At 50.2% G+C, this 278,119-nt stretch overlaps 13 protein-coding genes across 25 annotated transcripts; 7 read left to right on the forward strand and 6 right to left on the reverse strand.

The window, feature by feature from the left end:
• The first annotated feature begins 12,663 nt into the window (after nucleotides 1–12,663).
• CYSTM1 (cysteine rich transmembrane module containing 1) lies at nucleotides 12,664–36,350 on the forward strand. Of its 3 annotated transcripts, none has more exons than XM_040078109.2 (3): nucleotides 12,664–12,790; nucleotides 23,941–24,182; nucleotides 35,893–36,350. In XM_040078109.2, exons 2-3 carry the CDS (start codon nucleotides 23,960–23,962, stop codon nucleotides 35,997–35,999), a joined length of 330 nt encoding a protein of 109 aa, XP_039934043.1. In that variant the 5' UTR covers nucleotides 12,664–12,790; nucleotides 23,941–23,959; the 3' UTR covers nucleotides 36,000–36,350. The 3 variants fall into 3 exon arrangements, with proteins under 3 accessions (XP_039934043.1, XP_039934044.1, XP_039934046.1); XM_040078110.2 differs by having other exon boundaries at nucleotides 12,679–12,756; XM_040078112.2 differs by lacking the exon at nucleotides 12,664–12,790 and having other exon boundaries at nucleotides 23,937–24,182.
• Nucleotides 36,351–38,813: 2,463 nt separating this feature from the next.
• Nucleotides 38,814–70,472, reverse strand: PFDN1 (prefoldin subunit 1). Its single transcript, XM_040078108.1, has 4 exons — nucleotides 70,375–70,472; nucleotides 69,998–70,164; nucleotides 54,928–55,012; nucleotides 38,814–38,978 (listed from the first exon to the last, which is right to left on the reverse strand). The coding sequence occupies exons 1-4, from the start codon at nucleotides 70,405–70,407 to the stop codon at nucleotides 38,895–38,897; spliced, it is 369 nt and encodes a 122-aa protein (XP_039934042.1). The 5' UTR covers nucleotides 70,408–70,472; the 3' UTR covers nucleotides 38,814–38,894.
• A 2,113-nt stretch (nucleotides 70,473–72,585) lies between these two features.
• Nucleotides 72,586–78,768, reverse strand: HBEGF (heparin binding EGF like growth factor). The gene is made up of 6 exons (XM_040078105.2): nucleotides 78,684–78,768; nucleotides 78,281–78,454; nucleotides 76,231–76,408; nucleotides 74,160–74,315; nucleotides 73,954–74,046; nucleotides 72,586–72,878 (listed from the first exon to the last, which is right to left on the reverse strand). Exons 1-5 carry the CDS (start codon nucleotides 78,724–78,726, stop codon nucleotides 73,974–73,976), a joined length of 624 nt encoding a protein of 207 aa, XP_039934039.1. The 5' UTR covers nucleotides 78,727–78,768; the 3' UTR covers nucleotides 72,586–72,878; nucleotides 73,954–73,973.
• A 2,672-nt stretch (nucleotides 78,769–81,440) lies between these two features.
• On the forward strand, nucleotides 81,441–93,430 carry SLC4A9 (solute carrier family 4 member 9). The gene is made up of 21 exons (XM_040078100.1): nucleotides 81,441–81,709; nucleotides 83,264–83,424; nucleotides 83,637–83,786; nucleotides 83,895–83,956; nucleotides 84,055–84,212; nucleotides 85,837–85,921; nucleotides 86,182–86,336; nucleotides 86,890–87,006; nucleotides 87,187–87,361; nucleotides 87,600–87,733; nucleotides 87,848–88,119; nucleotides 88,765–88,820; nucleotides 88,940–89,122; nucleotides 89,253–89,366; nucleotides 89,983–90,144; nucleotides 90,297–90,475; nucleotides 90,719–90,791; nucleotides 91,676–91,744; nucleotides 92,613–92,786; nucleotides 93,121–93,267; nucleotides 93,380–93,430. Exons 1-21 carry the CDS (start codon nucleotides 81,441–81,443, stop codon nucleotides 93,428–93,430), a joined length of 2,946 nt encoding a protein of 981 aa, XP_039934034.1.
• A 790-nt stretch (nucleotides 93,431–94,220) lies between these two features.
• ANKHD1 (ankyrin repeat and KH domain containing 1) lies at nucleotides 94,221–193,610 on the forward strand. 9 transcript variants are annotated; one of them, XM_040078089.2, is made up of 37 exons: nucleotides 94,221–94,499; nucleotides 108,899–109,052; nucleotides 128,838–128,994; nucleotides 129,848–129,995; nucleotides 130,846–130,993; nucleotides 132,053–132,286; nucleotides 133,786–133,880; nucleotides 136,271–136,508; nucleotides 136,718–136,909; nucleotides 138,362–138,471; nucleotides 146,832–146,919; nucleotides 147,529–147,656; nucleotides 147,819–147,962; nucleotides 148,633–148,735; nucleotides 157,253–157,996; nucleotides 164,794–164,939; nucleotides 165,128–165,239; nucleotides 165,993–166,138; nucleotides 167,623–167,765; nucleotides 168,550–168,763; nucleotides 169,978–170,153; nucleotides 170,941–171,103; nucleotides 172,179–172,274; nucleotides 172,571–172,687; nucleotides 173,636–173,810; nucleotides 174,132–174,585; nucleotides 175,020–175,097; nucleotides 175,860–176,006; nucleotides 177,431–177,541; nucleotides 179,002–179,151; nucleotides 179,456–181,071; nucleotides 185,853–186,032; nucleotides 187,118–187,372; nucleotides 188,318–188,493; nucleotides 189,383–189,547; nucleotides 193,055–193,228; nucleotides 193,386–193,610. In XM_040078089.2, the coding sequence occupies exons 1-37, from the start codon at nucleotides 94,221–94,223 to the stop codon at nucleotides 193,527–193,529; spliced, it is 8,100 nt and encodes a 2,699-aa protein (XP_039934023.1). In that variant the 3' UTR covers nucleotides 193,530–193,610. The 9 variants fall into 9 exon arrangements, with proteins under 9 accessions (XP_039934023.1, XP_039934024.1, XP_039934025.1 ...); XM_040078090.2 differs by having other exon boundaries at nucleotides 187,121–187,372; XM_040078091.1 differs by having other exon boundaries at nucleotides 187,142–187,372.
• Nucleotides 193,611–194,215: 605 nt separating this feature from the next.
• SRA1 (steroid receptor RNA activator 1) lies at nucleotides 194,216–195,992 on the reverse strand. Of its 2 annotated transcripts, XM_058422469.1 has the most exons (6): nucleotides 195,894–195,992; nucleotides 195,529–195,654; nucleotides 195,099–195,313; nucleotides 194,813–194,921; nucleotides 194,586–194,707; nucleotides 194,216–194,537 (listed from the first exon to the last, which is right to left on the reverse strand). In XM_058422469.1, the coding sequence occupies exons 1-6, from the start codon at nucleotides 195,916–195,918 to the stop codon at nucleotides 194,418–194,420; spliced, it is 717 nt and encodes a 238-aa protein (XP_058278452.1). In that variant the 5' UTR covers nucleotides 195,919–195,992; the 3' UTR covers nucleotides 194,216–194,417. The 2 variants fall into 2 exon arrangements, with proteins under 2 accessions (XP_058278452.1, XP_058278451.1); XM_058422468.1 differs by having other exon boundaries at nucleotides 194,216–194,707.
• Nucleotides 195,993–196,097: 105 nt separating this feature from the next.
• On the reverse strand, nucleotides 196,098–200,389 carry APBB3 (amyloid beta precursor protein binding family B member 3). 2 transcript variants are annotated; one of them, XM_058422466.1, is made up of 13 exons: nucleotides 200,294–200,389; nucleotides 199,189–199,379; nucleotides 198,790–198,866; nucleotides 198,480–198,537; nucleotides 198,158–198,298; nucleotides 197,710–197,837; nucleotides 197,587–197,637; nucleotides 197,390–197,504; nucleotides 197,216–197,303; nucleotides 196,991–197,074; nucleotides 196,728–196,843; nucleotides 196,419–196,565; nucleotides 196,098–196,319 (listed from the first exon to the last, which is right to left on the reverse strand). In XM_058422466.1, exons 1-13 carry the CDS (start codon nucleotides 200,340–200,342, stop codon nucleotides 196,098–196,100), a joined length of 1,467 nt encoding a protein of 488 aa, XP_058278449.1. In that variant the 5' UTR covers nucleotides 200,343–200,389. The 2 variants fall into 2 exon arrangements, with proteins under 2 accessions (XP_058278449.1, XP_058278448.1); XM_058422465.1 differs by having other exon boundaries at nucleotides 196,419–196,601.
• Nucleotides 200,390–206,867: 6,478 nt separating this feature from the next.
• HARS1 (histidyl-tRNA synthetase 1) lies at nucleotides 206,868–219,148 on the reverse strand. Its single transcript, XM_040078102.2, has 13 exons — nucleotides 219,036–219,148; nucleotides 218,274–218,363; nucleotides 216,509–216,628; nucleotides 216,239–216,334; nucleotides 215,386–215,511; nucleotides 213,290–213,397; nucleotides 211,505–211,603; nucleotides 210,360–210,453; nucleotides 210,095–210,222; nucleotides 209,769–210,011; nucleotides 208,519–208,635; nucleotides 208,011–208,157; nucleotides 206,868–207,352 (listed from the first exon to the last, which is right to left on the reverse strand). The coding sequence occupies exons 1-13, from the start codon at nucleotides 219,111–219,113 to the stop codon at nucleotides 207,293–207,295; spliced, it is 1,506 nt and encodes a 501-aa protein (XP_039934036.1). The 5' UTR covers nucleotides 219,114–219,148; the 3' UTR covers nucleotides 206,868–207,292.
• A 64-nt stretch (nucleotides 219,149–219,212) lies between these two features.
• On the reverse strand, nucleotides 219,213–224,923 carry LOC120759127 (histidine--tRNA ligase, cytoplasmic-like). The gene is made up of 12 exons (XM_040078101.2): nucleotides 224,726–224,923; nucleotides 224,518–224,637; nucleotides 224,094–224,189; nucleotides 223,206–223,331; nucleotides 222,945–223,052; nucleotides 222,380–222,478; nucleotides 221,979–222,072; nucleotides 221,714–221,841; nucleotides 221,388–221,630; nucleotides 220,564–220,680; nucleotides 220,100–220,246; nucleotides 219,213–219,894 (listed from the first exon to the last, which is right to left on the reverse strand). The coding sequence occupies exons 1-12, from the start codon at nucleotides 224,921–224,923 to the stop codon at nucleotides 219,838–219,840; spliced, it is 1,533 nt and encodes a 510-aa protein (XP_039934035.1). The 3' UTR covers nucleotides 219,213–219,837.
• A 72-nt stretch (nucleotides 224,924–224,995) lies between these two features.
• Nucleotides 224,996–235,516, forward strand: ZMAT2 (zinc finger matrin-type 2). Its single transcript, XM_040078106.2, has 6 exons — nucleotides 224,996–225,060; nucleotides 228,910–229,003; nucleotides 229,459–229,582; nucleotides 231,260–231,333; nucleotides 233,066–233,211; nucleotides 234,710–235,516. The coding sequence occupies exons 1-6, from the start codon at nucleotides 225,043–225,045 to the stop codon at nucleotides 234,851–234,853; spliced, it is 600 nt and encodes a 199-aa protein (XP_039934040.1). The 5' UTR covers nucleotides 224,996–225,042; the 3' UTR covers nucleotides 234,854–235,516.
• A 9,781-nt stretch (nucleotides 235,517–245,297) lies between these two features.
• LOC120759125 (protocadherin-10-like) lies at nucleotides 245,298–250,697 on the forward strand. The gene is made up of 4 exons (XM_040078099.2): nucleotides 245,298–247,784; nucleotides 248,867–248,925; nucleotides 249,023–249,111; nucleotides 249,322–250,697. Exons 1-4 carry the CDS (start codon nucleotides 245,298–245,300, stop codon nucleotides 249,567–249,569), a joined length of 2,883 nt encoding a protein of 960 aa, XP_039934033.1. The 3' UTR covers nucleotides 249,570–250,697.
• Nucleotides 250,698–267,746: 17,049 nt separating this feature from the next.
• Nucleotides 267,747–270,402, forward strand: LOC120759368 (protocadherin alpha-13-like). The gene is given in 2 exon segments (XM_058422524.1): nucleotides 267,747–269,867; nucleotides 269,869–270,402. Coding segments are annotated over 2 exon segments (2,655 nt in total).
• A 3,971-nt stretch (nucleotides 270,403–274,373) lies between these two features.
• LOC120759369 (protocadherin alpha-13-like) lies at nucleotides 274,374–276,978 on the forward strand. The gene is given in 2 exon segments (XM_058422525.1): nucleotides 274,374–275,795; nucleotides 275,797–276,978. Coding segments are annotated over 2 exon segments (2,604 nt in total).
• The last annotated feature ends 1,141 nt before the right edge of the window (nucleotides 276,979–278,119 follow it).

Raw genomic sequence — 278,119 nt, forward strand, 5'->3', positions numbered from 1 at the left:
GCAGCTCTGTGACTGTGCCACATCCAGGGACAGCTGGAACCTCTGCAGGTTGTCTGTCCTTTACATGGACACCTGGCAGCACCTGCCCCAGCTCACCTTGTCCCAGCTGCCCCAAAGCTCCCCCTGGCATTTCTGTGCACGTCACAGAATCACACACACTGGGTGGGTCAGCTGGGACCTTTGTAGGTCACCTGCTCTGACCCCCACTCAACCACGAGAGCCCCTTGACCATGACTTTGTCCAGGTGGCTTTGAACACCTCCAAGGATGGAGACTCCATAGCTCCTGGGTGCTTACAGGGATCCTCCAGTGTTTCCATTTGTGCCCATTGTCTCTTGTCCTGTCACTGGGCACCACTGATAAGAGCCTGGGTCCTTCCTCTCTCCACCCTCCCTTCAGGTGTCTATACACACAGGTAAGGCCCCCCAAGCCTTCCCTTCTCCAGGCTGGACAGTCCCAGCTCTCTCGTGAGACACAATGCAGCCCCTCCACCCACCCTGTGGCTCTCTCCTCTGGACTGTCTCCAGTTTCTCCAGCCTCTCTCTGTGCTGGGAAGACCAGCACTGGACACTCCAGGTGTGACTTTCCACGTGGGGAATCAAACAGTGATGATTTTCTTGTTCTTCATGTGCCTGGAATTGATATGCAGAGTTAGCTGTTCCCATCCCAGGGATGGAGGTGAGGCAGACCAGCCTGAAGTTCCCTGGATCCTCCTTCTTGCCCTTCTTAAAGTCAGGAGTGACATTTGCTTTCCTGCAGGCTTTGGGTACTTCTCTGCCTTATCCAATGAGGCTTTTACAAGCAGACCTGTGAAGGGGCTGAAGTCTGCTCTCACAAAGTTCAGGGTTGTGCTATTGCTTTTCACGCTCCTTCCCTTCAGGATTCTGAGGTCTACAGTCCCTGTCTCACTCATGACCTGCAGGATGAGGCACCTGGCACTCCAGAGTCCCGCAGTACCCAGCAGCCAGACGGTGATTTTGGCCCAAACCTGTCTAACCAGCTGGAGACCCTCCGTGTTTTCACCTCCCAAAGCCAACTGGCAGCTGATTCCAGAATCCCACCCGGTGCTGACCAGGACTGAGCCTTCCCCTGTGTCAATGAAGCTGAAGAGGCCAAGCAGCTTTGCCTTGCTCCCCAGGAAGCCAGGCTGCAGCAGGAGATCTGGACTCACCCTCCTGGGAGTCCTGGGACAGACAGGACTCACAACACCTCGGGCTGATGGAATGGCTGCCCAGGAGCATCGGGGCACAAAACAGCACGGGGGCTGTTGGCTCCTGTTGTGCTCTGTCGCTTTGGGGACAGTCACAGCGCAGGAGAGCGGTCACAGCGAGCAGAAGGGCTCTGCTTCCCAACAGCAGCAGCAGTGTCTGTCTGCTCTCCACCTTGGAACATCTCTGTGTTTAATTAAAATTACTAAAAACATGGCAATCCAAGCAGATGAGGGCTGTTCAGAGCCCACAGGCGAGAGCTGGCTGATGCCTGCGGCCGGCCTGGAGAGGGTGAGGAGCTCTCCTCTGCCCTGGTCCTGGGGTGGGTGGCACAGCTGTGTCTCTGCACTGGAGTGGAGGTGATGATGGGGATCCCCAAAGCCCCGGGTTTGCAGTTTCTTGTGCAGATGCTGGCCTGGGAGTGAAGCCGAGCCCGATGGATGCACACAGATCCCCGTGCCCGAGCCAGGCTGAGCCCCCAGGAGCTGCTGCTCTTTCCCCCTGGAGCTGGGGCAGCTGGAAATAGAGGGAACAGAAGTCAGAAGTGTTGCTGGCACCATGTGGACAGGAGGGCTGTGGTCAGCCTCTCCCCAGGACTCTCTGACACCTGCTGCTGGTGCAAGGCCACAAAGATTTTATCTGTGCCCATTCCCCATGAGCTTCTTTGCTCAGTGCTTTACACCCCTGCCCACTGCAAAGCAGTCTGTACCTTCCAGACAAAAAAACAAAATAAAGCTATTGAGAGACAAACAAAAGGTTGACTTTTGCTTTCCAGGACTCCAGCAATCCGGGGGTGATGCATCTTCCTTGTTTGCTGCGCTCTGCTGAGAGGTTCTGTCCAGCAGGGTTCTGCAAGCTGAGGAGGGGACACTTGTGGGACCCCTGTCACTCCCAGGGCCTCCTTCCCTGTGTGCCCTTTCTGCCCAGACTACCTGCACCCCCCTGGGCTCCGTGTCAGGGCACAGCTCCACTGCCCCACATCCCTGGGGTGCGCTGGGGTTTTTCCCTCTGCTCACCCCACAGCCCCTCCCAAAGCACCCATGTGACACTGTGAAAACTGACGCTGGTTTTCCTCCCTCCCTTCACTCTTAAACTGTTCTACATCAGCTACCAATTCCTCCAGTTCCATGTATTTTTTGACGTGGAGCAATGTCTCACAGACCACTCCAAGGAGCCATTGTAATTCCAGAGAAACGCGACGCTCCTGGAAAGGAGCTTGTAAACCCACTGTTATTTTCTTTCCTAATTGCAATTTCAGTGACTCATCCCTGGTGCCACACTGCAGCGCACAGCCATTGTGTGGATTTTTACCCAATCTTGAGCAGTCACAATTCACTGCTCAAGTTTTCAGGCCACCCAAGCCATTAGGAAAATAAATGTAAAATAAAAACCCACTGGTACAGTTGGCTGGCGGAGCAGCACAGCCCCTTGGGACAGCAGCAGAAGAGAAAGGCATGCAGTGCTCTCCAAAGCTGCTGTGGCCCTCGTGGCTGAGCTAGCGTGAGCTGCTGCCTGAACGTGTGCTCTCTGAACAAGAGCTGATTCTCCCCTTTCCCTTTTCCCTTCCCTTCTTCTCCCCAGCTCTAGCACAGCTCCATTCCTCAGCCCTGTCCATAGGCTCTATCTCAACTCTATCCCTTCCCCTCCTCACCTCTATCCCACCCCTTCCTCTTTTCCTCCCTATCCTGATCCCACTCCCCATGTTTATCTCATCCTTTTCCTTACCCCATCTAACCCCACCCCATTCCCCTCCCACTCCCCTCTTTTCACATGCTCGTCCCTATCCCTAACCCCATCCCATACCCACCTGTTCCTATCTCATCCCCATTCCCATCCCACCCTACCCCTCTGCCCCTGTTTGTAGAGTCCCAGAGCCTCTCCCAGCCTCCCCAGAGCCACCCACTCTCGAGGGAAGAGGTTTCTGGGCACATCTCCTGGGAGGATGATAGCACTGGCAGCTCCTGCAGGAGAGGAGGGATGCCCTGGCACATGGACCAGAGCTCAGACCTCACATCTGTCAGAGGAGACAAAGACTTCCCCCGGAGCTCTTGGCCCCGGCTCTGCTCAGGCTGTTGATTCAGTGTTCAAGATCACATTGGCCTGTTTGTCCAGGGATCCACAGTCCTGGTTTTCCTAGGACCATTCCCCACCCTTTTTCCCCTTCTCCCAGCTGAGGTAGAAAGGTGCTGACCCTGGCCACAGGTTTGGCAGGACAGCACTGGGACTGCCCTGCTACTCCTGATGGCCAGCCTCAATTCCAGGGCACCAAAGCCTTTTGCCAACCAACACCACATCCATGGAAAAGCTGACTGTGTTTGCCCACTCCGTGCCAAGAGCTGCTGCCTGCCATGGTGGCAGCTCTGCCATCAGGCCCTGCGAGATGGCTGAGCGTGGCTAAAGTGTCCTTGCTGAGCAAATCGAGCTCCACTGAGCTCCCAGAGTCCAGCAGCAGGGTCTAGGTGGGGTTGGAGCAGCTGGAGAGGAGCTGGAGCCTCCCCTCCCTTGAGCTTCCGTGCCCTGCTGTGCACATCTGGAGCCCACGCTGGACACCCAGACTGATGGCCATGGCACCACGTCACCAAGAAGACAATTGTGCAGCTCAGGTTCTCATCAGGTTCAGCATCGTTTGGGATGAGGTTGAGCTGAGGCCTCATTGTCTCCTTCCAGTACTTAAAGGGATTTATAAGAAAGGAGAGTGATTTTTTACACAGGCACAGAGTGATAGGACATGGGGGAATGGTTTTAAACTAAGGGAGGAGAGATTTAGATTAGATATTGGGAAGAATTCTCCCCTGTGAGGATGGTGAGGCCCAGAGAAGCTGTGGTTGCCCCATCCCTGGAAATGTTCAAAGTCACTTTGGACAGCAGCTTGCAGCAACCTGGTCTAGTGGAAGGTGTTCCTGCCCACGGCATGGGAGTGGAATGAGATGAGCTTTATTGCTGCCTTCAATCCAAACCACTCCATGATTCTGGGATCCCATTTCAGTGACACATTCTCTGGCTTTGCCACAGAATGGGCTGGAAAGGAGAGACTGGAGCCCATGCAACCAAGCTGCCAAACCGTGCCAGCATCTCTGAGGCAGCACGAGTGGGAGTAAAGGGGTTCCTGAGGCAGTGTGGCCAAAACTGGGCTTACAGCACCCTGCCACAGCCCGCCAGCCCTGCTGCTGCAGTGGTGTAGGGGCAACCACAGCTGGCTTTGCTGCTGGGGCCGAGGGATGGGCGCAGAGCGCCCGCTGGCAGCTCCCCTGGCAGAGCGGGCACAGCCACCAACCCTGCCTGCTGCGTCCCTGATGTCTGCACCCGGGGAACGGCAGCACCAAAGGGGAGCTGAGGCGTGGATCTGGAGCAGAGCAGGTGGAGAAGAGGGAGCCCTGCCCCAGGATAGGTGCGGGAGAGCGGCAGGCAGCCCCGGCAGGGCAGGACGGGCTGCGGGAGCGACCCCCGAACATTCACCGCTGTGTCATTAGAGGGTGCCAGTGCATTGCTGCAGAACTGGCCTGTCCCCTCGCCTGTCCCCGCACGGGCACTGCGGGTCCTGTGGCTGTGGGATGCCGGCAGGACTGCACATCCAAACTCCTGCTTGGGAAGTTTAAACTCCAGAGCCCGCCCAGCTGTGGAGCCGCAGGACTGGGGCAGCAGATGCAACGCTCAGCTGCTACTCGGGATAAACCCTGGAGTGATTTCAGCCTTCAGCTCCCTCCACCACCCTTCTGTGCCTGTGTCTCAAGCAGCAGGACGTTTTTCCAGAGCTGTGTGGCCACACGGCAGCGATGTTGCTCCCAGCAGAAAAGGGGAATTCAGCACAGAAGCGGCTGTGCCAAATCCCCCCAGCACAGACAAGGCTGAAATTCCCTGGGTCCTGCTGCTGAGAGCTGGAAAGCCAGTGCTGGAAACAAACCTAAACACCTACAAAGACAGAGGTGGGCTTTTCCTATGCCCTCGAGCTGCTAAATTGCTGCTGAGGCATCTGGGAATAGGGTCAGTCTGCAGCAGTAGGGGGCTGGCTGGGAAGGGGCTGGCACAGCCCTGGATTACAAGGAGCAATGCCCACCCGCAGTCCCAGGGGATTCACAGCACAGGGAGGAGCCCTGCCAGCGGCCAGGGCACAATTCCACCAGGCTCTGGTCTCGGCAGGTCCCGTGGGACGGGGCTGGCTGTGGGGCAGCGCCAGCAGAAGGGCTGTGGGCAGATCATCTGGGTGTCCTGTGGAGTTTGGGGTTGCTTGAGTCCAAATCCCTTGGTTAATGACACAGGGAGCTTCCAACATCAGTCACAGGGCTCCAGGCAACTCACTCATGCAGTTTAGAGCCCTTGGACAGAGGAGGGCTGTTCTCCAGGTGTGGGCCATGCCCGGCTCTTCCAGGACCAGGGCCAAAACTCAGGATCATTCCAGAAAACCCTGAACAAAATCAAGGTGCTAAGAGAACTGCTTTTGAACAGCCTCTGCAGAACTGGGGGTGTCCCAGGGAAACCCCAGCTCTGGATTTCCTCTGAGCTGTTGGGCAGTGGGGCTTTGAGTAATTTTTCTTTTCCTGTCCGTGGGCTCCCAGCATGGGCCATCCCAGGGAGATGAATTTGAGGAGGGAGGGCGATATTTCAGCCTTGCGTGGCACTGCTCTAAGGATTAATTATTTAAGATCTTGCAAAACTCTTGGCATTCTTGGGATAAAATGCTTTGTAGGAAGCACAAGGCACTGTTATGAAAGCATTAATGATTGTGCCTTCTCTCCAGCACTCTTCAATCTGCTTGGTGGGAGCCAAGGGCTCCTGGGTACCACAGGACACCTGCAGCTGTCTGCTCCAAAGGGTCACAGGATCATAGAACACTTTGGGTTGGAAGGGGACCTTGAGGATCATCGAGTTCCAACCCCGTGCCATGGGCAGAGACACCTTCCACTGTCCCAGGCTGCTCCAAGCCCCATCCAGCCTGGCCTTGGACACTGCCAGGGATCCAGGGACAGCCACAGCTTCTCTGTGCACCCTGTGCCAGAGCCTCAGCACCCTCACAGGGAAGAATGTTTTCCTAATATCTAATCTAAACCTAATCCCTTTGACTCTGAACCCACTCCCCCGTGTCACTACATGCTCTTGTAGCCTTGCCCCATCTCTCCTGTCAGTTCCTGTAGGGGTGGTGATTTCCCTGCTGGCAGCAGCAAACTGCAAGCACTGAGACAGAATTCCCTCTGTGCAACCTCACCCGTCCCCCTTCCCAGCCAGCATGCAGGACCCTGGCAAGACCCCTGCTGAAGCCTGGTCCTGCCCTCCCCGCCCTGCCTGTGGGGCACTGCACCCACAGGGACATGTGCCATCCTCCACACACATCCACTCTGCAGTGGCCACCCCAGGCCAGCCCAAGCAGTGATGCTATGGGATATCCCTTTGGTCAGCTGGGATCTCCTGCCCTGCCTGTGTCTCCTGCCCGCCTCCACACGACCTCCTCGGCAGCCAGGCAGTATGAGAAGCAGAAAAGGCCTTGGCTCTGTGCGAGCTCTGCACAGCAATAACAAAAACATCTCTGTATTATCAACCCTGTGTTCAGCACAAATACAAAACACAGCAGCAGCCACCAGGAAGAAAATAACTCTACTCCAGCCAAACCCAGCGCATTCCACCTCATATCCCATACCATTTGCACCATTCCAGGTCCCACACTATTCAGTACAACCCCCCCTTCCCATTCTTTGATATAACACACAGATATCATTCCCTTAGTCCATGGACCACTCTGGAAAATGTTTATAAAAATATTTATAAAAACAAAACACCTTTTGAATTTGTTTAGTCCATGACTGAGCTCCATCTGTTCTGGTGGTCGCTCGGGACAGCAGATCTGCTGGGTGGGGAGAGTTATGGGGCACCAGAGGCAGCTCAGGGCAGGTCACAGCTGCCTTGCAACTGCTTCCTGGGAGGGTTCTCCTGCTTTGGGTTGAATGGTGCCTGCTACAGTCATTCCTGAAACACACAACTCACATCACGGCTTACAACAAATTACAGCTCCATTGCAATCTCCATCCCTGGTCCTTTTGGGCCAGGTTACCTGATCTAACATTGCACTGAGCTCCTGCCTCTGTCCCCAGCCTGGCTTCACCTGGGGCTCCTGCCAGAGTCCCCATTAGTGGGGTCACATCCCAGTCCTCCACAGGCTGCAGGGAATCTCTGCTGCCCCTGCTGCAGCCTGGGGTCTGACCCACAGGATTTTCCCTGAATTTCTCCAGCCTGGGTCCTTCCCACGGGCTGCAGCTCCTCACCAGCGGCTCCAGCTTGGATCTCCCCAGGGGTCACAGGTCCTGCAGCAAACCTGCTCCCCACAGGGGCTGCTCTCCTTCAGGCATCCTCCTGCTGCGGCGTGGGCTCCTCCACGGCCTGCAGGTGGATCTGTGCTCCATTGTGGACTCATTCTCAGTCCCTTCAGCTCAGGTTCAGACTGGAGCCTGCCCAGCACAGACACAGCAGCACTGCCCTGGCCACCTGCCAGCCCAGGCCCATCAAAGGCTGTTATCAAAGTGTTCCCAGGCACGATCCAGCGAGGTGATAAGCACTAGAGCAGCAGTGAAAGCAAAAAGCAGCCACTAATGAGCACTAGACTTGAATATACAGTCAGGGAAGTGGCCCCCATGGCAAGCACAAGGAGCCTGCTCAGTGCCAGCTAAACAGCACTAAGCTCTAAATGCAATGGAGCACATCCCAGTTCTGCCAGCCACGCTGGAGTGCAGGGAGCATCCGTGGATGTGAGATACATCCCAGGCCCCTCTTATCCGGTGTAGCAGGAGGAGGGTGATGGCTCTGGCTTCCCCTGCACAGGCACCTCTGTGAGGGGCTCCTCCAGCCTTGGACCGTGCCAGGTGATCTGTTCTCCTTCCATTTATGGCCAGCCTGGCTCTTAACGATGTTTTGTTTTCCCGTACCCAGATGTAACAACCTTCCTATTTTATCTACCAGCATAAATCTTTACTGAGCGGGAGTGAGAGATAAGCACGAAGCAGGCAAAGATCAAAGGACGCCGAGTGCTACCAAGAGCAGAAACCCAAGCCTTCAGAATGACCCAGCACCAAAGTCCTGGCAGCTTTGAGCAGAGGAGCAGATGAGCCTCAGGACCATCCTGCACAGGGTCGGGGCACAGCGAGCTGTGTGACGGCTTTCTGCACTGTGAGGAGGGGAGCGGTGCTGCAGTAACCCTCCATTGCACCCGCAGATGGGACAGCTGAGACCAGGAGCACGCAGAGGGCTCTGTAAGCACAGCAGAACCCATCCTGAGTAAGGAGGGAAGAGCAACCAGCACTTCTCTCTCACAGAGGCAGCTTTCAGAGTGCAGGGTTTAGGTAGATGAGCTTGGACAAACGTGAAGGGACATTGAATCCGTTCAGCAGATCTGCGCCACGGATCTTAATTATTCATCCAATTCTTAACTGATTCAAGGTGAAGATTCAGCTTCACCTTAATGCCAATGCTATTCCAAATGCCATGGAATAGGACAGACATTGTTAAGAGAGAAATAGAACTAGAAACAAGTTTCAAATGATGGCCTTACAAGTAAGACTAGATACTTTAGAGAAATAAAACTATGAAAGATGCTTTGAGTAAGACCCACGAGGAGTAATTTTAGATGATTTGCTTTAAGGAATTAAAAGCATTGTGTGGCAAAACCTGATAGGCCAAGAAATGTTTATAATGTATTGTAATTAGAAAATAGTTTGGCCTGTAATTGTGATGGCGTGAATTATAACATCTGTATTTTCTCACCCTTCACATGAGACTGAAAATAGAATAAAAGTTTTTAAAACACCTCTCAGTTGCCCCATCTCTGGGTCAGAAAAAAGTGTAATCCAACAACTGTGGATCTGAACTTTCAAACCCTGAATTCTGATCAAGCAAGTCAGGAAAATTTCCCAAGAGTGAAGGTGACAGGTAAGAAGGACCTTTGTCCCAGGCAGGGCTTGGGATTTCAGCACAGAGAGTGCAGATCCAGGGATTTTATCCTCCCGGGAAGCGTTTTTCTTTTTGGGTGTTCACTGATCCTGGATCTGCTCACAGGCTCTAAACAGTGTTTTTGTGGAGGCACTGGCATGCAGCAGGAAGGAAAGCACAGGCTGGTGGGAGTCTGGAGATGGAGCAGGATCTCTTCAGCTGGCACTGTCACAGAGACAAGGACAGGGACATCTCCTCCCTGATCCCTTCTGCCCTGGAGACACCTCCACCAAAACCGGTCACCAACACAGCCGGCCCTGCCTGCAAGCTGTAGTCTTACAGAACCCTCTTGCAAAGACCCTGGGGTGTTTCACAAGGCTTTTGCAACGGGCTTTACTGAATTACTGTGTGGAAAGAGGTGTGAAACCCACAGGAATGGGGGCAAGCAGCCACCACAATGGCCTTGCACTCTGCTGTTCCTGTTTACCTGCCCTCCACAGCCTGTTGTGCTGTCCAGGTCCAGCTCCTGCCCTCGTCCTTGGCAAGGTCAACTCCTTCCCTCTGGCTGGTGTTGTTCAGGCAATCAGAAAGGAAAAAAGTAAACAACAAAGACAAAAGCTTTGATTATGGAGCTGCTGAATTTGCCAGGCACTGGGAGGGCTGGGGGGAGATAAATGTTGCTAAACCAGAGTTTCCAGGCAGTACAGGCTCCCCAGTAAACAGGATTCACACCTCCCTTCCCACATCTGCTAATAATGGTGGGTCACGTTCGGGGACGGGGGAAAGGAAGGTAAAGAAACGTTAGTAGAAAGGCAAAGAGTGCAAAACCTGGTCTGTCCTCCACCATTTCAGACACCATTTTCAAACAACTCCATCCCTGTGTCTCAGGAGTTCCCTGCCCTCAGCTGCAGCCACAACACACATCACAGTGAAGCCTGAGTGGGAGCTGATGTGAACCCATCAGCTCAACACGTGTAACACCTCCAGGGTTCTCCCACACCGCTCAGGTGGCTTCTGGGGATGTGCTAACACACCTGATGGAAATCAGGGAAATGTACCTTCCACATGTCCTTGCTCAGTCCTGCCTCTCCTTTTTCCAGGGGACAGCTGGCTTGTCCTCTCTTTGTAGGAGCTAAATCCTAATTTGCTGTATGGCATTCCCTACCAGCTTTGTTCCCAGGGTAAAGACAGCTGCACCTAGAAATTAGTGTATAATTTCTGCTGGAGGGGTCATAAGGGCCATAAAGCCCAGCCTGCACTAATATTCAAAGTATGTGCAAACTGCTCATAAGGATATGTAAGTATCAAGTGTAATTTGAAGATTTTAATCAAGCCAAGCAATGTTTTTCAAGCTGCTTTCACAGTTAATGTTTAGCAGGACTACCGTGTGTGCCCACTGGCACTGGAGTCAAGGACCAGGACAAGTTCAGTGTTGCTCAGCAGAACAATGTATATTGCTTCTGCTGCGAGGTCCTGGCTGGGCAGTTTCCTTTCCAAAGGCAAATGGAAATGACATTGTAGGGTGAGGGAACCGAGTGGGACGGAATTGTCTGCAGCCCCAGGGCAGCGGAGCAGCAGCCTCAGCTCATGCCCACATGGGCAGCGCCTTCCCCTGGCCCCTCCACGCCAGCCCTCCCCTTCCTCACACCCTTCACATGAGCCACACGGCCCCGCTGGTGTGGCACAAAATGACCCACAGGAGTTGCTTGGTTGGTTGATTAGTTATTTTCCCATTCTGTGGAGCCTCCTGGGAGGCTCTGCCAGATGTAGGGGTGCTGCAGCACGGCCAGAGAAGGGAATGGAGCTGGGGAAGGGTCTGAAGCACAGGTCTGATGAGAAACAGCTGAGGGAGCTCAGGAGAAAATAAAGGTCAGGGGAAACCTTCTCCCACTCTACAGCTCCCTGAAAGAAGATTATAGCGGGGTTGGCCTCTTCTCCCAGGCAGCAAGCGTCAGGATGAGAGGGGATGGTTTCAAGCTGCACCAGGGGAGGTTTAGGCTCAATATTGGGGAAAATGTCTTCAGCAGAAGGGTGTTCAGGCATTGGAACAGGCTGCCCAGAGCAGGGGTGGGGTCACCATCCCTGGAGGGGTTTAACAGACACATAGATGTGGCACTTGGAGACATGGTTTAATGGTGGCCTTGACAGTGCTGGAGGAGTGATTGAATTCAATGATCTCAGAGGGCTTTTCCAGCTCATATGGTTCTGTGTGAGGAGGGCAGCACAGCTGGGGCAGACAAGGCTGGGGAATGATGGTGCTTCACTGCCTGCATCCAGGGAACCGCAGCCTCTTCTTGGTGCCCTGGAAAGGTCCTTGAATGTCTCCCACACCTCCCATCAGCCAGCAGGTTTCATTTGGGACACGCTTCAGGTGCTGGCTGAGTTCTTCAGATAGAGCAGGGGTAGCTGTGTATCCTGTCTTTCTCACCCAAGAATACAGCATGTCATGTAGCTAATTTAAATAATTTCTTCCTGGCTGAGCCTCATTAAAGACCCAGCACTAAGCCGGCCTGATTAGATCGACTAATCAATGGTGGGGAAAAAGAAGGTGGTTTCAGCACGCACAGCAGCACAGGAGCAGGATCACGCTGCTCCACTCCCTGGGGACCACCACTGTCCCCAGCCACATTCCTACTACAGACCCCAAGCCAACCTCCTGCACTCCAGGCACAGCATCACCCCACAGGTGGCCACTGCTGTCCCCTCGCTGGCCACCACCGTGAGTCACGGTCATGTGCTTGGGGCAGGGATGGCGACTCAACACTCCTACCTGTGTCTTTGACCTATTTTATCTGGGCAAACCCGTAATTGCTTTGCCAGGCTCTGTGCTTGGACCTTCTCCTGCGCACGTGTCTCGTTATCAGCAGAAGGCGACAGCGCCCGTGCAAAGGTCCCGGTCACCAGCCAGGTGTCCCGTCCAGCCCCGCAGGGAAGGGGTGCGGGGGCTGTGGGGCCCAGCCCATCCCCGCCATGCCCGGGGGTCCCTGGGGAGACCAAGGCTCTCCGGGTCCCACTGCTGCCGGCCCCGGTCCCGCACAGGCTGGGGCTGCGCCCCGAGCCCCCCATGCCCCCCCTGACCCCGCCGTCCTTCCCTGGCTTTACCCCTGCCCAGCCCCGCTCAGCTGCACCGCCGGGACGCCCCCTCCCCACGGCCGGGAGCCCTCCGGGGCCTCGCCACCCTCAGGCTGCTCAGAACCCGCTGCCCGGCCGGGGCAGCGACAGGGACACGGAGAGGAACAGGGGGAGCGGCAGCAGCTGGGTCACGGACAGGAGCAGGCAGAGACAGTGGCACTAGCTGGGACAGGGACGGGGCACGGACAGAGACAAGGGCCGCAGCTGGGGCAGGGACAGGAACAGGGACAACGACAGGGACAGCGGCAATAGCTGGGACAGGGGAGGAACAACGACGGGCAATAGGCGGGTCAGGGACGGGGCAGAGACAACGACAAGGACAGGGGCGAGAGCTGGGACAAGGACAGAGGCAATAGCGGGGACAAGGCCCGGGGCCGCCCCGCTCGCGCCCAGGCCACGCCCCCCTTGGTCACGCCCCTTGGGCAGGGCAAGAGCTGTGACGTGTTCGCCCCCTCGGGGGCGTGGCCTGTGTCTCCCGTGACGTCACCATCCCTCGGGGTGCGCAGCAGGTGCGGGTGGCGGCGCGAGACGTGCAGGGAGCAGGTACCGGGGATCCGTGAGGGGCCGGGCCGGGCTCGGCTGGGCTCGGTTCGGTTCGGCTCGGTTCGGCTCGGCTCGGCTGGGCTCGGTTTGGTTCGGTTCGGCTCCGCTCGGCTCCGCTCGGCTCGGTGCGGGCGGGAGCTGCGGCGAGCGGGGGGGAGCGAGGCCGGGCGCGGGGCCCGCAGGACTGATGAGGATGAGGAGGGAGATGAGGAAGGCTCCCCGGGGTCAAGGGCTGGACCCTTCCCGTCCCTGGGAGCCCCGCTCTGGGTGACCGCCCGGGGGCGGTCGGGGCAGGAGGGGCCCAGGGATCCCGGCCAGGAGCGTCCCCCAGCCCGGGGTCCCGCCGTGCCTGACAGCCCCGGCCGTGCGGGTTCGGTCCGAGGCGGGCCCGGAGCAGCTCCAGGCTGGCGGAGCGGAGCGGGGCTGGCGCTCCCAGCGCTGCCCTGTCCATGAGGAACGCGGTGCTGCCCGGCTGAGGCTGTGCCTGAACCCGGACAGGGCACGCAAAGCGGGTGGGCGCGGGCGGTACTGATGCTGAGGCTTATTTAGTGTAGGGCAAGAGGTATGGCAGCACTCGGAGTAAAAATAATAGTGCTGCACCGTGTGTTTAAAAGCCATTATGGTTGTCCTGGATTTATGTTTCTTCCTCCTTTAGCTGAGGACACCTCATTTGGATAATTAAATGTCACGGTGAAATAGGAGAATGAGGGAAGGAGAGTACTTGTCTCCTGTCCTCTGCCGCATGGATCTGCCACCCCTTCTGATGGCAGAGAGCAGCCCCTCTCTGTCCAGCCTGGTGCCACGATCTGTCCCACTCATCCCACGCTCCCGTTTAGTTTTATCTGAAAGGAAAAAATGAGGTGCTTTTTGCTTTTGATGCCTGTACTGCGAGACGCGTGTGAACAACCTGATTGTAAATAGGGTAAGTCTGGGTAAGGTAGTGAGTGTGGGTGAGTTATAATGACTGTGCTGAGCAGCTGCCTTCTTGTGCTGTGTAAATACAGTGATAGGATACAAGGTGTGGGAAGTGCTGCTGTGCTAGCACTATGGGGTGTTTCTCATCAGTTGCTTAAATAATAAGTGACTCTTCCTAGAAAATTTTGATGATGATAATAATATTACTATATCAGGTAGACTGAGGAGGAGGCTGAAAACACCGAGACTTTATACATTTTTCTGATTCTATTTCAGTGCTTTTTGGGGACAGTCGGGGATTAATGTGCATGTTAGATAATAATCTTCTATTGCACGGAACAGTGGTTTTACCAAGCACAGGAACTTCTGCAGAGCAAAGTCTGCTACACCCTGCCCCTTATTCATGTGCTATAAAGGCCATCTTTGTTAAATACTGATTTGTCATTCCCTGAATGGTGTGAGAGCTGTAACTGATAATCTGCAGAGGCTGGTGGGTGTCCTTGCAGCAGAGGTCGTAGTGGAGACTGTCCTGTAAAGGATTGGCTCTGACATGGGTGGGGGTTCTGTGTGTGCTGAGTAGCCCCCGTGAGGCGGTGCCCTGGTGCCAGGTCAGAGCAGGGAGCTCTGCTGTTCTGCTGCCCTGTGTCCCCCCAGCTCCATGGTACATTTAAAACTGGCAGTGATTCGCTGTTCAGAAAACCAGAGGTGTTCAGTGAGTGTAAGCAGAGATGTTCCTGCTCATAATTGCACTGGGATGACGGAGAAGTACCTGGAGGGCTTTGTGTGCCATGGACAGAAGAGCTCCCTGTTCTCGGGGCAGTTCGGTGCAGGATCAGATAAATATGTTACCTAATTTTTTTCTTCAACGAGGGCAGAGCAAGCTTGTGTAACTCTGGATTTTCCAGAAACAGGTCTGCATTTCTCCTGTCCCCTCTTTGTGATCTCTCTGTGGCATGACTGGAAGCTTATCAGGGTCCCTGAAAACTTCTCATGGGAGCTGGAGCCTTGAATGAGTATGTTCACTCATTCCCAGCTGTCAGTATTGATATTTTCTACTCTCTGGGTTGTGTATCCTGCCTTTCTCAACTTCCTGCTGCTGACCTCAAACCCAACGTCTCAATGAGTACAAAACAGCGCCGTCATTTCTGGGAAGAGGGAGAGATAGGAAGGAGCCCGAGTCATTCAAGCAGACGGTCAGTATTGCCAGGCCTGGCGTGCTGCCGGCAGCAGCCTGGGAGCCTCCGAGCCTGCTCAGCCCAGCGTGGCAGAGCCTGCCTTCCCCTGGGTGCAGGGTGAAGTGCCTGTCCTCACAGCCCTGCTGAGGGGCAGGCAGATGCTGGGCGACCCTCACAGCTGAATCCTGGGAGCAATTCCCAGCTGCGATCCCTCTGTGTGGAAGCACCATCACCGCGCTGTCCTGGGAGGGAGCAGTGCTGTGCTCCAGTGCCTGCCCACAGCTGGTGGGATTGCAGACCGCTTTGGGGAATGGACCTCCTTGGAAGCATCTCATCTGCTGTATTCCTTATTCCAGGCACCACCACTGCTGATCAAAAGCTGCTGTTCCTGTCATTTAAATATCAGAGAGAGAGATTTCCATGCTAGGCTTCTAACGTATTCTTGAGGTATTATTTGGTCTTGCCAGCTATTGAGGGCAGTGCCCTGATGTGTGGAAGTTTTTCAGCCCCTGACAGGGTAAGGCAAAGGCTTTCTTGGTTTGGTGACCGCTGGGAGAATCTGGGAGTGGCTGTGACAAGCAGACATTAAAGAGGATTCTTGCATGTGCCCTACAGGCAAAGTAAAGCACCATGTTAGAGCCACATGAAAGACATGGAAAAGCAGAAAAAGTGAGAAAACATGGAGGGGGTGGAGAAATCTCAGTCTCAGTCCATTTTCCAGCCTATCATGGACATCTCTTTCTGAGTAATGGGATCTCAGCTGTAGAAAATGCCTGTATTTGTCTGCACACAGCAACATAACCATGCCTTGGGAGCTCTGTGCTGCTGCCAGTGTGCTTCTGCTTGAAGTGCTAGAAAATCATCATGTGCTCTGGGTAGTATCTTCCACTTAACCCACCAGTGTTTCAGAGCTGGGGAAGTTATCCTGAAAGAGTGCTGCTGTTCCAAAGCTGGAATGCTGCCAGAACACCATCTGAATAGCATACAAATGTATTATCTGTGCTTATTAATTTTCTTGCCAGTCATACTGTTTGTTTCACATTCTCTTCTCAGTTAGACCAACAAAGCTGCTTATTTTAACTGTTATTTGCAGGTCTAGTTTTACCTGACAGTCAGATGTTTTCATTGAGTTTTTTGCTGTTTTGGAATTTGTTGCACCTTAAAACAGTCAGTACACAAACTAACAGCAAACTATAGTCATGTATTTCTGGGATTATCTAAGGCAACACATTATACAAAGGTTTGAACAAGAGCAGTGCGTGCAAAAGCATTCAAACCTGAAATCAAGATGTAGATACTTCTCTCTGAAATTATTTCTGTGTAAAGGACTTTGCTTTTTTGTGTGTTTTGCCACAGGCACTGCTGTACCTGGGCAGAGTCTCACCTGGTGTGTCAGCAACAAGTACCATGGCTGACACCACCTGAGGGGCTGTGAAGTGATGCATTCCATCTTTGTAATTATTAGTTCCTGTATATATTTCATCTAAAGGTTTTCTAAAACCTTTCATCAGATGTCTGAAAAACTGGACAATTTTCCCCCATAATAACAGTAGCAGGGCATTGGATTAGATTTGTTTTCCACTAATGCTTTTATTGTAGGAACAATGTCAGCTTCATACTTTCCTTCTGCCAGAACATGTAGGTAGACAGTGGGCAGGCAGTAAGTGATGGGTAGTGTTTCTGAAGAGGTTTGTGTGTTGGTAACAATTGATGAGACATTGAAATTAGTCTGAAGAAGGAAAATCCTGGCATGCAATCCTGTGTGGGTGTGAGGGTGCACTGGTAAGAGTTCTGTGGAGATCTGTGACTGTGAAGCTCCACGAGGGATGTTGCCTCTGAGGCAAAAACTGTCAGCATGAAGCCCTTTAGAGCTGATCAAATCCTGGTTTCTGAAACCAGTATCACCTGGAAATGTGCATATCCATTATGGTTTTTCCAACAATGCAGGGCAGACGATGGGACTGGGGAGCTGGGACAGTTTGTAGAGACACCAGCCTCAAACATCAGTTGCACTTTCCATTTTCACATATGGGCAGACTTCAGATCTCTGGAGGGCTTGGAGAATACCAGGAGGAGGGAATATCTGGCTCAGGAAGGTTAAATACTTGTTCATCCAAACCACTGGTCAGTGCACAGAGCCGCCTGATCTAGTGGCTTCAGCCACATGAGCAGCAGCAGTTGTTTTGTGCAGGAGATGCCTGGCAGCCACTCAACTAAACATGAGGAAATGCTCCTCTTCCCAAGGATTGTGAGTGTCCTGGAGTCGGGGACACCTCTTAAGGAAATGGGCTTGAACAGAGGAGTGGGTTTTAGCTTTCCCTTTTACAGCACAAAGCTGGCCTTTTTGCTTCTGCCTAGACCTGCATTTTGGAAATTAAAGTGTTTCAAACAGCTTTTGTCAGAAAAGGTGGGGGCAGCTCCTGTTCCCCCTCAGCTATTACTGTAGGCTGATGGAGCTACCTGGTGAAGTGGGCGGGCAAACCAGGGAGGAAGCTTTTCCTGGAAGCAAACTGAGCAAGAATGGAATCTCTTACAATTTATCCTTAACATACAATCACTAAATGGAGCTGACAAATAAGCTGGTAAGAGGGAAACACAGAGCCAGTGCCATTTAAAAGCCACTTGTGCTCTTTTTCATTTGGATACTGTTCATATGAAATGTAATTTAAATGCTAGGCTGGTTGCCAGGAGCTGGATTGTTGATGTTAAATGTACTTTCCATTAGAGCTCTGTATTGGAAAACTGCTTCCTAGTGCTGCAGGCATTGGTAGGGGTGGGTTACGTCAGGGTGCCCCAGTTGCCCTTCTCCGGGTCTGGCCTCTCACCATGCTCTCCATCTTCATCTCTGCAAAGACCAGCTGAATCAATACCTGCCATACCCAAAACGTGATTCCTCCTGACTACAGCAGCACGAGGTGCAGTGCTTGTTCTGCTGTCCTACAAACAAGCAACTTCTCACCTTTAAATTCCAGATATCTACTAATTGGTTTTGGGTCGTTTTGAGGGGTTTTTTTTCCTATGTTCCAGACTGCTGATTTTGTGTGGTTTGTTTGTTTGTATGTTTAATTTACTAATCCCCCATTTGTTTGCACAGGGCTGTTTCTTGCACTGTTCCCTATGCAAGAGAAGGCATTTCACCCTGTTTCAGTACCCTGGTTAGATTGTCCTCTCAGCCCACACACACAGCTCTTTATTTAATGGATTTGCTTGCACTGGAGATTGCATTTGAAGGATCTGACTTGCAGGCAGCTCTCCATAGGGATTGGTATTTCTTTGCAGGTGGATTAGTAGCTGTGAACACCTACCGGGTAAAAATGCAGATGGTTTTATGCGTGCTCTCCTCAGTTTTCCCAAGGTAACAAGGTGCCAACAGGTAGAAGCAGATTCCTACTGCTCTCCAGTTATTTGGGCAATAATTATGGTGGCCATAATTAGTCTGACCTCAAGGGATGTTTGGGAGCGCCAGCCTTGTACGTGGCCTTCTGGAGGAGGGAGAAGGGTGAAACTGGGTCGTCTTGGCAGGCTGTGAAGGGTGTTTGTTTGGGCACACCTTGTGCTAACAGAAAAGTGTTCTTCCATCATGCTTCCCCTTATTCTCTTCATTCCTGTTGTTTTCATGTTACCTTCTGACCAAAAGTCCCCCGTGTCCAGGCCCCCAGGCTGTGCCATAGGGCTGCACTTGGCCAACAGACATCTAAATTAAGCTTCCTGTTTTCCTAGTTTTAGAGGTGGCTGAAGCTGGGGCTGTTTTCAGAGACTTGTGGAAGAGGCTGTGTGTTGTCACTTGGGTGAGCAGTGTGGTGAGCTGTACGTGTGCGGTGACAGGAGCTCTACAGGAGCTATTCCCACTTGGAAGGATCCTGCAGTTGCAATTACGTAGACTGCAACTTGAGCTCTGTTTTTAGCTTGATGGATGGCAAGAGCTGCCCTGGGAGTGGGCTGGGAAAGGGGTGGGAAGCAGGAGACAGCTGTGGCACTGTGCTGAGAGTCTGCCTGCTTCCTCCTAGACAAATGGTGACACTAAAAGGCACAGCGATGGCTGGAAAGAATAATCAAGGTATGTTGCAGGCTGTGTTGAAGCAGGCAGTCTTCAGCTCAGGAGAGATGACTGAAGAAAGAAAAAGATAATAAATTCATGAGTGTGCTGGAAGAGGAGGATCAGTGATTGACTAGCTCTGTAGCAGCTGCCTTGGTTTGCTGGCGTTGTACAAGGCAGTAAGTGTGAAGCAATCAGAAGTTTTTTAAAAGCCTAATTATGAAATCTGTTTCTCTAAGGATTGGTTGCTAAAATGGACAAGCTAAATATATATATATGTGTGTGTATAGTGAATGCACCTTTTGCTAAGCCTTAGCCAGAGCCAGGTTACAGCTGCAGAGGGACTGATTTCTCCATAGGATGATGGTTCTGGGCTGTTGGTGCCTCTGTATGTACGTGCACATTTGTGTCATGGGCATTTTCTTTACAACACCCTACTAAAGTGACTTCTGGTTTGCAGACCTTTTGAGCAACGGTGCAGCTTTCTGGGGTATCATAAGCAGCTTGTTTAAAAATGAAGCCCTGCTCTTGGGGTAGGGGAAATAATGTTTACTCAGCAGTGTGGAACAAAGGAGTTTGAACATAACTTAAGGAAACAGTGATGTACTAATGAACTTGCCCCTTAGCAAAAGTACTGATGCAGGGGGGAGGAGAAATAGGAACGTGGTTTGCCTTTCTCTTCAGATGGATTAGCAATTTCTCTGTTGGCAAATGCTTAGTGACAGTCAAGGAAATCTTTGTTTGCAAGGAAATCTTTGTGAGGCTGTGCAGGGACCATTGAGCTCTGTGGCGTCTCTTCCTGCTGGACCTCATGCAGTGCCATGAAAAACACAGGGCTTTGCTGATGGTTGGCGTCTTGGGCTTTGCCTCGGAGAGGTGCTACCTAGGAAAGCCACAGATAGGAGTTCTGATGCAATGTCTTAGGAGTTGTCTTGGTTGCAGCTCACACAGGATTACTGCTGGGGTGAGAACCCACAGCACAGCTCGGTGATACGTTTGACTAAGAGCTGAGGCATGTCTCTGAAAAGTATCTGCTTCGTGATTCAAAGCCCTGCCATGCAAACACATACCCATGTGAGTAAATAGGGCTAGGAAGTGTGTAAATCATGTATGAGGTCATGAGGCTGAAGGAAATCTCAGTGTTGTCACACAGCTCAAAAAGGGCACGTAGGGATGTGTGTGTAGCAATAACTGGCAGTGAAACTGGGGGATAAGGAAAGATTCTTTCCCAGAACTTCGGTTCCACAACTACCACCTGGGTTTGCTGAATGCCTTGATGAATTCTCCAGGAGTTTCCTCAGTCATCACAGACAAATCCCCAGTGGCTGCTGAAAGTATTCATGCTGGACACTCTTTTATCTCTTGCCTAATCTCAGTTATGTTACTTTACCCTCAATTGTGGAATATGCTCTCCTTAATGTCCATTTTTTTGTCTGTTCTCTTGTTCTGCTGTCTCTGCCCAGGCATCTGTCAGTAGGCTCTGGCCAGTTTTACCTCTCCCATATCAGCAGATGGAATCTCAGTTACTGCCTCCACTGCAAACCTGCTTTCTCTTCAAAGACTGTTTTGACACAGCTAACATGGAGCTGGGAAACAAAGAGCACTGGTAGTTCCTTCTTGTTCCCTATGCTGCCACTTCCCTGTTTGCTCCAGCCACTGGATTTTTAACTCCTTCTGACCGTTTTGCAGACATTTCTGCAGAGCTGCTGATGTGCAGGTTTTTTGTTCATCCTCATGGCTTTTGGTTTTAACCCGGCTCTCTTCTTACCACACTGCAGCAGGGATTTCTGAGCTTTGCCAGGTACACCTGATCCCCATCTCAGCCCGTTCTGCAGAGGTGCTTTGTTACCTGTGTGGTCCCACTGGCTCCAGAGGGATTCTGGCATGTTCCCTCTGTGCTGGGCACTTGCACAGAGGCCAGGCAGGCTCCCTGCTTGGCTACCAAAGGGAGTGAATGGCCACTCCTGATGGAAAAGGGTGGCTCCCAGCAGTGCCAGCACGAGTCCCTGTGGTAGGGGAGCAGCGGGATGGCTGAGTTTATCTACTGACTGAATTTGAGTTCACAGCCAGCAAAAATCACAGCATCTGTTAAACCTTGCTTCAGCACTAAAATATCGAAGATATTGAATGTAGATAAATTCATTGATGCATATGAAGGGACAGAAGGGAAGACTGACCTTCCCTGGAAAGGGTGGGCTGAGCTGATGATTCTCTTGGGCAGAAGGACTTTGAAAAACTGAAGTAATCCTCCAGGTGAGTCTGCTGGAGTGCTCATCAAAGCAAGCTAAGACCAGCAGGTTCTTAAGGTTTATGAACAAAACATGAACTTGTTGTTTGCTGCTTTTGAATGCCTTGTGTGTATATCAAAACACATATTGGTACCTAGGGTGAAAAATTACACCCTTGATAAGAGAAGGGGGAACATGGATGGAGAGTTTGTCCCTTGCCCAAGGAGCAGACAGTGGGCTGAGGCTCCTTGATCTGGAACAGGGCATTCCCACATGCCATCTCCTCGGTTTGGTGCATCCCTAAATTCAGGAGGGTGACATCCTGCACGCACCCTGATGGGACAGGAGGCAGTTTTCCACAAGGCAGGCAGCAGTGCCCTGGATCCCCTGGTGCCAGGAGCAGGCACAGCAGCTGTGCATTGGGTCAGGAGGCTGAGCAAACCAGGGGTTCACAGGGTTGCCTGGGCCATGTCTGGGCACCAAATGGTTACTCTGCCACATGCAGTGGTCTCTGGGTATACACACGCACACACACTCGCTCTGGCCTTGTTCTTCCCTGGAAACTTGCTTTTGGATGTTATTTTGGGATGATTTTTTGGGTTAGATGAGCGTTAGTGGCCTGGTGTGTCCCACTTCTCTAATTGATTGTATTGAAATAAGTTGTAGGGCTTGCTGCCTGCCTTTCCGTGCCTCCTTGGAGGAAGAATTTCCTTGCTGGAGACTTGGTAGGGGCGTTGCATTGCAGTGCAGCAGTTAAAGAGCCTTGAGTTAAGTGTATGTTGTGCTTGTCAGTTTTAAAATGAGCAGTTAAGTGGTCTGGCTGGCCTAGCAGTGGGGAAAAAAAAACAAACCATAAATAAAATTCCTGTAATCGCTGGCATTGGTTAAGCAGTTAAAACTCTTGACAAAGCCATTAAAAGACATCATCTGCAAGGTACAGCCTTAGCAGTTAGCTGGGACAACTTCTTTGTGAGGGATTAGAGGGGGGACAGACACTGATCTCTTCGTTCTGGTGACCAGTGACAGGACCCAGGGAATGGCTGGAGCTGTGTCAGGGGGATTTAGTCTGGATATCATGAAAAGGTTTTCTTCCCCCAGAGAGTACTGGGGGGCACTGCCCAGGCTCCTCAGGGAATGGGCACAGCCCCAGGGCTGCCAGAGCTCCAGGAGCGTTTGGACAACGCTCTCGGGCACGGGATGGGATTGTCGGGGTGTCCTGTGCAGAGCCAGGGATTGGACTGGATGATCCTTGTCCAGCTCAGCATGTTTGTGGTTCTGTGACCGTGCCTGGCACACCGAGAGGAGCGCCAGCATGAATTCAGGTGAGTGACAGCTGCAGCCTGTGGGCCTCAAGGGCTCCTCGGTGTCCTCCTGGGCGGGACGGCAGCCCTGTCCCCCCGGAGCAGCCCTGGATCCCAGGCTGGGATCAGCCGGGCTGTGTGCGTGGCAGAGCCCCGCGGTGCCGCTTGGCATCGCCGTGCTGGCGACCTTCGGGCAGGAGCAAGGCGTAAACAAGAGAGAGCCTTGGGCTGCTTCCTCGGGGAGGGCCCGCCGGCGCTCCGGGGCTGTAAACAACCAGCTCGTTCCACGCTGCCAGCGCCTGCGGCAGCTAAACATAGCTCCGGGGCTGGGCCCGCCCGGCCTCTGCCCCGCACATGGCGCTGGGCTCCGCTGGCGATGCAAGGGTGGAATCCTCGGGGCCGCCTCGGCCGGAGCTCGCTGGATGTGCCGGAGGTTTCTGCTGGGGCACAGCGCTGAGCAGGCGGCGCGGCCCGGCTCCGTGCCCCTCCCAGTGCCCTCCGAAGGGGATCCTGCTGGCCAGCCTCTCCCGCCGCAAGCCGGGGCTGCGAGCCTGGCCGAGGCAAATGATGCTCCTGGTACTTCACCCTGTGGCGTGTGGCAAAGGGGAACTGCTGAGCTGTCTGCACCCTGTAATAGGAGAAGGAAATAGCAGGGTCCAGCTGCTTCAGGCAGGAGGGTTCCTGCACATGTAGGATATTAACATACACTTGTGTTTCTCAGACAAGGAGAAGTTCCAGAAGCCTAATGTAAGAAATGGTTTGCTTTGTCATGCTGCTTAGAGGTTCATTAAAGTTGCAGTATTGTGACAGTCTTGTCTTCCGATGGCAGTGCCATGAGTAATACATGACACGGGTTTTATGAGCATCAGCTCTCTGAGGTGTCTTTAATGTTGCTTTTTGAATGAGGCTGAGCCCAAGGCCCTAATTCCTTGTGGCTGCTTAATGACTTGGTTGTATATGATTGGAAGGCTACGCAACGTGCTGGGCTACAGTGTCATCAGGAAATTATTCGCATACAGCTTTGCTCCCAAGTGGTGGTCTGGAGGCTTTAGCAATTAGCAGAAGTGTAATGGACATTTGTGTTCTCTCCTTCTCCTGTCAAAGCTATCTAATGTGCCTGGAACAGGCTGCATTTTTCTATGGTTTTACTTTCTGATATTGACAGAAACATGAAGCAATCGTTTCTAAATCTCTTTTTTAATCGTGAGTGGAAGCAGAGGATTTTGCTGCAAGACTTAAGGTGAATAGCTGATGCAGGACTGCAAAGCAGCACGTTACTCCTGCTCAGCTAAACTTGTGTCACATAGAGAAATCAACTCCATCCCTGGCCCTGTGATAGGGTTAAAAATAAATCTGCTGCTTGACTAGGTATTTTGAAGTCTGTTTCTCACACATCGTAGGGCCCTCTGGAGAGCAGTCTGACATGGAACTCATAGGGTCATGGATGAGCAGACAAAAGCAAACCACTTGTCCTGTTTGTTTCCCTCTTTTGCAGGACAGATTCTGCATCCCACATGAGCTACGATAATCCTCCACCGTACCCCGGCCCGGGCCCGACTGCCCCGTACCCGCCCTATGCCCAGCAGCCGGGGGCCCCTCCCGGCCCCTACCCCGGCTACCCGCCCGGGCCCTACCAGCCAGGCCAGCCAGGATACCAAGGATATCCCCAGTATGGATGGCAGAACGCACCTCCACCACCGCCAGGACCCGTGTACGGAGATGGGCCGAAAAACACAGGTACGGCTGAGCTGCAGCACGGTGCCGGGGCGCTTGTTTGCCTCACATGAGTACACACCGACCTTGAAGTAACGTGTTCACCAGCGCCTGGCCCGAATGGCCTTGGAGGAGGTGGAGACTTGTTTGAAGTGGTGATTTTGTTTACAGCTTGTTTTCGTGCTTTATTTTGCTGTAGTGTCTCTCTCAGTTCTCTCTCTGGTTATTGGAGAATAGTGCTGAACATCCTTCGCACTGATTCCTCAAGGGGATCCTTATGCTGAGCTTGTTGCACGGGTTTTAGATTTGCCACAACTCTCATTCCACCTTGCTTGGATTCCGACTCATTCCAACTCTCTTGGTTGATAAGATTCAGCCAAAGGCTGCACAGTTAAAGCTTATGATATTCAAATGTACAATTTGTACTGAATTAATGGGCCTCGGTTTTCTTGAGCCCATCAGTATCTGTCCAAGTGATCTACTCATTCCTGGGCATTTTGGTTTTTTCTCAAGTTATTATCATTCTCTGGAAACACTCAGATTTCTGGGGAAGGGAGGGAGGATGGTGCACCTTCCCTCTGGCAGCTGGCTGGTCCATCTGTGTGCCACGTCCCCACAGTAGGGCACATTGGTATGCCCTGGCACCCACGGCTCTCCTGGGACTTGCTGCAGGCTCAGGTTGTCAGAGCAGAGGCAGAGAAAATGATTAAAGGACCAGAACTTCTCCTCCTTTCTATGAGGAAAAGCTGAGAGAGGTGGGACTGTTCAGTGGTTTGAACAGTCTGGTGTGGGCCTGTCAGGAGGGCCCAAATTTAAGCAGTGAACAATTGGTGTGAGTGAACAAGAACCTGAATTGAGGGCAAATCATGAGTTCAGCTTCCTCTGTAACAGAGTGAGAACCCTGCCTTTGAGGAGCAGGAGGCAGCAGCAAGCTTCCACCGCTTCCACCACGTGGATTCAAAGTGTAATCAGGGTTTTCCCCGGGGTTCTGGGGTGGCTAAGAGGTGTTTCTTAGTACCGGGCAGGGGAAAACTCCTTGTCTCCTCCATTGAACATCTTTGGTTGGAGCCAGCGTTGCTTTTTTGCCATAGCCACACAAAGGGGTGTGCTGGCAGAGACTGAAGGGAGACAGGGGCTGTGCCTTTGGGCAGTCTGGCTTTGAGACAGTTCTGCTGCCTTGGAAACTTGAAGGATCTCATATCAAACTGGATCAGGGAACTGATGGCACTGAATGTCCTCTGCTTTGCTCACAAACCTGTGGACCAGCATAAAGGATAGGCTGGGAAATTGGAGGGGACGAGCAGTGAAGTATTTTGAGTGTTTTTCACTGAGAGCCCAGGCTTGTTCTGCAGGGGGTTTGATTTCGTTAAGCCTAAGCTAACACAACTTCAGCTCTACAGAACCCATAAATCAAAAACCTTCTGGTAAGTGTTGTCCTTGAACTGCCTTCCTGCAGCTACAGGTGGTCTCTGAACCCATCTTGGGAGCCTCTAATGTGCTCTGCTTTTGCAGAAGTAGATGTAAAAAAGTGATAGAATTACAGAACGGTTTGAGCTGGAAGCAACTTAAGATCAGCCTGTGCCCACCCCGCTGCCGTGGGCAGGGACAACTTCACGATCCCAGTTTGCTCCAGGCCCCATCCAGCCTGGCCTTGGACACTTTCAGAGGTGGGGCAGCCACAGCTTCTCTGGGCACCCTGTGCCAGGGGCTCCCCAGGATTTCTTCCCGATATCCATCTAACCCTGCCTCCAAGTCCTGCCCAAGGCTGCTTTCCATGCGTTCTCCCCCCAGCCTGTGTTTGTGCTTGGGATTGCCCCTACCCCAGTCCAGGAGCTTCTGCTTGGCCCAGCTGAGCTTCACGAGGTTCACATGCCCCCACCTCTTCAGCCTGTCCAGGTCCCTCTGGGTGGCACATATTTATTTTAAACACATTTATTAATGTCTGCAAAGTGAAGCCAAGGCTATAACTTTGCATTTGTCTGCAAAAACATTCTTTTTCTTCCTTCTGTTAAACATCCTTTTTTCCCCCCTTGCTCCTTTTTCAGCCACTCTGTCAAACTGGAGCCTGATCTTTCTCCTCTGACACTGTAAAAGAGCTTTCAAAGGGGCTTTGTTTAAGAGCACCAGGAGTGTCTAGTTCAGAGTGGATGTCTCTAAACAAGCTAATTTTTTATAAATCTGTTACACTAGTGCTATGTATCTGTCGATGTGGCTGAACTTCTAATATTAAAAATTGACATCTAAATTTAATCAAGGCGTTGCAGTCAGCCTAGCTGGTCTGGTGTGATTTCATGTGGCTTGTCAGTTCCTGTGGTGTTTCCAAACAATTATCTGGGAAGAGCTACTGTGTGGATGCTTTCCTTTCAGAGCGGATGTTTTGCTCTCCTACGTGACTTTGCTTAATCTAATGAATTAAGCTACTCCAAGTAGTACATTAGTATTTCTGAACAAACGTGTGTCCACAGTGAGACTAGGAAATCTGCTCTACTTTGAATTATATGCTTTATGTTATTTCACTGTGTGGGCAAACTGCAAAGGTCTTACATTGTAGATCATAGCCAATGTGCTAATGCTAATGTGTGGAAGTAATTATATATCATATTTTGGTCTTGAGTGGATCACACAGATGGAAATAATTACTGTTGAGCTCTCAGCATCTGATGGTAAAGTAGCGTTTTATGGTGGTGGTGTTTTTTCATCTTAAATTCAGGTGTAGCAATGGACATAGCCTGTCCACCTGGCCCTTGGAGAAGTAAAAAACCTCACATCCCTCCCTCTCTGTATTAAAGCTGCATCTGAGATGTAACAGGGAAGCAGCTTAACCTGAGTGCTGCTAAGGGTAGGAAAGAGAAAGTTCTTGCTGTTCAGTGAGCAGTGACTCTGCAACAAATAGGGGAGGGAGATGTCACCACCTCTTCAATGTGCCTCTGAATAGGGGGACAAACCTGAAGGCTTGTTGGAGGAAGCTGCAGTCCAGAAGAGCTCTGAACGTGTGTGTTCCCCTCTGGAGTGTCTGTGCAGGATTAGCCAGCCACGAGGATGTCTGGGGTGCAGAAATCAGCTTGTGGTTATGTGTTAAGACTTAGTGGTGGTGGCCATATGACTGCCACGTGGCCACCCCCATAGGGCACTGTGGGACAGGGAGACTGCAGCTGATCCCAGTGTTCCTTGGCCCCTTCTCCCAGGGGGGATGGAGCACAAGCTTGCACCCCTTCAGGGTCACCCCAGCCACCTCAGAACATGAAGGGCCTCAAAGCATTTGTTTTTTCTCCACATGAAGGAGCAGCGAGCTGGTGACTGGGTGGTGGCTTGCTGAGGTGGCTCAGAAGCCCTCATGGTTTTGTTTTTTTGGATGGATGGATGGATGTTTTCTTAGGCTTCATCAGGTTACTGATACCAAAGTCTCCAAATAAACCCCACATCTCGCATCTTTGGAGGGCTGGCAACTGACTTGGCTGTTGATCATTAGAAATAAACAACTTGCCCTTTGCCTTTAGAGGTGGTAATGTGTCTGCTGAGCCTGAGGGACGTTATCCTTGAGGGTGTCTGATTCAGCTTCCTAGCTCTGGGAGCTGACTGATCCCTGCCTGCCGTTTTCCTGCTGCAGAGGCTGAGGGCTGACTCCGTGTCTGTCCACACAAAGTCCATGCTGGTGTGAGTTTCTGGAACAGGGTGGATGTGCCACGCAGTGCTTGGTGTGGCCAGAGGGAACCTGCCTGCACCAGAACAAAGCTGGGAAACACACAGCTTTAGGCATGTGGTTCCTGTGTGCAGCATTGTGCAGGGAGCAGGTTCATCTTTAAAGCAGGGGCTTGCTTAGGAGGAAGAAAATACTTCTTTCCAGAAGATATTTCCCCACCAGTATTTTCATTATTTGTTATCAGCTGGCGTAAGGAAACCACAGTAACTGCTGACTGGTCAGCTGGTGCTTTCTTGTCTATGTAAATCAGAGGTGAAACGTAATGCAGCTGATAATGGTACGCTTTAAAAAGACATGGAATGAGCCAAAGTACAGAGTGACACACTCATTTTAAAAGCAGAAGCTGATGCTAGCAATTTGACCAGTTTAATTTCTACCCCCTCTCCCCACTGATACACGCCAGTGTAATGGATGGGGCTATTCCATGCTGTGCCAAAGGGAGCCAGGCTCTGTCAGCAGGCACTGAAGGCAAACAGAGCTCAGTATTGCGTCTGAGCCATTATACACACAGGCTGGAAATCTTATTTCTGAAAGTTGATTACTTGTAGCAAAGCCAGCTGTGATAAGAGTAATAGTCACAGTGATGCTGTCTGCCTCCTAATGTTTGTCCAGCTGCAGAATAAACAGGTCACCTAGATACAGGCACTGCCTGCTGCTGCAGGCCTGGATGGTTTTTCCTCGTTACCTGTCTCTGTGTGGAAAGGAGAGGATTGGAATCATTCTGGTGAGGCTCTCCAGTGCCTTTCAGTGTTTACCCCCTTGCTTCCCAAACCACATGGAGCTGAGCCTTCCCCAGCAGGCGTTAATCTGGAGGACAGGCTTTCTCTCTGTCCGTTGACCCTTTTTAACTAGTCTGTCAGAGCATTTAGTTTAACTGTTCCTGTACCTTCAGGAGCTGCAACTCCAGATGCTGGAGTCCTGCCTAAAAAGAAAAAAACCATCTTATTTGGCAGCTGTCCTCTTATCTGCTTCTCATTCTTCAGTGTGCTTTAAAACCCAGCGTTCTCTCCTCCAGGACTGCTGTGTCATCCCTCCCTGTGTCCCTGGCTGCACAAACAGTGGGGGCAGTTGGCTGGTGAACAGTGCAGTCCTGGGGCTGCTGTCTCACCTCACCTTCGCTGCTCTTCACCCCCAAGGAGGGAATAGTCTGATAAAACCTGATGCAAAGAAAATTATTCCCAATTCAGGTCGAGTATCTGAAGAGATGGTTCAGACAAACTGGTCTCAGGAGGCCAAGGCTGGCTCCATTGTGGGCTGATTTTAACGAGGCTGCTGTTCCAGTCCTTGTCAGCTGGGCACCAGGCTGGCTGAGGAGCAGATCGTGCACAGCCTTTTCCCAGCACTGCACACACTCTGTGGTACTTGACCCTGGGAGGCTGCACAAGGAGGATCTCACTGGGGCACGTTCCCTTTGCTTTAAACTGGGCCTTGTCCCTCCTCCTGTCAGTCACCCAGAACACTCTTGTAAAACCCTTGTAAGGTGAGGTTTGTGCTGTGTAAATCCCTCCAAGCCAAGTCTTGTTTAACTCTAGGACTGATGCTGATTTTCAGTGTAAGCACTGGCACAGGCTGAGGACTGTGCTGTTCTTAACCCTGCAGCTGACTAGGTTAAAAACATCCTGCTTTGACAGTAAATTAACACTTTGCTGACTTAAAAAAATGTTAGAGGAAGTTCTCAAAATCTGTATCTTTGGGAGATATCTCTCATCTGTTGTAGTCTAGAAGCAGGCTGAAGGGCCTGAAGCCCTGAATTATTGTACATTTGAGCTGAGGGAAAGTTTGTTTCTCGTATGACATGTCTTTCTAAGCTGTGTGTTGGGGTTTATGTGCTTTGGAGAGCTGGCTGATGCCTGTTGACATGCTGCCGAGACCTGAGCACTCTAGAGAAGGTGTGCTGGCTCCTGTAAGGAATGCTTGTGCCTTTAGAGAGGTTGAATCCTTCCCAGGCACATTGATAGACCATAAATGCTGATTAGTATCACTTCCATTATCTCAAGGATCTCTTAATCCCATCCCTGCGTGTTCAGGTGAGGAAACAATATCTTTTCCAGCCCTGAGCTGAGCTGCAAGAAAATCTGTGTGGTTCCTGCTGAGCCCCAACCCGTGCCTGGCGCCCGGGCTGGTGTGTGAGAGGGGAACAGCTTTGCCCAGTGCAGCGCTGGCTCTGGAAAGTGCTCGCTTGGCTCGCCTGCACTGTGATTTCCCTGAAATGTGCGGCCTGCTCAGCTTCCTGAAAGCTGAAACAGCTCTCTAGGGTGAGCGTCAGAGCTGCTCAGACTTACGGGAACAGAAAGGCAGGAATTTTCTGAACCTGCTGAACCCAGGCGTGTGGCCATGGAAGAGGGCAGGGCTGATACCTGTGGGAGTAGTTGTAGGTCAGTTGTTTCTGCTCGAGCCCAGGCTGAAATCTGGGCTGGGTCAGCAGTGACTCTCCAGTGGCAGAGGGGGTTTGCAGGTGGAATTGCCTGTACTCTGTGGTATTTTCATTCCGTGGCACTTGGTTTCTGCTCAGGTAGCTCTGGCAGTGGCCATTTGCGCTTGGAGCTGGGAGTTGTGAAACTTGTTCTGAGAGTATTTGGAAGATTGAGCTTTGGAAGACTTTTGCTTGGAAGTTGGGCTATTGAATTTCCATCTGGCTCTGGTGCCTGTTTCAGGAGTGTACTGAGGTATTTCCTGAAATCTGAGTGTGGTGTCGGTAGAGACTGTGCACACAGTGAAAGCCTCTGGGCAGGAAGGAGTTGGGGGGCTGGGAAATTACAGGCCTGAAGCTGTTAGACATGAGCAAATACCCCCAGAGAGGAGAAAGAACAATCAAATGCCTTCCTTGCCAAGGGAGTTGGATCTCATCTGTGCCCTGGAGGCCTCATGCAGAGAGGAGCCTTGGTGGCAGCTCATATGAAAGTTTAGTCCCTGTTCCCCAGTCCTGCAGTCTCTTCTTCTGCACTTGCTGCCTGTGAGGGGTTTATTTTAGGAGAAGTGGATGTCTGGGAGGTCACGGCTGGCTGGTCCTTCCTCCCGCAGCTCTGGCTCTGCAGAGCAGAGTGTGCGCCTCCAAGAGGGGCTCAGGGACGTTTGGTTTCTTGTTGCTGTCACTTCTGCGTCCCTTGGATGCACTTGTGCTGACTTTCCCTTCTCTGGCCTCCATCCTGAACAGAAAAACTTTCCAAGGACCTGGGTGAGAGTAGTTTGAAGGTAAAAGCAGAGGCACAGGCTGACCTGACTTAGCAATCTGCTGCAGACAGCACAAAACCATTCCAAGTGGGGGTGAGCAAGACTTCTTGCTCTCTGAAGAAGAGAAAACAAAGCTCTTGGTGCCGAATTGGCTTGTGATAAAACCCACTTAACTGACAAGTGGGAAGAGGCTTATGGGTCCCTTCTCTGCTGTGCACTCCCTCCCAGCTGAGAATCTGGTATTAGGTAATACTCCTGCTCTGACCAGCTGTTACCATGGCAAACAGCCATTCTGCTCCAGAGGAAGGATTTGGGGCTGCAGAAGCAGTGATTGGTAAATGACTTACTGCTGCTTCCTCTGGTGTGCCCCAGGCCTTGCCTCGCGGCCAGGAGCGCAGATGAGAGCTCTGAGCTGGCACACAGCTGGGCTAAAGGAGAGTCACCTTCAGGGCACTGGGACTTCAGCCCTCCCACCTTCAGAGGGTGGTGGGTGCTGGGCTGTGCTCTCCACCTCCTGCTCCCCAGGCACTGAGCCTGCCCCTTGCTGCCTTCTCTGTGCCTGGATGTCATTCCTGTCACACCTGGCCCCTGTCAGGTGCAGCAGGACTCTGGGGAGAGCTTGTGGAGCTCAGGGGCTCTCAGGCACTGTCACTACCCCCACAGAGGTAAGGTGGTACCTTGACAGTGATGTCTGTGTGTGGATCCTGGGAGAGGATGGACTGATTCTGGCATCAAAGCCCTTCTACTGCAATCCTTGCAGACCCAGTAAAGCCCTGCAATAAGGGGCATTGCAGTCTAAGGTCATGATTTTAGTTTATGCCAAACTGGGTGAAAAGTACAGCTCATTCCTTTCCCTCCTGGAGCTAATGATTAACGTATCAATTAGGCATGAGAAGAAACAAAATGTATATGCTTAAGATAAAGTAGACTGTACATGAAATAAGAAGGTTTTGTAGTATTTGTTTTAAAAACAAAGTGGGAGTTATTTGCACTGGTTTGTGCAGGCCACTGCTGTGTGATTACAGGGAGTGATACCATTTTCAGGGTAAGCATGATTCATTGTGCTCCACACTCTTTAAGGCTGATTAGGAGGTGGGAGGGTCTCTCAGTTTATACCTTCTGCCATCCTGTTTTAGAAAAAACAATGAAACCATCAAAACTGGGGCCTAGAACTGAGTGCTGTCTAGTGCCTGCAAGAGAAATCACCCTTGTTTCTCTCCTTTTTGGGACCACCAGGCCTCTGTCCATAGTGACGAGGACCCTTTGTGCTGTAGGAGGTGGTTGGAGTGCCCAGCCTTGGCCAGCAGAGGCACAAAGCAGCTGATGAGATCCCTGATACAGCTCACCGTAGAAAACTGGGTGGCTTTAGCTTGGAGGCACTTGGTCACCGAGGAATCTCACCAAAGCCACAATTCCCTTCATTGGGAGGTTGTGGATCTGGTTTGTTGGCAGAGGTATCGCAGTGGAAAACCTGATGTCTGTCAGTGGAGTCCTGCTGGCTGCAGTCAGTTGGGAAGCTGGGGGGGATTTGCCATCACTAATGGGCTGTGCAGGTGTTACCAGCTAAATGCTTTCAGAGGTTTGGACAGTGTTTGGGGGGTTGGCACTGTGTTTGTACAGCACTACTGCACGGGCTGGGAGGAGTGGCTGAAGCTGCTACCACGTGCCCTTGATGTCCTCGGGTTCTTGTATCACTCTGGTAGTGCCCTGAAGCCAACGGTCAGGTGTCCAAAATGAGCACGTTGATGGGGGTATCTCCAGGCTGGTGAGAGACTGGGCTGGGAGCACTCCATCCAGTCTGTCTTTGAGCTGGTTTTCAGCTTGTGTGCTTTGGCTGAAGAGCTGACCACCCTTCAGCTGTCCTGCTCCTCTCCTGTCCCCTGCGAGCCCCACACACAGATGAGAAAAGCTGTTTGTCATTAGTGCTGTGCATCCGTGGTTCAGGCCTCTCTGCAGTTTGTGTGGTGACAGCAACAAGGCTGCAGCTCCCAAAGCATTGATGTGGCTTCAAAGAAAGCTTCACAAAGTGTGAGGAGGGGTGGCTGTCTCTCTTCAGAGCCTTGCCCAGGTGCTCTCCCAGTGTGAACATTTCCAGTGTTGACAGTGTGCACACTCAGACTGCAGCAGTGCTTGCTGGCAGAGGCACAGCTGCCCTTGAGACTTGCTCCCCTTGGAGACGAGCTCTGCAGTGGAAGGCAGCATCTTCTCAAATGTGTATTTCAGGAGTTGTCTTTGGGGCATTCCTTGAACTTGGAAGGTGAGTGGGTTTGTTAAAGTACACGGCTGCCTGCCGTGGGGGAAAGACACAGCTTTTTCTCAGAGGGTTTCCTGCAGAAAGCTGCTTTTGCCACAATGTGCTGCTGGTTTAGATGGCTTCCACCTTTTAGCAGAAGTGAGGCAACAAACATGAGCGCTGTTTTGCTGTTTGTATCAGAAAGGCTCACTCCAAACCTGTGGTGAGTCCTGGAAAGGCCTTGACATGGCTGCTGTCCCTGTCCTGCCCACAGCTGTGCCTGTCCTCCATCCAGCTCTGGGCAGCCCCTTCCAGCACAAGCCATAGCAGGGCTGGCAGGGACAGGGGTGATGCCCACGGACACTGTGACCCTCGTGTGCGGAGGGTCAGCGTCCAACACGAGCCAGCTGAGCAGCTGTGCTGAGAGTGCCCAGCTCCCTCTGCACACGCCCAAGCTTGGGAAATCCGTTTCCTTTAATATTTCAGCAAGTGTTTCATAACAGCACTTTGCACATGCCTTGAACATGTTTTGTGGCATGTCCCTGACCCTCGGCTGTAGCTTGAAATTTCTAATGGGTTAATCATAAATATTTCAGGCAAAGCCTTTTTGCAGTCCTGGACAGCTGATTGTAGCTGGCAAAGGGCAGCCTCCTTCTGCAGCGTGGATCTGGATATCTCAGGGCACTGGGGCCCTCAGTTGTGGGTATGGCAATGCTCTGGCAGCAGCAGTCCAGCTCCCCATGGCTCAGAGGTGGGGCAGCTTGAACCTGACAGCTGGTTGGAAGTGCGAGCTGTGTCAGGGCTCCAGCACAGGGATGTCACCATCTTACACAGGACTCTTGGAGCATTTGGTGTGTGTTTCACCTCCACTGACTGTAACAGGACCTTCTTAGAGCAAACAAACACACCAAAGAGCTGCTTGTTTGGAGCTCCTGGATCCAGCAGGAAAATAAAGCCCAGACCAAGCCCCTGGCTCACCTGTCCATGGAGAACAGGCAGTGGGCAGAGCTGCTGACACACTGCTGTGCAACACGAGGGCTCACAAGCCTCCATGTTCTCTTTGCAAGTGTTCAGGCATGGCTTTGAGTGCAGGTTTGGGGCTGAGGGCAGGGAGGAGGGCGAGGCCTGACCAAAGTCCTGTCTGCCGTGGGATGTATTCCCCTTGGGATAGGATGGGGTGGCTCTGTGGTCCACCCTTTCAGGGGGATGAGAGGCAGCCAGGCTCGTAACTGATGGACCTTGTTCTGCACTGCTGTGGGTGTGGCAGGGGCTGGCCCTGGGCAGGGGTCCTGCAGCCTCCCCCTGGCAGCAGCACAGGGAGCCAGGTTTCCATCAGGTCCTGCTCCGCTCCTGCTGGGCCGTGCCAGCCTGGGCTCTGCGGGGGCGGGCAGCGACAGCAGCTCCTGAGGGAGGAGAGTGTGCGGCACCTCTCGTGCTCCAGCACTGCCTGTGACAGCGCTGCCACCTCCTCCAGGGGCTGCAGGGAGAAGGGTGCCTCCATCCTGACATTCGTGGAGCAAGGGCTGCAGGTGCTGTGACTGAATGGCAGAGGGAAGGGGGACAGCAGTGCTGTGCTGAGGCCGTGCAGGAGCTCCCCTGGAGCTGGGCTGTGCCTGTGCAGAGCCTCTTCTCCTTTATTCCCCTTGATGATGTACCCAAGCACAGACATTTGGGGGGTACTGGCCTCCCCCTCACTTGGTGGTGTCAGGGTTTTGGCATCATGTAACCTGGAGCACATCATCCTCCTCCACCCATGGCTCTGCAGAGCTGAGGTGGTGACTGGGGAACGCTTTCCTGGGCACAAAGCAAGGCCATGGGAGGGCCAGGCCGATGCCACGAGCTGTGTCCTGCCAGCACCCTGTGTCCAGCACTAGCTGCCTGCCTGGCTTGGCCTCCTGTGTGAGGGCACATTTCCCACACAGACCACAACAATCAGAGCCAAGAAAGCTGTCAGGAAGGACAGTCAGCAGCCTGCCCTCAGACTGATGCAGTTCTGTGTGTGGTAGCCTGGGCTCAGCGAGGAGGAACCAAAGATAACTGCTTCTCTGTCCTAATGGGCCTCAGGAGCTGCACAAAGAGCAAGCAGCACACTGGCCTCAAGTAGGAGACCCTGCCTGGAGAGCTCCCCCCAAGGCTGGGGCTCCCTCCTGTGTGCTCAAGCAGGTGGCAGTGCAGTAAATCCCAGCAGCCCGCCAGGAGCCCCTGGGCAGAGCTGGTTTCTGTCCATGGGCGATACCTGGAGTGTTTGAGCACCTGCCCCTTGGCCAGTGAGGTGTCACTGCAGTGCCACCTCCCAGCCTGCCAGGGCTGGCAGTGCCCTCACGTGCAGGAGGGACACAGAGCTGCAGCAAGGACCGATCCCAGTCCAGGATGAGTCCCTGTGTTGTCATCCTCGGGAAGGAGGCAGCTCTGTGTGTGGTAGGGCTGGAGCAGCGTTGGAGAGCAGCTCCTCCTTCACGGGGGCCGAGCAGTGCCTGGCTAAGCGGACAGGCTGCAGATGTGCTGGGGAAGCTGGCACCTCCTGGAAAGCTGTCCTGGGGGCCGGGCACCCCTGCCTCTTGTCCCCTTGGGTGGTTTTGTGGCCGGGGGTGTCGCTGCTCTGTGCCTCACCAGCCCCTCTGTGCCCGCAGTGTACGTCGTGGAGGAGCGGCGGAGGGACGACACGGGCGAGAGCGCCTGCCTGACGGCGTGCTGGACCGCGCTCTGCTGCTGCTGCCTCTGGGACATGCTGACCTGACGCCGCCGCCCCGCCGCTCTCCGAGCGCCATGCAGGCTCCCCACTCCTGTCCCGACTTCTTTCTGTTACTGTAATCAACGCTCTGCTTTGCACAGCCAAGAGTTCCTGTCTGTCCGTCCTAGCGCCTTGTCAGGGTGGGGGGGTGCACTCCTTTATTTTAGTAAAGGAAGAAAAAAAAAAAAAATCCCTTTTTAACATTTCTAAGACTTTTGTTGTAACTTTGAAGAATGTGCTAATGGTGTATTTCAGCCAAAGGCATTCTGATGATATGTATATTTACCGGTTGAGATTTTCCTAGCCCTAGAGACAAAGACGTCCGCAATAATTAAAGCCAACAGTTGATTTTCTTCACTAGGTCCCAGCTGTTTCAGTAAATCTGTCTGCAGGGTGGGCATCTCCTCTGGTGCTGTCTGTCCTTGGCCGCCTGTGGGCACTGACTCTGTCATTGAGAGTCCTTGGTGTGGCACCTCCAAGCTCCTCATCCACACAGGGCAGCATAGTCAGGTTTTTTATTCTTATTTTTTCCCCTTCTGGAACCGGGGCCCTCTCCAGCAGCTCCTGGGACAGCAGAGCTGGGAGCAGCACGGGCTCAGCTGCTGTGTGTCTGCACCAGCAGCTCCTGGGGCAGGGCTGGTCCCCAGCTGTGATCCATCATCCTGTGCTGAAGAGCAGAGGCTTGCAGGAGGCAAATTAATGGGTAAGAAGAGAAAAGCCATGGATTAATCTAGTGCTGAGGATTTAGAGCTGAAGCTGTTCCATGGCACGCCTGGCCAGAAAAGGGATAAAAAGGTTTTATCTGCAGAACAGCAGGGAAAACCTGCTGCTGGTTCCATGGGGTGTGTCCCACCCTGCTGCTCCCCCAGCCTTGGGAGCACAGCCCAGCCTGGTGTCCTGACAGACCCCTGACAGCTCTGCATGGCGCTGCCTGGAGATCACCCAGGGATCTTGCCCTGTTTGCCAGGGGCATTGCACTCGCTGGCCCCTGGCTGTGCAGCCTGGGGGCTCAGCCCAGCTCCACTCTGGGCTCAGCAGTGCAGCTTGGGGTTCTGGTCTGGGGCAAGCTCAAGTGTTTGGAGCTGATGAGAATCCCTCGCAATTCCCTGTCCCCAGGAGCCTTCAGCTGGGGGCTGCCCCTGTGCAGCCCTAAGCTCAGGTCTGTGCCCTGGTTCCCAGAGGCCCCTGCCCTGGGAATGAGCGCTGTCACCTTCCCTGTCACTGTCACCTCCCTGGCGGCTGTCAGGAATCAGGAGTGGAATCCCTGGGTCACCCTCCGTGGTGGGGGGAAGGAAGTGGGGTGGGAGCCTGGGGGCGGCGAAGGGCCAGCCCCGAGCGTGAGAGCCCCCGTGCGCCTCTGGGGTGACAGCGCGGGGGCGGCACCGGGACCTGGGAGCCCCGAGATCCCGGGAGCCGCGGGGACAGCGGCGGGGCCGGGCTGTTTCCAAAACGGCCACACGGTGGCGATGTCCGGCAGCGCACGGACCGCACTGCCGGGGAGACGGGAACGGAGCGGGGAAACGGGAACGGAGCGGGACAGCGGGAACGGAACGGGGAAACGGGAACAGAACGGGGAAACGGGAACGGAACGGGACAGCGGGAACGGAACGGGGAAACGGGAACGGAGCGGGACAGCGGGAATGGAACGGGGAAACGGGAACGGAGCGGGGAAACGGGAACGGAACGGAGCGAGGAAACGGGAACGGAGCGGGGAAACGGGAACGGAACGGGGAAACGGGAACGGAACGGGGAAACGGGAACGGAGCGGGACAGCGGGAACGGAACGGGGAAACGGGAACGGAGCGGGACAGCGGGAATGGAACGGGGAAACGGGAACGGAGCGGGGAAACGGGAACGGAACGGGGAAACGGGAACGGAGCGGGGAAACGGGAACGGAACGGGGAAACGGGAACGGAGCGGGAAAACGGGAACGGAACGGGGAAACGGGAACCCAGCGGGGAAACGGGAACCCAGCGGGGAAACGGGAACGGAGCGGGGAAACGGGAACGGAGCAGGTAAACGGGAACGGAGCGGGACAGCAGGAAAGGAGCAGGGAAACGGGAACAGAACGGGGAAACGGGAACGGAACGGGGAAACGGGAACGGAGCGGGAAAACGGGAACGGAGCGGGACAACGGGAACGGAATGGGGAAACGGGAACGGAGCGGGGAAACGGGAACGGAACGGGGAAATGGGAACGGAGCGGGAAAGCGAGAACGGACCGGGGAAACGGGAACGGACCAGGAAAACAGGAATGGAATGGGAACACGGGAACGGAGCGGGAAAACGGGAATGGAACAGGACAGCAGGAATGGAACAGGACAGCAGGAATGGAGTGGGAAAACAGGAATGGAATGGGAAAACGGGAATGGAACAGGACAGCAGGAATGGAACAGGACAGCAGGAATGGAGTGGGAAAATGGGAATGGAGATGAACAGCGGGAATGGAATGGGAAAACGGGAATGGAATGGGACAGAGGGAATGGAATGGGACAGCAGGAACAGAACAGGATAGCGGGAATGGAGTGGGAAAATGGGAATGGAGTGGGACAGCGGGAATGACCTCCTGGCAAAGGCTGTCTGGGCCTGAGCCAGTTCCCGTGCCCATGTCTGTGCCTGTGCCAGCCCTGCCCACCTCCCTCTGCTCCACCAGCCCTGCCCAGCAGGACCTTCCCCAGTGCCCACACCAGGCAGCAGGCACTGGGTATCCTCAGGACGAGGGTGCAGCAGGGATGCCCTGCAGGCCCCTCATCCCAACTCTTCCCACCACCCCATTTCTCCATCACACCCACACAGGGAGAGCAACCACAGAGACACATGCTGTGTGCCACAGCAGTGTTTTATTAAGGTGGGGTGGGAGGGTCAGGAAATGGGGGTCAGCCCAGAGCAGCCAGGGGTGCCACTACTGTGCCCTGCGGGCCATCAGCATCTCCCGGATGTTGTCTTCTGCTTCCTTCACGCTCCGCTCCAGATACGACTTCTTCTGCTGCAAGGCAGAAACCAGAGGTAAGTCAGGATCCCCCAGCCCTGCCAGCACAAACCTGGGTACCGGGGCCCAAAGGCCCCCAGGCAGAGCTGTGGGTGCTGCCTTAGGGGCACCCACCACACTGCAGGTGTCCCGTGTGGGGACAGCAGTTACACATTCCCAGAGGCACAGGGGCAGGGCAATTTACACAAACTGAATTTTGTTCCCTCTGAAACCTCAGAGCTGCCAGGACTGTTGCAACAGTGGCCTGCAAAAAGTGGGAGCCATGAACCTCAGCACGGAAGGAAATCAAATCAAATCAGATCCTATAACTCTTGGAGCCTAGCGAGGGACTGACATGCCAAGGCCTCCTTATGGAGACACAGCAAAACCTTCTCCTTGGGCACAAAAGGTTCTTTTTTCCAGCTGGGCCATTTTCTAACCCTATATCCACCTTTCTATCAGCAATTCCCTGGCATCATCATCAAATACGTGTTTCCTTAATCATCTGTAATTAGGCTGGGCTTGGCAGGGAAGCAGCCCCAAGCCATGCATCCCAAGATAGGAATTCAGCATGCAGCGTTTTTTCCTGCTAGTCTGGGTGCTCCTCTGTGGCTGGAAAAATCAGCACTTGGCTCTTCTGACTATTTTCTCTGGGTTTCCAAACAACAGACACAACAGTCTCCTCAGCGTTGCTGTGAGCACAGGCTCCCATGCTGCCCATGTAGAGCCCTGCTCTGGGCCATGCCAGCTCCCAATAAGCACTGGCAGGATTGGTATTAAATTCCAGGAGTCCAGACCTCTGCCCAGAGCACCCTGCCAGAGGCTCTACCAGCCACCTCCCCAGTGCCAGGAGCCCGGAACAGCAACAGCACCCAAAGCCCACCCAAACCAAGGACAGGTGAAGGGTAAGAACAGCCCTGAGAGCCTCAACCTGACTTCTGTGAGCCCATGGGACTTGTGATGCTGAAGATCCATTAGCCTGTAGAGCAGTCCTGCTGCCACTCCATCCCTATGCCAAGGCAGAGCTGCACACTCAGCTGGAATGTCCCTGCCATGAGGACGTCGCTCCCAGCCCTGCTTCTAAAGGCTCTAGGGTTCGTATTTAAACACTGAAAGCTGCTCGTGACAGCCAGGGCCAAGGTTATGGCTCAGGGTTCCTTGTCCCTCTCGCAGTCCCCAGGCACATGGGGTCCCTTTCGCTTACAGGAACTGCTTTTGAGGAAACCACAGGGAGAAGAAGAGCGGCCACAGGTTCCCACTGCAGTGACCCAGGGACACATGAGCAGGACTCTGTCACCGCCGTGCTGTCCCCACGCTGCCCGCACAGACGTCGAGGGATTTCTCACACAGGGAACTGGGTCTGAGGGCAGCAAGAGGAGACGGGCCCAAAAAAACCTTGTGGCTCAAAGTTTCACCTCGCTCTGCTGACCGGAGGAGAGTGGTAGCAGTAGAGCTGACTCCTAGAGGGTCATTTTTTAATGCTTTTCCTTAACGCCGTTAAATCAATGCATGAAATGGTCCTGCCTTCCTGTCCCCTCCCTCGCCCCTGTCTCCTTCTCCCACCAGGCAGCAGGAGACAGCTCCACAGAGCAGCTGTCCAGCAGGACTGGAAGAACCCAGGAGAATTTCAGACATCCAGGGAAGCCTTGCCTAGTGCCCCTGTGGGCCCCACTTCCATGAGGAGTAGGGACGTGACGCAGCAGAGGAGCACCCACACCGCCCACATGTGGACCCACACTGCTCAGCCCTGCACAGTGACAGGCTCTGCCCCCCCTGTGGCAAAGGGTTTAAGGCCATTTCTGCACTCAGGCAGCACCTGCAGTCCCAGGTAGGGCAGGAGTCAGGGAATTTCTCTTTCCCTCAATCACTCTCCTTGGTCACCAAACTATTGAGGCACAAGAATCTGGGCTGGTCCCAGTACTTCTACTCTCTCCCAGAAGCAGTTTCCAGGGAGTCCCATCTCTGGGCTCCAGGAGCATCCTTCCAGCACCAAGGGGAGCCCTGCACCCGCAGCCAGGGGGCTGCAAACTCCCGGAGCGCTCCTGCAGCCAGGCAGTGCCGGAGCCAGCTCCCGCTCCAGCCCACAGCCCTGATCACAGGCAAGCGAGGAGCAGACGGGCGCCACATTTTCCGAGACACGTGGCAGAAGCGAGGTGTTTCTTCCCCAGGAAGGGGGAACTGCAGCCCGGGCTCTGCTGCGGTAATCACCGGAGAAGGAGCAGGAGCCTGCGTGCAAACCCCTCCTCACTGCGATTACCGGGGTCTAGACAGGAAACTCCGTCTCTCGCAGGGAGCAGCACCGAGCGAGCGGCTGACACACGCTCTGCCTACTCACACGGAGCCCAGGGACACGACAGCACAGCTCTGAAGTCATGCTGGAGGCTGTTCCGGTCCAGCCAGACCTGCCAGGCTGGTGGTATCTGTTCCCTGAACACCACCCTGCATCCCCAACCCCACCTCCAGCTTTCATTTGCACTTGCAGCCCAGGTTAACCCTATGTCCTCTAAGCCCCTGGCTTGGGCCTGACTGTGGCTGCTGGGCTTCATCTCAGCACCCACGGAGCTGATGCTTTTCCCTGGGAAAATGCGTTAGCTGCTCCAGGTGATCATCCTCTGCTACCTGTGCCACGGCAAGTGCAGCCTGTGGGAATTCCAAGGGCAACGTCAAAACTGCGCTGCTGGTTTTGGTCCCTCGTGAAACCAAAGGTGGCTGCTGCTCTCTGAAGCCTCAGGTTTCACTTCTACAGCTGCAGCTCCAGTGCTCACCAGTCAGGAGTCCAAGGGAACAGAGCAGCACATTGGCCCTGCACTGCTGGCTTTGGTGACCTGCAAGCTGCTGACCCAGAGGTCCTACTCACTGACCACAGCACTGCCCCAAACTGTCCCCACCCTCCCCCAGCTCCTGTGGGCCCCTGGACAAGGTAAGGTAGGCACCCAGACCGGCCCCAGATGCCACTGCTTGAGCCACGGAGCTCCAGGGAAGAACAGAGAAAGGAGACTGGCTTTGAGAAGGCATCGGGGGGAAGTTGCCACATGTCACTGAGCTCCCAGAAAAGCCCCAGCTTCCAGCTGACAAGCAGGGCCGGGCTCCAGAGGAGGCTGGGCAGTGACCCTGGTGTGCTGCTGTCCCCCTGCTGTCTCGCCAGTGTGGCAGTGACAAGGGAAGGAGGGCACCACAGGAAGCAGCTGGTGTGTCAGCCAAGGGCTCCAACTGCAAGGGGTCTGTTCCTCCTCCTGGTTCACAACTTCCACAGCCACTTGCTAGAGAATTATTATACAAAATTCTCTTGTGGGATGTTACTGAAACTTATTTCAGAGGAACAGCCTCTGACCAACACTGCCCAGCCCTGCCAGCCCCCACGGCTCCCGGGGAAAGGCCAGTGCGTTCCCATGACCCAGGCACAGCTCACTCACACAGGCAGGGATGACACAGGGCTGCAGGTCCTGTCAGCACGGGAGAAGCTTCTCCCCCACAGAGCAAGGAAGGGGAGCTGGAGGCTGCATGGAAGAGAGCGTGTGGGAAGGTAGCAGGATTTGCACCCACAGGTTTCCAGGCGGACAGCATAATTCACATGCACTCTAAAACTGAGCCAGCTGACCTGCTCCAGCCCAGGACATGCTCTTGCATCCTCACTTCTTCCTGCCACAGGCCTCCCAACAGCTCTCATCCACTCTCTCCTCTGTGGTGACAGCCCCCTGATGCCCCTTCTGCCCCATACAGAAAGGGCTCTGCCACCTGCCCTGGGACACAAGGCCGGCAGCAGGCGAGGTCAGAACACTGACAGGGTGCAAACCCACAGAGGATGCCCCCCAAAAGCCAGTGCAGTCAATGCCTCCCAGCCTGGTTTCCTAATTCCTTTAAGCAAATACCACTCCCAAGAACAGTTCCTTCCCCAGGCAGGAAGGGCTGCAACACTTGGGAACAAGACAAACCACAGCCCTGATGATCTGTCTCAAAACTAGCCCCAAAGGAAGTGTTCTCACCTAAATCTGCTTTCTGGAAACAGAATTGCCATGCTAATAGCTGTCTGGCACCAGGATGGAGGGCAAGAAGGTCCCTCCTTGGGCAGCAGAGCCAATCCCACCAGCTGGGCCTCTCAGCACATCCTGAGGGGTCAGAAACTGGACTTTGCACCTCTCCCACCCCGAAGTATAGATGTCTCACCAACCTGGCCCATATTGTCCCCTGTCAGCTCTCAGGAGCCTTCTCCACCTCCAAGGCTTCCTGCAGCCTTCCTAAAAATGGTGTTTGGGGCAAGGGGTGCACTTGTGTGTGGTTCAGTACAGCTACACGGACTAAAAACACATCTCCCACAGGTGAAGATGCAGCCAAAAATGGGACTGACCACCCAAGCAGCCCCATCCGACAGGGAATGCACATCTCCCAGGAGGAATGGTGGCTGTCCAGCTGACAGCTCCACAGACAGAGCTGCAGGGCCTGGCAGGGAAGGCACCAGCAGCCCCAGCCCTGCCTGCTGCAGGAGGAGGAGAAGGGAGGGCAGGGCACTGATGTGCAATGGGTGGGAAGCAATGCCCACTGCCAATACATTCCCAGGCACCTGTGGGGGGCTGCAGGCAATGGCTTTGGGGGTTCCATCAGCCCCAGCTGCCTCTGTGTTTTTTGGCATAGGAAGTACAGACTCCTGGAAGCAGCAGCTGGGCCGGCCCCAGCCCGGGGCTGTGCAGGCAGCACCACGAGCCAGCCCTCGCTGTGCACGCTCCTGGCCAGGGTGTGCTGGTGTGGCCAGCCTGTGCCCTGGCACGGGTGGCTGCAGCCAAACACACCACAGGACTCGCCCTGCCACCACCCATTCCTCGGCTCTCCCTTGCCCTTCACTCCCCATCACAAGCAGCGCCTGCTCCCTGAGCAGCTCCGCGCTGTTTGCTTTTGGCAGCAGCTGCGGAAAGACTAGATTGAATGCAAATACAATTACACTCACACCCCGAAGAAGAAAAGGAGCTGTGGTTAACAGAAGTGGCCCGTGGCCTTTTGACACGGGAAGTCACCTCCTGCTCCAGCCTCCCACCTCCACTCCCATTGCATCACGCTGCTGGAGAGGCCGGTGCTCCCCAAGATGACGCACCCGGACCTGGCATTCCTCGCAGATTAAAGAGCCAGCATCCACAGATTCCACAGCAAGAAAAAACTATTAATCAGCTTTTCTTGGATGGGCTTTTGATGATCAAAGCACTGTCTTCCCCCCAGCACTGTGATTCAGACGCCTCTGCCTTCAGGGAGAGCGGGTTGGCCGCCACCAGCCCTGCGTGTGGCAGGGCCTCGGCTGGAGCCAGCGGCTCAGCGGAGCAGGGCACAGCATTGTCACCCACCCGAGAGCCCAAAGAGCCCTGTGCTCCCAGAGCGAACAGACACGGCAGCCCTGCCCATCCGTGCTGCCATACCCTCCCCCTCACAGGTGAGCTTCCTGTGTCAAGTCATGGTTTATCATTCAACATCGACTTTTGCTCTTCAAATTCCACTCCTCTCGCGTCACCTCTGCAAATGAAAGAAAGCTTCAACCTCTGACCTGCAAACACAGATTTGCTTAAGCCCAAACAGAAATGTTTCCATGGAAATTTAAGGATCTAGTATTGGAACATGCCTATTCATTTCAGCCTGTTCTTTTTTCTCCTTTTTTTTGTTTTTTAAACTGTTTTTCTATAAACTTGTTTTGCACCCAACTTGTGAGGACAAAACAAGCTGGCAAGTCCCTTCCCAGAAAATACCTCCTTTCCCATGGCTCTCAGCACGCTTGGCTACAAGCCACCAGATTCTGGCATCCCACTCTCACACTCAGAAGACTTCTGCTGAGGAACGCTGCAGTCTTCAGGCATGATGCAGTGCCCCAAACAAGAGCCCTGAGACAACTCACGTTGTGACATCTCTGTAAACCTGTGGCTACCCAAGAGCTTCTGTATCCCCCAACCTTAACTCAAACCATTTTTGACATTCCCTGAGGGCTCTGTGGGAAAGTGATCAGCAGATCCTCAGCTGGAGTTGGGAGCACATGGTTGACTGGAGAAGGATCTTGCTTGGGAGGATGGCAAACTGTGCTGCCCGTGCACTGGGGGCCAGACAGCAGCAGCCTGAGCTGCCCTCGCTCCTGGGGCCACCACTGCTGTTCAGGGGTTGGCGGTGCCCAAAGCCCCTGTAGGGAGCAGCATTCCAAGCCCTGGCACACACACCCTGGGCAAGGTAAACATTTCAATCAGACTAAGCTCATGGAAGATGATGTGCTGAGGACACGTGCCCTGTTCAACGGGATTTCACTCGGAACCCCTGACCAGGAAGGAGGTGGACCTGCTGAACAGCACCCAGCTGCTCCTGCTCCACGAGAAGCCAAAGTAGTGGACACCAGCAGTGGGGTGGGGTAGGTCTGCAGGCAGCCCTACGCCCTGATGGGTCCACCCAGCACTGGTCCTCACCCAGTTCAACACTGTGGCACATGTACACACTGGGAATTAGCACTCTACAGCAACCACCAAATATTTAGATATCCTCCAAGACTTTCCAAGCAGTTATTGCCTCAGGAAGCTGCCCAGAGTTTGCTCAAGAATGAATGACCTGGAATAGGAAGGGAGCCCAGCTGGTTTCTGACGACAGCTGCTGACAGAAGTGTGATGCCATATACCTAAGAGGAGCAGTGATGATTCACACCATGCTGTTTTACCTCATCTCTTCCTTCCACAAAGTAACGGGGACTCGCAATCACTTCAGAACTACCTGGGTTAGAGTGTAGAAAACATCAAGCGTACAACTACATTTGCCAACTCAAGAGAATCCTTAAAAGCAGCTGCCTAAAGAACTGCTGGTGCAAATCCACCACCATCATGTCCTGATCCTACCACATCACAACCAGCTGGGCTTCCCCCATCCTTACTGAAGCACCTCGGGGAACGTACTCTGAAAATGCTAAGCTGGAAAAGCCCCCATTAACTTCCATATTTGGTGCCCTCAAGAGAAGAAGGGGCAAGGTAAGGGGCAGAAAGCCAGGCTGCCTGCCAGCCTTCCTGCCTAACCCCAGCCTCGTGGCAGCAGCGTTTCACATGGACCCACCGAGTCACAGGACAAGGCTTCCAGCAGAGATGGAGACGCTCTAGGTGAGTGGGAAATGACGGATTATTCCAGTGAACTCCTGCACCCTAGCCTGATGTGAACTACTACAAAAGCAAGTCGATGGCAACCTTTCAGTAGGTGGCAGCAGAAATGTATTATCAACCCAAAGGATTCCTCTAGGGATACAACTGGCACAATTCCCCAGTTAGAGCAGTTTCCAGGAGCACATTGCTCCAGGTCAGATACTGCCACCTAACCAGGTTATGACAGCAGACTCAGGTCAAACAGAGAACTTGGGGAGGAGAAACTCACACAGATCCTGAAAACCCCCATGATCTGTTTTGGAGGAAGCACCCCTCACCAAACTGCCTCTTGCAAAACGAGGTAAGTTCCCTAACCCAGTGCCTCAGTTTCTGCGGCCCCGCAGAGGTCGTGTGGCTCATCGGGATCCTCCTGGCAGCAGGACTTTTCCAAAACCATACCACACCTTTCAGCTCTTGCAGTCCTGGCCAAACAAGGCCGCTTGAAAAGAAAACTCATTTCCATAAATTTCAAAGACAAATCAGCAACAGAAAGATGGTGTCAGCTCCCAGCTAGGCAGCATCCCCTCCCAGTTCAGACAGCCCTGAACTCGGAGCAGCCACATGCCCACCACCAAGGCATCAGGGATGGACAGGGGCTGGCCCAGGCAGTGGGACAGCAGGAAGCGTGACGAGGGCTGCCCCGCATACCTGGAGCAAGGTGTGGCTTTGTACAGCTGACTCAGGGCTGGGTCAGGCCTCCAACAGGCAGGAGCACGCTTTCCAAATAATCGTTTCCTGTTCTCCCCAGGCGAGATGGAGGAGGAGATGGAAGCGGGATGGAGGTTTATCGGGCACAGATAATCCCCCCGCCCCAGAGCTGCTTGGCACAAAGGCAGCCAGGAGCCACTGCAGGGGCCTGGTGACTAAGGCAAGGACAGCAGTGCTGGGTTTGTGACTAATTATTACTCATGCAAGGAGGAATTTGGAGAGGGACCCGCATCCAGCTCAGCTCATTGCTTTGGATCCTTCTGCAGCCATAAGCACAAAGGAGAGCTTTGACAATGAATCAGACCCTGTTCTAAAATGACAGACTTATCAGGCAACTTGGTGTTAAAATTATTTCAGTGCAACCATAAAGGCAGCTTAATGCTAATCAGAGGAAACAAGAGACGTTTTCAGGCCCAGATGACTAAATGTAGGTTCCTGGATGGACAAAACCATTTAGACACAGCAGTAGAAGTGGGTTTTTATTAATGCATAATGTGTTTCTCTTTCTTCTAAATTACAAAGGAATGCAAGTGTACAGGGAAGAGTTGCTTGAAAAGTTTTCTCTGTTAGGTTGTTGGGGGTTTTTTTTCAGTCAAGAGTAATCCTCCCCCCCCCGCCAAAAAACCCTAAAACAAGTTCTGAGATGCCTTTATTTTGAAAGCATGTCTATAACTAGCCTCTAAAGGACTTAAAAGGAAGCAAACAACCCCCACGTTAATTTTTCTCTTGCTTTTAAAATATACAGCTATCCACCTAAAAATAAAGGTAGGAACAGGGAAAGCAAAGTCATCAAATTCCAGTTCTCCCTTCATAAAGCCTTTGCCCTCTCAGCTGGTTTGTGTGCTTACTTTGCAGCCTGCAGTACAGGGAAGACTAACAGAGAATTACTAATTAAACAACTGCTTGCAAAAATACCGGAGTTTGAAAACTTGTTGCAGCGAATGATTGCTCCAAATGAGAGATCCAGCCTTGCCACTGCATACCCACACACCTGTGATGACATAAATACACGTCATTGCATTCAAATCAGCATTACCCACAGCCATTTTTCACAAAAACATGGTGAGACATTAGTTTTTATAAGCCATCCCAGGCCTAAGGTGGCAGATGACACTTCCAGAGAGCTGGGAATCCCCTTTCCCCTTTGAAATGTGAGAATTTCTTTTCCCTGTGCCTCTAAGATTCCAACATCATGTTTTGCAACCAGTGACTTGTGCACTATTTAACACATGACAAGCTTCTTACACAATTTTCAAAGCAGAACATACTGTTATTTGATCTTTATCTAACAAATTTAAGACAGGACTAAGAGCCAGCTTTTAAACAGGTCCACCTCCTTCCCTGCAGATACTGAGGAGCACTTGCTGCCTTTAAAACCTGCAAGGTGCTGGCTGCACACAGCTGATTTCCATCTGTCTGCGATGAAAGGTGACAGTCACACAACAGAGAAACACCCATGAAGTTCAGCTGTAAGAATACCATCTTCTTGCCACCCTCATTTTGAACAAACAAGACAGACCCTGAGGCTTTGAACATTAAAAAGCAAGTGAAGTGAATGATTCCTCACAGCTGTGAAGGCCTGTTCTTCATGTAACCATCAGCAGAGTCAGTTCAGGGAACAGAAAGAAACAGAGCAGCATTAGCTATGCCCCAATTCCTCCAGTATTTACCTTAAATTGTGTGGCCCCAGTCCAATGTCAGAGGGCCTCTCCACAAAGCAGGATTTTGTGCTGTGAGTGTTAGCTCTGTGTCCATTACACTCTCAATTTCCTCAATGCTTTGTCATTTTGAAGGTTATTTTTCTCATTGCTCAGAGTATCTTTCATTTCAAAAATCAGGAATGAGAACACAGATTCTCTTCCCTGTAAGACAGCCAGACCTATAGGGGAAAAAAAATGAGCTTTGGCTACTCCCTTCTTCAAAACAAGGCTCTCATGGAGGGCAGACCGCTGGTAACAGCTCTGCTCTCCCATGGGAGTGCCTGTGGATGCTCCACAGCTGACAGGCAGGCAGCTGGACCACCCATGTCCTCAAAAAGCAAGCTAAGCCTGCAGCTTTGCAGCCTGAAACACAGCAGCAGCCCTCAGTGAGAGCACAGACTCAGACGTGGGATGACACCAGCCAAGAGTCAAGATGAAACACATTTCCCAGGAACGTCACCAAGTCCAAATGTGCAGAAGGCCCTGCCCAGACACCTGCAGCTGCCTCCAACACCCAAAGCCATGCTGGGTATTGCCTGGCCTGGTCCCCACCAAGGGTCTGCTGAGGCTCTGCAGCTCATCTTCACCCTAACATCCCCCATTTGTAGAGATCTCATCATTTCCTCCTAAAACATCCACACAAGCCCAAATACTAATCCTACACGGTAAACTCGCTTCCATACTCCACCTGTCCCCACATTAGGTGTCCTGCCTCCCTCTACAGCAAGCAGAGGGACTGACCTTGCCTATGCACACAGGGGAAACAAGGGGCAACTTCAGTGACAACGTGTGTTTAAAATCCTGCCCCCAGTACGTGCGCACATGCCAGCAATGGAATGAGGGAACAGCACCCTCATCCAAAGTAGAATCTGCTCCAGGCTAATGCACAGAGAGTTATTCTCGAGGCTTCCCCTCTCCAAAGCAAACAGGAGCGTTCCTTATTTCCCCCTGTTTAGTTAAAAAGCCCACCACGCGTTCCTGGGCACTGGCCTACCCCAAGCAAACCATGCGATGAGAACTTCTGCGCTGGAAATCCCTGGAAGGAACTGGTCTAACTTGGACACAGCCTAACAATTGCTACCTTCTGATGAGCGCTTCGTGGTCTGCAAGGAGCACCACAAATCTCAAGAGACTTGTTTTCACGTCGTTAAAGCCACCCACAGAATTGGCCTCCACGCTGAGGGTTTCAGTAAAAAAATGAAGAATTGCCCCCAGAGCACGTCGGAGGCCGGGGCCGCACCGAGCACGTCCATCCCAGCCACACCTGCCCCAGCCTCCAGCGCTTCTCCCCAGCCACGCCTGCCAAAATTTTTGTTCCCACAGGGGAAAAAACATTGCTGTGGCCACTGTCAGAGCCGACTCATGGCAGGGGGGACAGCACCACGCCGCCTCAGGGCTGCAGCAAAGCCATTTTAAAGCTCCCAGGAAAAGATCAGAGAAACGGAAGCCGCAGCAGGAGCAAGACTGTGCTCAGGCACCGGGGAAGAAGTCAGTGGTCACCTTAAGGCATTTCAGTGCAGTCACTGTGTAACTTCACCAGCTTTGCAAACATCACCTGAGGCTTAAACGCGGAGCACAGCAGTGTTTGAGAGCACAATGTTCCTCCTTCCCCCAGGAAGGAGAGCAAAGACATTTTCTGGGTGGGATAGGGAAATTGGACATGGTGTTTTAGGGCTCGCATGGAGGATTTCTGAATTAGAAATCAAGCCTTTAGGTACAGCTTTCTTGATTATATTTTCTGCTCCAGGCAGCCAGAGGAGAAACCAACCAACCCTTTATCTCAGCAGCAGTAAACTTTCAGTCTCCCACAGGCATGTGAAAAAATTGCCTGGGAAAAAAGCACACAGCTACACTGTGGTCAGAGTTTAAAACCAAAATCCAATTCAGCCAGAAAGCTGCAGGTTGCTTTTGCCCTTTTCCCGAAGGAGCTAAATTCAGTGGCACACAGCAGACGGAGCTGCCCAGCAGAGCCTCCCCCTTATTTGTTATTTTTAGCAATTTAGTCTGACAACGCCTGACAACTAAACAAGCTGAATATAGCAGGAGAGAAGGGGACTATCAGATATTATCAGAGAAAGCACACGGTGATAATCGCTTTCTCCACCCCTAATGAAGAATCAATTTTCCATGTCTTTATAACATCATAGAGTTTGTTCTTTTTAAAATGCCACATTTAAAAACAGAATCCATCTAGCCCTACAATGGAAACGGATAACATTTCCTGAAACAAAGCATTGTTCCACCCCTCACATATCATGTTTCCTTAAAAACAAGGGAAGAAAAACATTACTTGGTTTTTCTCCTAATACTGCACAAACATTGCTGAGCTAAAAAGAGTCTGTGCTCATCCCTTTAGAATGCTTTCAAAATAGATTTAACACATACCCCTTGTACCGTGAAACACAACAAGAATTTGATAGTATCAGGGCTGGAAAAATCCAATGGCCCCTGCTAAGCAGGACGTGTCCCACGTGTGAGGGAGCCCACGGCACCAACCTCGGGAGGTTTGGGTAACCCCACTGGCACAGCCTGCCAGCAGGCACAGCGACTGTGCCAGCAAGCCTGGGCACCGTGCTTGGATTCCAAAGGATTAGACACAAGTTGTGAAGTTCAGAATGCCACACAGGTGCCTGTGCAGTTGACAGGCTGAGAACATTGGGGCTGTTCAGCCTGGAGATGAGGTTCTGTGGAAAACTCGTAGCACCTTCCAGGGCCGGCAGGAGCCTACAGGGAAGCCAGAGGGATACTCACCATCAGGAACTGGAGTGACAGGACAAGGAACAATGGGTTCAAGCTGAAAGAGGGGAAATTTAGATGGGAAATTAGAAAGAAATTCATTACTAATTGAGGGTGGTGAGGCCCTGGCACAGGTAGCCCAGAGAAGCTGTGGCTGCCCCATTCCTGGAGCAACCTGGTCTGGTGGAAGGTGTCCCTGCCCATGGCATAGGGGTGGAGTGAGATGATCTTTAAAGTCATCCAAACCTTTCCAACCAAAACCATTCTATGATTCAATATATATACTTTGATATATTCACGTCCACACACAGCTTTTACAAGCAGGGTAAAGCCACCTTTGGTTTTCTTCAGATAACTCCTGCTGAATAACTAACTGCCCCTCCATCCACACCCAGACCCCTTGGTTTCAGAACACAGCTCCTCTCACCAAACATAATGGAGGTCTCAGCCAAGCCTTACTTTCCCAGCCCTTTACAAGGACAGGTCTGGCTGTCCTCGCTGCAAGGAGGCCTAAACCAGCAGCATCCCATCAATTTTGGGATGCTGCCTTGAAAAATACAATGCACTGCTTCAACAGTGGAGAAACCCCTGAGAGGGGAGAGAGGGCAAGGGAATGACTGCAATCATGTACTGCAGTGAAGAGTGTCAGAGGGAGGAAAGGGACAGAACTCCTCAAAGTTTTCAAAGTTCACTGGCAGCTGTGAATGTCAGCAAAACCAGCTCACACCTCTGAAGAAAGTTAAGGGCATATTTTCAGGAACAGGCAGCTGCAGATCTTGCTATGCAGCTGGATGGATTTCCAGAAGAGCTCAGCAGTGAATCCAGCCCTCCTCTGCAAACTCCTCTGCAAACAGCACCAAGGTAGAGGGGAGAGCATTTCTCAGATTCAGGCATGTATCAAAAAATTTTCACATTTCACAATTCCTTGGCAATAAAGTCATCCTAGCAAAGCCCAATTGCCTCAAGCTCAGCTATATGAGTAATGAGATCAGCCACAGCGTAGGGTACTGGGGGATTACTCTGACCAGCCTGATTCAGCCTGTGCAAAGTGAAAAATGGAAGTCACAAGAGAGCTAACAATGTAAAATATAAACCCAAGCTTTACAACCCTTCCAGGTTTAATAATGAATGGAGACATGTTTAACCTTTCCTGGTTTGATATTTATTTTACAACGATGCGGTGGAAGCACAAGGTCACAAAGTTTCACATTCTTTCCTGCTTCGGTCACAACTTGTTCTCAGGACAGCAAAATCCCCTGCTCCTGTGATAAGTGCTCTCCGGGTCGGACTCAGGTATTTCCCCTGAAATCTCAGTTTCCAGCAGTTGCCAGCCTAAGTGCTTGTCCTCCTCCATGGGGAATCCCAGGCCTAAGAAAACACTCTTCACAAAACTGTCACAGCCAACTGGAAGGAGATCAGTTAAAAGATGGACTTGAGTGTTTACTTAAAACAAACTTTTGAATGTGTTGGCATTCTGAGCCCTACCATTCATGATTAAAAAGAAAAACCAGCCCATGTGGCATCCACCTTTCCACTCCAACCACCTTTTGAGACAGTCACTATTGCTGGAAACTTCAACCCAGTGACCATAACCAGAGATTCAGCAACGAAGCAGAAAAACACATCTGTGAAGCAGCCAGTTCTGAGGCTTTGTATAAGAACAGCAAAGGTTATAATTTGTGGGAAATTCCACCCATTCTGCTGAACTCAGTGATCGGGAAGTCCAGGAGGTAAGACAATTCCCCACCAGGAACAGGAAGAAACCCAGATGGCACAGCTGGAGGGCACAGTAGCCAAGAAGCTGACCACAACCCACTGGAGCTGGCAGCAAGGGACCCCAGGGGCAGTTTATAAACAGGCTGCCAGCCACATTCCACCTGCTCCCAAACACAGAGGTGCTGCCAGCCACATTCCACCTGCTCCCAAACCCAGAGGTGCTGCCAGCCACATTCCCCCTGCCCCCAAATCCAGAGGTGTTGCCAGCCACATTCCACCTGCCTCCAAACACAGAGGTGCTGCCAGCCACATTCCCCCTGCCCCTAAATCCAGAGGTGCTGCCAGCCACATCCCACCTGCCCCCAAACCCAGAGGTGCTGCCAGCCACATCCCACCTGCCCCCAAACCCAGAGGTGCTGCCAGCCACATCCCACCTGCCCCCAAACACAGAGGTGCTGCCAGCCACATCCCACCTGCCCCCAAATCCAGAGGTGCTGCCAGCCACATCCCACCTGCCCCCAAATCCAGAGGTGCTGCCAGCCACATTCCCCCTGCTCCCAAACACAGAGGTGCTGCCAGCCACATCCCACCTGCCCCCAAACCCAGAGGTGCTGCCATGAAGTCCTCCAGCCCCAGCTGCAGGGCTGTCTTTGCACAAAGCCACTGGCATCTGGGATGGCTCCAAAGGAGCAAGGATACAACTGCTTTTACCATGTAACTGTAAAAATGACTGTGCCTTGCCTGCACACTCCCTTAGATACACAGCCTGTCCACGAAGCACTTGTTTGACCTGCGCAGAAAGAGCTCCCGTGGGCAGAAATACAAACCCCCTTAGGGTCTGGCACAGGCAACATCTGGGGATAGGCTTGCTCCACAGCTCCTCAGGCAGGCTGAGTTTTAAGAAGGGATTAAAAAAAATACAGACTCAACTTCTGCTTTAGTGTAAGCAGGAGACAATAGAGATGGAACTGCACACATCTGAGTGGGTTTGAACACAGACTTCCTATTCCTGCTTGTCCCTACGTATTTGGTCTCACATCACTTTCTCCAAAACAATAACAGATGGGAAAAGCAGCTTGACACAACTTGGTCTTTGCTTTCTCTGTCACTCCCCAAAGACCAAGAAAGAGGGGTTTGTATTAATGATATTTAAAGAGAATTATAAAAAAACACACACTAACAGCCTTGGAAAAGTACATTTTGCACTTCTTCTCAGAAGAACTGTAAGCTGTAGACGCAGCCACAAGAAGATAGTCAAGATTCATTAGATAGCCTCTTCGAACACTGGAACTTGCGCAGACACTACTTTTTATTTCCTAGATATCCTTCTCTGCCTTGAATACTCCAACCAGATAAACACATGAACACAAAAGTTCTCTGACCACACTGTCAAAACAACGTCCCATCTCCCCACAGATCCACTCTTCAACAGCAGCCCCAAGCAGATGCCTAAGGGCAGAGTGTAAGGACAGGGCAGGCCTATACGGTACTTCCTCCTCATACTTTCCCACCCTCCAGACATTTTTAGCTCAGGGACTTCCTGAGCAGGATGCCATTTCTACATATTTGGTAATTCTCGATGGATTTCTCTTCCATGAATTTGTGCAATTGTTCTGAGGCAGTGTAACCTTTAAATACCCACAACACTGGTGAAATTTTACATCACTTATCTGCTGCAAATAACCACACAAACATCCTTTTGCTGGCTTTAGACCTTGCTCTTACTAATCTCATTTGAATGCTTCGCTCCCAGTTTTCATTCCGGGGTACAGTGAGAACAATCAATCCCTACTGGTTTGTAGATCTAGGAAAGTGCCTTGAGTTATTGTAGGTTACTTGTAATAGACTCACTGTTTCATCTAGTTACAATGCTTCAGCATGAAAAGCACCAGATAAAAACAAGAGACATATCAAAGAGCATCTTGCTGACCTTTAATGATTTGCTTTCATCATCACTTGCCAAAAACTTACCTCTAACTCCTTAATCTTCTCTTCAGCTATTCTCTGTTTTTCTAAGAGCTGATTATGAATCACTCCTTTAGGCTGAAGAATAAACCTACAAGTGAAAAAGAAGAGACAGAAAAAGTTGGGTGCTTCTTACATCAGTGTTCACCAGCTGTGCACCAAGTCAAACTAGAGCCATCTCTGCTAAGTGTTCATCCTCACTCCCATGCTTTGGCGAAACTGCTCTGACAGCTCCCAGAGCCCACCAGGCTGGTCCCAAAGGCTCACCAGCCTCACCCATGCTCTGTGAGGATGAACATGGACACACAGAGATCTCCCTCTATCATTCAGTGTCCTTGAATGATCTGGAAGCAGTTCTGGCACACAGCCAGCAAGGGGAGTCTGTCAGCACCTTCCTTTCAAAGGGATTTAATCAGTTGATGGCACAGAGTCAAGGAAGACTCTTGACAGGTAAGAGCTGTTTATTAAGGGTTTAGTGCTCACAAAGTAAACAAACTCACACAATAAAACCAAAGCTTTCCACAGGGAAAGGCTGAGGGAGTTGGGGTTGCACAACCTGGAGGAGAACAGGCTCCAGGGAGACCTTACTGCAGCTTTTCAGTGTATAAAAGGGGCTCACATGAAAGACAGAGGCTTTTTACCAGGGTCTGTCATGCCAGGCAAGTTTTAAACTGCAACAGGCCAGGGTTAGGTTGGACACAGAGGAGAAATGTTTTAACTGAGGATGGTGAGGTGCTGGCACAGGCTGTCCAAAGAAGCTGTGGCTGCCCCATCCCTCGAAGTGTCCAAGGCCAGGCTGGACACAGCTTGGAGCTGCCTGGGACAGTGGAAGGTGTCCCTGCCCAGGGCAGGGGGTGGGACTGGATGGTCAGTGAAGACTTCCAACCCACGCCCTTGTATGATTTGACAAAACAAAGACAGTGCTTCCAGCAGAACCTATGGAACTTTCACAACTCCCACTTCTCAAGCCTTGCCTTTAACCCGACCCCTCACTGATCTCCAAATTTCTATGCTTTCACCAGCCAAAGGGTTTTTTGTGAGGTGGGAAGTGGCTGCTTTTAACTGAAATTGTGGCCACTGGTTTCCACTTGCTTTGTTTTCAGCTGCCAAAGGGATTTGAAAGACGCATCCATAATATCTGAGTCCTGCTTGCCAAAAAGCAGAAAGGTGCCTGCCTCGCTCAGAGAAGCCTCTGAAGGAGCACCAGCATCCAAAGCAGCTCCCCAGCACGTGGCACTGGCATCCCACAAAGAGGTAAAGGACAACTAAGTTCAAACAAATTTTAGGAACCCTCCATGGTTGTTTTTCATCCTTCCAGACATAAAGAATGTACAAGCTGCAGATTCACCCCCTTCCCTACTTAGAAAGTCCCCCAGGGGATTTAGAAGGAGCCTCCATGGGTCATACCAACGAGGTCAAGGTCTCCTCGAGCACCAACTAGGGTCAATGTCCTCCTGCCAGGTGACAACAGCTCATGCTTCAACAGTTAAAATGAGCAGCTTTAGACGGGGCAGAATCAGGGTGCATTCCCCGTCTGCTACAGAAAAACCTGAAATCAGTTTGCAGAGTCATCTCCCACGACCAATGACATTATTAAAGTGTTTGCTCAGTGCCTGGTAAACACAAACACGGATCTGCCACTTGGCTGGAAACCCAGTACCCTCTGCATCAGTAACTCAGCCAAAAGGAAAACTACCTGCCACATGCATTCCTGAAACGCATGGGAGGAAAACCGTGGATAATTATAATACGTTTCCAATTAAAACTCTCTTTGGGGTTGCTATTAACTGCACACAGAAGCACCTCCTCCTCCTCCCACTTCTTTCCCTGTTCCGCTTCATCTCCTCTTCTCCACAGGAACTTCCGCTTCATCTTTTATGTTGCAATTTTCTCAAATCTCTCTCATTTTTTCCCCAGTCTTGGCTCATGCTTACTGTTGGCATCATCTTTGCTCTCTGTCTGCTCCTGTTCTTACCAACACAGCCCACTCAGACTCTCTTTTCCCCGTCAATCCCCCCCTTCCACTAGGAGGTGTTCCCACGATTCACTGGCACACAGTGGTGATGGTTTGGGGTCCTGGCATACAGCAGACTGCTGAAATAACACGGGTGACTTGTGAAAATCAAGTTCAAGACCACCCTTCTAGGAAAGAAGTTACTTTTACAGCTGTTAGATACAGAGCCTGGATCCAGCCAGAGAAGAGGAACTTTTCAGGACCACCAGCAAACCAGCCTACCTCAGGCATGCAGCACCAGAATAAAAACCATCAGCCTTCACACACACACCCTCTAAACTCAAATTTTGCTTTACTTCTGCAGTAGCTGCCATTAGTGAAAACCAAAGCTGCAAGATGCCATCTGTACACAATGCCATGAGTCCCTTCCCACGTCACTGCTTTCCTGAGCCTGCCTGTGTACGCGAACATTTCCTGAATTATTTCCTTTTTTTGTGGGGGCAGCAAAGAAGAATACAATCCCTTCTCATTTGCTTCTCCAAATTGTACAGGAAGATTGATCATTTTGGTTTCCCTGACGTCCCTGGCTTAAAAAACAAAGTTCAACAGCAACACAGCTTGAGCAATTTTCCCCATGCTGCAGCTGGGAAGGTCCCTGCTGGGTGACAGGCACTGGGCGATCCTGACTGGCTCAGAACCGCTACAGGCACCAAAACCTCCAACAAACAACTGCCTGACTTCACTTTTATTCTGCAAATGTCAACAGCAGTCATCGGGGAAAATATCCTCCCTCCCACCCTCCTGCAATGCTCTGGCAGACATGCGGCAGCAAATTAAAATTGGATGGCTGAAATTAGCACTGACGAGACTTATACAGGCAGCTGGGCACAAATAGGAGCACCCCGAGTTTGCCTGCTATAAAACAATGGGCTGGAACCTGTGTCCATTCACACACTCACTCAGAAGCAGAGCAGATCAGTCCTGACTTGGGCAGCAGCACCCGGTTGAGTTCCCTGCCGCAAGACCGCGGAGCTCTCGGCCTCCAGTGCACAGGTACCGCCCTGGAAGCTGCCAAAGGCCGGGTCCTGGAAAGCTGAACTATAAATCCACATCCCCAGTTAACTGTTTATATCTGTGGCTTTGCTTTCCAGCATAAGCAGGTCTCAAAAAACACATCAGTTTTTTAGTGTCTAGTTTGGGATACGAACATTATGGAGATCTTGGCCAAAGTTTTTACCTAAGGGAATAATGTGGTTAATGGCAGCACTTGGAAAAAGCAGGAGTAGGTAAGAAGTGCTGCAGGGTACTTGTAATAAACCAGAATGTAAATTTAATCTAAATTTCATTTTTCCAATTACCCTAAGTAACACATCAACTTGATGATGTTTAGGTTTTTTCCTCACCAAGCTGGAGAAGTAGGGCAGTGTCATTCTGCTGCCTGGTTTCAGTTAGATGTGGTTCTTCTATGTACAGATTTTCAAGCTCATGAAAGAAGCACGGTACATTCTGACAATTTAATTTCCCCTGAGTGAGTTTGTGAACAAGCTTTTCAAATAGATGAAGTTAATCCAGTGCCTGGAGATTCACCACCAGCTGAGAGCTGGCCCCATATGACAGCCACCGAACCGAGGAGCCCCTTTCTGCTCACTGGTGCAAAGCCCAGCGGGTGACACAGCTAATACTGACCCAAGAGCTGCTTTCACAGCTCTGCTGGAGTTCATGGGAGGCTCCAAGCCCCCAGAGTTTGTGTGTTGAACTAGGATGGAGCTAAAGCACTGCTAACCCGCAGAAGACAAGCAACAAACCAAGTCTTCTCCCAGACACGAGAGTTGGCCCATATCCGCCTGCCCTCAGTGAAGCATCACAGCACACACTCACAGACCTGTCAAACACGACACCCACACTATCAAGCATGAAACAGTGATTCAGAAACATGTTCAGCACCATAGTGGCAATTACAAAGCTTAGTAACAATCACCTCTTCACACAGGAACTTTTTCACTGTTGCTAAATTAACATCAGAAATATCTGGGTCAGAATGGAAAAGTTCACCCCATCTCACCTGGTCACCCACTTCAAAGAGAATGGCTAGTAAAAACAGAACAGGTCCAGTGTCCATAGATTATGATGAAAACTCAAACCAAAGAAAATTAGAAATGAAAGTTGCAGAGGAGGGGTGTCCCTGAGGACAGCAGTGCTCAGCCAAACCTGAGCTGCCAACAAGAACAGCCCCGTGGAGCAGAGCCAAGTGGTTGCCAATCGACTGCACCTACATGCTCGGCCTCCCAGTGACTGCTGGTTCTCAAGTGCAATACAAGAACAAAAATAGAGCACAAGGGAACTGAAAGAGAAACCTCACTCTAAATATTCCCACTTGTTTCTATTTTCCTCCCTTTGCTAGCTCCACACCAGGAATTTTGTTTCCCTAAAGCAGAGAAAGTGGTTTATATACACTCTCCGAGGCTGTTAGTTTCTTTCTGAAGGGATCTCTTACCCCTTCACAATTCTATTTCATTAATTCACAATCTTCTATTATAATTTTCATTTGATCAGTGTTTATATTGCACTCCCTGATGCTCTGGTCCAAATGGCCCTTGGACTCTTGTCAGGTCAGCAGTGCTGCCCACTTCATCATCTGTCTGTCCCTTTGTGTCACACATACACACCCACAAAGTGATGATCGTCCGGTGTAAGTAATTCCATAACTCAGCCTGTTTGCACCAAAATGTACTGTTTACTTGACTTTGAGACATAATATTAGATTCTGAAAGATTCGCCTCTTAATGAATGAGGTTATGGAGATGTTTGTTCAGCACATGCCACTCTTCATCATGACATACAAGTCATTAAAGTTATTAAAGGTGGAGTCACAGTGATGCTCATAGTTCAGGTTTTCCATGAAGAACCCCTACTTTCAATTACTTGCAACTGCGTCAGACTTCAGCCTTTACAGCTGGAGCTTTCAGGGGCAAGCAGCTGTCCTGGGCATGAGCAGCCTCTCCTCTCCTCTCCTCTCCTCTCCTCTGGAGTTAGGACACATGGTCACAGCATTTCTCCTGCCTGCCCTGCCTGTGCAAGAGGCTGTGTTCAAGTATTCAAACCAGGTGGGAAGCAGCCCCACAACAGGCCACAGGAGCCCCTCACACACAGTCTGCAAAGAAGCTCTTCCCACTTGGCCCCACGTAGATCCCTGCAAGAATCAGGGCAGCAGGGGAAGCGTCAGCTTTTCCCCTGCCAAGATGGGTATACAGCTCTCTGCCTAATTCCAGACAGAGACAATTTTACAGGTACGTATGTCTGGTGTTATTTTGCCAGAATAATGATGAATGGCAGATCTTTAAGTCCATTCACCTGGCTCCCAGCTCACATAAAGAGTCACTGTAACTTCAGCTACATGGTTCTCATTCCATTTGGGAAACTCTCTACAAAAACTGAAAAGAAAACAAACAACTTTGCGCAAAGCCGTAACATTATTTTAACATGTTTACTGTATTTCTAAACAACTTAACATGTTGTGGTATACCCCAGTAGTGTTTACATGAAATGCCCTGCTCCTTGAAACCAAGTGCTTGCGTTAGACCACTCTGTGAGAAAAGTTTGGCTAAACCCAGTCATGCCTTTAACTATTTAAAGATGCTTTTTAATTCTGAACTTGCACTGCTGCTCAAGCTTTGAGCAGACTCAGTAGGGGATTACTGCATTTTAAGTACTCTTCAAAGCCAATGGAAGAAAGGCTTCCAAGGAGCTGATCCCAAGCAATCTAGCTTGATTGAACCAAAACCAGCTGTGCAGAACTGCCAGCACCAGTTAGTCCTCTTCTACTCTCCAAGGATTTGCTGGTGCTTCTGTAAATTATTCTTTATGCAGTTCATACCAAGCACAGTTTATACCTCTCCAAATTCCAGTTTTAGTCACCCTAGGTGAATTATCCAGCTCCAAACAAGACAAGGAAGCAATATTAAATTTAAAAAAAAAAAAAAAATTGGAGAAAAATCATCACTAATTATAGCTTGTGCTGCCACCCTTCATGTCTAAGGGTTTCACATTTTTTCAGCCTGATTTTGAATTTCCCATCAACAGATCATATGCCTTAACTAGAGCTGGTTCACAACAGATGGAGTTTGAACAGATGAGTGGAAGCTTTCCCTATGTTTGCATTTATTTTAGTGGTCAGTCGTCTCACTGGGTCACCTCGATATAGCTGACCCTCACTATTGCACCCCGCATACCTTAAAGCAAAACAAATCCCGCAGCTTATGCTGGGAGGATTATACACGAATACATTCCAAGGAGCAGCAGTTTATAGTTCACACGACATTTTACTGCTGCCCTCGGAGAGGTGGATGAGCACCAGGAGCTGTTTGGGCAGGAGACATCCCCAGTGGGCAGCACAACCTGTGCAAAGCCAGCCTGACACACCGGAGCACGCTGAGACCGGGATTAGCGGCGCTGGACATCGGCCAAACCGTCTTAAGTAGGCTCCAACAAGGGTAACTTTTACTCAGATGAACGTTTGTAAGCCATAAACCTATTTACTCTAAGGAGCTAAAGGATTTGGACAAAGAATTCCACGCCGTTCGCTTCCTCAAAGCTCGGCAGGGGCTGGCCCGACGCGCCCAGCCCCACGGAGGGGTTTGGGCTGCACTTCAGGCCATGTTTACATTGAGCTTGCACTTTTTTGGGGGGCATCTCTCAATAGCTACAGCATATTACATTACCTCAAGCCAAGATAGTAACACAGCTTGCAAGCAGCAGTTTCTGCATTGCCAGACACTTAACAAGATGGTAGATTTATACCATTGTTCATGTTTGGTTCTTTAAAAAAAGACATCAGGAATATACCTCTAAGAGTGCATTAAACATAGCACAACCCAAAAGAAGAAAATAGTACTGTGGTCTGCTTTTAATGAGCATCATGCATTCTTTTTGAAGGCTCAATTGACATAAATGGAATTTTTTTAAAAAAAGCAAGCAAATGCCTCCTCTCTATCATACAGGAATTCATAACATTTGAGATTAAATCCATGTGGGAAAACACTGCAAGAACAACAGCAGTTCATGGAACTGAAATCCCCACTATATTCCTCCTCACCATATTCCTGATTTAGTGGTTTTGTCTTCTAATTTTGTTTTCATAGAATTTGATAGTAAGTAGCAATGATGAGCTGTGGCTTATTTAAGCCAAGGGAACTCAGATGACTACAACATACCAACCACACATGCACCTCAAATAGATTTTTTGCAGTCTGGGTTGTACCAGATTTGAAAGTTGCACGAAGCAGAAAACAGAACCAACTTTTCCAATAATAGGGAGTCAAGATCCATTTCTAAAATCTGCTCTATTTTTAAGAATTCCCAACAAATTCCTATGGAAGAATGCTTAACTAAAAAAAAAAAAAAAAAAAAAAAATTAAAACTACAACACCACATGGATATGCACTAAGGAAAACAAACAAGCAAATGCTGGTATAAGCACCCTGGTAGATAATCCTATAGACATTTCTATTTTAATTTGTTTCTTATTGATAAATATTCTGTGATCAGAAAGGTGAACTTGGCAGTAGCAAATAAAGTGACATGAAACATTGCCATATTCTGACAGGCAAATTTATGCCCTTCTCAGCAGCAACCTTTCCCTAAGAACCTGTACAGGAAAACTAGCAAAATCAGGATCCACCTTTTTTGAAAAGAAACTCCACCCACAGTTGCAAGAAGGGGAAAAGAAAAAAAAGAAAAAAGCTTTCTGCCTTGCCAGGGAGGAAACCTTTGAAATGCAAAGTGAGGGGGAAGACTCAGCTTGAGGATAAATAGCACAGTCTTGGCTTCTGCACATCTCAAATCCTGCTACAACAAAGCGTCAAAGCACTACAGAAAACATCACAGCACAGGACACTAAGATAACCGAGCCAAAAGAATTCAAGCATAACACTAACAGATATTTCTGGACTCTGGAGTTAAATTAGCTAGCACTAAAACAACCACACTGCTGTGTCCTAATCAGCAAGAACAAACTTCTTAGAATCAGCATCTGTGGACCAAAAAAGGCTGGATGTTGTTTTTGAAAATCCTTTCTTCTCAGCCTGTTTTTGTTTTTTGGGTTTTTTTTGGGTTTTTTTTCTAAATGGGCTGAAACATTCTGTTAATTCAGCAAATAGTTTTGGAGAAAACAAAGTAAGAATTCAAGAGAGAAGTCTTGCATTTGGTTTAAGACTTGACGCAGCCCTTTGGTTCTTGCATCTCAGAATTAAACTTGTGTAAAAGGGAGATCTCATGCCATGGGATTGGTTTCCTCATATTTAAATCAGTGTTTTAATGCAGGGGTCATGAATGAACTTCTCCTTCTTTCAGGCTTAGAACAGGTGACAAGGCCAGGATGTTCAGACTCAGATTTCTCACGTGCTTTAAGGCTGTTCCACCTAAATTTTATACCTTATGCTGACATTCACATCCCAGCTCAGAGACTGACTGGGCACCTCCATCTGACAGCTGTGGGCCCCGAGTACCCTGTCACACCCTGTCCTGCAGGCTCAATATCCACCGACTCCACACCTGGAAGGGCATCTCCAAGCAAGACAGGAATACAGCAGGGACCCTCCCAGTACTTCCTTGGGCCAGTGATCTGGCCGTTCTTCTCTGCTGCAGGAAAGCCACATCCTCTGTGCTAAACCAAACAGCCCTGTGTTCTGAAAGAAGTGCTCTAGCATTCAGTATTTCTCCAGGGACTCTCACTCTTGATTCCAAAATTTTCTTCAGGAAATGGGGGAAAAGTTTCAAAATACAGTATCTTAAATCCACTAAATATTAAAATAAATGGAAGTTCCTTGCTGTTTCAGAATACCAGAGTGACATTTTAAGTGCTTGGAGAACACTTCAGAGATCAGTCAGTCATGTTCCATAATGGCTTTGCGAAGTCATTTGGCACAGCAAGTCACAAAAGCAGGAGCAGTGTAGGCTCCTCAGAACATTTAATACTTGCCTAGCATATATCCAAAGAGAACTCTGAGCCACTGAAGCAAGAAATGGGCTGTATTTGCAAGAGAGCTCAGCTTCTGTCTCTCCGGAGGCAGGGACAAAGCCAAGGTGCCTTATGACAGCCCTGGATCCAACCTGCAAATGCTGCCCTGAGAGTGCAGCCTTCCTGAAGGCTCTGGCATTTCCACCACAGCACATTGCCTCTGGCTCACAGCACATCAAACTCACTCTTCTAGCAAGGAGGGCAGCCTGCAGGAGCACTCAGCCTCCCTTCGGACCCTTATTCTTCTCTGTTTAGAATCATCTCAAGAATTTTCATCTCAAGTTTACTCAGGTAGCTCCTTCCTCTGTGTCGTGTAGGCAACAGGTAGGGAAAAAGTTAGGGATAAAGAAAAGAATGGAAAAGACTTGTGTGAATGTCATGGTCCTAGTCCCAAAAGAGGAATGTTCCTAAAGAGTTAAATGTCCCCAGGCAAGGGAGACAAGCAAGAGGAAAAGCTGTATTGCTAATCTTCAGAACACCCACGCAGTAGGTGGGGGACTGTAAGCAACAGATTTATTTCCAGCAGGGATAAGTAAAAGACCTATTTTTATTTTAAATTAGCTATTATTTTTATTGTAAGACCCTTGTTTCTGCTGCTTGTGTATTTCACAAACACTGACTTATCAGACATGCCCAAGTTCTCTGCCTAAAGCTGATTCTTTAAAGAAATGCAGATGTTTCCTAGAATGGGGCAGATAGACATCTTGCACACAAGCCATGGAAATCTTTTCTTCTCTGATGTTTCAGTATTGCATGGAGAAATTATGTAGAACAGAAGGGCAAAAGAGCTATAACTGGACCAAGATATCCAGGAGATTACAAATAAGCAGCCCCGGGCAGCAGGAATAAGATCAAGAACTAAGCGGGGGCAGGGCAGCGGGGAAGGAATGTGTTTGGAAATCAGATGTCAGTTGGAAAAGCCTGTGCCCAAGAGAACAACCTCCCTTTCCGAGCTGGAACCAAATCCAGGAGTCCAGATTCCCAGTATCTCACTATTGCCAGCAGTAACCACGAGGTCTACGGACCAGCTGTGCTCCTCTCACACTCCTAATTAACCAGGAAGGGGTTGACAACCAACTCCTGCCCCTTACTTCATCACAGGCAGCAGCACAGAAAACCACTGCATCACCCCTGCCTGCATCATTCTCATTTTTGTTTTCTATGACAGCTCTCTAAAAAGATCTTGCAAACTCTTACAGGCCCACTCACACCTAACACTGTGAAGATCATTGCTCAGGCTGCAACAAAAGCGAGTCGTTCAAAAAACCTGAAATAACAACCAACTGTGTGATGGAAAACCTTTTGGCTCATGCCCATATAGCCTTTGGTTCCTCACGCACCAGCTCCCAACAGCTCGTTCAATGTGCAGCAGCAGCAGCAGCGGTCAAGCAGCTGGACACAAATCCTGTTTTCTTCAAAGCTCTGTGCCTGATCGAACCCCTCCACACGCCAGACGTACTGTGGAAAATAAATCCTCCCTTTTCCAATAGCTACATGGAGGAACTCTAGGTTTATAAACCACATCTTGGCCAGAAAGCAACACGCTGGTCCCTGGGACTCGCGTCAGCACCTGTCAGCTCCTCAGCAGCCGGGCTCCAGCGCCCAGCCCGCACCGAGCCTCCCCATGGAGAAGCCACTCGGATTTCACACAGCAGCCTATAGTTAGTAACTGAACCATCAAGGTTAAGCCTTGGGTGTCCTTCAGCTCTTTGTGAGATTTTTGACATGGGAGCAGGAAGCACAGGGCAGCTGCCGTGCTCTGTGCTGGCAGAGTCGAACACCTCACGCACACAGACGGTGAAAGTGCAGCTCCTGCAGCTTTACAGCGATGTGAGCCTCCTTTGGGGGTTCAGGAAAGAGCTCACAGTGACTGATCGGGTCTCATTTTCAAACAAAACCATGAATCACAGTAAAAGCAAGAATGCATTTAAATCCAAGGAATCATCAAGAACATTTAATTCTCTCTCAGATTTTTCCTGCATATGGTTCAGCCACCAAAAATCTGAATTACTCTTTAAAAAACAAGTAAAATTTCAAAATCATGTTATCACAGCTGTCCCATAAAATACTGTAATGGCACAAAGTCATTTTATAGGGACAGCTGCGATAATATATTATGCTTGCAGAGAATCTTGAGCCAAAAGTTGTGCTACAGTGTTTGCTTGATATTTTCTCTTTTAAGTGTTCTCCCATTAGCTGTACAAGTAAACTGATGATAAAGCAATATCAAACCAAAACCGACTGTCTATTTTGGCACGGCATGAAAAAACCGCGGCACTCTCCTCACTGTGCCCCACACCAAGTGCCAGACATTTTTCTTCTGTAAATGAGGATCTTGTCCAGGTTATGGGCTAGAAGAATGTAAAGGGAAAGGTCTGAAATATTCAGACAGAATTCTGAAGCTTAAACTTTCAACATAGCTCTGAAAGCAACACGATGATATCAGTTCACAAATAGCTTCAGCAGAAGTCCAGCACAGTGGTAGCTGTCTCAGGCTACGTAACAGCCCTTTCAAAAGAGTATGAAGTAACAGAACTGAAATGTATTTGGCAGGATGCCACCACCCAGATGAGATCCCAGCCTCACGGATACGTACAGTACACAGCAATTCATCAGCTCGTACTATGTGGCTCTGACATTTCTTCTGTCAAATTAAAAATAGATTTAGCCAAAAGTAAATTGAGCCCCACATGTGGAGCCCGGTAAGGCCTCGGCATGTTACACAAACTGCAATATTTCCCAAGAAAAGAAAAAAAAACCAAATGGAGGAACAACAAATGAAACTTTCACACTTATCAGCAGTGAAGGGAAAGCCTTCTGGGAAGGAAGGAGACTCAGAACAGGGGATCAGAAAATAAAAACACAACTGCTTTCTAAGTAGTGCAAAAGGAAGTACCCAAACAGGCAGGCTTCCTCCCAGGATGCAGCTCACCACCACAGTTCCTCAAACCTTCAAATTCCACGAAGACTTGGGGTATCTTGTCCTACAGAAGGGTATGTGCTAGCCCTTTGCATACAGCCCATCGACCCAAACTGGAGGAAAAACACAGAAACCCTATCAGAGGCCAGATTTTAAGTAGCAGCTTAGTGAGGAGTTAGAGGAAAAAACAAAAAAGGAAATTAAAAAAAAAAAAAAAAGTTAAGCACAGGAATAGAAGGACAAAACTTACATCAAGAATTTAGTTATACAAGCAGAAGAACCCTGATAATCAGAGTTAACAGTGACGCAAATCTCCACCCTTCCTGGATAACTGAAACCCTTTAGAGTGCCAGTATTTCCATGCTGGACTATGCAAATGAAATTAAGACATCACAAATATGCCTTTGGTGGCCAAACTCATGTCCATGCAGGACATCTGCTAGTGCACTTCACAGAGCATGGCTTCCATGTCCAGAAGAACCACAGTGACCACCTCCTTTGTTCTCCAGAGGAACACAAGATGCCAGACTGCCCTTGGATTTTAACTCTAGCTCAAGGGCTGCTTTTTAGCCTGCTTTGCCAAAAGCCCAAATTTCAGTAATAAATTCTCTGCTAGGGGTGGGGAGAGTGGGCTCCAGGAAGTTCCCTCATGTACTTGGTGCAAGCTCTCTGCACTAGGAAGTGACACAAATGACACCAGAGCATCACTGCCAATTGGCAGGGCAGCTTCAGCCCCAGAGGCAGGACAGGCAGAGCCCACAGAAATACCCTGTCAAGCTTAGACAGGGAAAAAAAAAAAAGGGAAGTAAAAGAATGAATGAGCAGCATTCAGAAGAAGGGCACTCTCTTAATCTGTATTTGCACAGCGACTAATACAACAAAGTCCATGAAGAGTTCAGTTTTCAAACAATATCACAAGGCAAATATTTTCCTGCTGGCGCCTCTGCCACCCCTGAGGAGCTGGAGCTGCCAGCCGTGCCTCGCACCTGTCTGGTCATGGAAAGGCAAGGACGAGAGGACTCCCCAAAGACTGGGGCTCCTGCACACAGGAAGTGTAAACGGTTTAGCACAATCAAAAAGGTGTCTTACTCCGAAGGAGGAGGCAGAAGCAGAAAGCAGGACAATGCACTTCAGATTGCAAAGAAATAACATCTGCTTCCCACATCTGATTCACACACAGGCAGGATCATCTAATGATAAAGACCGACACTCTCACATTTCTTAAAGTACCTTGAGGGACTTCTCCAGTCCAAAGGCATTCTGGACTGTCAAATTTTGAAAAAGCTTTAGAAAAACATGTTGACTTCAGAATTATCTTTTACTCTTCATCTGTCTGCTCTGTGACCAAACAGAAAAAAAAAAAACCTTTCGAGACATCTCATGTCTACTCCAAACACAAGTGTTTGCTACATCTACAGCCTGCCTGGGTCAATCAGTCACCTCTTGCAAGAGATCGGAATCTGTCTCTTTTTGATGTCACCAGCATCCCCCCAAATCCAACATTTAATGGAATGGAACTAATTGGAAAAGTTTATTTAGTGGGAACCCTGCCACTCTGAACAGCTCCATTAGCCTGGGCACAACTCTCCTGAAAACTCTCAGCAAAATGCAAAGTACACACCACTCCTGGCTTCCAGTCCTGCCACCTCCCTACAGCTCGGTCTGGAGATTGCGTGGGCTGATGGATGAGGGCACTGGAAGTCTGACCTGGCTCACTGCTCACTCCTGTGATCACCCACTTTGACACAAAGAAGGTGGGGTAAACAGGGTGGGGAAGAGGTCGATACAATCACCCCTTTTGGCAGCAGTCAGAGCAGATCCAGTATTTCACAAACCACATCCCGAGTTGGGCAGTCACCACTGTTACCCAACCCACACGAGACAAAATCCTGTTTCTCAAACCAGAAACACAGAAATCTAATGTGATATTTGTCAAGCAAGCACATGTTTCAGATTTGAAACCACTTTTTATATGGTGAAACCACTCTGTATAAAGACCACTCTATAGAGTTTTCTGTCAGAGGGTGCTGAAATCCCACCGAAGTGCATTGCAGAAATTAATCAGAATACCTCTGGACTGGTTTAAAGTGTTACTTTCGACAGCCATCCAACACACAGAAGCACATCCTTAAGAGTGCACTGAGAGCTTTATGTTCGCTTCCAAGGGTTTGAAAAAAATCCAAGCAATGACATTAGATCCATCCCCTGGCACGATACTGCAAAGGACATTTCTGTAAAACGTCTGTGCCAGCAAAGCCCTGAGCACAGCAACTATGCACAGGGGGTTTTCAGAGAGTTTGACATAAATTACATTGGAAATGACTGACGTGGGGCAGACCTGTGAGGACCTCCACAAATGCCATTTGGCATTAGAGTACCGCTCTGATAGTTGAAATTACAAACACCCCAGAGGTGCCAGAGGACAGCATCAGGGCCAGGACCTGAGCCAGCAAGCAAAACCACACAAAGCCAATACAACTTGCAACAGCCCTTCTTGGGGGCAGCCAGTATCTAACCCCAAGAGGTAAAGGACTAGTCCTCGCTGCATTCACAGGCAGATTGCTGAAATTAAAAATGAAACACAATGAGAAAAAGGAAACGAGTGAATGTGCTGACAAAAAGCTGCTGTGTTCTTTGTGAAGAGGAAAGCCTCCTGCCCAGGGCAGCAGCTTGGAGGCTTCAGTCAGTCAGGCTGGGGGTCTCAGAATCACTGAGATTGTAAAACACATCTGAGGTCACTGAGTGCAACCTATGACCCAACACCACCATGGCATTAAGTGCCGTGTCCAGTCTTTCCTTAAACACCTCCAGGGACAGTGACTTCACCACCTCCCTGGGCAGCCCCTTCCAATGTTTAATCACCCTTTTTGTGAAGAAATTCTTCCTAATGACCTCCCCTGGTGCAGTTTAAGACTATGTCCTCTCATCACTTGTTATCTGGGAGAAGAGCCTGACAACCACTTAGCTTCACTCTCCAGTCAGGAAGTTGAAGAAAGTAAGAAGATTCCCTTCGAGCCCCTTTTTCTCCAGGCTCAGCCCCCAGAGCTCCTTCGGCCAGTCCTTGTGCTCCAGAGCTTTCCCAGCTGCGTTATCCTTCTCAGGACACGTTCCAGCCCCTCGCTGTCCCTCCTGAACGGAGGGGTCCCCTCTCCCGGCGCACAGAGCCGGGCTGCCCCCCGATACTCACATCCGTCCCACGCCCTCGTACATGCGGGTCTCGTCCACCAGCATCATCACCTCCGTGTCGGTGAGGTGCGCGTGCTTCTTGGTCTTGGTGAGCTGTTCGATCTGCAGGTCGGCCAGCTTCACCTTCTGCTGCGTGTCCATCACCTTGGCCTGCAGCTCCGTGAAGGCCTGGCCAGGGGAGAGCGCCGGGGTGAGGAGCGGCGGGGGCACAACCCGCCGGGCCGCGGCCACGAGGGGACCGGCCGGCGACGCCGGGACACGGAGGGGGACACAGTGGAGGGGGTGACACACACACAGCAGGCAGGACACACAGCGGAAGCGTGGGACGCGAGCAGGGAGCACACATGAGAGAGACACACACGGGCGGGGGGCTCGTACCTTCTTCAGCTCCAGATCCACGGGCGCCGCCATCTTGTCCGAGCACGGCGCCTGCGCGGAGGGGCGGGGGCAGACAGGGCTCCACCCGCGGGGGGGACGGGCTGTGGCACCGGCACCGGCACCGGCACCGGCACCGACCGGGGCGGGGGCTGCTGTGGGACCGGCACCGGCACCGGCACTGTCACCCACCGGGGCGGGGGCTGCTGTGGGACCGGCACCGGCACCGACCGGGCCGGGGGCTGCTGTGGGACCGGCACCGGCACCGGCACCCACCGGGGCGGGGGCTGCTGTGGGACCGGCACCGACCGGGCCGGGGGCGGCTGTGGGACCGGCACCGGCACCGGCACCGACCGGGGCGGGGGCTGCTGTGGGACCGGCACCGGCACCCACCGGGCCGGGGGCGGCTGTGGGACCGGCACCGGCACCGACCGGGCTGAGGGCGGCTGTGGGACCGGCACCCACCGGGCCGGGGTCCCGTGAGGGTTCCTCACGCCAGGCCGGGCCCTGCGGTGCCCTCGCGGTGCCCTTGCGGGCCCGGCTGCCCCGGTGCGGTTGTGGGCCCGAGACCGCCCGGTCGGACCGGCCCCACCTGGGTGTCCCCGACTCGGGCTGATGGCGCCGCGCGGGCTTAGGAGAAGGCCCAGAGCGGCCGGAGGGGAGAACCATCCCTGCCTTCTCTGAGAATCATAGAATGTTAAGGAGCTGGACAGGACCTTAAAGATTATCTCATCCCAAGTTCCCCCTGCCACGGTCAGGGACACCTTCCACGATCCCAGGTTGCTTCAAGCCCCATCCACCTTGCCTTGGACATTCCCAGGGATGGGGTGGCCGCAGCTTCTCTGGGCAACCTCTTCCCGTCCCTCACAATAAAGAATTTCTTCCATACAATCTAACCTAAATTTTCCTTCTTTCAGTTTGTGCCTATTACTCCTTGTCTTGTCACTACAGTTCCTGGTGAAGAGTCCCTCTCTGGCTTCTTTGGAGCCCCTTCAGACACTGAAAGGTTGCAATGAGTCCTCCACTCAACCTTTTCTTCTCCACGAGAACAGCCCCAGCTCTCTCAGTCTGTCTTCATAGGGAAGATCCTCCATTCCTCCTGCAACTTTGTGACTTCCTCTGGACTTGCTCCAGCAGTTGCATGTTCTTATTTGGAGACATGAGAACTGTACATGGTAGAAGGGAAGAAGCACCTTTGACCTGCTGGCCATGCTCCTTTGGATGGAGCCCAGGATCCTGATGATTTCTCTCTGCCTCAAGGCTCTCTAGCAGAGCCAGCAACTCCCCCACTCTCTCTTCCCCCCAGGCAAGAGGAAAGAACTGGCTTGGAGGTTATTTTTACTGCAAAGTAAGGAATCATTCCTGACCACTTTATGAAGTGATGCTTGCTGGAATTACCTCAGCTCCAGGAATCTGCAATTACCCCATGAATAGCTGGGATTCCTTTCAAGACAGGTGTGAGCCCACCTCTGGATGGGGTTTGTTTGGGTGGTTTGTTTGTTTGTTTTTTTGCCAAATAGAACCATCATAATACTATTTGGTCAGAAGGGACCTTTAGGATAATCCAGTCCACCTTCCAGTGGACCAAGTTGCTCAAAGCCACATTCAGTCTGGCCTTGAACACCTACAGGTATGGGGCAGCCACAGCTTCTCTGGGCAACCTCTGCCAGCGTCTAAATGACAACTGCTGGCTTAAAACCAGGAACCATTCCCATTTGAATGGATCAGTGGCCAGAGTGGCTTTAATCATACTGGAGGCAGCTTTGCTTGGTTAGTAGACACACAAACGTCACACCCCTCCCAAAGCACCAGATGGCAAAGATGAAGAAAATCTCCAAAATAATTCACATGGGGCCCAGCGGGGATGGATCCTGTCCCCAGATCCCCAAGGATGGCACAAGACCATCCAGCAGGCCTGACCACACGCTCTGCTGCTGTTGGCAATACCCCACTAGCTGAACGCAGCCTTCAGAATTCTGACTCCTTTCCACCTCCATGATAAAATTAACAACCCGTGTGTTTGTTACAAAGTGTTATTTATTAGAATATTACATTGCACTTAAAAAATAAGGGAGGTCTGGCCCTGTTATCTTGACGTACATGGAGGATGCAGGGCCAGGACCACAATAAATATAAATACTATGTACAGTTTATCTAAAATAAATATATAATTTAAAATGAAAAATATCTTGTTAAATAGCTGTTACCCTCCCCCCCCACCCCTCCTGCGGCGAAGGAAGCCCCGAGCCCGGTCTCCTCCCTTTCACAGCTTGTTCCTCGGCACACACCGCGGCGGACGGAGAGCCGCCGGAGAGAGCCCCGTGTGCCTCCGGTCAGCACCGCTCCCGGGCCCGCCCCGTCCCGGAGATGGCCACGGAGCTGCCGCAGTGCGGCCGCTGCCCGAGCAGCCCCGCCGGTGCCGTCCCGGAGCTTCGGCGAGCCCCCAGCGTGCCGCAGCCCCGCGGTCTCGCCTCTTCCAGGAGGTAGAAGTGCATTAGTGCCGACCCCTGCAAGAGAGAGGCGGGAGAGCTCACACCGCGCTCCCGGGCTGCTCGGCCGCCGAGCACTCCCTGCCTGGTGGGATAGAGGTGCCCACCCACGCTGCCCGGAGGGAGAACCCTCGTGCCCACCCAAGCCGCAGCAGCCGCTCGCAGCCCCTCGGGGATGGACGTGGGAGGATGGGAGCCAAGGTACTCCACCGTGCTTCCCTTCAGGGAACCACAGCACTTTTCCCCCTGGACACATCCACCCCAGTAATCCCCAGGGTGAAAGGGGACAGTGAGCAAAGCCTTGTGACTTGGAAAGCCAAGTCTCCTTCCTGAAAATTCAGCTTCTATGAGCAGCCAAAATTCCCACCCCCAACGCTGTGATGAACATGACAGAAATTCTCCGAAGCCATTACTTCATCCTCACAAAGAACAATGACTTGGGGTTTTTTTTAAGAAGAGAAGTAGCTGTAATATGTATGACCACATCTAACGTCAGGATTTAGATCAGATCAGAGGAAGTTTGACAGATTTTTAGCACCCGTTCTTGCAGCCACCCCTGGGGCAGGGCACCCCAACCCAGCCAGAGGAACATGGCATAGGCCGGTAGCAAGATCCCCTCCGTGCCAAGCTGATAGGCACTGCTTTGATGCAATAAGCAGAGTGGGAATGAAAAGGAAAGGGGTTTTTTACACATGTATATAAATAGAGGCAATATCTAAGGAGGGGAAGTGACTCAGAGGGTCAGAGAGGGAGCAAAATGAGCGGGAGAAAAAAAACTAAACAAAACAGACACAGCTTCCCTACTACCAAACATCCCCAAAGCATGGAACACCAGCACAGAGCAGGGACTTGGGGTTAAAAAGGACCTAGGAATGATAGGGGTGCCAGGGAACAGTGATTTCAGCAGGGAGGGGAGAAAAGAAGACTGGAATCCCATAGGGCAGCCCAGGCTCTCAGCCAGCTGCTTCTCCAGACTCAGGCTGCCTCCAGTTCCTGCCTAGCTCTGCCATAGGATCTACATAGCTGCACAAACAGCAGAGCCCCCAGATGTCTACCAGCCCCACTGCTGCCCCATGCCCAGCCAGAGGCTCACCTCGGCAGCACCTGGCATCCTCAGTGATTCACAGTGATGCCCAGCTTGATTTTCTCTTCGTTTTCTACATCGTAGCCACCCCTCTTGTGACACCTGCGAGGCCAAGCAAAGGGATGCTCAGGGCATGGAGAAGCCCCTGACACCCTCCTCTTGCTCACAATCGTCCCAGGGACACAGATCTGAGAGCTCAGTCCCATTGCACTCACCTGAGCATCAGCAGGGCTGCGATGATGAGGAGACACAGGGAGGACAGGACAACAGCAACAACAGCCAGGGCTGTGGTGTGGTCGTACACGCTGGGCCGGTGCTCCACCGGCAGCAAGAGGCCGTGGCAGCGCTCTCCATGGTAGCCTGGCTGGCATCTGAGCAAGAAGGAAAGTCATAAAGATCAGTGGAGAGCAAGGACAGGAGGTCTTTTTGTCCCCCACACCCCATAGGAAGGCGATGCCTTTGTGCTCAGCCTTAACCAGCACTCTGCCTGTTCCTCTAGTCCCCACACCCCTGAGCTGGGAGGTCTGATGTCACCGTCACCTCTGTTGTACTGGTAAATTAAACTTCTCCTGCACCTAGTGAAGACTCCTAGAAAGGTTAAGCTCTCCCCCAGTAGAAGGCATTGGGGTCTGTGTTCTTCCCAGTCACCCCCAGGCAGACACAGGTTGCCCAGACCACCTCTGGAAGTGGGAAGGGAGCAGTGAGGCAGCTGGCCCAGCGTTTCCCATGGGGCAGGATGTCCCTGCACACCCTGCCAGCTCAGAGCTGTCCCATCCCTGGAGACTTGGGAGGTTGCTCATGTAACACAAATAACGCTCCACACAGGCTGGGAGGCTTCCAGTCCTCCCTGAGCCACATCGCACTAATGCAACCAGATAAATATATCCCTCTATATCCAGCACCACTGACCCTCTGGCTGATCTCCAGCCCAGCCCTCCTCCTGGGCTCACAGTGCCACATGCCAGCATCACCTTCCAGGCACAGCAGCAAGGCTGGGAGCATGGCAAAGGTGCAGGACCCAGTCCAGCAGCATCCTCATTCCACCCTGTGCCCCAGGAGAGCTTGTGACAGAGGCACAGCCAACCACCAAGAGCAGCCACAACCAAGTGACACCAGTCCACACGAGGCCTCTTTATCAGAGGAGACTGGGGCAGTTGGCCACTGTTACTAAAAGCTCTGATGGCTCAGAGAGATGTCACCCGGGGATAGACCACCATCCTGAAGAGACGCAGCCAGCCCCCAAATCCCTGCTGCTCGCCTGTGTCCCAGGTCCTCTCCCAGCACCAGGGATCTGCGCAGGGGACACCTGGCTGGCCCAGTCCTAGGCTGGGGTGTTGGGACACACATTGTGCTGGGTCGCCAATTCAAACCGAGCCTGCAAAGATTTCCCCTCATTGGCAGTCCTGAGTCCCCCGTGCAAGGGCCCAGCTTCATGACAGCTTCAACAGGGAGAAACTAGGGAGTTAGAGGAGCTCTGTGGAGCTTGATCCCTGCAGATTGTGGATCCTGTGGGCACCATAAGCCAGGGAGCTATTATCTTCCCTGAGCTCAAGGCTGGGTGGCTCAGAGGATTGATAGTGAAGAACAAAGCCTCTTACATATCTGCCAGCTCAAGTCCTGCCCACGTCAGCGGGGATCAAATATGCACCCCAGGGTGTTTCCTGCAGCAGCAGTGCTGTATCCAGGTGCCTCAGCAGCAGGCAAACATTTTTTCCTCCACTTGCCTCGTCCAGTCCCTGCTTGCTCTGCACCCCAGAGAGGCAGGCAAGGAGGGGTACAGAACCCTGTCTTTCATCAGGCCAAGGGACAGCTCAGGCACAGCTTTGGCAGCCTGTCCCCAAAGGTGCTACCCCCACTCTGCTCTGCTGGTAGCATGGCAGAGATGCTCCTCCCCACCTGCACTGATGCGCTCTGACAGATGCAGGAGCCCCGAGATCTGAGTGAAGGATTTACAGTGAGAGGGTCAGCATGAGGTTTCCCACACCAGACCTGCAGAAGCCCTCAGCTGCCAGACCCCAGCCCTACACACCATCCTGCAGCCCCGGTAGGGCAGCTCGGCCAGAGCCCACCGTGCAGGCAGGGAACCCTGGCTGAAAGGCTGTGACAGGTTCTGGGGGAGGGGTGGACACTTCTCAAGAAGTACAAGGAAGAGGCCAAGTTAGAGTTGTCCCTGCACGGGTAGGGAACATGCACTAAAAATATCTTTGCTTTTCCTCTGCTCGGCCTGGAGAATTGAAAGAACCACGACTAAGGCTCCCCCCGCAGAGGCACACGCCAGCAACTCACATGCAAGAGGGAGCTCCCAGCTCTCGGATGTACTTGCACTCGCCGTGAATACAGAAATCCTTGTACTTCCGCAGGCACGGGTCTCTCTTCTTCCCCAGGCCTTTGCCTTTTCTTCTTTTATTGCCGTTCCCTTTCTTCTTGGGAGTAACGAGGCCTTGAGGCTTTGACAGGAAGGCAACTGGAAAACAATTTGGGAAGGAGAGAACAACAGTCAGATCAGCTCCACGTGCCAACCAAAGGGAAGGCAAAGCCACATCCCAGGGCTCCCACAGCTCTTTATGCTGAGAGCTGCCCCCGAGCCCGGGGTGGGGGGGCATTTTTTTTTTCAGCTCCTCACAAATATCATGGCCTTTCCAATTCATAAGAACAATTCTCAAGGAAAGAAAGGAGTAGGGCAGGGGGAACAGAGCTTCATACATCTCAAATGCTGCTATTATATGCACCAGTTTCCACTGAATACAGAACATTGCTAATTGCCCCTTTATCTGGCCTTTATTTCCCTGACAAGCAGAGGCTTTTCTAAGACCCTATTCATGGCTCAGATGGACTCTCCTTCCCGTGGGCACAAGGATGCCTTACTCACCCCAGGGCAGGATTAAAAGAGCAAGCCTGCCTTAAGTTTTGGTTTTGCAGAGCCAAAGAGGTGGTGAGGACATCGTTCCCATAAATTACAACAGTCTGTTTTAATTGTGGTGCAGTCACCAGCGGCTTTTGGTGCCAGGCCAGCCCCCTGCTGGGTCGGTGGGAACTGGAGCACCAAACTCCTCAACCAGACACAGCCCCCAACACGGGCAGCGCTACTGGAATGGTTTCTAAGGTATGCAGATGCCAAAAAAAAAAAAAAATCAGCTCCCAGCTTGATCTCACTAGGTGCTGAGGTATTGGGGAGCACTCACTGCTCCAAGGGGGATTTTTTAGCTCCCCCCGAGCTATGGCGCTCAGTAACCTCAGTGAACTAAGCCCAGGGCTGCTCGGGAAGGAGAGCGCGGCAGAGTCCAGCCTGGCAAGTTGTAACCTGCGCAGTTCCTTCTCAGCCGCTTCCTGACAGGACCAGCGCCTCTCGTGCTGGCACACACCGGTTGCACACCTAGCAAAGTTATTTCGAAATCCTCCACGCTGCGCCTGGAGAAAACCGATACTCCAGGAAACTCAGCGGCTTGGAGAAACCCCTGGATGCGGCTGACAGCAGAGGCTGCTCCGTCCCCTGCCCCGCGGCTTATCTCCCAGCCGCAGCCAGCCGACACACACTGCTGCGTTTCCCGAGGGCCGAGTCCCCCCGGTGCTAGTGGTTCGGCCCGGTTTTGCCAGCTTTTTGTCGCAGTCTGCTGGCACAGCCAAAATAACACGGAAAAATGGGAGGGTGGGCTGCACGGAGCAGAGCACGCTCCTGCTGCCAGGTGCTGCCCTGGGCACACCGCGTGTGCGAGGCACAGGTACGCGTCACCGCCTCGGCCCGCGGGGCTCACCCCCATGAGAGACCCCGGGACATTCTCTGGTGCCAGCCCGGGGCAAAGAGCCCCGAGTGGGTGCTCGGGAGCCCCAGAGAGCGGCAGTGCCCCCACCGCCCCCGTGGCGGGGCCGCGGGCTGACGAGCCCTGCCGCGGAATGAGGAGCAGCCGCGCGTGGGCGGCGGTGACTCACGGCGGTCCCCGCGCCACGGCCACCGCCGGGAGGGCACCGCGGGTCCCCGACACGGCGACCCCGCCACGAGGGGCTCGGTCTCCTCCGGCCGAGCAGCTGAGACCCAGGACCCCACGGAAGCCGCCCCGCAGGGGACTTGAGGAACGCGGACAGCCCGTGGCAGGAGCGCCGCTGTTCCGTGCTGGTGCCCCACTCCCACTCGGGTCTGCCGTCGCCGGGGCTCGGTACCTGGGGGCTGCTCCCACCCACCACCGCAAGTCCCGCCGAAGCGGAGCCGGAGCTGCTGCCGGGGCACCCGCGGGACTGAGCCGAGCTCAGCCCGGCACCTTCGCGACCTCTCCCGCTCCAACTGCCCCCAGCCCGCCCCGCGACCCCGGCCCCACCCTGGGACCCCTTATCCCGTCCGTACCTCTCGGCAGCTCGCTGAAATCGTCTCCCGAGGCCGCTCCGCCGCCTTCCTTCTCCGGGCTGCCGCCGAGCAGCGGGGCCGTGGCTGGGACCGGCACGCCGCCGCCACCGCCCTTGTGCAGCACCTCGTTGTGCAGCTCGTCCCGGCGCAGCCCGCCCGCCGCCGCCGAGCACACTGCGGAGAGAGCGGTCAGGAGCGGGGGCTGACACTGCCCGACCCCCCACGAGGGACAGGGGCAAATCTTCCTGTCTGCCCACACCCGGCACCGGGACCGCGCTGCCCGAAGACCGGCCGTACCCGCCTTGCCCGAGACCATTTCCCCCACAAGCTCGGGACCCTCCAGTCGAGCGCGACGCTGGGATGCGCTGCCCACACCCGGGACCGTCCCCACGCGAGCCCGTACCTGCCGCCAGCAGCGCTTGGATCAGCACCGCCCGCCCGTCCATGACCCGCGGGCACACACGTCCAGGCACTGCCGCGCTCCGCTCGCTCCCGCAGCGCTGCCCGTTCTCCAGCACGGCGGCCCCGCGGTGGGTAGAAAGCTGCGGGCGGCGGGGCGGGGCGGGGAGGGGCTGAGACACCGCCCCGCCCTCGGGAAGGGCTTCCCCGCCGCCCCCGGAGGCGTCCCGCCGGCGCGGCCCGGGACCGGGACCAGGGAGCCCGGCCCGGGACGCCAGAGCCACCGCCGCCCCGGTGCCGCTCCGCGCTGCGGGCTGGGCTGTGGGAACCCGGGGGAGAAGGGTCTCTGCAGGGCGCGGAGGGCAGGGGATGGCCAGGGAAAAAGAGCGGCCCCAGCCAAGGGCAGGGGAGGGGGATAATGATGGTCCCCGTGGCTCCAGGCCCCGGCTGGCAGGTGCCCGAGGATGCTGGAGGAGCGACCGCACCTCACAAGAGGAGCATCAGTTGAGAGGCTGGAGACCTCAGGAGTCAGGGCTGCGACTCTCCCTGGCCCTGGGGATGGGATGACCCTCAGAAAGGGGACAGACTGCCCCCCAGGTGCCTCTGCACCAGCGGTGGGTCAGGGAGGTGGTGGCAATCTGAGATGCCAGCAGAGACCCCTTCTGTCCCCAAGGCCCCCTTTGTGCTCCTGCGCAGCCCAAGCAATTGAGTCACAGCCTCATCTCACAACACTCCCCTCAGCCAGGCACTGTCCCTGTCCCTGTCCCAGCATGCTGTGTTTGGGCGCTGCCAGATCTTCCCCATCCCCTCCACCATGCTGGCAACCGTGTGCCGTGTTTGGCCCCATCTTCAGGACAGGTGACAGTGCAAAAAACGTCACTGACGTCAGTGCCGGGCGAGTGCAGGGTCCTGCTCCAGCTCTCCTTTGGGCCAGCAGAGGCCCCTGGCTGTTTTCTAGAGGTTCCGAGCCCCCAGCCCATAGCTGGTTTGGGCTCAGCTAGGCATGAGCAAATATTCCTGCCATTGTTGTTGCCGTCTCCAAGGAATACCACCGGATCTGGCACCCCCCTGCTCACACCCTCTTTCTTGCTCAGACTTGACTTTTGCGATTGTTTGCTGGATGTTTTTCCTTCCGCCTCCTCCGGCCATCAGGAGCCCAAAGCCTTTGGCAGCGGAGCGAGGTGGTGGCACGGGCGAGGGGCTGTGTCCCTGGGCAGTCCCGCACACGGGCTCCTGGGCAGGTCCCCATGTTGGGATGGAATTTTTTGCCCCTGCCAGTCCCTCACCACGACCCCAAGGCCGGGCTGGGCGTGCGCGGGCAGCGTGTGCAGGCAGCACTTGCCAGCTGCCCTGGCACCTCGGGAGAGGGAGGAACCAGCTCACGTCAGCTGCCAGGGAAGCTGCTGGCACAGAGGACTGGCAGCGGGCAAGGGTGGAGGGATGTGTGCAGGCTGCTGATCCTGCCTGCCTCTGCTTCCTGCCTCTGCCTCCCACAGCCTCCCATGACCCCTGCTCACCCCCTGCAGCCCCCCACGGCCTCCCTGCCTGCTCCTGCTGCCGGTCATGCTCCATCCCATGCTGCTGAGGCAGCCCCCACAGGAGGGGCAGGGGAATCCCGGGAAGGTTTGGGTGCCTCGGGGCATCCCTGATGCTCCTTATCGATGTGTCCTTCTGCCAGGGGTGTCCCCATGGTCCCCACCCCAGCTAAGGGCACCCCTCTACGCACCGTGGTACCCGCTGGTATCGCAGAGCAAGCAGCCTGGACACCCCGGGCCACATCCTCGGCCTCAGTTCCTGCGAGGCAGGCAGGTACCAGGACCTCAGGAACCCACACTCCCACCCCAGTTCCCCAAAACGTGACTCCGCCGTGGTGGTGGTGCCTGGCCCTGCTCCAGCCGCTCCTGGGGCTGGATCCTGTTGGGTCCAGCGGGCTCCAGTACCGGCGGCCCGTGCCGGAGCCGCGGGTGTTTGCGGTGTCGCCGCCGTGTTTGCAGTGCACACAGCCCCGCGGTTGGTGTGCGGGGGGCCGAGCGGCGGCGGTGGGCATGGCATGGGCACAGCGAGCGCCGTGGCTGCTCTCTGCTGGCAGCGCCGTGCAGGCCCTGCCGTGTCCCTGTCCCCGCAGGGCGCTGCGGCTGTGCCCACGTCCTTCCCCCTCCGTCCGCCCGCCGGCTGCAGCTCGCACAGAAGCCTTGTGAACTCCGGCACAACCCTGAAGCCCTCCCAGCCCTTACCGTCAGCCCCGTCACTGGCAGCCCCTCATTTCCCCACTCTGGATTTGCTCAGCGATGCCACATCCTTCCCCAGAGCATGTCCCCATATCCGCTTTCCCAGGAGGAGGTGCCACGGGCTGTGTCACCCCTCCTGCCATGGGGATGGCACCCTCGCACAGGCACGGACACTGCCACCGGCTCTCTAGGGCTGGCCCTGCCACCCCCTCAGCAACGCCTTGCAGGGTGCAGACAGGGCTGGGGACACGCTGGTCCCCACGGACATCCTGGTGCACGCAGGTCACCCGCAGGAGGCAGGTGGGTGCCCTGCTCCCCGGCCCAAGTGGGCAGCTGGACGTGGCAGGACACAACCGTACTGGGACCTGTGGGGCTGACCCTGCTGTTTTGAGATGTTTGTTTTGGGTTTGGCTCCTGTGTATTTGTTTGTGGCCAGTTTAAACCAGTTCACCGCTGTTATAAGGTGTGGGGTGAGTGGGATCCCGTGAGTGCGGGAGGTGAGCTCACGCCTGTGGCTGCTGGTGCCGGTGGCCATGCGAGCCCACGTGCCCGGGGCGGGTGGCACGGCTCTCCGGGCAGCAGACAGCTGCTCACAGCCCAGACTGGACGGCGGCAACCCTGGAGCTCCCTCACAGGCTTTCGGCTGCAGCATCTTCCCCTCCAGCATGGCCGCAGCGCCCCGGAGAGCGGGTGCTGCCCTGCAGAGGGAGGAGAGCGGGGACCTCACCTGCCCGCTGCTCTTCATCCAGCTCAACCAGCTCCTCAGCACCCCGGCGGGGCTGGAGTGGAGGGAGATGGCCAGGTAGGCGCACCTGCGAGAGCCGAGCTGCTGGGCCACGCTCTGGGAGCCCAGGGCACGTCCCGAGGCTGGCGGTGCCTCAGCCCCAAGGCAGGGCTCTGCCCAGCCAGTGCCCACGCCGGGCTGACTTCATTTCGTGGGAGAGGGCAGGATGTCAGGCAGGCCGGGCACAGAGCCCTTCCTCCTGCTCCTCTCTGTTGCCTCTCCAAGGCTCCAGCTGCACCGGGGCTGGGATGTCCCCCATGGCGCCCCTCCACCCCTCGGTGGGGACATGGGGACATGTGCCACAGCGGTCTGGGGACAGCAGTGTGTCTTCGCCCGGGCTCGGAGTGTCTGTGGGGACCAACGCGGCCGGGCAGTGGCTCTCGCTAGCACCCAGCGCCGTTGTCCCCGCACGGCTGCCCCCCGGCAGGAGCCCGCAGCGCTGGGGCACGCTCTGCCCGTGCAGCACGGCGAGAGCCCCGCGGCTGCGCGCCCACCCACGGGGACAAAGGGGAGCTCTGTCTGTGCCCGGCGTTAAAATATTTGGCATGGCCCGAGCGTGGAAACAGCTCAAGACACTTCTGTTCTGACTCCAGCAAGCGCTGCTAATGGCAGGGCCACCCCCAGCCCCAGCACAGCCGGGGGATGGATGGGCTGGGAGCAGCCCCGCGGAAAATGAGCGGGGGGTGCTGGTGGGTGACAGATGGGACATCAGCCAGCACTGTGCGCTCACAGCCCAGAGAGCCGGGTGTGCCCTGGGCTGCACCACGGCAGCAGGGTGAGGAGGGGGTGCTCCCTCTGCTCTGCTTTGTGTGAGACTGCTCTGGGGCACCACATCCAGCTCCTGTTGAAGCACATCCAAAGGAAACCAGGGAAATGATTCAAAGGCTGGAACAGCTCTGTTGGGACAGCTCTGCTATGGAGACAGGATGAGAGAGGTGGGGTGTTGTTTAGCCTGGAGAAGACAAGGCTCGGGAAGACTTTAGAGCCTCTTCCAGTGCCTAAAGGGGCTCCAAGAGAGATGGAGAGGGACTTTGAACAAGGGATTGAAGTGACAGCACAAGCAGGAACGGCTGCCCACTGCCAGAGATCAGTATCAGATGGGATATTGGGAAGAAATTGTTCCCTATGAGGGTGATGAGGCCCTGGCAGAGGTTGCCCAGAGAAGATGTGGCTGCCCCTGGATCCCTGGAAGTGTTCAAGGCCAGGCTGGACAGGACTTGGAGTGACCTGGGATAGAGGAAGGTGTCCCTGCCCATGGTGGAAGGGTTGGAATTAGATGATCTCTAAGGTCCTTTCACACTTGAACCATCCTGTCAACTTATTATGGTTGGAGTTCCCCTGATCAGATCTTAGAGGGGGGTGGGTCTGCAGGAATGGGGCCATGACCACTTTGTCTGTCCAGCTGCCCCTACACCGTGAACTGACCGCAGGCCCCTGTGAGCCACCCAAACCCCTCCGTGCCTGTGCCAGCCCCTTGCTAAGCTCAAAGAGAGACCCAGGCTCCAGCTCCCACTGCCTGACACGGGGCACACGGCCTATGCTGCCACTGACCCCACACATCTCCCTGGGCAGGTGGATAAAGTTCGAGGAGAAGGTGGAGGATGGAGGAGAGCGCTGGAGCGCACCCCATGTCCCAGCTCTGCCCCTGTACAGCCTGTTCCAGCTGAGGACGTGCCTGCAGAAGGGGACGATGCTCCTGGATCTGGATGCCACCAGCTTCAAGGAAATAATCGGTACATGGGTAATGCAAAGGTCGTCACCTGGGACGGGCTGGCCACCAGAGAGGGACAGGCCACCAGGAGGTGCCCACAGAACAGCACTGATGAAGGACAGTTGGGTACCTGGGGGGCTGTCTGCTACTCCAGCTAAAGGGGCTCTCCCCTGGGCAGCTCCCTAATGGGCACTGAACCAGGGGAACTCAGAGCTGTCCCTGTTCCTGATGCAGACAAGGCGCTTTCCGGGCAGCCCGAGGAAGCAGAGCTGCAGCCGGCACTGAGGGAGCGCCTGGCAGCCCTCCTGCTCCTCCAGCCGCAGCACCAGCCTACAAAATCCCTGCTGCAGCTCCTGGCCGAGCTTTGTCTCTCTCCCTGCCGAGGTAGGAAACCCGGCTGACCCACCGGGCATCCCCCCGCTGCCTCCAGCCCGGGGCAGTGCCCGCCACGGCTTGCACATGGATTTTGCCGCTTCCTCTCTTTCTCTGCAGAGAAAGCCAAAGGCAGGTGTGAACCCAGAAGGCAGCTCTCCAAAACGCCTCTCCAGGAGCAGGTATGGCAGCACGGAGCTGGGCTGGGAGCAGCTGCTGCATCCTGAACGCCCCGCCACGGCATCCTGAGTACTCATCTGCTGCATCCCTTTCCTTTCAGCTGAGAAACAGATTTAAGAAGAAGGTCCCTCCGGGGGCCGAGGCAGCCCACGTTGCTGTCGGGGAAGTTGAATTCCTGGAAAAGCCCTTCGCAGCCTTCATTCGCCTCAGGCGTGGGGTGTCCCTTGGCTCGCTGGCTGAGGTTTCTCTTCCGAGCAGGTAACAGAGCACGGCCGATGGTTCTGTGCCCTCCCTCACCCCGGTGTCCCCGTTTCCTCCCACGCAAGGCAAGGCTTTGCTTCTCCAAAGCAAAGGGAATTGCACCCAGTGCCACGTGCAGCCCTAGAATCCGTCTCACTGCTTCCCCTCCTGCTCCTCAGGAGCACTCCAGAACGGGCTGAGTGTGGAGCCTCTGTTGGGCAGCCTGGGAAGGAAGGGACATCCCCTGGCTCATTCCCACTGGGCTCTGCATTCCCTGTCCTCAGCTGGCTCTGGATGCTCTTCACTTACTGCCGGGAGCCTGGGGCCTGCCGGCGGGGACAGGATGCAGGGTTTTAGGTGACTCTTGCCCTCCCGCTGTTCTCCTGAGTGGTGAGATGGGCTGGGGGCAGAGAAGCAGGGCAGGAGGTCCCCACGGCTTCCCCGTGGCTGAGGAACGCATCCTCTAAAGCCGTGAGGGGAAAGGGGCAGTGCGCCTCCAGCTGAGGACTTCCTCAACGAAGAGCTCGGAGGAGGCAGGCGGGGATCAGGAGGGACATTGCCACCTCCTGGTCACTCTGCCCAGAGCGCCCGTCCCCGGGAGCTGCGAGGAGCACGACAGACACCCACCCGCCTGCGGCTCTCTCCTCCGCGGGAGCTGCGTGGCAAGTCCCCATGAATGCTCCTGGGTCTCGAGGGTTTCATGATAACCCCTTGCCCGGTATTTTCCTCCCCCAAACCGGAGAGCAGGGAGACCTTGTCCCTGCCCATCCCTTTGCCCAGGGTGCCACCCACTTTGCTGACCATGCCAGGCTGTTCCACGGGTGCAGCCACTGCCTCAGGGTTGTCTCTCATCCAGATCCATCTCTAGGGTCTGAAGGTTTTCCCAAATGCCTGGGTGAAAGCAATCCCGTGTGGGAACTGTCACCTCTCGTCCCTTTGGAGCAGGCTGCAGAGGCCTCCAGCACCTGGGGGTTCTGTCAAGTCCCACTTGTGCAGCCAGAGGAGTTTCCTGCCCGCTCTCTGGGGGTTTGCTCAGGGTACAGTCACTGCCTGACAATCTCAGGCTTTCAGGACTGTAACCATTCCAGCCAACTTTGGAAAGATGTGGAGAACTCAGTTAAACATTTGTGTGGATGGTCCCTCTGGGGATTTTGCACCCTCCTCTCAAGTGTAGGATTTTTTACCATATTTTATCAAAGGCTCTGAGCTCTTTTCCCAGCTTCCTCCCATGTCCTCAGAGTCCAGTCAGACCTGCTGCCTGCTTGCCTGCTGGCAAGCTCTCCTTCCCTAACACACCAGCATCCTGCCTGTGAGCAACGTTCCCAGGAAAATGATGCCTCAGACACCTCCAGCTGAGGATTTCTCCTCCTCTGTCCCAAAAACCTGTTCCCCCACACCTCCTAGTCTGGATTTCTGCAGACCCTTGTGATCCAACCAAGGTCCCATGGTCTCTGTGAAGTTGCCATGCAGGGGCAGCAGACACTGCAGACATGAGTCTTGTCTTCTGCCCCTGACCACACTTTCAGGGTGGAGAAGCCCCCCAGGCCTGCCCAGCCACCATCCCCAGCACCCCGAAATCCCCCCAGAGAAACATCCACTGGGGAGGAGAGGGCTGCTCTGGAGATGTGTTGTCTTGTCACAGGTTCCTCTTCATCCTGCTGGGCCCCCCCAAAGTGAGAGCCTACCACGAGGTTGGCAGGGCCATGGCCACGCTGCTGACAGATGAGGTGAGCCTGGCACAGCACCCATGGATGGGATGGGCCTGGAATGGGGACACCAGGATTCCTCTCCTCTGCAGGCTGCACTGGAGGGCAGAGGATGGGGCGAGCTGGTGGCCTCCCTTGCCCAGGATAAAACCCCAAAAGCTTGGGTGGGTTTGCCCTGAAGTGGGTGGGTTTGTTTCCTGGTGATGTCTGCAGACTGGGAGGAAAGTTCCAAGCGGATGAATGCAGGGACATGGTGGCTAAACCACGGCATCTCCTCACAGCTCTTCCAAAGGGTTGCCCGGCAGGCTGAGCACCGAGAGGACCTCATCACAGGGATAGAGGCGTTCCTGGATGAGCTGATTGTGCTTCCTCCTGGGAAATGGGACCCCAGTACCCGAATTCCTCCTCCAAGACATCTGCCATCTCCACGCAGGAGGTGGGCTGGAGGGAGGGCACCCCAACCCCTGCCAGCCCCTCAGCAGGCTCCTGCAGGGATATCTCTGTCTGTGACACTGAACTTACATCTCCATGGGGATGAAGTTGTCCCAGCCAAGCCCCTCCACAGGTCCCTGCTTTGGTCCCTCCTGCTGTTAGTCCTGCTGTCCCACTTGGCAGTGGATGGCAGATCCCCTCCAAAGGGAGCTGATGGGAACACTGGGATTCAGCATTCAGATGTGAAACTCAGCCTCTGACGACACCCTAGGCTCTGCCCAGCTCCTCTACTAAAACCAGTCCTGCAAGGGCTGGCTCCAGAGCTTGCCAGAGGAAAATCACGGTTGAGTTGGAAGAAACCTTCGAAGATCATCATCTGCCATGTCTCGTGCTCTTCCTGATCTTTCTCCTCTCCATTATCAGGGGATACACAAAGCCCTGTTTGCACCCCTGTCTTCTCTCCATTCTCCCTTTCCTGTCCTAGTGTCCCCTAAATGCAGCTGGGTGCTGAGGGTCCCAACCTGCAGCCTGTTGTCTCAGGCTCTGCTCTGCCACAGGACCGCTGTGGACCCACTGGACCAGCAACCACATGGTAATGGGGACATGACAGCAGCTGGGGACAGAGCCAGCCCAGGACACCCACACTCTGGGGAGGAGCTGGAGAGGACAGGCAGGTCAGTGTCTGGAAGGGCAGCGGGAGGTGCAGCAGGGTGCTGGATTTGGGGCAGGTCACTGGTTCTCATGGGGCTACCACGTCCAAGCCCCTCTGAGCCGCTGTATCCAGGGGAAGGGACAATCCCTTGTTGTGCAGCTCTCTGTGGGGTCTGCTCTGAGAGCTCCCTCCTCCTGCCCAGACTTTTTGGGGGGCTGCTGCGAGACATCCGGAGGAAGGCACCGTGGTACGGCAGCGACTTCTCTGATGCCCTGCACCCTCAGTGCCTCTCAGCAGTGCTCTACATCTACCTGGCAACGGTCACCAACGCCATCACCTTCGGGGGCATGCTGGGGGATGCAACTGCCAACATGCAGGTCGGTGTGGCCGTTGGGCACCAACCCCACCCTGCATGGCAACTCTACTCAGCCCAGTCCAGAGGGCCCCTGCGTGCCCACCTCCCACCAGCACCCCCAGGACACCCTGAGCATCGCCTCAATTCTGCCTCCTCCTTCCCCCGTGGTCCCCAGCACTGACCCTGTATTCTTCTGTGCTGCTGGGGAGACGGGCCCACAACCCTCCTCCCTGCCACATCACCCCTTCCCTGCATTTCAGGGGGTGCTGGAGAGCTTCCTGGGCACAGCCCTTGCTGGTTTCATCTTCTGCCTCTTTTCGGGCCAACCCCTGACCATCCTGAGCAGCACCGGCCCCGTGCTGGTCTTTGAGCGCCTCCTCTTCTCCTTCAGCCAGTGAGTTCACTGTCAGGGACGGATCCTCAGGTCACTGTCCCCCGGCTGGAGCATGGGCCACCATCACTCCAGGCAGGTGTCACCGGCGAGGCTTTGAGCCACCCTTGTCCCCAGGGATCACAGCCTGGACTACCTGGAGCTCCGCCTCTGGATTGGGCTCTGGGTGGCCTTTTTTGGTGTGGTGCTGGTGGCCACCGAGGCCAGTCACCTGGTGCGGTACTTCACCCGCTTCACCGAGGAAGGCTTCTGCGCGCTCATCAGCCTGATATTCATCTACGACTCCCTGAAGAAGATGCTGAGCCTGGCAGATGCCTTCCCCATCAACTGGCAGTACCGGCTGGACAACGTCACCTCCTACAGCTGCACCTGCAACTTGTCCAGCCCCGGTGAGCCCAAGCAGCCGTGGGCGGGTGGGGAGCAGGAAGCTGCTGCCCCAGGATCCTGCTGGGAACGTGTTTCCTGGCTGGATCTGGGGAGGCACTGGAGGAAGAGGCTGTGTTATCCCATCCTCCCCTGTCTGTCCATGTTAGTGTCCTCCACTTCCCTCTGTACAGTCTGTCCATCTCTTCCTGCCCCCTGGAGCTGCCCAGGAACCAGGCAGGGCAGTACAGGGAGCAAGGAGAACCCATCTCCTACGCCTCCAGGATGGGGGCTGTCAGAGGCTGGAAAGGGGCACCGGGATGGGTTTGCTCTGCTACTTCTAGCCCAGTCTGTAAATCAGGGGCTGTTTTCTGGGGCTTGAAGACATGACCCTGGAAATGGGACCTACACCATGTGCCAAAAAACATCAGTGCTGGCCAGCCTGGGATCGATGCCTCTGAGTGTCTGGTGCTTTAGCCAAGCCCTTTACAGGGAACATCGCCTCCCTGGTGCTCCCTGGGCATCAGCCATAGCCAAGGCCTCAGAGGTCCCACGGGGCTCCATCCAGCACCCTGAGCCCTCAGGAAGAGCTTGAGGGCCCAGCCTGATGGCAGCATCTTCCCAGTCATCCTGATGAAACCAGCACCAATCTGACCCCTGTCACTTTGCAGGTCACAGCTCTGCAGGGAATGACACATTGCTGCCCTCACCCCTGGTTGCCCAGCAGGTACAGCCCCTGCTCCCAGGCAGGCAGGTGAGGTGCTGGGGTGGGCCCAAGGTGTCCACGTGTGACCTTGTGTCCACACGTGTGACCATGTGTCCTCACCGCTCACCTTGTCCCTGCAGCCTCCTGCCACCCCCGCAGGGCTGAGCAGGACCCAGTGCTTGGATCGAGGCGGGCATCTCCTGGGGACCAGCTGCCAGTATGTGCCCGATGTCACCCTCATCTCCTTCCTGCTCTTCGGGGGCACCTTCCTCTTCTGCTTCGCACTCAAACGCTTCAGGAGCAGCCGCTATTTCTCTGTGGGGGTGAGCATCTTTCAGCCACCGCAGTGACATGGCCACTGGTGTGGGGATGGCTCTGGGTGCTGCACCCCAAGGGTGCTCCTGGAGCAGCACCCACCCCTGCCAGCCTGGGTCAAACCCTCTCCATCTGCAGGTGCGGAAGCTGGTGAGCGACTTCGCCGTCGTCCTGGCCATCCTCTCCTCCTGCACTGTCGATGCTGTCCTGGGCCTGGAGACCCCCAAGCTCCTTGTCCCCGGCGAGCTGAAGGTGCCAGCAGGGTGGGCACAGCACTGTCAGGGTGTGGGTCTGTGCCCACCACCGTAGCCATCCCACTGTGCCGTCACCGTCCTTCTCGTCACTGGCTCCAGCCCTACAGGGGTGCAGGCTGCGCTCCAGCAAATGAGAAAGGGCTGGACACAGCTGATCCCACGCACTGTAAATAACCTGGCTCAGTCCTCGGCTATAGAGATCACACTGGAGCAAGAGCCACAAGCTCAGCTCTGGGCTTAGACTTCTTGCCCTGGTGTGGAGCGAGGCTGGCAGTGCCCCAGAGCAGCCAGTGCTCACCACCACCTCCTCGGGCTCACCATCATCGCTGCCCAGTGCCACCTCTTCCACCTGCTGTCACAGGCACATGCCCAGCTCCTGGCTTGTGGTGTCCAAGAACAACACCCTGTTCTGCCACAGTCCTTGTGGGGGGCTGGTGGGTCACTCTGCCCAGAGTGAGGATGCTCTTTCCCTCCCGAGGTGGGGCATCCCTGGGTGTCTGTAGGGCTCCAGCCTGGGCACATGGGGCAGGTCCCTGGGGCTGGTCCCATCACCTGGCTGTGCCACACATCCCACAAGTGGGTGGCAGCTGCCATGACCCTTCTGTTTTCCACAGCCCACAAACCCAGCACGGGGCTGGATCGTTTTCCCCTTCGGAGCCAACCCATGGTGGGTCTGCCTGGTGTCCGCGGTGCCTGCTGTCCTTGTCACCATCCTCATTTTCATGGACCAGCAGATCACGGCTGTCATTCTTAATCGCAAGGAGTACAAGCTGCAGGTGAGCAGGGGACAGGGAACAGGCAGGACCGGCCAGCGGGGAGGATCCAGGTCCTGGCTGGGCCCCATGGAAGCAGCCAGGGGAGAGCAGAACCCCAAACTGGCCAGGAAAGTGAGAACATGCCCCCAACTCTGGTGCCTTTTCCCCTGCAGAAAGGAGCCGGCTTCCACCTGGACCTCCTCTGCGTCTCCCTCCTGATGTTCGTCACCTCTGTCATCGGCCTGCCCTGGTATGTCTCAGCCACTGTCATCTCCCTGGCACACATGGAGAGCCTGAGGAAGGAGAGTGCAACCTCAGCCCCCGGCGAGCACCCCAAGTTCCTGGGCATCAGGTAAACAGCAAGCCTGGGCCCTGCCCTGGGGAGCCCCTTGCCCATGGCTGTGGAGCCAGGGGACAGGGACCTGCCCACACTGTCCATCTGACCTGGCTGTGGGGATCTCCCCACAGCTGACCCCTTTCCCTGTGGCCATCAAAACTGCAAAGAGCAGAGACCCTGGGGACCAGGAGGGCAGGTGCGGGGGGTGGGTTGCCAAGGGACCCCGGGCACCTGTGACACCTTTGCTGTCACCCACAGGGAGCAGAGGCTGACAGGCCTGACCGTCTTTCTCCTGATGGGAATCTCCATCTTCATGGCCTCCCTGCTCAAGGTAGGAAGCCTGGCTGAGGTGTCCTCTTTCCCTAGGCAGGGGGTGGCCATATTCTCCTGCAGGGCTGGAGATTCCTCACCCTGACCCACTGAGGCAGCACAGGCAGGGGGGAGCTGTGCACTCTGTGGCTGCACCAAGGGTTTGTCTCCAGTGCCACGGGAGGACTGGCACACAAGGCACTGCAGCCTCATGTCACCTGTCCATCCTCCCCATGGGTATCGGGGTCCTTGTGCTCCCCAAACACACCTCACCACTACCTCTCCACACTGCCACGTGGATGAGATGGCTGCTGTTGGATTTCACCTGCTGCCACTGCCGTGCTAGGAGAAACCCCTCCAGTGGCCCTGGATTACCTGTGGGCAGACAGGAGATCTCTTTTCCTCGACCTCTTTCCTCACCTCTGAGGCTGGTCCCACACAGCCTTTGATATGGGGTCCTCGCAGCATCCTCACCTGTCAACTGGATTTGATGGAAGAACTTTTAGATGGATCAGGAATTGGTTGGATGGCCATGTCCAGAGATTTACAGTCACTAGCTCAGTGTCCAAATGGAAACTAGTAACAAGTGGTGTCTTCCAAGTGTTCCTACTGGACAAATACTATTTAATATCTTTATCAAAGATGTAGACAGCAGGACAGCAGGAGCACATTTGCAGACAGCACCAAGCTGAGGTGCAGTGACACACCTGGGGGACGAGATGCCATCCAAAGGGACCACGGAGGAGGCCATGGGCTCATGTGAACCTCAAGGGGTTCAGTAAGGCCAGGCTGGGCTGTAGGGAATAAAGGCTGTGGACACCCATGCAGGCTTTTACAGGAGAGGACACTGAGCAGGCAGGACCCCCAGGGAACAGCCCTGCTGATCCCCACCCCACTGTCTTGCAGTATATCCCAATGCCGGTGCTGTATGGGGTGTTCCTGCACATGGGGGTGACGGCGCTGAACAGCATCCAGGTGAGCTCAGGAGGGCTGCACTGGGACGGGGTGCTGGTGGGGAGGAGGGGGTTTATTTGCTCAGCAACAGCTGCCACTGCACAGCAGAGCTTGGATTTCAGCTCTCTGCAGTGTACAGAGCTATCTCCCACCAGGCCCAGGACAAGGAGGGAGAGAGGGACCTTCCTAAGGCAAAGGGAAAGGAGGGCTCTGGGATGCTGAGAAGCAGGAGAAACTTGTGCACTGATGGATCAGGTGGTTTGGGAGAAGCGTGACCAGTGGATAACACCGACTTTCTCTCAAAGCCACAGGGACTTCCTCACCTGGGAGCTGCAGGCAGAGCTGGGACATGACAATCCTTTGGTTCTGGTACTGCTGCTCATGTGCCAGCTCTGTTCTCCCAAGAAACAAAGGGAGGGGGAAAAAAACCCTGTTCCAGAATTATCTACACCATTTTTTCCTCTAAATAGTACAGTTTCCTTGCAATTACCCTGCTCTAGATGACAGGCTGGGAAATTCCCACCCTCACTCCGCTTGGGAAACCCAGAGCTGTGCTCTGGAGGAGGCTGCAGCAGTTTCGTCTGACTTGAGGAGGACCAACGGGTGCTATCTCTCAACTAACCCTATAAGGGCAGCCAGAACCCTTTCTAGAGGTCTGTCTGGAAAGCGCTCCCCTGGCCTGGGGTGACAGTGGCACCAGGACCCCTGTTCTTATGGACAAACTCACTGGCCCAGGCATCAGCTGGGGGTCAGCACAGAAGGCAAGAGGGCTGAAGTGCAGAAATGGTGGTGAAGCCCCATCCTGCTGGCCCTGGTCTCAACAGGGAGGGAGGTGAGAGCTGCCCAGTATCTGGACAGGTGCGACCCCTCTGCCACCCTCTCGCTGCAGCTCATGGACCGTGCGCGGCTGCTCCTGATGCCACCCAAGCACCTGCCAGACCTTGCCTACCTCCGCCACGTGCCCCTAGGCCGGGTGCACCTCTACACCATCATCCAGCTGCTCTGCCTGGGCCTGCTCTGGATTCTCAAGTCCACCGTGGCCGCTATTATTTTCCCACTGATGGTATGACACCCCTTGAATCGGCGGCACCGCTTTGGTGCTGGGCTGAGCGCTCCCCACCCCGGCCCCGAGCATCACCGGGCCCAGCATACACCTTTGGGAGGGGAGGAGAACACTGGCAGATGGTGCGTGGGGGTGCTTTGCCACCAGCCTTCACCCTTTGGTCTGAGGCCGTGGGTCTGTCACCAGAGGCCGAGTGTCACTGCTGGGCAAGTATGGTCCCCTAGGGCCAGGCGGGGTGACAGGGCACCACCACGGCATTTCCTGGGGTGACAGGGGGATGTGACAGAGAGACGCTGCCTGTCCCCCGGCCCCTGACCCGTGCCTGGGGCCGCAGCTGCTGGCGCTGGTGGGGATCCGGAAGGGGCTGGAGCGCATCTTCTCCCCGCACGACCTGAGCTGGCTGGACGGGCCCCTGCCCGGGCCGGGGGCGGCAGGGACACCCCCCCGGGAGCGGCCGGAGCACGGCAGAGGAGCCGAGGAGGTCGGTGCTGTCCTGGGAGCCCCGCTGGGTCACAGCCGCCCCGGGACCGAGCCGCGCGGGGGCGCCCGGGGTGGGCGCGGTGCCAGCTCCGAAACCTCTGCTCCCCCCACAGTGCGAGCCGATGCACCGGCCGGGACCGCAGATCAACCTCTCCGTGAACTAGGCCGGGCCGGGGCGGGCCCGGGGCAGTGCGGGGCCATCGCCCCGGGCCGGGGGTCGCAGGGCCCGAGACCCCGGCGGGGCCCGAAACCCCCCGGTCCCCCGGGCCACGTGGCCGCGTGGTGACGTCACAACGGGCGTGGCCAATGGAGAGGCGAGCCAGGGAGCCCAGCCTATGGCGACCCGCACCCGGGAGGGGGCGGGGCCACAGGGGAGGCGTGTCCTTTGTTTTGATTGGCAGCTCTGCGACCCAATCACCACTCTGGCAGCCGGGCGTGTGACGGTGTTTCGCGCTGACGGAGTCCTTCAGAGGGGTTCGAAGGGGAGGAGGGCCCAGGGTATGCAGAAACCAATCGAAAGACGCCAGACGCCGTGCGTTGTGAGCGATGTGTCTTTTGACCAATCAAAACCGTGATTCCTGGATGCGCTTTGATCGACAGCTCGTTTGCCCCATCAACGCCCGTAGCTCAGCCAGGGCATATGATTGACGTTCCACAGACCCAATCATAGCTAGGGAAGTTCAGGAAGCGAGGCCGGGCGAGCGGGGCGGGGCGGCGCACTCTTACCGCCTCGGCGTGCGCTCTCAGGGCAGCATGCTGGGAGCTCGTGACGCAGCCCTGAGTGGCAGACGAAACGACCAATAGTGAGCCGCTCTCGGCCGAGAGTGCCCAATAGGCGTGCGCGGAGCGGCGGGGGGGGCGGCGCGGCGGCCGCGGCCGGGTAGGGTGTGAGAAGTTAGTGGCGCTGCCGCGGTGCCGTGAGGGGACGGAGACGGCCGGGCCCGGACCAGCGCGATGCTCACGGACGGCACCGCCGCCGCTGCCGCCGACGAGGAGATCGACTCGGTGGCGCCCCGCGCGCCTCCCGCCGCTGCCGAGCCGCCCGCCGCGGCCGGGCCCTCCCCGCTGGGCCTGCGGGCCGTGCGCCTCTTCGGGGAGGCCGGGCCCGGCGGGCCGGGAGGCCCCGGCGCGCCCGCGGCCGGCGAGGCCGCCCTCGACTTCAAGCTGGCGGCCGCCGTGCTGCGGAGCGGGGGCGGCGGCGGCTCCGGCAGCGACGAGGACGAGGTGTCCGAGGTGAGCGATCCCGGCCCGCCCTCCTTCCCCTCCGCCGCTTCCTGACAGGCCCGGCCGGGGCCCGCCCGCCCTCCCGCTCGCCGCGCCGGCCGCGCTGCACCCGCTCGTCCCGGGCCTCCCGCCGCCATGGGCGGGTCCCGGCGGCCCCGCACGGCGGCGCGGCCCGGGGCCGGGAAGGAGGTAGCGAGCGCGGGGGTCTCGCCCCGCCGCGCCTCCCGGCGGCCCCGGGGGAAGGACCGGGGGCGGCCGGGCCCTCTGCGCGCCGCGGCCGCGGAGCGGGGTGAGGATGTGTCCTGACCTCAAGGAGCCGCTTCCACCTGGGAGCAGGTTTGGAGGGGGAGGCGAGATCCTGCACCCGACGGAGAACAAAGTGAAACCGTCAGCCCCGCTATTGCTGCCTTGGTCTCGGGGTTCCTAGACACGGATGAATTCCTGTAGATATAGCTATACACACACGTTTTTATGCAACAGAAATATTTCTTACCCAACAAAATGGAAGAGGGTATTGGAGGTGTCTTCCTTTGATCTTCCAAACCTGCGGAGAGGTTTAAAGGGAGGGTGTGGAGGAGGGAAGGGGGCCTTATCCCAACCCAAATGGAGCGTTGTTGGACCTGTTAACTGGCATTTAATGCTGCTTTATGTAGCCTAGGGAGAGAAGGTAAATGAAGGCTTTTATCTGTCACTGCCGCACCAAAGGGCGAATCTTCATTCCTTAGTAGTCTCTTAGCAAAAAATGGGATCACAGCTGGATCGCAGCCCTTACATAGTTTTAGTGGAAAGCAGGAGAAAGTGGTTTCCTACTGCTTTCAGGCTTTTTGCAGTTCCTTTGGGCTTGTGCAGGAGGAAGAAAATAACCAAGGTGATGCATCCCATTTTTAGTTTGGAGGCCAAGCAAGTGTACTTCAGGATGTGTTCTTGTTCCTTCTGGAGAGATGGAAGGAGGGGAGCCTGCACTCATCCTCCTGTGGCTAAATTTTTTTGCCTTCTGTTGATGACCATCTTTTGTCCAGCCCTCCTAAGACCTGAACTAGGTCTTACCTGAATTTAAAAAAAGTGATTAAACTGATGCAGATCCACATTTGCATTTTGCTCATGACCACCTAAGCTACATTAGAAGTGGTGCTAACAGCAGGACATTTAACTAAACTTAATATCTAATGATCGGGCAGATGAGCACTTGTATGTGAGTGTTCCTTGTGTGATTGATGTCCTGACATCCATGTTCAGTCCCATATGGAATTAGGTGTTCCAGTACATACATGTTTGGGGGAACTGGAAGACCTACCATAGACAGAGTAGGACACAAGTAATCCATGAGTGCCTGCTCTCTAGGAGGTCTTTTATTTCACATTTCAATGTATCTTTGAAGATACAAAGCAGTAGCTACAGAACCTGGAAAATGGTGAGAAGTGGGCTATGTCAAGGTGTTTGTGGCTCTTTACAAGGTGAGCAGAGTCCTACTTTGAAAGCTTATCCCTTTTTAACCCACCCCACTATTTAATGGATGTGAAGATTGGACAGCTAGGATGTTTACTAAGCACCCTTTTGACTAATAGCAAGCATTAAGAAAGACAGCCTATTATAAATAATATGTCTGGGAGGTTGCCATTGAGGTCAAAAAAATAAAGGTTCCCAAACAATTTTTAAAGCTAAATGATTTGTTTGAAAATTCTGGGGAAAAGTTCATTATTTAAACTACAGAATAGAAGAAATTAATTGGAATTGAGATATTTGAAGTTTTCCAGCACACACAGAGAGGAGGTGGGCTAATCTCAAAGCTGAAATTGCCTGGGGAGTTCTTCCGTCCTGTGTTTCTGGTTGTGGAGAGTTACCTGGGGAAGAAGCATGGGTGGGAAGAATGTGCCTAGGCTGGGCTGCATGGTTGAGAGCACCAAGGAGGAATTTTTTTCTTTCTTTCTTTTTTTTTTTTTTTCCTGAGAACTAAGAAAGCACCTGTTGTCAGTGATGGGTGTTTCACTTTGTTTGTTTGTTTTGTTTTTTGAGCAAAGAAAGGGCAATTAAGGTCCAGGGATGGAACAGTGCAGTTCTTGAACAGCACTGCTTTGAGAAGCCAGTCAGTCACTGTTTGGACTGTGGTCTTGTGCCATGAGTCACTGATTTGGGTGTATGCCTTCAGCTATTACCAGTGGGTGGAATCAGTGAGAACTTAGAGGGAGAATTAAAAATAAAAAAAAAAAACCAAAAAAAAAACAAAAAAAAAAAAAAAGTGAGTTTTTGCCATGCTGCCTTGATCTGTTCTCTTCTCTCTACTTTTGAAGCCATAAAAATAATAGTACAGTATTCTGTAGGACCTGCTGCGTGTCTGCAGTGGTATTTAGGTTTTGTATCCTTGTGTTAGTCTGAGTTTAATATGCTAAAATAATTGGACTGGTCAAAATGGCAAATTAGTTAAAAAAGAAAATCATCAGGGAAGTGCAGGACAATGAATATAATGAGGCATTTATCTAGAGAATGAAAAGAGCAATATATTTTAACCTAACCTTCTTGAAAATATATTGCATTTCTTAGATCAGATCTCCCAAGTACTTTACAGTGGAGAGTAGTGTCCCCATTTTACAGGTGAATAGGATGTGCCCCATTTATCCTGGCTTGCAGAACTGGGAGAAAATCGAAGCTTTCTGGTTTCCTAGCTCAGTGCCTGCCTATGGTAGTGACCAGGCTCTTGGTTGGGAAACCAAGGGCTGAAGTGGATCCTGTACAGATGAGTTGTATTAGGTCCACAAGGTGAAATTTGAATGCAGCTGTGCAGAGTATTTTCTAGAATTACCAGTTAAAATTATCACATGCAAATAGAAACAATTGCAAGCTGAAGCATGTCTTTGGGCATGGAGGGATGAGGCCAGGAGGTTTGTGCTGTTCCTGTGTAAAACTGGCTGCTGTGGATCTCCTGGGTGCTCGGAGAAACTTCAACCACTGGCTGCAGCCTGAGAAATGAGGTGGTTTTGACCTCAGTGCAAATAGTTGCTTAGTTGCCTTCTAAGCTTGATCAGGGTGTGAACACAGCCTGAAACTTGTTTAGAGTGAGATTTTTGGTGTGACTTTAAGTGTATTATTACCACTCCTTGTGAATTTTGCTGGTGCTTACAGTGGAGCCAAAGGCACGAGTATTAAACAGCCTGGCTGTGAGGGCTGTAGGTCAAGGTGAAGGTGTGCTGGGAGGGCAGTGCTGATTAGTGCACGTCCGTGGGGTCTTTGGTGGCCACAGAAAGCGCAGATCCTCATCAAAAACCCTCCCAGCAGCAAAGTGTGGCAGGCAGGGGTTGAGGCAGGTGATAAATGTGGCTGTGTTAGTGCTCGGGGACGGCGCGTTTGCTGAGCTGTTGTAAATCAAGTAGCAGAAGCTGGCGGTGCCGACAGAACCAGAGGATCTGGGAGCTTGGTTCAGTAAGTGGCTTTTGGCAGTGAGTGTACAAATGTAGCAAATCTCTCATATTCTGTAATTCAGGGGTTTGGAGACCTTCAATGACAACTGGAGCTCACCCAGCCCTTGGCTATGGAGTCAGCTCAGCTCTCGGCTTCCCTCTCCTGAGCTGCCTCCACCAGCTTGCCTTACTTAAGCCTGTACCTATTGCATAAGCCTCTGGGGATATTTACATAAAGCATAATTAAAAATCAGACATAACATACCTCCTACAAGGAGTAGGATGAGTAGTTGAATGGCATGCACTCCAGAGCAGTTCAGTACCTGGAGATCTTTTCTGGGGCCCCTTCTCCCCACAATCTGAGATCTCTTAATTTTTAAACTGGGTTTGAAATTCAGAGTAAATATGTAGTTTGTTTCAAATTAGCAGTGTTGTCTCTTAAAGTCATTGCTGCATTGTTGAACCTTCCTAACATGGATCTACTTTGTAAAAGCTGTGCACAATGCATCTTTTGACTTCTGAGGTTAATGTAATGCTCGGACACTTTTAATACCATTTTCATTGTATTAGAAACAATGTAAATAGCAGCATTTTCTTTACCGTAAGGGGTAGAAATTCAAAAAGTGGATGCAAATTCAGTAGATAGTATGAAGCAGAAAAGCCTTTTCTCTGAAAAATAAAGGTTTCAGTTTAGCAGTTGATATCTTTTCTTTTGACAAGCTCTTTCAAAGCTGAGGAGGTAAGAAATGGAAGAAAATGTAAAATTTTCTTCCTGGAATTATTCACTGATTAGAAAACATCAAGGGATAACATGTTCAGATTTCCAAGAGTATTGAGGTGAGTCTTCAGGATGCAGGGAGTTAGCAGGGTGTTCATTTAATCCCAGTCTGATTAGGCATCTGACTTCAGAAAAATCATGGTAGGTATCTCAGTAGCTTTGTAAGTCTGGCCTGTGGTAACCAGAAACAAGCAGTGTAGTTATGGTTAGTCCCATTCAATAACATTTTACAGTGAACTGATTTGTAAGGTTTCTTGCAGAACTTGGCTCTCCCCTTCGTGCAGCTTGACCCACTTGAGTACATGACCTAAAATAAATGTCAGCAACTGTTTTCTAATGATAGGTGTAGAAAGTAAAGATGTGAAATACTACTGTATAATTACATAAATATGCAGTGCAACCCCTTGGTAAGGAGAGATTTGCCAAATTTAGCAGAACATCTATATTTAGGTACAAATTTGCACATAGGTTTCACCAGTCAAGTAGCTACAGTCTGGTGGGGGGGTGGAAAGGGTTTGTTTGAGCATTAATGCTGAATCATGAGTTCTTGTGTTCTCGTTTAAATTGGGGCTACCCAGCTGCTCCCCCGTGGGCTTGATATTGGGCAGCTCTTCTGTCTCTTTTCCTTGCCTTGGAGGATGCTGAAATCCAGCTGTGAGGACAGTTGGATCGTGCCATGGGGACATTGTCCTCTGCTCAGAGCTCAAACCATCCCTGCAACATTCACTTGACAGAAGGGTCAGTGTGGAGGGAAGGAGAATATACAGGCACTCTTTTTTTCTGTGCACACAGGGCCTGGCCTTTAAAACTGGGAGCAGCTCCAGGACTGAATTGGGGTGTTTGTTGGAGTCCACAGCTGGGGCTCAGACCCTGCAGGTGAGGAGGCTGCAGAGCTTCCATCTTAGTAGGAAATTTTTGAGTTCTTGTAACATATATGAAGATTCCTTTAAAGTATTAACCTGTTATTGGAGAGTAAAAGTGATTCTTGGATTTAAAACAGAGGCAAGTCTTGACTTATATGGAAAAAAGAACCTTGGGTTTCTTTCCCACTGAAAACTGCACGAAGCAAGAAAAATAACTCCTGCATCTTTTTTGAGGACTCTTTGCAGCTCTGTTGAAGTGAAGCTCTGAAGCCTCACTCTTCAGCAGGGTGCTTTCATTTGTCTCCTGCAGATGCTTTCTTCCCTTGCAGCAGCCCAGGTGCCATGCAGACACCAGCCAAAGGCCTCCTGTAAACCTTATCTTCCTTGTGGGAATGGCCTTCTGCTGGAATGGCGTACTGTAAGCAAACCTCAGAAATCAGTGATTTGTGCAAGTACTTAGGTAAATTTAGGAGGTTTTTGAACAGCGTCTGGCCTCAGAGGTTATCTCAAGTAGAAACTTTCTCCCTGATACCTCATATGACCTTGGGCTATGATAAACTAAAGATTACTTTAACTTTGAAATGATACAAATACTTCTTTTTTGTAGCAACAGACTGCAGTAACAAGGTTGCAGTCTTTGTTATAAACCCGTGCTGCCTCTGACAAAGTGGGATACAAGTGAATTAATATTTGGATTTAGGGGTAAATTTAGTTAGGATGACATGCTGTAGTTCTTAATATACACAGATATATATTGTAATAGAATATAGATATTATGGTGGGGTTTTTTTCCCTTCAACAAATAGTTCTCCCTTTTCATTGTGGAAATGCAGAGATCTTATTTTGCATATTTTTGGGGGGAATGCTAAGCAAGTGAAATTTATGGAAATACATCCTATTATAGGATAGTATCTTATTTTTACTCTTGCAACTCATTTCTTAAGATTTTTTTTTTTCTTACATAATACTGACTATTTGAAAGTTTTATAAAATACTAGAATATTTTCTCAGTTTTTGCTGTATTGTGTAACTTCTGGTCAAGTGCAGATAGAAAACACTTACAATAAAACATAAATAAAAGAATTGGTCCTGTGCTGGATCCTCTTCTTCCTTGCTTTGTGTGAGTTGAGACCCCTTACTCACTTTGGTCCTTTGCTTTCAAGAGGGAGTTGAAATTTTTTTTCAAAATTATTTTCATCTTTAGCTCTTCCAAAACATCCCAGAATGTGTAGGAAAAGTGCTGTAGACTGAGAGGGTTTATTTACAGTTGAATTATGATGATGTGTTTGTCCAAATACTGGTGGTAGCTGAGAAGAGACAATTGTGGCTGGCCCTTCTGGCCAGGAGAACTTTTCAAAGGTACCTTCCTGCATACCCACCCTGCAGGAAGAAAATACTCCCTGATTTTAAAAAAAAAAAAAAAAAGAAAAAAGGATCCTTTATTGGCTGGTGGACAGTGGTCCCACAGAAAGTCATCTCACGTGTTTTTAACATTTCATGTTTTAGCATTAGGTTTCAGCTAAGTCCCTAAGTTATTCTCCCTTGCCTTTAGTAAAACATAGGGATTACTAATTAACTAAGATTTTCTTCTAGAAAAATCCCTAAACCTGTTGAACTTTTCCCTTTCCAGAATCATGAATTAAACTAACAGTGTCACATGGCAGGTAGGTAGTAAGTCAGTCATATTTCAAACCAAGGGAAGAGGAGAGATCAGCATTTGGGGCTGAAGGATCTGCTTCCAAGCTGTGATCCTTCATCATGGTGACTTCTGAGCATCACCTCTTTAGAGCATGTGTTCCTCCACAGCCCGAAAGGGAGCCAGGGGAAAAGGGAGTCTCATGTGGATGTTTGACATTTAGGATTTCTTAAGATAAGTCCAACAGCTTAGATAAACATCTCTCTTTTAATGGTTTTTTTATAAAATAGTTACATTTTTAAGCCCTTGTACTGCCATATCTTGGATTTTCTGTGGATCATAGCTTAGCCGAGACTCTCAGATAGTTTCTTTGAAATGACTAAGTGGTGGCTCAGGAGTTGGATTGGGGTTTGGCAGTAGGACAGCATGCACAGACCTGCTTATCCAAGCCTTGAAAAGAATAGTTGCCACTAGCTTGGGCTCTGATAGGGGCAGAAAGCCCAGGATGATTTTCAGCTTGCTATAAGCCTCTAGATAACTTAATTAGTCACTTTAGATGCTGAGACTTCTCTGTCTGAGATGTATAGGTTGGCCTGGAAACAGATTATTGAATTACTATTGTATTCAAGATCCACTTGTATGTTTTTTTTTTCTATTTAGGCATTGTCCCCTTGGATGGAAAAGAGATCTTAAAAGGTCATTTCCAAGAAGGTGGCTTAGAATGTTTCCCATCTTGGTTGGGTGTGGGCTTTTACATCAGCAATCCATCTTCTGTCTTAAAAGTTGCCTTCACTTTATTTTAATGCCTGGGATTTAATACTTGAGCAGGGACACCATCCTGAAAGCCCTGGCTAAATTGATGCAACAATTCTGGTTTATATTCTGATAAATCAAGTACTGAATTACACCAGCTTTTTCTTGGTTTGAGGTGAGGAAAGAAGAGGGCTCTTTCTGTGGGAATATTAGATATAAAAACCAGGTGAGGAGGGAATCCTAGAGCACGTGGTGAAGATGGGAGCACCGAAAACATGATTTAGAGTGGATTGAGATATAATACGTGAAAATAAGGAGTGCTTAGTGCAAGTGGTGCTTGTTTTAGTCAAGTTTCCTGGTCTCCATGCAAAGGTTTTCTTTGGTATAAAGTACATGTCAAGGATTGCCACTTGATTTACTGGGATTGATGTGAATTTTGAATAAGCTTCAGTTGTCAGTTCAAGTTCTGTACATGACAGCTCTTTGCTGGAAAAGATTGTTTAGTACATGGGGAAAATATAGTCATAATAATTTCTGTTTATCAGACATTGAATATGTGAGAGCTACAGGCAGGTTTTAACAGTTCTTTAGGTTTTACCAGTGTTTACTGAGACAAGTAAATCTTTTCTGCTATACAGAGAAACTTTGTAACATTGCCAGCTTCTTGTACTAAGAGGAGTGAACCTTGTGTGTTCTGTGCCTTAATTGTGTGAGGGTTAACAGGGTGCAACGATGTTGCTTATTGTTGTGAAGCAGTGTTTTAATAAAAATAGACTGTAGTGTTCCTGTTTCTGTAAGATCCATAGATCGATCAGACAGCTCTTTCCAGGGGCTTGTGACGGGATGTAGTTTGTAGTATTCAAAACTACGTAAATGGCATAGTGTCAGTTGTCTGTTTAAGAAAGAAATCAGGAAAATGGTTAAGTTGACATGAACCATTTGACAGCTGCTTATCCTGCAGTGTCTGCTCATGGTTTGGCATTAGTGCAAGAAAACTGAAAACCAGGATCAGCAATATCTGGACAGGAAGAGTGGTAGTATAAAACATTAATTCTGATTTATTGTTTTAGCTGCATGTTTCAAATAACAGCTGTAATTTTGAGAACTGACTGGTGACTTGGGGTGTCAGGCTTGAGACCCTGTGGTGAAATCGCCGTAAAGATGTCAGTCCTTGCTCACTGCCTGCTGTCTCTCCCTTTATTTCAGTCAGCTCGTGTGTTAACGCATCAAGAACGTTGCGTTTTGTGTATGGATGTTGGAGTCATGGCCCACTCTGTGTGTGTGAGGGCCTTTCCTTTCCTGCAGCAACAAATTTTGAGGTTGTGTCCACCTGTATTTACACTGTATCTATAGCAGCATCTGCAACATGAATCCCTGTTCTGAAATGAGCTCATCGCAGCCCAGATCCTATAGCTGCTTGTTTCATCAGCTGGTAATTGCTTAATATCTATGGGAATAAAGGCTGTCCTTTAGATAATCCTGCCTCCAGCTTCCTGTTGCAATCAGAGCTAAATAGATTTGCACCCCTTCTCTCTCCACCCTCCCAATCTAATGTCCTGCCTACGGAGCTGCTGCTGCAGGTGCTGAGCGCTCGCAGCTCCACTTAAAGGTGGAGCCATGGTCACGTCTATGGCCTCACAGGGAGCTGAGATGATCTAATGCCTCTCTGTTCCCAGAAGAATGATCTTCCAGTTTGTCAGACCCCTTTGTAAGTCCATGAAATTCAGTAAAGTGGTAGAAAATTATTTGTTTCCTCCCCCGAGGTTTCTTCCTTTTTGATGTGTTAAAACAACCTATGAAAGTGTCTGACCGCTGCCTGACTTGTCACAAGGTGAGCAGTGACTGGAAATGATGCTTCAGGTACTTTGTGCTCCCCACACCCCGAGCACCCTGTACCCCCCAGGCTGGCAGGAGACTCTGCAATCACTGCATCCATCCGCAGTGCTGGACAATGCTCTCTTGGTGATTCACAGGTCATGGTGGCTGCTGTCTTCTTGGGCTGGAACTTTTGTTTTTCAATGAAAGAAGCTGTTTACAGACATTACAGCTCAAGCCAAACAGAGTGGATATGGTTTTATATCATTAATTATGTCTGAATTGATGTTCCCATTGATTCTGTGTTGTTTCTAGGTAGAGTCTAGAGTACTTCCCTGAAATGTTTATTTTCTTTCTGTAGCTTTGGTGTGCCAAGGAAGGACAGTGTCCTGAGACCCCACTGAATGGTTTTGTGAAAACAGCCACATTAGCGTGAGGTTTTTCCTCTCGCTTTACTCCATCTCTTGGAACTGAAATGGTTGTGCAGAAAGCACCTTAAGCAGGTGCAAAAATGCTTGGCTGGGCTGGCAGGGGAAGAGTGTTGAAAAGTGCATTTTCTGGTAAATCAAAACCAGGCCTTTTGGTGCTGTTAACTCTACACCAAGGGGGTAGTGCTACGCTTAGTTGTTGCAGGGAGCATCTAAGAGTGTATGTCAGGGAAAAAGTCCTTCACTTTACTTTCTTCTTGGGATAATTATATTTAATGGTTTTGATAGCTGACATCCTTTATATGTGGAATTTAAAGGGGTTTGATGTCAAATTTGAAATACAAACTAATTTTCAGTCTTAACTTAGTGCTATGTCCTATCCCTATTCTCCAAAACTTTTAGAGCAGGATTGCAAGTATTAATCCAATATTGGCATTCAGTTTAATAAAGGACATGACAACATAAACTGTTAGAGGTTGGGTTTATCAGAAAAATCCACAAGAACTTTCTCTTGTGATCCTAATACAGCATTGCACATGTTGTTAATTTTGGAGTGAAAATGTCCAAAAGGAATTATAGAAGTAATTAGCAACAGTTTCCTAACACAAAAGAGAAGTTCAGGCAGTCATTTATTTGCATAAAAAATAGGAGTTTGGAAGTCCTGGTCAAGTGCTTGGGTCCTCATTATTTGTAAACACTTCAAACAGAGCGATGAGTATTGTTACCCCAAAAAAGTGTTCACAGTTCAAGCGGTTCCTGGGAAATACAAGTTTGAGGAAATAATTTAACAGTACCTTTCTCTTTCCTAACCACACTTTTTTAAAGACAGTCTTCCCAGGAGCACTAGTGTGCCACAAATGGAGAAGGTAGAGGGAACTGTCTCTGCTGCTGCCCTTGCCTGCAGGAGGAGGAGACAGCGGTGCTCTACAGCCACCCAGGAAGCTTTTCCATCCTCTGTAGCCTGTCAGGAGCAGGCTATTTGTGAGCAGGTCCAGGCTATTCTGGGAAAAGTACTTTGCAGTAGTGCAACATAAGGAAGATCAGTTTAGATTTAATATTAGAAATGTGTTGTAACCCTGCTCGTCATTGTCCATCTCACCAGAATTACCAGTGTTAGTGGTGATGTTGGTGCCTGCAAAGTCCCTCTGCACCCCCCTGACCTGCAGTAAACCACATCCTGGTGTTAACATATAAACACTGATGGAGTTGAGGCCTCATGGCTGCGATGTAGCTGCTCTGGAGGGAGGAACCAGGGTGTAATTGGAGCTGCAGAGCTGCTGCAGTCCTTTGCAGAACTTCTGGCAAAGTCCACGGTTGCTGTGGAGAAGCATGAGACACACGGTGTGGTGGAGCCCTGCCCTCGAGTCCCATGCAGCTTCTTGGGTTTTGACTGGGAAGGTGAAATTGTTTTGGCAGTTAAAATAATGTCTTGAATCCGTGTGTTCCTAATGAGCCTTCCCAAGTAAGATGCTTATTAACTGCCCAAAGCAGCTCGCAAAATAATCCAAAAATAGCACAGTGACTGGGTACTCTATCACTTTGCTGCAGATCTGATTAGGATAGAGCAGAGTGCCTAAATTTTGCCACATGAGCAGTGTATTATGTCTTCCAGGAATGCTAATGTGAAATATGTTTGGATTTTTTTACTTGCTTGTTTTGATTTTTAATGAAGTTTATTTTTTGTTTAAAAAGACAGATTTGTTTGGGATAGTTTGATTTTTTTAAAAAAAAAAATATTATTAATATGTGATCATTTTAGGTCACTGTCATTCACAAGAGACTTCTGATCAATTAGGCAATTTCTCAGCTATTAGTGATAAGATATCCAACTGTTCATTCTTTCTAGCTTTGTCTTAGTGTGTGAGAAACAGCATTGTTTTACAGAAATGTCAGACGTTCTGATTTGAAAATACATTGAAGTTTATTCTGGGAGACTGGCGGTGGTGCAACTATTTTAACATTTTGCATATGGATTTTCAGTACTATCACACTCAAGTTATATTTGTATTGTGGGTATGTTATTAAGCTCTTACTAAAAATCAAAACAAAACCAAAAAATTGATGCTCAACGTGTGCAGTAATAATGAAAGCACCTGCCTTCCTGTGATACAAAACTATGATGGAAATATCGTATGTGAAGCAACATTTTTAAATGTGCAAGGTCTCTGGAAATACAGTTGCTGATGTAAAGAAGAGCTGAAAGGCAGGAAGAGTTAAAGAGTGGTGAAAAGAGCAGACTGCACCAGTACTACCCAACTTGTATTCTTAAGTAAAAACCGTGTGTGTAATTTACTCTAATTAGTAGTGCTTGCACAATCATTGTTAAAAAGACAGACTTGTTTAGAGGTTCCTGTAAGCAAAATGTATTCCCTGTTGTGGGGAGAGAGGTTCCTTGCAAGCTGGGTATTTGTGAATGGTGAATTAACACTGATTTAGGTTCAAGAGGTGGATTGTTGCCTGTAATATTCAGTAAATGTATCCCAGTGAGCATGGGCTGGCAGCAGTCAGGGAGAAAACGGTCCATATCTTTCCCAAAGTGTCAAACCCATGAAGTTTTAGAATTTGCAGCAGGACAGCTTCTGGCAGGTTGCTGCAAGGCTGCTGTGCTTCCCTTGGCTGAGGATTGCCTGGCTCTTCCCAAGGCTGAACCCTGAGGCTTGCCAGGAGCCTCGGAGTGTTTCTGCAGTGTTTGTTGTTCTCAAGTGCAGTTGCTTCAGTGGTAGGTGACATTTTTACACCTTTTGCTATGCCCTCAAAAGGGAGGGCTGCTGTTAAATGTAGTGATGTAGTTGACAAAGAAAAATGTCCATAAGAATCTAATAAAATTCCTTATATCCAGTTCTCAGCTGTATATAATGAATGGTTGTGTACACACAGTGGGAATTTCTGCCCTTCACCAGATCACACAAACATGTTGCAATAGAAATAATTCCATCATATTAATGCCTTGTGTAGTCTTGTGGGAAAGAATGAAAAACCCTGAAGTACTCATGTAGGTAAGGGTGAATTTTCCCAGAAGTCAGTTTTACATCAGAGCTAATGAAAGCAGGGAGTCCTTAAACTGGCTGTGGACTAACCTGGAATTTGAGTTCTGCTGAGGGGGCTCTTACTGTAGGGATGTATTTTGCTGTGAGTTGGAAATAGCTCTTCTTTGTTTGTAGTGCAAATGTTTCAGGGGTTTAGGTCACTAATTTTCTGCTTGTTTAGTGTTCAACTCTTTCTTGCAATTGACAGTTTCTTATTTTAGGACCGTTGCTTGGACTAACCTAGAAGTCTTGCTTCTCTGAGCACCAAATCAGAGCCTGCTGCCTTACCTTTAATATTTGTGTGTGGCACACAAGATCCACTATCTGTAAGCTGGCCAGGATCACAAATATCCACTGAGATACGGGCCTCGTGTTCTGTGTTCCTAAAAAGTCATACTTACTCCCTGATTCCCATTATATTCCAGTGTTAGCATTTCCCTGGCACACAGGGCTGGCTTGGACACCAGGGTATAGTGTTACAGTCATTTACATATCAAAAAGGGGAAGAAATGAAGGAAACCAAGTTGCTCTTGAATAGCAGCGCTCTGTGCTGCTCCCAGATCCTGTTAACATTGTTCACACAATGGAGCACTTAATGAATTTGCAGATGGCCTGATTTGATTTTTTTTTGAAGTATAAATTTTCCCTTTCCAGGGGAAACAAGATGGTAGCTTTTTGCTGGGGTGAGAGAAAAGTAGGGGGAAGTATTTTGGGGAAAACTGAGAAAGGAAGACCTGGGGTATGAAGTGGGAGAGGGCAGCAGTGGCTGAGTAACAGGAATGTCTCATTTCTACGGCAAATATTAGGCACTGATAGCATTGGTACAGATAACAGACAACATCTAATTATGAAATAGTGTTTTTGTCTTAAAATACTACTGAAAATAGAGGAAATTATGTCTGCGCCTGGGAGATTCTGAAATGTAGCTCTGCTCTCATTAGAGTGTGAGTCAGGTATCCTCCTTGTTTACTCTGGCAAGCTGTCATAAAACTGCAGTGTGTTATGTTGAGTAATTCCATGGACTTGTGTTTGGAGGTCACGTGGGGCACTGGTGGGACAGCATTATTGCTGCTCGGTTGGAATACCTGCCTGCTTAATCGTCCTGCAGATCTGTTCTTGTCCAGAAAGCAGAGCAGACCGGGCTGCTGCCGAGTGCCAGCTCGGAGACAGATGTTTTGGCGTTGAGTTTTGGTCAGCTCTTGTGTTCCTGCGCAAAACAAACAAAATCTTTGTGCTACCTCCGTTGAAATTACTTCTAAAAGAGAAGTGAAAGGCATCTCGGGAAAACATTCCATCTTTCCCTGGCACTCAGATAGGTCCAGCTGTACCAAAATCGTTACTGGTGGCTTTTGTTAATAACATGGTAGATGAGCTGGTGACAAAGATGTTACAGCCTGCTTGGGTGGTTAACTGTGCAAACATGCGTAACACTTATTCAGTATTTAATCTTGAGTTGACCTTGCTGTTTTTAAGGTGTTTTAAATTGTAATTTTTGCAATTTTTTTTTAACACAGGTTTTTTTCTTTTGTGATTTTAACTACCTCTTCAGTGAGTTGGCCAGATGGGTTTTGTAGTTTTGTTCTATGTTCTTGGCAGTTAAAACACAATTATGATAGTACAGTTAGATTATTTTTGTGGGATTTTTGGGGGGGTAATATTATAGATTTACTTTAAAGCTTCCAAAATGGTAACATTGTTTTTTTAACTCGGCAAACAGGTTGAATCGTTTATTTTGGACCAAGAAGATCTTGATAACCCAGTACTTAAAACCACATCGGAGTTATTCTTATCGAGTGCTGCAGAAGGTGCGGACTTGAGAACTGTGGATCCAGAAACACAAGCAAGACTAGAAGCCTTACTGGAGGCTGCAGGTACTTTCCTTGTATAGTTCTTTTTCTGAACCTGACTTGTACAAAGATCTGGCAGCACATAAATTTTGGCACTAGTGCAGTGTTCAGGAGTCTGGAAATTTCCCATGATGAGCAGAACAGGAAAAGAAGCTCATAACTCTTATAAGTGTTGCAGGTTGCTTGGTCCACTCTTTCTGTACATACTAAGTTAGAAAAAGTAATTTGAATTTAATGGTATTTAATTGACTTGAGATAACATGTTACCAGAGGGATAATTAATGGGGAGAGAAGAGAAGGAAGTAGACTTGCTAAAATGACTTTTTTTTTTCCTGCTGCTTTGGTCAATATGTAATTATTAAGTCATTACTTCAGGAATTTACAGGTAAAATACTTTTTTCTCTGTTTTGACATTCACAGAAGCATTTTCACGTTCTGTAGTTCTGACGTATCACTATCGGGAAATACATATTAAACATTCCTGTTTTGGAGCCAGATGTGATGAACACAGTTGCCTCTACCTTTATTAGCTTAAGAATGAACTGACTAATTCAAATCCTCCCAATTTGTGATTGGGGTGTTTGTAATGGATTTGGAAATCATTTGTTAGTTTCAAAATTCCAAGGACAAAAAGATATATAATCTCTGCTTTGAAAGAAATCCCATTTGATTATCACGGGTGCATACTCAGACTTGTAGTGGTGTGCTGAAACTGGAGTTTTCAGACCTTACTTTGGAACTCTTAAAGGGCTACATAAAACAGGACTTACTTGCAGGTGTTTAGATGCTAAGCTGTGTACACTCTTAAAGGAGAATTATATTCTGAGGAAGCAAAAGGGACAGGGATTTGGGTTCTCTTTGTGTTTTGGATTTGAAAAAACCCCAACTTAAAGCACAGCACAGCTTTTGTCAGCAGGAAGTTGCAGCAGCCTATCAGCTGTAACTCATGAGGACCAAACTTTGTTTTGTGGGGATGACAGGCTGTTCCTGGGATACTCCATGCACTAAGGGAATTTGAATAATTTAGTCCCTTTTAAAGTGCTTTTAAAAGTGAAAATCGGTTCCTCTCGTGTACCTGGTGGCTGCTGTGTCCCAAAGCCTATTTCCGTCTTTATAAATTGCCAGTTATTCTGGCTGGTGTTGTGGGGCAGTGCTCACAGGGATCTCACAGTATTTGAAATATCCAGGACGTACCTTTGCTGCTTGTACCACCTGTGAGAATGCTGCCTTCAGGTTTTGAGGCAGTAGTTGGATATTTGTCCCCAGGATTAGGTAATTCATTTTTTAGCTGAGGTTTCCATGCCTTGGTTTTCCCAAGTACATGAGCAGAGTGGAAGGAATCTGGAAAGAAGAGCAAATTAAAAAAGGAGTGCCTTTGTTTGAGGACTTCATCTCCCTCTCTAAAAAAACTGGACAGAATTAATGCCACCTGATGAATGTGTGAGATCAAAAGAGTGAAAATACTCTGGGGAGAGCTCTCTAGTTAAGCTGTACTCGTCTTTTCCACTGTGGATTGGTATACTAAAAATACCAGGCTAACCTAAAGAAGATGCTGCAAATCTTGTAGTTCATTAATAAAAGCCATAATTTAACAGTGACTGAAAAAGAAGTTAGTGATTTTGGGAGATTTTCTAATATCTTCACTGGATTTATCTGCCTGGTTTGGCTAAAAATACCTTTTTTAACCCTAAGTGAGCTTCTAGGCTTCTATTATGGCAGCCTAATGTTGGGCCTTTTGTATTCTTTTGCAGTTTGGCAAAAGCAAGTGATGTCTGCTGTTCTATTAGTCACAGTTCAGTCCTCAGCATTAAGGATAGCTTGGAAAAGGAGATAGCAGAACTATGGTTCAACACATATAAAGCCTTGTCTGTAGTTTCCAGGCACAGATTTGCCTTGGTTATGGTGATCCCCCTGTTATAGGTTTGATTCCGCCTTACAACCTAATGGAAAATCGATTTTGTGTTCAGTGTCTTGGATTTCTTGGGGTTTCTCACATGCCTGGCTTGTGGCTGTGTCATTAGAATCTTAATGAGTACGACTTGCAAAACTAGTTTTGCTCATTCTTCCTGAATCCTTTAATGCTCAGATCTCACATGGAACATGTTGTTTATTAGTTCTGGAAGGTAAGTTCTAGCAACTGCAGCCACTTGGGATATTGTTCTTCAAAGTACAGAAGTGGTTTTCAGCTCTTGTGTAGTGTAGGATTTGTAGGAGGTGGGTTTTGTTTGTAAGTAGCTGTCTTGATCTGAGAGCTGCTGCACAGGCGAGTGTGGAAGCCAGAGGTTATTTGAACTGCTTGACAATGTTTGTGTAAGTTGTATTTACCCACCATGAGAGTGCTGGATATTTTTCACTTGCTTATTCTGTTTCAAGGATTGTGGATGTTGGAGGTGAGAGCCTTAAGACAAATTTCTAGCAAGAGGGTTGTGTCTCACCCCCTTGGCATAGCAGCAATTACACACATGTGCTTATCCATGTGCACACAAACACAGATTGCTTGTTTTTCTCTGAAAACCTGCCTGATTAGCTTCAGTTTAGACAACCATACTTTATTCTGTGAAAGAGCAAGCACTTTATTAATGAACAATTACCTTTAAGCAACTGTCGGTATTTGTATTATTTCACAAAAAATACTTCTACAATCTGAAGACCAAGAGACCATTATAAATATCCGTTGTTTCCACATTCAGAAACTGAAGATAAATTAAAACAATTGAATCCTGTTGTTTGGCAAGTTTTAACCTGAACAAACCGAGTCTTGTATATCTTCCTTCAGTTTAACTCCTATTAGCGGAGAAGGGATTTGTAGGTAAAATAACCTATGGAATGAGAGCCATCCTGATTGGGGGATGTTTCCATTTTTCAAGCTGTAATAAAACAGGTTATTAGTATTCTGAGAGTGGAGTCCTGTTCTGCACTAGAAACATTTCGCTCCACTCTTAATTAGGATACTGTTGATTTCTTAAAATAATGTTTCAGCTCTGAAGAGTCATGATTCTTGTGTGGTTCTTCAATAAGAAAGTCTATTAAATGCCCTTTTTAGGGGTGGTGGTTGACAGCTGGAGATTGAGAGCTCATTGCTGCTGGGAATGAATGGTTAGAGTGTTGAGAGCTCTTGCTCTTCTTGGTGGGTTCCTCGTGGGTCCTCAACATGTGTTGGTAAAAGGGCAAAGTGGGAAAATTCCAACAGGTTAAACCAGTTTCATTTTCTGTTCCCAACTTGTGTTGGCATCAGGAAGAGGAAATTATTCGCTTGCGTTGTGCAGTCCTCTTTCTGCAGGTTGTTTTAGAGGATAGAGAAAGGTGTTGGTTCAGGCACATGGCCAAATAAAAATCCTCGATGCCCATTTGGTGTATTCTGCACCGAAAACACAGATTGCTGCAGAAAGTTGTGAAATGTCAAAATGTTAATGCCTGCAGTTAAAATACCCTGTTGATAGTGTTTCAGCATGGTTTGGCTGAGCTTTCTGGGAAGTGACATAGAGTGTTACTGAACTGCTTTTTGACTTGAGGAAATAGCTTGAGTGCCTGTGTCCCTACCAGCAGAGATTTTAAGTGTGTTCCTTCTCAGTCTGAATGTTGAAACACTTTGACAATGAAGCATCAAAAAAAAGAGGCAGAAGAAAACGGTAAAGAAACTTCAGCTGCCTTTGGAGGACATGATGTTCCTGTTGGGTATCTGCACAGGGAGGAGTTCTGTAAGCAGTGAGTTCTTCAGGACTCCCACTATTGTTTGCAAAGAGGTTTGTGAGGAAAATATTTTGAGAGGGAGAATGTTGAGCCAAAGATTTGTTTAATGAAACACGTGAATTGTCCATCTTTATGTTCAAACAGGGAGCAGAGTTATGCATATCTTTCTTTTCTGACTAAATGCAGTATTAAAGGTGGCTGGAGACCCTGACAAATGGTTTGGTGTTTGTGAGACTTTGAGGGATTAATTGTAGTGTAAATGGTGAAAGAGAAATCAAGTACTAACAACATGTGTCTCTTAATACCTGTGAGACTTAACAGTTGTTCAGGCATGAGGGCCTGATACTGCTCTTTGGAAAAGCTGGTAGGTGGTGGTGGGGGGGAATAGGTTTTGTATTTTGGAACTAGGAAAGGCAAAAAAGTGGAAGTGATCGCCTGCTTAGCAGAAATATAGAACACAGATGATAATAGGAATGAGCCCAGATGAAGTCTACCTTCTTTAGGAGAAACTGAAGGGTTTGAGTACATTCAGCAACGGTGAAATTGAGTGCTTTCCTCTGTGTATATGTATTTCTGTTTACTCACTTGCCAACCTATTGACCAAACCTGGATTTTTTGTTTTTGTTTTTTTTTCCCCTTGTGGTGTGATCGAACCCATTCATTATTCACTAACAACAGGGGTTTCTAGGGAGTGAGCTGTGGTCTAAAAGAACAGTGCCAAGAGAGGCACAGCTTGCTTTCATCCTGCATCCAAGGGAACCCTCAGAAAGTGTCAGAGACTGGGCTAGAGAAATTCTTTGATCATGTTATTTATGAAGATTCCTGTGTGGACTTGGTGTTTCTTTTCTCAGGGCTGATGAGTAACTAAGCTGTGATTTAAATGAAGATGGGCATTAGAAATTTAATGTCTGAAGGGTTGTCCAAGCTCCACTTGAAACTATAGAAGTGGAGATATGCAGAAAACAGATTCATCTTTATCAGTTTATTGGTTGCACCTCTGTGCTTGTGGAATACAGCAAATCATATCTACATCTTCAGAGGTGTTATAAAATAAAGAAAGAGAAGCAGGGTCTTTTGGGGGCGGGAATCAGAGAGGATTGTTGGAATTTGAGCAAAGATGTAACTTTTTTGTAAAAATGTTGCAATATCAAATTTGAAGTGTGTTTAGCCTCCTTCAGCATGGCCAAAATCTTAACTTAGTCCAGTTATTGTGACTAATTGTAAACCAAGAAAGGCTTTTCACCATCATTTGATCTGATCTAAAATACTTTGTGTTATATGGACATGGTATAGAGACCAAATAAGGGAACCAGTTTTCACTAGGGCAGTTTGAATAGGCTTCATTGTAGGTGTTTCTTTAGAGATCAAAGCTGCCCTGCCACTGAAATCACCACTGTCTTGTTAACTGGAAAGCTTCTGCCTTGTGAGATATTGGCACCTTACAATGACATACTCATTTTCTTTCTTCACCATCTAAAGATTCAGAGTGGGAAGGAATATATGGTATGTGAAACATAGATTTGTTGTGCTTTTGAGTAAGTTGGATAAACTGAATTGTGTGCATGTAATTGAATTATTAATATTATATCTCTCTGAGATTTTGCATGATTTAAATATTTTCTTTATTCTAGTAGGCTTTTAGATTAGAAAAAGTCTCGTCTAATCCTGCTCTTAGTCAAATTAACTTCCATGCTTTGACAGTGTGTTAAATGTATCAGCTTCATATTTTTTAGCTGTTTTCCAGATGAATTTTGCTGTGAAGAGCAGTCTCATTGTCATAACACTTAAATTGCTGCCTTTAGGTATCAGGTGGCTGAGTTACCTTACCAGCTCTGAAAGCTTTACTTCTGGAGTTCTTTGGTGAAGATGATTTTAACCTTTCTTCAGAGGGGAGGGGGAGAGGGAAGAGATGAGACAAAAACTTACCAGTTTTAATTTGTGAGGTATAAAAATTGACCAGGGTTCTCCTCAATCTCTCAAGTTGCCTACATATTTATATATATATATATATATGTATCTGTGTATGTATGTCAGAGGTAGTCATAAGTAATCAGCAAGTTCTTCACGATTGTACCAGAAACAATTTGTGCAATCCTCCTTTTAACGAGAGTTTTTCAGTTCTGGATATAGTTTTTATTAACTCAGCTTCTCCTTTCTATTAGCCTTCTGCTATATTTTATTTTTCATGCAAGTTGGATTCTTCTGTAAGATAGAACACCCTTTGCTCTTTTGTTCCAATATGGGGAACGTATTAACATATGCTGGTTAAAAACTTTTTTCCATTCAGTATTGATTTTAGGACTTCTTATATTAGTACTTGGAGTAGCCTCAACCAAAAGGAATGTAAGGAGAGTTTGGGCAGGAGAAAAGCAGCAGTGCTTTATTGGCAGTGCTGTGTAGTGCCTGAATTGAGATGGGATGTAGCCAGTGCAGGGTTGTTCTTTCTCTTTGGTCTGTGTCCCTGCCTCTTCTCTCAGCAGATGGCTGTGCTCTGGTGCTGTCCTTGGGATGCTGGGAGGGAGGGGAGCCGAGTGGGAATGGTGGGAAATGAAGCAATTACTGCTCTGGGAAGTTTGAGTTCACCAGAATGTGACTCTTCTCCTGAAATGTGTCAGGAGAAAGTGAGGAAGGAGTGAGGACATAGACAAGCCTCAATCTCTGGCTTTTATCTTCTGCAAGAAGAGTCTTAGTAGTTTATTAAAAAAAGCCTCAATTACACTGACTTGAAATCTATATTTGCTTTTTTTTTATTGTTGTCTGCGTTTGTCAGTCATGTAGTTTCCTTAGCACATGGTGATAAATCAGAGTTTAGATGTGTTCAAAAGAGAGTTTGAGCATTGGCTGGGGTGTGCAGATGATCAGATCTGAATCAGTCTCGGATTTCTCTTTTTGCGATTTTTGTTGGTGGCTTTTTAAGGGGTTTTTTTTGGTTTTTTTTAATGTTCTGTAGCTTAATATTCAAGCGTGGTGGCAGTAACCAGTGCCAGCCACTTAGCTCCATACTGGACTAACTGGTAAGTCAGGTCGGTAGTCTGGATGTGGAGCCACCCCTCCTGGAGCTGGTGGAAGTGTCCTGTGAGGAGTCATTGCACTGGGGCAGGGCTGTTTGCTGCCAAAGCAGTCTGGCTCATGTTCTGTGTCTGGGGACTCCTGAGAGGAGTTGCCTGAGCTCTTGGGGTGGTCTATAACACATCTGTCTATAACACATCTGTCTATAACACTTCTGTCAGTTCTATACTCTTATCAAATATTTGGGGTCTTTGAAAGTATCAGAAGTAACAGATTTACGGATTCATCAATACTTTGCAGCGTAACGCATGAATTGGTTGGTTTTTTAAATTGTTTACTCAACTTTGACAAAATGTCACTGTTGTATATTTAGGAAGTAATTATAAGCAAATTTCTAAGAAAACAAATGGTAGTATAGTTTATGCATAGTGTAGATGATTAAGTTCTGCTTATTTCTAGAAAGTCAAGCCTAGGTTTCACTAGATTAATAAAAGTATGTGAAATATATACTGCCACTCATCTTTGATTCTGCGTATGGAAACGAGTGGCTTTTTTTACAGTGGGGTATGAGCATCTTCATTTCCTGCTATAAATAATTTTATGCTGTTTTACAGACTTTACTTTGAAAGCTAAGAACTTAAATCTCTAAATTTAAAATGAGCTGTAATACATTGAACATCTTGCACAACAAGGCATGTTATATTCTTTGTGAGTATGAATTATTTAAATACTTGAAGATTCAATACATATTAGGATACATTAAAAAAAAATATTGCATTGCATGAAGTTATCCTGGTTGTATTCACCAGGAAAGTAGTTGCTGTGGGAGCAAAATGCGCAGTGCAGTTCTTCAGGGACTTTTCCCCCTGTGTAATAAAAACTTGCCTCCAAACCAAGAATTGTTAACTTGTGATTTAGCCATCACCTTTCTCTGAAATTCTGTATAGCTTCTTAAAAGTTTTTCAGAAATTTGGCTGAAAAAAAGTCTCAGTAGTTTCAGTTTTATCTTCTTCTCTTCCTTCTCCCCAGGCAAATTCAGCTGTGCTTGTGCCATTCCTGATGGGTGGCTTTAGGAACTGGTTAGACAGACAGTCTCCAGTGCTGGGAGCTCCAGAGCATGCCAACTGCAGCCCACTGCAGTCCTTGGGATGAGAAGGTTTTTTGGACTGCCAGTCCTCTGTGTTATGTACTGAAATATGTAACACAAGGGTGAAGGGAGCGCTGAGCTGCTTCCTTTGGAAGAGCTTATGAGGGAAGGAAGGAAGATGTAGTAAAGCAGTTAGGGGGTTTTTAGTGGCTTTGATTGCTTGTTTAATGCATCTATCCAGATTCAGTGTTCCCTTTTCCAATGTAGCCTTCCTTATAGCTGATTTGCAGACTGATATCACCCTCAGTTATCTTTTTCCTTTGGATTTGGGGGGTTGTTTTCCCCCTATATAACATCTAACCTTTCTCTACTCTTAATTCATGCTCTTTAGACTTTCAGCTGCTCTTGTTCTCCTCTGGAGTCTCACTACGTGATCTCTGTTCTTCATAACTTCATGCCCCAAATGAGTTGTGTTACTGAAGCTGTGCTCTATTGATGCATGGAGAGAGGAGTGTTATTTCATCTGTCCTGCAAGCTGTGTTTTGTTTATACATCTCCATTTGTTGTCTGCCTTTTGCCTTTGGTTTGCAAGTTGAATTTGTTTTTAAATTTACCACTACTTTTCTGAAGAACTGTTACAAATTATTCCATGTTTGTGCATTTGATTATTCCTGTGTGTGCAGCTGACTGTTCCTGTGTATGTGTATATATGTATTTTTTTTCTGACACTTATGTTTGAATAGGTCTTTTAAAAAACCCGCTCAACTCAGAATCCTTTTAAAGCCTGAAATTGTCTTTGCTTTCAAAGAATTAGTTGGCTTTTGAGTAGCAAGAGGAAGACCACAGCAAGCAAGAAGGTTCTAACCAACCTGTCCTGACTTCCAGCTGGCTTTGTCTAGTATCGCCAAAACCAAGTAAACAGTATGTTTTGGAAATCTCTAGAGGGAAAGTTGGAAGATTTGCTAATGAAAAAAGGATAAACTTGCACTATGGCTGTGCTTTTGGCTATTAGCCTTCACTTTTAGTGAGAGCACCCAGTGCCTGATCCTCCTCCCCAGCTGTAGGGACGCAACAACTTTATTTTAGTCTTTACACAGATGAAGAGCAAAGACATGGAGGAAACAGTGAAAGAAGTTTGCTTTGGTAGAACCTTAATTGGCTGGACTTTTCCATATGCGCTATTGGAAGCAGTGCTCTCTGTTGGATTTGTGCTTGTTGCAGTTTCTCTCTGCATTGTTCTCTGAAGAAGCTCAGTGAAACTTGTTCTGTGTGGTGCCACATGTTTGATTGATTCTGTGACCTCTGCTGGACAAAATCTCCCATCTGAAGCTTCAGAGATGTGGAGTTGGGTGAAAATGTATCTCTTCCCTTTTGTTTTTAGAGCTGTAAGAGGATGCTGCAAAGGGATGACCCTCGCTGGGGTGTTCTTGTAGAGTGGTGTTAGCAGTAGGTGGTGTGTTCTTTCTTCAAATTGGGTCATAGTAAAATAAATTCTGTATTTTCCTTCTGAAGACTGCAATATCCTGATATTTGGTAGTTTGGTACTCCAATCTACTTGTGGCATTCTCAAAGGTCTTCCTTCCAGGATCTTTTGTTATGCAGCATGTATATGGTGATGACAGTATGCTGAAAGGCTGTGGATCATTTTAGGCAGAGGAGAGGGTTTTATGAAGAGTTTCTCAAATGTTCAGTTTGAGACATGAATTTATACAGTAGTCTGTGCTATACACCAGTAATTTAGTGATTTTTTTTTTTTTTTTTTTTTTTTTTTTTTAAAAAGAATTGGTGCACTTAACCACTCTGCAAATGCTCAGTATTTTGGCTTGCTTTGCCATACGTAATTAGCATAAACTGGGGGCTAAAACTCTGTGGACATCTGAGTTAGCTCAATGATGTTACTTGAACTCAGTTTTTGAAAATGTAGCAGTATTTTCAAACGTCTTTTTCCCCGACAGTCACTGAGTACTGTACTGAGTCAGAGTTGCTTTGTGATGCAGAAAGGCAATTACAGCCCGTTGGGGCTCAGTTTGCCACTGACTGCCAGAAACGTTGAGAAGAGTTCAAATGGGCTGTTTGTCTATAAATAGCACTCAAAGGTTACTTGAGTTCTTGCCTTCCTGCATCTCTGTTGTGCAGAGTGGTCATATCCTGGAGTCAGTCTCCACAGGGGTGTGATACTTTCCCTTCCTTTAGGTTACTCAAAAAGCAGAAAGCAATTCTGCTCTCTTTTCCTTGTCCCACTAAATAGGTGGGAATGTCTGTAAAGTAACTTGTTTTCAAGGGACACAAGCCCTGAAGAGGATGGGACATGAAATTCTGAGCTGAGTTAGAACACTGGAAGTCACAAACAGGAATTCTGTGCTGTGGTGGTGCGAGAATTGGGGACAGAACCAGACACACTGTGCACCTTTCACACCATGGATATTTTTTTCTTCTCTTGATGTTTCTCAGGGATATGTGAGGTTTTCCTTTGTTCCCTACACTCCCTCAGTGGACCGTGCCATTTCCATGTTTCTCCTTCCCTTGCTTCAGTAGCAGTTGTAGCTCTTTGACATATATCTTTTAGATTCTTGGAGCGAAGCAATTGTCAGACTTGAAATGAGAAAATATTTCTGATAAGCCATGAAAGGAAGAACCAGAAAATGAAGAATAATTGCCAACCATTAGCTGTGATATTTTTCTGTAAAATAATTAAATTAACTGTGTACATTTTTCCATATTTGATGGCACAAAGTAAAAAAATCGTAGCTTTCTTTAGAGAGGTCATAATTTCTGCTTCTGGATCATTTAGCAAGTTGCCACCTTTGTAGTTGTATGGGTAAATATTGTATGCGCTTACAATCTTAGCTTAAAATAAATTCCTCAAGAGTGACTTAGGGTTTTAAAACTACTTCGTATAAGCACCCAGAAGCAATCAGATTCTTTCTTCTCTTCCTTGCCATACAGGAATGTCTGAGCTGATGTCCAAAGCTCAGAATTTGAGCAGAGCTCCTGTGATTCTGGCTGGGCTCTGGGTGGGTGATGGCAGCTCTCCATGCCTGGTGCTGGGATTCACTGGGATCTGCTGGGATGCACTGGGATTCACTGGGATGCACTGGGATGTACTGGGATGTACTGGAATGCACTGGGATGTGTGTGCTCACGCTCTGCTGGGCAGGCTGGGAGCGGGTGACTGCCCAGCTCGGGAGATGTGCTGATGCTGCTGTTTAACTGTGTCCAGTTCAAAGGCGAACAAAGCCAGGCGAACAATTCTGCCCGTGGCTGAAGTTTTCCCTTAGCTAATCACAGCAAGGCTGGCAAGCGTGATACAACCAGAAGAGCATTTGTTTTAAGTCTATTAAGTGTAAAATGGAGTTGGATACTCTCTGGTGCTGCAGCCCTGGGGAAGGTGTGGAGGGTTTGTGGCAGGAGGAGATAGCGAGGGAGGGAAGAGAAGACTGGCAGGGATAAGGCATCGGACACTCAAGTAGTTTGCTTCTGTGGCACATCATTCTGGGTGTGTATTGCTGGCTTTTATCTGTGTTAAGGGTGGGAAAAAATTTAAGAAAACCCTGACTTTGTAACTCAAAAAAAATTTAAAACAAAGTGCTCCAAGTGCTAAGCTCCTGTTTAACTGTGATATCCAATGTAACTCCCATTTAATCCCAGCAAAGCACCAAAGCAAATTCAGATTTTTCAGAGTCATGTAGATAAACCACTGTTTAATTTCTTTTCCTTTATAATTTGAATTAAAATTAGTACTGTGTTTTAAATATTTTTCTCAAATCTTATATTTTCTTGCAATCAAAAACAAGTTGGGAAGAAGGTCTTAGTTGCCAGTGGGTAAGAATGCTTTTTCCAGTAAAAACATAATAACCAAACCAGAACAAACCCCAACAATTGAGTGGAGCTGGCAGAAATAGTTATTCTCAGACAGAACTGGCAGTTGTTTTCACTGTAATATTGCTCCTGTCCCAATTGCTGCTTTAAAACACAAGGTAACCCGAGAGTTGGAGTTCTCTCCCAGATCACCTGCAGTGAGATGGGTGGAAAAGCTGTTTGCTGCTGCTGAGGTACATCTGTAATCATGACACCAGAGTCATTCATGATGCTTCCATATAAACTACATGCAATATGCATGGGATCAAAGTGCATTTGTTTGAGTGATCAGTATGATTTTCTGCACGAATGTGATGAGTGTGTCTGGAAGTCGTGGTTCCTGTAAGGAGTCAGCAGTGTGTTGAGGGTTGCATTTGAGAACTTGCTGCCTTGTAGTAAGGCAAATGTTTCTTTGATAGAGATTTAATAGAAACAAAATCTTGAATTTTTGAATTTCTTTATAAAGGTCCTGGATTAGGAAGCGAACATTTGGAACATTATGAATGAGTGACAGGAAGGTGTGTGAGGTGGTTTAGTGGCTGTTTGATGTCGTAGGCAGTAATCTGCTGTTTCTGCATGGTTTTCCCTCCTCTTACCAGTTCTAGTGGTGCCTAAAAAGATCTTTTGCTGGTCAGACTCATCTTGCTGTGCAGAGAGAAAACTCCCTCTTCTTTCTTGCGGTGTGGGGGCAGCGGGGGAAACATGGGGACAGGAGGAGCACAAAGTCATCCTTCTGGAAGTGGCTGAATGTTAGATGGGCATAGAAAAGCTCATGTTATTTTAGCTTTAGAAAAGGTAACTTAATGTTCATACCTGGGAGAAAATGGATGCCTAATGAAAGCTTGGAAAAAATCAAACTGACAGAAAACTTGAGAGTTTTGCTGTGGCAAAGTCTGGCATGGTCATGATTTTAAATCAGATGAGGAGTTTTGAGGAGGTAGTTATGTGGATAATTTTTCTGGTATTCTGTCCTATTTGACCTCCCATGTGTTAACAAATCTCTGCTACAAGGTCTAAACCAATCTTTTATTTCAGTGTTCTAAGCTAAAATATGTCTGGTATTCCGTATCTATCAAATATCCGAATTCTTCCTTGCATTCTGAAAACAAAGGAATGGGGTGGAATGGGTTGGTGGAAAGGAATTAATTGAAATTGCAGACTATTTGGGAAGATTGGGATTTTTCTAGAAATATCTATAAGTCTATGTAAAGCCATTTTTATTGTTGAATTTGCTTACTGGGCTTTCAAGCTGTACTAAAAATGGAAGTTGGTGGCTGAGGTAGTGAATTCCCTGACTAGGTAACCCTTATTGAAGTGACGTGAGACTAAATTGAAATCTAAATTTATAAATTGCAACTTAAGGAATCTAATTTCTCAAAAGAAATGTTAATGAATATTGACTAGTTAATCAAGGATTTGTGTTTGTGTGAAATTTAAAATTAATTTTCAGAGTGTGAGATATTTGAGCACACTAATGTAAAAGGAGATGATCTCAAAAAGGAACCCTTGCCATCAAAATGTTACTGAAATAACAGTAAGAGCTAATTGTAGCTGGAGAAGTACTTCCTGGCTTTTGATTCTGGAAAAGGCAAATCTCACTGCTACAGCTGCTGTGCTGGAAAGAGGAGAGCATGTGGTGGAGATTGCTGGCTCCTGTTCCGACAAATGCGCTGAAACAGATATAAATACAAGTATAATATTAAGAGTTCATAGTGTCAAGTAAGTGAAAATTGGGAGCTGGAATTAGGGGAAGCTTTCTCCAAAAGTGTGTGTATGTTGTAATGGCCTTTCAGGTTTTTTCAGGTATCCCCTTTCACTTGTGAGTATTGCTGGTGGGTAATGTGGATGATTTCCTATTATGTTTGAGTGTGGATTCGTGAAGAAGGGATATTTTGGGATAAGAACCATGAAATACGGTCCAGGAGAATAAATTACTGCTTTTGCCAGGAAGTGCTTAGCAGATGATCTGAACATGATTTTTCAGATTGCACTGAAAATGTAATTTTTGAGTGTCACAGTTTGCTGTCAGGAATATGATTTGTAGCAATTGAGAACTCAGTTGCTCTTGAAGTGTATGGGGGACTGTGATGGTGACATGAAATGTTGTAAAATGCTAATTAATAAAATTTTTTTAAAAACCTCAAGCTGTAGCTCTTAATTTCATGCTAAATGAATTTTCTTTAGCATGTCCAACTACTAATTGAGAAGCAGAAAAGTAAAAATTGCAGCCAGTGAGTTCTGTTTGTGCCATGCTCTTGGTGAGACAGGAAAATAGTTTTATAGTGAAAATTTGTATCACGTGTGTGTAAAAGGATATGTTCTAGTGTGAAGTGCAGATACAGCAGAGCTGGTGGAGGGACAGTGAGTTTTCATTGCTCTGGAGCTGAGCTGAGATCAGACCATACTGTGATTTTCTGTGGTAGTGATTCCAAAGGCGTGTGCTTGGCTTGGAAAGACTGAAAGCCTCAATGAAGTTTTTCTAGTGTTTTAGAAAACAAAGCTAAAATAATCCCTACCATATCAAACTGTTCCATGCCTGGGAATAGTAGTGTTGAAATGACCCACTGAAAAATGGAGAAGCATTCTGGATAATGCTTTTCATCAAAACAAACCCCAAAAACTTACCCCAAAATCCCAAATGGCATTGCTCAGGATATACTCTCAATTAAAACAGTTATTTTCCTTTTGCTACAAGTAGACTTTTCTTGTAATTCTAATGTTCTTTAGCTGAGTGTGAATTAGGTTTTTTTAACAACACTTCATATGAAAGTTTTTAAAAGCATATGAATTTTAGAAGAGGAGTGCACTAGAATGCATTATTAGTATTTTCTAATTTCTTTACCCGAAGAGCACTACTCAATATGTGGCTTTTGCCTTGAGGACTTTAGCCTGAGCAATCAGCATACAATAAGCTACATGTAAATATTTAAAATATATTCCAAAAAATTGTAAATATATTTATGTCCCTCATTCTGATGCTGCAAATTAGATCTCCTAATGCAGCGAAACTTGCAAATGGCTGTTCCTTTTGGTTTGCTTGGCTTTGGACTGCTCTTTACAAGCAAATGGAGGATGCTTTTCTTTGGTTTACTGGCGCTGAAACTGATGCAATATGAAATTTGTGTTTGGAAAAATATTTAGACATCATCAGAGAGGAGCCAAGTGAACACTTTTGTTAGTTACACAGGCAATGCATAACTTTGCCACTTGGCCACCTGAGACCTTAAGGAACAGGGTGAGTTCAGTTCTGCTCCTTGCTCTCTTGTCTTGTGGCAGCTGTGTGATGTGCTGAAGTTGATTCTGTCCTGGTGGTGTCACTGCTTGTTGGCACGAGGCTGTGGCAGTTGTTTTGGTCCATCTAGAACTTCTCAATTCCTCTGAATGGAGATTCCAGTACAGAACCTAAAACAAAGTTCCCCTCCTCCTTCCTTGAACCCTCTTCACCTTGTTTGAGGTGCTACCTGTACAAGAGGCTGATTAGAGCAGATTCCTGACATACTCTTAAAAAGATAAGAGACACATTTCTGGGCCCTGATTCTCATTTTGAACTTCTTTGGGCCCTTTTAAAGCTGTCCACATTTCCATCACAACCTGTCTTTGGGGTGTGTAAGCCCTTAAGGACCCCCGGCTGATCCTGTATGAACTGAAGTTGAATTAGGTTTTGTGATGAACATGAGGGCATAAATTGGATGTGTTACAAGTAGATGTCCTCCAGTGTGCTGGAACTGACAGGGAAAGCACACAATCACCACTGAATCTGCAGGGCTTTGTGAGGATTATTGGACATTATCTCTTGGATATGTTCATCTTTTTGGGGCAGTCTCCTTTGATGTTCAAAAGTATATGTTGACACCGTCTGTGTGTCCGATGAGGGACTTAACTGTGTTTTCCAAAGGCACAAACCTGTTGGTGTTTAATTTTTTTTTTTTTTTTTTTGACACAGTATCTGTATCTCTGACTTACTAAACTCAAATAACTGGTAACTGAGAAGTTACCAGCTGATTTCAGGTTACCTTAAAACTCTAACCTTGGTAATTACAAGGTGGGAATACCCTGATGAGTCTGAAAGTCAACAAGGAAATTGGAATATTGGTTATAGGAGCAGAGGTGTGTATCTGGTGAGCAAGCTTCACCCTTGAAAGGTGAGTTCCTTGTTCTAATATGCCTCTGTAACCAACTTCAAGCTAATTTAAATAGTTCAGTAACATGGCATTAAGGTGTGGAACATCTGGCATTATCTGGCCCTGAGTTCAGTCATTGACCTCTTCCATTGTTGTGTAGTGCTGCTGGCCTTGTCCCTGCCAGCAGGTGGTTCTGGCAGCAGGTGTTCTCATGAAGAGCTGCCCACTGCAGAAGATGTGAAGATGGGTCTGGCTCTTCTCATCTGAAGGTGTGTGGGCCCTGCAGTGGCCCTGCTCTTCCCTGCAGAGGGAAAAGCAGGAACATCACAGCGCAGGTGAGAGTCTCTCCACTCTCTGTTCTTCCAGTTGTCTATTATTCAGGAATATCCCTAAATAGTGGCTTTCAGACCACTGTTATATGCTGTTAGAAGGCACAGGCTTTACAGTAATTCTGTCCAAGCTATTTTTGAATTCACCTTTTTGGTCTTTGCATGGCAGCTTACGTTGGATGAAGGCACTTCCTTTTGGCTTGCTTAAGAGCATACTCTTTATAATTTTGGTGTTAAGCTGTAAGCTTGCATTAGAAACATCACCCTCTTCATACAATTAATGACTGTGGACTGTTCTCAATAAAAAACAACAGGCCCCATGTTCTCGTTTCAGACTTAAGCCTGCAACAGTGATCAGTCCATGAAAAGATGGAAAGGATGGCCTCTGTAGAGGCTTGTGTGTAATATTACAGGAAGTACAGAGTGTCAGACCTTGGGTTCAGTTCAGGTAGGGTCAGATCAGTGACATATTAGAGAGACTGTAATAATGAGAGAAATTGTGATCACTCTTGTGCAAGAGTGCGTAGAATCGTCCTGAGGATGCTTTCAGTATTTGTTGGATGTGAGGAGGCAAGAAGAATTTTGGCCAAGATCCTGCAAATAAATCAGACTGCTGGAGTCCCTGTGTGTATGAGGGTGACACAAGAACAAATGGTTTGGGCACAAAATTAAGTAAATTAGATATTAGAAGACACATGAGCATTATAGCACTGAGATTCTGGCATAGTCATCCTAAATCATAGCAAAATAAAAACTTCAAATTGTTATTATATAGTAAATTATTGAGTATAATGTGCAAAAGGGGAGTGAATGAATGTGTGTCTGCAGTGGTAATTCTTGTAGTCTGTCTCCCTCTGACTCCAGCCAGCCAAACAAATGTTAGCTCAGATGTCTTCTGTGGCTGTTGATTAGTTTTGGCCTGTGAAGTATAAGACTATGAAATGAAGAGCTGGGGATGGCACCTGGGTTGAGCTCTAGCTGTTGAGGTAAATAAAAAGCACCTTCCATTTACACTCTGAGAGGCGTCGGTGTGGCTATAGCTCATTTTTTTGGAGCAAAGTCCAAAACTGGAGTGAGCTATAAGCTCACCTTTACTGTCCAGAAGGAAGAGCCAGTAACTTGTGGCTGGTGAGTCCTCCAGGAGACCACCAGCTGTTAATCCATGAAAACAGATACTTCAGAATAGGAGAGCTGTAGTGGGTCAAGCTTGTGTCTTTACCAGGCACAGGAGATGTGTGGTGACTTCTGCCTTCAGAGATCCCAGGTATGAATGCCATGACAAATTTTTAAAACAGAGAAGGTATCAAGTGTAGATCCTGCTTGTCTGGGCAACCTGTCAGTTCTTCTGCCTTGGTGAGCTGGGATGATGGAGATATCCAGTGTAGTCGTAGTTAACAAGGTCAGGTGGGCTTTTGGGTTGTGTGAGGTTTTGATGGTGGTGTTTTGGTAGTTTTTTGAGTTGGTTTCTTTTAGCTGGACTTTGTATTTTCCACTTTTTTTTGTCAACAGTAGAGCTGTTAACAGCTCCTTCAGTTAGAGCTTTTTAAAGTGGAGGGAAACTGCAGTTGTGTTGCTCCTTGTAAGCTAAATCTGCGCATTTTTAGCCTTTGCTCAGGGGTCCTGTGGATTTCTCCCGAGTGCTTTTCCATGTTGTTTACCACGGTGTTAAGCTTTGCTTGCAGCAGTCCCAGATGAGGCCTCAGTGCTGAGCTGTGAAGACTTAATTCTTTGTCTTTCCTTCAGGCGTGCTTTATGTACACTGCAATGCAGTGTAAGCCAGCACTGCCACCAGAAATAGCCTGTGTAAACATCTCAGCAGTTACTCCCTGAGCCATCCTGGGGAGGCAGATCTATGGAAAATCTGTCACTTTCTTGGTGAATTTGGTACTAAATTGATGTCCTGACCCAGTTTCACAGTGACTGTCCCCCGGTGTCCCACCTGCTCCAGCTGCAGAGATGACAGCTCTTCCAACCCCTTTACACCAGCAGCAAATCCAGTTTACATGAACACGTAAGGTGTGGGCTGAGGCATTTGAGGCTTGTTTATAACCTCGCTATATTTAACAGCAGTGGCCACAGGGGTGATGGCCTCGACAGTTTGGAGGTGGAAGGGGTCATGTGGCCAGTGGCCTCCAAGCGTCCTTGGCCCCTCATTTTTGTGCTCTGATTCCTCTGGACTAGCCAGGCTTCCAACACAGACAGATTGAGGTGTGATTTCTGATTTCATTGCGGTGTAGGCAATTAGTTATAAATTGGTTTTCACAGCTCCCTGACAATGCTGGAGGGATCCAGATGTGGGATGTTGGAGCCAGGGAGGAGGTGCATGAGTCTCTTAAGCAGCTCACTGAACCCCCATTGCTCGTTTCCATGAGTAAACTGCTGCACCCCAGGGGACATGTGTGTCTCAATAGGAGAAGAGGTATTCTCCATCGTGTCCAGCACCACGTTCCAGTGCTGTCAGCCAGCACTTGGAGCACTGCACCAGCCATGCAGGGTAAAGTCACAGTGTGCCTGCTGTGTGCTGGCATAAAGAATTTAGGGTGGAGAAATTTGGTAAGTATTGATCCTTACATTACCAAGAAGCAAATTGAATGCTCTCAAACTGGGGAAATATGTTGTCTGAAGACAATGTTCAAACTTAAAATATGATTTATTCTGTAATAATTACAAGGTGGATCGTGGAAAATGTGTAAATCAAACCTGCAGAGATATGCACATACTAAATAACAAATCTTCTGAGGGATAAGGTGCCTTATTTCCAGAGGTTTGTTTCTAATTTTACCCTTTTTAACAGCTAAGGAATTGAAAAGTTACTGATTCATGACTGGTGAAGGTGGCTGATCTATAAACCAGTAACCATTTGCTCTCTGTAGCACATGTAATTGATTTATGTTTTGGTTTTTTTTGTGGGTGGCTGGGAGGTGTTTGTGCTGTTTACACGTTTGTACATGAAGATACAAGCCCTGCCCACACTGCAGTGATTGTTTGCACATGTTACATAGCCTGTGCTTAACTATGAAGAGTAAAACCTGTGTGGAGTAGAACTTGAACAAAGAAACTGTTATAAAAAATAAACTGTTAATAAAGTTCCTTGAATCTGAGCATTTCTACTGTGTTATGTCTGTGAAGGAGAGGCATTGATTTCAAGTGTAATTACAATATTTGAAATTTCATTTTGTGACTTTTATTCGTGTAGCTGGAGTTGGGCAGTATAGAGTGGTAAATTTAAACTAATAAACTTTAAAGTTTTTCCTTCTCTTAAAAAAGAAAGATATATTAGAACTCAGTCTGCTTTGTTTTGGGTGGGAAAGGAGTAATAAGTGTTTTAAGTTGAACAATTCTTCACATTCAAAAAATATGTTTCCCAAACTTCTTGTTTTGGGCTATAATGCATGGATTTATCCTTAATGCCCCAATTTGATAGGTTTTGGGGTTCTTTTAAGTTCTTCAAAGGTATGAGTTGAGACTTTGGGACAAATAATGAAGCTGCCAGTTGAAAGATAACAGGTTTTTACTGCTATATTATAGTTCATCAGATATTCAGGTCTTGGGCAAATGTTAGCAGATAGTTTAGTTTTAAGTAGCTAATTATCTGGCATGTTTGCAAATGATTTTTAACTAATAGTGCATGTGGCTGAACTCTAAAACAGTGTCTTTGCATTTCTTTTGTGTGACTTTCATACTAACCTGACTGATGAACGAACGTGCACTGAAGGAATTGGTAAATTGTCCACTGCCGATGGCAAAGCCTTCGCAGATCCCGAGGTTCTCCGGAGACTGACGTCGTCCGTCAGCTGCGCGCTGGACGAGGCGGCCGCCGCGCTGACGCGGATGAGAGCCGAGAACAATCACAACAACGGCCAGGTGGACAAGTACGTGCTGACCTCCCCCGCTTCCCCAACGATGGGGTGGGATTTTATTTCAAATTCAGTTAATTGTATGTACCGAGCACCCCCGGTTCCCCTGCGATGGGGTGGGATTTTACTTCCAATTCAGATAATTTTATAGTTAGTACTTGGTAATGGAGCTGTTCTACTGCTAGCAGAAGCAGATTGCATCTGGAGATGTAGCTATTGTCCCATCAGGTTATTGGCTTCACAGGGTAAGAGAAAAGTACAAAAAAATGTTACTTTATAACCTGCCGCTCTTTCTGTGTGTCAGAGAGTTGAGTTCTTACTCGAGAAAGGTTAAGTTCTTAGCTGTAGAAGAGTAGGTAGGTGATGGCTCTCTTAATTCCAGAAGTCTGTGTCTTTTCAGTATTCATATTAGTGGTCTCTGTCATTCTTGGCTGCTGACTTTTGGCTTTGCAACAGGAATTTGCCTTGGCACCTGCAGGCAGCAGTTTGTCATGGTCACAGCCTCTGTGTATGTGGCATTCCCTGAAGTGGGAATAGCATCAGTGAGGTTTGCTCCTGTCTTGCAAACACCACAAAAACCAGCTTTGAGCATTCCTCGTTGCATCTGGTCTGTATGAGAGCATATTACAAGTTAGCAGCTGACGAGAACAAGCTAATTTAGACAATAAGGAAAGTGTCTGTCTCCATGTCACCTGTGGAAATAATGTGTGTGCATATAGATACACTTTCAAAAATATATATACAAGGTGTATTTTCAAGTAAAGCTTAGCCCTGAAGTCTTTACTTAAAGGCTTCCTCCTTGCCTAGGAAAGCTGCCCAGCTCTTGCAGGTGTGTTTTGAGCTCACGGTGTGCTAACTGATTTTGCAGTCGCAGTTTGGCAGAAGCATGCTCCGATGGGGATGTAAATGCTGTCCGGAAGCTGCTGGATGAAGGACGGAGCGTAAATGAACACACTGAAGAAGGGGAGAGTCTGCTTTGCTTGGCCTGCTCAGCAGGATATTATGAATTGGCACAGGTAAGTAACAGATACAGTTAGAACTAAGCATTTGTGAAGCATTGTTTTTTGATAGGTAAACTTTTTAGCTATTGTGGTTATTACAATTTTTTTATTATTTCAACAGAATGTCAGTGAATACAGCTTATTCTGGGGTTCCAGTTATTGTTTGGGTTTCTTTAATGGAAAATGCAGTCACATATGCCTTTAGGTTGAAGGGAGGGACTTGTCTGAGGAATGAATCCTGTGTTTTGTGATGTGTCTACTTTTCTGGCATTGTTCAAGATGCAGTCCAGCTGTTCTGCCAAGCAAGAGGATCTAAAATAGCAGCAAAACCAAATACAATTGGTTACCATCTAAAAGCTCATGTCTCAGTCACACCATCCTTTTTTTAAATGACATTTGTATCAACAGTGCATTAAGTTCTGTTAATTTTGAGCTATATCGCTTCTTATCTGAGGACAACTGCTTTGAAATGTTCAGGTGATAGTTCTCCGAAATGCCCAACTTCACATTTTGGTGCCAAAACACAGGACAGGGAGAGAGCCTCTCACCTGTGAGCTTGACCTGCGGGTGTCTTGGTCATTATTGCAGGTGACAGTTTCTGTGCTGTCATTCTGGTCAGTGAGTTGCCCTGTGACTTTTGAAAATGTCAGTGTTTCACTAGAACTTAGACATGAACAAATGCAGAAACTCAGGATTTTCTGCAGCAGAACCCAGTGCAGGCAGTCACTGTGAATGATCCTGGGGATGGCACTGGGCTGTGAAGGGATGTGGTAGCTGGCTGGGGAACCCGTCTTAAAAACCCCAGTGACCTAAAAACAAATGGTTGGTGTTACGATTTGCTCACTGTAGGGAACTTCTCCCCTAGGTGCTTCTAGCCATGCACGCCAATGTGGAAGATCGAGGCAATAAAGGCGACATCACTCCCTTGATGGCAGCTGCCAGCGGAGGCTACGTGGACATCGTTAAACTCCTGCTTGTCCATTGTGCAGATGTCAACGCACAGTCCTCCACAGGTAACTGAGGAGCAGGAGCACAGTTAGTAAGCTGGCACATAAGGCACACAGCTCTTCTGAACATCTGTGTTTTTGTCTAACACTTTAGTTCACAAGAAAACGTGACAGGAACTGTTAGGAATAGACCAGATCAGTAGCGAATGTATTCGGAGTCTCAACGGGCCATTATTAAAGATGGGTTTTAATATAAATTCTAATAGAAAGCACTGTTCCTGTAAAAAACACTCTGGTGTTAGAGGACAAGAAAAATACATGGAGTTTATCTTTTCTCATTGGTGCAATCCAAAATTTCCCGGTAAGATGACCATGGGACACATCCCATCAACACCAGTTATTTCTGGCTGGTCCTTTTTACCAAAGAGGAGTTAAAATTCTTTGAGTGCATTGAATGTTCTCTGTGTTGCTGGTTCTTGACCACAGCTTAACCAGCCTCACTGACAGCATTAACCTGCAGTTGGATTCTGTTTATTAAGATAGAACTTGAACTTTGTTCAAATTTTCAAACAACTCACATGTTCAAACCATGAGATATTCTTTTATCTTTCTGTTTAGCCGTGTTAAACAAAGTTACCTTAAAATTGACTGTCGCATTTAAAACATGAGCCATATGTGAGTGTCTGTCACTTACAGTACCAGAGTTTTAAATTATAAATTTATTCTCAGCCAGCCAGTAGAAGGTTTTCAGGGAATTACAGGATACAATCTTAGACAAAAAAAAAAAACAAAAAACAAACACATCCCCAACTCTTCAGTAAGAATTACTCTTGGATCTATGTGTATGTTGATTTGATCTAATTCTGTGTGCTAAAGTAGGAAATCTAATATTCAAACTAAAAAAAATCCTGATTTCTAATACTGGCTTGGCATTAAAACTTTCATGTCACAGTTATTTGGGATTTTTTACCCAGCCTGGAATGATGGGCTGGAGTAACATTGCTATGAGGTGAAAGGCTGTGCTGGTGATGCAGTTGGGTTTGTTCTGAGCTGTTAACACTGATCTCCTTCCCCGTGTTAGGAGTGGGGGATGGAAAGGGCTCTCATGCAACCTCTCCTCTGCAGGGAACACAGCTCTCACCTACGCCTGTGCCGGGGGCTTTGTGGACGTGGTGAAGGTGCTACTGAAAGCTGGTGCTAACATAGAAGACCACAATGAGAATGGACATACCCCCCTGATGGAAGCAGCCAGTGCAGGGCATGTCGAGGTTGCACGAGTATTGCTGGAATATGGTGCAGGAATCAACACTCACTCCAACGAGTTCAAAGAAAGTGCACTTACGCTCGCATGCTATAAAGGTATTGGCCCTTGCCTTGTTTTGTATTTTTGTTTAAATTTCTTTGCTAGGATTTATCTGACTAAAGCTTTCAGCAATACTTTGAATATCTTCCTAAGAGTTTACAAAATTGGATTTTGGGTTTAAACTCATTGTCACAAAATGGCCTTCTGTGGTGTAGTGGTATTAAGTCTGTATTTGTGTCCAGATGTGGTGGATGTGTTTGACATGTCGCAGATGAAAACTTGTAACTGGCTATGTCCAACCTGTGCTTTGACACACCACCATTCTCCCCTTCTACCCACTGCCACATTCCCTATTTCATTCCCGGTTCCCTCACCAACTGTGTGAATTCTGAAAACATCTCTGTTGGTTCTTCAGAAAATGCAAAGTTAGAATGTGTATTTCTGCAATATCTGATGGGGAGACAATGCCTCCATTATTACTGGATTCTTTTCCTTCAGTGTAATTTGGGAGAATGTCTGTGAATTCTTAAGTATGGTGAACTTTTCGGGACTTTTGACTTAATTTCTTTTGCTCTCTAAAGCTTCTGTGTAAATTAACTGTGCAGTGGTGATCCAATGTGCTTCTATGGTTTGCTTTCCCAACCACTGTTTTTCTACAAGTAGAAACTAAGGATGTGGATTATTGTCATAGTAACTTTGGGCTTTGCCTCTGTGGTTAGGATTGAGGATATATACTATGTGTAACCAATCTGAGGACTTGCATCTGGATTTGCCATGGATTTCCTAGAGCACATGTTAGATCCTTACAGGGAAATGCCAGTAATAGTAGCCCTGAATGTGTTGGAGGGTCATTCTTATTTCCTTTGACCCAGAACCTAATCGAGTCCTGGAATTTAAAACCTTGAATGACAGAGATGTCCTGTATTATCTTTGACAAGATGGTTGATTATTTTCTTGCCAGTTTGTGTAAGACTAAGTCTTCCCTAGGAGAAGAATGCTCATCAAGAGGCTAAAAACTTAGAAGGGGCAATTTCAAAAATGACAGAAACTGTAATAGAGTTGAAATCAATTTTTGGTAAAGCTCAGTAGAAGCTTTTAGAAATAATGTCAGATCATATGATATAAGGTGTGTATCTTAGTTCTCAGAAATATGTATGTGTTAATAAAAAGCTTAAAGTTAAGTTCAGACTACATGGACCCATCCCTAAAAGATAATCTCCCCAGTTTTATGCTGCCTTTGAGCTCTTAAATGATCCATCACTGTACAGCTCATCGGGGAATACGCACAGTTTTGTAGCTTGAAAGGAAAGGTTCTTGTGTAAACTTGAATTAGACAGGTCTGTGTTCATCACACAGCTGAAAGACTTTCAGAAGGCGGCTGACTCGTTTGCATTGGTATTTTTTCAAAGAGTACTTTAAAAGCCCGGGTTTGCCAATTATAACTTGTAAAGATTGTAATAGCAAACTGTAAAAATCTCAGTTGTATCATTAAGTCTGTACTGCTAAAAATTGATGATTTGGAATGCTTATTTATTTTGATCTGTTTCATTTGAAGGCCATTTAGATATGGTTCGTTTTTTGCTTGAAGCTGGAGCTGATCAAGAACACAAAACAGATGAGATGCACACGGCGCTGATGGAGGCCTGTATGGTAAATACCTTTGTTTGTACTAGAGGAATGCAAGAGGTGATAAAACAGAGTGAGCCTTGGGTAACAAGCTGTTTGGGGGCTGCAAGTGAATGCGTGTGTTGTTATTGTAGAAAAGTGCTTACTGTAGCTCCCACCAGCTTCTCACAAAGAAAAAATACTCTTAATTTTTGGGGGTAGTGTGTTGTTTTAAATGCTCCCTGTGTGAAGTTAGGGGTGACTAATTTGCAGTGCAATGACATATAAGTCACTAGTTTAGGGGTTTGATTTTTTTTTTTTTTTTTTTTTTTTTGTGTGTGTGTGTGTGTGTTTTCTACCTTTGTTTTTATAAATAAGGTCTCTCAGTGTGTTGTGGAATGAGCCTTCCAGAAGTGCACTGAGCTGGATGATTCATGCATTACAATTGTCTGTTCATCACTGCAGGAAGTGTTTTGCATGGGGAGATGACTTGCTCTCTTCTAGGCTTCTGTAAATGAGGTTGTGAGGTTTTTTTTCTTTTGCCCTACCATTTTATTTTAAAAAATAATGTAGTCCTTAGTTCTCTAGCAACTGTCCACATAATTTCAATGCAGCTATTGAGGAAAAATCCAGGAGCATCATCTTACTAAAGAGTGTGCTATAGTGTCAAAGCATATCTGCAACCTTTTCTGTACAGACCTTGGGTGACCTTTTCTCTCTTCTTCAAGCTGGAGAACTTGTTTGAAGAAAGAACAGGGACCTTGTTTCCATAGGAGGCACAGCAAAAAGAGGGAAATGGAATTTTCTCCCAGTAGCACGTAATCCTTGGAAGATAGGCTGCAGTTTTCCTCCAGTCTGCTGAGAGCTGGAGGATCAAGTGTTCCTTCACTTTGTGAGTTGTGAGGTGATGATGCAAGCGACCAAGGTCAGGTTGTGATGTGGGAAGCTGTGTCCAAGCCTTCTGATAGTGAGCTGGTAATTGTATCCTTGAATAGCCTTCCCTGCAGGAGGGCCTGGTGCCAGTAAGGAATTCAGAAGGACAGTGGGTGCATGCTGTCACCTAAAGGAGATTGCAGCATGACTGCAGGCTAAAGGTTAGTCAGCTCCACTCTTCTGTTTAGGTTGGGTTTTTTGTTTGCTTTTTCTTAGTTTCCTGGTGAAACAATCCAAGGGCTGGCTTGATTTGGAGGCTGTGAAGCGCCTCACTTAGGGGAGAGAGCTAGAGCTGTGAGATTTGCCTCCGTGTTTTCAGCTCTTTGGTGTTTCAGACTAGGTGTTCTGACATTACAGAGTGTGCATTGACATTTGAAAGCAGCAGAAAGGAAGGTGAGCCTTTGAAGTCCCAACTCCATAGCAAGGAATTTGTTTCTTGTTATCATTTGGCTGCACTCTTGCACAAGGGAGCTGTTCCACCAAATTGTTGTGACTGTTTCCAGTCTTCATCTCTTTCCATCTAAGGAATGCAGCAGGTACAGGTTGCTGAGGTGTCTGGTCTCTGATCACCAATTCTTTTGTAAGTGCCTCGGAGTTTGTTTTGGTCAGGACAGTGCCACACTTAGGGTAATGCCTGTAATGAGGTGGACGTTGGCTTTTAGCCAACCCTCTGAAAACAACAGCCTGTGTTTAATGTGCACCCCTGATTGCTGTCCATCTCGGGTTACCTATGGCTTGCTTCATGGTCAGCTTAAGCTTTCCCCTTTTGCCGATGTTGTGGCTCTCTACCAACTACACCTTCGGTCAAATGTGGATTTTAGGTACTTGGTCTATTTCAAGGAACTGAGAAGTTTAACAATACTTTCTTAAGAAGCTGACAGATATGTGCTTTGATTGGTAAGGACTCAGACTGCTCCGGTAATCCTAATTCTCTTATTCTATGGCTTCACCCCAAGGCATTTTTCAGTCACCTTTAAGAGCTTTTCCAAGTCTTCTCTCCTCCTGTTACCTGCCTTGTTGTTACCCACTTCAGTTTCTCTGCAGGTATCTTTCCCAGGGTCTAGAAATGGCCAGTTTGGGCTTTTTTGGTTTTTTATCTGTAGAAGTCATGAATCAATTACCACTACAAAGAGGAAGAAAATCTGATGCTTGTTTTGAGGTTTCAGTCATGGAGTGGGTTTATTACTTATGGCACTTGCTTGCTATTTCTACTACTGGTGTTCGATAATTAAGTCTTGTGCCGTAATTCTTTTTCCCTCAGAAAATAGAAACATATATCTAGGTCTTTTTTTCCTCATGCATTTAAACCTGACTTAGATGTAGGTGGAAACCTAAATGTTGGTTAGGTCCAAGTATTACCATAACTATCATAATTAAACCGTGATAAGTAAAAAGGCCCTGTCTTTGTAGGATCATTTTCAGGCCGAGTGCGATAGTGGTTGCAGCTACAGCATCAAGTGGCTTCAGTCCTGTCTGACTCCTGGCTTGCCCTTTGCTTGCAGGACGGCCACGTGGAGGTGGCACGGCTGCTGTTGGACAGCGGTGCCCAGGTGAACATGCCCGCGGACTCCTTCGAATCCCCGCTCACCCTAGCTGCTTGTGGCGGGCACGTGGAGCTGGCAGCGCTTCTCATCGAACGAGGAGCCAACCTGGAGGAGGTTAATGATGAAGGTTACACACCTCTGATGGAAGCTGCCCGGGAAGGCCACGAAGAGATGGTGGCCTTGCTGCTGGCGCAAGGTGAGATCCCGTGGCGATGGAGCGCTCACAAGGGCACGGTGTGATCCACGGCCGACAGGTGTCCTGTGTGGATTGGCGTGGGGCTGGCGCTGCTCCCTGCTGTGCCCACAGAGCAGAGCTCAAACACCCAGACTGCCGTGGGGGTGATGAGCATACACCCCTCCCAAGTGGTGTGTGGCCAGGTCAGTAATGGCTCTTTTGTTTCCCAGGGGCAAATATTAACGCACAGACAGAAGAAACACAGGAAACGGCCCTGACTCTGGCCTGCTGTGGAGGCTTCTCTGAAGTCGCTGACTTCCTTATTAAGGCAGGAGCTGATATAGAGCTTGGTTGCTCAACACCTTTGATGGAAGCTGCACAAGAGGGTCATCTTGAACTGGTGAAATACTTGCTGGCAGCAGGTATGTGTTCAGAGCAAGTGATTAAACCCACGGATACCATGGACTTGATGGATTTTGTATGATTTGGAAGACGCGTGGGCTTTTGATAGTGGCAGTGTTGTAACAAGGAGCAATATCCTCAGATAGCTTAGCGAGAGGGGGAAAAGCATGTGTTGCACCTCAGTATTGTGTGATACTGTTAACAGAGGAAAGTGCCTCCTGGAGCAGGTGATCCTGTTCCATATCGAGAAAGCATCCACTTTCATTAGAAACATTGTTTCCAGCTATCTGCATCTAGGACAAAATTTTAATACAGATAATGCTTGGTTTTGCTTGCTACTCCAGCTTTGACTAAGTCTGGTTATCTGCATTCAGTCTCCCTGAATAACCAGTTCTTTAGGAATGGTGTGCTGGGAAGTTGTGTGCAAGACAGATTCTGGAATGTGCTAAATTTCTGTGATGAATGAGCTTTACTGCTGCATTCTATAGTAGTAAAAATTAAATCTTGCTGGAGTTTGGGGTAAAATGATGCTTCAATGTTCATCTTTCAGTTTATAAAGTTGGTAGAGTCTAAAGTGTTCTGCTTAAAATATTAAAGAAAAAGGAACTGTATTTATGAGATCTTCCTTGTTGTGGAAGGTGATTTATTTGTATGCTCTTTCCTAAGAATAAGCATAAAATTGGCTGGATTTGTAATTTTAGAAAGTGAAGCTCCCTGCCCATCGAGGGACAGTAACAACTGTGCCACTTGGTGCAGTGACACCAGCATGTGACACCTGTCACCAGCTCCCTTGGAACGCTGGCTGCCTGCGCTTCACTGCTGATAGTGTAGAAAGTTGATTAAGGAGCCTTGTTTTGGCATCAGGGAGTCTCTAATTATACCTCGCACCTTAAAAATAAGAAAACAGCTAATTACATTGGCATTTCTTTTTTTAAGAATAACGTGTTATGTATGTATCAGGCGTATTTTTCACAGAGCTGGTGTATATGAAGCTGGACAAGTTATTTCAACAAAATGGTTTTAAAGCAAATGATTTTAAGGAGCAGGAAAGAGGGGAAATTTGTGGAAGTGTATGGCCTGTTGTGTTAATACTAACTCAGTGATGTGCATTTTGTCTGGTTTTCCTTGGCATCCAGCTCTGAGTCAAATGGACAATCTGCAAAACTGTCTGGATTCCCTTTCTCTTGATGTAACAACTGAAATCCTTCTTGCTGTAGAGGGACTGTAGGAATAAGAGAGCATGTAGGTTTAACTGCTTAGATTGTCAGTCATGCTTTTTTCCCAAGCCTTGGCTTACCCCCTCCTCTTGGAGTACTTTCACTATGAGAGCGATTTTTGCCACGAGAGCAATGCTCTTGGACTGTGGAGGCTGTTGGTCAGTAGGATAGCTGTTGTCAGAGATTTTTATGTTTATCTGTTGTGAAATACTTGATAAGGGCATGTCCAATATGAAAAAAATGTTGTGTTTGTAGGAGCTAATGTTCATGCCACTACAGCAACGGGAGATACAGCTTTGACCTACGCCTGTGAAAACGGACACACAGATGTGGCAGATGTGTTGCTTCAGGCTGGTGCTGATCTGGTAAGGCTTCTGCTGCAGTGGGCAAAGTGCTTTGGTTTCAAACTGTAAGGCAAAGCCTGTGTCCTTAAAGACCACAGTGATGAGTTTAGGAATAGAGATTCATACATGGCTCCAAAAAGAGGCAGGAAAGAAGCTTTTATTAAAGCCTGTGTATTCTGTTTGGTCTACAAAATAAAAGTTCCTACAGGTAATCTGCTCTGAATTTAAAATGTTTTAGTATTAGGAGCTCCTGCTTATCTGTGTCAATGTTGGTCTCTGAACACTCTTAGTCTCTTAACTTGTGCAAACTACTACACAAAATCCCCAAACAAAGCAATGTCTTTTAATTGATCAGCATAAGCTGATCTCTTTTTTTTCCTCTAACTCTTGGCTTTAGCACATTGCTTTCCCCGTGTTTATTTTCTGTAATGTAAACTAAATTGTTTACATAATTGTCATTTTTGTATTGCATAGCAGGAGACCCAAAACTGCCTCTTCACCAGATACAGGGATGTAACATTTGAGTTTTAATAAGTAAAAACAATTGATACTTTAGTCTTCCAAAGGTGGTTAGGAGCCTTATGTCAAACAAGGCTCAAGCAGGAAAGATTGTTATTTTGGTTGTCTGGAAGAAATATTCTGGGTTTTTTTCCCCCCATATGTATTCACTCTTTCTGTGTTGTATTTGCTTGGGGGTTGGGTTGAGGTTTTGATTGGATATTCTGGAATTTTTGTTCATTTTAAAAAATCAAGAATGCTAGAGAAGTTTATCATTGAACCTGATAAATCAGCTTAGTAATGATAGTAATGAAGTTACTTAAATTTCATTCATTAATTAAGTTTATTTTGGGTTTTTTTCAGAAATAAAAATAAACTAATACTGTAATTTGGAACAATATTTCTACTCTTCTTTGAGTCTATACTCTTTTTTTAGAGCTTATTAATTCTTCTGCAGTAATGTCAGTAATGTTCTGCTTTATTAGTTCTTACCAGGGAGGAAAGTCATATTAATGGGGGAGGTTGTGGGATTTTTGGCATGCCTACTGCACTTAGCTGAATTCAGTGTTGGGTACTGAACATGAGCCACTCTAGTAGAGGCAGGATGGCTTTGGGGAGGTTTATTAGATATTAAAAAAAACCATATTGATGTACTTGGTTATATAAAGGTAAAACCTATGGAGTATCTCATTGTGGGGAGCAAAGCCTGAAAAGAAAAATTTAAAAAATAATTGCTGTGCATAAACTTTAAAACATGCAGGAGTTGGTGCTTTAATGTCACTTCAAATTTTTGGAGTTGTCATTTTCCACCCTCCTATCAGTAAGGTGAGCAGTGCTTGTGGCCATCAGCATCAGCTTCTCAGTATTGCAGGGGACAATCTTGGTCCTTTCTAAAGTTTTATTTCACTGCATTTTCTTATACTGCCAATGAAAATGTGGAACAGGCAAGGAAAACAGAGTAAGGAAGCAATGAAAAATTGCTTTGAAAGGAAGACCTGCCGTGTAAATCTGCCAGTTTTGAATTCTGGTTATGAGTTAATTGGGAAATGCCTGCAGAATGGTAGCAGTGCTGAGAGCAGGTGCCTCTGGTTTGAAGCAGCTTCTGTTCAAACTCTTGTGTTGCTTTGCTTTATTCGAAGCGGGAGGTGTTTCAAATAGATTTGTTATGTTTGTCATGGGCTGAGGGAGGGCTCTGAAGGCTTTTACCTTACTGCTGGGTATGAAAAAGCTTCTCTGGCAGTCCCATGGGAAACTGTTCCTCTAGATGTCAATTTTCATTCAAATGAGTTTAGATGATTCCTTTAAGTTGTCCCAGGAAGTCAGGAATTGAATGAAGATCTGGACTTAGTCATTTAGCTGACCTGTCTACATTTGTCCAGTTAATTTTGCATTACTGCTGGTGTTGAGATACAGCAAAAGAAAGTACATCTGTTGTTGCTTTTCCTCCCTTCCTTTTTCATCCTGCAGCTTCCCTCTTTCCTGGGATTGCTTGCACTGATCCTTCATTGTTTTCCAGAAACTTTCATTATCCCTGAAGTTTAGTTCAGAGTCAGTGAGGAGCTGGACATGCACCATCTTTTCCTGTTGGAAAGCAGTTCTTTCTGAGGAGGATACCGGTTATGTCCTAAACAGTAAAATAAAACAGGAGCAGCAGGAAGGTGTCCTGCTCCATGACAGGGGTGTTGGATGGGATGGTGTTGGGAAGTTCTGTTCAACCCAGATCATTCTGTGATTGTTTTATGAAAAGTGATTCTAGTCCCCACGGAGTTTTGTGTGAACTGGGAGTGACCATTTCCCACCATGTCTCAGCACAAACAGGTGTTGTTCTGGTGAGTGAAAAGAGGAGCTGATGCTTCTCAGGGACTGATCCTCTGGCCTAGATATCAAATATGTCATTCAGTCAGTAACCAGTGAAAGTCTTGAGAGCTCTGTTACATTCATTAAGCAATGTGGCTTTGTAAGCACCAGAAGAATTAAAAAAAAAAAAGGATGGCTAGGATGAACTTTCTTCAGTTTCCTTAAAGCTCTGAAGTGGCAAGTAGTACTAGAAATGAGCAGTGTCAGAGTGCTCATCTGTCTGCTGGAGAACTGCTCAATCCCCTATGGTACTTTGATGGATTTGTCTCCTTGTGGCTAATTGTTCATGAAGTCTGGCGTGTTAATTCTTCCGTGCTTTTCTGATGCCCTTCTTTAAGGGATCTTTTCCATGCCCTTACAAAGTTAGCCTGTCACAATCTGTAGCAAAACTAGCTGGCAGGCCTGCACCTTTTCTCGTTAATGTATGCATTTTGAAATCAGCTCGCTTTTGCCAAGTGTATGAATGACTGAATCGGAGGCACATCTGAAGCCTTCAGCCTGTGATCCCATCTGTGCCATAGTTACATTCTGGTTCTCCCATCCCCTTCAGAAGTAGGGACTTCCAGGCTCTCAGCTTGAGCTCCTACCACTGGATCAAATATAAATTTTACTGGTTTGCAACCTTGGTGGGGACAGAACAGCTAGTTTAGATTTTGTGATCCGTGTGAGTTAAAGTTTGGAGATTGGAACTCCGAAATACGAATTTATGAAAGCATTTTTTGAAAGCAGAAATATGGTTTAGTAGCTTCAGGAAAAAATATCCAGCAGTTCAGTAATACATCTGTTTACCACTGTGGCAAGGATTGTCTGATTTCAAAGGGGAGAGGATAATTTTTCCTATAAGATTTTTTTTTTCCTATTTCTTCTTTGTGTCTTTCCCAACAGTTACCTTCATCTCAAGGGTTGTGTAAGGTAAGATGTGGGAGGTACATAAATGTTCCCACAGGCAGCAGGTTAAGGACTGTAAATCTCACCATGAGCATTGGTGATATTTAATAAGAGGTGATATCCTGCTTTTAAGCTGCTTACCTTTCACTAAACTAAAAGGACCTTTTTGGATTACTGTTCCCTCTTATGTAGAATCACACCTGGATTAAAGGAGATTCTGGTGTCCCTTTTGAAGGCAGCAGTGCTCTTGACAAGGTGGTTGCATCTTTGTCTGCTTCAATATAGCTGCAAACAAAAGAGAGATGTTCTTTTTTGGACAGTGGGATCATCTCAGCGTTTCTCAGCTGGGAAATGTAGAAGAGTTTTAATTGGGAATTTTTAACCTGGACGCTCTTGCAGCTGTACATGAGGCTGTGCTAGATAGGAGTTGATCTAGTGATGGAATTTACCTTTCTCCTACAAGATATGTGAGACTTTTTATGCAGAAATGAGAGGTGGAAGAGAACCCATTGAGAGGTGGAAGAGAACCCATGAGAACAGCTTCATCCTTGAATTTTTCTCATTTTTACACTGTCGGAGTCTCCCCAAAACTCTTCAACACTTGTTAAGATCTTGCTTTGCTTAGAAGACTAATACTGGCTTCATGGCATCCACATAATTCTAGTTGCAAAAACCCCCAAACACACATGCCAGACTACTTCTTAATTCCTCTCCTGTGACACAATGCTTTTACTGACATGTTTCTGTCGTGGCAGGGATCATTGTTTTGCCTTCAGGTGATAGCATCCCTCACACTAACATGGCTCCTAAATTAAAAACTCACTTTGCTTGATGTGTGTGACAGACTGTGGCTTTATGCGTTGTGTATGAGGCACCATTTAAACATCTACAAAAGCAGCCAGTGTTCTTGGATTTGAATTCAGCAACTCTGGAGGTTGCTGTTCCCATTACAGCGAGGAATCCGAGGTGCTGTTATGGTCTTTACTGGTTTTTGAACCATCAGGAAGGTCAGGGATTTCTGGCTTTTTTTTACACTTGGCCCTTAATTTGTGTAGATAAAGCGTGGTAGGACAAGTGAAGCTCATTTTTGTAGTCAACACTTTTTGTCTGTTGCACTCTCTGGATGGTGCAAAGTACAATGAAATTCTTCATTTTGCCAGTAGTGAGCCAAAATCCATCTCGTCTGTAACAAGATGCTGTGTCTGACCTTTGTGGATCTGAATGGCTCATGGTAGGACTCTGAACTCATGAGAGCTTCATTGCTTGGTCTTACCATTGTTCTTGCCTGCCTCATGCCAGCAAACCAGTTTTCAGCTGGTGGATCTCATCCAATTGAAGTTCACGTTCCAGGTCTTCATGACCACGAACGTTTGTTCGTAGAGCAAGAGCCGTGAGTTCTTCTTTTTCCTCCTGCAGGACAAGCAGGAGGACTTTAAGAAGACAATTTTGGAGGACATAGAGCCAGGCAGGCATCAGGTGAGGTTGGCCTTTGGTGCTTGTAAGCTGCAGCCTCAGGATACATGCTAAGGACAAGCATGGCCTCAGGGCATCAGTCTCCTCAAAGATCTAGAGACTCACTGTGCAGACTACATGGGGCATTCTTGTTCTGTATCTTCCCTTCTGCTGCGGTTTCTAAAACTGGTTTTAAAAAAATATTATCCCAACCTTCCCAAATGCTGCAGGTTATCTCATTGATGGCAGTCCTCTTAAGTCTGTTTCCCCTAAGGTCTTCCATGTTTGGGTGTTGACTTAAACTAGAGGCCTAGTTGAGTTTTCAGGAAGGTTATTTGGGGCAGATAGGTTGGTGACTGCTGGAATAGGAGTTCAGTCTTGAAAATCAGCAGAGTGTTAGGGACTGTATTTTTTTGCATCAAAAGCTTTCTCTAGATATTTTGTTCTGAATAATATTTAGATTTCTGTTAAATATTCACTGTTGTCATGGTTGAGAGAGACTTGTTAGAGAACAAAGTTGGAGCTTTACTTTGAAAGTATATATTTTCTTCCTGAACAATTAAATAACATGTGACATAGGGGGAAAACAAACAAACAAACGAAAAATCCCCACTATCCTAGTGATTAATATAACCAAGAATATTTGTGAACCCAGAAGAATTCTATGTGGGGAAACCCTTTATGTAACTGATCTTGGAACTGCCTAAACCAAAGAACTCAAAAGGAAGAATTAAAAAATACCAAAGATTGTCATAAGATGCTCCTGATGTCTCTGCTTCTGCTCTGCTCTTGGAAGTATTGATTTATCTAGAAAGGAAATAGTAATTGCTGACTGGAATCTCATTTCTTTCTTGAGCCCTGGTGGAAAAGGTACACACAGTGTAAACTCCTGCCTGATTTGGGTAACGCTCTCTCTTTCCCCTCCCTTGCTCTCTGTTACCTAAACCCACAGAAAATTCTTCTCAGCTGTTCTTTCTATCCCAGCAGAATTATCAGGAGAGCACATCACCCAGGGGCTTAGAGAATGGCCTTCCAAGTGTGGCAGAGGTGTTCTCCTTTCTTCTCCTTCCTTGTTGTACTAATTACCCCATTCCTCAGGGCTGGAGCGGTGACAAGAGACAGGATGCCGTGGTGAGCCCTACAGTGCAGAGAGGCAAGGGGCTCATGTTTGGAGACAATTTACTGGTTTAGATATTACAAAAGGAACATTGCTGTGCACTTCATCTAAGTAAAAGGGAAAAGCATGTTGGAAAGGTAATGGGGATGCTTTGGGACAACTTTCATTTTCTCTGTCGTGATTTTGATTATGTAATGCAGCTGAAAAAGAGAGATACAGATATAATTGAAATTTATGATTATTCTAGGTAAAAAGACAGGATGTGAGGAGACAAAGGCTGTCTCAGCTTCTTATTTTGGCTTGTCCTAGATGTCTTAAAGCTTGAGTTAATGCTGTTTGGTAGCCATTATTAGGGCTGTAGAGAGTGCTGAAGTCAGAATTAATTTCATTTTAAAATAAAACATGAGTTTCTATCTTCGAACGTGAAAAATACCATCAAAATGCCATAAGTTTGAAGATCTACAGCAGGTGGGCACCCAAATGGTTTGGTTTGGCTGGACTGATGGTGTGCATGGTGCTGCAAGGATTGGAAGTGTGTAGTAGCCGAGGATCAAGTTCTGCCTTCTTGAGGAAGTGACAGTTGGTTAAACCGGGCAGAATCTCTGCATTGCATTTAAATGAGGAAGCCTCCTGGCATCCGTGTTTGAGACTTCCAACAGTGAAGTCTGTTAGGAAGGCAGAGTGCTGCAAATAATTATACCTTACTGCCAGTTATCTGCTACATCTCAGTGCAGTATAGGATGCTTTTCATACCTTGAATATAGCTAAGGGGATTTAAAATAAATTTTGCATCTTGCCATCTTTTCATCAGTGTGGATTTAGAACTGGGTGTGAAATAGTTCAGGCAGTGGCGTCCAGGTCCTGCTCGGAGCACAGTGGTGGTCAGGAATTCTTTGCATCCACAGCTGCTTTGGGAGTGACTGGTGGAACCAGGGGTTTGCTGTGCTTCAGGCACACTTCTGACTTTTTAGGATCTCTTTGCAGTGGCTGGGGAAGGAAAAAGTGTGCCAAATACCAGAGTGAGCATCAGGACTCGAGGGCATGCTACTGATTCTTGTAATCATAGAGCCACGTTAACATAATTAGCTTTACATGTCCTGCAAATGTTTCTGCCATGCAGACAGTCCAGAAGCAGGTATTTATTGACACCTGAGCAGCCATTGCCCTGGAAGGGGAATACTTAATTAACAACAAAAAAATTTGACTTAAGTAGTAAGTCTGTAAGTTTTGCTGTCTGCCTGTGTGTGCTTGTGTTACTGAGTAAGCGAAGAAATCAGAGCTCTAATGTGGGATTTAGCTGTGTGTTAAAGCAGTGGTGGGCAGTAATACAGAGCTCTTGTGAAGGCTGAGGAGCAGAGCAGGAGAGGGGCACTGTAACCTCTTCCAGGGAAGGATGGGCTTGGATTGGGGTCCAGTCTCCAACAGAAGATCAGGAGGTTTCTTCTTCAAGTGTATGAACAGAAAACTAACTTAACATGCAGCTTGCAACCAAAGCAAGCCATATGTCAAAGGACATATGCAGAGTTTTCAGGAATACAGAAACTATAGAGGAAGGAATTGAGTTGTTCTGTCAAATCTCTTCTTGTCTGATTGTATTTGTAAGCAGCCATGTCATCCACTGGCAGTACTAAATGTTCATTTTCACTATCAGGTATACATGCAGTTACAAAGTAAAGAGTGAGTTTAGAGCTTGGCTTCTCAGATACTTGTTTTAAAACCATGCATTCCTAGTATATTATTGATCAGACTGAATATTATTATAATAGCATAATACTGAATGTAGAGTGCACATACAAACAGGCCCAGGAAGATGATGCTGTCTCCTCTTGTTCTGTGGGAGGGTTGATATCATTGCTCAGCATTCTTTGTGGTATTGATCATGTCTACATAGCAGGCACATTGTCTAGTTCTGTTACTGCTCTAATACACTTGTATTCAAACACATCTTTCCAGTATTCAGAAACCTTTTATATTAGAATATCATTCTTGATGCTCGTTCCTTTTTGTTGGTTTGTATCATCCTTTTCTCAGCTTTCTGCTTTATTCTCCAATCCTCTTAGAGTTTTCTGGTGACCTGCCTTGTGATTTGTCTCATTTTTATTTCTGATCATCTTCAGTATGTTTTATAAATGTTGTGTGCCCTCAAGGCATTATTGCAGTTTTGAGGTCTGGCAGCACATGGCAGCTCTCTGAACTGTGGCACGGCAGTTCATGGTTATTGTGAACTTCCTGAGACTGGGTGACACTTGTGTTAAATGTTCCACCCTTTCTGAGGAGGAAGCAAGGTCTTACTGTTCTCATGAATGCATTTGAACACTAAAATAAGAAGGAGGTTGTAAATATGGAAGCTTCTTGGTGTGATACCAGTATGGATTTCGTCCTAATCCTTTTTACCAGTGTGATTTAGTATTTTAGGTAACATGAAAATTGACACTGATCAGTTTATTACAGGCTTCTTGTGAGATAGATCTACTCAGATGGGTAGTTCTGGTCCCATCACAAGATACTGCAGAAGCTGAAACAATGGTACCATTTTTGCCCATTTATACGTCTGTTATTTCTTCCCTAGGAGCATGAATCTGAAGGTGGGAGAACCCCACTAATGAAGGCTGCACGAGCCGGTCACTTATGCACCGTGCAATTCCTTATTAGCAAAGGTAAATGCTAGTTTACATAACTAATTAAAAAGCTTAAAATGCCACTTTACAATGCCACATATTCTTGATCCATATTTAAAATTATTATGGTTATATGTATATGAGCATTTGTCAAACCCCCAAGGGTTTTTTGAATTCCATGTTGTTCACGATAGAATGAATTACAAAATATTTTGCTAGTTACTCTTCCTATTCTGTTGTATAGATTAGACTTGAAGTACAGCAGATATTTTCAACTTCTTAAAAAAAACACTTCCTCCTTCAAAAAAGCACATCAAGTACTGTCTGAAACAGTAGCAACTGCACCACGCGGTGATCCTGCTCAGAGTGAACATTTGGAATTGTGCTTCTTACACCATGTGTTCCCTCACTTAACACTTACAAGCCCACTGTTGCTGTTGCAACTTCCTTGTCTTTACAAGGTGAGGAGGAGGATGTGTAGAAGCCAATAAGTTAGTCAAAATCCCTTTTGGTCTTTCCCTAGAAGTGTGTAGGAAGTAATTGGATTACAAGAGTAAAGTTTATCTGTGTTCCACAAAATACTGTACTTGTTGATACTTCCTTTTAGAAAGAATTTCTGTGTTTAATTCTAAGCTCCTCTCTTACTAGGTGCCAATGTGAACAGGGCTACAGCCAACAATGATCACACAGTGGTGTCCCTGGCCTGTGCTGGAGGTCACCTGGCCGTGGTTGAGCTTCTCCTGGCTCACGGGGCAGATCCTACTCATCGGCTCAAGGTATTCACTTGTAGCTGTCAATGTTTCATAGGTTCTGAAAGAACCACCTGGCTCATTTATGAAATAGTTATTTTAAATCATAGAATTGTATCTTACATGGGGATGCTACACCAGAGAGCAAAACTCACCTTCTGGCTTTTTGTTTCTAAAATCTCACTTCAGGATGGCTCAACAATGCTCATTGAAGCTGCCAAGGGAGGACACACAAATGTGGTTTCTTACTTGCTGGATTACCCGAACAATGTTCTGTCAGTTCCTGCAGCAGACTTGTCCCAGCTCACACCTCCATCTCAGGATCAGTCTCAGGTAAGGCAAAAGGAGGTTTTTTTTACAAAGCCCCGTCAGTATTGGGAAGAAACGCTTACATAGTAATTAATTTCAAAATGAACATGGACAGTGGAAGAAGTGTTAAAATCCCTGTACACATGAGAATGATAGAGAGTGAGAGAATTGGTTGGTGCTACCTGCAGAGACCTGAAGAACACATGAGCTTTGTTCCCTTTTCTGCTCCCTGGACAGGATAGTCCCAAACCTAGGGTTTCAAAAGGATGTTGTGTTCTTTCCTGTATTTGCTCAGTATTTTGGTTCAACAGTTCTAAAGCCTTGTGGTAGTACCCCTCACATGGTGTTAGTCATTCTGTTTGTTATATAAAAGAAAATTTGTTGTGTAAATTCAGAATTCTGCAGTCTGAAGAGGCAGCTCCAGGGGAGTTAGCTGATTAAAAGCCTAAAGGAATTAACAGTTTTCCAGCCAACACAGCCTGGGATCTTGCACTGAGTAGCACAGATAACTTCAGCATATTGTCCCCAGTAAAAAAGCAAGGGTCAGGTCATACTGAGAGGTATCATTGAATACACAGTTTGGGAAGAGTGAACAGGAGTATGCAGCTGTTCTGTATCTGTGTATTAACACTTGAAGATCTACTCTGGCAGAAGGTGTTTTTACCTGAGCATATGTCTGTGCCTTTGTTTCAAGGTTCCCCGTGTCCCGGTGCACACGCTCGCTATGGTTGTACCTCCCCAGGAGCCTGACAGGACCCCTCAAGAGAACTCCCCTCCTCTCTTGGGAGTGGTGAAAGGTCAGTATGTAGCCACTCAGAGAATATTTGTGGTTTGGAAATGGATAGACTAGGGATCATTTTATTAAAAAGAGCTTATGCAGAGTGTAGTCCATTCCATCAGTTCTTGAACACTTCCAATGAAATATAACTTAAAACTATTTTATGTAGTTCGTAGGTTTTTTCCTTATTTTCTTGCATTCTACAGTATAGCAACACTGGTTGTTCTAACCTTATGGTGCATATTCTAATTTATTAGAATTATGCTTATTCAATTTTTTGTGGAAGAGAATGCTTGTGGTAACTGCCCTAGTGCAGACAGATAAAGTTAATGTACTCTAGGTGTGGTGTTCACTTTTGAATATTGTGCATTGGTCTTTTAGGATAGTTGCAGCTGTTATCCATGAATGAGCCTGATGCACAAACTCCTATCAGTAGCAATGCAAACATGCACTATAAAATACCAGGGCAGATCTACTCGCAGAAGAGTTTTTGTTGTATTAGTAATAGTTCTCTTGTGAGTTATCACAACTTCAGAGTTTTTGCTTTGAACGTGGTCAAATGGATTGGTTAAAACTCCTTGCAGCTATTAAATTGCAATCAGGGAGTTTTTTTCCAGCTGTGGATTCTGTAACAAAATCTCCCTATCTGCTAAGTCAGCTCAGAAAGAGAAGCAGATTCTCAAGTGAAAAGCTACAAACTGCAGCTCCTAGTGATCTACAGTTTTGCATGGGGATCTTTAAGCATTACAGTATCTAAACCTCTGTTAGCTAGATCTGCTTAAATCCTTTGTTTGAGGAAGCACCAAGCATTTCCAGAGCAAACAAACAAACCTAAACCCCTTAGGGGCACAAATAAAGCGAGAAAAACATCATGTACGTGCTGGTGTCCAAATGTGCAGCTGTTCCCCTCTCCATGCATATGCCATGTGTGTGACCTCTCAGATGCACTTGCTGTCTCATTTCCTAGGACGTGCAACACTTGCTGCTTTGGATTTCAGAAAAACAAATACCAAACAAATGAAAACAATATACAACTTCTGGTTCAAATAACCCACCAAAAAGCCATATACCAGCATGTGTGCCCTTCCAGTTCAATGCCTGTTAGCGCTGCAGAGTGGGAGTGTTCTGGGAGCACATTTTGTGATGCATAGGAATCAGTGAGGGATTAGCTGATGCTGAGTCAGAAGACTGAAGTTAAAAGCGAAAAGTTGCATTTTATTTAATCCAGTTATGAAAAGCAAATAGTTGACTGGAGTTTAGGAAACAGCTCTCATTACAAACACCTAATTGCCAATGTCAGCACATCCTCAGGTGTGTTTTTTGCAGTACTGTGCTGTTGGGACTGGCACAGGGAGCTCTCATTGTTCACAGGGGTTCAGGACATGCTTCATGCGTGTCAGCAAAACTCATCTGTGCTGCGTTGCAGGAGATGCAGCAATCCCAAATGTGTCATCGGGCTGATGAAGCATTCCCAAAAGCTCTGTGCAAAGCTCTTTGTGTCTCTCAGATCTCCAGGGGGAAAATGGTATTTTTGTGCTAAACACTGTGTGCTCATTGCAGTGCAGAGTTGGTGTGCTCTGCTGAGCTGCCACTTGTGACTTGTTACACTCAAATGGCTTTAATTCACCAGACTTTCATCGCTAAACTTCATGGGCAAGGAAGGGCAAAAGAAGGGGTGAGTTGAGGTGGTCATTATTCCCAAGGCAGGAGAGCAGTCAAGTTCTTGCATAACAAAATTGTTTATCTGGGGCAGAACAATTACTTGCTTTCAATTAAAGTAGCCCCTGAGTTTTTGTATAAAATGTGAACTACTGGGAGGCAGGAGAGCAGTACCTTGCCTCCTTAACCTTAGCACAGTAAGATATCTTTTTTATGGACCTGTGTGAGTTTTGCAAGAAATGCAGTAGTGACACTTTATTTTATGACGAGTTCTTGGCAAGTCAGATGTAAAACTTGAGCACATTTAAGTGTTCCTATTACAACTCAGATATGACATGAGGTTTTCCAAGGGGAATTTATGGTCTAATTTTGAATTTTATTATTCTTCTTCAGTAAAGCATGGAGGCACATGGGATCATTACCATTTGAATAATTACTTTGGCAAAGGATTTAATACCGGTGTTTAGCAACGGAAAAGAGAAACATTTCGGAGGCAACAGTGGATCTAGAGAGACTTAGATAAAGGTGACACACCAAGATGGTAATTTGGAAAGAACTGAAGAAAAATAAGGTGAAAAAGGAGCAGAATTAGTTATGGGATTGACCAGACCTCAGCTCCTACTTGCTTAGGATTGTTCTCATTTAGCACATGTCTGCTGTTTCCATGTAAAGAAATCCCAGTTCAGCTCTTTTTGCTTCCATGGGGAGGGGCAGGAGATCCCTTCCTTGGTGGCTTCTGCCCTCACTGAACAGGGGCAGGATTGCTCAGCAGCAGTTGTGGTGCAGCAGCTCAGCACTGAGAGCTTTTTGGGTACAAAACCCTGGTGTGCTGTTTCCAGAGGCCCGAGGGTCTGTCCAGTGCAGGGCTGTGCTGCAGCTCCACGTGGTCCTGCTCCTGCTTCCCTGGGAGAGGGGCTTGCAGCCCAGGCCAGGGAACAGTCCAGAGGAATGCTGCTGGATTTCTTCAGGAAACCAGCTGTTGATAATCCCCTGTGCTTCGTAAATGCAAGTGAATGGTTCCTGCAGAGCCTTGTGCAATGTGCAGGGCTGGAGCTCAGAGCACGCTCTAGATCATCATCAAACGTGCTGGGACAACAAGGAATGCTCAGGGAGCCTGTGAAAAGCAGCAGGGTTGTTTTCTTAGTCAAAATATTTTTACTAACATCAGCTGTTTTTAAACGTGTCAAAGTTCAAAATAGTCTGGTTTTGGAGAATGAGGTTTTCAGTTAAGTTTTTCTCCAGATTTGTTTTACTTCATACTTACTCTGAAGTTATGCTTACAAATGAACTAATTGGCCTAAAGTGAATACTTAAAACGTGTCAACATGCTGTCATTAGACTTTCCTAGTGTCAATTTTAAGTGGGCAGTAACTGCAGCAGTTCTCATTTGCAGTGCAGGGTTCTTTTAGAATTACACAAGACCAAACAGACTTATTCAGGTGAAAGCTGCCCACGTTTGCCTTTGATCCCTGTGAAGGAGACCAGAGTTCCTCTAAAGTTGAGTGGTACTTCTGGAATCTCTAAGCTTTCTCTACTGGAATCTCTAAGCTAGATGTTCAATATATTGTATTTCCTGGATCCCCATGCTAAATCCAACAATCCGACGGTGTGGAGAAGGGGAAGAAAATCTCTATATGACTTCAATAGATATAAATTCAATAAATATTTCTACTCTGATATCTGACTCCTATGCCTAATACTGAGTTATATATCCCAGCAGAGATCTCATGCATTGTGTGATTTAATAAAAATAGGGGCCAGGTTAACAGTAAAACTAAGAAATTACATGACTTTCATAGAGGTAGAAACATTAGTAAGGTAAAATGATATTCCTGCTTTTCCAGCTTTTGCATTCTGATTGATTTTTACCACATTTTTCTACTGCACAGTCCCAGCTTTCTGTTCATTGTTTAATGTGCTTCAACATCTTCTGATCAACTCTTGCTATTTCCTCCTGGAAACTTCCTGGGTCAGCAACTAGCCCAGGTATCTGGGATGAGTTCCCAAGGGAGATTTTACTATTCATGCCTCCTGACTTCTGAACTTTACTAATACTTCCTTTGTAGACTTAGAGACTTTTTTTCTGCAAATCCTCAGCCGTGCAGGCCGGTGATTTGACACCCAGACACGTGCAGGTCCCCAGGAGCACAAATGTGTAACAATCTTTTCACAGTGGATTGTGAAATTCTGCTCCTTTGAAGCTTCAGTCACCTGCTTGCCACCAACTAATTCAATTACATCTTAGTAATTTTCCAGTTACATACCGTGAATCCACCAGAGGAAACTTGGGAAGAAGACCTAAGATTGGAAAGTAACTGAGATTTTTGAATGGCTGAAAATTGAATTCAGCTTGGCTTGGTGCAGCTGTGTAACCATTGCCTGTTGGATGGCGTTGCACCTATTCCCTGCAATTTGTCATCAAACAGCTGCAGGAGTGATAAAGGCTGGCAAAATTACTCCATGGTTCCAGGAGGGATACTGTGAACATACTCCAACTCATCATTCAGCCTTCTGCCAATTAACCTCTTCTTTATAAAGAAGAATTCAGTATATATGAAAAACCATGTAGCAGATGAATTTGCTTGGGAAATGTAGGCTTATTTTTTTTTCCCAAATTAGCAAGATTATGTAATACTGTACTTTGCATTTGTGTGTGTATGGAGCAACTGATTGTTTCTCCAGGTCCTTAGAGATGAGTTTCTTACTGGTACAAATAATAGTTAAACACAGAATTTTCATGCAAATTCAGTATTGAGTTCATTTTATTCATGTTGATGAGGCTGGTGAGTTTTAATTGCAGGCTGCAAATTGAACTCTCAACTTCTGAGTGAAATCATATTTACAAAAAGAAATTTCAAGAGCAAGAACAACGGACAAGCAATTCTGTTACAGAGCACACAAATGACATGGTGATTCATACAGATTTATATAACAGGGTTTCCAGCAGAGAAGAAGTATGTGAATGTATAAATGTGTATCACACAGCTGACTTTTTTCTTGCTGTCATTTTTTTATGCTGGAAAAAAAAATCTTTTGGACTTTACTGTTTGGATTTCGATCCACTTTTTTTTTCTCATTTGACAATGACCATAGAAATTAAGGAGCTGTTAGCAAATTTCAGAATTTTGTCGAATAAAATATAAAGTATAATACAACTGAAAGGCATATAAATTAGTTATTTCCTGGGAGAAATGCCATCCTGTGGATTATAAGTCAGACCTAGAAGAGCAACTTCCTTGAGAAACATAACCACTCATCAGGAAATACGGTGTCAGGCTTGTTTGTTGGCAGCAACTGTATAAATACTGAACGTGTTCTAAGCAAATTTAAATTAGAAGAGTTCAATTGCTTGAGAAAGTCACCTGAGGACTACAGAACTGAAGGGTATTTTTCCAGGTCCGTGCTCACAGTGTTTAGGGACTTAAAATGTTATTTGCAGCCAGAAGCATTAAAACTTGGTCATGATGTCCCGTCCATGTTACTGGCTGCTCAAGAGACCAGGAATGATGCCTGGGAGAGGTTCATTGGGGTGAGTGGGCTCTTGCGACTCAGGTCTGTGGGAGATGATCTTAAGTGTCTGGGGGAAGTACAGGAAATTGCCATAGGAAACAGCTGTCACTTCCTGGAGAGAAGGTGAGATGGCAGAAGTGGATGGGAAAGCTGTGTTTGGGCAGAGTAGGTCTTACCCTGACTCGTAAATGTTGGTCACTAACCTGGCTGAAGATCTGTGCGTGCTCTGCAGGAACTGTGGTGAAGGCTGAGTTGGACAGGGTAGGGACCAGAACTTCTGGGACTGTGGAAATGCAATTAAAAGAGCAATTGGTGATACTGTTCACAAAATAGTTGGGGAATCAGTCCCTTCTTCACTCTGTGGCTTTCCTAACATGCCCAAAACCACTCTGGGTTTACTGATCATTTTTTTTTCCTGTAATCATGGCACTGGATGGCAGGTGGTATCTGTAGCAACATCTGGATTTCAGTCATCTTCAGTCTAAATAACTTACTCTCATATTAAACAAATATTCTAAAAGTGATGAAAATAGTTGCTTTAGAGGCCAGATTGACAGCTTAATGTTGCTAGGTGTAATTTGATAGTGGATTGATTGTGTGGATGACTGATGCTGCCCTCAAAAAATAAATGTACAAAATAATTTTTTCTAAAAAGGTTGACATGATTATGATTTGGCTTGTGATTGGATTCTTAAGTCTTGCTGTATTTATGTATTTCAGAAGTGAAAGCATAAAGTGTGTGTTCATAATTATGCACTAAAATGGGCACAGTATTTTTCAGGATATTGTAATACAGAGATTTGGATAAACCAGGAAATGCTACTTTTTTAGTACATCCAATATTTGCATATTCAAAGCTACCAAGAGTGTAGCTTCGCCACCTCTGGTTTGACCTGACTGTTCTGGTGAGCGTCAGGTTTAGCAGATCTTTCTCCCTACCCTTCATCCTCTTCCAATATCTCCAGTTACAGGTTGCAACTGTTTTCTGCCATAGGAAGGGTGATCTGGAACCTGAAAAGTGGCCCTGCTATCTAATAAGCAGCTGGTTAATGTAAATTTCTGTACCTTTTCTAGAACTTGGGAGCCCAGCTGGTCTCCTAACAGCTGTCCTCAGAAATTGTCCACCTTTCCATGATGATTCCTGGTTGGAGCTGCTGTCTGAGCCCAGCCCTGGCTCCTCAGCCCAGCCCAGCTCTTGAGCTGGGGATGTGCTTCTGCTCTTTCCTTCCTCTTGTGCTCCTAGAAAAGCTTTCCCATGACAGACTTGTTTTCTCCCCAGCTCAGACTTAACTGAGAGGGTTAGCATTGATACTTCATTACATGGAGGCCCTTCCAACTGCAGCTTTTCTTACATGGAGTGGTGGGAGGTGTCCAGAGCTGCTGGGTTGTGGGAATGTGTGAGGATGGCGATGATGGACATGGGAACCTTAGGGATGACATTGGGCAGGGCAGAGGTTCCCATCTCAGCTGATGGCAGGGTTCATTTGCAGTTTGGTTACTATAGCAGTGGAGCACACCTTAGTTTCAAAACGATGTAGACAAGCCTTTCAGAGATTCTTGGTGAGTTCAAATGTATTTCTCAAGAGTGGTCTCAAAAAACCTGTAAATTACACTTGTTGAAAATAAAGGATGACCCCTGAGTGCACGCCAAAGCCAAAGAGGCCACGGGTTAGAGCAAGCTCGAGCTAAAGAGCCACCAGGCAGCGCAGAGCCAGGGATTGCTGAACTTCCCCCAAATTCCTCATTATCTGCTGAGAAATTGGCTGGGGACTCACTTATGTTTGGGAGGCAAAGTAACAGCAGTGGTGGGGAGAGGTGCTCAGCTGGAACTGCTGACCTGCAGAGAGTATGGAGCTGCAGAAGGAGCATCCTGAAGGGTGGCTCCAGGGATGCTGGGCTGTTTCCTGGGGTCGTTGAAGGGTGGCTGTGGGATTCTGGGCTGTTTCCTGGGATTTCCTGATTTCCTGGTAAGATTGTTGTTTCTCATATAATTAAATGTGGTTTTATTACCCAGGAGTTTGCTGTAGGTATGCAGTACAGAGTTGGTCCAATTCTATTTTCAAATTTGTTCTTTCTCCTTGTAAGAGAAAAATCTCACGTTTATTTGGTTTACAATTAGTTCCTCCAAAAAAGATCTATTTCAAAGTGAGGTGTATGTGACTCTTGTTTAGACAGCAATGCAAAGTGAAGTTGTTTGTGAATTAGTGTATTGGTGAGGGATGGCCCAGAGAGAAATAAATCTGTGTTGCAGGAAACTTAATCCTTCCAGGGCTGGTGACTGATCCATCTTGCATCCAGACTTTCACTTAACTGTGTAATGTTTAGGTAACTTTACTAAACCACGGCTCAAACTGTACATCATTGTAGTTCCCCTTTTAATGATTAATTATGAGTCTGCTTTGTAAAACTTCAAGTTTTCTTTCCTTTTTTTTTTTTTTGAAAATTCCATTTATCAGTGTTTGGGTAAAGCATGAGTATTAGTGCAGAAAATTATTTAATCAGGCTATAACTTCTCACATTTTTAATTAAAGTTTTGACACTGAAGTAATAATTAAAATTTCAGCACTTAATAGCTTCCTTTCAGTAAGATGTAACTAGAGTTTCCCAGATGCGGCTCTTGGGAAAGTAGCCCTGGGTTGCTTGAGGGCAGTCAGCATTTGGGGCAGTGCTGCCCAGGTTTGGTGGGCCTTGGTGAAGGTTATTTTCAAAATCTTTATAATGAACAGAATTGTTCATTTGTTACTGGAAGGGGAAGTGAGCAAATTGTTAGTTGGTCCCAGAATTTTTAAAAAGGTGCTAAAACTTCACACTCCATTTGAAAGCACTGAGTTTGCAGTGGCAGGATTCTGCTTGTAATGTGAAGGTGAATGCTACAGTGTTTGGAGAAATCCTAATTCAGTGTCATCTCACTGTCAGGTTAGTCTGCTCTCAACTGTAGAGTCTTTCTGTTCCTAACCTTGCTGTTGGAAGTCAGCCTCTGGAAAATACTCTTACTTTAAGCTCTGCACACATAGAAGAACTTTGGGAACTCAGTAAATCATGTAAATTGCCTTGCTGCTCTTGCTGATTCCCTTTCCCCGAGTGCATTGTCACATATGTCAGAAATTGTCAAGGTTCCTTGTAAGATTAAAATAGCTGTGCTCAAAGGGATATGAGGATCAATATTGAAAATCCATCTATCTGCTTTGTCTTTTCTTGTCTTAACATGGAGTGTAGGGTTTACCTTTCTGTGCTTTGACAGATGTGCAGTGCTAGTTGTAAAGATTTTTTTAATTTATTTTTTATCATTATTATTTTTGGTGGGTGAGAGGGGAGGTTTGGGATATCTTCAGCATGGCATTTTTTCAAACATTTTTCATGTGCTTAGGTGCATCCAAGCAGAAGTCAAGTTCCCTGCAGGTAGCAGATAAGGACCTACTGCCACCTTTTCACCCATACCAGCCTTTGGAATGCATAGTAGAAGAGACTGAAGGCAAGCTGAATGAACTTGGACAGAGAATTAGTGCTATTGAAAAAGCACAACTTAAATCATTGGAATTAATTCAAGGTGAACCTTTAAATAAGGATAAGATTGAAGAACTTAAAAAGAACAGAGAAGAACAAGTACAGAAGAAGAAGAAAATATTGAAGGAGCTGCAGAAGGTGGAGAGGCAGTTGCAGATGAAAACCCAACAGCAGTTTACCAAAGAATATTTGGAGACCAAAGGTCAGACAGACACACCACCTGCCCTGCAGCAGCAGTGCTCACTTACAGGGGTCTTCCCAGAAGTGGAAGCTGATAAGGGTCTGCCAGAGGATAACTTTTCAGGGTTACCTCAGGTTGACACAATCTTGTCTAAAGATGATGAGCAACACCAGTCTCCACCACCTGCTGAACAAATAGAGTTTGTCCCTATCCAGCCTTTGCCAGCACCGCAATGTAATTTTTCTGGTAACTTAGGTTATAATGGGACAGAGTCTCTTGAACTTCAGAAAGCATTAGGGAATCAGCAGAATGTAGGACAGCAGCAGCAAATTGCTGGGCAGGGGCTCTTAGTTCAAGAACCAGACGGATTAATGGTTGCCACTCCAGCACAGACGCTTACCGACACTCTTGATGACCTAATAGCAGGTGGGTTAAGAAATATACCTATTTTTGCATTAATTTGTGTGCTCAGTTTCCCTCTCTCTCCTTCCCTCCAAATACGTCTTGGGGTTTTCCAGTTTGGGAATACTTGCTTAAGAATAAAGTTCCTGATTAGTGCTATTAATCCTAACAGTGACTTCCAATTCTAACATGACACTTTAAAATATCTTTTTTTCCAAAGTGCAAAACTTCCTGTACCGGACACCTGTTTTAGCCCCTTTGGTCTCATCTTTTTCTGTGCTTCTTTAAAAAGCCTCATCGTGAGTAATTAGTAGTGCCCATTAGGAAACCCAAAAGCATGATTTATATCTTCTGTAGAATTTTCTGTGCAGGCTTATCACTGACTTTCTTCAATGTGGTAGCCATCTCTAGAAAGAGCCAAATTGTTGTCACTTTTGTGGACAAACGCGTCCCTCTCCTTGCCGCTGGAGCTTAAGCACAGCCTGGAATCCGCGCGCAACCGCTCCCGTCCCGTGATGGCTCGTGTTTGCAAACCTGCTAAACCCGGGTGTTGTACAGGAATATCTGCTGGTTAGATGTTCCACATGGCAAAAGCGTGTCCTGTTAGCTGGATGAAAAGCAAAAACCCCAACATCCTTCCACGTGTTGGTACGGTGTGAAGAGGAATGGGAGTGCCCACAGCTCGGGTTGTGTGAGTCCCCTTGTGCAGAAACAGGGATCACTTTGGGTGACTTCATTTCGTGGACTTGACTAGGATTGAGGTTTGCTGCTGGAGGTATGTAGGATATAGCCAGTGTTGTTTGGTCTGTAGTTTGTTTTTTGGTTTTTTTTTTTTAATTTGGTGTTTTTCAACTTCTCTTTGTACCTTGTGCCTGTACCCCTGCCCGTTATTTTCCTGTCTGTCTTGCCCTGCCCCTCCCGTTTCGTAGTCACTGCTGTGTCCTCTGATGTCAAGGCTGTAGAAGTGTGCAGTGAGATCTTTGGCCTCCATTCCTGGGAGCCTTTGGAATAGTAATTGCATCAAGCTCGTGCAAGTCAAGACTGCTTGTGACTTTGCAACCTCCCGTGGAGCCCGGAGTTAGTGGAGTAGTGGGGTGGTTGTAGCAGCTCCCGTCCTGTCCTCTCCTCGCTGGAATTCCGGTTGTTTTATAGAGCATCGGTTTTAGTTCCCCCTGTTCTGGCACGGAGAACCTCCCTCCCTGCTCTGTGGTGCTCTTCAGAATACTCAGCCAATATTGAAACATTCTCAATTTTTATGACTCAAAATTTTAGTACTGGAGTGTATAAGGGGGGAAATTTGTACGGGCAATCCAAAGTATTATCAGCAAGGGATTAATCTTTGGAGTAGTTGATGTTGCTGAGAGTTGAACGTGTCTGGCACAAGGCCATGGAGTCTGGACCCTCTCGTGGTCAGCAGCTCACAAACTCATTGTCCCCACTGTGAAAAGTGCTGCAGTCCAGCTGAGCGTGAGAACTGCGCTGTGGGAAAAAAGATTGCAAACAACCAGAAAAACTGTATTTTAAAAAGTTGAATAGACATTGGTTTGCTTTCTGAAAACAGCTACTGGTTTTGCTAAGTAATCAAAGACATTTTTTGTGAAGATGTGAAATTGATTTATTTTAAAAATCGCTACAAATAGCACCTTCTTCTGCATTAGAAATAAACATTTACAGAAATGCAACTTGAGGACTCTTTAGCTATTGAGTTCCAGAGACTTCTGTGAAAATGTATTGATGTTAGTTTATTGAAATATATTTTCTTCTGAAATTCACAATTTTCTTTCACTTCCCTCCCCTCCAAAAACAATTGTCAGAAAATAAGTATCTTTCTCACTTTGTAAATGCAGACTGTGTAAAAGTGATCGATCTCCATGTAAATTATAATCCTACTATAGCTCAGATTTATACCCATGTAAAAACAAACCGTAAATTTATCTACTCATACTCTGAACTCTTTGATCCGTATCTAAAATGGACTTTTCCTACAAACTTACCCGTTAGTCCTTTATTTTATAGAGAAATTTTGAGCAGTAAGAACTGGTACAAGATGTGTTTTTACATGCCCACTGTAGATGCCAGCTAAAATGGTTTGGGGGCTTGTGCCTGGCGCGTGGGAAGCCTGGGTTTTGGGGAGCTTGTGTCCCACACTCAGGGTGTCACTGAGGGCTCCCCTTGATCCCACTGCTGGAGCTCCAGTGATGTTAGTGAGTGACTCTGGGTTTAGAAGAGGTATGAGCATTTTTTATTCCTTCTGAGTATTTCGGTTTGGGTGGGGACTGCTTCAGAAGAACAGAAATTATTTTTTCCCTCTGCCCTGAAATACCTTTTACTGTTGCTCTTAGCAGTGGTGAAATCCAGAGGAGGCCACAGAGATGTTCCAAGGGCTGGAGCTCCTCTGCTCTGGAGCAGGCTGGGAGAGCTGGGGGTGTTCACCTAGAGAAGAGAAGGCTCCAGGGAAAGCTGAGAGCCCCTGCCAGCGCCTAAAGGGGCTTCAGGACAGGGACTTTGGACAGGGGTCTGGAGGGACAGGATGAGAGGGAATGGCTTCCCACTGCCAGAGGGCAGGGTTAGATGGGACATTGGGAAGAAATTCCTCCCTGTGAGGGTAATGAGGCCCTAAGGTTGCCCAGAAAATCTGTGGCTGCCCCTGGATCTCTGGATGTGTCCAAGGCAAGGCTGGACAGGGCTTGGAGGAACCTGGGATGGTGGAAGGTGTCCCTGCCCATGGCAGGGGCTGCAATGAGATGAGCTTTGAGATTCCTTCCAACCCAAACCATTCTGGAATTCTGTGATGTAGGAGGCAAATCTTTCCAAGCCTCAGTTGGGACTAGTTGTAAGGGAGAACTTCAATTTCTGTGAACCTATAAATTTGTGTTTTGCTGACCAACTTAACAGTGACAACACACATAAATGGAGTATTTATTTTACAATAATCCTGGCAGGATGTGTCAGCTGTGAGGTGTTTAGGCGGTGGATGTCAAGGTGCAAAGTGTCAGTGAGTCATGGCACACACCCCCTCTTTCATAAAACTACACAGAAGTAACAAAGTACCTTTTGGAAAGTCAGTTAAAAACTAAAAATGAAGCTGGTTTTCCCACTCTAGAATGTTTTGTTTGGAGTTTATTTTGACGCGCTTTATTTTGATGCGCTGCTGCAAAAATCTTGGACCTAATAGTACACTGAAGGTGTGACTTATTACAGTCAAACTTTTAACCAGGTTTACAGAAGAGGCAGACTTGGTGCAGTTTAAAGTGGGAAACCAATAAATTCATTTGGAATACAGCTATCATTTTCATTACTCACTATCGATCTGGTTTCTTGGAGCCTCTTGTCTTGCATATTTGGAGTTTCATTTCAGTTCACCTTCTACATTTGCCATTGTAAATCTCTTAGTTGTAGTATCTGAATTGAGGCTTTTTCTGGTTTAGGATATTAAAGATGAAGAACTTTTCTGTGTTGCTGGGGTCTGTCTCTAGTTGGAATATTTTTGTTTCTCTTTGTTTTGCTCAGCTGGTATTTTTAGTCAAGAGACTGTGTGTGCTTTTCTGTCTCGCTCTCGTCCTGTGAGCTGCTGTTTCCAAACTGAAATTTCAGGTGTGTGCTGAGAAACTTTGTTGTTTGGTTCTGACATTCTGGTTGCAGTTGGTGATACAGAATTATGATATTTTAAGGTAAGGATTTGGAGGGTGACATCTGAGTTACTGTGTTGGGGATTGGTGTTTGGGGTAAAACTGGTTACTGGGACAATCTGGAGTGAGGAATAGTGAGCCATGAAAGGGGCTGCAGCTACCAATGTGCAGAAGCCTCTGCAGTAGCAGGTTACTGAGAAGCTGCCTGGACAGGCTGAAAGGCTGCTCAGGCTTGAAAAAGCATGATTTTCTCTGTCCTGAAAATCCCAGTTCCTTTGAGGAAAGAGGAACTGAAATCTAGTCCAGTATTCCTGAATGCCAATGCTCGTGTCATTACAGCATTTGGGTAGCCACAGTTTCAGCTACAGCTGAAATCTCATCCAGAGCTGCTTGCTCCAGATACTGTCAATGCTCCAGAGTTGTATTTGGATAAAATAACAGGTTCTTGCTTTCTTTTCTTTTACTTACGTTTCCTTGGAGATTTTTTCATAACTTTGAGAATAGTCATCCATGTCTTTAAAGACCAGCATTCAACTTCCAACTCAGACCGTTTGAAACATTGCAAACTCTTCATAGTACATGGGAAGCCTGGATTTTGTCATGTGTAGGATAATTTTTTTTTCTATAAGGAGTATAGAATATTTGAATATTGAAGTCTATGGACACATCTAAAACCTCTGTCACAAAATTGGTTCTTCCCTAGAGTCAAGGGCAAGCAGTGTCTGTGCTGCTTTCACTGCAAAGCTGTGATACCACAGACATTCTGTGTTAGTGCCATGTTGGAGCCATTGCTGCAAGGTCATTTTCAAGTTAAAAATCTGTATTTTGCTGAGTAACTTGAGTTGAGATAAATCAGCCCCATGAAACTGGAGGCAGAAGTTCTCAGGCTTTTCTTGCTCCACAGAGCACAAATAGCACTGCTCCTCCATGGGCCCAGCTTGCCAGGCACACTGAGGAAATAAAAACCAGCATTTTGAAAAATCTTGCCATTTTGTAAACTCAGCAGTTATAGAGGGGGTGATTAATTGATGGGTGTTGTAGGAATATTTGTTAGATTTTATTTTAAACCATGTTTTAGGGTATCAGTGCAGGGTTTCTCTTCATTTCTGCTGCCTTTGATGTTCTGTCTCATGTTTAATATTATTACTGTGCACATGAAGTGCTTAGTGCACGCTCGTATGTTTCAAACACATGATGAAAATCTAAAGTATGCAAGAAATACTTCGATATTTTCAGACATGGTTGTGAAATACAGAGAATTTGTGGAACCTGTGACAGCAGCACTGAATGTATTGCTTTAAGACCCTTAAACTGGCTCGAGTGGAGTCCCTCTGCACACCCTATTCTGCATGCACAGCACATGCATGTAGTTTTATGTGTGTCTGTAGTTGCAAGAGCTGAAATAATTGAGCCAGTTTCTTCCATGAGGAAGGACCAGCTTGATTTAACAAAAATCCTTGACAGGGTGATATGGTGTCAGTATTTTGGAAGGAGTAATATGTAGAAATCCAGTTATTATCTTGCACTTCAGTGCATTAAGCAAGGAAACAATTGTATTGCATTATTTAGTGCTCATTTGCTGCTGTAAGTGGTAATCCATAGTGAGCAGATGAAGGTGGGAGCTTTTGTATTTGAAACTTTTAATACAAATCTGGTTTGCTTGTGAAGGTTCTAACAGGAATTCAGATCTGGTACTTCTTTGCTTAAATGCATTGACCAAATGTTAATGCTGATTTTGCCTATACGCCGAGGAGAACTCTTTGCTTAAAAAATGCAGCTGGAAATGGAACCTCCCCAAATTTCAGTGAACCCTCCTGCCATGATTCCAGAAGCCAGTGGAAGTGACCCATCTTGCCCTGCTTTAGTGTATGTTCCCTCTGTCAGGCCCTGGCAGCTCTATAGGCTGAATTAATGGAATTAATGGTCGTGTTGGGGCTTTATCTATGACTTTTCCATCGACACCATTTCTCTATGAGTAATTGCTGGTGTGTAATCTGTCAGTGGAATGAGGAAGGTTGAGCTGGGAAAGGTTTGCAAAATTTCTTCTCTAGGTCATACACACGTTTGAGTTCATCCTTCATCTTCCCTTAATGCTTGGACAAAAGCAAAATGCTGCTGCTTATTTCTTACCTGTAGCCATTAGTGTTTCCTTTCGTTGCTTCTTCCATGAATGCTGCTGAATATTGTGTGTTCTGGAATAACTAAAGCTCACTGGATGTTCCAGCTGATGAGGCTACACAATAGAGACATTTGGCAATCCAGCAGTGACAATACTCCTCAAATCCAGCTGCTCTATCAGCAGGGATTACTGAAGCTAAAGCACACACAGAGTCAGTGTGTAGGTGTGTTAGACCTTCCTGGCAGGTAATCCCCACTGATTACAGGGATCCAGGCTCCACTTGGGCTCTCATCAGGTTAAAGAGGCAGGCAGGAGTCCTGGCTCTGCAGTGGATGTCCAGGGAGATTTCTCTGCTTGTTGATTTAAAACTAGGTGAAAAAAACCTGATTCTCAATTACTAGTTTTAAGTTGTTATTTAAAAAAAAAAAAAGTTGCATTCCTTGTGTCCCTGAGCAATGCTGGATCTTCAGGATGACCTCTTTTACAGGCTGTGCATCAATCAGAATAAATTTTAGAGAGCACAGACAGTTTTCAGCTTTCTTATTTTTGTTGACTGCCCCCTCCTGTCTGCTTCCATTCCCTTTTCCTGGGCTGGTTTAACTCTGAGACATGATTAATAGTGTGAGTTGCTGTCGGTCATCTTGCTCTGAAAACTTTCTCTGGAGGCTGTGTGCACTAACCTTTATGTGAAAAAAATTGGGATTGCTGAACAAGACTTTATTTTTGAGCATTAGGTATGTGTGTTAGTAATAAATTGCCTGCTTAAACTGAGCATATGACTGAACCCTTTTTAACAAGGTACCAGTTAGAAAAGGGTAACTAATCACCTTCATAATTCACACTTGTAATGCATACAGACTAATTCATAAAATTATTTTCTAACTTATCACAGTTTGGAGACGATGCTTAAACTGTTTAACTGCAAAGCTGCTTTTTTGTTTTTAGGAACATTCCATTTGTTTCCCCCGTCACTGTTTTGCTATTAAACCATTGCAGTTTTATGGAACTTAATATTTTTCCTATGAAATGGGACATTGCTAAGAGTGGATTAATGCCGTGGTGTTCATTTTCAGCTGTGAACAGCAGAGTGCCCAGCGGCTCCACCAGCTCCTCGCACGCTACCGAGTCCCCGATGCCCGAGCCCTGCCCGCAGGCCACCAGCAATGTGCCCCCACAGTCCGTGCTCCCCATGTATCCATCAGTGGACATCGATGCACATGTGAGTAATCGAGGGCAGCTTGGAGTGGGTTTGTGAGTAATCGAGGGTAGCTTGGAGTGGGTTTGCTTTCTGGTAAGCTCTGAAAGGGAAAAAAAAAAAAAAAATCTCGTACTGTTGTAGGAATAATAAAGTTGTCTTTGTTTTTATTTTTCTGAATATCTGCTTCTTTTTCTTTGCTGCGCATGAAGACTGAAAGTAATCACGACACTGCGCTGACCCTCGCGTGTGCCGGAGGGCACGAGGAGCTCGTGTCTGTGCTGATCGCCCGTGGTGCCAATATTGAACACAGAGACAAGAAGGGTAAGGGAGAGCCAAACACAGTTGGACTGTGAACTACAGCTTGAAACAGTGAATTTCCAAATGTGAACTGCATTCTTGCACTTCAGGTAGTAACATTGGTCATACAAAGCAAGTGAGTTTGAGTTTCTGTCTGCACCTGAGGGGGATCTTAAGCAGATTTGTGAAAGGTGAGGCGCTTCTGTCCTTAGACTCAGCCTCTGCAAATGACCTCAGCAAGGCAGACAGAGGAGCTGATGGGGGTAACCAGCCAGTCTTGGCTGTCAGAGCTGAGTGGTGGCAGTTGTCAGGTTGGGAATCATTGTTCTCAGGAGCAGAGTTCAGCAAAATCTCCCATCTTTTAGAGAGAGAGGGAACAAAGCCACCACGCCACGTGTGTTCGAGCTCACATTGACCACTGGCAGCCAGCAACACATGCAGGGCAGATGTGGTCACTGGCTGGACTCAATTTAACAGTAATTATGCACAAAGCCCTAACTTCTCCAAGGAGAGAAGGTGGTCAGAACTTAATCTAAACTGATCACTGCAAGCACTGTTTAAATTTCTTTTGAACAGCCTTTGGCTGGAGTCAGAGCCTCAATGTGACAGAGGTCGGGAAAGGCTCTGAGATTGTGACATCCAGCAGAAAACCCCAGTCTGAGGGAGAGGCATGATCAGCAGAAGTCATTGTTAATCAACCCATTTGTGCATTTCTGCTCTTTAATAATACTTTTGAGATACTCAAGGTTGCTTTTTAATGTGACCTCATGTTACCAGGTTTTACACCTCTGATTCTGGCTGCAACTGCTGGACATGTTGGTGTTGTGGAAATTCTTCTGGACAAAGGTGGGGATATTGAAGCCCAGTCGGAGCGCACAAAGGACACTCCGCTTTCCTTGGCATGCTCCGGTGGACGCCAGGAGGTACAGATGTGTCCTCAAAGGCCTTGAGTTGTTACTTGCAGCTAGTGGGGGGTTTTGTACAGTGTTGGGTTTCTTTTGTTGTTGATACATCTTACTTTTTTTTCTGGAAGTTTTTTCACCTGGTCCAGTGTAGCTAATTAAAGGCTTTTTCCTCTTCCAAGAAAGGAAGAGGATATTTAAGATATTTTTCTTCTCTGCCTTGCCTATCACAGTTTTGTTAGTTAATGGTCATGGTGACTTGTGATGACTTGTGGTCTTTCTTCAGTGAGCATATCCTCACATGCTAAGTGCTTCTGTGAGGGAGGCAGATATTGATTGAATAACTTTATTCACAGAGCACTTCCCTTGTCCATCTTCCCTGTTCTCAAACCTGAAACAAACCTGGGTGCAGGCACACAAGGACAGAAACTGGGATTTTGTGTGGGCAGTATGTGGTGTTAGTGATAGTGCACAGAGCTGATAAGTGCAGGTGCAATGCAGGACGCGTTGTACCCATGTTTTAAGGATTTTTCAGAATTCTGTCAGGTTTGTTGTTGTCCAAATAAGATTTGTCAAATCCTTCCTATTTCAGTCATGTGCATAGTACCTTAGAAGATGGCATGGAGATGGCCAAGAGCTCTGTAGTAAATTAATATAAGGATTAAAATAGTTGGCCAAATTTGGAAAGTTTCCATTTACTTTTGAATTGCAGATCTTTAACAGTAAAAGTGCTGCTCTTAGAAAAAGGCAGGATTATCATGGTTTGTAGTAGTAGTAGTATTATATATTGAACAACTGAAGTCTTCTGTTCTTCCTCTTATTTTTTTCCTAATGCCAGAATCTACCTCTTATGTTTCTGGCTTAGCAGGAGAGCCTTCTTTTCGGGCTTGTTTGGAAATCACCTAACTTATGTTAATAGTAAATTGAGGCCCACTTAAGTACAGTACATCACATCACAAAAATGTTTTCATTTTCTCCCATTTTATTTCTCTTAAGCAATTTGTGATAGAGGGGTCCTTCCTCGTCCTGGTTCCATTAACATCAGTCACTCTGATTTTTACCACTTTTTTGGGGGTTTTTTTGAATGTTCGTATAATACAGATGGTCAAACTTGGCTCAAGTGTCATTGGAATTCAAGTTGTGAGATGAGTTTTTGTGAAAGAGATGCTCAGGTATTGTGAGATGTTATGGGAATGGAGTAGATCTATTGTTTGCAAACGTAAAGATTCCCAAGAAGATCTTCACTTTAAAGCCTTGCAGATTTATTTAGGTAAAACAATCTTTCTGGCAGACAAGTGCTCAGCTGCTGTGATCATGGGGCTGTGGGGGCTGTGCAGAGATAGAGAAGAGTCAGGCAGAAGAGGGTGGAGATTTTCCTATGGAATCTCGTCTGTTGACAAGGGAAACTGGTAGCACATTGGAAAGTTTGTGAATAACATCCTTTCACTCCCTGGATAATAGCAAAGGCCACAATTTGTCTGTTAAAACTCATCCTGTCTTTTCAGGTCGTTGATTTGCTGTTGGCCCGGGGAGCAAATAAAGAACACAGGAATGTGTCTGATTACACGCCGTTAAGCCTTGCTGCATCTGGTGGCTATGTTAATATCATCAAGATTCTTCTCAATGCTGGGGCAGAAATTAATTCCAGGTAATGTTCCATGGGACCAGCTGAGCTGCAGTGTGGCACAGGCAGTCCCTGTTGGCTCCAGCCTCAGGCACAGGTTGGAATCTCAGGCGTTTTCAGACCTCCTTGCAACAGTCTTTTTACACCGATGGCATCTTCTGTGATCGTGTTATCTTAGTGCTTTTAAATCCTTTAACTAGCACAAACTTCATCTGACTTATACCTAAATTTTAAGGATTATAGTTTGCAAGCCTATTCTTTCCCTTTTCCACCATTCTGAGGTTTGGAAGTCAAACTGTTTCCCATAGAACCACATCAAGGAAGCAGCTTAGGGCAGCTCTGTGTGTTTGAAGATGTCTTTTTCAGGCAGAGGAACAAATTTACACAGCAGTGTCTCTTAAGCCTGCTTTCTATTAGTTTTAAGAAAACTTACATATATTCTAACGCTAGATAAAGCGTGGTAATTCTTAACTAGGGGAAGTTTAAGCTGCAGCTGTGCTAGAAGCACGTTTTTCTTTGAAAAAATCAGATGTAGCTTAAGGCTCATGCCTGCTTCGGCCACCAGAATGCCTAACAGCTGAAATGTATTTTCCTTGTTTAGAAATTGCAGTTGTCTACTGCATATAGTTCCTCTGGTGGTTTCTCCTAATCAATTAAAAATGCTACTATTTTAGGTATGTGCCTATATTTTGTGTATGATATGTTCCTTTCTGACTTAAAACAAAGCATTTAGTTGCTCTTGGATAGACTTACATTTCCCAGAGCTTTTTTTCAGCCGTGAGCACTGCAGTTTGTTTCTTTCCCTTAGGACTGGCAGTAAGCTGGGCATTTCTCCTCTGATGTTGGCTGCTATGAATGGCCACGTCCCTGCCGTGAAGCTGCTGCTTGATATGGGCTCTGATATTAACGCCCAGATCGAGACCAATCGCAACACAGCCCTCACCCTGGCCTGCTTCCAGGGCCGGGCAGAGGTGGTCAGTCTGCTTTTGGACAGGAAGGCCAATGTCGAGCACAGGGCAAAGGTAAGTGGGGGACTTGCCTTTCCTTATGACTTACTGCCTCTGAGTCATCAAGTTGCTTCAAATTTTCCTGTAACTTTGAGCCTCTCGGGCTCAGAGGAGTTATCACATCAGAGCACTTAAATGTTCTGAAATAAGCGTGGCTTCTTTTAAAAAATAGAAAAGCATCAATGACGATGTATTTTTTTTGCATTAGGGAAAAGCTGACTGGTCCTTCTGAGTTTATAATGAATCTTAGATTGACTCTTGTCTAGACTTTTTCAGGTTTAAACTTGACATGATACTCAGTAACAGAACAGATATTTTTACATGCAAGAGAAGTCTAGGCAGGAAGAGAATAGCGTTGCTTGTGATTCTCATATAGAACAGACTTCTTGTCTACAACCGAAGTAGTGCAGTCAAACTTTGTAAAGCTTTTACGTTGCTGTAGAACCCGTGGCTTCAGTACTGTGACCTTCTGTGCCTCTGAAATGCTCCACAGGTCCCATCCTTTGGTGCTCTGGGACAGCTTTGTGTCTCCTGCCATAAAGCAAGCTTAAAGCTTGTGTAGACAGCCAGACTGATTTCCCCAGCACAAAGGAATTTTTGGTAACTCCTAAGGCTGCTGAAATAATTGCTGTGTCTGTCTACCCCGCCTGCTTCTGGAATGACTGTGGCTGGAGAAAAGGGGATATGGATAAAAGCCAGCTCTCAAATGGTCAGTTGGGCATGTTAGCAGCTGGTGTAAGTTTTTTTAACAGTCTGACCTGGCAACTAAGTTGGGCCCAGATCAGTCTCAGTGCCAAGGGAGGCTAGAGAAAAGCTATAAAGCCAGTTTCTGAGTATTTTTGTAGAAACACTTGTGTCTTCATTTGAATCTGTTCTAACCTCTGTTGTAGAGATCTTGTTATAAACTTTGCATTTGCTGTTGAGACAGGTATCTGGTGGTGCTTAGTCAACAGTTTGCTTGGGTTTGTATAAGTCAAAGCCCAAGAATGTTTGGGTTTTGGGTTGGTTTTGTTTGGTTGGTTTGTGTGTGGGTGTTTTGTTTTCTTGTTGGGGTTTTTTTTGGTTGGGTTTTTGGGGTCTTTTTTGAGGAAGAGACTACTTGAAGTTAGGCTCCTAAACTAAATATAAGCAGCTAAATGAAAATCTGATTTCCCTTTGTAGGAATCATTTATGTCTTATCTGAAGTATATTGTGCAGATTTCACAGAGTAACTCGTTCTCTTCGCACAGACTGGTCTCACACCTCTGATGGAAGCAGCTTCAGGAGGCTATGCAGAGGTTGGAAGGGTTCTCCTTGACAAAGGAGCAGATGTGAATGCCCCACCTGTGCCTTCCTCAAGAGATACGGCTTTAACAATCGCAGCAGATAAGGGGCACTACAAGTTCTGCGAGCTCCTCATTAATCGGTAAATCATTTCTTCTCATTAAGTGTTTAAGGCCAGAGTGGGTGGGGCTCTGAGCAACCTGATCTCGTGGGTGGCTTCCCTGCCCATGGCAAGGGGGTTGGAACAAGATGAGCTTTCATGTCCCTTCCACCCAAAGCAGTTCCAACTAATGATTAGTGGCACGTTTGTCCTGTATTCCTCTGTGGCTGGGCCGATCTTGTTCACATTACCTCGTGCACCTGAGAGCAAAGGGAATGGGAAGCTTTGAAAACAGGATGTTAAATCTGTTCCCTACTCTGCAGTGTTATCCTGGAATATCTCGCTATTGCAGTGTTAATTAAGCAAAGCAGGCAGCTGGGACCAGGGGCAGGCAGACAGTGTCTGGCTTGGACAGCTTGTTTGTGTATGACTCCAGCAACTCCCACACGGGCATTTCCTCACTTCACTCAGGGGGCAAAGCCTGGAAGTAGCTCTTGAGCTTTTCAAGCATAACCCAGTGTGCTGCTAAAATATCAAGCAACTGCTTTGTCCTATGGGTAGCCACCACACTGTTAATTTAAAGGTTGCTAGTTGCATATCTCTGCAGTAGGTGACATGAAATGAGTGTTCATTTCTGCCAGGGAGGTTTAAATAATCCCCTTGTCACTACCCTGCAGATGAAACAACACATTTCAGAGTCAGAATTTCTCATAATTTAGCACTGTATTTCAGTTATTAAAGTTTTATATCCAGTTGCTCTGATGTTTTGCGATCTTGCTCTCTGACTTCCACCTTTACTCATCCCATTTCACGGGGTTTGTGTTTTTAGAGGGGCACACATTGATGTTCGCAACAAGAAAGGAAACACCCCGCTGTGGCTGGCAGCTAACGGCGGGCACTACGACGTGGTCCAGCTGCTTGTGCAAGCAGGGGCAGACGTGGATGCTGCAGATAACCGCAAAATTACCCCTCTGATGTCAGCGTTTCGCAAGGTAGGAGACCAACTTCTCTGTTTTCAAAACAGTGCCTCTTGTTTGGTCTTGAGTCTGAATGCTTGGTTTTAGAAGAGTCAAATATAACATGGCAAAATCACTGCTTTGATAAAATACCTGCTTCAAAGTCATAATGACTGTCCTTCACAAAGATCCGATTTCTGAGAGCTGAAAAACTTTGTTCCATAAATTATGTTAGCTGTATCGTTTCCAGTTGTACACTGTGCAAACTTAGACTGTTTGAGATTCCCATATTTCTGCAGTCTGTACTGCTCGTTTCAGTCGTGCTTTGGAGATGAACACAATACCAGACTGCAATAAGCTGTCCTGATTCCTTTGTGCTTCTGTCGTTCTGTTGCTAATCTGTTGTGATGGGCACTGTGTAGTCAGCTCTTCTGTCACCCACTGCCTTTTCTTCCTGGCAGGAAGAGCACTGTATTGGTTGTGGTGTTGGATACAAGGAGCATAAACAGAGGAATTTATTAACTGTAGCTGCTTTGCTTTTAACAAAATAGCGAATAAGTGTGCAGCTTTTTTGACAAACAAAAATGCTGAGCTTGCCCCTGTTTTGGCATTGCCCTGCTTTCAAATAACTTCAGAAGCAACAGTCAGGTGCTTTGTGTGGTTGCACAGTGTACCTCAGGAGGAGAGGAATGTTCTTGCCAGGTTAACATTCAGGTGTTTCAGTTTCCTGATCTGACTTAGCCTGTAATTGAACAGTCCGGGTCAGCTCCATGGGGTGAGTGGAGAGGGAGTAGATTGGGTGACAGATGGTGTCTAAAGAGGGTTGTCTTGTTTGTTAGCAAAACCATAAAGATCTGCCTCTGGTCATTGTATTTTAAAATAAAAACTAACTTGTGGAAGAGCTTGTCTTTGCCACCTTGAAGCAGAACAGTGGCTGTGCTGTCAGCACTGAGCAAGCAGGAACTGCCCTTCTTCCCAAACAGCAGCTTACCAGAAATGTTCTTGCTTATTTTCAGTGATCTGCGTTGAACTAAGAGATATCAAACTCATATTTTGATGATGAATGTTGACAATTGTATACAAAAGATTACAATTTTCTTTGATGTTCTAGGGGCATGTGAAAGTAGTTCAGTTCCTGGTGAAAGAAGTGAACCAGTTTCCTTCAGACATTGAGTGCATGCGCTATATAGCGACCATCACGGACAAGGTGAGTTGGACTTGGGGGGAAGACCCTGGCCTGAAATTCCTGCAAAAATAGCCATGGGAAATTCTTAGTGATTCAAAAACTGAATGTATGTGTTTGCTCACATACCTCTGATTTGGAGATGTGTGCATGTCTCCTTTTTAATACGGCACTTAAAAATTAAACCAGCATTTGATCCTATTCTGTGAAATAGTTTGTGTGTTTACTAATACAGGGGAGCTGATCTCATGTTTGTAGAGCAAGCCTCACTCCTCAGTTGCTGTTTATTACGGTGGTAATAAGACAAGTTTGCATTTCAGGACCTGCTCAAAAAGTGTCACCAGTGTGTGGAGACAATTGTGAAAGCTAAAGACCAGCAGGCTGCAGAAGCCAATAAAAATGCAACTATACTGCTGAAGGAGCTAGACCTGGAAAAAGTGAGTAGATAATTGCTGTCATTAACAATGTTTGAACTGTGTGTGAATCTCTAGGCTGCATTTCCTTTGGTGCTTCTTGGGGCAGTCAGTCTTGCTCTGACTGTGTCTGTGTTCCTTCCCCTAATGCATCATACAAGTGAGGCACATCCTGAAGGTGGCGAATTAGAGCTGATTTCTACTTCAGCCACTTTATTGTCCTTTTTAGGAAAGCTTGGACTTACCACTAGTTCCTTAGGTAGTAGCTCTCTGGGATCACCTCAGCGCAGAGGACGTGTGAGTAAGGGAGGTCTCCAGTCTCATGGTGTGTCTCTGTGGGTGTAAATCATAGTCCAAAAGCATTTTATGGACTTCTGCTCAGGGGAATCGAGCAGACAGTGGAGAAAATCCCCCTCTCCCTTTGCTGAGGATGCTGTAAACTGTGCCAGAGCAACACACTCTTGAGTGGGCTCCCTTAATGGAGGTTCTTACCATTTTTGACAGGTTCCACATTAGTTTATTAAATTTTCCAGGTTGTGGGCTTGTTAAGCACACATCAGTTGCTGTGCACAAACAGTGCAACAGATGACTGATTCCATGTATTAAAAAAAAAAAAAAAGGTTAAAATTAGAGCCATTGAGTACTGACTTTTGAATCAAAGATGTGAACATCACACCAGAAATATCACTGAGCTTATTAAATGATTGAGAAAGGACTGAGAGGATGAGAGATTTTTCTTGTCTTCCAGTAAGACTGTATTTTTTAATACTTCTGTTTTGGGACCAGCTAGTCCTGTTGTTGCATAAGGTCTGTCCGGTTTCTGTGTAATGATTCAGTGTGTGCCAAAGTCATTCTAGTTCATCGTGTTCTCTCCTTTCTCCTTGCCCTCAGATTTCTGGGGAAGATCTGAATTATAAGTGTAATATAGTCTGTGTGAAAATGTTTAAATATGGATTCTTTTCTCCTACATAGTCAAGAGAGGAGAGCAGAAAACAAGCTCTTGCAGCCAAAAGGGAGAAAAGAAAGGAAAAGAGAAAGAAGAAGAAAGAGGAACAAAAAAGGAAACAAGAAGAAGATGAAGAAAACAAGCCCAAGGAAACTCTGGAACTGCAAGAAGATGACGATGAAGAAGAAAATGATGATGAAGGTAAAGAACAAGTGTTTCTATGAGCAGTGTAGTTGTGGGGGTGCCACCTTCGTGGCACCTTCAAGGTAAAGGAACCTGTTTGAAAGCTGGTCTCTCATATTTGAAAGTGTTGCATGGCTGCTGCCTCGCAAAACTCCTTTGCTCATTTTTTCACCCTCCTTTGTTCACAAAAATCTTTCACTCATGGAGGATTTACAGCTGAATTTGGTGCTAGTCTGAGAGCTCAGCAAGGAGCATAACTTCAGCTGTAGTGTATTCAGTGAGGGCACTGATTTCTCTATTTTTTGGGTTCTGATTGTATATAAACTGCTTTTCTTTCAGTGGAGCAAGAAGTTCCTATAGAGCCTCCAAGTGCAACTACTACAACTACAATTGGAATTTCTGCAACTTCAACTACCTTCACAAATGCCTTTGGGAAGAAGAGAGCTAATGTGGTGACTACCCCCAGCACAAATAGAAAGAATAAGAAAAATAAAACGAAAGAGACTCCTCAGAATATGCAGATAATTTTGCCAGATCAGCATATATCTCTAGCACAGCAAAAAGCAGATAAAAATAAAATAAACGGAGAGCCAAGAGGTGGTGGCGCGAGTGGGAACAGCGACTCGGATAACTTGGATAGCACAGATTGCAATAGTGAAAGCAGCAGTGGAGGGAAAAGCCAGGAGCTGAACTTCACGATGGATACGAACTCCTCGGAGCGGCGCTATGCCTCACTGCTCATCCCCTCTCAGGAAGAAAAAAACAGCACCTCGGCTTCCAAAACACCAGCCAGGTGAGACTGCTCTGCTCCTTCCCTCTTGTTTCACAAGGTTCCACCTCTGCCAGTGGCAGTTTTCTGTAGCTTAAGCTCTACACTAGCTGTACATTCCCAGAGCCTAGAGACACTGAGGCTGCTTTATTTGCATAGCTGTGTTAAGTGTGTTGAACGCAGCCTCTTTAAAATCTTGTAAGAACAAGATTTTTTGGCATTGGTGGCTAGTTTTTAATACTACTTGAGCAAAATAGCCTTTTCTCTCTGCACCTTTTAAGCATCCCTGTTGCACTGTCAGCTTTGTTAGACTAGATCTTTAAGTGAATATGCTGGGAATTTAATAAGAAAGTGCCAGCTTTAATTATCGTCCGCATACAAAACTGGTTTTGGTACCTTTTGATTGTTTTATGGTTTCATCATTAACTCGTTTGACTGGCAATCTCTTTTTTTTGAAGGAGGGAAGAAGCTGATGACCCCGAGCATTTCACCTGCCAGGTTGATGGCCAGTTTGATATAACCTTGTCGGGCCAGAGGTGAGAGTCAGAAGAATTCAGGGAACGTAATAGGGGCCACATGAATGGTTCACAAGGTCATTCAGCAGCCTGGGAATGTGCTGATAACTTTTACAACACCACTTTCTGAAGAGGTCATTGGTCTGAAGCAGAAAGCTTAGATCCTGTGTGGGTCTGTAGTCTTTTATACATCTAAGTAATACAAGTCTGATCCCTCACAGTTTTGTTTTCTCTTTCCATTTCCTGCACTAAGGGAGGGGAGAGGGCAGGGAGGTTGATCTACAGGACACTGGGCTGACAGAGAGGCCAGCTTCAATTAGAACACAGATATGGTGGCATCAAGAAGGGCAGTGAGACAGGGCTGTTTTCACACTGATGGAGACACTTGTCTGGGAGTGGGAAGAGAGGATATTTTTCTTTTTCCTCTTTTTCTCCTGATTCAACTTAGACGCAGAATGAGTGGATTCATCAACCCTTGCGGTTAGAGGGTGTGTGTGTGTTTTGGGCTCCCATGAGGAGTGTTAAAAATTGGAATTTCTCTCTATTCTGTTCTTCAAACATAAATTGTTTCTGCTTTGGACCTTTCATCCAAGGTTTGCTGCAAGAGCCTTGGGGTCATGTGCAGTTCACTGTAGCAGGATAAGCTAAATGCATCCTTCTGACTCCTTGTTAGAGGTGGTTCTTCTGGAAGCAGTTCATGCTACTAGTTTTAAGCTGCAGGAATGTAAACTCTATGCTATAATTTTATTCTGTAATTTGTAATCAGCACATTTCTGTTCCCAGACTTGATGGTGAAGGTCATTCGAATTCTTTGTCGACTACTTATAAGGCTGTCTCCCTGCCTCTGACCTCTCCAAATGTAAAGCTGAATCTGACCAGTCCAAAAAGAGGCCAGAAAAGAGAAGAAGGCTGGAAAGAAGTGGTTAGAAGGTAAAGACTTTAGTACTATGTTTTAAAACTGTCTGTGAGCTTTTTAGCTTGTAAATTATGCTCAAATACAGAATGTTTAGCAAGATTATAGAACTGAAGAATTAACTTACAGGAAAATCTACCCCACTTTCTCTTGCAGTGCCGGGAAAACCAACTGCAGCCCTAATTTGCAGTAATTCCTTGCTAACCTAATGTGAACATGACATAAACATTGTATTTGGCATGAGAAAACAAAGAAAACTTGTGACTTTAGTGGGTAGAGGATGTGAGGACAAGATAAAGGGGAAGGGAGCAGAGAGCAGTGAAAAGCCCTGCAGCAGATGATTGCACATGAACTAAAGGCAGAATGGATGTGAGTAGAGGGCAGGCAAATGATCCCTTTGAGGCCAAATTTCATTGTACTTTAGGCAGTGACCTTGATCACTGATTCAGTGGAAAATTGTGTTACCTGCCAGTGAGTGCTTGGACATACAGTGAGATTTAAAGTTTTACTGTAAAATGATCTTTTCCTTTGAAAATGTACTGGGTTTTAGTGTATGGCCATTAACAGCCCAGTATCTCTTCTGTAACCTTTAGCTTGTCTACTGCTTGGAGCTAGAATGATTGTCTGGCTTTGCTCTTTTTTTTGTTCTCTTTATCAAAAAGCAGTACAGCACGAACATACTAGTGTCAGATGCTTTGGGTGCACTTAGGAAACCCTCTTGCTTTTGTGTTCTGCAGTGGCAATGACTAGATGTGCTCATTTTGGAGAATTTTAGGCCATGTGCAAAGAACATAATTGTACAGAGAGCTTAGTGCATTTGGATTAGTGGAAAGCCACAGAGTGTTCTTAATAAAGGTTAAAAGGCAGTTTAATATGAAAATGTATGTGTTTGAACTCTTAGAGTTGGTTTGGTCCCTGCCTTTTGATGTGGTTACCAATGGGGCTCTCCAGAGTGACGTGGCCTTGCTGGGTGTGTGGTGGCAGCCTGGCCCCCACCTGGGGAGTGGTGCAGGCAGGAGCCCCTCAGACAGCCCTGACCCCCCTCTGACCTGCACTGCTCCTGCTCTCCTGGGGCTTTTGAGGCTCTTTGGCTCAGCCCAAATGTTCCTGTGGGTGCTGTCTGCTCTTGTGTTGGCCTTGGCAGTGTTCTAGACGTGCATCCAGAACCTGCCTATCCTCTTTCCTGAGGAATGCCATGAGGAGCATTGCATTCTGTGCTGTGCACGTGGTGTTTGCTGTGCCCTGACTGATGGAAACGTGTCCTGCCAAAGAGCGTTGTTGGTGACCACAGATGTGTGGGTGCAGTGCCCGGGAGCTCCCTCTGCTAAAATCTCTCCTGGTATCAACAAGAATTCTTCCTACCTCTCCCTGTGAGTGATTGCCACCTAGAAGGGATGTCTACCCGAGTAACCAATGCAAACATCCCTTCTGCCCCTGACAGGCAAGTGGGCAGAGTTTTGAAAGACCCTCCCCCCAGCAACACTCTGCAGCCAACACCAATTGAGCAATTTCAGCTGCAGAGAGGAGGGCGCTGCTGTTCTGGAGCAAAAAGGTACTTTTTGGGACACTTCTCTAGATCAAAACCATCAGCCTTGGGAGGGAGGGAGGGGAAGGGCTGTGGATGATGAGTGGGAGAGGACTGGGCACTGGGTTGGGTTCTCCTGGAAGAAGAATGCTTCCTTGAGTGGTTGCCAGAGTTTCCAGGTGGGCTGGGGTGGAAGCAGACCAAGGTGCAGTCAGGAGCCCTGTGGGCAATACAGGTGTTCTTGGTTCTTAGGGGGTGATGGAGCTCTGGTTTGGGGAGGGAGTAACTGGATGTCTGTTTTGAGAGGGGAGCCTTGGAAGTGGAAATGGAGAAGAAAACCCAAGGCATTAAGCAGCCTTGGGATAGAGCTGAGTGCATGCCCTGGGGGTTCTGGGGATGGGAAGGGTTGTAGTGTGCTGTTCTGCCAGGAATGGGGGAAAGAAAAAACACCTTGGCAACATGAGGTGTTGCTTTAGAACATTTACACGTGTTTAAATGTTTAAAATTAAACAGGTTTCCTCTAAGTCCTGTTAAGTGACAAGCAATTCCCTGAGAATCAAGTTACATACAGATTTCCAAGACTGGAATGAAGCTGGGGGTGGTGGGGACCTGTGACTGCTGTGATTTCTAAAACCCTTTGAATCCCCTCTGATTGTTCAGCATCGAGCCAGTGCACATCAGTAGCAAGCCTGAAAGCAGCTTATGGGTGCAAGAGGTCTGACACACCTTAAAGTTGGGGTGCAGTGGTGGCCCAGAGACCTCAGCTGAGGTCTGTGTGCAAGCAGAGCTTATGTTCAGACGCTTCCCAATACCGTGTGCTTGCTCTGACCCACCAGTACCATGTCAATCAGGGAAACCCTGAACTGACTGACAGCATTGTGGCCTGACAGTGAGCCTGCTTCTGCAAGTCCAGGCTACCATCACAGGGGCTTCCAGCAGCTCCCTAAATCACAGCGCTGCACACCTTCACCTGCTTTCACCCACCATTGTTAATTGGTGACACTGCAGTTCCAGATCTTCAGGTCTGAAGGAGGTGGATACTAAAAGGTTGTGGATGCAGGGGATATTACAGAGCTGATCAGCACCTTCTCCATGCTATAAACAGTCAAAGTAGTTAAGCCATGGGCTTTTATATTTGAAGCAGTGCTGCTTGTGTAAATTCAGGTTGATGAGTTAAGGATTTGTCTCGCTTTGGAGTGGTACTCAAGATACGATAAAATCCAGAAGGGGTTCTGAAGCAGTGTGAGGCTCATATATCTGTGTTACAATAGTGGTGGAATAAATGCTACTGGAGAATCCTTGTCAGGTACTGAGGGCGATGAGTAATTTGAGTGGGGGTCTTTGAGAGAGGCTCCAAAGGGTGAAGAAAGGATCAGCAAAAAAACACTTACGGCCCTTAAGAATACTACTTCAACCATTGTCAGACAACAGAGGGGTTTTTTCTGTCTTTGAATGCATTTCACAGATTTCTGATCTTTGTGATATAGGTCAAAGAAATTATCAGTCCCAGCTTCTGTCGTATCTAGAATAATGGGAAGAGGTGGGTGCAACATCACAGCAATTCAAGATGTCACTGGTGCCCACATTGATGTGGATAAGCAAAAAGATAAGAATGGAGAGAGAATGATCACTATAAGGTACAGTATCTCAAAATGAAAGTCTTTGAGTTAGTCCACAGTGTCATTTATTGAAACGTTTGTTTGATTTCTAAGGCAGGGTCTATTTAGCTTCTTTGTTCTCAGATAGAACATACATTCCTGCTGCCGAGATATGCTGACAGTCAGCTTCAAAGATAATCCTTAAGATACACAGAGGTCAAGAAATAACTTACTGCAGTAAACTTACAATAGACTTACAGATCAGTATAAACTGAAGCTACGGAACGTTGCGCAAAGTGGGGTTTCCTTTTGCAAAAGATAAATGTGTTTGTGTTTAATCTAGGGGTGGTACAGAGTCCACGCGATACGCGGTGCAACTCATCAATGCCCTTATTCAAGATCCTGCCAAGGAACTGGAAGACCTGATTCCTAAAACTCATATAAGAACACCTGCTTCGAGTTCCAAGTCGATCCACTCAAACTTTTCATCTGGAGTCAGCACTGCGACTGCTCCCAACAAGAACTCGTTTCCTCTCGGAGCACCGCCCCTGGTCACGTCGCAGTCATCGACACTATCTACTTTCCAGCCTCCTAACAAATTAAACAAGAATGTCCCAGCGAACGTGCGCTCATCTTTTCCAGTGTCTCTTCCTCTCGCTTATTCTCACCATCATTTTGCCTTGCTGGCTGCTCAAACTATGCAACAGATCCGGCACCCTCGCTTACCTATGGCCCAGTTTGGAGGAACTTTTTCACCTTCACCGAACACTTGGGGACCATTCCCAGTGAGACCAGTTAACCCTGGCAGCACGAACAGCTCTCCGAAGCATAATAGTTCGAGCCGTGTCGGTAGTCAGAACGGAAACGTTCTGCAGACGGAGTCTCCTGGGTTACCTACGTCCAGCTGTCCCGTTACCGCCTCGTCTGCAGCTGCTTCCACCCAGCCTCTGTGCGTGACCAGTAACCGGACTCCCTCCTCGGTCAGGAAGCAGCTCTTTGCCTGCGTCCCCAAGACGAGCGCTGCAGCAACAGCCATCTCAACTGTGACGAGCACCTGTAGCACTCTGCCCTCAGCTTCCTCTGCCCCCCCAAACAACGGGCAAGTGCCCACGGCGTTTCTGCCATCTACTGCTCCGCAAGCGCAGCACTCCGCCCTGAAAGCGGACTCGTTCTCGGCTGTCTCCGCACCCAAGGAGAAGGTGGCGGCCCCCGAGCAGCCGCCCGCGAGCGCGTGCCCGCCGGCTTCAGTCGCAAGCAGTTGCAGCGTGTCAGCCAGCAGCAGCTCCGGGGGCACCGAAACGCGCCCGGCGAGCAGCCCCGCGCCGCTCAGCAGCGCCCAAGAGGAAATACTGCCAACCAGCATGGCCGAGATCAGCCCTTCCATGTCGATGCCTTTTTCATCCAGCTCAGAAACTGCTCCTTTAAGCTTAGCGTCGCCCAGGTCAGTTGTTGCGGATAATCAGGACAACAGTAACTTACCTCAAGTAGCTGTACCAGCACCTCGAGTTACTCACAGGATGCAGTCCAGAGGTTCTTTCTATTCAGTGGTACCAAATGCAAACCTCCATCAAGATCCTCAGTCTATTTTTGTTACGAATCAAGTTCCTTTAACACCTTCTCAAGGTCCACCTGCTGCAGTGCAGCTTTCGTCAGCCATGAACGTTATGAACGGTTCTCAGATGCACATTAACCCAGCAAACAAATCATTGCCTCCTGCCTTTGGGCCAGCAACGCTCTTCAATCACTTTAGTAGTCTTTTTGATAGCAACCAGGTGCCAGCTAACCAAGCGTGGGGAGACTGTCCACTCTCTACCCGAGCAGCAGCTGACCCATCTTTCACTGTTCAGTCTACCTTTCTGAATAACTCTGTGCTAGGACATGTGGAAAACGTCCATCCCGACAACTCCAAGGCTCCTGGTTTCAGGCCACCTTCCCAGCGGGTCTCAACTAGTCCTGTAGGTAAGTCATTAAGATTGTGTTCTGGACAGCATTATTTCTTCAGCCGTTGCACTTCAATCATCATGCTGATGGAGAAGTAGTTTAAAAATGACAGTTGGAGAATGCTCGTGTAATGACGATAGCCTGGGGTTTTTTTCCAAGTGTTCTTAAAAATGCTGCTGATTTTTTTTTTCCTTCGGCTCTTCTAGGCTGTTAGGAGTTGGGAAGATTGCAGATGTTGCATTGCTTGTGCTCTATGTGAGACAGGAATGCTCCCATCTGCTTGTAGTGTAGCATCAGTTTTAGGTTTTGTGTTGGGATGGAGCACAGAGTGGGGTGACACCAAACCTGAGGACTCCTGGAGGTTCCAGCTGCAGCAGTGACTGCATGCAGTTGCTCCATAATGTATGTGAGCTCCAGCTTGACTCAGTGAGGAAAAACTCTCTCTGCCTTTTGGTTCTTGATGCAGCTCTGGGATTTTAATAAGCTTGCTTTGTGGAGCTCATTGGTGTGCTACTACGTGGGGTGTTTTATTCAGAAGTTCAGTATAGCAGTACTAGCACATCTGGATTTGTTTGAAATGGGTTAGGAGCACTGACATTGAGCTCCCTGCCCTTGCTGTGCTCTGCCTGCAGGATTTTTATCTTCTCAGTGTTCAAACTGTGTTGCAGACAACCAGCTGCACCCATTTGGCTGGAAGGGACCCTCAAGGGATCTATTCTGTGCCACCCCTTTGTTCCTGCCGTGGTGGCTGTGGGGTGCCCTGGAGCTGGGTATCTGGAGACTGGAGTCATCCTTGCCCACACAGAGTGTGTTGGGTATCTGGACTAAAGCTTCAGGACTTGAATGCTGGGCTGAGACAAGTCAAGTAGTTTGACTTTTAGATTAAAGGAGAAGGGAGCATTTAGAAGATGTGATGGTAAGGAAAGAAGATCTTCAGCATTCCCTTTCCTCTCAGTTGATTGACCAATGTGCAGGACTTCTGCAAACCAGAACACTTCTCTCTGACTGGCTTTAACCACAAAACTGGGGTGTTTGTTTCTCTCAATTGTTAAATTTGGGCTGTGTAGCTCTGCAAAGCGAGGACACACCTAGAACTCTGTGCCACATCCAGCCTCAGGGTAGTAAACTGAACCAGATGTGTAAGATGAGGTAACTGGACCTTATTAATAAAGAGACTGTTAATAAAGAGTTGCCAGACCCCCAGCAGGCTCCAGAACCACTTGACAGTGGCTCAGGTTTTCCTCTACAGTGCTCTAAACAGGGGTTGGCTGTTGCTGAAAGAATTCTTTGGAAAGGAAACTTAGGGCAAATGGGATCTGCTGATTTCCCTGACGATGGCATCCTGCATGTACAAACGTGGGTGACTGGAACTTCCCACAGCAGCAAAATATTTTGCTCTTCCCTTATGTTAAGATCATCTTTTTGCAATGGGGGAAAATTTCTTATATGTCTACTTTATATATCCTTTTATATTTTATATATCCTTAGGGTAAGTATTAAAAAAACAGTGTAAATCTGTTTCTGTCCTTAGAAAGGTTAGGTAGATAGCCAAGGAAAGCTCACAGTTGACTTCAGGGGAGATGTGTGTGAAGTTCTCAACTGAAGGCCAAAAACATTTGGACAGAACACACTTTTCCTGAGTTAGGATTTGATTAGGATATTGCAAAGTGAAGAAAAACTGCAAATAGTTAGTGTGCTGCTAAAATTGTGTCCAGCAGGCGGCGACTGATTAGTCAGGTCCTCAGTTGATTCATTTAATGTCATTTTACTTCGTGCTGCTCTTGATCACCTTTGTTCCAGAATCTGGATGTCTCAGGAGCAGGGGGTTAAGGGGGCTTGGGGATGTTTGGCAGGTGTGATAGAGAGGAAGGAGTGAATACAGCAGGCTGAGAACTTCTCTGTTGCCTTCCCTCAGAGCTAAGTACGGTCTGTCCACCCCTCTCATTCGCCGCCTTGCCCCAGGGGAATGGACTTGGCCCTCGGCTCAGCCTCCAAGCTTGGCAGAGCTGGGGGCTTCCATGGCTGCTTCCATAGGGCTTGGTGACAGGGTTCATGAGATTTTGAGAAGTGGAGAGAAAGGCCTGTCACTGCTCACGTTCTATCCAGCAGCAGCACAATGGACAGGGAGCAGCCAGGATCTGGCCTGGCAATTCCATGTGGTCAGAGGGGTTGGGAGCGGGCTCAGAGCAGGTGGACACCGGAGCAGAGGGCTGCGTTTTGTGTCTCTCTTGCACGGTTGGCCCATGGCAGATTTTTCCACAATCAGCATTTCTAAGGGATCACCTCTAAACTGATTTGATGAAGAGTTAATGTAGTTTGGCTGTGCACTAAACCAGCTTTTTCTTAACAAGTTCTCACCTCAGGGTGGAGTTTGGGTAATCTGATATTCTTGTTCATGGGTGAACTCAACTGTAGCTCGAGTTTTCTCTGATTCACCAGTTCCTTTGGGGCACAGGTTTCTCTGCAGATGTCACTGGCTGTGGATCCATTCTGGAAATGGCTTATTTGGGTCACATTTTTAGGTCTTTTGTCCTGGCAGTTTGCAGTTGAGGACAGGCTTAGCCCAGCCATGAGAGGAGGCTGTGGAGAAGACCAAAAGAAATCAACTTGTTACTTCTGTCCTCTGCATTTTAAGGGGTTTAAAACCTTGCTTCTTAAAAGGGGTCACAAACTTAAAATACGCCAGCTTAGGAAGCAGCACATGAGTATGGAACTGCATGAAATGGTTGGACTCTGTTTCACACAGAGTGACAAAGTGTTGTGTCCCTTTCTCTAGAAGTGTGGGTAACGTTTCAGTAACCAACATCTGCCTGGGGTCTTCGATAAACTGAATTTTGAGCAAAGTTCATGTGAGATCAATACACTCCTCTCAAAAGCTCAGTTATGCATTCAGAGCACAACAAGGAGTTTGAGTTCATAGCCCAAATAAAGTGCAGACTATGGTACTGCAGAAGATTTTAGTATTAGAAAACCTGATTTTGTTGGTAAGTACCCAAACAGGAAGCTCGTTACTGCAGTCAGGATTTGGTTCAGAATAGCCATTTTTAATATTGAGCGAAGTTTTTAATCCACTTTTATGAAAGATGAGATAACATTAAAAAGTGTTCTTTGTGACCTGCCTCCTCTGGATTTGTGCATCTCTGGCTGTCACACTCCCTTCAGCCCACGGAGCATATCCAGCAGTGCTGAAGTGATCTTGACTGTCCAGTCATTGCACTTTACAAGCTGTGTATCCAAAAGCTGTGTGCTCATCAGCCTCCTGAGCTGTCAGAAGACACCTGGGCATCCCTCTCCTGCAGGAGAGCTGCTTTTGTCACAGTGCCTGCCTTGTTCTCTGTCCGGGAACCCAGCAGCGCCCGTGGGTGGCAGCAGCTCTGTTACCCGTCTGTCTGGGGCAGATCTTGTGTGGTTTGTGTTTTGGTGCATGGTGGAATCGGTCTCCATGGGGACCTTTTGGCTGCCAGGTTTGTGGCCGGAGTGTCCAGTCAGTGGTTCCAGCGCAGATGCCCAGGGAGGGCCCTGGGCTGCAGGCGCCGCTGTCAGCTCGTGCCTGAGCTCCGTGCTGGAGCCAGGCTGCAACTCCAGACAAACTCACCTCAACCACACTGCAGGCACTGGTATCCTCCTCAGAGCCGTGGAGTTTGTGCTGTGACAAACCCAGGAAGATTGTCCTGCATTCTGGGGGTCCCTCAGCTATCACCCCATGTTCCAGCAGCAGGGGGATGTGTTTCTCCTTGTCTATAGGGGAGACTTCTCTTTTTAACCTTTGGGCTAGTGAGAAGAATACCTCCTTCAACTCCAGCAAATCATTTCTGTCCATGCAAGCAGGTCGGATCTGGCACTTCTGGAAGGAGTAAATCAGGTTGACATGGTTGATAATACTGGGGGAAAAGACCTGGCTTTCAGGAGCTATCCAGGCACTGAAAGGTGCTCCTCTAGTTTGTGACCTAAGGTACTGCCTGGCAGCACTGCTGTTTGTGGTGGGGTGTGTGTAGATGTAACCTTCAACCTCACTCTGCAGCAACATAGGCTGGTCCTGGTTGTGGTCATTTTGAAATGTTTAAATGGTTTTGAAACTAATCTTGTTTAATAGGCCCTTGAAACTAAACCCTAAACTCAGGTGAACATACGGCCATGCCCATTTCTGCTTTCAGGTAATAACGTGTGATAAGAGCTTTTACAACATTTTGGAAAAGTACTTAAAAGCTTTGGCTTATTAAAAAAACTGTAGTTCACCCTTGCTAGTAATTTTTGTGGGACTTTGAACTCTTTCTCCATCTCTCTTCCTCTCACACGTCCCTGGAGGAAGCAGCCCCCTCCCCTGGTGCTGTGCCACACCAGCCCTGTCTCTGTGGCCGCAGCGTGCTCTGACTGATCTCTACATGAAGGTACCTATGGGATGGCAGAGCCCATCCTGCAGAGAACTGCTTCCCTGCTGCTGGATTCCCCTGGGACTTTCACAGAGCCCTGCATCCCTGTTGGATTTGTGTGGCTTTTTGTAAGCAAAGACTGTGGCCACTCCCAGCTTTCCTGCTCTGCCCTCCCTGCTAAGATCATTTTCTTTCAGTGACCAAAGGGATGGCTATTTTTGTTAAAACTTGAGGCCAAACCAGAGAGCCTCCAGAAATGCCTCTTCGGTTTCTAAGTGAGAATTGTGCACCTGTAAAATGACCTTACCATGTGCAGATGCTCCCAAAGGTGATGAGATGCTTTAATTATATTTGGAGCACTAGCTTTCTCTGGTGCTTTGAAGCAGGTTCCCAAAGAGAGATATTTAATCAAATTTATGTTTATTTCAGGCTTACCCTCTCTAGATCCATCCAACAGCTCTACAACTTCTTCTTCAGGTCCTTTGACAGGCTTTTCAGCAAACATACAAGGAGCACGGGTTTACCTTCAAGGGCCAGCGCCTGTTGGGACTCCCAGCTTTAACAGACAGCATTTTTCACCACATCCTTGGACAAGCGCAACAAATTCATGTAGGAACTTCATGGGTCTGTCTTAGTTAACTATAAATTCATAGCTATTGTCTTTAGTAGATATCTAACCTTAAGGGGAACTTACCCAGTAATGCACAAAATGCTTTCCAATTGCTTTGAGCAGCTGTGAGGATGGCGTGCAAATCCCAAGCTGTGCTATTTTGTGGGGTTTTTTCCCATGCCACTAGATCTGGTAGCATTACTAAAGGCATATTTGGGCAAAAAAAAAGAGTCACTGTAGGCTCTTCAGAGGAGAGGGCATGAAGCTGTGGGGGAGTGGAGGTGATTACGCCAAGCTAAAGATTCCTCTCTAATTAGTATGAGTGCAATATTAGGTGAAAATGTCATGTTTGCCATGGTTTGAAGTTATACTTGCTATTTTTTTTTTTTTTTAATTGGGATCTGGAATCATACTTAAAATATTCCAAAATCTGTAAGCATCATCCAGGGTAACAGTGGGTTTTCCTCCTAATGGAAAGAACATGGAAGTAGCATTACAGAAAATATGGGTCTTTGATTCAGATTCTTAGCTGAAGAGGTTTTTCATGTCACTGCATGCAACTTCATTGCCACTCTGAGTTTAAGAACTAAAATGTTTAAATGAGTGCTCAAAGGAAGTTGGATTTCCCAAGGAGAGTCAGTGACGCTTCTGAAGTTGGGGGGACTTCATACTCATGGGTCACACCTGTGGCTTTGGGAAGCTGTCTGATTTCTCTTGTGCTGGAAGTGGTGGATACCAAAACCAAGCTGTTCAGACATTTATGGTATTTTGGCTGATGTTTTCACCTCTTCTTGAAACTCTTCCATGTTTCTTATTCTTTCTTGCAATTAATTTAGATACACTGCTATGTCATGAGAATATCATGATTCTGATGGCTGAAAGCATTTGTGTTATAATGTTGATTTTAGAGTTAAAATAATTCCTAGACAGAATTTCTGTGAAAGGCTTGAAGAATGCTTGCCAAAAAAAAAAAGCCTTTAAAACATTTTATCGTTTGCTTTGAGATAAAATCGGGGAAATAATTGGGACGGCATTTCTGCTTGCTACTTTGTGTGTAATTAAGCAAGAGAAATACTCTTTTCAGCAGGTGAATCTCCTATTCCATCAGTTTCCTCAGGATCGTCTTCGCCCCTCTCAGCTGCTTCCACCCCTGCTAACTTGGGCCAGCCAAAAACGGGTAACACCAACCAAGACCGGAAGGTGCCGCCGCCCATCGGGACGGAGAGGCTGGCCAGGATCCGGCAGGGAGGCTCCGTCACCCCCACGCCCTTGGGAACCAACTTCACGGCCCCCGTGGGCCACAGCGGCATCTGGTCCTTCGGAGTGAACAGCGTGTCTGGTGAGTCTCTGGCGCCCGGAGAAGCTGCCAGCGCCTCTCGGCAGGAGGCTGTGAAAGGAGGAGTGGAGCTCCACGGGCTGTGCTCCCATGTAGGACATCCTGAGGGGAGGGCACAGGTCGATGGGTTTCTGTCTTTTCTGTGGATTTCTGGGTTTCTGTGGTTTCCCCTCCTCGTGCTGGTGGTTGTCACCCAGCCTGGATCAAGTCACCAGGCACACGTGAGCTTGAAATGGTGCAGAGACCTCACACAGAGTCCTCTGAATGATGCAGAGCTTAGGGTAAGCAATCTCTGTCAGGTAAGGGGGCTGTTTCCAGGCCTGGCTGTTGGCTCCCTCTGTCCAGGTTTCTCTCTTGTTTTCCACTCACACCTTACAGTGTCAGCTGAGGTGCAGCTGATGCACCCAGGGACTCAGAGCTGTGGATGCTGAGTTTTGCATTGACTTCCTTGTGACTCTTGAACAGTATGGGATAACTTCTGTTCCAGGCAGCCTTGGTTCCCAAAGAATGACTTTGAAACAGCTGAAGTTTTCCATTCAGTTTCCTGGTAGTCGGATTTTGTGGAAAGGAGGAGGTGCAGCATTTGAGGTGTAGAGTGTTTCCACTGGTAACTTTCAATACAAACCTTTGAGTCCTGCATTTGTTTTATGCTTCAGTGAAGCCCTCCAACTTTGGTTAACCCATGTCTCAGCACTGCTGTGTGTTTTCAAGGAAAGCTTGTATGTGCTTCCAGGTAGTGTTGGGAGCTCTTCTGCACTTTAGCCATTTTGCAGTGGACACGTGGAACTCAGAGTTCGTAGTAGTCCCCATCTTCTCCTCCCTTGTCTGGATACTGAGATCCCTGTGTGTTTTCAGGGTGTCTTTGGGTGGCCGTAGGGGTGTGCAGCTGCTGAGTTTTATTCAAGTGTCTGCAGTGAATTTAATCAGCCATTTTTAATCTCTTTGCAGAAGGCTTGTCGGGCTGGTCTCAGCCTGTCATGGGAAGTCACCCGATGCATCAGCAGCTGTCGGACGCGGGCACGTTTTCTCAGCATCAGCCGATGGAGAGAGATGACTCTGGAATAGTGGCTCCCTCAAATATTTTCCACCAACCTATGCCAAATAGTTTTGTGGATTTTTCTAAAGTAAGTTACAGAGAGTTGGATTTAACCAGGGCCTGGCTTTATTACATCTCCTGTTCTGCCTGTTCACCCTGTGTGTGTGTGGCTCTGCTGCCACTGCTCATCACCCCAGTCCTGAACTTTCTTTCATCCCAGAACTGACTGGAAAAGGTGCCTAAGCCTGGAGGCAGGTCTAAACAAAGCCAGAGTTTGTAGGCTGCAGGTATTCTCTGGTCAGTAGCTGAAGGCCTTCATCACTCTTCAGTGTTTTGTCTCTCAGAAGCTCAGTCTCCTGGAAATGTTTCACAAAACTTGCCCAGCTCCTGAGAGTGATTACAAGTTTGCTTAATGCTTTCAGCACTAATCATGGCTACAATACCACATTCCTTCCTTAGGGAAGTAACAGGAGCAGGGGACTCCCAGCATGTTTCAGAAAGAACCATAGCACATGGTCTTGGCATCTTCGTGGGGAACAGAGCCATTCACACATAGGAAAGGAATTCTCCTAATTGCAAAAAGCTACTTTGTAACTTGCTCTTTGTGAACAGGCAGAATTATTTTAGATGGCCATTAGGAATAAGAGAAAAAAATCTTCAACCCAGTCTGGTCAGCTCAGTGCAGCCGTGGGTGCACTGCAGCTGTCCTGTGCCGCAGAGAGCAGGGAACACTGAGGTCACAGTGTTCAGCTGCTGGCCTGGCTTTGTGGGCTTATCTGGAAACTCTGTGTGTGCTGCAGCCTCTGCTGGATGTAAGTTCAGCAAAATGGCTAAGCTGGCTGGAATCCCCAGCTCTGAGTCACTGTGTTGTGTACTCTGCCCCGGTGTTCCCTGACAGTGCTGGGATTCCTGCCATTACCTGCGGAGGTGACCTGGCTCTGTCTGGTCCTGCAGCAGTGCTCTCTTGTTCCCCCCAGGGCCTGCCCATCTCCATGTACGGCGGCACTCTGATACCCTCGCACCCCCAGCTGGCAGATGGCCCAGGAGGGCCCCTCTTTAACGGGCTCCATACTCCCGATCCCGCCTGGAATCCCATGATCAAAGTTGTCCAGAACTCAACAGAATGTACTGATGCTCAGCAGGTAGTGTGGCTGCCTTTTCCCACCTGTGCTTTCCTGGGGCTTTATACGGTGCTGTGATACCCAGCTTTGGCTGGGTCACACCTTTGGGTTTTTCGGTTCTTTGCAGCTAGGATTGAGATTGTTTGCACGACTTTTCCCTACAGTGTGTTTGTGTGTGCGTGTGTTCATAAAACATCCCTGGTGCTATTGGTACCAAACCTTCCAGGTAAAGCAAGCAGCAGTTCAAGACTGCTCAGCCAGGTAATGGACGGTTACAAATGAGAGAGGGTTTATATCCATCCTCGTCACCTTGCAGGTTGTCAGTCAGACCTTGGCCAGAGCTGGAGAGCTCCTGCCTTTGGGCAGTCTGGTTGTATTTTGAGGGAAGCCTTATGCTCACCCTCAGTGGTAAAACACTGTTAAAGGAACCTTTATTTGTTTTTATAATAGATTTGTCTTTTTATTTCTTGCTGTAGATTTGGCCTGGCACCTGGGCACCTCACATTGGAAACATGCATCTCAAGTACGTCAACTGATTTAAGGGGGTCTGTCCTTTTTTAGCCTGGTTTGGGAATCTTTATGACCTTGAAGAACCCTGGGGATTTTTTTCATGTGCCTAACTAAGCGATTTTCTGTGGGCTGTAACAATGGAATCTCGATTGCCCATTGTTATAAGAACAAATTGACTTACCTATACAAACTGATTCTGTTCTCCAGTTAGTTTAGCCACTTCAAACTTATAAATCAGACAAAACTAGTGTTTTTGGCTAAACACTACTGAATGCTCCTTGTATGCAGCAGAGAACTAGCTGATGACATGATTTTGACCTTTTAGGGTGGTAAATACCTGTATAATTGTTTACAGACTTAAAAGGAGAAGCTGAGTAAATTTCATGTCGTATAGTGGCTCTACTTTATGTAGCCTGTATTAATGTGAAATATTTACCTGAATACTCAATAAAAGGCAAACAGCATCTATAGGTTGTGTGTGAGAATTTTGGAAAGGGCTGTATGTTATTGTCCTCAGTAGCTGCTGCAGTGCCTGGTGACGAATCTCCCCAGGGTCACGTACTGAGCACGTGGGTGCAGTCAGGTTTGGGAGGGTTTGGAGCCACAGACGTCTGCAGAGTCCTTGTCCCTGCCACTTGTGAGCCTTTTATTGGTGTGAACCTGCTTCTGTGTTACGGCTTTTTCCTTCTGGATTAGTTCTGCTGCTTCTGGCACTTCTGGCAGGTGGTCACCTGAAAGATCAGGTTTTGCTCAGGGCTGCAGAGAGGGGCTGACAACAGTGACAGGTGAATGCAGGGTTCCTTCGCCTGCGCAGAAGAGGATCTTAGGAAAGTGCTTCCCATTAGAAGAAAATGTTACAGATTCAGTTCTGATCTTCTTGTAATGCTGTAAATCTGCTAAGAGCTTCTCAAGTCCTTTCTGTGAGGAAGGATTTTTGCACACTGCTTAAGATGAACATTAACTCCTGACCCAGTTCTCCACTTTCTGCACTTGGACTGTGCTTAGTTCTGCTTTTGCTCCGAAGCAATGCAGTAACTACATGGAATGTTGGATCCATTCCTTTAGCAGGAAACTCCAGTGCACATAGTGTCTAATCCAATGGATCAATCTCAGACCAGGTGGAGACTTCACCTTCTTCCACCTTATCCAGACAAATCCTTACAAGCAGCAGCAGAGTTTCCCCAGTAAAAGCACAAAGAAGTACTGGAGACCCAAATTGCACAAGCAGTATCCACGTACCGCAGGTAGATCAACCTCAGAAGCACTACTGGATGATATATTCAGATCTTCTTCTTGGTATTTGAGGATGAAATGCAAAAAAAAAAAAAAATTAACTGCTGCTGCCCCAGTGGTAGTGCCAACACCAAAGCAGATACACATAGAATCAGAGTCACAGAAAGGTTTGTGTTGGAAGTGGCCTTAAAGATCACCCCTGCCGTGGGCAGGGAACACATGTCAGCAGCAATTGTGCTGAAAACAAGCAGTGTTGTGGTGCAGTAGGTGTGTGCTCTGGGGGGAGGTGCAGGGGAGGGTGGGGTGCTCACTTCTGTGGGATCCTTGGAGCCACTGTCTCCCCAGCCTGGAGGGCTGCTGCTCCAGGGTGGGTGGCACAGTCTACGCCGTGACACCAGGGGCCAAGAACCGGGATGGGGATGGGGCTGTGCCTGGAACAGCCTTGGCCCCCCCAGCCCTGCTCTTTGCTGCATGGGTCCCTTGCTGGGTTCTCCCCTGCGCAGCTGCTTCCTTGAGGACATGGACACTTGCTCTGGGCACCAGATCCAAGTGGCCCCAGCAGCCTCCACTGAAGTGGAAAAGGGAACCCCAAAGTTTTGTAGGAAAATCCTGCTCAAAGTTTGGACCATCACTACTGCCCCATGGTTACAGGGGAGCACGGGCAGAGGTAGGGCCTTCTGCTTCTGGGGAGTGGGCTGGTGGCAGTGCCAGGGGCTGCTGAGTGCAGTGCTGGTCCCTCAGGGTGGGCTGGCTGGATCCAGGGAGAGCAGGGGGGTAATGCCAGAGTCTGTGCCCACTCGAGTTCACCAGCCCTGGGTGGCAGGGCTCTCCCTAGACCTGTCCTTCTCCCTTCTGACCCTCTGGGTCAGCCATTGAGCAGGTCCTTTCTTTGCTGTCTGTCCTCAGGGAAGCATGTGCCTCATTCCTGTGTTTTATTGAGCCACAGGTGCCCACCCTGGCTCCATCGTGTGCCTTCCATTAAGCTGCTCTGGGGTGAGAGCCCAGCCGGTGGCAGGTGTGGGCTGTGTAAGATGTTTGCAGTGCCCAGCAGGAGCTCCGGGCTCACCTCGGGCTGCAGCTTCGGGCTCCTGGAACCCTGGGCTGCACCCGCTGCCAGAGCCTGGCAGAGCAGTGGGATGGGCAGGGGACAGCAGGGCTGCACACGTGGCACACGGGCTGCTGTGACCTCGGGTGTTGCTGGCAGGCATTTGGAGCATGGGGAGGAGGCAGCGTGTGGGCTGGGACAGCGTGTGGACACTGCACACCCAGCAGGCTGGAGGAGGAGGTGTCCCATCGAACCCAGCTGCTGCCCTCCTGCAGGGAGCAGCAGGCTGAGACAATGGGAATGGGTCCCCAGGGTGCCCACCATGGGATGCCCAGCCCTCGCTGCTCCACCCTGGAACAGGGCACCACACGAAGCTGTTGCTGCCTGGGCAGCAGGCTGGGGCTTCGCTGTGTGCCCTAGGACTGGCCCTGCCCTCCAGACAGCACAGGAGTGGCCTGTGTTAGCCACCATGGGGTAGCCCTTGGGAAGCTGGACCCTCTGTGCTGCATCCTGCAGAGCTCCAGGAGCCTGAAGGGGAGCAATGATGTGGGAAATAGCTGCTGGGCAGGATGGGTGTCACAGGCCACCTTGTGGAAAGCCAGATGCGGTGGCTCCAGAGCCAGATGTGTCCATGAGCCACGGCCGAGCTCTGGGTCCCACCCCCTGCTCTGGGCTGAGGTGCTCAGGGGCGGGGGTGGCCAGGGCCAGCAGTGCCTGACAGCCCCCCCCGCTTTTGGCAGGTACCCGCATCATCTGCGACCGCAAGTTCCTGCTGGAGTGCAAGAATTCACCCGCAGCCAGGACCCTTCCCTGCTGCCTGCCCCAGACCCCCGGTGTCACATCCCTGGCCCAGTCCAGCCTCGTCAAGCTGGAGGAGCTCAAGGAGCGGAATGAGAGCGAAGAGGCCATGCCAGGTGAGCGGCCCCTGCCCTTGGACCACCTGCCTGGGGCATGGGACAAGGCGAGATCCCAGCCTGGCCCCAGTTCCAGCTCCCGCTCCCTTTGCCTGCCCACGTCTGCAAAGCCAGCCCTCTCCTAACCCTGCTCCTGTATCCATCCATGCCCTTGCAGATCAAGACCAGTTTGAGATGGACATCTGAGTTTCCATCTCCCCGTCTCCAGGCCATGGCTGGGCCTGTTCCTGGGCCTCGTGGAGGTGCTGGCACCGTGACCAGCTGGCTGCAGCCCTCTCTGATGCTGGGGATGGACGTGTGACACCTCAGGCTCTAGCACAAGTGGCTGGTGCAATTGCCTAGGAGCTCATGCTTGATCAATAAACACCGTGAAACCCCTGTGCTAACGTGGTGTGTGTCTTTGTCAGGGCTCAGCGGGGTCCTCGCCCCAGGGAGGGGAAGTGAGCAGCACCAGGAGGGTGCAGAGGGTGACACTGCAGGTGGGGGTGGTGAGGGCCTGGGGGTCTGTCCCCAGCTCTGGTGGAGGCAGCTGGTGAGGCCATGGAGAACAGCGCAGTTAACACCTTACTGGGCAGGTGTCTCTCCCTGAGGTGTCACCCACGCCTCGTGGGTTCCAGACTCAGCTCTGAGCTGTTCCGGCTGGGAGCCAGGGCTGTGGCTGCAGCACCAACCCTGGCCATGCCAGGGGCTGTTGGCACGTCTGCCTCCCCAGCCAGCCGAGACCCCTCCTGCAGCAGGACTGCGCTCTGGGGCTGTTGTAGGCCCCCCACTGCCAGATGAGGGGCCACGCTTTGCCAGCTAGAGCAGCACGGACATGCAGTTCCGCCTGCTCCAGCCAGATGCTGGTAATTCTTCCTTTGACATCCTGTTGGCCAGAGCCCCAAGGCCAAGCCTGATGAAGCAGCCAGGGCCTCACCCAGCGATCCCATCTCCTGCCAACCCTGGGAGCCCAGGACCTGTCAGTGCCAGAAACCTCAGGGGACGCTGTAGGAGGGGGCAGGTTGGTGCTGTTTATTAAACATAATGAATCGCCACTAAAATGTCGCAATGATTAAAATCCCCTTTTCCTGGATGAGGATTGGGAGGCGGAGGGGGTGCCCAGACTCCCTCCAGCTGCAGGGGCCCTGTTCCTGCCGGTGGCCCTGGGCAGGGGCTGTCCCGCTCACAGTCCGCAGCCCCGTCCCTGGTGTCAGGGCCCCTCCTGCTTCGGTTCGGTCGCGGGCTCGGTGTCAGCGCTGCCCTCCGTCTCTCCGGTGGGCGGGTCCCGGGGCTCGGTGTCAGCGCTGCCCACCGTCTCTCCGGTGGGCGGGTCCCGGGGCTCGGTGTCAGCGCTGCCCTCCGTCTCTCCGGTGGGCAGGTCCCGGGTCTCAGCGATGAGGCGCTTGACACCCACCATCCACTGGCTCACCTCGTTCACGTGGTCCACCATAAGCGAGCGGTGGATCTCATCAGCTGCATCCCAGTGCTGCTGCTGAAGCTCTGCCAGGACCGGGCACCCCATTAGGGGCGCAGGCTCCACCATCCCGCGGGTGCCTCTGCCCAGGGACTGCTGCTGCTGCGGCTGCAGCCCCCTTCACCCCATACCTTGCACCAGGAGGCTCATCCTCTTCCTCACTGGCGCCGACAGCTTCCCCTGAGCCCACGCGTCCTCCAGCACTGTCAGCCGCCGCCCGATATCATTGCACACTTGTTTCTGGAAGCAGAGGCGAGCTGCGAGTGAGAGAGATGTGCCCCCACCAGCTCTGGGGAGCCTGGGGGCAGGGGCGGCTCTCTTCCCCCCTCAGGTCTCCTGGAAACCCGCAGCTCCTGCCCGGCTGCCGTCCCTCCCGCCCCGCGGGGTCAGAGGTGGCGGGAGGGGCCGCAGCCTCACCTGCACCGTGGCCCGGCAGGCGTCCAGGGCTGCCCGCAGCGGGGCAAGGACGGTGTCTGCGGACACGCTGCACTCCTCCCGCTCGGAGCACGCCGCGCTCGGCCGGCCCTCGGCCCGCGGGGCAGCGCCGACAGAACCCAGCGGGGGCGGCCCCAGCGCCCGGGGGGGCGGCGCTGTGGGGTCGGCGGGGGCACTGGGCGGGTCCGCGGGGGCACCTGCAGGGCAGAGGCGCCCAGCCCGTCAGCTCGGAGCCGGCTGGCGCCGGGCTCCGCAGGAGGGGGGCGCGGCGCCCCGGCTCCGCCGCTCCCGGCACCGCGGCTGTGGGAGCCGGGCCGCGGTTCCCCGCGGATCCCGGCAGGGAGCGGCCCCGGGGCTGCGCCGGGCCTGGCCGGGCAGGGTGAGGGAGTGGCGGAGGCTCCGCGGTGCTGACCTGGGGGTGCCCCCGCGGGCGGGGCGGGGGCGCGGCGGGTGAGCGGGGTCCGGCGGGAGCCCCCGGCTTGCGCCTGCAGCCCGTACGAGAACTGGGGGGGGTCGTTCCAGCCGCGCTCCCGGTTCCCTGCGGCAGCCAAGGGCGCGGTGAGACCGGCGGAGCCCGAGGAGCCCCCGCGCCAGGCGGGTCCCCCCCGGCACGTCCCTCCCGGCGCTCCCCACAGCCGGTACGGCCCCGGCGTTCCCCCGCCCACGGACCCCCGGAGGAGCCGATCGCCGGCCGCGGCCCCGCAATCCCGCAGTGTCCCGGGACCGGGACCCCCCCCCCCGCACCGGAAGTGCCGCGCGCGCCCCGCGCCCCCTCACCCGGCTTCACGTAGGACTCCGCCATCCCGCCACGTCACGCACGGCCCCGCCCCTTCCGGCTCGTGAGACGGGAGGGGCGGGGCCGGGCCTGTCCCCGCCCCTCCGGGGGCCGCGCTCGGGGCCGGGGCCGGGGCCGGGGTCGGGGTTGGGGCCGAGGGCTCCTCCCCGGCGGCTCCAGCCCCGGCCCCGCCCCGGCCCGGCCCGCTACGGGCTGTGCAGGAGGGCCCGCCGGAGGCGGAACACCTCCAGGAAGGAGAAGAGTCCCCGCTTGCGGGCCCCGGCCCCCGCCCCGCCGCCGCTCCCCCCGGCCTTGGCCGCCCCGCGGGCAGCGTCCCCCGCGGCCGCCGGCCCGGCCCGGCCCCGGCCGGCCGCGCTCTTCGCCTTCGCCCCCGGCGCGGCGGCCACGAGGCACTTCTGGTACTGCACCTGCGGGGACGCGAGAGGCAGCGCGGGGGGGACTCGACACCGGGGTCCCCCCCGTCCTCGGGGCTGGGCGCCTCCAGCCGCGGTGCCGGCGGTGCTCACCATGCAGGCGGCCTGCACTGCCTCCGAGATGGTGCCGGCGTCGGGCTCGCACCAGAAGGCCGCGCACTGGAAGCGTCGCCCCGTGTCCACGATGAGCGCGAAGGTGTGCGCGTCCCGGCCCACCCCCAGGAAGGTCACGTACCGCACCTGGCATTCCCAGATGTGCGCCGCCTCCTCGGGCTCCTGCGGGGACCCCGCGGGCCCATCCACCCCTGGCCGCCGCCCGGGCAGCCCTGCCGCCCCCCGGCTGCGCTCTGCCGGGGGCAGCGCCCTGCCCGCTCCGGCCGCAGCCCCCCGTCCCCTCCCCACCTGCGCCGGGTGCACCCTCATGGCCGTGTCGGACACGTAGATGAGGGAGGGCGTCCAGTTCTCCCGCCCAGGGCGCCTCGTCAGCTTCTCGATGGCCTCGTTCAGCACATCCATCCCTGGGGAGAGGGACACCCCATTCCATGGGCTGCGGGCGTGGTGCGGGCAGGGGCCGCCCGGCGCCAGGGCACGGCTGCCCGGCCGCCCCACGGCACACGCCGGGTTTCCTGGGCGTCCCCCAGCTGCGGGGCAGCAGCGGCGCTTACCCATGGCCCTGGGCACGGGCAGGCTGCCGATGTAGAGCGCCTCGTAGGTCTGCATTGACTGCCTCACCGCTTCTAGGATGTCCACTGTCATCGGGAGAGGTGGTGCTACCCCTGTGTCCCCCGCTGTGTCCCCCCATCCCCAAGGACCCCGGGGAAACAGCCGGACAAGCCGGAGGGCTCTGGCTCCAAGGGGGGTCTCTGGGCAGGGGGAGCAGCCATCAGTACCTTGCAGTGGCAGATCCTCAGCAGAGATGGGCTCCAGGGTGGCGGCGCGGGGCAGCCTGCTGCTCGCTACAGCTCGCTCGGCCACGATCTGCAAGAGACCGGGCTCCCGGAGCCTCCACTCACCCCCGAGATCCCCAGGCCATGCTCACTCCCACCGGGGCCCCTGCATCCCACCTTGGAGCACATCTCATGCAGAGCCTTGGCGATGCCCTTGGCAGGTACGTTGCAGTGGAAGACGTGACACTTGAGGACACAGGTGTCCTTGTCGCTTGCCACAAAGGCAAAGTCTCTGCAAGGCCACGGTTAGGCAGTGAGACCCCGACAGAGGCAGCCCCCTTCCTGTACTGCCCCCCAGGCCTGTGCCCCCTTACCTGTCCCTGCAGCCGTGGTGGCAGTCAGAAGGGAGGAGAGGGGACAGGTCACTGCTGGGGTGCCTCCCCCAAAGTGGGCAGAGCCACCCCCCTGGGCCCTAGCTCCACCCTCGCCCCTGGCACCTGCCGTTGTTGCAGCCAACCCCCCAGACGCGGATGTTGAGGATGGGCTGGCGGTGGATGAGGCTGCGGTCGAGGGGGTCCACCAGGCTCATGGTGTCCTTCTTCAGAATCATCACTAGGTCCTGGCCCTGCAGAGGGGCAGTGGTTCTCTCAGCCTGGCAGACAGCCTGGGCACCCCCAGCACGCAAACCCCTTCCCCAGCAGCCTTCTCCACCCCTGTGGAGCCTGTTCCTCTGCTGCCCTTCCCAGCTACCATTCCCATGTGTGGGGACCCACCCAGGCATTGTTCCCAAGGAACAGCCCTGTCAGACCCACCTGCTCTACACCTGGAAGCAGTGGATGGATGCCCTGTGCAGGGAGTTGACTCTCTACCTCCTGCTCCCCTCCAGCCTCAGCAACAGCGGCCCTAGGGTGGCCCCTGCCTGGCAGCGCCATCCCAGGCTCTTACCTCACCCTGGTTCTCCGCAGAGCCCTGGCCCTTGCTGTTGGAGAGCTGCTGGATGCAGTTGTTGACAGCGATGCTGCTCTTGCCAGGTGCCAGGTCCTCCTCGGGGATCTCCACCCAGCCCAGAGAGCGCACAGCAAAGCACTGAGCAGAGACACGAGGGGCTTCAGTGCCACTGGCACGGCCACCACTGTCCCGCACCCCTCACTGTGCCAGAGTGGTCACCCCTGCTCTGGCTGCCATCCACTTCCCTGCCAGCTGCCACCCTCCTCCTCTTCTGCCAGCACAGCCCACGATGCGGCAGTGGAGCTGGCGGGTGCGGTACCTTGGAGCCGGGCTCTGCACTGTGCTGGAAGTCATCTCCGTGCCAGGACAGTGAGTGCCTGCAGAGGGATGGGGCAGTGAGGGGAAGGTCCCTCTGCATGCTCTTGGGGCACCCAGGGAAGAATCAGGATGCCCTGGAACCAGCAGACCCCCATGCCACCAGCTGGGAAGCATCTGTGGACGTGCCCAGCATGGCCCTGTTGGTTTCAGCAGGGGGGCTGCTCTGGGGGGGGAGCACCCCAGCACCCAGTTCTGGTCAAGGATCAATGGTACCCCACAAACAAACCAGCAAAGCACAAGGATAGCCCTACCTCCGGGACAGCGAAGCCATGGGGCTGGGAATGGGCCGGTCCTTTGCCGAGTGCTTCGCTGCAGGGCCCTGGCATTCCTGGGAGAGAGGAGCAAGGGGGTGACAGCCGTAAGAGAGGCATCGGGAGGCACCAGGTAGGAGCCCTCCCTCCCAGGACAGCAACAAGCTTGTGAGCATCTTGGGTAGTCAAGTCCAACTCGGATGAGTCCCAGGAAGGGGCCTGCTGGAGCCTTTCAAAGGGCTTAACCCCAGACAGGAGTGGGCTGAGCAGGACTTCAGGCTCACACAGACAGGGTGCTCAAGGGGAGGCTGGACCAGCATGCCCAGAGGGCCCTTCAGCAGGATTCTGCCAGGGGTGCAACCCAACGCCAGCCCTCACACCCCTGCCCACATTCCCTACCCTTCCCTGGAGTGTTTCCTCTCCATCAGCCTCCGGGTGCCCTCCTGGGCCGGTGGTGCATGCAGGGTGCTGCCACTGTGTCGTGCCTGTTGGCACATGCCAGTAATAGGTACCCAGAGAGTCACAGATTTTCCTCCAGCTTGGGGGGAGGTCAGGGTCTGTCTCCAGGCTCTGGTCGCTCCAGAGGTTGTCTGTGCAGAGAGAGAGTGTGTGAGGTACAGAATGGGGAGGAAGAGGCCCCAGTCACCCTGAGGAGCCAACAGCTTTGCCCAGCGGTGAAAAGGACCTGTGGTGGCCTCTGGGTGCGTGGCTGGGCACATGGGCCAGGAGAGAAGCCTGGCGAGGGAACGTGGCAGGATGCCAGCAAGGCTGCAGCGCTGGCAGACCCCAGTGCAGGGAACTGCCTCGCTGGCTCCCAGGGCGACAGCGGGACCCCGGCAGGGCACAGAGGGCAGGGGCAGCCTGGGCCTGCCAGGCTGGAACCTTGCAGGGCACCCAGGCCCACGCTTGGCCTGTGGCAGCCAGCCCAGTGGTCCCCCGCCCTCGGCGGAGAAAGGGGCCGGGGCAGACGCCGGGGTCCGGGCAGAGAATTGTACCCCGGGGGCTGCAGGCGGAGGGTGCGGTAGCCGCGGCCCCCGCAGCCCCAGCCCTGCGCGGGCACCGACTGGAGCCGTGGCGCAGCGCGGCCGGGGCGAGCCCGGGCCCGCGGGGGCGGCGCGCTCCGACCGGCCGGGCTGTGGGGCCGGGCGGGCTTCCCGGGGGATGGGGGTCCCGGGGGTGGGAGGATGGGGGTGCTCCGGGGGTGGGGAGACCCGGATATGGAGGTGGCCCCGGAGGCGGAGGGTGGGCTCCCGGCGACCTTGGCGGGGCGGGGAGCGGCGGGGCCGGCCCGGGCCGGGCGCCAGGAGCCCCGATCAGCACCGCGGACAGCGCCGGGCGCGGCCGCCGCTCCCGCCCGCGGGACCCGGCTCCGCGGCTCGGCATCGACCCCGCAACCCCAGCCCGGCCCCGCAACCCCAGCCCGGCCCCGCAACTCATCCCCGGTTGTGCAACCCGCCCCTGAGCCCGCAGGCCGTGGCCGTGCCCGCCCCGCCCGCCCGCTGACCGTCGCAGTTGACCAGGACGATGGCCAGCATGTAGTCCTTGCCCAGCATGGCCCCGCCGCCCGCCCGGCCCGGCACGGCGCTCCCGCCGCCGCCTGCCCAGGCCCGGAGCCGCCGCCGCTGCGGCGGGAGGGGCGGGCCCGGGGCGGGCCGGGGGCGGGGGCTGCGCGGAGCCGGGGGGGCGCGGGGGATGGCCTGGACCGAGCCGGGGAAGGGGCGGGGAGTGCCTCGGGGCAGAAGATAGGATCCTGGGGAGGGAAGGGGCTTCTGGGGCTGGAAGGGTTTCTGAGTGCGATAGACAGCAGAGCCGGGTCAGCCCCGCCGTGCCCTCCTCAGGTTCGTTCCCTTTCCCTCCGTCCACTCTTAGGGTTCCTCCATCCCCTTCTCTGTCCCCGCAGATCACCATCATTCCTCTCCGCCCACGCTTATCCCATGTTCATTCTCCATTCATGCCCAGATCTGCCCATTCCCCTCTGCCTGGGTCCAGCCTCCACCAGTCAGTGCTGAAGGCACACAAATGTTCGTGCTGGTTACCTCTCCCTTCTCACCAGGAGCCAAGAGCTTTGCCTCTCCCCTTTGAGACTTTTTTTCCGTTCTATCCTGGCTAATTCTCAGTACACAGGGACAGAAGCTCTGGAGACATTTGTTGTACACCTGAATTCCCCATGGAGCTCTTCGAGTACTACTCAGGAAAAAGTCCTTCCAAGCTACAGGTGCCCGATGAAATATTCCAAGATGAATATTCTATAGGCGACTTGTCCAGGCAGCCCATCATGGCGTCTTCACCTTTTCCTCTTCAGAGCAGTTTTTGGAAGCACAAAATGAATTTCCCATGCTTGGTCCCTCTCTTTCAGTGACAGACTGCCTCTTTGCTTGGCCTCATTCATGCATTCCATGGGATAACATGCGCCTGTTTTTATGAGACACCCTCCTCTCCTTTTTGCATTTTAATCTTGTTCACCTGGCCTGAGAACACTACCAGCTCCGTAATTCAACTTTGCAGCTGTCCACAATAATTTCTCTCTCCTGGTGGCAGCTGCTCTTTTGGATACAGGCTTTTTCTTCTGCATCGGTCCAGAGCTAGTCAGATTTCTAACATTTGATTCAAGCACTGTGTCCTTGGGATATTATTTGCCTAACACAACCCAACCTCACAGAGCAGAGCAGGGGAGACTCGTGGCTCCCTGTGCTCAGATGTGTCTGAGGGGTCACAGGTCTCACCTTCACTTCTGCCTTCCCCAGACTTCCGTCTTTTCCAGTGTCCAGGACTGAGCTCCCTCCTACCAGGAAGAAGTTTATTGCGGTGCTCTGGTCTCCTCTGCTGCACATCTCTCCTTGTCCTTATCTCAACACAGGCTTCACTTGCAAAAACCACACTCAGCTGATCAGATGGGAGGCAACAACCCCAACACAAGCTGTCCCTCCTCCTCTTCTGGCCCATCCAAGCCCTCCCAAAGTGAAGGCAACTCTCTCCTGGCAATGTCATGAAGCTTAAGGGTAATGATGGCCCTGGTGATACAAGACTTACAGCAAGGGAGGAGAATGTGGGGATGGCGCAGAGCAGAACCTATGGATTGTATGAAACATATGGGATGTTTCCTGGGAAGGGGAGAGGGAGAGACTAGGGGAGGAAAAAGCATAGGAAGACAGAAAGAAAAAAGAAAATGTTCTGGTGGTGTGTAGGCAGTGGTAGATTCGCTTGGCTGCCTCAGCAGAATGTTTCAGCACTGCAGGCTGTCCCAGACCATCACTAAACCGTATCTCCTGTTCAGAGCTGCCTGGGTGAGGCTGGGGGAAGATTTTGGTGGTTCACAAGAGGAAAAGGATAAGGAAAGTGTAAGGATAAGGAAAGCCTACACCCATTATACTTTTCAGGGAAAGGTATGAGATATATTGTAATTCTAAAACTCATAATTCTCTGGTGTTGGCCCTGAAAAATGAGAGATCTGGGTTTGGTTTGATTTGTGCTTGAAGTAGAAGTAGAGTGGCAAGTGTCATTTTTGGTGCTGGGTTAGAAACCAAAACTCTCTTCTTCTTGGAGAACAGGAATAGGATTTCTCCTTTTTAAGATTGAATTTTATCTTCCCAGTACAATCATCAGCTAGATCTCTTCACAATATAAGGGGGATCTCTCAGCCCCTCTGACACTTCCCTCAAAAAGAGAAAAAAACACTCACAGGCTTCCTTGGAGCAGTCTGGGTTCTCAGATCTGTCAACTGCAGATCGAAAGGCTCCTAAAGAGGCTCATCACATGTCATGCAAACACTCCACAGCTGAAATCAGGTTCAGATCTCAGCAGGTCAGTTTTACCTAAGATAACAAAGATCTCTCAGTTTTACCTAATATAACAAAACAGATAACTTGATTCCTGACCAGATCTTTAGTATATGCCGTATTTCCAGGGGATGAACATACCAGGTTTCTCTCTGCACCGCTCCTGAGACAAAAGACAGAATCTCCTTCAAAGAAAATATCCACTTCCCGTCAGGTAATTTTTCTGGTGCATGTCTTCATTCACTATGAAGAAGGAGGTTTCTGTTGTGACAGATCAATAATTTTCAGGTTATGAAAACCCCTCATAAAAGAAATCAAGTGAAATATTAGGCAGCAATTATACTTTTCCACTACCTTCCTCCCAGCTGTGGGTAAACCAAGATCATGCTATGCAGCCCAGATTCAGTTATCTGTAGTTATCAAATATCCCTGTCCCAACACCCCACCTGGCAGAAAAAAACAGTTTAAGCTGTTTCTGTGCTTCCACCATCACTTATTCCACCTCAGCTCTGCAATTTAAGCAGAGACGAAAGGAAGAGGCCACGAGATGAACTAAGACAGGTTCAAATCGACCCCCTAAATCTATGGAATCAAGACTTTGATAAGCAGAAAAAAAAAAAAAACCAGAGTATGACATTTGAAACTGTAATTCCAAGAAACCTTCTTTCCCCCCTGTTTTACTGCCTGGCTCCTGTAAACAGCACTGGTTTGCAGAGCTGCTGTGAGCTATTGGCACTGTGGGTTTAATTGGTACATGCAGTTCCATCCCGTATCTGGAGCACTGCCTCTTCTGTAAGTTTTTTTAAGAAAATATCCTCTGATCATTTCACACCTCTCTTGTAATACAGAGTGCAGAAGTATCTATAGCTTCAATTTCTTAAGCTGCTTCACACACACTCAGATAACACATTCAAATTTTGCTGTCACCCACTTCTAATTCATCTTGGAGAGTCTGGGGGTGGGGATTGAGGGTGAGGAAATCAATTCCCTGCCAAGTTTGACACACACACACAGACACACACACTCTGGAACACAAACAATTAATACGAGGAACCAGTACTTCTCAAAGGAACTTAAAATCAGCTCCTTAAATGTTGAGTGTTAGTAAATGCTGCTCTTGCTTCATCTAATTTCTTGGAGGCAGTTCTGGTGGTACCCAGAGCCAGCACCTCAGGCCACCAAACAGCTTTAGCTGCAGTGTTAGAGGAGGAACTAACAATGCAAAATCAGAACTTTGCAGCTCTTTAACCACTGGACTACCAGCACCAGTTTGGCTGCTTTCCTTTGCTAATTCACAGGATTCCTTCTAGTGATGTGAAATTATATCAAGAGGTTCTAAGCACATTTTGACTGCTTTAAATTAAAATCTAAACTACCTCCATTGCAGCAGCACTGCTCTCTTTTTTATTAGTTCCACCACCTAATAGTTATGATGAGTAAAGACTTGAGGTACGTGCTAAAAAGCATCACAAGGAAAGATATAAACCTTAAGCTGTATAAATATATGGGGGAAATGTTGCATCAGCATCAAACTTCAGCTACAGAAATATCTTTTTTCTTCATTTAAACCAGATAAGAATTAGTGCTTGGTTGTTTCTTAATTTTTAATAAGGGGACTATTTAATTTTAATTTTCTAAGTTGACTATGCAATATACTTATATTCAGCAGTTTATGAAGGGGAAGCTCCACTGGCCTTAATGTGAAGGTAAAACACAGATAATCCTACATTTCTGCATGTTTAAGAATTTCCAAACAGTTAATCAGCCCACTGAGGCAATGTCAGAAATCACTGCACAGTTTCATATTTTGTGTTGCACTAAGTTTGTTCCTTTTTTTTTTTTTTTGGTTATTACCAGAGCCATCAAAAAACAACAACAAAATCTGGGTTTGTTTTCATTTTAATGATGAAAGTAGATGCTTCATTTACTAAAAAGGTTCAATTCATATTTACTACCCGTGCTCCCACTTTTAACCCTGGTGGAAGCTTTTATTTCAACAGCCTAAGGCTGACATGCACAACTTTTAGAAAAGTGTAACTGCAAACAGAAATTAGTGTCTAAAAATGTAATTAAACATTCTAAATGAAAAACATGAGCACAGGTGGTTTTCAATGCTCATCTTTGCCTGTTTTATCATGCAATCATTAAGGCTGAAAAATGCCTCCAAAATCGAGTCCAACCTGTAACCAGTCACCACCTTGTCAACAACACTGGAGCACTGAGTGCTGGGTCCCGATGTTTTGTGCACAGTTCCAGAGATGGTGATTTCACCCCTGCCCTGGGCAGCCTGTTCCAGAGCCTATCCATCCTTTCCATGAAAAGAATTCTTCTTAATGTCCTACTTGAATCTCCACTGGTGCAGCTTGAGGCCATTTCCTTATCCTGTCCCTTGTTCCCTGGGAGAAGAGTCAGATCTCCACCCTCCTCTCAGGGAGTTGAAGACAGCAAGAAGTCATCTCTTCTCCACCCTGAGTCTCTTCTTCTCCAATCTGAGCTCCCCCAGCTGCTCCTCAGAGGACTGACACTGCAGACCCTTCTCCAGCTGCATTCCTCTCTGTGGATATTCCAACAGCCCCTCAAAGGCTTTCTTGTCGTGACGGGCTCAGAAATGGATGCGGCACTCGAGGTGCGGTCTCACCCCGGACCAGTCACCGGCCTGGTCCTGCTGGTTACCCTACAGCAGGTACAGACCCGATGCCCTTGGCCTCCCGACGCTCTGGGGCACGCTCTGGCTCATGTTCAGCCCCCGTGAACCAGCACTCCCAGGGCCTTTTCCAACAGGGCAGCTTTCCAGCCGCTCTGCCCCAAGCCTGTGCCGCTCCCTTGCGCTGCCTTCCCTTGCCTTTCAACCACGCCCTTGCATTGCCTTATGTACCTTGTGCTTCCACTGATTATGCCTCACTTGCCGTTTCCTCCCCACCCCTCCCTGGCCTTGCCTCACAAAGCTCTCACTTGCTTTGTCCACCATTCCCTTCTCTCGCCTAGCCCGTCCTTGCCTTCTCCTCCCATGTCTTGATCTCCTTCCCTTGCCTTGCTGCACTAATCCCTCATTTGCCCGCCTGTTCCATGCCTTGTTTTTCCGACCCTTTCCTGGCCTCGCCTGGACGTACCCGGACCCACAGGAGGGCTCCCGGCCTCGCCCCTCGGCCCTCGCCGCCCCTCCCGAGCCCCTCCGGCTCCCCGCGGCCGCTCCCCACAGCTCCAAGCCCCGCCCACCCCGGACAGCGGCAGCGCCCGGCCCCGCCAATCCCGGCCCGCCTTTCTCCGCCTCGCCCAATCACAGCCGCCCTTTCAATCCGGCCGCCGTCCCGCCAAGCTCTGCCCGCTCGGTCGCGGCCCGGGCCCTCAGCCCGGCCCCGCCCCCGGTTCGCCTGCGGCAGCCCGCAGCAAGTGCTTCTGGGGCCCGGGAAGGGCCGGCGGGGACACCCCGTTCAGGTCCCGGCCGGGAGTTCTCCCCGGGGAACGGCGGGGAGCGGGTGCGACCGGCCCCTGGAGCGGCGGCGGCGAGAGCAGAGCCTGAGGGGAGAGCGGGGCTCGGGGCGATGAGCGGGGCGGGAACAGGCGGGCCGGGATTGGCTGGGGCGGGCATGCCCTCGGGCTGTGATTGGCTGGGCCAGTCGCGCCCTGCTGGCAGGAGGGTATAAATAGGGTGCAGAGGGACGCGTCGCCGCCAGTGCGGCGGAGCGGACGCGGGAGCGGCGGCGCCATGGCCACGGCCCTTTTAGAACGGCCCCCTTAGAACCCTTCGCGGAGCTCCCGTCGGCGCACGGGGCACGGGAGGGGAGGGCAAGGTACGACAAGTGAGGCCTTGCCTACCCCTCCCTTGCCCTGTTCTGCCTCTGCCTCCCTGTTCTACCTTTTCCTATTCCTTTCTTACCTTGCTTCCCCTGCCCCTCCTCTGTCTTGTCTTGCCCTTTTATGCACAGAAAAGGTGTACTGTTTCTTTATTCATGTCTACCCCTTGTTTAGAGAGCTACGGGTTTAAAAACGTACCTGGTTTGGGGACATCAGGCAAAATGTGTGGCTCAGCGGTGAAGGGGGCGGGGGGCACCCTGAGCCACCCAGAGGAGACTGGGGGCTCTGTCACACCCGTGAGTCGAGGCCGTTCATGGAGCTCCACCCAGCTGCGGGGGCTCAGCTCTGCACCTGTCACAGGGGTTGGCAGCACCAGGGGCATCCAGAGGGAGAAGGAAACATCACAGGCAGAAACATCGACAATGACCTTTAAAGAACAGCTCTGGCTTAACAAGGCAGGTGAACAAATCCCTGCCCTGAGCAGCAAAGAGAGACAGGAGTCACAGCAAGGGACAGACAGATTTATTATGTTTCTGGGAGCAGTGCCATTACATTTTGCTGGGGATAAGGTCACCCCCCTGCAGCCAGAGCAGTGAGACAGGCTGGGATGGTTATTCAAAGCGACGGGAACAAGAAGCTGCAGCCAAACCCCCAGGATCTGCTGCCAGCATGGGGCTCCATGGGTCGTTGTGGCAGACGTGTGGCCAGCATCTGCCAGAGCCATTTCCTCAACATCTTTCCAGCAACATTCTCAAGGGCCAGGGCATGGACCAGGAGTCTGTGCAACTTCTTGGCTCCCACCGGGGAAGGAAGGGCGTAAGACAAGAATAAATACAGCTTTCAAAGTCACCCAAACACCCCACCCACTGCTGCACAGCCTGGTGAAGGCATTTACAGGAAATCTGTCAGCTGGAATCCAGCGTCCAAAGGGGTTAGCACTGACTCGTTCGTATCCTGATCTCTTCCACCAGGCTCTCCCTGCGAACATTGACCTACACAGGGGAAGCAAAAAGTTGCTTCAATACAACTCCAGCAGCTTGACAAATCACCACAGTTGTGGCTCTGTGTCTCAGAAGGTCACACCAAGGTGTCACCAGTCTCTTTACAGGGAACGAGTGGGCTGCAGCAGCCACAGAGCTGAACCTGTAAGAGCAGGAACGTGCCAGCAACCCCAATAAGCCCTCTCCTGAATAATGGTTGTGAGAATGATCCTCTCCCTTTCCTATTTCCTATTCCTTACTTTCCTATTGCTCCCAAAGCTACTGATCTAGGCAATCTATGCAGTGATCTTACCCTGATCTATGCACTGATTCCAGTGCTGCCTGTTTTGGGAATCTGCCCTGAGATAAAAGGCACAGAGCAGCCCTGCAGTTCAAAGCTAACTATGTTCTGTTCAGTCTCACTCATTCCAAGAGCACCACTGAATCACCCCTCCATGCTCCAGGCTCCTGAACTGAGGAGTTCAAGGAGGCCACGTGATAGGAAACTCTCTGGAGCCAGAGACAACTGCACTTCGTGACCCCAGGAAGCTGCATGTGGCTGGAATATGGGGTGTAACAGAAGTTGTTAGAAACACTACTGGGTCTGGAGGGCTGGTTTGAGCTGGGCTGAAAGGTCACTGAGCCATCCCCACCATGCCACAGGCCGTACCTCCTCCCTGGTTGCCACAATCCGCAGCTTGACCACTCCATCTTTGAGCTCCTGCTCACCCACAATGGCGACAAGAGGGATGCCTGTGTCCTCGCAGTACTGCAGCTGATTCAGCAGCTTGGGGTTCTTCTTGTACAGCATCTCTGCCTAGGAGAAAGCCAGAGCACACCATTATGAAACTGGGATCACTGCACCTCTTCAACTAGGCACTGCTGGGCCAGTCTGGTGAGTGTGAGGTTGTGTGGTGAGGACAGGAGGGGCTCATGGAGAAGGCTGGGAACCAGGTTCAACAAGGCCTTGCAGTTATAGGGTTAACTAAGTCCTGCTGCCCAGCCCTTCCTGTAGCACCCATGATTTGGGACACTGAGGAGAGGAAGGCTCCATTCAGGAACTCAGTCTGTCCCCACCTGCTCCATGTAACTCCTTCCCAAAGCAAAGCAAGATCTGGTCCATTCCCGGACAGAAAGAGAACCAGGCAGCTCTTGACTTTCCCATCGCCCAGTCATACCTTGATTCCAGCATCCCACAGTTCAGAGATGAGCTTCAGTCGCTCTTCAAGGAGCTTCTTTTGGGCAGAGGCCACCAGCACCTGTGTCTCCGTTGTCCTGATCTTTTCCTCAGAGGCCTAAAGAGGGGACAAGACCCAAAAGATGCCACAGACATACCAAGACACCTGAGATTCTATCAGCAGGATGTCTCCACTGATGAACCACTTAGCTCCATCAATCTAGCAGTGAAGAGGACTTGGCTAGAGGGATCAACAGCATTAATTAAGAGTCAGAGAGATCCCACAGATCCCATCCTAAAGCGGAATCAATTTTCCATGATGTGTGCTTAACACAGCCTCCCTCAGGTTTCTCCACACCCAAGGGCCTCCTAAACATCTGCTCCAAGCAGCTCAGAAGCAACACACCCAGGAGAATGTAGACAAAGGCAGCTGCCTGCTCTACAGCTGAGGTTCTAAGTATGGGTTAAACAGCAGCAAGCTGAATGCTCCACCACCCCCTGTGGCAGATGTTGGATACTCCATGTGGCATTTCCCTGCTGCCTTGCTGAAGGGAGAAGCCTTTAAAAGGTCACCTGCAAAGGAACAAACCTGGCCAGGACTGGAGGTGGTGGGGGAGGAATTCAGTTTCTATTTAGAAATTCCAGTTGTGTCTGGCTTCCAAGAGAGAACCAACACCAGACTTCTGGGGGAGGGGAACATGTAACTGCATTTTGGGAGCTTACAAAGACTTATTGGGATGGAGAACAGTACAACTTTGAGGAAGGGGAAGAGGAAAAAGTTATCTGAGAAGCCCCTAGAGGGAGATTCTGCAGTTTCTGCCCTGGAACATGTGATCCCTGTCTGGTCTCTGTAGTGCTACAGGCAGGACAAATGGACAGGTCAGGCAGCATGCTGCCTCCCTTGCAGAACAGCGCTGCCTCACCAAGGAGGATGGGCTCACATGGATGCCTAATACTGTGGGGAACACTAAGGTACCTGCCCCTGCTGAGGATTAAACAGCCCCCTCCAGCTGCAGCTGGAGAACCCCTGTCTGAGGGCTGTGGAAAGAAAGCTCTTGTCTTCAGTGGGAGCCCCAGATATCATCTGCCAGGCCAGAGAGAACTGGAGGTTATATCCTGGTTCTGACTCGTGGTGCAGAGCACAGCAGAGGCCTGGCTGGCTTCTCCAAATGCTGGGGCAAGGAACACTCACCTCAGCATCTGCTGGAGTGGGGGATTAACCACGCTTAGGTGAGCACCAAAGACACCTACCTCCAGTCTCTGTTCCAGGATGGAGAAGATCCGCTCGATCCCAATGCTGACCCCCACACAGGGCACCTTCCGGCCCTTGGGATCAAACATCCCCACCAGCCCGTCATAGCGGCCGCCTCCAGCCACGCTCCCAACGCTGACCGCCTCCTCCACGTGCTTGTTCTCCTGCTGCAGCAGCACAGCCTCAAAGATCACCCCCGTGTAATAGTCCAGGCCCCGCGCCAGGCTCAGGTCGAAGGAGATCTGCAGGGCACAAGGGCGGCCCCGTCACCGGCTGCTTGGGGCCCACCAGGGCAGCGTCCCCTCCTGCCCCCACACCTCCTCACCTTGCCTGTGATGCCAAACAGCGTCAGGTACTCAAACAGCAGCTTCATGTCCCCCAGCCCTTCCTTGGCCAGCTTGTTCTGGGATAGCTTTGGGTCCTGCAGAAGCCGCTCGATCAGGTCCAGCCCACCTGCGGGGACCAGCCGTGCCTCAGGTGGGCCAGGGCAGCAGCACCCGGCACGGTGGCCCCGGCCAGCCGGGTGTGTGCCCTGCACCTTCCATCCCCAGCCCAGGACAAGGCCAAGGGCACGGCCCCGTGGTGCTCACCGTGGAGCTGGACATACTCCCCGATGCGATCCGCAGCCTCGGGAGAGAGCCCCTTCTCTCCCACCATCTCACTCCTCACTTCTTCCCATGGCACCTGTCAGGGAGAGAAGGACATCAGCCACTGCATCAGGGACACAGGCCCTCCTCTGCACAGCAGAATCTCATCATCATGGTTAGAAGGTGCATGAGAGAAGTAGCAGCTCTCAGAGCACGGTCATGTGTGCATAACTCCCATTTCTTGTACCTGTGCACAGCCTGTGTGTATCCCAACCCTATAAAAATACTTTTAGTTTCATTTCTGGCCAGAATCAAGTATCAGCACTGTATAACCACCAAGTCCGAGAGCCATCTTGCTGCTGTGATTTCCCTGGTTAGGTACTTAGTCATAAACACCACTCAGAAAAATGCTGCTGGTCATGGAATCACCTGGAGAGGTGTGAGGTTTTGCTTGGGTAATGGAAAAAACTCATTGTAAGCATAACATGCTTATGGTCCTCCCACTGACCAGGGGTCAAAGACAACCAGGGGTTAAAGAGACCCTGAAGAGTCTTGATCACATCCAGCTGCACTGAGATAAATCGCAAGGAAATGATCCCATCAGAAAAAGCCCAGTGCTCCCTTCCCATTGCTTTTGCACACATACACAGCCCCAAAATCCAAACTTTGGTCATGCCTCTGCCATGAATCTCTGCTAACAGGACTGTGAGTGAGAATTCCTCCAGTTGCCTTCATTCTACCATCTGATGATGTGTTCCTCTCCATAGGAAAAGGCAGTTCACCCTTCAACCAAGAACCACGACCACATGAGATGAGACAAGCTGCTGTTTCTAACATGCCCTAGCCTAATTCAGGGCAGGTTTTCATGAGCCCGGTTCACAAGCAGCAACACCTTGAGCAGGTGAAAGTTTGGAATATTGAACCTTGCATATGAAGAGCATTTTTCCCCTCCCACATTTCCTTTATCAGGACCTCATGGTATAGTGGATAACAACACAGAGGATCCACTCTTCCTATGTGAATGCTGTGCCCTGCACGTATCCCCTTACTTAATGCTTATCAGCATTTTCCAGACAATTCTCATGGACCATGGTTCATTCACTGAGACTCCAGCAGCAGCAGATGCAGCCTGGGGCTCCAGCCCATACCTTATCCAGTTTGTCCACACTGGAGCAGATGGTTCGGAATTTGCTGTCCGGGACCCCACAAACTGCAAACATCCCATCAAGGATGCGCCGGTCGTTGACCTGGGGGAAAGGGAGCAGCACATCAGGAATTATGAACTCAAGCAGATGCTTCAGCAGTGTCCTGCCTCATTCTCCTGTAGTTTTAAGCATGGAAGAGAATATAGGAGATGTCTGTCAAGGGTTTTTTTTTGCTATTTGTAATTTCTGTTTCCTATTCTTGGGGAGATGAGCTCCTCAGAGCAGACCAAATAGCACAACTGACATCTACCAAGCCTGGGCAGAGCCATCGCATTTCCTTCTAGAGCCACAGACACCTCCACTCAACAGAGAAAAAAAACCATCAGGGCCTGTGAGTCCCCTCATGTGGACAAGTAAATACAGCTCAGGAACAGACCACAGCCAAGGAGATGAATTCAGAGTATTACCCTACACTATCAGCATAAGAGAAAAGGGACATCTGCTTATGTTAAATCCTCAATGAGGATTTATTTTTTTAATGATAGCATAGTGAATCCTGTAGCTTAATTATGCTCTGTAAGAGTAAGTAATTAAGGCCAAAGACTCAGCTGGATTCAGCATTTCCACGGGTAGCGAGAATGTCTACAGTTGGTCAGAAACAAAGAAACTGCACAGGAATTTGGAATCCTCCAGCATCAACACGAACCAGAAAGTGCCTTCTGGGAGACCAGAAAAACCACAGGCAGGTTATTCTGTTGCTCCCCACTGCACAAATGTCCTCATCCTCAAAGGCTTCACTTTCACCACTGCCCAAAACACCCAGTTCCTTCATCTCACCCCAGGCAGGTTCAAGGGGAAGTACCTGGCCCCTGCCTCATGGGGCTGCAACAGGAACACAACACCCAGCCTGCAGTGCCCAGGAATGGCCCAGCTCCAGGTCCCTCATAGATCCCACTGCACTCCTGTGCATCCAGCACTCCTACTCATTGCTCTCCTGCTCCTGTGCACCCTTCCCATGCTGCCTCACCTACACACTGAGCACCATCTGCTGCCATCCCAAGGGAACAGAGGTGTCTGGAAGCAAATAGTAAGCTCAGCCTATAGTAGGGCAAAACTCTTGGTCTAGAAAATGCTTCAGCTCCAAAAACGACTTGGAAGAAAGGCAGGGGTCTGCAGGTAACACCACACACACCAAACAGATGCCCCTGCTAAGGAGACATCGGGAGCAGGGATAAGGGCAGGAATCCTGGACCAGAGCTTTTTACTGCAGTGAATATGATGATCACCTGCTTAGACAGATACGAGGAAGAATTTTTTTATTATAGGGATGGTGAGGCCCTGGCACAGGCTGTCCAGAGAAGCTGTGACTGCCTCCACTCCTGCAAGAGTTCAGGACCTGGCTGGACAGGGCTTGGAGCAACCTGGTCTAGTGGAAGGTGTTCCTGCCTATGGCAGGGTAATGGAACTCCTGGATTATATTTAAGGTCTCTTCCAACCCACACCATTCTATCATTCTAGCTAGCTGCTGGAATTTTGCAAGGGACCATGGTCATATCGAGAGAGAACACTGTCAGCTGCACCCTCAGAAAAACTGTCATTCCCAGCTCAAAGCAAATCCAAGTGGAGGTCCAATCCTTAGCACAAGGGGAAGAACATTTCCTTCCAGGCAGAGAGGAGGGAGAAACTTCTGGGTCAGGCCTTAGAGTGGGGACAGGTTCTCCTGTGTAAAACCACAGGAACAATGACCACTGCTTCCCACCGTGGCACAGAGAACCCACCCAGCCTCACCTTGATGACAAAGTCCCCGAGCTGCAGGTCAGTCAGGATCTCGTGCACGATCTTCAGGCACTCGGCATCGGGAATCATCGGGTCAAACTGCCCGGCAATGTCAAAGTCCTGGGGGCAGAGGAACAGGCAGTGAGCGATTCAGCACCACAGCACAGCTGCAGAAAAATAGCTTCAACTGGTAACAGCAGTTTGTATACAAAACCCAGCAGAACTGGGATGTGAGGGAGCACTGTCCCTTACAGATTCAATCCAGAAGGGACAGGATGTAGGTTAGAACCTCCACCATGGAAGGCAGCAGGACTCTCATGTCCACTGCATTTCCAAGAGTTTGTACACTGTGACCTGCTTCCCTGACTCAGCAGTTGCTGTTTGACACTCCGAAACAGAGATCCTCAAAAAACAACAGAAAGGAGGAGCAGCAGTAAATAAACAGAGTAAAGGAATCAGGAAGGGGAGGAAAAAACCTACTTCTCATTTGCCATGAGCTAAATGCCAAATGTTTCACCTTGATTCTTAGGATTTTTTTTTAATACACATGCCAATCAAGTTAATGATTAGGGAAGGCAAGAGAACAAAATCAGAGTTTCAACTGCTAAGACAGAAAAAGGAATCAGGAACCCTGAGTGGTCCCCACCAGGGATCACCAGATGAACTAGCACATAGAAGAACCGAAGCCCAACATGGGCTGGTATCCCACAGCTGGAAACAACATCAGTGTTCAGAGAGAAATAAAACACAGAAGTAACAAGAGAGCCCTTGTCCCCTGTTTTTGGGGATTAGGAATCCCCAAATGCAAACTCTTCAGTGAGATCTTGAGTACAAGAATAATTTTCATTGCGTGGATATATTTCACAGGGCTTCATCAAGCTCTCAAAATAAACTGGGGCATTGGAGGAAGACATGGGATCACATAGTTAATTCCTGATCAGCTGAGTACAAAAAGGGCTGATGCAATCCCTGGGAAAGTTGGGTGAGGAAGGGCAGGAATGTACAGGAAGTCAGGGAACTGCTGATATCACCATAAATGGCACAGATGAAATCTCACTTAAAAAAAAAACCAAACGAACAGGAGCTGCTGAATTATATTGAAGAAAAGCTGCAGGAAAGGGTCCTAGGCTGAGAAAAGAATGCAAACATCTCCAAGGAGAGAAGGTAACAAAGGTAACAGAGTTTGATTTACATGGTTTAAGGAGGGGAAGATTTTGCTAAACATTTCCCAAATGCTTACCTGGGAAGGGGGAAGAATACATATCAAGGGATGACAGTTACTGTTTTAAGAGCTGAACTCTTTAAACGAGAAGAAGGAAACAATCAGATACAAATAAGTTTAACCTGGATATTAGAAGACCATTTTTAACTATCCTAAGAGTTCTTGGAGATCTTGGAGTAGGAGATGAGACAGGAGGCCATGACCCCAAGTCATCTGGAAACAGGAATCACCAAGCCAAAGCTGGAAGGTAATCCCAGGAGCTGTATAATGAAGTAGGAATATTCTCAAACAAAAAAAATTGTTTGCAATATGAATCCCTGGGGACTGTGTCAGTAGAGCAGAGCAAAGCTGTTCCTTGGGGCTACCACGAGAAAGCCATGAAGGAAATTGCTTTGTTACTTGTTCCGTAATTTGGCCTCTGGGTTTTCCCTTCCTTTGAAGTTAAAATTGATTAAACATGGAATGGAAGTAGCGTATACTACTGCTTTGCCAGGTTTGTATGTCCTGCTAACACACCTAGAGCTGAACCGTTGCCAGATTTGGGATCAGGAGGAAATTCCTCCCCACCACCCATCCAGCAAGCACTGTGGGATGGAGCAAGGAGCTGCTGTCCCACACAGTGCAAAGGAGGTGATACCTGTGGGCTCTATGACAAAGTTCCACACCACACCAGCACCGAGTCACAGCCGTCACTCCCACTCGCCCACCCTCCAGTTGTTTTTCACACTCATAAGAACACACTGAGGAGAAGATTAATGGATCCTTCAGAGCTTTCCACAGCCACAGGGAAGGGTGACACAGCTGTTATTTTGACAGTGCTGTGTGCCCGCAGGCACTGCCCAGCCCACAGCGTGTCCCAGCAGTGTCCTTGTGCAGCCAAACTCACACACTGGTAGAACTCGCGGTAGCGGCCCCTGGTCATGGCCGGGTTGTCCCTCCTGTACACCTTGGCAATGTGGTAGCGCTTGATGTTGTTGATCTTGTTCATTGCCAGGTAACGAGCAAAGGGCACCTGAGACAGAGAGTTAAGGATGGCAACAAGGGATCACCCCCCCAGTTATCAGCCACAGGCAGTGCTGGGTCCTCACTGTCTCCCACACAGCACCCCTGGGGCAAAGAACTGCTAAGGGACATCTGGACTTATCTCAGCTCCCCGAGGTCTCCACAAATGCTGAATCAAGTGTCCCTTCAGGCTTCTCCCAGCAGGACCTTAGGCTGGATCTGTGTCTCACCTGGGCTGGATACTGCAGCAGCCTGGTCTAGGAACGCTTCTTGGGAGAAACCACACTCAGTACAGATCTTCTTTACTTCCACACACATGGGGCATGAAGCCGTGTCAGGGGAGGGTCAGGCTGGATGTTAGGAAAAGGCTCTTCCCCCAGAGCGTTGTAGGGCACAGGCTCCCCAAGGAATTGGTCATGGCACCAGGCCTGACAGAGCTCAAAGAGCATTTGGAGAACGCTCTCAGGCACGTGGCTGGAGTGTCCTGTGCAGGGTCAGGAGCTGGAATCGATGATCCTTGGGGTCGCTTCCAACTCAGGATATTCCAAGATTCTAAGCATTCCTCCACCAAACAGAAGCAATGCACAGTAAATAACAGAGCAAGGGTTCTGCACCCACAGAACCACACTGCATGCTCATGCTCTCCCTGTCAGTTTGGGGCCTCCCTCCCCCTCAGGACAGCACTGCCCCAAAAGGAGGGCTGCCAAGGCCCCTCAGCACCAGCTGTGGCAGGATACTGTCAGGTCGTAGCGCAGGGACAGCAGCTCTCCTCCCTGATCTTTTAGATCATAGATGAGTTTCGAGTCTTCACCGTATTTCCCTGTCAGTGTCTCCTACAACAAAACAACACACGAACAAACAGCATCTTCAGTGACAGGGGATCAGCCCTAGAGCACACAGAAAACAAGGAGACAAAGGGAGAATGCCTAGGAACTGAGGAAGGAAACTCAACCCTCAACACTCTCAGCTGCAGGATCCTCACCAGCTCAGCCAATGTCCTCACCCACCTTCAGCTCAAACACCGGCGTGTCGATGACTTCGGCTCCATGGCGCTTGAAGCACGAGATGATGGCTTTGAAGGCCCTCTCACGGATGGCCATTTCCTTGGGCCCAAAATCCCGTGTCCCCTGGGATGAGGGAAGAAAAAGAGCAAAGGACAATTTGGGTTAGAGGTATGACATAAGAAAGATGCCAGAAGAAACATAAAGAAGCTGCCATACTGCTAACAAAGCCAGTGAGACCAGGTCCAGCCACCAGATATTGGTAAACAGCACTAAAAACATTGGAAAACATCAGGACACAGCTCAGACAGAGTCTGCCATGGTCTGCAGAGCGAAAACTAAGCCAGGAGTTTCACAGTACAGGAAACAAAGGAGATAAAGCAGATCCAGCAGTCAGACTTCAGTGCTTTCGAACCTGACAGTGCAACCAGGACCTGTCCTCAACTCTGATTCAGACCTATTAGCCAGACCCCTGCCCAGTGAGCCATCCCAAAAGTGGAAACAGAGGACAGACATGCTCTGAAACTGTGGAACAACCATCAGCTCTGCAATTTCCAAACATAGAGAAAAAACATCTTTCAAAATGCAACACCTGCAAAATGTCTGTCTACGATTCACAGGGCCATGCACTCTTTCCATTTCTTTGGTGTCAAGGATCACTGAATTATTTCAGTGACCACCTTTACGCTCTCAGTAATGTATAGATCATTGTTAATTAGCTAGACTCCAACATCCACTTTATAAAACCAGTTAAGAAGGAGGAAGCACCCCCACCCACAGGTGGCCTTCAGCTGCCACTGGCAAGCCTGAGATGGGCTGGAAACTCAACTGAGTTTCTCTGGCATTCAACAGGGCTGCAGAATCCCCTACTCCACACTTTCAAACAGTGAAATACCCTTCCACTTTCCAGGCATCACACTACAATTACATTCAACAAAACACATCATAAAGGAAATGGACAAATGGATGGTTTTGAGACATTTAAATACTGGGAATAAATTCTTCCCTGTGAGGTTGCCCAGAGAAGCTGTGGCTGCTCCATCCGTAGAAGTGTCCCAGGGCAGGCTGGACGGGGCTTGGAACAACCTGGGACAGTGGAAGGTGTCCCTGCCCATGGCAGGGGGTGGCACGAGATGAGCTGTAAGGTCTCTCCAACCCAAACCATTCCATGTTTCTATGATTTCCTGTGTCAGTGGCATCACCATAGCCTGGTTTGTGAATATATTCATAACTGCTTCCACACCACAGTATGGAAGCAGGTGGTCTCTGATCATATGCCAGTGATGAAATGTTCAGGTTACAAAGTATTTCAGCAGAAATTGCATCATGGACACTATTCTTAGGGGTCTGGAGACTAAAAAAACACTTGTAAAGGAAGGGTCCGTCCACAAAAGGACACAGAAATTCCAGCAGCTGGCCAGACCTGTTCAGTAAATGGGATTACTCAGGCCCTCAGACTAACGGCAGATATGAGGAATACAAAAAAAGCTTGATTAGAAGGGAATTTCTTGACCACACCAGCAGTGGCTGGAATGTCACAGAAGCACCCAGAAGTCTCTAAGATGGTGGGTATCTGGGTTGAATGCTGTCAGGGGATGCTTTCATTCCTCTGCCCGTTGCTGCTAAAACCGAAAGTGGAAACAAAAATGTGAACAAAGACAGGTGCGGCCGTGCTGGACTCCTGCCCACGGATGTGTGGGGGGTGCTGGGTGGGTGTATGCGGGAAGAACACGCACACAGAGGGGCACAGGAGTGCGCTGTGGGGAGTTACCTTCGGGGTCTTGAGCACAAACTTCTGTTTCCCCTCATCTGCCCCCAGCTGTGCCTTCATATTGAGCAGCTTTGCCACTTCCTTTGCAATCTGGGAATGGAACAAGGAAGGAGCTGGGGATAAGACCACTCAACAGCCCCAGCCCACTGGCTTCCCCAGCACCTTCAACCTCAGCATTCCTAGTGCACCTGACTCCACAACCTCAATATACCCACTATTCCCAGTTTCTCGGCAACCATAGTGACATTCCCTGCCCCTCTCCAGTACTTCCCATTTCTCATACCAGCTCTCCTATCCCAGCAACGCAAACACCCCCACCGTTCCCTGACTCCCACGACCTCCACTGCCATCCACAGCTATCTCCCCATTCCTATCCCCACCGCCACCAGCTCCTGCTACGTGCACCGGCACAAGGGGTTTCCAGCATCCTCCTCCCAATCCTGACTCTCCCATGCATCCTTCCCTTCAATCTAGCACCCGCATCACCGGTTCTCACCACGAGTCTCCCCTGCACCTTCAGCCCTGCACTGCCATCCTTCCCGACACCTCACTTCCCAAAGCCGCCAGCCCTAGCGCGGTAACCTCTACACCAGCACTCCCGGTTCCCCACACACCGCCCGGCACCGCTGCCCCCACGCCGCCCTTCCCCATCCCAACACCGCCGGCGCCCCGGTTCTCCTTCCCCGCCTCTCCCACCGCGCCGCTCCCACTCGTAACTGCTGCTCCCGGCACCCCATTCCCAGAACACCGGAGCCCCCGCACCTCGTCAGGATCGGCCTTGTCCTGTTTGAGCCTCCTCACGGTCTCCGCCTGGGCCCGCACCGCCGCCTCCTCCGCCATGGCGAGGCCGTGCCCGCGCCGCGCACGCGCAACTCCCGCGCGGCCGCCGCGCACGCGCAGCGCCGCCGCCGCCGGGAAGGAAAAGGCGGAGGGCGCGGTTCGGGTTTATTATTGGGGGAGGGTTTTGTTTAATTTATAAAAATACAGCTTTTTCCACGCGCGCCGCAGCCTGCGCAGCTGCTCCAGCCGCTCGTTGTGTCCCTCGGTGACGGGACACGTGCTTCCTCCCGGGCGGTCCCGCAGCTCGGCGCCCGCCGGCAGCGCCCGGCTGCGGGTCGGGAGCGGCCCCCGCAGCCCAAACGGGGCCGGGGTGCGCTTCCACCGCCCCCCTCGCCCCACGGCCTGAGCTGGCAGGTGCCCAACGCACCACGGATCCCCCCGCCCAAATCTGGAATTCCACCTGATCCTGCTTGAGCTGCACCACATCCATCAGTGCCAGCACCACCTAGAGTGATGGAAATGGCTGTAGTAGGTAGAGGGGCTGCAGTACTAGGAACACACAAACTTGACCTTCAGAGAAGCTAACCAGGTTAACCTGGTGACTGCACTGTCCATAGCTTTTAAAACCCTCTTACTCCTCTGTTCTCAGTGCCTTAGCCCAGGCAATGAGCCGTAGGTGAGTGGATGTTACCCAGACCGCAGCGGGCAGTGAATGGCTGAGGGCGCTGCAGGAGGGCTCCAGTTGTGCAGCACTTCAGCCAAGCAGCTCGAGCCACAGAAGCCCTCAGGGCTCCAGCCTCCTCCTGATCTCATCAATAAGCTTTTCTCTGGGGATATCAACCTACAAAGCAAACAGAGCAGCATTAGAGAAGGGCACTTGTAAGGACTAAGTGAGGATACCAGTGCAGTTTGTGACTGGTTTTCTGGAGTCACCTAATAGATCCGTGCTATGGCCTCTCAAAGGAATGCTGAGGGAAAATCCAGAGCTCTTCGGTGCTCTCGAGTTTGGAAGTACTTTAAAACCTGGTGTAAAAGGGCATTCTCACCTCCTCTCTTGTTGCAACATCTCGCAGCTTCACAACTCCATCTGCCAGCTCCTGCTCTCCCACAATGGCAGCAAGGGGGATCCCTGTGGCCTCACAATACTGCAGCTGCTTCAGCAATTTAGGATCTTTCTTGTACAGCATCTCTGCCTAGGAGGGAGTGGGAAGGGTGAATCACTAACCCAGCTTTGCTCTGATGAATACTGCAGTTAAAGCACCAATACCCAACCCTGCAGCAATCGCTTTACTGCTCTGGGCTGTTCTTCTCTGCCTGCCTAGATCTAAAAGGTTGGACTTGATCTTGGAGGTCTTTTTCAACCTGAACAGTTCTGTGATCTCAAGACAGGCACAGATCTTGGATCTTGGAGAGACACACAACTAATGGAGTTGGTCTTGCTGTGCTACAGCTCCCTTCAGGATCTCCCTCCCTCACCTGTGACACTGCCAAGCCCAAGTCATTCCTTTACCTTGATCCCTGCATCCCACAGCTCGGAGATGAGCTTCATTCTGGCAGCAAGCAGGTGTTTCTGTGGTGTAGCCACCAGCACTTGCGTCTCAGTTGTTCGAAGTTTCTCCCCAGAAGCCTGAAGGGACAGACATGGGCCACTCATGGGAGTGACTCCGTGGGAATCTGCAGCCCACAACACCTCACCTCATCTATCTCCAGACCTTAACTCAGTGAGTGACAACCTGGGCACCTTTAATGAGCCCCCCAGAGATTCCGCATTGTGTCACACTACTTAACTGCGTGCTGCTGTTCCTAGGGGACCCTGGCCAACCTCCTGGATGGGACTAGGACAGCTTTCCAATGTGTCCTTTGATTCTTCAGGTACAAACACATTGCCTCAGCTTCACTTGCTAGGAATCACAGGCTTGGAACCAAACACAGAATGATGGATCTCCACAGAGGCTTCCCTGGGGTTTTTTTTAGAGTGAGTTCACAGCTGTTACCAAGTTCACTGCTTCAGAATCCCCAGGACAGAAAACTTCAGAGGCAAAACACAAGAACAAAGTGACTGGGGCACAAAGCTCAGAGCCAGGCCCAGAGCTCAAGGCTGTCTCTAACATTTCCTTGACATCTCCTAGGGAATGCTGCCCTTAGCTGCCCACACCTGCATCCTGATGGGCTGCAGAAAAGGACTCTGTCTTCTGTGCATCGATATTTACGCATGGCGAGAACCACGCTCTCCCCCAAAGTTATTTTCTCTTGAGCACTGCGGAGCTGGACACCTCTGATAAACAATATTTTGCTTCCTAGAGCCTTCCCCAATGCACTGCCTGCATCACCTACCTCCAGTCTCTGTTCCAGGATGGAGAAGATCCGCTCGATCCCAATGCTGACCCCCACACAGGGCACCTTCCGGCCCTTGGGATCAAACATCCCCACCAGCCCGTCATAGCGGCCGCCTCCAGCCACGCTCCCAACGCTGACCGCCTCCTCCACGTGCTCGTTCTCCTGCTGCAGCAGCACAGCCTCAAAGATCACCCCCGTGTAATAGTCCAGGCCCCGCGCCAGGCTCAGGTCGAAGGAGATCTGCAGGGCACAAGGGCGGCCCCGTCACCGGCTGCTCGGGGCCCACCAGGGCAGCGTCCCCTCCTGCCCCCACACCTCCTCACCTTGCCTGTGATGCCAAACAGCGTCAGGTACTCAAACAGCAGCTTCATGTCCCCCAGCCCTTCCTTGGCCAGCTTGTTCTGGGATAGCTTTGGGTCCTGCAGAAGCCGCTCGATCAGGTCCAGCCCACCTGCGGGGACCAGCCGTGCCTCAGGTGGGCCAGGGCAGCAGCACCCGGCACGGTGGCCCCGGCCAGCCGGGTGTGTGCCCTGCACCTTCCATCCCCAGCCCAGGACAAGGCCAAGGGCAAGGCCCCGTGGTGCTCACCGTGGAGCTGGACATACTCCCCGATGCGATCCGCAGCCTCGGGAGAGAGCCCCTTCTCTCCCACCATCTCACTCCTCACTTCTTCCCATGGCATCTGTCAGGGAGAGAAGGGCAGCAATTCCTGCAGGATGTTCTGCTCACCCACTGCCTCCATCAGCCCACATGTGCACAGCTTGTGTGGAACCATGGTCAGTAATCTCACTAATCACGCCTCTCTCTCTCACAGGAATTTTTCACAAACTAGGCTTTATTCTTAACCAGGCCCAAGAACTCCTCAAATCCTTTACAGACACCGTCTTAGCTGTTGTGAAAGCCTTCACTACAAGAACAGCCAGAACACTGCTCAGCCTAAGACATCCATCCCACGTCCACAAGTGTCTCCCCATGAGCGCAGTGCTGACCTTGTCCAGCTTGTCCACAGTGCAGCAGGCAGGTATGAACTTGCTCTCTGGAACACCACAGATGGCAAACACACCATTCAAAATCCGACGGTCATTGACCTGGGAGAGGGAGAGGCACGTTTACCTTACGGGCACCCCCTGATTGTCATCCCTTTTTTCCTAGTGTGTGTGAAACTGCAGCTATTGGCATTTCCTCTTGCCTTTTCCCCAGCACCCAAATTCCATGGGAAGGGGAGTTGTAGAGGTATAAAAACCATCCTTTGACTCTGTTGATCTAGTCAGCTGCTGGAATTCTGCTGAAAACTGTGGTCAGTCCTGGAGAGAACTCTGCTGACTGGAGCCTCAGGAGAACTCCTGCTATTCCCAGCTCAAGGCGTGCCCAAGTTAAGGTCCAGCCTCTGCATACACACCATGAGGAGGCAGAGAGGTGTAATGAACTTCTGGGTCAGGCCTTACAGCGGGTAAAAGTGTAAAACCACAGAACAATGGTTTTACTCCTGTGTAAAACCACAGGAACAATGACCACTGCTTCCCACCGTGGCACAGAGAACCCACCCAGCCTCACCTTGATGACAAAGTCCCCGAGCTGCAGGTCAGTCAGGATCTCGTGCACGATCTTCAGGCACTCAGCATCGGGAATCATCGGGTCAAACTGCCCGGCGATGTCAAAGTCCTGGGGGCAGAAGAAGTGATGGGAGCTCCTGGCAGAGCCAAGGGGCCTTAGCCAGGCACACCCTGTGCTCTGCAGCAGCTGGAGGCACTCCAGCCAGGAAAACCCTCCTGGCCTTGTGGCCTTGGCGGCAGCTCTGGCCACCACAACACTCACGCACTGGTAGAACTCGCGGTAGCGGCCCCGCGTTGTGGCCGGGTTGTCCCTCCTGTACACCTTGGCGACGTGGTAGCGCTTCATGTTGGTGATCTTGTTCATTGCCAGGTAGCGAGCAAAGGGCACCTGGGCCCGAGGAGTTAAGGACGGCAACGTGGAGATCCCCAGCCCTGTAGAAGCTGAACCTCAAAGCCTCCCATCACCCCTTCCCTTTACCTGCCCCTTCCCAATTTTTTCACAATCATGGTGAGATTCTTGAGGTGTCCTGTGCAGGGGCATGATGATTCTATACCTCTGAATCATTTTATGATGATTCTACAACTCTGTAACCTCTGGGGTGACCATCCCCCAAGCTGAGGATAAGTACAATGAACCACCTCATCTCCTTCAGTGCTGGCACGGCTCCATTTCCTCCTCCAGACCCGCACTGTGACAACATCACATGCACATAGACCCTCTCTCATCGTTCCACCCACTCACTGTGTGAGCAGGGGGGGAATTCACTGCATTGCACAGCTATATGGACATTGAAGGAAAGAGATTTTGTTGAGATGTGGAGGTTGAGAAGGCCTGGGATGGACACCAGTAGCAAACACCTTTCCAGGTGGCACTAGCAAGGTGGGATGGGCACAGCAGAGGTGGGGACTGTAACTGGGAGGAGATAAAACCAGCACAGTGGAGCATACTGGCGCATGTCCACAGCAGGAAGGCACTTTGCTGTGAGGGATGGTGTGGAGTCATGACAATGGCAGCCACAGCAGCTGGGATGGCCAAGGGGGCTGCCATCACCGCAGTGGGACCTGCAGGCAGGCCAGGCTAAGAGCGATCCCTCAAGGCAGCGGTGGCCACCACCTTGGTCGGCCACCATCCCCTTAGAGCACAGGATACAGTGAGGTCATAGCGCAGGGCCAGCAGCTCCCCTCCCTGGTCCTGCAGCTCGTAGATGAGCTTCGTGCCCTCCCCATACTTCCCAATCAGCGTCTCCTGGGGAGGGGCAAAGGGGCTGGTGACCGGGGTGGCTCTGGGGTGCAGGGCCCCCCGAGATGGGGCACAGAGCTGAGCCCCCACGAACCGGGCATTACGCACATCGCCCCCTCCAGCCCCCTCAGACCTGAATCCACCTCCCCGACCCCCCCAAAACGAGAACCAAGACTGAATGTCCATCTGCCCTCTCCCCCTGGCCATGCCCCTCGCAGAGGGAGCTCCGTAACCCGTCCCGAGCCCCGGGGGAAGCGGGCGCTCCAGCCCCACAGGAGGGAGCAGAGGGGGCCCTCCCCACAGCCGGGGGAAGGGAGCTCCCGCCGCGCCTCACCCGCAGCTCCAGCACGGGGGTGTCGATGGCGGCCGCCCCGTGCCGCTTGAAGCAGGACACCACGGCGCTCAGGAGCCGGTCACGGAGCGCCGCCTGCGCCGGTGCGTGGTCGCGGGTGCCCTGCCCGGGACAGAGAGCGGCCATCAGCGGCAAGGGCGCGGGGGAACACCCTGTACCCACCGGCGCCGACCTCGCTCCCCGCCTTTACCTTGGGCGTCTTTAGCACCGGCGCCCGCTCGCCGCCCGCCGCCGCCCCCACCTGCCGGGACAGGGGTTCGCAGTCACCGGCCGGCGGCCGGGACCGGGCGAAGCTGCCGCGGCTCCCAGCGAGGCACAGCGGCCCGGGGCGGGGCCCCGCCGGTAGGCAGCGGGCGGCGGCGGCGGCGCAGGGCCCGAGGCGCAGCATGGCCGGCACCGGGACACCGGGAGCGCGCGCACGTGACCGCGGCGAGGCGCGCGACTGCGCGGGCGGCCGCGCTTTACGGCGCCGCGCGACAGTTCCCGGTGCTGTGCCCTCGGCTCGCCATGGCGTCGGGCAGCGGGGTAGGTGCTGCCGCCGGGGCCGCCCTCGGAGTGCGGGCTGCCCTCGGAGTGCGGGCTGCCGGCCGCTCGGCCGCCCCCGCTGCTCCTACCGGACTTGGCGGGGCCGGGGGCGAGGCCCCGTCGCGCCGCGCTCGGGGCCGATGCCAGGCCGCGGGATGAGGGATGTGGCGGGCCCGGGGGTGCGGCGGTGGGCGGGTGTTTGTGGGGTGGGAGGGGGCTCATCCCTGCTCTTTACACCTCTGTGTGTGGGCGGTGGGAGGCTGGGGCTCCCCTGAGACGCCCCGGTACCTTCAGGGCTGGAAGTGGGGTGGCCCCACCGCGATCCTGCCCAGCAGCGAAGTCGTGGAGTCACCATCCCTGGAGGTGTTTAAGACACGACAGAACGTGGCACTCAATGCCCTGGTCTCGTTCGCACGGGTCATGGGTTGGACTCGATGATCTCAGAGGGCTTTCCCAAAGGCAGTGGTTCTGTGATCCTCCCATCCTAGGGCCAGACCTCCGCCTGTCCCAGGCAGGGAGCATGAGGAGATGGAGCTGCCTCAGCCTCCGGGGTGGAGGTGCCCACCCATCTCCAGCCCCTGGGAGGGACCCCCACCCATCTCCAGGGGCTGGGCGATGGCTCATGCGGGTGGCTCCTTCCCTTCCCTCCCCTCCCCAGGGAAAGAAAGGTTGCCTTCTTCCTGTCCTGATGGAGAAACATCTCTGCAACTCCCTGACAGGAGGCTGGAGCCAGTTGTGGGTTGGGCTCTGCTCCCAGACAACCAGCGACAGGATAAGAGGAAAAAGCCTCAAAAGTCGCAGTAGGAAAGGTTTAGGTTGGAATTCAGGAGGATGTTGTTTTATTTTTTTCCCAAGAAAGGGCTGCCCAGCATTGGAAGGGGCTGTCCAGGGAGGTGGTGGAGTCACCATCCCTGGAGGTGGTCAGGGCCTGACTGGATATGTCACTCAGTGCTCTGGACTGGGTGCAAAGTGGGGATCTGTCGCAGCTTGAATTTCATGATGTTGGAGGGGTTTTTCAACCTAAATGATTCTGTGAGTGTTGAAATGGGATGGGTAAGGTAGATGCTGGAGGTGTAGCCTGACTGGAGAGCCAGGCTGTTTGAACACCTCCAGTGACATCCCAAAGCTGTCAGCAGCACAGGGGATGTGTTTTTGAGGGGTTTTGGCACATCTTTCCTTCCTTTAAGTCACTTACTGAGAAGTGAGGCACTGGCACTGCCCAGAGAAGCTGTGGCTGCCCCATCCCTGGAAATATTCAAGGCTGGGTTGGATGGGGCTTGGAGCAACATGGGATAGTGAAAGGTGTCCCTGGTCTTGGCAGGGGGGTGGGACTTGCTGATCTTCAGGGTTCCTCCCAATCCAAATTTGATTCTATGAAGTGGAGGAGGTCAGGAGCAGGATGTCTGCCTGTGAAGGAGGTGGGGCCTGTGGCTTATTGTCAGCTGCCAGCTGAGAATTCCTGTTGGATTGAGCCTGGCTTGAGACTCCTGCATTAACAGGCTTTGGTGCTGATACTGGGCACATCATTGGTGTCCATCTCCAGAGGGAACAGGAGGCTGTGGGGCGCTTCTGGTTATTAATCATTGTTACTAATTTGGAAGGTATTTTCTGTCACCCAAACCAGCTCTGAGATAAAGATCTGGGGGGCTTGCAGCCCCCTTGCCTCCACCAGAGCAATTCAGAAAGATCCCTTCAAATATTGTCCAACCAAGATCTTGTCACGCAGTTTAGTTTAATTTCTTTCCCCACGCCTGGATGAGGCAGATTGGTGAAAGAGCTGCAAAAGACTCTTTTGCTATTATTGCAACAGGAGAGAGAAGCAGCTAATAAACCTCCCCCTCTGCAGGCTCCCACCAGCTACGATTTGTGATAATGCCTGGCATGCGGGAGAATCTGGAAAATACCCCCAAACGTTAATTTACACTCAGTGATATTTTCTTTTCTTTGCTCAGGGTGGTTAATAAAACCTGTTACGACATCCTTAAAGTGCTTAAGAAGCTCTGGGAATAAATGAGAATTTTTCTACGCCTCCCCAAGGCATTTTCATCCCTATCAGTAGTTGTTCGTTCCATTTGAAGGATTGCCAGAGGAGAGAACTTTAAATGGCTGTGCTGCTGCTGTAGCTCCAAATGGGATTTGTGTCCTTTGGATTGTGATTGGATTCTTGATTTGGCTGAACGGAGAAGGCGGTGGGCTGGGGGGGTGGGGGGGCTCCTTCTCCCCCGGAGGTGTTTTTAAATACATCTTGTCCTTTCTTTAATGTGAAACTGAGAGGCTCTCCCTGCCATGCTGAGGGAAATGCAGCCTTATCCAAGGGGGAGGGTGTTATCTGCTCAGGAAATTCGGGAAGTGGCTGAGTGAAACCGTGACTGATCCCAGGTGTAGGGGCCTGAGCTGCAGGTGGGGCAAATGCTGGGAAGAGCTTGAGCTGGGTTGGTCAGAGTGGATGTGAGTGGAATAGGAATTCTTGTGCGATCACTTCTGCCCTCAGCATTGGGGACTGAGTGAAATCCACCCAAAAAAGTAATCTTTATATTCTTCAATGCCAGCTTCACCTGAATTCATCTATCTTCATGCACATGCTGTGTCCATCTCCAGGGCCCAGCATAGGAAAGATACATTTGTTGGTGTGAGCCTAGAGGAGGCCATGGATATGCTCCAAGGGCTGCTGCCCCTCTGCTGTGGAGACAGAGAGCTGGGAGTGTTCAGCCTGGGGAAGACTGAACACCAGTCTCTGTCCTGGGAGACCTTGCAGCACCTTCCAGTGCCTAAAGGGGCACCAGGGAGAGCTGGAGAAGGACTTTGAGCAAGGGCATGGAGGATAAGGGGGAATGGCTTCCCACTGCCAGAGGGAGGGTTATATTGAATACTGGGAAGGAATTCATCCCTCTGGGTGGTGAGGCCCTGGCACAGGTTGCCCATAGAAGCTGTGACTGCCCCATCCCTGAAAGTGTCCAAGGCCAGGTTGGAGGGGCTTGGAGCCACCTGGGATAGTGGAAGGTGTCTGTGCTTATGGTAGGGGATGTGGAACAAGATGATCTTTAGGGTCCCTTCAACCCAAACCATTCCAGGATTGTGTTGAAGTATCCTGACACTGCCAGATAGTTCTGTGGAGCTCCCGAAGGGCCAGCATGCCTCGGAGGTGTTTCTGCCCTTCCATGTGTGAAGCTGCAGGAGCAGGGCAGCAAAACCTGTGGATTTTGCGCAGGTGCTTCCCTGGTACCTCCAAGCCCTGCCTGGACAGACAGGGTTTCAGTGCTTGTTCTGGTTTGCCTGTACATGTGCTCACTTGGAAATCCCACACTGGTGCCCGTGATTTCATGGCAAGCTGGGCACTTTGATGCCTGCAACACGTAGACACTGCTGAGTGCAGACAGGCACAGCCTTCCCTGCTCCTGCAGTGCAGTCAAACTCTCTGGAGCTTGGGCTGAGTTTTACAGCTTCCTTGTCTGACATTTCAGCTTGGATTCTTTTGACTTCTGGGAGAAGGAGCTGTGATCCTACTGCTGTGTTTGTCAGGGAGCACTTCCCAGGTCTAAGATCTATCAGTTTCAATCCCATTTGAGTCTGATTTTCAAGGCAAAAGCTTGGATTATCATCTCAGGAGCTGTTAAGATCAACTCATTTCTTCTTTTAGTGCTCTGAAATTATTCTAGTAGTAGCTAGAGGTGTGCTGAGAGTGATTATCTTAAACTACATCCATAATTCCTGGATGGAAAACAGAGGATGGGGGATACAATATAATTCTCCTAATTTACTGCACTGGCCTCACAGCGATTCCACCTCTTCACCCTGTCAGAAGTGATCAGACTGTATAATAAATGTTAATGAACTTTGTTTCCCTCCCAGACCAAGAACATGGACTTCCGCCGGAAGTGGGACAAGGATGAATATGAAAAACTTGCAGAGAAGCGGCTCACAGAGGAGAGAGAAAAGAAAGATGGTGAGTAGTGTGCTGGATTGGCAGTGAGGCTCCCAAACCCTTGGAGTTTGGGAGGGAGAGAGCAGTGAGAAGTCAAATCCCAAAGGGAAAGAGCTGATTTGCTCCTACCCTTTCTCCTTTGTTTGCTACTGACTATATTTTTTTTGACAAAAGAAATTACTGAGAACCTTTCCAGGGGCTGGCTCTTCTTTGGGGAAGGAGGGGAACCAGTCAGCTGCTGGAAACAGGATCTCAGAATGTGACTCAAGTCAGAGCTGGAGATACCTCAGAGATGTACCTGGTTCTAATAGGAACCAGGAAGCACTGAGGAGGAAATTATATCCTTCACTGATTTAGAAACAAAGATGCATTTTCTGCATGTATCAAGTAGTCTCAGATACCCAGGAGGCCCCTCTGCACCAAGGGGAACATGAAATCCAGCATGTCAAAAGCTTGACCTTTTGTTTATGTTTTAGGCAAACCAGCTCAGCCCGTCAAAAGGGAACTTCTGCGGCACCGAGACTACAAAGTGGACCTGGAATCCAAGCTGGGGAAAACCATTGTCATCACCAAAACCACCCCTCAGTCAGAGATGGGAGGGTAGGTTGTGGTCTTATTGAAGTCTCAGAGTCATGCTGGTTAGACTGGGAAGCTGTGACACAGCTGGGACCCCTCACGGGGCACTAGGAGCTGCTGTCCTTCTGTGTTTGGAGCCTGGATGGTGGGGCTGCATTTTTCTACACCTGAACTGTGTCTCCTGGTGTAGCATACGGAAGACACCCAGCAGGCTGAGCCCCTTTGGACATTATTCCTTAGTACCAGTGTTGCCCACCTGTAGGACCAACAGAGGCAGATCTCTGCTGCCTGCTTGGGAGTCTGTAACCAGGTCTGCTGCTGATTTGAGTATCTGTGCACTGGGAATGGGAGAAGCATCCAGACAGCTGTTCTTCGGAATGGTGTTTGGCCACTGCTTATGTGAATTGTGTTCCACCTAAGTCTGAAAAGGTTCTGATTTCACCCTAAGCCATCAAGAGCGTTACAAGAATGTGTTGAGTTTGTGTCACCTCAGGAGTGAACCTATTAGTGTCTCCCTGGGCAGTAGTACCAGGGAGATGTGCATCCCTGAGCAGCATCCAGGGATGGCAGTTCAGCCCCTGGCTGGACTTCTGCAGCAGCTCTTAAGATGGGCAGAAAGCACAGCTTTCTTTCACAATCAGGGAGTTGCACTCAGGTGACAGGGATGGTGCCACTTACCTTGCAGCCAGGTGAGAGGCTGTGGAATGGGAACCTGGGCTGCTGGCCAGCCCTGCCTTGGGGGAGGGCAGGCTGTGTCACAGAGCCCATCCCACCTGGCGGGGTGTGACTGGAAGGGGAAGTGTTGGAGTCCAGGGCATTCCTTTGGTTGCCCTGGAGGGTCAGGGACCTGGGCAGGGGGTCTGGGACCCCAGCCCAGAGCTCAGAGAGACACTGGCTTTGATTTCAGTCCATGGGAAAAACTTCCTACACTGAGAGAAGGTTTACATGCCACAAGAATGTGAGAAATAGTAGTTTAGCTTATCACAGAATGAGAAAATAATAGTTTTAGGTTTCTAGCATTGAAGTGAATGGGGACAAGATGGAGAATCTGGGGCGTTGTCTCCTTCTCCTTCTCCTTCTTCTTCCCTCACTCCATTGCTGCATTGACATGGCACAAAGTAGTTAGTGAGGATTGGGTCAAAGTAAAGATGACCTTTTTAGTAATAGTGATAGACATTGGTAAGAAATAGTAAATAAGAAATACGTAGTAATTAGTATAAAAGATAAGGACAGCCCAGCTCGGGGGGAGACGTGAGGAATCCATGCAGCTGCGAACATCTTGTCGGACTCCGAGAAAATTGTAAGATAAGAAACAATAAACGAAGTATGCAACCTTGAAAAATCTAAACCTGAGAACTCCGTCTCTTCCTTCGGCTCGGCTCGGAGCTGTGCAGGGGAGCAAGGACCCTGAAACCACCTCAATGTTGGGGTAAAGCCCCCGACAGGGAAGATGCTGTGGCTGGTATCTTGCAGAGCAGCTCAGAATTTGGTTTCTATCGTGTCAGAGGGGTGTCGGTGTAAGGGTCGGTACCTCCATGGCAGCCCTGTCCGTTGGGTGTGTCCTTGCTCTTCACTGGGGCTCTCTTGTCCTGGAGAAGTGTCCTGTATCCCCAGTGACATGCAGATTGTCTCAAACAGCTCTTCTGTGGGTTGAGCTTTGTGTCATGCACCGGGGTTCATTTTTTCTGTTTCTCCTGACAGGTATTACTGTAACGTATGTGACTGTGTGGTGAAAGATTCCATCAACTTCTTGGATCACATCAATGGCAAAAAACGTAAGGACCGTTTCTTTGGCTCATTGGAGGGTTGGTTGAGTTGGAGGCACTGTTCCTTTTGTGCATCACCCATGTCTGAGGGCTGATCACTTATCTGTGGATCAGGGAGCTTAGCAGATCAGGATGTAGAAGCTCATCATGAGAGCTGTGTAGGTGCTGCCCTTATCTCCTGACACCTTCCAGAGTGCTGGACCACTTTCATGGAATAAGCCCAGCAGAAGCAGTGATTGGTGTACTCTGGTTGGTGGACATATTCTCCCCATCCATCGTGTCAATGCTGCAAGAAACCCAGGGTCAGAAAATTCTAGAATAGTTTGGTTTGGAAGGGACCCTCCACCCCCCAAATCATGATGTCTCCTCTGTAAACCTGGAGAGAGGCTTTTTACAGCACTGAAACTGTAAAGAAGTGCTTAGATAAGTAAAAGATCTGGGACTGACCCGTTTTTGGATCAGAATCTTCTCTTTGTAGAAGTTGAGTATAAGGCTCAGAACTGGCTGATGCCTGAGCTCCAGAGTATGGATCAGGACTATACCCTCGTTGGTCTGACTCTGGATATTGCTTCTCCTTGACATGTTCAGAGAGTGGGGAATGTAGAGAAAGTAAAGGAGCAGCAGGACAGACTGACACACTTTGCATGTTGTTCCTGCTCATGACGGTGTTCTTGGGCTCCTTGTGGAGTCAGAAAATCACCCCTTCACCAAAAGGGAGGGATGTGTGTGCTCCAGACCTGCACACGGGGCTGTTTGAGCACAGGAGGTTCAGAAGAAACCTGAGGAGTGGTTTTCTATAGCTCAGGAAGGCAAACACAGTGTTCTAAAAGCCTGTGCTTTTATGTGAACATGAGGAAGGTGCCAGCGTGCCTTGTTTGACATGTTGGGAGATGAGCAGAAATTCAAATGAGAGAATCTGGAATCAAAATTCCCGTTATAGGGTTATAGCGTTGAGCTGGGATTGAAAAGTGGCTGGTTGCACAGTACCTTAGTGTGAGGGTACTGAGAACTTTTAAACCAGTCAATAAATCTGGCTCAAACCTACTTGTTCATGGCAGCCCTTTTACTAATTCCTGGTGTGTAGTTTAAGCTTCCAAGTGCTGCTGCATCCCTGGGACAAACCTGTGCAGGGCTGCTGGAGTGAACAGGCTGTTTGGATCCACTCAGGAATGTGTGTTGGAGGCATTTCTGGGGGTGGCCCTGTCAGCATAGGCTTACCCACAAGTGAAAAACTGAATCTGCTCTGAAGAGCCACTGAATCAGAGGCCTGACTTTATATTCTCCGCTTTAGCTAGGAAATGTCCTGCGTAATCAGGATCTCTGAGTGCCACTCGCGTCTTGTTTAGCATCGCCCACAGCTGAGAGATGCCAGCCTGTCAGTTTTATTCTGGCTCTTTTTTCAGCACTCCAACCCTTTTTTATTCCACTGGTCCAAGATCAGATTTCCTGAAGCACCCACATGACAGGAGTATCCAAATAAGGAAAATTTAAAGAATAGTCTGTGTTCTTGTTACAAGTAGTGTTTGAATTGTTGTGGCCACTGCTTGTGGGGGGTATGGTATTCCCCTAAAGCCCACCTCCCCAACCTAAGAAATCTTTAGTCTGGCCCTTTAAGGTGCTTTTTGGGGGAGGGCAAGCAGCAAGGTGGTGCTGTGCTGTTTAAATTGGGATCAGGGATAGAGACTTTGTGCAGAACACTGAAGTGTTGCTGAACACTGCTGATTCCACTCGTGTTTTCCAGACCAGAGGAATCTGGGCATGTCCATGCGGGTGGAGCGTTCCACGCTGGACCAGGTGAAGAAACGCTTTGAGGTGAACAAGAAGAAGATGGAGGAGAAGCAGAAGGATTATGACTTTGAGGAAAGGATGAAGGAACTCCGTGAGGAGGTGAGTCTGAGCAACAGCTGAGGAAGCAAAGCTCCCCTCCCAGACCTGTTTTGGGAGGAAATCAGCCCTGGTTCTTACTCTTGTTCCTCAGAAGCATTGTTCTTGGTAAGCATGGGCTTCTCATCTGCTGATATGAGTGGGGTTTGTTTTTCTTCTTTTGAGAAGTTTATGTTGCTGTCCCTGGAAGTCTTTTTCCCCTCTTTCTGTGTGAGAGTCACTTTCCATGGTTCAGATTTCCACTGAGAATAGCACAAGTCCATTTTTTGTCTCCCACTAGTTGTGTTGGAATTTGTGTGATCTGGTAGCGGATCTGCATCTTCATCCAGTATCTTCCACAGCTCTTGGGATTGCTGGAATCCCCTTCCACAGGGCACTTGCTTCTGTGTGGCCTCCCCACAGTAGAAGGTGAATGGTGTGCTGTGGTGCAAGATGTGTGAGGAGGTGATAAAAGACAGCAGATTTCTCTCAAACTGGGGCTTGGTATTAGTTTCTCTCAAACTTAGGTGTTAGTAAACATGAAAATCAATTACTTGAAGACTCAACAAAGTTCTGACAGCTGAGAAGCTTCTATGGGTGCTTCTCCTCTATCAGCAGCCACATAAACCAAGGTCATAAATCACTGCCTGTTTGAGTCTCCCTGCCCAAGCCCTGAGCTTTTCTTCACCACAGGGGAGCTCTTTAGGGTGCTCACAGAGCAGGCCCATGCTCTGCTCTCGGGCACGCTGCGGTGCTGCTGAGCCCCATCTGTTTGGGGAACAGGAGGGAGGTGCCCCAGCAGCAAAGGCAGTGCTGTGGGTTGAAAAGCTGCTGCCAGTCAATGGGTGGCAAGAAGGAAAGCAGCAGCAGCTCCTGGTGCAGCTTCCTCCAGGGTGTGGCTGTGTTCAGGAGCACAGTGAATGGTGATGAGAACGGTGGGAGCAGTTGCAAAGTTGGGAGCTGAAGCCATGCTTCGGTGTCACCCAGTACAGACCTGGCTCTGTTCCAGGGCTCGCGATCCTCACAGAGCAAAACACTTTGATTAGAGCAGCTCAAACTCTTTGATGCCAAAACCCCCCTCAAAGCTGCTCAGAGCTTCGACTTCTGTTCCAGTGAGCAGCTGTCACTGTGCAGGCTGGGAGCCAGCAGGCATCACAGTCACTGGCACGAAGCATCGGACAAGGGAATGGCCTCCTGCTTTCAAACCAGCTCCTTCTTGTCTCAGCCTTGATTCCAGGCAAAACTTGTGATGTTTGCTCAGAAGACAGAGTTTGATAATGCTTCATTTTGTCTATTTGTGAGTGTGGCTCTGCTCTTGGCCTGGGATAGGGGATGGTCTGGATTCACTGGTGAACTTCCTCCTTGAAGACTGCAGGCCAGGATTTCTGCCATTTGTTTATTTCCTCAGGCACAGCTTGGCTACTCTGAGCAGGATTTGTGTTGATTGTGCAGTACCTGGTGTCTCCAAACTCCCTCAGCTCAAGAGATGCAAATTATTTTGCTGTTGTGTTCCTTGCTGCAGGAGGAGAAGGCCAAAGCCTACAAGAAAGAGAAGCAGAGAGAGAAGAAGAGGCGGGCGGAGGAGGATTTGACCTTTGAAGAGGATGATGAAATGGCAGCTGTGATGGGTTTCTCTGGTTTCGGCTCAACCAAAAAGAACCACTGAGCAGCTCTGGACTCTTCTCTTTCTCTAAACAGTTTGTTTTTACCCAGGGAACTCTGGATAACTCTTCAAGGACTTGATTGAGGACTTGTATGTAAATCTCCCAGTAGAAGTTGGCTGGAAGAGTTGAAAAGCGATTCCGTGCTCTACCTGTGCTGCAGATCAAGCTCTGCCTCTCATTAGCTTCTCCTTCTGTGTCCTAGATCTGGCTGCTCAGCTGCTCTGTGGCCGTGTGTGTGCAGGGAAGTGCTCTGCTGGGTACATTTTTTGTCAATGAAGTGCACATTCTGCACAGGTGGCCTGGTTCAGGATTAATCTAGCTGTCAGCCAGGCCCTACTTGTCACCCAAGGTGTGTCTGAGATGCTGGGAGGGATTCTGTTGCTTTCAGGCTCATGATGAAGGAAATGTGCTGCAGCAAGCAGTGTGAAAGGTGCATCTTTTGGCTTGTGCTGAGCAGAGCTGGTGGCTGCATGGAGTCTGGGTTGCTGAAACTTTCCTGTGTGTTTTATCTGCAAGGGAGACTTCCCTCCTTTTTGTGTTTTATCCCATAATTTCAGTATCTTTAAGGTAGGGGAGAAATTCCTCCCCGTGACTGGTCTAGGATAGAGCCAATGAAAGAAAGGTGTGTACAATTTGCCAGAAATAAACGGAACGTTTCAATGGGCCCTTTGGTGGGGGTTTGATGCCTTCTTTATTTCGAGAGCTTGTGTCTCCCAGCAGCACAGAGCTGGGGTGGCCTTCTGGGGACCCCAGTGGTGGCAGGGGGGCTTGTATGTGCTCTCCTCTCCTGGCTCAGCTCCCAGCTGCCCTTGGCAGGCCATTGCCATCATTCTTGGCTTTTTTAAGTAATTCTGGAAATTGGTGTAAGAATGTGGAAGGGGAAGGGAGTTCAGGGCTGGGGACCTTCATTCCCATCAGGCAATCCAAGACAGGCTGGGCTGTGTTCCAGATTTTACCAGCCTTAGTATATTAAGGGCCATTTTTCTCCTGTCTACTGGCTGTCAGTGTCTTTTCACCTCTGCCTTCCCCTAAATCCACTTCATTTCTGCTTTTATTTACCTCAGTCAAACCTTGTGTGACTCATTTCCGTCTGCAGCTAGGATTTATATTTTGCATGGCTGGGTTTTCGTAGCTCTGTCTCGCTCTCCTCTCTCTTTCTATGTATATTGATGAAATCCTTGCGCTTGCCCTTCTCCGTGCTCGTATGAAATTTCCAGCCTGGGGAAGGCTGCAGTGTTTAGCCTGCTCTTTCTAATACATCTAGAACAAATCCTGTAATGTTGTGCTGCTGTTTTAATTCCTTAATCTTAGCCTGCTGACAGCTTCATTGCCTCAGGTCTTTCCGCTTCAATTCAGATTATAATCCCCGTTGAAGATGCTATTGAAATGATATATAGCCAGTCAGATACAGCTGTCCTTGGAGGTTTGACCCTTTTAACTTGGCAATCCTTTGACTTTGGCTCTCTGAGCACACGGGCTGGGAGGGCGACTTTCATTCCAGCCACGTTCCTAGCGCTGTTCAGGCTGCAGCACGTGGCTCCGGCTGAATGGGAGAGCGGAGACGCTCGCGCCTTTGTGCCCTCCGGGGTGCGAAAGGGATGCTGCCGTGGTTTCATACACATTAAAAGTTTAGGATGTTTCAGAGAAGGTTTAGCAGCAGCCATTTTATTCCAGCCACCAGCTTTGCAGCCAGCCAGCCCCTCAATGCAGCCGTTCAGCTGGCGCTGCTGAGGAGGGGGCAGAGGCTGCCCTGCGCTCCCCCATCTTTTGCAGCTTGTGACCTTGGAGCCAGCGACTGCTGTCTTGGTTTTCCCACGGTGTGTCCTGATGTTCTTGTCCATCCTGACGCGCCCAAGGGGCGAGGTGTGAAATGGACAGCCCCGCAGAAACCTCCCTGGGGTGGTGGTGAGGTTTGCACAGCCTCCTGCCACGGGGCCCTGCCTGTCCCTGCCTGCCGCTCCCGGTCCCGGCGACACAGGGAGGAAATCCTTCCTCCGTGCAGTGCTTTCAATAACAAGATTCCTCTTTGGTATAAAGCCTGTCGTCCCCAAGCCCATCCCGAGGCCACCTGCGCCCTGGGGGCCGAAGCCCCAGCCCCAGCTCCCCGTGCTGGGGCTGCTGGCGCCGGGGGAGCGCAGCTCTTTGTCTCGGCAGCTTGCTGGGAGCAGTGGTGTGTGCTGCAGCAGATACAAGCTCCTGCTGGATTCCCAGCAGCGGGAGCTGCCTCTAGCCAAGGATGAAAAGCTGGTTTCATGGGAGGAAATAATATTTAGAGAAGAGACAGATAACATTCCCTGTACCAGCCGTGTTAACCCTTTGCTCCCACCACCACCAGTGCTTAAGCAAGGTGTTAACTCTTGGTTCTCAGCCCTCAGTGCTGGAGCAGTGTTTCTCCGTGACTCCTTGTTAACATTCACCGTCTCCATGTTGAATTTAAGGTGCTGGATGTATTCATTTGGGTCAGGACTTGGGGTTTTACTTGGAGAGAGAGAAGATCCAGCTCTGCAGTCCCCTTCTCATCAGTGAACAAGGCTGGGGTGCTCTGTCCCTGCTGGTTCTCAGTAGCTCTTCCACAAGTTAAAACTGGGATCTGCTGGAGTAAGGAGAGATGTTTTACATGGTTTGCTCATCCAGGCTGTGACGTCCTGCCTGCTCTCAATGTGGAAGTGCTTTGAGGTGCCTGGAGCCAGCTTGGTGCTTGTCCCCAGTGCCTGGGCAGAGGTGCAAGTTCCTTGTGATCTGTGGCTTGGAGGACCTGGAGGAAGGCAGGGGACTGTGCTCAGCTAGAGCTGGCCTCCCTCATCTCCATCCCACTAAATATTGATGGCAGTGTTTGGAGAAGTACTCAGGCATCATAGCAGACCCCAGAAGAAATGTAAATCTGTCTTGCCACCTCTGCTTCTTCTCTCCCAGACATCTCCCCTGGCCTCATCCTTGGATGAAGGGCTGAGGCCTCATGGAGGGGCAGAGTACAAATACCCAGCTGCTCTTCTTTCTTTCCTTCCTGGGCATCCTGGAAGGCTTCTGGGCACTTCCTCAACCCTGCCCTCTCCTGCTGATCCACCTTCACCTCACGCTCTATGCATCCTGCTTGGGACTAGATGAGCAGCAGCAGCATTCCCACCGTCCCAGTAACATGACTGGGACCAGGGACCTGAAGTGATTCTAAGGAAGGGGTCCCCGCCTGTGTGTTACCCTGTCTGGGCTAACTGAATCATTCCCTGTGACTTTATTAGCAAAAAGACTTGTTTTTTCAGTAATTTATACCAGTTTTACATCCTGAAAAATTTAAGTTCTTGGCAGGAGCTCCAGTCCTCCCACTGCTCAGGCCACAAGCTACTGCTGCCCCAGTTAGGCAGGCATTCCTGCCATTTGCCAGCGTTAAAGCTAAATGACATCCATAGGCAATATCCCTGGAAATCCTCCCTCCTGCTTAGCTTTGACCTGGTGCAGTGGTGCTGGGAGCTTGTGCCACCAACCCCTGCTCTGTCCAGGCTCCTGGGTTTCCCATGCTCCCATCAGTCCCATCAGTGCTGTGGCACCATCCCACACAGCTCTGCAGTCAGTATTCCTGTCCTGTCCCAGCTCTGTGGTGACCTTGTGCACTGAGAGCCACCTGGATCGGGCAGTGCTTGGCACGATCTGTATCCTGTCCTGCCTTCCTTGTGTGGGGGCAACAAGGTGCTCCCAGGGGAGAATCTGCTCTGTTCAAAGGTTCACCCTCTGATTAGAGACAGGGTTGCTGCAAAAGAACGTAGGAATCACAGGATCCTGGAATGGTTTGGGTTGGAAGGGACCTTGAAGATCAACCTGTTCCAACCCCCTGCCATGGGCAGGGACACCTTCCACTAGACCAGGTTGCTCCAAGCCTCAGCCAGTCTAGCCTTGAACACTTTCAGGGACTGAGCAGCCACAGCTTGGTTGAGGAAGGGGTGGGAAGCAGAGATAGGACGAGATGAAGATTTGTAAGGGGGACAATCCCTGGGCTGGGAGGTATTTGCTGCCCATCTGGAGCTTGGATGGCAAACTTGGATGCTGGCTTTTGCAAAAAGGACCAAGCTGGGTGCCAGGGACACCCACAGTGAAGTGCTGCTTGGCCTGGAGACCTTGGCAAGTTGGGCCATACTCCACACACTCAATTTCTGGGGCTGAGCCAGCTCAGGCCACAGATGAGGCCAAGAGGGAACAAATAAGGCTCTTGAGTGTTCCAAACTGGGAGGAAGGAGACAACCCCAGTGCCTGCCCCATCCCTGTCAGGTCTGTTGCCACATCCAGGTTGGAGGGTTGCTGGATGGATGGTTTCTGCTGGGCTCGGTGTGGGGCTCCTGAGCTCAAGGGAGGTTTTACTTTGTCGTAAGCGAAGTACAAAACCATCACCAGCCAGAGAACAAACAGCTCCAGGCTGGAGGGGGAGCAGGGGGAGCATGGGGACAGGGCATCCACAGGAGGTTTTTCAGGGACTTGTGATCTCAGAGCAAATTTCTGCTGTTGGCTGCACACCAGTGGCACCATTTCACCAACTCATGCGTGCGTCCCCGTCGCCAGCTCGGCAGCGCTGAGCGCCTCGGGGGGGTCAGGGCCGCTCTGCGGAGGGCTGCGGGAATATGGTCCCTGCTCGGAGAGCGTGTGATCTGCCAGGCAGCCGGGGAGCCCCGGGGACACTGCCATGCCTTTGTTCCTCCTTCTCTTTCTTTTCCACCTTCAGATTTTTTTTTTCCCTCTGCTTCCAGCTGCGTATGCAGCACTCCCCCCGCTTTCCACCCACAGTTCCTGTCTTGATTTTCCTTCCCCTCTACAAATATGTGTTCCTTAGGCTCCTTCTCCTCCCTGCCCAACTCCCCCCATCAGTGTTGCCTTCCCAAACTTCTTTTATTTTTTTTTTTTTTCCCCTTCTCCCTGTTTTCCCACAGGCCCACTTCATTCCTTCCCCTTCCTGCTTCTCTCTCCTTCCCTCCAGCCTCTCGGGCTCCCGTTCACTCACTCCGTCTCCCCTTCTCTGACAGTTTGGGGGAAATCTGTCTGTGTCAACACACAAATTCCATTATTTATTGGCTGAGTGGAGCAGGGTCCTACACTCGTCTGTAATTGTCTCCAGATCAAAGCGGCTGCTGATGGCAGCTTTGCCTTCTCGCAGCAGAACACCACCCCCAGCTTCCAGCTCCCCATCCTCCCGGGGGAGTCGGGTGCGTGTGCGCTGACACCCTCGATGACTGATCTCTCAGACAGAGAGGAAAGAAGTAGGGCTGGTGGGGGAGAAAAGGGAGGCCTGGAAGATCTGCAAAGCTCCCAGGAGAAGGTGGGGATGGTGGGGCGTGTCTCAGGGAGACAAAGTCCCTGGCACGGGCCAGGGGACAGTGGGAGGGTTGAGGTGATCTCTGTCCTGGGAATGGAGACAGAGAAATGAAGTGAAAGAAGGGACAGGGAGGCAGGAAACATCCCCATATCTATCCAGGGCTGGAAGAATTATAATTTTAGAAACGGGGATAAAGGAGAATATGCCTTTTCATGTCTTTCCCTTCTGAAACCACCAACCTACCCCAGGGATGTGGGACTTCGACGTGAACTGCAGGCACACTGTTTTTGTTCGGGTGTTGATGACGCAAGATGTCTGTGGGGAGAGGAAACATCCACTCTGACTTGTGGCCCTTGGCCTCTGCACTGGGGTCCCAGCTTCAACATGAGTGGAAGAGCTACAGTGATTTCTCTGCTAGAGGAGGTGAGATCAGTCAGAACCACTCTCCCCAGGCCCAGTCTTCCCACTTTATCATGATACACTGGGGAACTTGGGAATCTTTTTAGACACCAACAGACATAGACACCATCAAAAGTCCTGACAGCTTGGTCCCCTCTCACTGCCCAATACATGAAGCTGTCAGGCTCAAGCCGTGGCTCTGCATTCCTTCTAACTGTCCAAAGCATTTCCTCCTGGTAACACCTCCCTGGCCCTACCGTCATTTCTCCTCTGGTTTCTTTCTCCACAGAGTTCAGGCAGTTTCCCTTACACTTCTCCCTGTAAGGTTGTTCCAAGCCTTGAATCGATTTTTTAACCTTTTGGAACTTCCAGCACAAGTGTTGTGCATATTATTGCAACACCAGTCATGCTGGTACCTGACAAAGGAGAGGTGTCAGCCCCTCTCTCACAAAGCTTCTGCTCTTTTTCCAGGCAGTCATCACACTGTTGCCCACCTTTCTTTGCCACTCACTGTTCCTTTGTTGTTCCCGGCAGAAAGGAGACATTCCCTCAGGACATTTTAGGGAGACCCTCTAAGAGGATGCCCACAGCAAAATGAGTAGTCCCGGCTCTCAGGATAGTGGGGACACATCCCATCTTTTCCTTAGGGTCCCAAGTCTCTTCCTCCAAGTGGAACAAGACACCAGCCATGGGAGCAGCTCCTTTGGCAGCTTGGGTTTCAAAGAAATTCTCCCCATTCCAGAGCAGGAGGGGAGACTCGGCTCCCTGAGCTGCCGTTGAAGTCTGTGTCCTACAGGGAGTCAGAGGCCTGAGCGGGACTGGGCCCCATGTCCTGAAAATGCTCAAAAGGAGGTGTCAGCTACAAAGGGTCTGCTTGGTGCTGAGCCTGTTTCAGTTTCCATCTGTCCCAGGTGAAGGGACTGGGGGAGTTGTCCCTGTGTGTGGCTGACCAGGAGAGTCAAGTGCCTTCCACCAGTAGTGAGCCTTGAGTTGGCCACCTCACCTACAAACCTCCTGGAACTTCATGAACACATCATGGCTGGTGCAGAAGGTCTTCCTGCACCTCTGCAGAGGAAGAGCAGGGTGGTGAGCAACCCCAGCACCCTGCAGAGCAAACTCCATGGACAAGGACTTCCAGTGGGAATAGCGTCCTGGCACCCTTCATTGCTCCATCCACCCCTGGGCATGGTGCCTGTGAGGAGAAGTGGCTCCTGGCAAACGTGGGACCTGTGCTCTGGAAGCCTGGGATCTCTGGGCAGCTCTTTCCCTTGCCTTGGTGACCTACTCACCTCTGTTCTGTGACTGGGACTTTGCAAGTTCACAAGGGATTTTTTCTGTTGGGACATCTGGAGGACCCTGGGGCATCCCTACTCAGAGCTAGATTTGGCAGCTCAGGAGGATCTCCAGCATGACAATCCCTGCCCCAGTCTGGTCCCTGTGACACCCTCCAGGTGAAGATTTTTACCACAATAAGAATTTCCTTTCTCCAGCTCATGATCCTTCTTTCTCATCCTGTGCCCTCCTGAAAGGAGATGGGCATGTGTCGCATCTTGCATCGCAGCACACAAGGGCAGGCAGGGTGCCCACCAGCCCTGATAAACACGCCAAGACGGCCACCATCCCCTTCAGGGCATGGGTTTTCCTCCTGAGGGAAGGCAGGGAACCAAAGCTCTGGAGCGGAAGGAGCACCGGTCAGGACATCCTGCTGCAAGAAAGTGTCGTGGTTTCACAGACCCAATCCCCAGCGCCTGACCCTAGAGAGGAAACCCCGCAGTGACTTCCCAGCTGCAGGGCCAGGGCTGCTCTCATTCCCATCACAGACCCCCCCCCTTCGGCTGCGTTTGCCCTCTCGGGCACCACAAACTATAACTGCTCCCGCTTGGAGCGAGAAGGGAGCAGCGAAGCCACATGCACGGCTGGGCAGACGGGAGCCTGGGGAGCTGGGGGAAGGGCCGTGTGGTCTGGCAGGGACAGCGTTTCTTGCAGCCCCTTCTGCTGCCCCAGAGCGCAGCAGGCAGGAAAATGGAGTGACAGCGGTGGCTGGGCAGGGTTTAGTGCCCACAGGCAGCGCAGCGATGGTCCCCCCCAGTCCTTTGCTCTCTGCATGACTTTTCCAAGGCAGCTCAACCTGCGGCATCTCCTGCTACATCCCACCCTGATCTCTCTGGCTGGCCTTGCCAAGGCACATCAGAGCTGACCTGCGGCATCTGGCCACCCGCCCGCCTGTGCCAAGACATCTCAGAGAGACATTCCACCTCCTAGCTTCCAGCATTTTCCAAAAGTAAGCTCCTAGCCGCATCCTGATTCCCTACCCAGAGAGAATGGGGCTGGCAGCTGAACGCTCTTCTGCACCATGAGAGGGGCCTTAAAATGGGCAGGGTATGAAGTGGGGTGTTGGTGGTGCACTGTCCCCATTCCACCCCTCCCATCCTGCTGCTCACCCTCCTCTGCTATGTTCCACCAAAAAAGGCTCCTCTTTGGATTCCTCACCCCTCTGCAGCACCACCAGCCTGTGCCATTTCCTTCAGGAAAGGGATCCTTGGAACAAATCTGTTCTCCCTAACCCCTCCCACCCCGTTTGACTTTGGTCCCCTGGAATCATGGGGTTTGGGAGAGGCGCTAGAAGAGACTGCAAGGTCTGGGGAGATGAGGAAAAGGACCGGGATGGGACTATGCTGTAATGTCCCTTAGGGGAGAGAAGCAAGGGGGGACATGGCACGGTTCCCCCCAAGGAAGCAGCGATGAAGATGTTTGGGGTGGGGGGCACATTACCAAGCAGAGTAAGGGTGGGAAGGACCGGGCAGGGAGTCGGGGGGGGCTCGGATCCTGCCGGCGCACCTGGGGGAGCAGGAAGTGGTGGTGAATATTTCACTCTAAATCAAACAATAGGACCAGAGCCGCTCCAATGATTTTGCAGAATGCGTTTGGTCGGAGACGGGGGAAGGACTGGAGGGAATGAAATAAGACCCCCGAAAATTTCAGTGTCCCGTCTCACCCCCACCCTCAATCCCCCTCCAGCCTGAGCAGCCCTCGAGGGGTCTCCCGGAGGAGCGCTACCCGCTTCATCCCAGCTCCGGGGTCTGAGCCCCGGGAGGGCTGGGCGGTGATGGAAGGGGGAGGGGGGGCGCAAATCGGGGATTGGGGTAGGATTAGAAAGAAACAGATCGGGGCGGGGGTGACAACGACGCCGCCAGGGGTGGTCTTGGCGTGGGAGATGGCGCGGGGGACAGGCTGGCAGTGACCGGCGCTGCCGATGCAGGCTGGGCTTCACTTACCGGGAGCCGTCCCGATCCCACCCGGAGCGGCCCGAGCCCACGCGTGTCCCGGGCGCTCCGCTCCTTCCCCTGCCCGCCCCTGCCAGCCCTCCACCCCGACCGGCGACCCCACGAGAGCGGCACGTCCCGCGTGGGTCTCGCTGCACTCCCAGGGACCAAATCCTTTTCCCAGCCCGACAAAACCCTCCGGCTCCGCCGCCTCCTGCCTCCTCCGGTCTCCCGGTCGGCCCCGGATCCTGCTTCCCACTCGGGTCCCCGTGGGGAGCAAGGCGGGGGGAGCGGCTGGGGCCGGCCGTTCCCTTCCCTGCGGGGACCGGTAAGCAGAGACAAAGGCGGTGAAATATCAATGCCCGGCTAAAGCCGCTCCGAGCCCCTCCGAGCCTTTAACTAGATCGTTAGGGGATTATCCGCACCCTGAGCAGCCGCGGGGCGGGGGCAGCGGCCGCCCCGTCCCGTTACCGAGCGCCTCCGGGGACGGCGACGGTGGGAGGCGACTCACGGAGCTGCCCGGGCGCGGCGGCGGCTGGAGACGGGTCTGCGGGGAGAACGGATCGGCCGGCGGAGGGACCGTGAGCGGTACCGGGGCGGGAAGGGGAAGGGGGGGCGCAGAGGCCGCCGTCTGTCGCGCTTCGGGGGCCAGCGGGGGACCCGCGGCTCGCTCTGCTCCCGCTTCCCCCTCGCCTTCCGCGGGGGGCGGAAAGTTTGTGCCCGCGGTGGGGGCACCGCTGCGGGTGTGGAGAGGCGGATCCTGGGGTATCTGGGCAGGATCGTGCCCCGAGAGCCCGAGGAGGCTGACACTGGGGTGCCCGGTGGGGGAGCGGGATTTGGGAAGCGGGGCCGTGGCAAGCGGGGTGTCGGGGGTGGGAAGAAGGCAGGGAAAGAAAGGGGGGGGGGGTGTCTCTGTGCCTCCGCGCTGATGGGCTCAGCTTTATCCAGGGCTGTAATCCCCCTGCTCCTGTAATTAAAAACTCCGCATTACAAGGAAAACGGTGTGCAGGGAAATGTAATCAAGTCTGGAGGGGCTTAACCATCTGGTAAAGGTTAGGACCGGCACGGCGGGGGACGCGGCCGGGGGATTTGGCAGCAGCCGCGATCTGGGCTCCTCTTAATCTACAGCGGGGACGAACGCGGCATCTGCGGGGTAATACCGGTGCCCCGGGCAGCGATCGGTCTCGCTGGAGCGCTCAGCGCCGTTAACGGGATCTCCCCGAAGCTGTCCCCCTCCCCAGGTGCGTCCGGCTCCGGTGAACAGATTCTGCTGTGGCCCCGGGACCCGGATTGCAGCCCCTTGCGGGGGCCAGCAAAGAAAGGGTTAAGCGACTGCCGGTGGCCGCGGTTCGGCCCCGCAGCTCTGGGCAAGGCCCTCCTCCGCCGCCCCCGGGAGCCCTAAACTCTTTGGAAGTGCAAGAGCCGAGCGAAGGCGAGGGAGGAGGCGTCGGAGCGGGTGCGACTGTTCGTCCCCGGGATTGCCGCGGGGCCATGGGGGCCGGGGCAGGCTCCGGGCGGGGGCAGCTCTTCCTCCGCTCCCTCCTCTTCCTCCTTTTGGCCGGGCCCCCGGCGCGCCACCCGGCGCGGGGGCAGCTGCGCTACGCCGTGCCGGAGGAGCTGGAGCACGGAGCCTTCGTGGCCAACCTGGGTGAGGACCTGGGACTGGATGTGTCCACCCTGTCAGCGCGGAGGTTCCGCATCGTGTCGCGGGCCGGGGCCAGGCAGCACCTGGAGGTGAACCTGGAGAACGGGATCCTCTTCGTGAACGAGCGGATTGACCGGGAGGAGGTGTGCGAGGCCGGGGGGACGTGCCTGCTCCACCTGCAGCTCCTCGTCGAGAGCCCACTGGAGCTCTACCGCGTGGAGGTGGAGGTGCTGGACATCAACGACCACGCACCCACCTTCCCCTGGCAAGAATATGTGCTGGAGGTGGCCGAGTCTGCCGTGCTCGGCGCCCGCTTCCCTCTGGAGAGCGCCCAGGATCCTGACGTGGGAACCAACTCTGTGCACACCTACCGCCTCAGCCCCAACGGTTTCTTTTCTCTTGAGGTGCAGACACGCAGTGACGCCAGCAAGTTTGCAGAGCTGGTGCTGGAGCGTGCCCTGGACCGTGAGCAGCAGCGAGTGCACCGGCTGCTGCTCACCGCTCTCGATGGCGGCGTCCCCGAGCGCTCGGGCACAGCTCACATCCTCGTCACGGTGCTGGACGCCAACGACAACGTGCCTGCCTTTGACCAGCCCTCCTACGGTGTGAGCCTTCCCGAGGATGCTCCCGCTGGCACTCTGGTCATCCAGCTCAATGCCACTGACCTGGATGAGGGCCCCAACGGGGAGATCGAGTACTCCTTCAGTGGGCACGCACCAGCACGTGTCCGGGAGCTCTTCCACGTAGAACCCCGGAGCGGGCAGGTGCTGCTGAAGGGCCGCCTGGACTACGAGCGGGCCAGCCTCCACGAGCTGTATGTGCAAGCCAAGGACCGCGGACCCTCAGCTGTGGCTGTGCACTGCAGGGTGCTTGTGCACCTCCTCGATGTCAACGACAACGCCCCAGAGGTGACCCTCACCTCTGTGTCCACCCCTGTGCTGGAGGACGCCCCGCCAGGCACGGTGATCGCTGTCATCAGCGTTCTGGACCGGGACTCTGGGGACAACGGGCGCGTGAGCTGTGAGGTCGGCCCCAATGTGCCGTTCGAGCTCCGCTCCTCCTTCCGGAACTACTACACGCTGGTCACCACGCAAGCGCTGGACAGGGAGGCTGTGCCCGAGTACAACGTGAGCATCACGGCGCGAGACATGGGCTCGCCTGCACTGCTGACCCGCAGCACCCTCACCATCCCCGTGTCTGACGTGAACGACAACGCTCCGCGCTTCCTCCAGCCCTCCTACAGCGTCTACGTGATGGAGAACAACGCGCCGGGCGCCTCCATCTGCTCCGTCAGTGCGTTAGACCCCGACTGCCAACAGAATGCCTACCTGTCCTACTCCATTGCCGACGGGCACATCCACGGCATGCCCGTGGGCACATACGTGTCTATCAACTCGGACAGCGGGCACATGTACGCCCTGCGCTCCCTCGACTACGAGCAGATCCGCAGCTTCCAGATCCAGGTGCAAGCACAGGACGCGGGGTTTCCCCCGCTCAGTGCCAACGTCACCGTCCACATCTTCGTGTTGGACCAGAACGACAACGCTCCGGTCATCGTTTCCCCCATGCCGCGCAACGGCTCCGTTGCCACCGAGCTGGTGCCGCGGTCGGCCAGGCCTGGCTACCTCGTGGGCACGGTGTCGGCGGTGGACGCCGATGCGGGGCTGAACTCTCGCCTCTCCTACCAGCTCCTCCAGGCTACTGACTTCACCCTCTTCAGCGTGGCGCCCGACACGGGCGAGCTGCGCACCCTCCGCTCCTTTCTGGAGCAGGACGCAAGCCGGCAGCAGCTGGTGGTGCAGGTGAGGGACGGTGGGCAGCCAGCCCTCTCTGCCACCGTGTCCCTCCTGCTTTCGGTGGTGGAGACCATGCCCCAGACTCTCTCCGACTTCAGCGAGTTCAGCCTCCCTCCAGAGGTCTCCTCATCTTCCCCACTCACCCTCTATCTCCTTGTCTCCCTGGGCTCCATCTCCTTCACCTTCCTTCTGGCCATCCTCATCCTCACAGCCATTCGCTGCCGTGGAGAGCGGCGTTCCCGCCAGGGGGACAGCTGCTCGCCCCCTCGCTGCCGCTGCTGTCCCGGCTCCAGACCCTCCTCCGATGGCCTCAAGACTTCCAACCTGACGGCACAGCCCCCTGCAGGGACCGCGGCTGCCACCTGCCTTGATGTGCCTGCGGGCGGCCCCCCAGGCTACTGCTACAAGGTCTGCCTCGGTCCCGAGTCTGCTCAGAGCGACTTCATGTTCCTGAAACCCTGCAGCCCCCCCCGAAACAACGAGAAGGATCCCGGGAAGCGGTCCCGGCCGGAGCAGCATCTCCAGGTCTCCAAAGAGGTAACGTAATGCCCAGCAGTGCTTACGGCACTCCGCAGGTCCCCCCCAGCCCCCTCCCTCTGCCTCTGCCACGAGGGAAACCAGGCACGGCTGCTCCCAGAGAGTAACCAGAGCCTTTGATCAGTGCGGGAATCAGGAGCCGTCAGGCAGCGGGATCTCCACCGAGCTTCCCGACGGGGCTAATTACCGGGGGAGCGCCAAGCTCGGCTGAGGCGAGAGGAAATCCCTTCCCACCGTCTTTTGTAGCCATTAGAGGCAACAGAGATGCTCCAGCGCCCTAGGGGCGGTGGGATAGTGGGGGTGGCTTCCCCTTGGCGTGGGTAAGCGATTCACGCTGGGACAGTCAGAGCATCACGGCTGCTCTGCTCCCCCTGTGCCAGCAGGCAGGGACTGGGGTCTTCGGGGCAGGATTTTGATGTCAGCATTTGTTAGGTATTGAAATGAGGAATGTCTAATTTTCCTGAAGAAAGACTCTCCAAAACACGATTACAAGGATCGAGAGTGATGAGGCGTCTAATCCACTTACGTTTGACTTTTAATAAACCAGCCCTTCTTAGGAGAGCCCGGGACTCTCTGCCAAGAGAGTCTCTCCACGTGTCTCCTTGCACCCCTGGACTCTCTTCCCTAATACTTAATTAGATTTTCCTCCTGGGACATCGAGCATGCAGCCAATTTCTGCATCTCTTGCCATTTGGTACCTCAGACCTGGGCTAAGTAAACATTGTACATGCAAAAAAGGCTTTTGAAAATTAGCAGGAATAGGAAAACCACCTGTCTCTCCCCAGAATGACAGGCTAAAATCTCCCAGAGGCAGAGGACAAGCCCCAAACCACCCCAGTATCTCAGGACGGTGAGGGAGGTCCAGAAGGGAACCAGCTGATTCAATACTGTCTCAGTTTCCCCAAAACAGGAATGTGCTGCTTGCTTCTCCACAAAGGGCACAGGGAAAGTGGAGATGTGGTCCTGCACCCCTGCCTGCCGAAGCCTTGTGCTGGCAGGGCTGGGTTTTTTGACAAAGGCTCTCAGGGCTGTTTGACAGAGGGTCTCAATAACCAACCTTTGCTCTTCCCGGTGTTTTCCAGGCCAAGCAGCCCAACACAGACTGGCTGCCTCCAAGCACACAGCGACCTGCCCTGAAAAGGTACCGAACCCAGCACTGGGAGAACAGAGGAAGCGGGTGGAAGGGGAATATGGGGAGGTCATGTCCAACACAGCTTTGAACGGTCTCTTCTCTTTAGCTCCCAGAGCCTGGAAGATGTGGGGGAAATCCACAGAGCCCTCCAGAAGGAGCACGAGAGGCTGTGCACGCTGGTGACCCCCGTCTCTGGTTAGTATTGGGATACTGGGGCTGGGAGGACCAGACCCTCTGGTGGCTTTTGGAGGTGCAGTGGGCGCATCACATCCCTGCTCCTGGCAGTGGTGAAGGTTTGTGGGTGGAAGGGGTGTCCAGGCACCAGGATGGAGGTTGGTGACACAGGACTTGCGTCCTGGGATGTGGATGTGACCTGAGCCAATCTTACACTCATCTTTTCTCCAGAGTTTCAGAAGGCTTCAGCAGGCCCCAACAGCATCTGGACACCCCAGTACAGCCCCTTGTACCCAGCTCTGGATTATCAGCACAACGTTTACATCCCTGGCACCCCCACTCTGCTTTCCAGCAAGGATGGGCCCCACTTCCCCGGCCGGGAGAACAAAAACAGCTTCTCCACCTTTGGCAAGAGGAAGAAGATGACAACTTACTGTGACATGCATGACAGTGTGGTTATCAACAACGACCTGAAATAGCCTGGATGGCTCTTTCCTTGGAATCTTCTGCATTATTTCAGCTGCCAGGTCCACCCACAGCACACGCCTCCATGTATGGACCACTCAAGACTTTATGGGGCTGCTGGGAGAGTGGCTCAACAGAGCATGTGGGAAGGATTTAAGGAGCAAGAGACTGGAAATTACAGGGATTGGGGGGTGGCGGCGGGGGGAATTTCTCCCATCTCATCTCACAGAGCTGTACTGGCAGCAGGTGCTCTTTGAGGTCCATATGACCAGATTTAAGCAAATCTGCCTTGAGTTTACCCATTCCCATGTCCCCTTAGGGACCATTCATCTCTGTAAACGTCGTCACTTCTTTGTCTTGTCTGGCTGTGTGAATGTACTGAGCTGCATGCCTGTATCTCTGTCCCGGTAGGCGTGGAAAGTGTATGCAGACCAAGACCGGTTCAGCCAAGCCTGACCTTACACACAGGGACAGCGCTCTGTCCCTGAGATCCAGCAGGATGTGTTGCATGTCTAGAGCAGCAGTTGGTGCCTGTTTTCTCTGGGAAGTGAGTGTAAAACCCAGCCTTCATGAGTGCTTCTCTTCAAACCCTGACCCAACACTTGCAGGGCTGGATGTATCTCGGGTCCAGGGCGGAGACAGCCTTGGTGCCAGGAACAACACGTGCACACACGGACTGGATGGCCAGAAGAGCTGGAGCTTAAGCACCTGAGAGATGCACAAGGTGAGGCCCTGCTGGGTTGCTCTCTAGCCCAAGGCAACATCATCTGAAAGAAAAACAGTTTCCAACTCCCGGAGTGACCCCAGCACAGGTGACAGCCTCTTCCCTCCTGCCCTCACTTGGATCTCTGCTTTCCCCAAGTCCTGAATGCCTGGGGGAAGCCCTGCACTGGTGCACTGGGGGCCCCACCTGCAGAGGACAAACACCTCCAAATGTGCCCTGTTTCTCTTTGAGAACTTTTAGCTGGCAGTCAGGAGCCCTCAAGGGCAGGACTCCAGCCCCAGAACAGTCTCTCCCCTGCCTTGTGCACCCTGCACCTGTCCACCAGTCTGTCTGTCACCACTGCCAATAGCTCCGGTCATGGGACAGTGCATTCTGAATCCATCTGTGCAGAACATGATGGCTCTTTCTAAATGGAGTTTGTTTCGCTATGTCTGATTTGTACCAATAAATTGTATTTTAATAGCTCACCCTGGCTCCTGGCTGTCCCTGAGTTGCCCATGGCAGCAGGGATTGCTGCACAGCTCTTGGAGCAGTGCTGCCAGCTCCAGGAAATGCGTCTGTCCTCCTGAGTTCTGGAGCAGAGAGCTCCTTTTATGCCAAGAGCTCACTTTATTCACTTCGCCTGGATTCCAGGGGCTCAAGGTCCCCTTCCCTCCTTCCCTGCACTCAGGAGCACTTTGGAGTCAAGGCCAGAAGGAGCTGGAGCTGTCACACAGCTCCTTGCTCCTTGCTCCTTGCTCCATGCTCCAGCTCAGGCAGGGGGGAATTTGCACCATGGTGAGGGCATCCACGAGCTGCTGGGCACAGGGACTGGAAGTGTCAGTAATGGCAGAACAACTCGTGGTTGTTACAGTGCTTTCTCTGGCTACTTTACCCTTTCCCCTGTGTAGGCACCCAGCAGCTTGCCTCAGGAGCCGCAGAGATGCCCTGGATCTGTGCCAGGCATCGGGGCTTCTCCCTGGGGATAGGCAAGCCTGTATCTGTTGGTGGGATGTCTCTGGGCTTCATGTAGGAAGCACTTGCACTTCAGATGAAGTCCTGAGGTGGCCTGGCTCTGGCTGTCCTTCTTGTACCCTGAATTTTCTTGGTGGCTGGCGTGGGGAGGCTGCAATGCGGCTTTTGGGATTAACCCAGAAAAGTCCTTGTCTACAAGTGGGCAGTGTGTTCCTCAGTGGAAGCAGGGGCAGGAGCGCTCAAAGGGGCCCCGTGGGAGGCAGGGGCCCTGGAGGACAATGCTTTGGACATGAAAGGGGCCTGGCTGCTTCTGGTGACTTCAGTCCCAGCTCACATCTGCCTGACTGCGGGTAGATGAAATAGTCCCTGTCCCAATTAGACGGTAGGATGAAGGATTTTATGCTGCCAAGTGCATTCTTCAAGGGTCTCCAGAGAGCGTTAAGGGTAAAAAGAACCCCAAACAGCTACTGCCTCAGACCTCTGTACAGTATTAGCCTGTTCCACTGCTTCAAAAGAACAAGGGAATTATGTAAAGTGATACAATAAGATTAATAACAGCCTCAAGAAGTAATAAAAGCAACAAATGGACCTGGGCCCCTGCAGGGCAGCAAGCATCTCCCCCTCCCAGATTAACTCTGGCAGTATCCCCTCTGCATTTTTAGGCGGTGTTGGTCAGGCCCTGGGAGAGGACTGCAGCCCCTCTGCAGGAGCGCTGAGCTGCTCACGGTGCTCCAGCTCACACAGCAAAAGCACCCAGCACATCCTGTGCTTCATGGCATCCAGGGGCTAAATGAACACATGGGAGTGGGGTTTTGTATCAGACTCCCAGGTGCTGCTCCCCAAAGGGAAATGATCTCAAAGTTGACCCCTAAAATCCATAGGCATTTTGCATCTCTGTCTTCAGAAAATCACGGGGTCGGGCAACCAAGGGCACGGGTTTGCCACCTCCCCTGTCACTCTCCAGAGTATTTTCTTGGCATTCTTTAATGCCTTCTCCCAAGGCTCACTGATGCCCACTGAATTGCCTCCATGTCCTCTCCATTTCTCCTGACCATCAGCCCACGGGGTGAGGTGGATACACACACACACACCTCTGCACCTCTTGCTGACCCCCGGGTTTGTGTGTTCAGTTCAGGCATCTTCCAAAAGGGATTTGAGCAACACAGCACCCGGCCCAGGCCCCAACACCCCACGTTCCCCCAGAATCTGCTCCTGCTCAGCTGAAGGAAAACCTGCACTGACAAGAGCTCAGTTTCAATCTTTCATTTCGATGACCATATTGATGAAAAGGACAATAAAAAGAGACTTGCTTTTGGGAAGAGAGTACTCGCATAAATCTAATTCAACCACACCACTATCCCTCTTCAAAGGGCATGTCTGGTCAGAATGGTCCATCTAATAGATGAGATCTCCTTTGAAGATCTCCCACAGGGAACAGGGTCTCATTAAAAATGCAAGGTCTTTGCCCTACAACTAGTTATTTTTACAACTCTCCCCGTGCTAACACTCCTGCACAGCCGATGAGCATTAGCTGGTTTCTGTAGCCCGATAATGCACCGGGCATGAGAGCTCCTTTGGAGCTCAGCAGAACACTCTCTGGATGCCCCTCTCACATGTTCCAGCTCTCTCAGAGATCCAGGGGCAAATTTGGCTTTCAGGGACCTGCCAGCCAGCTGGAGATTTGCTTCTAGGACAGTGGGAAAGCTGCCATGTGGTGCAGTTGGCTGCAAAATGCTTCAGGCCATGCGAGGCAGGCACACAGCGCTTCTGGGCACCAGCACAAACAGGGGGTTGTGCTCTTGCTGAATAGACTGCTCTGATGGAAACACCACTTGTACCTCTGTAATGACTTGAAAATGTATCCCAGAGAGACAAAACGAATCCAGAGGTAGAGAGAAAAGAGGCCAGAGGGAAAGACCCAGAGGGGCTGGTGCTCAGTTCTGCTCCCATCTGCCAGGCACGGAATCAAGGAGCAGCCAGCAAATTCCCCATGAAAGCCTCAGCATGGGCACGGCACTCTGCATGCAGCTGGGTCAGGCTGGGTAGAGCCACGGGTACAGGGGGGTCTCAGCTCCCAGAGGGCGTGGTGCTGGCAGGACAGAGCTAAAATCCATGAGAACCAGTGGGAGCCTCTGCATGGACCTTGGATCCAGCCCAGTCTGGCACTCAGCGGTTAATTAGATCCTCCAAAGATGCCAGGTTTTTATCCTCTCCTCTCCTCTCCTCTCCTCTCCTCTCCTCTCCTCTCCTCTCCTCTCCTCTCCTCTCCTCTCCTCTCCTCTCCTCTCCTCTCCTCTCCTCTCCTCTCCTCTCCTCTCCTCTCCTCTCCTCTCCTCTCCTCTCCTCTCCTCTCCTCTCCTCTCCTCTCCTCTCCTCTCCTCTCCTCTCCTCTCCTCTCCTCTCCTCTCCTCTCCTCTCCTCTCCTCTCCTCTCCCATTCAGATTTCTTTTCAAATTGCCTCTAAAATATCTCCCTGGACCCACCCAGAGCAGCCTGTTCCTGGCCTGATCCCTTCCTCCTGTTCCCTTTTTGGTCTCGGCAGATGTTTTGTAGAAATAAATATCCTTTCGCTTCTGTCATAATAACTTAGCCTCTGCCACGCTGAAAAACGTCTGCATGATTGTCACGTGCTGATTTTCTCTGCTCCTTTGCACCTTTTCCTTTTTCACTGCTCTGAGAACATCAGTTGCCAGCTCCTCCACAGAGATGAGATGGAAGAAGAGGCCAGGGCTGAGGGAAGCTTCTGCTCCCCTGTTAGCCTATAATGTGTTTTCAGTTTAAGTGGTGGAAATGTCACTGGCTCTGTTTTGCAGCATTCACTCAAGTGGAATTAATGCTTCTTGTTAGTGATAATATGACTTAATCAGCTTAATTACTTTGAGACATAAGCAGACACCTTTGTGTATTGAATAACTTATGACACACTGGACCAAAAAGCAAGAGTGAAGGCTTTGAAAATAAATTAAATATGACCCCTAGTGCAGCCTGCACTTTGACTAATGATTCGTCTCCCATGAAATTCAATGACTTACAAATCTTACATTTGAATAAATGATACATTTTTGCATGTTTTAAACAATAGCAGTGATTTTTATTTCAGCATTTGGAATTCAGAGTGCTTCTCCAGCGCCAGGAAGCAAGGCAAACAAGTTCATGCTAAACGGATTGAAAAATAAAACACTTGTGCAGTCAACTATCAGAAATACATTCAGAGGATCTGCAGGCATTTCTGATGAGATATTTATTTTAATTCATTGCTAGGAATATCTGCAACAACAGGTGAAAAAAAAAAAGCATCAGAAGAAATTAAGAGAGAGTGAAGATTCCCAGAAGGTTTACTAAGACCTTCACATCCAATCCGTCCATTACAATAATGTCTTCGAGAGAAAATATCGTTAAATAGCTCCAGAAGAGTCTTATCATACATTTTCCTTGCATAGAAAATAAATCACACAAAGGAAATAGAAGCAGGAAAAGCAACCATCAATCGAGAGAATTATTATGAGCATTTGTAGGATTTCTGATAGGCCAGGATGCAGAGACTCTGAGATAGCAAGCTGCATGGGAAATAGAAAAATTGGGGTTAAACTGTACCGTGAACCCAGAGAAAAGATGAGCTGTCTGAATTTGTTCTGTTCTATTGCAGTGAGTCACCCAGTTCCTGTATCCAATTCTTCCTCTAAAAAGCACTGGAGTTCAGCATGGTGCAGACAATAACGCAGATCCCTACACAGGGACTTTTTCAGCCCAACCATATCTGAAATTCAGAGGTTAGCTTAGGCTGTAGCATCACAGGGGAGCCTCACTGGTTTGGTGAGTCCATTTCTTCAGTCCATGTCCATATTTCTTGGTATTTTAGCTAATGGGAATTTCTTTCCCATTAGCTTTCTGCTGAGGGTGAAGGCTGGGGACTCTAGGATTAATTTATCACTGCTCTTGCTCCAAAGCTCCCCAGAGTACAGATGGAACAAAGCCACACAGGGATCTAAATGTGAGGAGTTTAATCTGGGGTTGAATCCCACCTGTAGGATTCCATCTCATCCCCACTCTCCTTCTTGATCTTGCTTTAAGATCATTTAGAGACGTGCCCAGCACCTCTCTGACACTGGCACTTTACCAGAGATCAGGGGAAAAGATTTGCCATTTGCTTTGAGTATCCCCTAACAGACCAAACTTCAGGAATGTAATCCTGAAATTAGTTCCTAAAACTAATTTATTTTTTCCAGTTTATCGGAAGTGCAATGTTTTAATCCATTTGCTTACCTAAACCACCTCCTCCTCTTAAGTTCTCCCTGCAAAACAGTCTGACAGAATGTAAAACAGCCCCAGAATGTAAGGAGATCATCAAAAGGATGAATCCCTTTCCTGTGTTCCCCGAGAGTCCTCCTGGCTCGTTGTTCGTGACATGAACCATTTAACCCCCTCAGTGCCTGTCAGATGTCACACACCCTGATGGCTGTGCTCCTTTGATACCTGAACAGACTCCAGCAGGCTCCTCCTGTCACTGCAGGGTCCATCTTCTGGCCTTTCTTCTGCCCCTTTTGGGGTCCAAATTTTATATCTGCTGTAGCTCCCCAGTGCATTTCGACCAAACCTGACCCTGCTATGAGCAGAAGCCTGACCCAATCCCTTCCAGGTATCTCTACTTTGCTCCACTTTTCCTCTGTATCCATAAAGATCCACGAGGATTTGGCTGCACACTGCCACATCCCTGGTGAAATGGTGCCCCCTCCACGTTACCCACACGATGCACAGCTCCACCAGCACCCAGCTGGGACAGGAGCATCCCATCTGCTGTGCCTGTGCCTCCTGAGCCCTGCTGTGCCCAGGTTGTGGTGTCCAAAATCCAGGCTGGAACCACACAGGGACCAGCAAGACACCCCCAGTCTTGCAAGGGAGGAGCTGGAAGTTTGTTCCTGCTCCTCCTCTCTCGGAGACGGGCAGAGACAAATTATGCTTTTTTTTTTTTTTTTTTTTTTTTTTTTTTTTTTTTTTTTTTAATGCTATCCCTTTAAAATGATTTTAAAAACTGAATTTAAAACTTGGATGTGAGCTGCAGGGATGAGTCACAGCACAGAGCTTGGCAAGGCAGTGGGGACCCTCATGTCAACCCCCCCCCCAAGCCTTCCTGCCTGGTTGCTGATGGTATTAGGAAGGAAGACCACTCTGGGAGCCACTTCTGAAGAGCTTCGTTCTGTTGGCATGGAGAATTTCTTCATAAAGGGGCCTCTATATGTAAATGGGAAATGGAGATGGAGTGGGAAATAAACCCAGCAAAAAAATCATAGAAGTTTTTGCTGGGAATTCGACCAAAAAGGAGGAGAGGGAGAAGAAAGGAAATTGAAACAGCCTCCTCTCTGCACAGATTGCATTGCTGGAGAAGCTCTAAGTGTTGCAAGGCATAATAGTTGTCTGCTCAGAGGTTCCTTCCCGGGGGACTTTCCCTGGGATAGTTTCATACATTTATCCCTGACTCCCGGCATCTGCATAACACGCTCACAGAGAGAGTTATTAGTTTAATTTTCTTGTGAATTACAATGGAGGCAGAGAGAATTAGAATTTTTTTTTTTTTTTTTTTTTTATTATCATTACTTTGTGTTTTCCAGTTGAGAGACTGTAAATGAGGCTATTCATCCTGCTAACATCAGTGGGGACCCAAACCCAAGTCTTTCTGGGGTAATTGGTTTCTGATGAGCAATCACTTGTAAAACCAATAGCAAAGGAAGAATTGAAATATAAATTCTCTCTTTACATGCTGAGATTTTCATTAGGATTGTATGTCTGGTTTCTTTCTGGGATTCGGTGGAAAAGCCATGAAGTGGTAAACAAGGCAGTGGACTAAGCCTGACAAGAAGTTCATATTAGGAAAAAAACCTGAGGAAACAGCATTGTCTGTTATTGTCCAGGACAAATAAAGCAGCTGCAGAATCCCTCAAGCTGCAGCTTTCTAGTGAGCCTATTGGAACTAAAGCCCTGGACAGAGGGAGGAGACAGCAGATCTTCCTGTGGGCCAGATCTGAGTGTGATTTTGTCCAAAAGAGACCAAAAATGTTAAAAATTAGAGGCCAGGGACAGTTTTCCATGCTGCAAGTCTGACTAGGGTGGCTGATGGAAATTTGCAGCCCCTGACATCCTGCAGTTTGCAAAATATAGGAGACAGTAATGCCTGGATTCGTCGCAAGGGCTGAGCCTGTGAGTCAGGCTCCAGGTTTTGGGTTTTTTTCCTTTCCTCCGAGTTATTAGTGAGGAATCTGCTAATCTGCACTGGCTTTCGTTTCCCTGATGAACCTCAGGGTGCTTAAGGCTTGATTTATTTAATTCTTTTGGTGGCAAATTAAGCCTCAGTCTGGATGCAGCTCTCGGTGCTCTCTAGGCTGGGGCTGTGGTGCTGTCATTCATTGGCTTAACTGGATTGCTTGCTGCTTTATGGGGTTTTTCCCAGTAAAATCTTCTGGCACACATACAGCTTGTTGTTGCTTTAAAGATGAGCAGGGAGCAGCAGGCTTGGAAAAAGACAGGGAACATTTTTAAGCTCATGTACACATAAAGGCCTCTGAAACAAGAATGATGTGGGCACATCTCCACCAGAACAAACCAAGCAAAACCCTTCAAATAAATCTTTTTTTTTTTTTTTTTCAGCTTTCAAATGTTGAAAGCTGGTCCCAAGGAAACAAACAGTAAAATCACAGATTGGATTCAGTCCTGAGGAACCTGCTGTGAGCAGAGCAAGGGGACACAACATGACTCACTAAGTATTGTCCAGAGACCTCTTCTAAATGCAGCTGTTCTGGGATTCTGTGATGACAGGGCTTTTTTCCTTTCATTAACCCAAAGGAGCCAAACACACTGCTGTGACCACAGCAAGAAATGAGACAATTTGGACACTTCCATATTTGCATCACATTTGTGTACAACACATAACCCAGGGCAATACTCTGCTGAGCTATCAAGCAAACCTTTTTTGTTGTTGTTGGTTTGTTTCTCCCACTTGGAGCCAGGCTTCCCAGGAATCTCCCTAATCCTGGATGTGCCCTGTGCCAATCATATCTCCTATTAGCTACACACACGTCAGGCTCTGCCCACTGACCCAAATTTTTGGCCTCCCACCTCAAATATAAGGCAGCCTTGTCATTTTGGTACTGCTTGAGAAGAAGGAAGTGTCTCTGTGACACTGCCAGGATCATTCATCTGAGTTTAAACACTGGGAGAGGAGAGGAGAGGAGAGGAGAGGAGAGGAGAGGAGAGGAGAGGAGAGGAGAGGAGAGGAGAGGAGAGGAGAGGAGAGGAGAGGAGTTTTAGCTCAGACTGTAGTGTGATTTAAGACATGTGGAAGAAAGCCAACTGGTCACAGAAATTTTTCCAAACTGTCCAAGCCTCTGCAATCACTTATAATTCAGCTGTTTCTGACTAGAATATAGACAGAGGTTTGTACCAGATTTGTACCCTAGGGAAAACTTCAATGTCTTCGTGTCAAACTGTACAAGGACAACCTGCAGAGCCTGGCCCTGCATCTCTACCTGTGCCTGTTTAGAAATCTGTACAGGTAGAAGCAGTCTGCAGATAATGAACATTTTTTCCTGCTTGGAATAATTGCTACATGAGCTCCAGCTCCCCACTACTTTCTCTCTTCCCCCAACATCTCCACCTGCTCTTTCTCTGGTGACAACTGAAGTTCCAACTGAGTTCTCTCCTGCAAGTTTACCCAGCTGATCTTTCAGAGGATGATTCCATTTGGTCTTTATGGATGTTTCTTCCCTCTGAGTGATGAATAGTACAGCTGAGCCTTTCATTCACAAGGCAATTGTGATGGGAACAAAAGGTAAAAATGTAGGAATTGAATCCTTATTTAGTTTGGTGTATTACAAGGTTTTACTTTGCGAGACTGTTATTTTGGTTGTGCTTGTGTTTCCCTTTTCTTAAGTTTATTACTGAGGGGGTCAGGACTAGAAATAAGCAAAACAGCACCAGATCAACATCATTACAACATTCCCTTAAAATATGTGTGTGACTGAAGAAGATTTACTTACTGTGGTGGCAATTTGTCAGTGACAGAAAGTGGTGAGAGATTGAAGGACGTGGATCAATCCAGAAAATTATTTGTTGCTGTTGCAGGTTTTGCTCATTCTCTGCTTTCTTCTGGGACCTAGGAAAACTAATCGAGGATGAAAGTATTTGGAAGGCCTGTGAAAGAAAAAGGAGATGGCTGTCAGGACTGCCCAGCTGGTGTACAGCAAAAGGAAATAAAAGAACTATGGGTAGAGATTAGTCTAATTTAACCGACTCTAAGAATTTCTGCCATCGGATAATATTTGTAGTTTTATTATAGAAACAAGGAAGAAGGAGGACAAAGCATTAGAAACTGGATTCAAAAGCTACTCTCTGACCATGAAATCTGTGCCAGTGTTGGGATTTCCCTGCATTTCCTTTCTGGTGGACACTTCAGGGAACCTGGGGTATCAGGGGAACCTCTGAATAAGAAATGAAATTGCAATGGGTTCTGGGTGCAAGATATTAGAGGGATTCTGCCTGAAACTGCAGAGGGCTCAGTCTCTGGCTGCCCACAACCCCGCTTTGCATCATCTTCTCTGGCCATCCTAACAGAACCCCCCAGCTTTTATACCCCGATTTCCCTTCCCATCATTTCATGCTGCTCTTCCCTCTCGCTGCAGAGGGAAGGAGGAAGGAACTATTTTCTTGCAACCACATAATTCTCTGACTTTATTTACAGAGGCTGAAATGAAGAAAACTCCCCCTTGCACTAAATCTGTTTGACTTGGTGAAGGCAAGGAAGTGGAATTATATTGCAAATGTCAACGGCTATGAAAAATGTAACAGACTTTAATATTCTTCTGCTGTTATTGCTGAGAGTGTCTCTCACCTGCATTCATGGAAAGTGAAGTGCCTTTTACCACTGAGCAGAAATGATTGCCTATTTTTATTTTAAAGCTACACTGTGGCATCGTCCTAATAAGAAATGCATTTTTCCCTCCAAACTCTCTCTTTAGCAATTAACCTTCACCTTCAAGACTCAGTTTTAGCCTTGAGCCTTTAGGGTTAATCCCTGCCTCAGGCTCCAATAAACTCCAGCCCCAAATATCCTGTTACCTATGTCTTAAAAGTGGTTCCTGCATTCTTAATTACAAACACAGCCCCTACCTTCCACGATACCTGATGGTAGCTGGTGCTGAGCCAGGCACTTGGATGCTGCTTTGAAGATGTAAAACATTAACTGTGCCTCTCTTCATAGCCCACTTCCCCTTGGGGTTGTGTTTCAAGGTAAGTGGTTTGCATAAGATCCCTCAGAGACCTGCATTTAGTTTATTCAGTAGGATAAACAACCTGCTGCTTTTGTGCTTCTCCCTACAGAGCAAAGAAAAGCCCATTTTTATACATTAAAATTGAACATAGCATTGCTGAAAGGTCTGTGATGGCTTTTTCCGGAGCTCAGAGCATTTTATCTTCTTCCAGGAGGGGTCTCACAGGGCATAAGCCCTGTGCATCTTCTCATACACCCCCCTCCTTAAAATACAAATACTCCTCTCTTAAGAAGCTTTTTTCGTGAGGGAGAAGGGGTTACCGGCCCTCAGCTCCGCCTGTCTCGCTGACCGAACTGCCCAAGGCTGGGGGAGTTCGTGTCGAGGGGTTTTTTTTTCACGATGATGTTTTAATTCCACCTGGATACAGCAATCCCCACAGCCCCGGGAGGGGGAAACCTGGCTCTTCGCGGCCCAATTAGCACAACCCTTGGAATTAAAGGGCGCAAGTCCCTGCTGTTTTACTGGGAATCACGACACGTCCCTCCCTGCCAGACACTGGCGAGCAGCAGCACCGGGGTCCCGTCCGTGCGGTGCCGGGGGAAGCGGGGCAGCCCCGGCAGCACAGGGCGGCGATTCACCCGGGCACGGGGCTGCGGGGACCGAACCACGGCTGGCGCCAGGCCACGTTTAGTTATCAGACACTCACACCCTGAATTAGGACGGGGACACGCACACGAGGATTTCACCCTCGCCCTCCTCGTGGGGTCGGTGCTGGTGAGGCACAAAGAGGAAGGGTGGGAGATAAACGAACAGCTCCCCCCCTCCGCCACCGCCCCGCCGGGATTTGAGCAATCAGGAAATATAATCTGAGCTGGAAAGTGCCCGAGCATCTGTTGGGTTATTAATAAATTGTATGCAATCTGTCCGGGCTGAAGCTCGGGACGGAGGGGAACCATCTGCTCCCGAGCGGCAGCTCTAATGGTGTCTGGGGAATGAATTTAGCAGATGAAAGGCGGCGGGATCGGCCAGCACGGCTTTTCCAGGGAGGGACAAGGCGGAGGTTCCCTCACCCCCGGGACACGGCCCCGCATGGATCCGCAAAGAACGGGGATTCGGCCCAGCGTGGGCATCATCTCTGCAGGCCTCCCAAGCTCGGCCAGCTCCCTGGGAAGTCAGGCTCTCTTTGGAGATCCTTTCCAAAGGGTTCTGCTCCAGAGAAACCCCGCTCCCAGGGCTGCCTTGTGTCCCCATCCCTGGGCGGGGACCCCGACCTCGCCTCTGGCTCAGTGCTCATTGCTGCCCATAAATATTGTTCTCCACGTTTTATCCTCCACGTGTAAGGGTGTCTCGTGTGTTTTCTCGGAGGATTTTCAGCCCAGCTCCTCCCGCGCTGAGCGGTGAAGGAGCGGGCAGAGCAGATCCCCTTCAGCCCGCGGCCAGGGCTCGGTGCCGGCTGTCTCCCGAGAAAACGGGGGCTCCCTGGGTTACTGCGGATGTGTGGGTGTCACTTATGTTAACTGAGCAAGGCTGGGAGCGCGGAGCGCTTATCGCGGAATAAGCACCCAAACCGTTTCTTGCTGAAGGACATCTCTGCGTGCCCGCGGTCCGTGTGGGCAGACATGCCTTCCCTCAGAGGGAGAATCCAGCGGGCAGGCACCACATCCCGAAAACTCTTCACACGTGAGAAAATCCCGGCTTCCACAGACCCCTCACAGAGGATTTCCAGCCCGAATAAAGGGCGCTTGAGGACGACACCTCGAGCGATGGGAGAGAGAGGCAGCGAGCAAGGGAAACGCCGCTGCCAGCGGGGGACGAGCGAGAGCCGGACCCGCCCGGGGTGACGGCTGCATCTCTCCCCAGCGACGCCGAGCCCGCAGCCGCCGCCGCCGCCGCGCTCGGAGCTGAGGCCGCCGGGAGCTTCCGGCGGGGCGGGACCGAGAAGGGAGGCGGAGGGAAGCGAGCTCCGCCCGCGCCCCGGAGCGCCCCGGCCCCGAGAGGCTCCGGGCGCTCCCGGGAGGGACGCACTGACCGGGGAGTGGCTTGGCGCTGGCTGTTACTGTTTTGTTATTGTTCGATTGTGTTTTCTTTTGGTTTATATATTTTATTAACGCGCTTTCCGATTGGTGCCGCTCTTTCTTCTCTTCCTGCGGATTGAGGCGTGGAAAGCCGGCCGAGCCGGGAAGCTGGGCCGCTGCGGGGACAATGAAGGAGCTGACACGGCGCTGGGTCCGCCGGGAGAGCGGGACAGCTCAGGGCCGGCCGCGGCTCCGGTCACCGGCATCGCCAGCAGCTTCCCGAAGGAAGTCGGGACTTCAGCTGTGCCAGCGTCACGAAGACAGAGGGAGAAGGGGACGGGTTTGTCGTCCCCCGCTCTCTGAGCTTGGCCCCTTCTATTCGGTGACGGCTGGAGGTGTGGAGCAGAAGCGAAGACTAAACGCCGCGGCGTGGGTGCTCCAGCCGCTGAGCCACGGCGGCATCTCCTTCCTCGGCCCCCGCTCCATTGTCCGGGGAGGAACGCCTCGCTGGAAGAGCGATAGGACCCTGTGAGCAGTCCTTGTCTCGGTGCTTAGGGTACTCTTGGATGGTAGAAGAGCTTTCGGCCTCGGGAGGCTTTGAAACCAGACCCGGCTTTTCTGTGCCGTGCTCTAGCCGCTAAACTGCGCTTAAGAGGGGAGAAGGACACAAAGGCAAACCCGACTATGAGAGCTCGGGACTGGTCTGGCCTTCTGGAGGGAACGGGCTTTTCTCTTCGGATCCTCGTCGATGGAGACAGTCACCCTGAGGCGGCTGATGTGGAGCTGCTGTGAGGTACTTCCCATCTTGAGATGCTGGAGCTGGAAGTGTCCAGGATGACGCGAGCGATTCTGTCAGAGCTGCTGGTTTTCCTTCTCTTGCCAGTTCTCCATTTCTTGTCTCCAAGTGTACCTGGAGTGATGATCTAATTTCAGCGCTGCTCTAAACAGAGCATTCCAAACACCCCTCGAACAGTCAGTGTGTCTCTCCGCCCTCTAAAGAACAATAGGACACGAACCTTTTGGCTGGTGTTTGCCACTGGGCTGTCCTTGCGTTCCTAAGAGTCCAGCGGTCAGTCTGTGAGCTCTGATGGATGCTCTGAACTTGGGATGTCGAAACGCGTGGTTATTATTTTTCAGGACTTTAACCAGGCTTTTGTGCGTTCCTGCCTAATGAAGGAGGCTCAAATTAACGCTCAGGCACTTGATGGGCTTTCAGGATGTTAAGACGAGTAGTTCACACTATTTTTTTTTCTTCAGATCCTCGCTGTGCATCACCACTGCTCACGTCTCGCTGCTTAGTGAGAAGCACTGGGAACACTTTGAGGCTGACCGAAGCTGAAATAGCTGAACCGAGCCTTCCACCAACTCGTGTGCTTTTTGCAGGGTCATTTCAGCTTTTTCTTATGACCTTCGGGTCATAAGAACCTCTGAGGGCTCCCCTCATAGGTGCAGGTGGTATAAAAGGCACTTAGTTGTGCATCTGTGGTAGCAATGCAACGCTACAATGCCTAAGAATTCGCCAGTGTCAGCCACTACCCCACTGCTACTCAGGTAGTAGCTGAATTTCGTCAGCGTGAGAATCCCACATGGACTGGAACCGAATAAGCAAGAAAAAACTCTTCCTGTAGGTGAATCTTGGAGTCTTTGACTCTGCGTTTAGATACATTTTTATTTCTAGCTAAGCTGAGATATCCAGCATTGTGGGACCATTTAGTGAAGCTGCTACTTGGTGGATATGAAAATGATATAAACAGGTGTTCAGACCAAAATAAAAAGGACACCGTGTCCTATGCCCTCGACGTCAGTTCTTGACACCTCCTTAACAGCTTTTTACTGATTTAAAACATCCTACTACGTTTTACATACAGCAATCCTAACTTAGCACGGCTCTTAAGATACTTGTAGATCGAATTTGCTGACATCGGCATTACATTTTCACCTCCATGAGCACGGCATGAAATATTTCTCCAGAGAAGACCTACTTATTCCAGGTAAGTGAATTAATTCAGTAAACAGGTAAGTAGGGGGGAAAAATACCCAATCAACCGGAACAAACTCACCACAAAAAATTAAAACAAACCAACCGAACAAACAAACAAACAAAAATCCAAAGCAAACGAACACAACAACAACAAAAAACAAACCCCAAAACACAACCAAAAAAGACCCTAAACAAACAAGCAAAAAACCCAAGCCAAAATCTGTCGTGCTTAAACACCTCTCGTCCTGGGCTCACAAGGAGCAGACATGATTGATTTGTTGATAGAAGATCATCCCCAGCATCTCCTCCTATCCACGAGTCAAGACTGTGGCCTCTACCCAAACCGTTATTTCGTTTTGCTACAGAAATGAAAACAAACTGCCAGGATACACCAGGTAACTCAAGAGTTCGTGGACATGTCTCCAGATCAACCTGAGAAAAATTGTGCTGTGCGGGATTTTCTCGCCATTCCTCTGTTATTAAAAAGATCAATTCTGTTGCCTGCAGTTGCCTGCACCGGGAAAGAGCAAACAAATGCTGTTCTGCTTGATAGGATGGATTTGTCTGTGTCTGTTTACCTGTGGTTTATGGTAAAGAGAGTGTGAATCTGCAAACCTAATCCAAGGAGGTGAAGTACAAAACCCGTGTGGATGTTAGGAATGAGCAAAGGATGTGCTAAAGGGTTTAATAAACCCCGCGTCCTCGGCGGCAGCAGCAGTGCCTGCAGAGGCTCCTTTTGCTGTTTACCGTGGGCTGCTCCACTCAAGAGAAGCGCTGAAGACCGCTCATCTTCAAAGCCTAGTTCCACCAGGATTTGGGATATGAAACACAAACTGTCTGAATGTCTTCCTCGGGGAGAAAGCCCCGTTGCTGGTTGTGATACGAAAATGCAGGTAAGTTACAAAGACGCAATAGGAAGAATCAGTCTTTGCATTGATGGCATCGGCCAGACAAAAATGGCATCAGGGATGGATCTGGAATCAAGACATCCTTTATACCCACAGAAAGCCTGACTGCCTCCAGCAGCAGGTTTCCATATGAACCGGCGGCACTGCGGAGATCAGTAAAGCAGGAACACAAACAGGTCAGTAGCACAATCCTATTTATCGATGTTTTGAACGGTGGTTTGTGTACAGAAGCTACAGATGTAACAGCAGAAGCTATTCTTGTCCTTGGTGCCGCTGAGGGAGGTGCTGTGGCCGCTGCCTGCGGGGCCCGGGGCAGGTGGTGAATGTGAACGAGGGCAGGCGAGAGCTGTGAGGGCATGTGGAGGATTTTGCCCTGAAGCTTAAAATAGTGGTAGAAAATCTTCCTACAGCCACGAAGTCGGCTTTGCCGGGATGGAGAAAGGGAGTGGTCTCTGTATTTCTCTCTCTCTCTTTTCTTTTTTCTTTTTTTTTTTTTTTTCCCTCCCATTAATGAGGAATGTTGTTGTGGTGGGGCAGTGTCTGCGTGCTGTGGCAGTGATGATCCTTCCCTCTTAGCAGCACGGAGTAAGGACTGGGGATTTGTCATAGGGAGGCTGAATTTGAGCAGGGAAGAGTGTTCCCCTAGGAAGGGAGATGCTGTGTAGCACGTGGGCTGTGACTTCGGTGACAAACTGCAGAATGTCTGCCCAGCTGGAGATCTCTGACCCTGCGTAGAGAGGTTCTTGCTCTATCCTGGCAGAGCTTGTCTGCCGGAAAGGAGAAGTGAGAGCTTGCCATTCATCGTGCAGGTGGAAAAGGAGGCGCAAGAACAGCTCTTCATCGAGCTGTATGAATAGCGTACAGGAGCTGTGGTGGACCCGTGCATTTTCAGCACTCTTGGAGGATTGGTGTTCTGGGCTGTGATGGGTTTGGATCTCCGAAGGAAAGATTCAAACAATCCTCTGGGCTGTTTGGTGTAATTGAAGCCTTTTGCACAGATGTCGAAATATCTGGGGCTTGGGCTGCTCTATCAGAGTGAGGTGGATTCTCTTCATTGAGATAGCGGTTTCGGGAATGTGTCCGTCTTCCAAATGGGGAGGGAAGGGATGGAGAAGGGACAGTCTGTCTGCCTCGCATAAATTACAGAAAAGCAGGGAGTTTGTTCCTCATCCGGAGAGATGAAGGTCGGCAGGAAAGAGGAAGGGGAGGTCTTGCCAAAAGATATGTCTGCACTCCATGTCGAGAGTGATGTAATCATATGAAAAATTAGTTGGCTAAAGGGACAAAGGAGAGGCAAAAAGAGAAGAAAAGAAGGAATCGGGGGAACAGAAGACTATGAGAAAGAAGAGAAAGAAGGAAGAAACAATGCAGAAGTAAAAAAGATGTGAAGAAGGATGAAGAAAGAAATGGAAAGAAAGAACGGAAGAAACCATGAATTATTTTAGTGACGTGTCATTGACTGTATCACTGCACACGGAAAGAAAAGAAGGTGAGAAAGAAAGAAAGAAAGGAGGCAAAACAGATTACAAAGAAAAGAAAACAGGATGAAACCAGAAACTGCACTACAAGAGTGCACCAAATATATAGCAGAAGAATACAGGAATAAAGGAGAAAGCCAAAAAGGAATATATATCCGTAAATTAGCAAAGGAGAAAGGACGGAGGGAGGCAGACGAGATGACCACCGAAATCACCTCTAAATGTCGAAAGGAGTTGGCCCCTAAAAAGGTCCACCTTGCTGAGAGCACCGCATTCGGCGCTGATGTCTGTAATTAGTGCTGATCGCTCCTGTTTGATGATCTCCACCGTGGCGCCGGAGGCAACGAACGATCTACCAGCAGGACTAAGGAACAGAGAAGGATCTAAGGAAAAGGGAAAAGGGAATAAAGAAAAGGGCATGACAGGGCACGGCCGAAAACGAGAACAAAGAGAAAAAAGAACGAAGAGAGGGAAGGAAAGTGGGAAGGAAAACAAAAAGAAAAAAATCAGGAGAGAAAACTGAGAAACAAGAAAAGGCTAAATAAAGAAGAGAAAGCAAGAAAGAAGAAGGAAAGACAAAAAAGTCAGAGAAAGAGGGAAAGAAATTAGACCACGGTAGGAAGAAACGGCACAGGAGATGGCAATGAGGGGAGGTGGCTCGGGCGCTGTGTGGGAGCGTGCGAGGCGGCGGAGCAGCGCACGGTGTCGCTGCAGGCTCGGGAACGGCGTGTGGGCGGCTCCGCCCCGGTGCGGCGGAGAGCCCGGCTGTGAGCGCGGGGGGGCGGCGCGGGCCGGGCAGCGGAGCCGGTGCGTCCGGGCGGCGGCGGGGAGCCGTGCGGGGCCCGGGCCGGGGCCGGCAGGCGGAGCGGCGGCGATGGGCGAGCGGCGTTGCGCGGCCGTGCGGGTGCTGGTGCTGCAGGCGGCCTGGGCGCTGGCGGGCGGGCAGGTGCGGTACTCGGTGCCGGAGGAAGCCGAGGCCGGCACGGTGGTGGGCCGTCTGGCGCAGGACCTGGGCCTGGAGGCGGGCGAGGCGGAGGCGCGGCGGCTGCGGCTGGTGGCGCAGGGCCGGCGGGCGAGCGTGGAGCTGAGCGGGGCGAGCGGCGCGCTGCTGCTGAGCTCGCGGCTCGACCGGGAGCAGCTGTGCGCCAAGAGCGCGCCGTGCGCGCTGCGCCTGGAGGTGCTGCTGGAGCGGCCGCTGCGCGTCTTCCATGTGGAGCTGGAGGTCACCGACATCAACGACAATGCCCCCGTCTTCCCCGCCCAACGGAAAAACCTCAGTTTATCGGAGAACTCCCCTCCGGGCTCTCGATTCCCTCTGGAGGGGGCCTCGGATGCGGATATCGGAGCGAACGCGCAGCTCTCCTACACACTCAGCCCCAGCGAGCATTTTAGAATAGCAGAAGAAAACGGTAACTCTCGCAGTAAATCCCTGTTTCTGGTACTCACAAAGCCGCTGGACCGCGAGACGATTCCCGTGCACCGGTTGGTGCTGACGGCGAGTGACGGGGGCCGCCCGTCTCTGACAGGGACAATGGAGCTGCTGATCTCGGTGCTGGATGTGAACGACAACGCGCCCCAGTTCAACCAGTCCGTGTATAACGTCGTTTTGCCAGAGGACGCATTAGAGGGGACGCTCGTGGTGCGACTGAATGCCACAGATCTGGACTTAGGAATATATGGAGAAGTGGTATACGAAATTGATACCGTTGTTCCACCCTCTGCCTTGGATGTTTTCAGCATTGATGTGAACACTGGGGAGATCAGACTGAAAGGTACCCTGGACTTTGAGGCAATTACTTTGTACGACCTACACGTTAAGGCTAAAGATAAGGGTATGCCTCCGCTGTCGGGTCACTGCAAGGTGGTGCTGGAGGTGCTGGACGTGAACGACAACGCGCCGGAGGTGTGGGTGACGTCGCTGTCGGTGCCGGTGGCGGAGGACGCGTCGGTGGGGACGGTGGTGGCCGTGCTGAGCGTGTCGGACCGGGACTCGGGGGCGAACGGTCGCGTGCGGTGCTGGGTGTGGCCGGCGTCGCCGTTCGGTCTGGAGGCGACGTTCGCGGGCTCGTACTCGCTGGTGCTGCGCGAGGCGCTGGACCGGGAGCGGGTGTCGGAGTACGAGCTGGAGGTGCGTGCGGAGGACGGCGGGGCGCCGGCGCTGCGCGCCAGCCGCGGGCTGCGGGTGCCGGTGTCGGACGTGAACGACAACGCGCCGGCGTTCGCGCAGGCCGTGTACACGGTGCTGGCGCGGGAGAACAACGCGGCGGGCGCGGAGCTGGCGCGGCTGTGGGCGCGGGACCCGGACGAGGCGGGCAACGGGCGCGTCAGCTACTCGGTGTGGGAGGGCGGCGTGGCCGGCGGCGGGGCCGCGCTGCCGCCGTCGTCGTCGTCGTCGTGGTCGGGGCCCGGCTGGCGCCCGGCGTCGAGCTACGTGTCGCTGGACGCGGAGAGCGGGCTGCTGTGGGCGCTGCAGCCCTTGGACTACGAGGAGCTGCAGGTGCTGCAGTTCGAGGTGCGCGCGGTGGACGCGGGCGAGCCGCCGCTGTGCGGCAACGCCACGGTGCAGCTCTTCGTGCTGGACGAGAACGACAACGCGCCGGCGCTGCTGCCGCCTGCGGGCTCGGCGCCGGAGGCGGGCCCCGTGCCGGCCGAGGCGGCGGCGGCGGCGGGCTCGGGCACGCTGTGGGCGTGGGCGGCGTGGGGGGCGCCGGCGGGGCAGGTGGTGGCCAAGATCCGCGCCGTGGACGCCGACTCGGGCTACAACGCGTGGCTGCGCTACGAGCTGTGGGAGCCGAGGGCCAAGGGCCCCTTCCGCGTCGGCCTCTACAGCGGCGAGGTGAGCACGGCGAGGGCGCTGGACGAGGCGGACGGCCCTCGCCACACGCTGCTCATCGTCGTGCGCGACCACGGCCAGCCGGCGCGCTCGGCCACGGCCACGCTCAGCGTGTCGCTGCTCGAGGCGGCCGAGGCGGCGCTGGCCGCGGCCGCGGGCATCCTCCTCGTCGGCGGCTTCGGCCTCGTCGTCGTCGCGGGCGGCGGTGGGCGCGGAGCTGGCGCCCGGTGCGGCCAGCGCGGCCACCAACGTGTGGCTGGTGGTGGCCATCTGCGCCGTGTCCAGCCTCTTCCTGCTGGCCCTGGTGCTCTACGCGGCGTCGCGCTGGGCGCCGCGGGCGGCCGTGCTCTCGGCGCCCGGGCCCACCACGCTGGTGTGCGCCAGCGAAGTGGGCAGCTGGTCCTACTCGCAGCGCCACAGCCGCAGCCTGTGCGTGGCGGACGGCGCGGCCAAGAGCGACCTCATGGTTTTCAGCCCCAACTTCCCTCCGCCGCCGCCCGGCCCCGCCGCCAAGGACACGCAGCCGGAGCCCTCCGCTCTCCTCCACACGGTCAGTGCCGCTGCCTTTCTCTCCTGTATTCCTTCACTGGTGCATGTTCACCTCTGCCTAGTCTCTCCCTCTCACTTTGCACCTGCTGTTTTGGGCCGGGCTCTACCCCACCGGCCAGGGGCCAAGCGATGCTTGGCGTGTGCTTAAAGATGTGAATTCTACCTCTGTATCAGCCGATTCTTTCTCGTGTACTGCTGTGATGAGGGTGATGGAGTGGAAATATATGCCTTAGCACGCTCCCCAGCAGTTATTGTCCGTAGATGTGGTTTTCTCTTCTGGCTGTGAGTTCTCTCATAGAATGAAATCATTGTCCATTGCCATAAGAGGTGTCCCGAGGTGTCAGCTTTGCAGAATATGCACATGTTCTTGTGGCATTTTCACTGGACCCTCTTTCCTGAGTGTAAACACGTGCAGGCTGTGGAGTTCACAACTCCCAGGCATTGGTGCACAGTCCTGTGTTTAGGTTTTGTTTCCTAACGAAAATTTACTTTCTTCTCTTTGATTCTGCTCTCTAACAATATTTTGCATGGTGAAAATTGGCACTTCATCCTTTTGTGAGTCAATTGAAGGACAAACTATCAAATTTGGTTCTAACGCCAGAGGCATTATGAAACGTGAAGATATGGTGAGCTTTTCCTATGATCGATTCCCAAGGATCTTTTTACTCTGCTTAGAATTATAATCTTCTGGGTGAGGAGTTTTCTCTAATGGTATGTGTTAGAAAGTGGGATTTTCTTTTCCGTGCTGCCTTGTTCCCCGGGTTGTGAATGCACTTTCCTGGCCAGAGTACCAGTATGAAATACCACGTAGTCTTTTGAAGACCGTTTAGTCTTTTGATGTTGTATGAGAATTCATGTCAACAGCAGCATCACTTCAAAAGCCTTAGAAATAAACTTCTATTAAAAGAAAGCGGACAGACTATCCAGAGTATAATCCCTACCAACAAAACCCAAAGCAATTTCTCCTACACAGTCAGTATAATCCATTATGGTGGTGTCCTTGTCAGTGTTTTGGTTCTTAGTGCATGTAATGAGGTGGCGATTGTCATCTTTGTGCACTCGACTTCTCCTTTTTGTGCTCTTGAACCTGGCAGAGATGCTGTGTCCTGTCGTCACACATGGCTTGTACTGACGTGGAGGTACAGGGCAAACCCTGCAGAGCATCCCAGCTCAAGATCTCTGCAGTACAAATTCTCCGTGTTGAACCTGTTTGAGCACTTGTGCAACGTTATTTGGTGTGGTTCTCTTGAAGAGCAAAATCCACATATACCAATTCCAATCATGTTCTGATCACAGAATCTCTAAGGACTCTAATATGCAGCTCTGTGCTATTTCCATGTGAGATTGCTAAAAAGAAGCAAAGTGTTCATGGTAGAGTTCATGCAGGTGGGAAGAGCCTGTCAGGTGAAGGCTGTGTAGTTTTGAAGAGTTTCACTTGTTCTTTGTGGTGATCATGAGGTAAGGTGAAGAGGTGGCAAGGCCTAGATCCTATGCAGAGTGTGATTTACAGATGGGACATGTTGCTGGAGAAATGTTTGATATTTTGGCAGTGATCCTTCAAGTGGCATCAAGTAGGGCCTGGACCTGTACGATGGGAAGGGGGAGTTTGAGTGGGGAAGAGTGTTGCCTCGGGAGAATGGAGATGCTGAGTAGAACGTGGTCTGTGTCATTGTGGGTGAAATGCAGAACATTTGCTTAGGTGTAGAGGCCTCATTTCCTGTGGCACAGGATAGAGGATGCCAGTGGAAAACTTTGGGAAAAAGCCCAGCACGCAGGGCTACTCTTCTGGGATCATCTCAGGACCTCCAGCAGTTCTGCACGTCCTTGAGCTCTGTTGTCCTGTGTGACGTTACTGCTTGTAAAGGTGCCTGCAATACATGCTTTTAATTGCTTGTCTTTGTTGTGGAATGTCATTGGACAAACAAAAGCTTTTTGAAAATTGTTATTCTGCCAGCCTTCTCAGAATGTTGCCCGAGTAATTTCTCTGATCTTGGTGTTTCTAGGGAGGGGAAGAAGTGGCCACTCTATTCAAGATGTTGTCAAGCCTGGTGTTTTTGGTACAGTGGGACACGTTCCTTTGTTTTCTTCTCTTGTCTGAGAGAACACTCACCGTTTTTTCTTTTCTCATTTTGGCAACGTGTAATAGTGGATGAGATGCAGTCAGTGAAATATTGGCAGCTGTTGGGTGGCAGATGTTTAGACAGTAATCCATTAGTCTTGGGGAAGGTTCTTCCACTCACTCGACCTGAGGATGCTGTTTAGAGACTATCACTAACTTTCAGGTATGCCTCCTGCTTCCCTAGTGATAGAAGTACAAAAGGAAATTCTGCACACTGTCCCTGTTTTTCAAAGCTCTTGGTGAGTGTAAGTAGTTTTGGTTGGTTGGTTGGTTGGTTTTTTGTTTGTTTGTTTGTTTGTTTTTTCCCAACCTGCATGCTGCAAAATTACTCCTATCAGGGGACCATGTCCCTTCAAACACATTCTCCTGTTCTGAAAAGGTTTATGTTTTTGGAAGTCGACACCAGCGATGCTACAGGTAAGTCACTTGCAGCTGAAGAGGCTGTGTGTGAGAGGCAAATGCACTTTGGTTCCTATTCAGCTGTGGCATCTTCATATTGGATAGAGTGAATGTTGCCTGGATTAAAATGCCTGTTGGTTTGGAGCACCACTGCCTGCTCTCATTCCTCTCCTGTTGCTGCCTGGCACAGGCTGAGCACACGGAAGCAAGGACAGATGGAGAAATTACCTTGATGCCTTTCTTTAATTATATGTGTTTGGCATCCAGCAGATTTTCTCAGTGACAATGCCGTGGTGTCACACTTGTGGCTTTTAGCTGGCTGTGCAGGTGGAACATGAGTCATGTAGGATAACCCTTGATCATATGGGAAGAATATATGAGATATATGAGAAGTGTTTGGGTGCTGTGGTTGGCTAGAGTTTTTGCATTCTTGGATGAATCGTGTGCTGGGCTGTGATGGCTTTTAGTTCCCAAATGAGAAACTCCCTTGAGTTGTTTGTAATATTTGGTGCACCTTTTAATTAGATATCCTGGGAGCTGGGGTTTGGGATTCTGTTCCAGAGAGTAGAACAGTGATGGAGAAAAAAATAAATAAATAAATAAAAATTGAGGAATCGATGCAAATAAGACGAATGGAAACCCTTTCGAAAAGACATTTACATCCTTCATTGCAAGTGGTACAAGCAGAAAATAAAACTAGAGAGACCAGGATGGGAATGGAAAAGAAGATGAAGAAAAAAGAGCAGGAAAGAGAAGGCATAGGGAAGGAGAAGAAGGAGAGATAAAAGAAAGAAAGGAAGAAAGAAAATAGCATAAGGAGGTGAAGATGAAGATTAAAAAGAAAGGAAGGAATCCATGCAAGTCCAAACCAAGTAAGCAAGCAAGCACGAAAGAACAGAAGCCGCTCTAAAGGACCAGCACGCACCGAGTTTTTCTCTAAACGCTGAACAGAGCTGGTGCCAGAGAGCCTCCCCCCTGGTGAGAGCAGCGCGTTCTGGAGCTGATGCCCGCTGATTATCGATGATCACACCGACTTTGATGGTCTGAGAAGGGGCGCCGGAGGCGACTGGGGACGTGCCAGCGAGGGTAAAATCGACAGAATTATGAAGAAAAAAGGGAAAGGGAAGAAAGAAGACAGAGAAGTATAAAAGCCCACAGAGTAGTAAGAGGGAAAGAGGCACAAAAGGGAAGGGGCGGGGGGTGTAAGTATACAATACATAAAATTGAATAAAAATAGAAATGTATGGAAAGAAATTCAGACGAGAACTAGGAAGGAAGAAAGAAATATTTACAAGGAAACAGTAGCCAATTACGAAAAAGAGTAAAAGAAAGAGGAGCACCGTAAGACCAAAAGGAAAGGAGACATCCATGCGCGGGGCGGCGGCGCGGGCGCTGTGTGGGAGCGTGCGAGGCGGCGGAGCAGCGCACGGTGTCGCTGCAGGCTCGGGAACGGCGTGTGGGCGGCTCCGCCCCGGTGCGGCGGAGAGCCCGGCTGTGAGCGCGGGGGGGCGGCGCGGGCCGGGCAGCGGAGCCGGTGCGTCCGGGCGGCGGCGGGGAGCCGTGCGGGGCCCGGGCCGGGGCCGGCAGGCGGAGCGGCGGCGATGGGCGAGCGGCGTTGCGCGGCCGTGCGGGTGCTGGTGCTGCAAGCGGCCTGGGCGCTGGCGGGCGGGCAGGTGCGGTACTCGGTGCCGGAGGAAGCCGAGGCCGGCACGGTGGTGGGCCGTCTGGCGCAGGACCTGGGCCTGGAGGCGGGCGAGGCGGAGGCGCGGCGGCTGCGGCTGGTGGCGCAGGGCCGGCGGGCGAGCGTGGAGCTGAGCGGGGCGAGCGGCGCGCTGCTGCTGAGCTCGCGGCTCGACCGGGAGCAGCTGTGCGCCAAGAGCGCGCCGTGCGCGCTGCGCCTGGAGGTGCTGCTGGAGCGGCCGCTGCGCGTCTTCCATGTGGAGCTGGAGGTCACCGACATCAACGACAATGCCCCCGTCTTCCCCGCCCAACGAAAAAACCTCAGCATCGCCGAATTGTCTGTGCCGGGGTCCCGTTTCCCTCTGGAGGGGGCCTCGGATGCGGATATCGGAGCGAACGCGCAGCTCTCCTACACACTCAGCCCCAGCGAGTATTTTTCTCTAGATCTGCAAAAGTCCCATGAGCGAAATATTGAACCTGAACTCGTTCTAACGAAATCTCTGGACCGCGAGACGATTCCCGTGCACCGGTTGGTGCTGACGGCGAGTGACGGGGGCCGGCCGTCTCTGACAGGGACAATGGAGCTGCTGATCTCGGTGCTGGATGCGAACGACAACGCGCCCCAGTTCAACCAGTCCGTGTATAAAGTGCAGCTACCAGAGAGCGCTGCTGTGGGGACAGTGGTGACGAGGGTGAACGCCACGGATCCGGATGAGGGAATTAACAGTGAGGTGACCTATGCCGTAACGAATTTTGTTCCTCCAAGTGGAAGGGATGTGATTTCCATCAATCCAAAGACCGGGGAGATTCACCTCACGGGTGCTCTAGATTTTGAGGAAGTCAAAGTATTTGATTTTCGTATTGAGGCGAGAGATCAAGGTTGGGCCCCGCTGTCGGGTCACTGCAAGGTGGTGCTGGAGGTGCTGGACGTGAACGACAACGCGCCGGAGGTGTGGGTGACGTCGCTGTCGGTGCCGGTGTCGGAGGACGCGTCGGTGGGGACGGTGGTGGCCGTGCTGAGCGTGTCGGACCGGGACTCGGGGGCGAACGGTCGCGTGCGGTGCTGGGTGTGGCCGGCGTCGCCGTTCGGTCTGGAGGCGACGTTCGCGGGCTCGTACTCGCTGGTGCTGCGCGAGGCGCTGGACCGGGAGCGGGTGTCGGAGTACGAGCTGGAGGTGCGTGCGGAGGACGGCGGGGCGCCGGCGCTGCGCGCCAGCCGCGGGCTGCGGGTGCCGGTGTCGGACGTGAACGACAACGCGCCGGCGTTCGCGCAGGCCGTGTACACGGTGCTGGCGCGGGAGAACAACGCGGCGGGCGCGGAGCTGGCGCGGCTGTGGGCGCGGGGACCCGGACGAGGCGGGCAACGGGCGCGTCAGCTACTCGGTGTGGGAGGGCGGCGTGGCCGGCGGCGGGGCCGCGCTGCCGCCGTCGTCGTCGTCGTCGTGGTCGGGGCCCGGCTGGCGCCCGGCGTCGAGCTACGTGTCGGTGGACGCGGAGAGCGGGCTGCTGTGGGCGCTGCAGCCCTTGGACTACGAGGAGCTGCAGGTGCTGCAGTTCGAGGTGCGCGCGGTGGACGCGGGCGAGCCGCCGCTGTGCGGCAACGCCACGGTGCAGCTCTTCGTGCTGGACGAGAACGACAACGCGCCGGCGCTGCTGCCGCCTGCGGGCTCGGCGCCGGAGGCGGGCCCCGTGCCGGCCGAGGCGGCGGCGGCGGCGGGCTCGGGCACGCTGTGGGCGTGGGCGGCGTGGGGGGCGCCGGCGGGGCAGGTGGTGGCCAAGATCCGCGCCGTGGACGCCGACTCGGGCTACAACGCGTGGCTGCGCTACGAGCTGTGGGAGCCGAGGGCCAAGGGCCCCTTCCGCGTCGGCCTCTACAGCGGCGAGGTGAGCACGGCGAGGGCGCTGGACGAGGCGGACGGCCCTCGCCACACGCTGCTCATCGTCGTGGGCGACCACGGCCAGCCGGCGCGCTCGGCCACGGCCACGCTCAGCGTGTCGCTGCTCGAGGCGGCCGAGGCGGCGCTGGCCGCGGCCGCGGCATCCTCCTCGTCGGCGGCTTCGGCCTCGTCGTCGTCGCGGGCGGCGGTGGGCGCGGAGCTGGCGCCCGGTGCGGCCAGCGCGGCCACCAACGTGTGGCTGGTGGTGGCCATCTGCGCCGTGTCCAGCCTCTTCCTGCTGGCCCTGGTGCTCTACGCGGCGTCGCGCTGGGCGCCGCGGGCGGCCGTGCTCTCGGCGCCCGGGCCCACCACGCTGGTGTGCGCCAGCGAAGTGGGCAGCTGGTCCTACTCGCAGCGCCACAGCCGCAGCCTGTGCGTGGCGGACGGCGCGGCCAAGAGCGACCTCATGGTTTTCAGCCCCAACTTCCCTCCGCCGCCGCCCGGCCCCGCCGCCAAGGACACGCAGCCGGAGCCCTCCGCTCTCCTCCACACGGTCAGTGCCGCTGCCTTTGCTCATCTCTACTTATTCTCTCCCTCCTCTGCCTTTTCTGTTTTGTTCCTCGGCCGGTGCCTGCTGGGATGCAGGTGAAATTGCCGCGGCCCGAGGGCGGCTGGTGCTTGACGGGTCCTTAACAGTGTCAATGGCTCCTATGTATCTGTCACAGTGTCCCCGGAAGGCTTGCTCGAGAGAAAGGTGTAGCGGCCCTGCTGTGATATTATGGTCCGCAGCTGAGGTTTGCTGCTGTGGATATGAATTGTTTTCCCCTAAAATGAAATCGCTTCCCTAAAGTGTCATTTTTGCAGACAGCGCTCTTGCTGTCTACTATGTAGCATTTCCACCCGGGTTTAGTGTAAGGAGGTCAAATAAGGGGGCTGTGCTGGTAACAGAACCCAAGGCAGCGTGTACTGCCACTGCAGAGTGCTGAGCTTGATGTGGTTCCTTCTCTGTCCTCATGCTCTGTCATTTGCCTCTACAAGAGTTGTGGGCACAGCTGACGATTTGGACTTCTGCTTTAATGTATTTTCATTCAACAGAGTGTAATTTCTCCATTTTGGTCCAACAGAGGCATTTTGAAAACTGGGATGGTGCTCTGGAGCAGCGGGAAGACTTTTCTGAGGGAGCTGGAAATTATCTGTAAAATCATACTCCGTTGTCATAAGAGAGGATTTGGAGATGTGAGATTATGCCCTTTTCTCGAGAATAAATGTTACCAAGTGAGGAATGGATCATGCCTAGGGAACAGCAGGAGGCAGGATGGGCCCAGAGTTGTTTCTTCCCAGGATCCTTTCCCAAATTCCAAGGGTATAGTGTTGGAGGCCTTCTGGATCTTGAGTTAATATGTGGCACTGAAATGGCCACAGAGTCCTTTGAGATCGTGAGTATCTCCCATCAGAGACAGCTCCTTGTGCTGCCTGAGGCCTGACATAGGGAATGTGTTCTATAAGAGTTGGCAACATTCAGACTGATGAACATTTCTGATGAACATTTTTGGTGCTGCTTTGGGAGTGTTATTGTGGGAGGGTGGGATTACAAGATGCTTTCCATGTAGGGTGTTTATTTCAGCTTCCACTCCTCTTGCCATGGTGTGCTCCTCTTCAGAGAGGATTTTTAAGGGCCATTGAGGGCGCAGGTGTAATCTTGTTGTGCTTTTCTTCTACTTGTGCTCCTGCACGGTCACTCTGGGTAGAGATGGTGTGTCCTGTTATCACACACGGCTCATTCTGGTGTC

Source organism: Hirundo rustica, chromosome 14, assembly GCF_015227805.2.
Source record: "Hirundo rustica isolate bHirRus1 chromosome 14, bHirRus1.pri.v3, whole genome shotgun sequence".
In the NCBI taxonomy this organism is placed as follows: domain Eukaryota; kingdom Metazoa; phylum Chordata; class Aves; order Passeriformes; family Hirundinidae; genus Hirundo; species Hirundo rustica.

Bases quoted from the DNA above. Each gene is read 5' to 3' on its own strand.
- CYSTM1 (XM_040078109.2), top strand. From the start codon at position 23,960: ATGAGCTACGATAATCCTCCACCGTACCCCGGCCCGGGCCCGACTGCC. The intron at 24,183-35,892 runs GTACGGCTGAGC...CTGTGCCCGCAG, and splicing joins AGATGGGCCGAAAAACACAG to TGTACGTCGTGGAGGAGCGG.
- PFDN1 (XM_040078108.1), bottom strand. From the start codon at position 70,407: ATGGCGGCGCCCGTGGATCTGGAGCTGAAGAAG. The intron at 70,165-70,374 runs GTACGAGCCCCC...TCCCCTGGCCAG, and splicing joins TGGATCTGGAGCTGAAGAAG to GCCTTCACGGAGCTGCAGGC. The intron at 55,013-69,997 runs GTGAGTATCGGG...TTTCACTTGTAG, and splicing joins TACGAGGGCGTGGGACGGAT to GTTTATTCTTCAGCCTAAAG.
- HBEGF (XM_040078105.2), bottom strand. From the start codon at position 78,726: ATGGACGGGCGGGCGGTGCTGATCCAAGCGCTGCTGGCGGCAG. The intron at 78,455-78,683 runs GTACGGGCTCGC...CTCTCTCCGCAG, and splicing joins CCAAGCGCTGCTGGCGGCAG to TGTGCTCGGCGGCGGCGGGC. The intron at 74,316-76,230 runs GTGAGTTGCTGG...CTTCTTGCTCAG, and splicing joins CTGGGAGCTCCCTCTTGCAT to ATGCCAGCCAGGCTACCATG.
- SLC4A9 (XM_040078100.1), top strand. From the start codon at position 81,441: ATGCGAGCCCACGTGCCCGGGGCGGGTGGCACGGCTCTCCGGGCAGCA. The intron at 90,792-91,675 runs GTAGGAAGCCTG...ACTGTCTTGCAG, and splicing joins TCATGGCCTCCCTGCTCAAG to TATATCCCAATGCCGGTGCT. The intron at 91,745-92,612 runs GTGAGCTCAGGA...CTCTCGCTGCAG, and splicing joins CGGCGCTGAACAGCATCCAG to CTCATGGACCGTGCGCGGCT.
- ANKHD1 (XM_040078089.2), top strand. From the start codon at position 94,221: ATGCTCACGGACGGCACCGCCGCCGCTGCCGCCGACGAGGAGATCGAC. The intron at 146,920-147,528 runs GTAAATGCTAGT...CTCTCTTACTAG, and splicing joins GCAATTCCTTATTAGCAAAG to GTGCCAATGTGAACAGGGCT. The intron at 147,657-147,818 runs GTATTCACTTGT...ATCTCACTTCAG, and splicing joins ATCCTACTCATCGGCTCAAG to GATGGCTCAACAATGCTCAT.
- SRA1 (XM_058422468.1), bottom strand. From the start codon at position 195,918: ATGGCGGAGTCCTACGTGAAGCCGG. The intron at 195,655-195,893 runs GTGAGGGGGCGC...TGGCTGCCGCAG, and splicing joins GGAGTCCTACGTGAAGCCGG to GGAACCGGGAGCGCGGCTGG. The intron at 194,708-194,812 runs GTATGGGGTGAA...CGGTCCTGGCAG, and splicing joins GATGAGCCTCCTGGTGCAAG to AGCTTCAGCAGCAGCACTGG.
- APBB3 (XM_058422465.1), bottom strand. From the start codon at position 200,342: ATGCTGGGCAAGGACTACATGCTGGCCATCGTCCTGGTCAACTGCGAC. The intron at 197,075-197,215 runs GTACTGATGGCT...TCCCGATGACAG, and splicing joins TGAGGATCTGCCACTGCAAG to TGGACATCCTAGAAGCGGTG. The intron at 196,602-196,727 runs GTGGGGAGGGGA...GGGTCCCCGCAG, and splicing joins TGAGGGTGCACCCGGCGCAG to GAGCCCGAGGAGGCGGCGCA.
- HARS1 (XM_040078102.2), bottom strand. From the start codon at position 219,113: ATGGCGGAGGAGGCGGCGGTGCGGGCCCAGGCGGAGACCGTGAGGAGG. The intron at 215,512-216,238 runs GTATCCTGCCAC...TCTCTGTCTCAG, and splicing joins CCCTGCGCTACGACCTGACA to GTGCCCTTTGCTCGTTACCT. The intron at 213,398-215,385 runs GTGAGTTTGGCT...CTCTGCCCCCAG, and splicing joins ACCGCGAGTTCTACCAGTGT to GACTTTGACATTGCCGGGCA.
- LOC120759127 (XM_040078101.2), bottom strand. From the start codon at position 224,923: ATGCTGCGCCTCGGGCCCTGCGCCGCCGCCGCCGCCCGCTGCCTACCG. The intron at 220,681-221,387 runs GTAGGTGATGCA...CTGTCCCTTCAG, and splicing joins TCCTGGAACAGAGACTGGAG to GCTTCTGGGGAGAAACTTCG. The intron at 220,247-220,563 runs GTAAAGGAATGA...ACTCCCTCCTAG, and splicing joins TGTGGGATGCAGGGATCAAG to GCAGAGATGCTGTACAAGAA.
- ZMAT2 (XM_040078106.2), top strand. The intron at 229,583-231,259 runs GTAGGTTGTGGT...TTCTCCTGACAG, and splicing joins CCTCAGTCAGAGATGGGAGG to GTATTACTGTAACGTATGTG. The intron at 233,212-234,709 runs GTGAGTCTGAGC...TCCTTGCTGCAG, and splicing joins TGAAGGAACTCCGTGAGGAG to GAGGAGAAGGCCAAAGCCTA.
- LOC120759125 (XM_040078099.2), top strand. From the start codon at position 245,298: ATGGGGGCCGGGGCAGGCTCCGGGCGGGGGCAGCTCTTCCTCCGCTCC. The intron at 247,785-248,866 runs GTAACGTAATGC...GGTGTTTTCCAG, and splicing joins ATCTCCAGGTCTCCAAAGAG to GCCAAGCAGCCCAACACAGA. The intron at 248,926-249,022 runs GTACCGAACCCA...TCTTCTCTTTAG, and splicing joins CAGCGACCTGCCCTGAAAAG to CTCCCAGAGCCTGGAAGATG.